Genomic DNA, 264,109 nt, shown 5'->3' with positions numbered 1-264,109 from the left:
ACAAACGTCTTTAAGGTACCATAACATGGGTACTGCTCTGGATAAAGCCTCAGTTTATCTTTCATGGGTAGAAGAATTCCCTGTTGCTTTTGCACCCAGAAGTTCATGACCTCGTATGAATTGCCAAACACCTAATATTGGCAACATGGGTCAAACTGCCTTTCAGGATTCCATCTATGCAGTAAATAAAAGGGGGAAACCATGCAATTAGGCTAAGGAACGTTTAAAAACTCCTGCCAGAAAATGGGAGAGAGACAGTGTAAGATAATTATAGTTACCCTTCTCAAGCCTTTGGCAATAAGTTCAAATAAATTCATACAGAAAGGGGTGGAAATGGGAACACCCATAAATCTCAAATGGCACACTGGGTGTGCTCATCAGAAAGCATGCTCCCCTGGCAGAAAACATCAGAAGGAAGTTTGTTGTTGACTAGTAGCAAGGGTGCAACTGTGACATCAGTATAACTAATGTTCAGCAATGCTCAAAGACTAGAAGCCATCAACAATGTGGGCTATGCAGTGCTCCTTTCCTATGATCCAAACAGCATGGGCACCAATATTGCAATTAATGCCATGATGTGACTTGTGCACTCAGAGGTTTGGTTGCATTGCCTAAAACAGGAATCACCAAACGTTTTGGACTAGGGGGCACTTTTTGAATTTTGAGAGAGTGCCAAGGATGCCAGTCACAAAATGGCTGCCCTGGGGGACATGGCATAACACAATTCCCACCTCCCACACAACTTCATGTTTACCATTGGAAGTCAGCTATGTCCTGCTGGTCCTGATTATGGAGATAGAGCTAAAGGCACAAGAGCGCTGTTTTGGAGGTCACTGATTCATAGGGTCTCCATAAGTCGTGATCTACTTGAAGGCACATAACAACCACAATCCTAAACCAAACCTAGGCTGCTATCCTGTACCCACTTCCCTGGGAGTGAGCCCAACTAAACACAAAGAGACTTCTGAAGTATATATTTATATCATTGGACTGTAAGTTAAATATACAGTGAATTCTTAATTTCCTGGACATAAGCTCCTGCACAGCAGGTGACATGCCTAAGCCCTCTTTGCACAGTTTTCACATTTTGCATTTGCAAATGCAAAAAAGGGGTTCAATAACATCCACCCACGCTTATGGTATATTAGTATTTGCAGAAAATAACTTCTAAGGAGTACCTGATCTCAGAGAAGCCCACCACAGGAAAGATGCAGCCTATTGGTAAGGGGAAAGGAAGGGCAAACTGGAGGTTCCAAGGACTGCTGGAAAATAAGACAGAAGCAGGAAAAATTGACTAAGGGGGAAGGGAAAGCAAACACTTCAGGACTCCAGGAATTCCCATTCCCTGGTGTCCAAATAACTCATTTATCAATCACAGCTCTTTCACTCATTAAACTAGGCAGGAGCAATCAGGCTGGCTCATTTCACATAAATCTCTTAGAAAGGAACATACCCTATACCTGTAATTTTGCTTCATAACTTTATTTCTAGGACAGATACTTTTTTTTAATGAAAGCTCAGAGTCTGTGGCTCTGCCTGGGAGCATTAATGAAGTTCTTTGTGGACGTCATGGCACCTGTGGGCACTGGGTTGGTGGCCCTGATCTAAAGTATATTTTAAGCATTTCAATGGATGTTTCTGATTTCAGATATGTCTGCCTAAGGCTGCAGTCATGTATCAATTTATCTAGGAGTAAGTGCAATTTTTTAACTCAATAGGATATGGGTTCCCAGTCTGTGGTCTGCGACATGTCTGTGGATTTGTTGTCGAAGATGGTATATCCACCACATTACATTTTCATACTGATTTTCATTTGTATTTTATTGCTTCTCTCTTACACTGTATTTGATTACATTACAATTTGAAATCTATGGAATTCAAATTGTAATACAATAAAATACAATATATGAGAAATAAAAGAAGCAATAAGAAATACAATTAAAAATCATATGGCATCTTCCACAGCACATTACAATTGCTACAACATGAAGAAAAATAAGTAAGTGGTCCAGAAAGACCCTCAGCAATTTCCATGTGGTTTGTGGGGAGAAAAGTTTGAGAATCACTGCAATAGGGCTTAATTTGAACAGACATATGGGAACAATTAAAGCATCAAATTAACTACACTGCTGAAAGATAAAAGATGTACAAAGACTAACTAGCTAGAACCCAATGAAAAATATTTTATGAAAGAGGTAGGAATGACAGGACTTGGAACTGAATATGATGATAAAGACTCAATTTATTAACCCAGCAAGAAAGGAATTGGCTGAATTGTTTGATATTTTTTTAAGGTATCTTTGGTTTGTAATTTGAAGTATCGATTTCTTATCAGTACATTTTGTATTATATATTTGTTCTTTTTTGTAAACATGTATAAGATTGCACTGTGAAACATCAGTTTATATACAGTATACTCTAATTCTTTTTAGCAAGAACAATCACTGTTTTCTAGTCGCTGTGCCTGGTAAATCACTGCCTCTCTTTTTGCCCTTGTGGGGAGGGGGGGATGCCCCATTAATTTATTGTTCAGCACACTTCTACAGGGTCCCCATAATTTAAATCTCTGCAAGTGATGAAAACTTATTGTTTCTTGCGTGCATGCATATAAATGTGTGTGCATAAATACTATAGTAGCATGGAGTGCACAACCTGCCATTTTTTGTATATGCAGCTGCTGAACTATATATCACAAACTGTTAATAATATCATAGCAACAATTACATGTTTTTAACTAAAATAATAATATTTCCTGCTGCTGCAGATTAATTAATACAGCAGTAACCTTCGACAATATATAATAAAGGGGCATGTGGCTGAGGAAATTATTGTTGTTATGAAAAAAGAGATGCTACAAGTGTTTCCTGTTTTCTTCTGTGAAATGTTGGGAGAATATGCATATATGCTTCCTCATGCTGATTGTGGGGATTGAAAGCACTGTTTCAGGTGAAAAGACTGCTTCACCATATGCTGGTCTTAAGAGATCTTTGTGGCTGATTGGACTACCACTGGGCACAAGTAAGTGGAATAGTTGCAGCTGATGTCCTATGCTAAGTATCGGATAATTGGAGTGATGTAAGGGAAGGTAGTAATTGTATTTTTCCATGACACTTTTTGTATTTCTGGCTAGGCATATCTCTTGTCTACAAGTCCAGTTGCAGTTGCATATAGATTGACACATATATTTAACTCTATTATATCAAATAATGTTGTGGTTGCCAACTGATTCATGACTTATCAACAAGAATCAGTTGTCAACCTTAATACTATGTGATAAAATATGGCTTATTTCAGAATTTATACAGCAACAAATCTGCATTTGCAAGCAATAGTACACTTCATGGAATTATAGGCAATCCCAGCTCCCTGACAATATCTTTTCCTGCACCTGGGGAGGTGCAAGTGGAGGCAGGCTGTGCAATATCCAATGTAAAGTAATCATGGCATCCTATGTAAGGCAATCTGATTGCTTGATTCCACTGCCTATAAAAGAAAAGGGAATGTTTTTGCTAAAACTCCTAGCTAGTACAAAATTACGCCGGTATAGACGCTGTGAGTCCTCTCTGTGGGCCTAAGGATTAGGAGCAAAGGACTGACCCAGTAGCCTTTTGACTGTGCTCCTAAGCAGCACAAGGAACTTCCTGCTGTGCTGAAGCAATAACACATCAGGTCCCTTGTGCCAGCAGTGATGATCCCAAACCCGAAAATTAACCTTATATTAAATAATCATACAAAAGCAAAGAGCTGAGATGCATACTGAATAACTCTATACAATTGGAAAAAAAGCTATGGCTGATATCAGTAATCTAGCATCCAAAAAGGTAAACATAACACACCTAGAACTTCTTCATATAGTTTTTTAGGGGCTCACAAACAAGGTCAGATGTGCACCTAAAAAGTTGTGCTTTCAGTAGACTGATACCAGTGGGCTTGATTTTATTTATTTATTTATTTATTGAATATATATCACACCCTTCCTCCCAAAAGGACCTTAAGTAACAAATTCATTGCATTCAATAGCTGTACTCTGCATATGACTTACTTGGCTATCATCAGAAAAGTCAGTATGATAAAACATATTTGCAAACACATTTATTAAAAATATATACAGTTATCAGGATGCCTGATCTTCCTCTGCATTCCTAAATTATGTCACTGTGATTACCTTAATTCCCAGTGCTTTAGGAACAGCTTCTGTATGAGGAAGGACTCCTTGTAAGAATATTCTAATTGACTAGAATATACCACAAAGTAATTATGAAAAATACCTTTGAGGATTTTCAAATGTTTGCAAGAATGAACAATGTTCTCATCCCTTTGTAACTCCCTCTTAACATAGCTAACTTGAAACATCCCTGGAAATTACTAGTCTGGATAATTCATAAAGGTTTCAAGATGCAAACATTTAATCTTGATCTTAAGAAGCAGTCCCAGATGATGGCCATGATAATAGTAAATAATTAACTTGCATGGACCTTCCCATCTAAATAATTAAAAGTCTTCACAGTGTAGGTGGAATAAACAGACATTAAAGGCTTCAGATGTTAAGAAATCCAATACCCAAATCTAAATATTCCTTCATAGATCCTAAAACAAATATTTAGTTGATCAGTGATACTAGGCTCATTTTTGACATTTCCACTGGGGGCTAGAAAATGTTGGCTTGTTATTCTGTATTCCCTTTATAATTCCACTGAACGATAAAAGGATGAAACCAGAATAATAAATAGTGAGGTGTCTGGTTGCAGTTATAAAGATCCTGTGCTACTCCCAAGTTTGCTATGTTCAGTATAAGGTTACAACTTATGTAATTAAATATATCCACTATGAAACAGAGCCCCTGCGTCTAACTGTTTGGCAGTAGACAACAGAAAGCCTTGCAAGAATTTTTAGCTCAGTTACTATAACTATACTGGTTGCCTAGGAAATTAGCCAAACATTTGCCTGGGATGTGTAAGTACTGTAAATTTAACTTTTTTTTTTTCTGTTCAAGTACGTGTTCTATTTCTGTTTCTCATAGATGTAATAAAAAATGAGCAGAATGTGTGTACTGAAATATTTAGTGGGGGAAATTGTTTCTTGGAATTATTTTAAGGTTTGTTTGCCTGTTGTTTATATCCATATACCAGAGGGTATATATAGCAAGGTGTAACGTAGACCCCCAAACAGTTCAGAATTTCGCAATGCTGTCTAGTAAGTTTGTTTTGGTAGCCAGGTGAAATGTGTTGATTTACATAAGAAATTATACATTCATGTAAACTAAGCCTTAATTCAGACCTGGGGGAGGAGGGAATGATTTAACTTCAGTGCACTTTTCATTTTAGAATTTACACAAAAATCAACCTACAACATAGCCCTTCTAGGACAGCCTTTCCCAACTAGTGGGCCACCAGATGTTGTTGGACCACAACTCCCATCAGCCTCAGCCAGCATTGCCAATTGTCAGGAAAGATGGGAATTCTGGTCCAACAACATCTGGTAGCCCACTAGTTGGGAAAGGCTGTTCTAGGACATTGTCACCTGTACAATAGTAAACAAGGTATCTAAATTTAATCTGCTTATTATTCACAGTTTTCTTTCTATGCACACACCAAAAAAAAAATCTAAGGCACAAAAAAATCCCAACAAAAACAATTCAATTTTACATAAAGAGTGATTTGTTTTGTTTTAACCCAGCTAACATGACATTTTGGGGTTGAAAAAAAATCCAGCAAAAACTGATCCACTGATACCCAGAGTTTAAGTGCCCAGAGTTTTCTGCCTGGGACAAAAAAGAAGAAAAATCCCAAGAAATCCATTGAGTTTTGCCACTGGGGTGCTTTTTTTGTCCGGGCTGATGGGATAAAAATATCCCATCTTTTCAAACAAAAACTGATCCAAGGAAGCACTTAAATCTCATTACATTGTGCATTGAAAAAATATACTGTGCAAACAAGGGAGTTCTCCGTTTGGATAAAAGATTCAATCAAGGGTCTAGTTCAGTGAATTGATCCTTACCAGAGGAAAGTCAGTAACTCTATGAATTCCCAGTAAGTTCATCTCAACTTGTAGAGATGGCCTTCATGACTGTGTATCTATCCAGATACATAGATGCTGATGTTGTTTTAGTCTACTGTTGTTTTTAAATTGTTTCTTAAAATGTTTTTAATTACTTGTTTTTAAGTTTTATTGACAATTGTGATTTTTTTGTAAATAACTTAGAGGTTTTTCACAATCAAGTATATACATTTCAATAAAAGTAAATAAAAACAATTCAGTTCAATGGATTTACCCACAGGTAAGTGGGTATAGGATTATAGCTTTAGTTAAGTGTTGTTGTTTTTAAATTTCTTATTACAGTTTGTGAACACTACAAATAAAGTAGCATACAAACAAGCAAAAAATAAAAAGGGAAAGTCAGAACAGGAAAGAGGAACATGGGTAAAAGTGTTTTCATCATATGAAGTGTTAATACACGTATGCCGGTCTGCTGATTATGATGCATAAGTCTCCAAAAAAGCTGACCAAATGTTCTCTTATTTCTCTTTTTTGTGTGTTCACATTGATACATTGCCAGCTCAAATAAGGACAAGAGTTGCAAATTTCTAATCCATTGTTGTATGGAAGGCAACATTTTTTCATTCCGCTATGTGTTTGGCTAATGTTAGTGTGTGCATAACCCAGAGTTTGTGGCCGAGTGGTAAATTCCAAATAGTGGAGAAGTAGTTCAGGAAAACATGCATATCTTTGAAATGTAGTGAGGTTTCCAGGACAAAATAATTACCAAGATTTCACCCCAAAAAGAGCTTACAACTGGGCAGCTCTACGTCACATGGATAAAGGACCTGATTTCTGCCCCACATTGCCAACACCTGAGGGACTGGGATTAAAGTAGCCTTAGTTAAATTGCAGATATCTGGCACTATTGAATGTGAATAAAATTTTCCTTCATCCTGGATTAGATCCTTAGGTAATCCCATAAATTTTCATTGCATTAATTCTAAGGGGTATGTGAAATGGGATCCTGAAAGTTTTGGAGAGAGGAAAAGGACTGTGGTCTTATACATCATTAGATGTATTAAAATATGCATGTTCTCTCATATCTTTCAGAAATTGAAAGTTGACATTCATTGAAAATTATATGGAATATGATCAAAATATGAATAGGTATTGTAGGTAAGGACAGTCTACCTATATGAAAACTAAGTCAATAATATATTATTTGATATGTATTACCTTGAAGACAATACTGATGATGAGCAAGAAGATCTGCCTTACGATGGAGATCTACAAAATGCAAATCAACACAAGTGTGATTCACAAAACCTGGAAAATTTAACTTCCATAGAAAATCGCTCTCAAGGTGTTTTCACCTTGACGTCTTCTCACAAAAGCAATCATTCAAAAGAAAAATCAGACTGCAGAACACAAGTTCCTGAAACAAAAATAAATCTGGCATCATTGCCAAGGGAAAATGACATGGAACGTACCATGACAACAGAGAAGGAATTACTAGCTTGGGATGTTAGCAGTTCAGGAAGAAATCAACATTTCTCCAACTCAAAAATTTCAGATGTCCTTTTACGTCATCTTCCCAAAGAAGAATTATTAAGTTCATGCCAATTAATTGATTCTGAGACTATCCCAGAGATATCATTTACTGAAAGTTTTGATGAAACTATCCTAAATAAAATTAAGATTTCAGAAAGTACAAGAATCTCTTCACCAAAGGAAGAAGGAAAAAATGGTCTTGAATTCTGTAATTCGGAAAGAGAAGTAAAATGTGAATCAGTTGACAAAAACTGGGATTTGACTGAAGATAAGCAGTTTGTAATTGGTAAAAGTGCTAATCCTAGTTGTGACCAAAAAGACTGTAAAGATATTCCACACCTTGTAACTCAGGAACAACATGCAATTATTGAAGACTTAAGTTATTTCTCAAGCCCCCCAAAAGTCTACCAAGAGCAAAAATGTTTTCTGGGAACAACTTCTCATAATCTCAAAAACAGACAACGTCAGGTTCATTATCGGGTTCCTGATTTCTCTAAGGTTCCTCCAAAGGTCAAAATACCTAAAGGAAACAATAACAACTCAAGCCCTGTAGTTAAAATAATCACATCTCCCCCAAATTTGCTTGGTAAATCAGCAGTTGTGAAAGATATTTTAGAAGCAATGAATTCTTGGGAATCTGTTGCAGCCAGGAACCAAGAACAGGAAATTAGAATACCTGAACTTGACCAACAGCTAGAGGTAGATAAAAAGTGATATTGACAGCATGTAATTTGAATTGTCATTCAAGGTCAAGCACAATCTTGTGTCACTGTTTATACTTGTAGCAGTTCAACTAGCCACTGACATCTGTACAGTTAGGTTTTCAGACACAGGCCTGGTTCAGATGACATGCTAAGCCGAATCTTGGCTTACAGAAACCATGCAAACGTGTGGGTTCCCAGAGAGGATCTTGTAGCCACTTTGCTCTTCCCAGTCCTTTTTGTTGCCATGCCAGGCTTATTAAGCCAAGGTTTATTTATTTGTTTGTTACATTATATCCCACTCTTCCTCCCAAACTGGGACTAGTGATTAAGCTCTGTCCTTGCTAATCATCAGTTTACAGCAAACCAGACCACAGGCTTAAGGTCTGCTTTAAGTTGCTTTGTTAATTTCAGTTAAATGTCAGGGAGACTCCTCTAGATTGTGGAGACAATCCCAATATTTATTAGTAAGTCCTACTAACACAGTGAAACTCAGAAGTAAATGAGTAATTATTAATAGGATTGCACTGTGAAGAGTACAGCCTAATGCCCTACATTTGTGCTGGAGTCCTAGTGCAAATGGGAAGCATTTCTACCCACACAAGGGTTATCTCTGATTTTTTTATCAATTCCCCACTCTATCAGCAACCTCATGTGCCATGTCCCATGCTACTCCAGAGGTTCCCTGACCAAATGTTTGGAATCACAGGTGGCTCTAATGGGAAGGAGGCTAATGGCAGTTGTTATCTATTTCCTCTCCCTGTCAGCTGCATTACCACTAGGCGCTTTTTCCAGAGTACCCATCATATCCAGCAATCATCTCCCACTGTTCCCTTCCCTTCTAATAGCACACAATATCTCCTCCTGACCCTAGTTCCTCTCTAAGCATTTTCCTAGCCAAACTAATATTTTATTTTCTTCACAGCATATGCTCTGTTTGGTAAACATTCTATTGAATATAGATTTATCCTGAGCAGTTAAAACTTCTCCTGAGCAGTTAATAGATATCCTATAACATTGTAACATCTCAGCCAGTAGCTGTGGGGAGGATATTGCTCACAGGCAATAGCCATTTTTGCTTTTTATATATATGATTGTTATTTTCTCTTTATTATATCCATTGAAATAATAGCTGCTGACAAAACAAGCTGAGGCTCAGAATCATATTGATCATCTAAGATTTAATGCTAAGGTAAGTGTCCAGGAATATGAAGTCAGTTTTTCTTAATGCCTTTACCTTACTACAAAATATTAAGTTATATTTTTCTTAATAAAAAATGTTTTGTCCCTACAGTTATAGTATGCACTGCATAGTATAATCTACCAACTTTAATACCGTTTTCATAAATCTCTCCACTTTAACATTTTATTGAATGTAGGGCACTCAGGGCAGGTACACTGGAACAAGCTAATGTGGCAACAGTGGGGAGGGAAGAATATAACTTGTGATGGTATAAGCAGTAGCCCTAGCCCATGGTCATGTATCAACATTCCTCTTGGCCCCTCTTCCAGTCCATCTCCCAACCCCAGCAGCCTAAGATGTCCAGTCAATTTGCTATGTATTTTATCTTGTTTTTGTAAACCCCTGAAAGTTCAATTGAAGAGTGGTATATACATCTTTCAAATAAATAAAATATACTGGTGTTTAGATATTCCTTGTTTAATTTGACCAAGTTAATATTTGTGACTGTTGATGATGGAGGTGGGGGTGGGGGTACCAGGAACAGAGAAGCAAGTGGATGTTTTAATTGTGAATGCTGATGTTGTACTTTACAATGAGTTTTTGTATATTTTAACAGATACTTCCGTGCTCAAATCATAATAGACCAAATCCTGGCATTAAATCACAAAGTTCTGGAATAACTTCCAAAATGTCTTCAGTTCCACCTATAACTATCCCTGTGAATCCCGTGGGTGGTTTCTCCCAGTCACATTTTTCAGGTAGTTCAAATAGGCTATCCAAATAATTAGAATGTAACTATTATTTTACCACAGGGTTGCTAACCTGTACGCCTCCAGTTGCTGCTGGATTACAACTCCCATCATCCTTGACCATAGGCTATGCTGGATGAGACTGGTGGGAGCTGGAACTCAACAACATCTGGAGGGCCACTGGTTAGTCACCCTTGTTCTGCAGGTTTGTTGTTGTACTGTATATTCTGTTACCTAGCGAAGGAAATAAGAGTACAGATATTCCAATGACCATGTTACTTCTTTTGCCATGTTGTTCTGTAGAACTGCAGTCTCAAAGAATGAACTCACCATTACCCTCAGCTGATGCAACAAGACAATCATCTGTGAATCCTCCACTGTTGCAGAAAGTAACAGGAGAAGAAAAGCTTTTTAAGCTGTTAAAGGAGCAGTCAGAGGAGCTAAAAACAAAAGTAAATATCTGTTTAAATATCTGTAAGTCACACCTCATTTTTATTAATGTCCTGTCTGAAACCTGAAATGAAATGCATCCCTTTGTCTTAAAGGTGGAAACATTTTCTAAAGGTCTGATACAGGGTGCTTTCCCAGTAGAAGAATGTCATCAGGTGAATGGGGTTTTTTTGTATTTTTTAAAACATCAGTTATGTCTGAAAATTGTGCTTTGAAATGTATATATTTTTAAAAAATATATTTGTCTTAGATCCAGAATAACAACACAATTCTATACATGTTTATTACTCAGAAGTAACTCCTATTGAGTTCAATGGAGCTTACTCCCAGGTAGAAGATTGCCGCTTAAATGTGTTAAACTTCATTCCCATTGAAATAAGTAGGACAAGTTAGTAATGACAAGTCTCATTGATTTAAATGGGCACTAAGTTCAATTACCTTAGTCTGGATCTAACTCATTATGTTTAATAAGAAATCATTTTCACTATCACAGAATAATATGAAGTTGTAATATCATACATGGGACTTCAGGAATACAGTGTGTCTTACTCCCTGTACATCTGTATAAGAGCGATGTGGCCCTCCAGATGTTGTTGCTTCCTGACTCCCCTCATCTCTGACCATTGACCATGCTCAGGTTTGAAGTCCAGCAACATCTGGAGGGGCCCAGATTAGCTATTTGTTTCTGTGACCACAAGTCTGAGTGCAAAGACAATTTTTTAAAAAACAAGGATATAATATACATCAACCAAATAATAAACATAAAAGCAAAGCAATTATGATTTAGTAAATTCCTTCAGTTACCTTAATTCCTAAATTGTCTTCAAAGTGAATTGGGAGATTTTCCTGAAGAGAAGCAAAGACATTTGTTTAAATATATACCTCTGATATGCTGCAGACAGGAAAGCATTTCTACAAAAGAAGTGTCTGGGCAGCTTAAAAGAAATTTACAAAAAAAATGAAAACATAATCAGAATATCAGTACTTTTACCTACAGAAATCACTGGCCCCAGTGTCACCACTTTCACTTCAGCAGAGTGGTCAGCAGCTCCATACACCCATTTCTTTGTGCGGTGCTGCCTTCTCTTCCACTGAAGAAATATCACCTGTACAGACACACAGAGCTCTGTTATTCAAGTGCAATATTTTGACAAGATGGGCAATTCAGTTAAATATCAGATATATTTATCTATTGAAATAAGTGCAAAATTATAATTGACTTTAAGCAATACATTTCAGTCTGTCACCTCTGGCTGCCTTCACTTTCACTTTTAAAACGAGCTCAGTTTTAAAAGGTTGATGTTATCTAGTTTAGCAATTAATGTTGTGTTTATATTGGGTTGAAAATACTGCTTTGGCATATTTAAGGGCAGCACTGAATATCTGAATTACTAAACTATAGGAAAATTGTCAAATAATAGCCAAGTAATATATTCTGTTTGTGAAGCTTTTGAGGCTTTTAATGGACCAACTGGACCAACTGGAACGGAATTACTTAGCCATGAAGGAGAAGCACAAAAATGACAAGTACTCATCAATAAGTGTTGGAGAGTTCGATCCTGACAGGTCAGGTTTTTTTAAAAATACACTAATAATATAAAAAAGTACCTTGACAACTTTGCTAATGTCAGAAAAGTATTGAGAAGCACAACAACAACAATAACTTTGCTTTTGGTCACCCACCAATTCTCTCCTGCAAATGCCTCCCAGGCAGAAACAAGAAATGAGCCCAGCTGTAGTGAAAACAACCTGGTGATCATTTTCATGGGAGAATCAAGGAGTCCAAGAAAAAGTAATCATCCTCTTCCTGTCAGTTCACCCCAGAAATGCCTGACACCAGTGTTACAGCCAATGTGGGTTTTGGAATGAGTTAAGGAAGCTGTCTTACATTAAGTCAGACCATTGGTCCATTTAGCTTAACATTGTAAACATGGATTGGCAGCAGCTCTCAAGGGTTTCAGACAGGGATCTCTCCCAGCCTTACAAAGCGGCTGTGGATTGAACCTAGGACCTGTTGCATGCCACTGAATGCATGTCCTCTACCACTGAACAATGGCCCTCGCTGCTGAAGTCCCCCACCCCCAGTGTTCATTCTGCATGTATATTAAGAGTCTTGCAAATATGAAACAGCAATTCCAGACACCCAAACTGGCATTGGGTTATTCGGTTGGGGGAGGGGGAGGGAACATCAATTAACTCACCAACCGCTCATATAGATTAAAACTTTGGATAGAAGCTGTTGATACCATCAGGGCTGATTTCGTGAAGAGAGAGAGGAGCAGGGAATAAAACAAACAAGTGATCCATCCAGATAGGAGACAAACTTTTCAGGAGTGTAGAATCATAGAACAGTAGAGTTGAGGGGGCCTACAAGGCCTTCAAGTCCAACCCCCTGCTCAATGCAGGAATCCAAATCAAAGCATTCCCAACAGATGGCTGTCCAGCTGCCTCTTGAATGCCTCCAGTGTCGGAGAGCCCACTGACTCTCTAGGTAATTGGTTCCATTATCATATGGCTCTAACAGTTAGGAGTTTTTCCTGACGTTCAGTCAAAATCTGGCTTCCTGCAACTTGAGCCCATTATTCTGTGTCCTGCACTCTGGGACGATCAAGAAGAGATCCTGGCCCTCCTCTATGTGACAACCTTTCATGTACTTGAAGAGTGCTATCATATCTCCCCTCAGTCTTCTCTTCTAAACATGCTAAACATGCCCAGTTCTTCCAGTCTCTCCTCATAGGGCTTTGTTTCCAGTCCCCTGATCATCCTTGTTGCCCTCCTCTGAACCTGTTCCAGTTTGTCTGCATCCTTCTTGAAGTGCAGAGACCAGAACTGGATGCAGTACTCAAGATGAGGCCTAACCAGTGCTTGAATAGAGGGGAACTAATACTTCACATGATTTGGAAACTATACTTCTGTTAATGCAGCCTAAAATAGCATTTGCCTTTTGTGCAGCCACATCACACTGTTGGTTCATATTCAGCTTGTGATCAATGACAATTTCAAGATCCTTCTCCCATGTCGTATTGCTGAGCCAAGTATCCCCTATCTTATAACTGTGCATTTGGCTTCTTTTTCCTAGGTGTAGAACTTTGCATTTATCCGTGTTGTTTTCAGCCCAATGCTCCTGCCTATCAAGGCCCCTTTGAATTTTGTTTCTGTCTTCCACAGTATTAGCTGTGCCCCCCAATTTTGTATCATCTGTAGATTTGATAAGCATGCTCTGTACCTCCTCATCCAAGTCATCAATAAAAACGTTGAAGAGCACTGGGCCCAGGACCGAGTCCTGTGGTACCCCACTCATTACTTCCACCCAGTTTGAGAAGGAACCATTGATAAGCACTCTTTGAGTAAGATTCTGGAGCCAACTATGGATCCACCTGATAGTTGTTCCATCCAGCCCTCATTTAGCTAGCTTGCTAATCAGAATATCATGGGGCACTTTGTCAAAAGCTTTGCTGAAGTCGAGATATATTATGTCCACCGCATTCCCACAGTCTACAAGGGAGGTTACCCGATCAAAAAACGAGATAAGATTAGTTTGGCAGGATTTGTTCTTCATAAATCCATGGTGGCTTCTAGTAATCACTGCATTGTTTTTGTGTATGTGCAGGAGCAGGGTCTTGTACATGAAAGTATACCCTTCCCATCCATTTCTCAATACACACGTGAATGTGTAGCTATATCTAATGTGTGCCATATATGCAGCTTTCCCATGAATGATACTAGTCACACCCACAGTTCTGTTTTGCCTGCATCTACTCTTAAATGAGAAGATTTTGCTTTGGAGTGCATCATTTGGCTAGTGTCATGGCCCCGTCAGAGGACTCATCAGACGAGGATGACTCAGGAGTAACAGCAGCAGACCCAGAAGCAGCAGACCCAGAAGGAGAAATGGAGGAAACTCCTGAGAACCCAGCTCCTTCTCCCCCTCAGCTGCAGAGCACCCCAGACACAGCTGAAGCCCTTCAGCCAGACGCAGCCAGTGAACAGGATACTCCCCCCTCACCTGCAAAACGTAGACAACAGAAGGTCAGGCAGAAGAGGGGCAGGCCTGTCCACTTAAGGCCAAAATGCTGATGGCTCACACCTGCTGACAAACCTGCTCCTTAAAAGTCAAACCTTGGCTTTAGCTTGTTGCTGACTACAACGTCAGGCGTGACCACTGTGTGTCTTCTTATTCCCTGAACCTTGACGATCTCTCGGCAAACTAGACCCGGACCTTCACTGACGTCTCTTCTGGATTTCTGGCTTGGCACGTAAGCTTTGAACGGCCTCTGCCCTTATCTTGCTTCCTCCTTGCTAGCCTGGCAGATTTATAGCCAAGCTGCCGGCTGAGGACTTATGGCCTGGCAATTACCAAGGAATCTCCAGCCCTGCCTGCACCCCCACTGACACTGCTGTCTCAGTGAAGAGCTGACAGCTAGTGGCTTTCAGACAGTTTTTTTTATGATTGCAACCACTGTTTATTTTGTAGTTCAAACTTCACTGTATCGGTACATATTAAATATAGTGGCTTGTATCCAATGCTGTGGCCGCATGGTTCTGATTCTGCAGAGGGACTTCCTCTTCCCCCACTATAAACCCCCAAACTCTGAGAGTCTCCAAATTGACTGGAACAGATTTTGATGGCCGCAGGGGACTGGAGGAAACAAGAGAGGAAGTGGAATTTCCATTGTGTGCACATAAGCCCTTTGCGTCAGCAGAGGTACAGTGCTGGATATGGTCCTTGATGTGCAAATACTTTGATTTTTGACATTTTTTGGCATTTCATTTACTTTCCTAGCTCTTTGTATCCTTAGGGATAAAAAGGGAAGAAGCATGTATTATATATTATAATGTAACTTTGTATTTTGTATTTGTATTTAGAAAAGTGGAGGGGGAAATATTTACGCTTGGGATGCTACTTGAGGATATCAAAGAGAAAATTGATAAGACCTGCACCCCATATTCTTCAGCTTTTGTAAAATCACCTTCATTCACACCATGTGAATCTATTTCTTTCTATTCAAGTTTTTCTGAGGTAAACCATTAAGCTCTAACAAAGAACAAATGGTCTTGTTTTATGTCACATTTTTTTCACTGAGATTGCATCATTGTATTGTCATGGTATAGTGACAGCACACTGTACAGCACTGGGTCACCAGCCCATTGCCCATGAAGGCCTTTAGTGGAGCCCACACAGATGGCCCACAATCTGAGTTTTCTAGCCCTCCTAAAAAGAAGGTTATGGACCAAAATTTGCAGGCAACTTCCTAAGCGATTTCTGTGAAACGAACCAGCCTGGCTGCTCCTACCTGTCAGTGTTATTAGCCAATGAGTGATTATTAGCCAATGTGATTAATAAGCTAGTTGTCCACACACCAGCCAACCCTGGGGTCCTAACCAGCTGCAGTTTTGCCTTCCCTTTTAGTGCATTTTTCCTGCTTCTCTCTTTTTTTCTAGGAATCTCCATAGTTTGTTCTTCCTTTTCCCCTAGCAATGAAGATGCATCTTTCCTGCACTGACCATACCTGAGATCAGGTAGTGCCTAGAAATCATTTTCTGCAAATAGTGCTACACAATAAGTGTGGGTAAATGTTAAATAATCCCTCTCCCCCCCCAAAAAAAGTAAATTTGAAAACTTTGCAAAGAGGCTTAGGGCACAATCCAACTCACCTTTCCACCGGGCTGGGGTGAGTTGGATGCTGTGGTTCCTGGCAGTGCCAGCAGGGTCCTGGCTCCAGTGAACTCCACTGGCAGCAGCCCTTCGCTGTGGCTGAGCCATGGAGCTATTAGGAGCCTCCCAGCGCCACTGGGGGTCTACCAGGGACAGCCAGCCTGGTGGACAAAGGACCAGTGGAAGCCCCCAAAATGGGGCATTTGGGGGTTGTGGTGCAGAGGAGCCATGGGGGTGACCTATGCGAGATCCTTCTCTCTTTCAGAGCCCTCCCCCAGGTCCCACTCTACCCAGAAACTCTGCCGGCAGAGTAAAAAATTGTAATGGGCCTTTACAGAGAGCGTTTACTCTCCGGGAGGCCAATTCATGGGAGCGGGTGCTTCCCAGCCAGCTCATGAGTGCGGCTCCCAACAGAGCTAGTGTTCAGCTGAGCAGGTGGCTTCCTGCCAGCTCCTCTTCCGACAGCCTCCCTTCCACTGGCTCCCCAGCATTTGGATTGCTCTGCCTAGCATGTTTTCTGCTTTGCAGAATCTAAAGATCAGGGCCTCATTAAGAATTTGTTGTACAGTTAACTCACAGTACAATGGTATACATGCCAACTCAGGAATAAGTCTCTTTGTGTTTAAGGGGGCTTACATACATTCAACTCATGTAAGCTTTTTACAGCTTACATACATTCAACTCATTAAGCCTTTCCTAACATGGAAATACAATTATGGGAAAAGCTTCACCGTGACTATTTTATAATTTTGTGTTATGCCACACCGCCATGGCAGCCATTTTGTGACTGGTGCCCCCAACACTCTCTTAAAATTTTAAATGTACCCTCTGGTACAAAAAGGTTGGTGATCCTGATATAGCATATAGTACAAAATATAGCAATATTGTCTTGGTGCCTCATATGAAAAATGGAAATGGCCTGCCTTCAAGTTGATCCCGACTTATGGCAACCCTATGAATAGGCTTTTCATGGTAAGCGGTATTCAGAGGGGATTTACCATTGCCTTCCTCTGAGGCTGAGAGGCAGTGACTGGCCCAAGGTCACCCACTGAGCTTCATGGCGCTGTGGGGATTCAAACCTTTGGCTCTCAGGTCATAGCCCAAAACTCTAACCACTACACCACACTGGCTTTTGGTGCCTCATATACTCCAGCCCTTTCTCTGAATGTTAGGTTTTGTTCATTGTTTAAAAAGGAAGTTTCTAACACTTTTTCTTGTGAAGGCGAAATGTGCAGGCTGTATTCTACGAATACTCAATAAGAAGTGTCTCTGTCTATGAACCTATGTCACATTGAACTATCCGAGAAATTGACACAGCAACTCCATTCAACAACACTTTAGATTCTAAAGGGTCACCAAACAACATACTGTTTTATTTTGCTTATTTAAACAAACAGCATTCATTTGAAGCTGCCAGCCACTCACAGATTGTTGTAGAGAGATACGTTAGGTTAATATGATTGCTGCAGCAGGGCTTTGTAGTTTTCTTGGCAACTTAGTTATAAGCTTAACAGTGCAATCCTACACATATATCTACTCAAAGTTGTCTCGCTGAATTCAATAGAGCTTACTCCCCAGTAAATGGATATAGGATTGCAATCTAAACTGATTTACTTTGTAAGGGAATTCCTTTCTGTATTGATTGTTGTTCTTTTCCTAATGTTTGGTAAATAAATTGCATAAAAATAGCCTGAAGGGCTTCTAATATTTTGAGCAATGAGTTCAAAGGCACTGGGATAATCAGAGGCAATATTAGGGAGGAGTTTAATCTCACACACCCACTAAGTTTTAGAGTGATATTCAACTAAATTGTGCTAATGTAAGGATTTGTGCTAGTGCAATGGGACATTCTCCCCTCCTTCCCCTACACACCCCAGTGCCACCCCCAAATCTGCTCTAGAGGATTAGGGGAATTCCCAGATCAGATTCAGGTGGTAAGCAGGGCAAAAACATGTTCTGTTGCACAAGGAGAAATCTGACAGGACCAGTGACATAGGGCTCATCCAGATGACCGTATGATGTGTGACATGATCGCTTTGTGTATTCATTATTTTTCGGTCGTCCATATGACGTCGCGTGCTTTTGTGCATTTTCGCGCGGTTAAATCGGCTGTTGCATTACCACAAAAAAATGTGATTTTCTTTTTTAAATCAGGAATCATCTGCTGTGCCTTCAGGCACTCGGATGGAATACCGCGGACTTAACAGCGATGAGCGTGTGATGGGCGGTTCTTGGGCATTTCCCCATACCCCTTCCCTCATTCTCAGCCAATCACGCATTTCCACTTTTGTGCATGTGCGCAAATGTCCGTGGAAAGCCAGGAAAACGGAACCAATCAGAGCAATGGTGTGGTGTTGCAACTTCTACTGTGCAGATGCAAAAATCTGCAGTTGCGCAGAAACAGAAACAGCAGTTTATTTTTAGCCAGCCTGCAAGGTGGGCGGCTGCTCTGGGTGAGAACTGCAATTGTGGTTGTGTGTAAAGCCCCCCTTTTCCTGGCTGCTCTTACTCAAGTGTGGCTGGTTGGTGCAGGGAGCTCGCTTCGCTCTTTCCGCCTCACTCGGGGACAGAAAGACACGCACAGGCACACACACAGGGGAGAAAAGGAGAGCCTGGCGCTTTGCAAAGGGCCACGGAAAGGAAAGGGAGAAGGAGGGGTGGGTGAAGGCAACGGAGCATCAAGTTTTGCCCAAAGTGGTTGGGAAGCTGCTGGGAAGCCTCTGCCACCTAAGCGGAGAGAGGCAGGCAGAGCAAGAGAGAGAATGTGGAGAAGCTGGGAGCTGCCGCCGAGCACTGCACTCTAGACAAGCTCCTAGACATGACACGTCGTTACCTGCGTTTCTGGAGAAATAAGTGGAATTGCCAGCCATGTGTATCTCCAGAAACATTAGTATGCATAAAGTAGAAAAGCATACAGTCGGTTTTGTGAAATATCACAAATTCAGCATGACCCAGGGGTGTAATTACACTTCATTGCAAAGGGGCTCCCTCCCTCGCAGACCTTCTGAAACTGACATGCTGCCAACGGCTTGAGGAGACGGGGTGACAGGCTGCCCCTCGTGCCCCGCAGGGCTCCCCTTTCCCTCCTGCCACCTCTCCAAGGGCAACCCCCAGCAGGTCACTTTGGGGAGGTTTGGGAAGGGGGCCTCCCCCTTCTCTGTCTCTCCCTGGACCGACTCAGTGCGGGTAGCAGCCGCAAACGGGGGGTTTGGCAGCCTTTTTTGCCCTTCGGAGCACCCTGCTTTCATGAGTGGCTCCCCTTTGGCACCCCCTTGCCTTGGGTGGCTTCCCCCGTTGTCCTTGGCACCCCCTGTGCCCCTCAAACACTGACCCACGGAGGCCTCCCCTTCCTCCATAGGCTCCTCCATGATCTTGTCAATTTCACCGCCGACCTGCTGGCTGGCTGCCGCTGCCTCCAAACAATGCTCCAGGTGGGGTTCGCTCAGACACAGAGGAGAGGGGGGAGGCTCTCTTCTGCCATTTTCGCCATTTGCTGCGCGAGGGGGCTGAATCACAGTGAGTGGCTCCCTCGCCCCCCTCTCTTCCCCTGTCCCTAGAAGGAGCATTTACAATCAGAAGTGATGGGGTACTGGATGGGGATCCAACCACAGCGCTGCCTGCTTCCTTTCTAGACATGACATGCAGTTCTGGAGAAATAAGTAGAATTGCCAGCCGTGTATCTCCAGAATGTTTACTATGCATAAAGGCAAAAACACATACATACGTTTTTGCGTAATATCGCAAACAAAAATACAGGAATTATTGGCATATAAGCACCTGGAGACACACACACACCCACCAACCCTGCTCCAGAGTGGCCAGCGGCAAGGAAATTCAAACTTTTGTGCTCTTACGTTCAAGCGCATGCGCGTTATTGTGCTTCGTTGCAAAGGGGGAGAGGAGCAAACATATTTTGCGGACCAATTGGCTGATAGGGGGTTGTTTTACAGGCGGGGCTGGGAAAGAGCGAAAAGAATGTACGGCAAGCAAACAGGCCAGATGACAAACCGAATATGGAAAACATGGATTATTCCTCTCCATTTGGATGAGCCCTTAGTGCTATGTTGAATACAACCATTAGATCTTCTTGTCATGTCCCCACCACCACAGCTCATGCAGTTTACCTTTGAATTAACAGCAGGCCTTTAGACTTTCTCCGCATAGGGGTATCTCAAATTGTGCTCCTTGGGATGACGTACAAAGACATTTCACACTGAATTGTATTGATATGTTAATGCTTCAGTGCTTTTGTATTGGTTCAGCTATTTTGATTTGACTTATAATGGCTCCCCAGGGTGTGCTTAGGCTTCCTCTGACATCATTTCTGGCTATGAGCCTGTATGTTACACTGCAGTTGGAGAGAAAAGATAAAAATTCAGAAGACTTTTCAATCCAGATGAGGAGGAGAATTAAGCTTGGGTTTCAGATGTTTAGTAGACAGTGAAACTTAGTATGTGAATTCCTTCTAATCACTTCAAATTACAGACTAAAATAACAAGAGTAAGAATTACAATATTTCTCACTGATTCAGATATTTTGGCCAGCATGCAAAGATGGTTTTGCAAAGGAAATTAGGAATTTACAACCTTCAACCACATTATTATATAGAGAAAAAAATGCAATACTGTCCAACATCATTTAATTGCTGTGAATTTAATAAGTACTTTAGTAAATCATATTCTATGCTTTATCTGTTCCCCATGTGGTCCTTTCATACAGAGTCCAATGATTTCAAGCATTAGTGAGGCTTCACAAAAGATTGCTTGCGGAATGAATATTGTTGAGAATAAAAAGTATGGAGAGAACAGAAGTCATCCTACGGAGGTGATTTCACAGAGGATGTATCAACAACCTAGCCAAGGTAGAAGATGCCATCCCTTCCATCAGGAGTAAGTCTTATTCACTGAAGATGGTAATAAAAGTGGCAGAATGTTTTAGTCATTTGTGCAGTTTAACTGATCCCCCAAACCATGGTTTAGCAGGCACAAAATATGACACTAGCTTGCATGATTCTTCTCATGTATGGGCAAGCTATGGTTAGTGCTTGCTCTCCAACCCATATTTGGAAAGTGGTTTTTTTGGTTCTGGAGTAGAAGGGGAGAGTCGCCATAGCTTGGCAAAACCTACTGAGCATTAAACTGTAAACTGCAAGTGAAGTTCTGTGTGAAGAGGGAGATGAGCCCATGGCTTTGGCCATTTGCATCTTAAAGACAACCTGACCCAAATCTAAATGTTTTGACTAGGGTCCAGAGAGCAACTTTGAGTATGGCCAAGTGTTTATGTATATGCTATGTAAAACAAACAGCTCCATATCATATTACAAATTGTTTTGTATGAAACCTTGTTTTCCAAAGTGGTTTAACATGTGGCAATGGGGGCTCTTTTTGAGAAGCACAAGTTCAAGCTCCCTTGGTCTTGGTTGTACAGTTCTTCAGCATGTGACTGTTATGTAGACAAGTCCCACTGATTTCAGTTGAACATTTCCATGTATATGTGCCTAGGATTATGGTTAAAGGCCAATTATAAAGCAACATCCATTCTAACCTGTTCTTAATGCTTTTTTAATGGAAAATTATCAATGAGATTTTATTAAAGATACATCTAATAAACTAGAATTTTGCTTTCTCCTTAGCCAGATAGAGCTGCAAACTAAAACATCCCATGATAAAATAGCAGATTCTCTGGAAAGATCAGGTCTGCTAGCAAGCCAGCAATCTACTCATGTAAGTGAGTTTGATTCTTAATTTATTGTTTATTAGCTTGCTAAAACAAAGGTGGGTGTTCAAATAAATTACAGATCACTAGGCTAACATTAAGCAGTTCAAGTGCTGTCATTCAAATAAATATGCTGGGCTTGCTATTCACTCCTTCAACAGGTGTTGACAAATCATGTAAATCATGGAGTTCTTTGTAAATGTGTGTTGTGTTTTGTAATACAGCACTGCTTCTTTTCACCTATTAAAAAGGCTGGAGAGCTGCAATTCCACAGACCACTTACAGCAGATCAGAATTACAGTGATCAAGAAAACATAGATGGGTAAGTTGTTAACCTCAACGGTTCCAAAATATATGACATATGGCTTGATGCAGGGTCCAACAAACTCTTTTAGCCTTTGACTTTACTCACTGTTGCAATTTTGGCCTGTCATGATTAGCAACAAGGCCAGCACCAGGTTGTGTGCCCTTGAGCAACAGAGTATCAGAGAGCTCCTTTGCCACTGCCCATTTTGCATTTTGTCTTTTTTTCTAACCACTCTCCTTCCTTCTTTGTCCCCTTCCCTTGGGCCTTTCTCCCTTAAAACTAAACAAGACTTATTCAACATGACAACCATCTCTTGTCAAAGAAAAATAATACATACTTTTGTGTTCGGTATTATAAAAAATACACACAGAAATAGGAACTAATTTGGTTGGTCCTATTTCTTAGCAGAGTTGTAAAAATACAAGCAGCAGAATGAGAATATAAACCAGCCCACCTTCCCTGGGTTTAAACAACAACAGGCACAATCCTTTAGGTAAAAGAAGAGAATGTTTACTCACAACCTCTTCACATGTTCAGAAGAAGATAGGCTGTAGCTTAGAAGAAAGAAAAATATAGAAGTCTCAGTCCATCTTGGTGTTTTGTATTGATGCTCTTAGAGAGAGCATCATGCCATGCAGCCTCTCTCAAAGGTAGGAAGATCAGCAAAGGAGAATATTCAAAAATCCCCCAGGTCAAAGGAGGAGGAAGTCAGGTAACCCCACCCATTAGGAAGTTACATCATGGTAAAACAGGTACATGGGATATTCCCCAAATATCCCTTAAAGTGACCATGCAACATTTGCCTATGCCAACATTTTGAACATCACTATTTGCCTTCTATATATTTTTTTTGTAAAAAAAAACCCTTAGATGTAGCTTTATCTATGTGCTGGGAATAATCTTAAGAGTCCACTTGCCTAAGGACAACTTGTTAAAATGAAAAGGCCCTTCTGAAACATGCCAGTTTGGGGCTGGTGGCACAATCTCAACCACATCAAATCAAAACTACTCAGGTCTTAGCAGTTGCTAGATGCCAATGCTCATTATCTGAAACATGCCTGGCAATACATTATGGCTATAATCCTGCTCCATGAAATTCCAATTGCAATTATTCCCTACATGGAGCAATTGAATTTTGCAGAACTTAGCATTTATCTATGATCTTTCTTAAAGCACCTGGTATGCAATCTGTTATGCTAGCTAGAGCAATCTGCAAGTAAGACTTAGGGGAACAGCTAGAAACTACAGTGCAAATTACTCATAAGATATAGCAAACTCGTAGTCAGAAATCCATCCATACAGATCAGTACATCTGATACAGGTAACATAGCACATCCAACCTGGCTTTTGGACAGGGATGCACTGGGTTTTAGACAGGGATCAAACAAGCCAAACTAATTCTATCTCTGACCAGATACCTTTCTGAAAAAGGATTTAACAAAAAGAAATTTTAAAAAGAAAATACACACCAGCTGTAACTTATCAAAACAAAATAGCACTTTTGCCACAAGGAAAGGGGTTAGTAAAGAGAGACAAGTAAGGGAGGACATAGTAGAAGGCTATTAAATTATGGTTTATAAAGCTATATATGATCCAGGTTTATTAAATTATGGCATTGCTTTTGTGTAGTTCACTTTTCTTTGTAACTTTGAGAACTGTGAATGATTAATACAGTAGGGCCCCACTCACACGGTGTCAGGCCCAGGATGCGACTCAGGAACCAGACCAGAGGTTGTAGTTAATTCGTGTTTTATTAGAGTAATGTCCAACAAAGACTGCGCTTTCTCATGAAGCAATACAGGGATACAGGTCCTGCGACATTGGGAGAAAGTTGACAGAGCAAGGGGCTGCTTCCCGCCTGTTCTTTAAGAAGGGGCTAAACGGGCGCGCAACCTTTCGCTCCTCCTTAACTCCCCCTCAGGTACTGCCCGCCTTCCCCCCCTTCTCTCCTGTCTTTTCAACCGTCTGCGTGTGCGTGGTGAGGGGGGAGGCATCACCTCCTCCTCTTCTGAAGTGTCCAATTCCCCTATGGGTGATAAAGGAGGAGCTGAGGGTAAACCATCTCTCCGCCTTTCTGCTGTGATCAGCCCTCCCTCTTGCTCTGAGCTGCGGAGAAGGGAGGGCCCGGGAATGTCTGGGGGGGATTCTAAAACTTCAAGGCTCTCAGGCTCCCCGTTGCTAGGCGACCCTATCTCTGGCATGTCCTCTGTTTCGGCTTCGCTCCACAGAGGGTGAGTTCCTCCCTCCTCCCTCTGCCAGCCATTTGAATCCTCTTCTGACAACCCCCCAGGAGCCCAGCTCATCCTCCTGACATACGGCGGGTTACGTTCTGGACCCCCGCTGAAAAGCGAAAACCGTTGAAAATTATTATTATTTTATTATTATTTAAAATACTTATACCCCGCCCTTCTTCCGAGGAACTCAGGGTGGCTCACAATTAAAACAATAAACAATCAGAACAACCAATATACATGTTAAAAACAATTAAAAATAGATTAAATCAAAATAGATTAAAACTATAACATTTTCAGTTAAAAGCCTGCCTAAATAAAACAGTCTTCACCTGGGCGCGAAAGGATGATAGCGAGGAAGCCAACCGAACCGAAAAGCGGAACTCATTGAATAGAATGGCACGCGATGCCCATAAACTGCCGTAAAAGCGGAACAAGCGCCGTATGAGTGGGGCTTTAGTCTAATTGCGTCTAATTGAGACCGCCGCATTAGCGAAGCTCTGTAAAGCAAAGCGCCGTAAAGCGAGGCCCTACTGTAGTTTTGTAAGGGCATTTTGTAAGAGGAGTTGACCTCTAGATAACTTAAATTTAGGTGGAAAAACTTGATTCAATAATCCTAGCTTTCACAAGGAGAGCTCTAATCCTCATGATGGCAAAGAAATGCTTCAACAGCTAATTGTAAAATTAATGGAAACAAGGGGAAGATTATTGTTCTTTACACAGTGCTGATCCTTTCTTTGACATATATCATGCCCGTATCTTATTTTTTTCCCCCATCGGTAATTTAAGCTATTGGGAAATGAGATCTCCACCTCCAAGAAATCCATACAATACAAGCAATCAAGAATCCAACATGACTGTATTGAAAGAACAAGGTACAGAAAGATAAATCAGTATAACGTACATATAGTTTTAATTGACAAGTAAAATAATTCTAATAAACATCCTCTACTAATTCCTTTTTTCTCGTGACATTTTTTCATAGAAAGCTTAGCTTGTTCTTCAGATTTTCTTGAGGAGTTGGGAAATTCTGAAAAGGATCATAATATTATACATCCTAGATTGAAAATACAGTTATCATGTAAACAAGTTTGTTCCTGCTCTTCCAGTAGGTTAGTATACCCACTGCTGTATCTAAACTCTAAATATAAACCAAATGAACATTCTTACCATGAACTAATGAGACAAACATCCCCAGTATATCTCATAGGCTGCAATCCTAACCCCATTTGTGTGGGAGTAGATTCCATTGAATTCAGTAGGATTTAATTTTGAATGGGCATTATAGGATTGCACTGTAAAGCTCCTCTGTGCTACTTGGTGACATATAATTAAATCTCCCTCCTCTGTTTTCTGTATAGAAATAAAAAAATGGAGCACAGAAAAACAACCAGAGGAAAGTCAGACTGTGAAAGATACTCTATCTTCTTAGAAGGAAAAGCAGTGGATTTAGATTTATCAGGTACTTATTGACAGCTGACACAATTTAGAATTTAAGAATGTAGTACTGTCTATCAGTAGTAATCATTACAATAATATGTCAGTTAAATTCAATGAATGTGATCAAATGTGAGAGTGGGCATCTGCTTGCACAACAGGGCTTCCCCTTCTCCTCCTCCCCCCTGCAGCCTGCTGATCTAGAGGGTTGGGAGAGCCTTAAAAACAGATTTTGGGGACACGTGGAGGGGCTGGAGTGGGGAGAGAAGAGAATCTGGAAATCCTTCCACAAGGAGATTCCCATTGTACAAACAGGTAGACATCATTGGATGTAACCCAATTAAAGCTTTAATGTGTGCCTGTGACTAGTCCATCTGTTTTCCCTGGTAAGGCTCAAACCTGAAACATATGAAATCAGAATAGAAGAAAGTGACCTGAGCAAGCGCAAAGTTCATGTCTCCCACCATTACAGAAAATTTCAAAGAAAATAGTAGGAGTGGAAATTGCTGGTGTTTGCTTATTCATCCCATGTCCACAACAGAAATCACTTGTTGCTTTCACTCTGCAAATGATACTTAATTGATTAAATTTGTTTCCCTATTTGTATTTTATTTTCTTTGCAATTAAATGAATGAGATAGAATAAAATAATGACAATGTAACTTACATAATTATGTAAATTATGTAATTTTGCAATAGTGGACAGGGAAACAAATAACATGGTTTCCCCCAGGTAGCATGCCATCACGTGGGTTCTAGCACAATCTAGCATCTGAAGGCAAGAATGTACTGAAGTCAAGACCTGGGTCATCCGTGCCCCTCCCACTCCAGTTCATTCTTGCCTTCGTCCAAGGCAGTGGTATCTACAATTAGCAAGATCTTTTGTGTGGTGATAAGTGTGTGTGAGGAAAAAAAGGGGCAAAAGAGTCATTTTGTGGTTGGGGGACTGGGGGTCCTTCAGTTTTCCCCCCTTTCTACCTTGTTCTTCTCCCTCCCTTGATTCCCTACCTCTCTTCACTAATCCTTTGCTAGGGATTTTAGTTTTCTTTCCCCTTGTCAGTTTCAGGTGCTGGCAAGGGGTTGGTATTCCCCCCCTCCATTTTTGTTTTCTGCTCCTTGGTTTTTTCCCTCCGTAATTTTAGGGGGTTGTGTATTCTCCCTCACTCTCCTTGATTGTCGGGTCTTGAGGAGGTGGGTCCAGCAGTTGAGGGGGCAGCAGTGCCTGCTATCTCGGCTGCTGGGAGCTTGCGGAGGCGGCTTTTTGCCAACTCCGTATATTTTGGGAGCTGCACGTGGCAGCGCTTGTGTAGCGGACGTCAGGAGTTCATGGAGGCGACTCCTTTTACCCTTGTTCTCCTGTCTTGGGGCTTGCAAGTGCGGCCCAAAGGACATTACCAGAGACTGGGGGGGAGGCTTTGCCTTTGCTCTTCTGTCTCGGGGCTCGCAACTGCGGCCCAAAGGACCATACTGGTGCTTGCAGCTGCAGCTCCGGTCGACTGGGGGGGCTGTTAATGCAATGCATCCAGTGTTCGTGGTTTCAGTTCAGGGGTGGTTCCTGGCAATGTTCCCCATTTTAAGGTGGCTCCCGCTCTCTTTCCACCTAGGTTTTAAGGCAGGCTGCTGCACCTAGGCTGGCTGGGACTTGCAGCGGTTGACAGCCGCCATTGTGTTGGGTTTTGTTCCCGCCTTTGGCATGACCACCATTTTTCCTGCCTTACTGTTTCTTGCTCTTCTTACTTGGGCTGTTAAAGCTATTTATCCCCCCCCCCCAATATAGCAGTGGTTAGCCTTTCTTACAGGGGGATAGATAGGAATATAGGAGACTAACATTTTTTTTAAAAAATAACATTTTCTACTCGACATAGCTGCAATAGAACCAGTACCGTCAGCAGAGCGCTGGGGGGGATTACTCCATTTGTTTGCGGTTTCCAAGAGAGATCTGTCATGGAGGGTGGTCTTAGACCTAAAGTGTGTCAACCGCTTTGTGAAGTATCGACGGTTCAAAATGCAGTCCCTCACGTCTATTATAGAAGCTCTGCAGGAGGGGGACTTTCTGGCCCCCATCAACCTAAAGGAGGCATACCTCCACATCCCAATCTGTCCCACCCACAGACGGTTCCTGAGGTTCGCATTTGGCCAGCAGCATTTTCAATACCGGGCCATGCCGTTCAGACTCTTGTCGGCCCCGAGAGCATTTACCAAAGTAATGGGCACCCTGGTGGCTCACCTCTGCCTCCAGGGGGTCCATATTTATCCCTATCTAGATGATCTGCTGCTCCAGGCAGGCTCCAGGGACCAGGCCCACACTCTGGTTCATCACACTCTCAAAGCCCTGAGGGCCTATGGTTGGTTGGTCAACATCGACAAGAGCCAGCTAGACCCGACTCAATGTCTGCAGCACTTGGGAGCAATTTTGGACATGGTGCAAGCCATGGTCTTCCTCTCTCCAGCGTGCATCGCAACCATCAGAGATATGGTTCAACTCCAGATTTGTTGCTCGAGGGCAGACGTGATGTTGCTAGCAAAGGCACTGGGGATGTTCATATCCATCATTCACATTGTACCGTGGGCTCAGCATCATACTTGTCTACTCCAGTGGGTCTTATTGCCATTTCAGTTGGACATTGCCAACTCCAACCATTGGGAAATCTGCCTGGATGCCTCACTATATTCTTCCTTCTGATTGTGGGCTACAATTAGGAATCTCAGCAAGAAAACTCCATTCAGAGAACTGGACAGGACTGTAATAACCATGGATGCTAGCCTGATCGGCTGGGAGGCCCACTGCAATTCCCGCTTTGTCCAAGGTGTCTGTTCCAGGTTGTAGGAGAGCCAGAGCTTACATCATTAATTACGTAAATTATATTACTATTTGGAATAGTAGACAGGGAAACAAATAACATGGTTTTAGGTGGTAGGTGGAAGATGAAATTGTGCTGCATACATACAGGGCGGAACAGAAAAAGCCTTCTTAACATCCGTACTCACCACCAAGAGTTCTAGCAACACTTTTCAATTGCTTAGTTCAGCCTTTCCCAACCAGTGTGCCTCCAGATGTTGTTGGACCACAACTCCCATCAGCCTCAGCCAGCATTGCCAATGATCAGGAAAGATGGGAATTGTAGTCCAACAACATCTGGAGGCACACTGGTTGGGAAAGGCTGGCTTAGTACTTAGTTACTTCTTGAAATTTTTCTTTAAACATGTTGCACATCTTTATAACTTTTGAAAAGCAAATTGCCAATATTTCAAGGAGGGATGTTGTAGTAGTAATAGGGGACTTCAATTATCCCAATATCTGTTGGGAGACAAATTCTGCCAGACATGGCCCCTCCAAAAAATTTCTGACTTATGTTGGAGATAACTTTCTCCTACAGAAAGTGGAGGAAGCAACCAGAGGATCAGCTATCCTGGACTTGATTCTAACCAACAGAGATGATTTGGTGGATGAAGTGGCAGTTACAGGAACTCTGGGGGAAAGTGACCACACTATACTTGAATTCTTTATTTTAACAGAAGCAAAAGCTGAGAGTAGCCATACGCGCACCCTGGACTTCAGGAAAGCTGATTTTAATAAACTCAGAACAATTGTAAGTATGGTTCCATGGCAAGCCACCCTAATGAGAAAGGAGTCCAAGATGGATGGGAGTTTCTAAAAAAGAAAATTCTAAAAACACAATGCCAAGCAATTCCAACAAGGAAAAAAGAGATAAAACAGCAGAAAAAGCCAATGTGGCTTCACAAAAAGCTTGGAGATGACCTGAAAACCAAAGGACACATACAGGAAGTGGAAAGAAGGCCAGGCCACAAAGGAAGATTACAGGTGGGTATCACAGAATTGCAGGGATGGCATCAGGAAGGCTAAAGCTGAGAATGAGCTGAGGTTAGCGAGAGATGCTAAAAGCGATAAAAAAGCTTTCTTCAGGTATGTCCATAGTAAAAGACAGAAAAAAGAAATGGTGGCACAGCTACTCAATGAGGATGGCGAAGTGACAACAGACAAAGAAAAGGCAGAAGTGCTCAATTCCTACTTTGGCTCAGTGTTCTCCCAAAAAAGGGTCTATGACCCTCCTGGGAAACATGAAGTGGAAGGGGCAGGATTGGGGCTTGAGATTGATAGACAAATTGTCAGGGAATACCTAATCACTTTGAACAAGTTCAAATCGGCAGGGCCCAATAAACTGCATCCTAGAGTATTGAAGGATCTGGCTGAGGAACTCTCAGAACTGCTGTCTATTATCTTTGCGAAATCATGGAGGACTAGTGAAGTGCCGGATGACTGGAGGAGAGCTAATGTTGCCCCATCTTCAAAAAGGGCAAGAAGGAGGAACCAGAGAACTACAGACCAGTCAGCCTAACATCAATCCCTGGAAAAACTCTGGAGCAAATTATAAAGCGGTCAGTCTGTAAGCACCTTGAAAATAATGCAGTGATTACTAGGAGCCAACACGAATTTATGAAGAACAAATCCTGCGAAACTAATCTTATCTCATTTTTTGATCGGGTAACCTCCCTTGTAGACTGTGGGAATGCTGTAATATATCTCAACTTCAGCAAAGCTTTTGACAAAGTGCCCCATGATATTCTATTAGCAAGCTAGCTAAATGTGGGCCGGGTGGAACAACTATCAGATGGATCCATAGTTGGCTCCAGAATCGTACTCAAAGAGTGCTTATCAATGGTTCCTTCTCAAACTGGGCGGAAGTAATGAGTGGGGTACCACAGGGCTCGGTCCTGGGCCCAGTGCTCTTCATCATTTTTATTGATGACTTGGATGAGGTACAGAGCATGCTTATCAAATCTGCAGATGATACAAAATTGGGGGGCACAGCTAATACTGTGGAAGACAGAAACAAAATTCAAAGGGGCCTTGATAGGCTGAAGCATTGGGCTGAAAACAACAGAATGAAATTCAACAGGGATAAATGCAAAGTTCTACACTTAGGAAAAAGAAACCAAATGCACAGTTATAAGATAGGGGATACTTGGCTCAGCAATACGACATGGGAGAAGGATCTTGGAATTGTCATTGATCACAAGCTGAATATGAGCCAACAGTGCGATGTGGCTGCTAAAAAGGCAAATGCTATATTAAGCTGTATTAACTTAAGTATAGTTTCCAAATTGCGTGAAGAATTAGTTCCCCTCTATTCAGCACTGGTTAGGCCTCATCTTGAGTACTGCATCCAGTTCTGGTCTCCGCACTTCAAGAAGGATGCACGTAAGCTGGAACAGGTTCAGAGGAGGACAACAAAGATGATCAGGGAACTGGAAACAAAGCCCTATGAGGAGAGACTGGAAGAACTGGGTATGTTTATCCCTGAGAAGAAAAGACTGAGGGGCGATATGATAGCACTCTTCGAGTACATGAAAGGTTGTCACATAGAGGAGGGCCGGGATCTCTTCTCGATTGTCCCAGAGTGCAGGACACGGAAAAATCAGCTCAAGTTGCAGGAAGCCTTCGACTGAACATCAGGAAAAACTTCCGAACTGTTGGAGCCATACGATAATGGAACCAATTACCTGGAAAGGTAGTGGGCTCTCCAACACTAGAGACATTCAAGAGGCAGCTGGACAGCCATCTGTCATGAATGCTTTGATCTGGATTCCTGCATTGAGCACCGGCTGGACTTGATGGCCTTATAGGCCCCTTCCAACTCTACTGTTCTGTGATTCTATTCCCTAAATCCAGTTTTTAAGATGAGCTCCTTAAAATAAATAAATGCTGTATTTTCATATATCTATATATATCAGGGTAATGAACCTGTGCACTCCACGGTCTCAATCAAAAGTAGCCATTTACATGTAGGCACAGAAACATATTTTGGTGGAATGAGTTTTAAAGTTGAACAATGAGCTTGCCTGGTTGTCCAACTGGAAGTGCAACAGCAAAGCTTATGGCATTTCTATATGGCTACTAGTAGTATCATATGGACCAATTAATAAATCTGCTGGGAATTTTTCAGATTGCTGTGAACATATTACTCCAGGGTTAAATGATTTTCACTAGCTCCCTTTCCTAGCTCAGTTCAAAGTGCTGTTAAATCATAAATGGCAAGAGGTCATGGTATCTAGAAAGCACCTTTTCCCACATAAATCTGGCCATCCGTTAACACTAAGTATGGGTCCCATTGGCCGATGCCAGTTTGAAAGCATTCTGTCAACCTAACATGCTGGTATCAATTCAAATTTGTTATTTGTCTACTACTATCTACAATCAGTTCTTTTCCCCACTCAAAAAATATTGATATTAATAGATATTAATAGATAATAGATATTAAGGAAAATATCAATATTTTGAAAGGAAACATCAATCATTGAAAGGAAATGATAAAATTATTGTTCTTAATATTGATATTTTAGATACAGCTAAAATTTCAAAAAATTCAAAAATAGCTGCGGAAAATCGCTATACACAATTATACGGAATAAGCAAATGAATGGAAACACTTGGTACCAAATCTGAATTGGGTAGAATTCTGCTCACGGCCGGAGTTCGATTCCAACGGAAGTAGAACCTCCGGTAAAAGGGGTAGAGGTCCACTCAGCCTTCCATCCATCGGTGGCCGGTAATATGAGTACCGCATATGCTGGGGGGTAAAAAAGGCCGGGGGCAGAACTGGCAATCCCACCCCATATATACGGTCTGCCTAGTAAACATCGCAAGACGTCACCCTAAGAGTTGGAAACGACTCACACTATAAGTGCGGGGACACCTTTACCTTTAATTTAAGGTTAGGCAGATGGTAACCAAAAGGCCTTTTCTATGGTAGTACCCATATTATGAGTCTCTCCCCATAGATATATTTGCCCAGGACCATATTTGAGGTACCCTTAATGTTATCTGTGATCCTGTTAATTATGTTTGCTACTGTTTTTAATCTGCTGGTTGGTCTTTGCTTGTTTTTAAACTCTCTGCACTTTTACTGTTTTGCAAACATACTATTTTTGTATTGTTTTGCTAATCTTGTAAGCTGCTTTGGGGCTGTTTGCGGATAAAAGGCAGGATAAGAATCCTATTAACAAACAATAACATACCTATGTTAAGTATTTTAGTTGTTCCAAGGAACTTAACTGATTTGGCAGCAGACCTTGAGAAAACGAAGCAAGGATTAAATACATTAAGCATTCTTAAGGGCCAATACATTTACATTTGTCTTAACATGTTTGTTTAACCTTGGGGGTGGGGTGTTAGGTAGTGACACTGAAGACACTTCATTCGCACACCCTGTAGACAGTTCAAGCAGTGGAGTATGTCTGGAAAAGAGTATTAAAAGTCATGGATCGCGGACAATGGATCTACAAGAACAAAATAAAGGTAGACTAGTTTTTGTAAGGATTATTTTGTATAGTATATGGAAAATTCTGACTATAATTAACACGATTTTGATCTTTGTACCAATCAATTATTGTTATTGTTTTGTTATTATTATTTATTATTATGATTTGATTTATATCCCGCCCTTCCTCCCAGCAGAAACCCAGGGAGCAAACAAAAGCACTAAAAACATTAAAACATCATAAAAACAAACTTTAAAACACATTAAAACAAAACATCTTTGAAAACGTTATTTAAAAAAAGCTATCAAAACATCTTCTAAGATTAAAAACATTTTTAAAAAGAAAGTCTAAGAACATATTAAAAAGCAATTCCAACACAGATGCAGACTGGCCAAGGACATACAAATAGTATAATCCTGTGCACATTTTGCTTGAGAGTGCACATACTGCTTGCTGGATCAAGCAAGCATAAGTCAGTTACACAGTCAAATGAATCTACATGAGAATGAAGTTTATATACAGTTCATTGCTTTGGGGATGCATATTCCAGTGGATGCACACATATACTAATTAAGACTTTCGTAAAACTACTTCACATTCTGAATCACTCAAAAAGTGTAGTTTTCAACTGGAACAGAAAAATGCATTTTTTTTCATTAGGAAGTGGTCTGGCTATGACAATGGGGTGATAGCCATCCCACCAATTTCCAGACCACCACCCTCCCCACATGGAGTGAAGACTAGATCAAGGGTATACCCTGCTCTGTGTGTTGGACCAATGACCATTTGAGACAAGCCCGTAGTTACCATGGAGACCATGAACTCCCGAGCTGGACATGAGGCGGCCTCAGTATGGATGTTGAAGTCATCCAAAACCACCATTCTGGGTTCCTCCAACACTGCACCCAAGACTGTTGCAGCGGCGTATTGCTAGCGTGTGCCAGCCCTGTGCCCAGTAGGAATAGAACCAGCCGAAAGATATCCACACACAGACCGTTACTTGTTAAGAGTCTTTACTGACAGGATTTCTCTCACAGATGCAGACACAAATACTTTCCTAACTCTTCTAACACCCAACACCCCCACACCTTGTAGTTTCTCTTTCAAGGCTTTATAGATGTTCTGTTTCATGCCAGCTGCAGCCTCTGACCTTGGGCTGCTGCACAGTGTTAACCCATTAAACGTCTTCTCATTTCTGTCTTTCTGGAAAACCAGACACATAGACTTCTCATCAGCCTACAGCCCCCACCTTTTCCATAAAGACATGAGTACATACATTTCATTGCTTTTCCACAATTACAGTTAGTTTCTACAGTCATGGCAATCTTTATTTAACACATTGTTTAACACATTCGAGGTACGGTGTTTCACCATCATCCATTACTTTGCACCTGTTTGTTTCTCGGCTTGTTACTGTGCCAATCTGAAACCTTTCAGGTGGTTTACCCAGATTCGCTCTTTCAGAGCGTCTTAATGTTACCTGAGGCTCTATTTCCTCTTTGCCTGTCTCAGCCTCACTAGCAAGAGGTTGTTCCTCTTTCTCTTGTTTTATCCCTTGTTCTGGTTCATGTTCTGTGGTTGCATCATGTTCATGTGAATTGCCTAGTTCCACATACTCAATGTTATCCCAGTCCTGTTCCTGGACTTTAATGCTCCTGCTTAGCACCACCCTTCTCTGATTTGGTATCCAGACACGATAGTAAGCATTTTGAAATCCCAGTACATTCCCTTTCTGTGCTCTGGGAGCTAACTTCTCATGTCATTTTCCTTTGGGAACGTGCACCCAGCACTTTGCTCCAAATCTAACAATATGTTGCAGTCTTGGTTTCTTTCCATTGAGTTTCTCATATGGTGTCATTTGAATTGCTCTATGATACAGCCTATTACATACATCACATTCCACATACTGGTTACACTTTTTTAGTGTCACATCCACACTATTACTGGGTATTTTCATGATCGTACCAAAACTAGCGTGACCTAGTTTTCTATGCCATAGATGAATACATCGGTCATGAGGCTTCTTGTTTGCACACATAGTAGCACATCCTGTGGGTTTGAATTGTATGTAAAACAGTGAATTCCGAAGATACCCCTTCATACAGAGTTTGTCCCCTTTCTTTATCTCACATGTCCCTTGTCTAAACGTGACAACATATCCCATTGCATTCAGTTTCTTAACAGACATGATATTGCATTCTAAGCTTGGTACAAACAAGACATCAGTCATTATGGTGTTCAATTTGCTTAACTTTACAGTTCCCCTCCCCAATACCTGTCTGTGCGTGCCATCCGCAAGCACAACATCCTCTTTCTCGGGAAGTGTAGTTTTGAACAAAGTTATGTCCTTTACCATACTGTGGGTAGCGCCTGAGTCTACAACCCATACAGTACTGTCTCTGTCTTTGCTTTTAGTCTTGCAGTTGTCAGCACTCACCAGCTGCACACACGACGGCTTCCTGCCTCGTCCTTTTCGCTTCGCTTCACAGTCTCTTTGTAGATGAGTTGTAGCACCACAGAAGTAACAGTCTTTTAGTCCAAACGATCTTACTTCTGTGTCTTTGGAGTTTGTCTTTCTGCATTCTCTTTTCTCAGTTCTCTCTCTTCCATCGGCTTCCTTGCGTCTGTCCCACTCCTGGAGCAGTTTGCCCGAGACGTACTCAACTGTCAGACCCTCATCTGGCATAGCTTCCAGCGAGCTCACGATCGGATCCCAAGACGAATTCAGTGAAGAGAGGATGATGTACACTTGCTGCAACTGTGTGTGTTCCACATTCCTTTCTTGCAGCTCTGCAAACAGCTTCTTTATTTCCAACAAATGAGCAGACATTGTCCCGTCCTCAGCCAGCTTTATCTGATAGAGTCTTCGTGCTAAGTGAATTTTGCTGCTGGCTGTCTTTCTCACATGCACTATGTTTAATGCAGTCCATATAAGCCTCGCCGTCGGCTTATCTTGTATAAACAGCAATTGAGAATCATCAACCGCCAAGATGATTAACGCCTTCGCTTTCTCGTCCATTCGAATCCACGGAGCCGGTTGTGGATCCGCCAGTGGGTCGGTCACAAATTACCTGCCATAAATTTTCCTTAGTAAGGAACGCTTGCATCCTTAATCGCCAACTGGAATAGTTTTGTTCAGTGAGCCTTTCCAAAGGCATCCCGGCTGAAAGTGAAACTGCCATGCCTGCAGCCACTTCTTCTGAACAATGCTAAACACTATTCCTTCGCCCGACTGGCTTCCACGATTACGCACTCTTCCGCAGCACTCTGGCAGACTGACTGGGTTGCTAGGCTGGGCAGGCTGGGTCTCTAGGCTGGGCCCATAACCCCTGTTGCAGCGGCGTATTGCTAGCGTGTGCCAGCCCTGTGCCCAGTAGGAATAGAACCAGCCGAAAGATATCCACACACAGACCGTTACTTGTTAAGAGTCTTTACTGACAGGATTTCTCTCACAGATACAGACACAAATACTTTCCTAACTCTTCTAACACCCAACACCCCCACACCTTGTAGTTTCTCTTTCAAGGCTTTATAGATGTTCTGTTTCATGCCAGCTGCAGCCTCTGACCTTGGGCTGCTGCACAGTGTTAACCCATTAAACGTCTTCTCATTTCTGTCTTTCTGGAAAACCAGACACATAGACTTCTCATCAGCCTACAAAGACAACCTCAGCCAGCTTGGTCGAGGAGGCAGTTGAGCAGCAGGATGGGCAGTACACCAACAGCATCCCTAATCTGTCTCTTTGGCCCAACATCAGATGCAGGTTCTCCAGTCCCGCTCCAAGAGAGGGGTTTCCTGGTGATAGAGTGTGAACTCCTATGAATTAAAGCAACACCTCCTCCCCGCCCCTGCAGTCTGGGCTGATATCATACTGAGTACCACATCTGGGCTGCTCAGCTCCCCCACCCAGGTCTCAAGAATACACGCCAGATCGGCCTGTTCTTCCATGATCAAATCATGGATCAGCATGGGTTTATTATGGACCGACCTGGCATTCAACAGTAGGACCATCAGACTGTTGGGGACAGTGGTAGAGCATCCATTAGTATCAAGTGTAGGGGAGACTCCAGAAAGGGCGATCAGGTACATGCACCTATCATCACCCCTCTGTCTCCTTCTGCCATGCGTACCCTACCCTCAATTACTGAGATTGCACAACAGTCCCCTACAAAACATAGACGCATTGTATATGTATAGACACTCTAATTTTTTTTAAAAAAATCAATATATACTAGGCTATGCAGACATCAATACACAACAATTAAGCCACAATACAGTCTGCCCTAGATATACCCACCCTCCAGCAAAGGGAACAAAACTAAGCAGGCATCCCACCCCATCTCTCACCTGGGGCATACCCAATCACTACTACCTGTCTCCCACTGAGGTGTTTTGAACTCTCTGGGATGCACCAGTCTGTCACATTGGGCACCCCAAAAAGCATGAGACCAATAAGTATAATGCAATTCAGCCTCTCACACACCCCAGTTGTATGTTACATACAAGAAAAAAAAAACAAAATACCCACAGGTGGGGAAATAAAGCAAAACAAAACAGGAAACCAAAATGGGGAAGTATCCTCACCTTCATTCCAACCCCAAAATGGATGATCCACTCCTTTGGGGTTGACCCTCTTGGGGTGGCCCACCGCGTAGTACGAGGCTCTGCTTTATAGCTCTGCTGCTGACAGCAGTTAAACTGACAGCAGCTGCAGTGTACTCAGATCCTGTTATTCTCAGCTACTGGGCTATGTTGCCTAATGGGGTAAGAGGCTTGCGGATGATGGGTGGCAACTGCAGGCAGGTAAAAAGCTAGCTGGAGGATGAGGGGGCAGATGTAGTTGCCTGGAGCTGTTTAAGGCCTCTCCTTTCTCACACCTTCACCGTACACACAGCAAACTTTTGTCAGGACAGAAGAGTAACAATCACTATGAGTACTATTCCATTTTTTTAAAAAAAGGACTGAGTTTTAAAATGGGCAGTGATGTATCAGGAAATTGAATCTATCACTGCTTTGCACTCATTTGTTATAGCAATTATGGCAGACACCATTAATGACTCGAGTGTTTATTTTTAGTCAATCTTTTAACAATTACTAAAATGCTTTGCTAGCTATACTTTTTTTTTTAAGGAATGAGATACAACGCTATAATGAAATAGCATTGTTGTAGTATAGTTATAAGCATTGCAGCAGTTTGGTGTTCTAGCAGTATTTTTTTTTTTCATTTTTAAAAAAACAGCCTGAAGAGTGTGGAAAGTTAATTGTAATTCCACTTGTATCCTATAATGGATGAGCAATGATTGAGTAGTGCTAAGTCACCTATGTGGAAGCAGCCTCTTTCATAAACATTTTGGACAATGTTTTCTGATCCAGAAACAGAGTTTAAACCTTCCATTGTATCTGCTTTGTTTGGAATAAATGTGTTATTAGAGCAGCATGAGATGCCCTATCCTTTTACAAATGACATGATGAGAGTTGTGCAGGTCTGCAACCTAGTGGTAGATCCAAAGCTTGTCACACTATACAGCCATACCTTCTGCTATTTACTTTAAAATAAAGTTCACTCCTTTTCTAATGAGTTGATTAAAAATACAGCAGCACTTACATTTATAGTTCAACCCTTTCATTATCAGTGCTTAGAGTACTCTGGAGCAAAGATCAGGAAGTGTAGTGTGCCTGTTTAATTGCATCTCTCTTGTTAATTATTATTTTTGAAATGTCAGCATCTTCACAAAATAAAGGCACCAACCTTCAATGGATTTATACAAAGAAACAACCAGAAGAGTTTATAGACAGGCTCTGTGACAGGTAAGGTGTATCATCAGTTTTAAAATAGAATTTGAGCCAAACCAGCTTATTTATAAAACCAGCTATGCCAGGCATCTCATGAAGTTGCAATTATCACAGGCAACTTTCCTCTATTTGCACCAATGAGTGTCAAACATTTTAAGGCCACAAAAACAAAACATGTAATGTTTGAAATAAGCCTTTTCTGGTGCACTTTTGGACTTGGGAACAGTGTAATAGCTAATCTAGAATTGCCATGTAGACGCCAGGAGCTAAACCATGGGGCTGTATTCAACTAAACTCTTGCACTAGTGGAACAACTTCAACTAGCACAAGGGATTTTCCCCACACCATTCCTAGGTCTACTCCAGAGGGTTGGGAGAACCCCCAGAACAGATTTAGGCAGTGGAGGGAGAGGAGAGGGGGAAAATATTCCATCGCACAAACTCCTTGGCACTGGTATGTAACATTCAACTTAGAGCTACGTTGAATACAATCCGTGGAATGTAACTTTTTTGTGTTAGTTTATGTTCAGTATGAAATACTTGTGATTTCTTGTATTTTCTAGACAAAATCTATATATTCCCCAAACTCGCTACTCAAGGATGAATGATACTATTATCCTTTCACCACAATACCTCACTAGAAGGAATATTCATGGAAGGTTAATGAGCAATCTGAGAAACAAGCACATTGAAGACACAAATACAAAGGTAAAAGGGGGCTTTGTATCTGCAGAATCCATATTGTTTAGCATTCAGGAAAAGGATTACCAAGAAAGAAAATTCAGAAGTTCTTTGGCTGAATACTTTCCCAACAATGAAACATGATTTTTTAAAATCAGATCAATTATGTTAATTATCAACAAGCGTTTTTTTTCCCTTAACAGATACTAAGCTCCACTTTGGATGATGTTATACAGACTGCAAATAACTTGAGGAAAACTACAGAACACATGATGCAAGTTGTTTCAGAAGATCTAGCCAAGGCCAAAATTCAGACACTTTCCAGTGTGGGAGCTTGCCAGTACTAAATCTGAATGTGTGTTGTGAAAACTGACAAAACTATATTTGAAAGAGAGACCAGTTGAATGTGCAAAGAAGTAAAACACACATTTTTTCTTATCCTTCTTCCATCATAAAAAATTAACATTTAGTAAATTATGGTTAAGAGCTAATAATAAATAGGTTTTGCAAAATCATCTATTGTCTACATGTGTTTAGGTCAGTCTGGAACTTAAGACAAGTATATTACCACATAGTCGTGGTGCAGAAGAATTCTCTGACTAGTCTAGTCATTTTTAGCTAGACTGGAAGGCCAGACCCTATTCTATTCACACTGACCACAAACTGTTTAATTTTTGCCCATAGAGTAATGCTGTTTTACTGTGGAACATTTTTCAGTATGATTTCTGCATTCGGTGGTATCAAATGTCATGCCAGTGGACACAATGGAATTTCCCTATACTCTCCTCCTGCCTGCATCCCCTTGAGAGCAGATTGGGGGGGGGAGTGGGGAGCAGAGGAAGGGAAAGTCACAATTGCTGAAGCAGAAGTCCACTGCACAAGTGGGCAGCCACAGTTGGATATCACCCAGTATTTCTATAGCATCTCTAATGCTTTAATCACTAAATACGCCCTCAATATAACTCAGACAAATTAGTGGGCAATGCAATTAATTTGGCTTACAAATTTCTTATTTTGAGTACTTATTTTATTATACAAATTTATATATTGCTTCCCACAGGAAAATACCAAAGCAGTGTAAAACATAAAAAACACATAAGCTATAATACATATAAGCTAATATATATACTTCCCAAAACTGTGTGCATGCAAGGGACAACTCCATAATAAAGGTAGTCAAATGAACTAAATTAGATTAGGAAGTCATTACTGCTTCCCTCTGGCTGTCTGGAAAGATTTGAGACATATGAGATTGCTGCCTAGCAGCAGCCCGACATTAATGTCCATCCCCTCATCAGGCAAGTGAGAAGGGACATATGTTTGGGACAAGCCATGGATATTGCGCAAGCTGATGGAAGAAACAAGTCAGCCAGTTGCCCTGTACTGCATTCTCTTTTCGAGCCCTATGACAAAAGTTACCAAAACAAGTAAAGACAGCACATTCTTCAGAGTTCTTTATTGATGGTAAAATGTTTATTACTTTCATGATTAGCTTCACCCAAATACCATAGAACCATGCAATCCCTGACACACATAACCAATGATTTGCCTCAAGATTTTTCAAGAAAAAGTTTAACTTACATTTTGTACCTCATTGAAAGTTGCTATCTGTAATTAAGTTGTGTGGAGTTTTGTAGCTTACCAAATTGTAGTTGTGAAATTGTGCTATACATGTACAAGTCTTCCTCTTCTAGCCAAATCCATGGCCCTTTTATAATAGTATTTTTAGAAACAGACATGTGTCCATTATAGAAAGTTTACACATTATTACTGAAGTCATTAGCACATATACAAATATGTTTCCCAAGTCCTAACGTGGTATATTGCAGTAGCAAACCTTTCACAGCAAAATGCCATCTACAACAAAGTATGTTAATATAAAAAAAACATTGCTTCCCTCTTATCCATTACTTTTCCCCTTCCCCCCAACCCAGGGAAAAGCAGCCAATTTCAAATTATAAAAAGAACAGTCCCAAATATAACATTAATTTATAAAATATTTACAAGGGTACAACCAATTCAAGTTGAGCACTTTTATGTCCTGCTGATTTCAATTAGGAAGTTGGATATTTAACATTTCTTCAATTGAAATCAGTTGAACTAAAAACACACTTAACTGTAGCTAAATTGTATCCATAGTATTTATACTATGAGTTCTTAATATCTTTTAAGTTAAGCACAACTAAAAATATTTGAATGTTGTAACTTCTATTCATTCTTAAAATAGACTGTATCCTTCGATTTTGTTACAGTAAGTGCCTTTACATCATCCAGTAGTTTTCTAGGTGTCATGATGTGAGTGGAACCTGGAAAAACAAGACATAATCTTGAAGGAACAGCCATCATTAACATTAGCTTGCAGTACTAAATTTAAAAGTGACAGCACATGAAGACATTCCTCTTTTACAGCATTTACTGTATTCTCAAGATAGTTAAAAAAAAACAGTACAGGCCTTCACCAGTCACAGGTTCTGAACACATGTTCCAGTACTTTGGGAGCAAACAAAGAAATAGAAATAGCAACCTGTGAGCAAGACTGCAAGGTTAATGTTTTAGGACATCTCAAAGAGGCTTAACCAGGAAGGGTAAAGTTGCAGAGGTTATAGCTGAACATGCTGCATTTTCTATAATCCTAACAATATTGTCAATAGTACCAACAAGAATTTTAAAAATATTGTTTGAGCACCTGTATCTTGAATTCAACTACAGTAACTCAAGTCAGTGTCAGGGCTCAGCATAGAGACATGTTATAACGTTTATTCTTTCATTGCACCTACTCCCCCCAATACAAAATAAATGTACAAAGTTTGACAATAGGAAGGTGAAAAACGAGTAATGGATGTCAGTGATACCAGATTACACCAAAGTGGGATGAGAAAACTGTCAGTTTAGCATCTAGTCTCAAGGAAATGTTCCATTAGTTTACCCATGAAAAAAGAACAAGCCCTGCTGAGGAAGGTTTCTGCAAAGGGAAGTCTTGCCTTTTAATATATTTTGCAAGTACAAATGCATGACCTGATGGGTTATACATCCATGCCAATCAAAAAACCTTCTGACAGAGAAGTTTCTCACCAAAGGCTGCTAAGAAAACTTGGGTCCAGTCCCTACCACACGATTCTATTATGGATTGGTAAACAGTTTGAAGTACAAGCAGCAGACAGCAGGAACAAAATGTGAAGCTTTCACAACAGAAAGCAGCAAACAATGGAAGCCCGTCAAGGATCTGCACTGGAACCAGCACAATGTAAGATATTGACTAAGCAAGGTCATCAAGTTTCTACAAGAAATCAAGTTATTTAGGAGACTAAACAGTGCCAAAAAGGTGCTCTTCAAATTGAGTGAATGGGCAAGAGAATGCCACATAAAATTAAATATAAATAGGTGAAAAGTGATGCTGGGAAAAGAGAGAAAGGGAAAGACACAAAATCTATACAGTGCTTTGCAAAAGTAATCACACCCCTGACCAATGCTCTCATATTACTGAATTACAAATGATACATTGTAATTTCGTTCTGTATATTTTATTTTGAAACACTGAAACTCAAAATCAATTATTCTAAGGTGACATTGGTTTTATGTTGGGAAATGTTTGCAAGAAACATCAACAACTGAAACATATTGCTTGCATAAGTATTCAGTCCCTGTGCTGTGGAAGTTCCCAGTTTACACAGATGAAAGAAATTGCCCTATTGAGGACACAATTACCTTACCATTGGCTTCTACCTGTGCATCATTAAAGGTGCTGTCACTGGTCAGGATGTGGATCTGAAGGAAAATGAAGACCAAAGAGCATTCTACAGAAGTGAGAAATAATGTAATACAAATGCACAGAATAGGAAAAGGGTACAAAACAATATCCAAGTGTGTGGCTATCCCAGTGAGCACAGTTGGATCCATAATCAAGAAGTGGAAGCTGCATCACACCACCCAGGCACTGCCAAGAAAAGGGTGTCTGTCAAAATGCAGCACTCGAGTAAGAAGGAGACTTGTGAGAGAAGCCACAGAAAGCCCAACAATCACTTTGAAGGAGTTACAGAGTTCTGTGGCTGGGAGTGGAGTAATAGTGTACTAGTCAACCATATCAAGAGCTCCACATAACACTGGCCTGTATGGGAGGTTGGCAAGAAAGAAGCTGTTACTCAAAAGTACCATTTGAAAGCACGTCTGGAGTTTGCCAGGAAGCATGAGAGTGCCCCAGCTGCGATGTGGGAAAAGGTTTTGTGGTCAGATGAGACCAAGATAGAGTTTTTGGCCAAAACTCAAAGCGCTATGTGTGGTATAAACCTAACACTGACCACGCCTCAAGACACATCATCCCTACAGTAAAGTATCATGCTGTGGGATGCTTCTCATCAGCAGGGACTGGGCATCTTGTTAAAATTGAAGGAAGAATGGATCGAGCAAAATACAGGGAAAAACTGCAAGAGAACCTGCTTCAGTCCACTAAAAAACAAACTTGGGAGGAAATTCACTTTTCAGCAGGACAACGATCCCAAGCACAAGGCCAAAGCAACATTGGTGTGGCTCAAGAACAAAAAGGTGAATGTCCTACAGTGGCCCAGTCAAAGTATTGCTCTTAAACCCATTGAGAATCTGTGGCGCTCTTTGAAAATGGTGGTCCACAAGCAACGTCCAGCCAACCTGAACAACCTGGAGCAAATCTGTGAAGAACATTGGGCCAAAATCCCTCCGACACTGTGTGCTAAGCTGGTACATACCTACCTGAAAAGACTTAAAGCTGTTATTGCAGCAAAAGGTGGCTCTACCAAATATTAATGTGTGGGGGTTGAACACTTATGCAAGCAACATGTTTCAGTTTTTTATGTTTCTTACAAACATTTCCCAACATAAAACGAATGTCACTTTACAATAATTTATTTTGAGTTTCAGTGTTTCAAAATAAAATTTACAGAATGGACCATTGGTCTCATCTGAAGGATGGTTTTCCCAGGTATCATGCCATCATGTGGGTAATAGCGCCATCTAGTATCCGAAGGCAAGAATGTACTGAAGTCAAGACCTGGGGTATCCATGCCCCTCCCACTCCAGTTCATTTGTGACGAGGCTGAAATGAGATATCTGAAAAGGTACCAAGGGCCAACAGGCCTACCAGCAAGGAAAACGGAGACACTGCCCCCAGTAACCCTGAATCACATTAATTCCTAATAAAACCAGAGAGGTCTTGACTCAGTCACACACTGTACGCAGTATAAGTTTAACAGATATAATTTGAAAGGTGGTACAAGCACCCAGGCATCCTCCAATAGGGAGGGCCGTGATGGCATGATACCTGGGAAAACCACCCTTCAGGTGAGACCAATGGTCCATTTTCCCCAGGTAGCATGCCATCATGTGGGATGTACCAAAGCAGCCCCAACAGGGAGGGACCACCCACTGATTAAATATGAGAAAGTACCTGTTGCAGAACATGCCTCCCAAAAGAAGCATCAACAGAAGCGTAGCGGTCTATCTTATAATGCTTGAGAGAGGAATCTGGAAAAGACTATACAGCAGCTCTGCAAATGACTGCAAGAGGTAAGTTGGTTGCGAATGCAGCCATAGTGACTGCCAAGCTAGTCAAGTGCACCGTTATCTTACTGCCGACCTAGTCAAGTGTACCGGTATCTTACTAGGCACTGGAAGCGACTCGTAAGCCAGTGCAATGCAGGCATGCAACGAACCAGCCAAAGTGGATTTAGAAACCTTTTTCGTGACTGGGGGAAAGGATACAAACAGTGAATCTGTTAAGCTTATGACCTGGGTTCGAAACAGGTAGGTCTTGAGGGCCTTCTGAACATCGAAAGAATGCCAGGCCTTCTCCAGTGGATGGACGGGCTTAGAACAGAATGAGGGAAGACCAATGTCCTGGTTGCAGTGGAAAACTGAATAGATTCTGGGACGAAAGGTCAGATCTGAACGCAGCACAACAGTGTCCTTATGGAAGATGCAGAGATGGCGTGTCGATGACATGTTCCCAACTCTGAAACTCTTGTCGCCACAGTGACCGCCACCAGAACAGGACCTTGAAGGCAACAGTCACAATGGTACTGACCTAAGAGACTCAAACAGAGGTCCTTGCAGCGCTTGCAGGACCTTTGGTAAACCCCAGGAAGGGCCATGGTGACACACTGCTGAAGAAAGGAGGGTAGCTGTTTATAAAGAACCTACAGTCTTTGGATGCGAGCCCATTTAAGCACTCGAAGGGTAATCAAACCAAGCCTGGTGATGCAAGATGTTAGCTGTCACTCCCATCTTGAGATGTCTATGAAAACACTGTTGTAACATAGCTCGTGAAGGTGGAAGAGCCCTGGAAGCATACCCATCAGAGAATGGTACACCATGCATTCTGGAAGATGAGATTTGTTGACAGCCTTCTAGATGCCATCATGGTAACAGTACCATTCTGTGATTGGCATGTGCAGATCAGCTGTGTCTGCACCAACGCCAAGTCATCAGACTCAACTAGTCAGGATCTGGGTGCCAGACTGGACCATGCGAAGGAAGATCTGATGTCCTTGGATCTGATCTCAATGGCAGCCACCAAGGACCTGCTATTAATAGGGCAAGCCAATCTGAGAATCACAGTCCACGTGGCCAGAGCATATAGACCTGTAGCACCGAGACCTCCCCAGTGCTCTGCCCAGGCAGAAACCAAGTAGGACACCATCCAGGCAGGGGTTCAGAAGGGCCTCTACGGACTCCGCCCTAGTATATAGGTACCGGGAGACGAGCCGGGGAAGCAGAGAGTTGTGACTCAAACAAGCAAGTTGTCGGATGTAGTTTCCAGTCCCCTGGGATCACTTGTTGCCTGCTCAGCCAAACTGCAGTGACCTTCCGAGCCCCACTGAAGAATCTCTTTTCGAGGACAGCAGGCTACTCTCGGCCCCATATAATCATAGCACGGTCTCCACCCAAATGGAGGAAGCTCCAATGCCCCCTTTCTAGCTTTTATGTAGTTTCACGCAGGAGATGTCGTGACTGGGAGATGCAGGGATCAGGTGTACTGCTGTCAGCTCCAGAGACACAAGATAAACACTGAAGTCAGCATTACTAAAACTAGGTTTGATAAATGTAATAGGAAACGTTAAGCTGTCATAGACACCCAGGGAAGTACTGACGATGGTTAGGACTGAGTGGGCAATCCCCACCTACCAGGAGAACTGCACCACAGGACAGACATAAGAATGTAAGTAACCATGAGTTTAGACTATGTGATTAATCTAGAAGTAGTTACGCAAATAGCTAGCGAACCAAATCCAGTTCACTGACCTCGAAATGAGCCTTAAGGCTGCACTGAATATCTGCTGGTGACGACTCCGCCTAGCCACCAGGAGCGACCTTGAAGAGCAAAACTAATCGCACACAGTGGGGAGGGGCAGTGAGAGTGTCCTTCCGCACTGGTCTTGTATCTGGCCTGACAGGAACTGTGGATAACCCATTTTGGTCCCGCAGCAGCAGCAGTCTACTTGACTGGATATGCCTTCAGTCTGCAATCTTCGCCAAGGTGCCCCATTTAGAGCTCTAAATGCAGCCAGGAAATCCAGCCAAGGAGTAAACCAAGTGCACACAGCAGATAAGCGATGTAACAAAGGTCCAGACTATCCAAACACCAGCCCAAGCCAAATACCTGCAGCAAAAGGGCAAGTCCTTTGAGATAGTGACAAGACAGTAGCATGAACAGGCAAGAGAAAACTGAAGGGACAGTGGAAGCTGAGGCTGGCCTCAACAGTGCCCAATGCCTGGGTTGTAACCTCTGAAAAGTACTCACTGGCAGTGTAGGCACATGCCATGCCTGGCTGACAGCCAGCAAAATAGAAACACACACGTGAGTGAGGGGTGCAGTATCTTTAGTCAAGCAGTCGCCCTGAAACCAGGATGCAGTGTGAAGAGGGAGCACCAGTACATGCCCACAGAGGGGAGCGGTACAGCCCCAAGTGTACTTCAGCCCAGTGGTAATTGTGTGGCTGCTGATATGCCATAAAATACACACACAAGGATGGGGGATGCGGTATCTGTTGTCAACCCACGTCTGGCCGCTGATCCGCCATCATATACATGCACAAAGGTAGGAGGTGCAGTATCTGTCACCAACACACGCACACAGTGGGAGGGGGTGCGGTGTGGAGAGGTCCCAGTACATGCCCACAGGCGAGGGGAGTGGTACAACCCCAAGTGCACTTATGGAGACCAACTACGATGAAGACAAAGCTCAGATACGCGCACACAGTGGGAGGTGGTGCGGTACTGCTCCTGTGCACTTTTATATCCAGTCGACTCTGCGTCTCCTTTTTTTGTTTGTTTGGCGTCAGAGAAGCTATCCTATCTGGAGTTCAAACAAAAAGGGCGGGAAAATGAAGGGCAAACAAAATGGAGGAAGATGAAAGGGCGGGAAAAGTCAAAGACAAAATGGTGGCTCGCCAGTACTGTGCCCCACAAGGGAGCGCAATAGCGGCAGTCACTGAGGTAAGAAAGCCACCAGGAATGAGAGGGAGAGAGCCACTGCAGCGGGGTCCAGAGAAACGACAAGCACAAGAAGCCTCTGATGCCTCAGTAGCCGTCGCTGATATTCGGCGCCATGTGCTCCTAATGGTGACAGTAGTGAGCCGTGGGGAGAAGGAGCCACTGCCGAGTGGGGAGAAGGAGCTGCCGCCGAGTGCCCAGCGGGGGAGGTGATATGAGGAGGGCATTAGACAGGGGAGAATTCACCTTTCTTGTCCTCCTGGATCTCTCAGCGGCTTTTGATACCGTCGACCACGGTATCCTGTTAGATCGCCTGGGGGGATTAGGAATAGGAGGCACTGTTTTACAGTGGTTCCGTTCCTTTCTCTCTGACAGGCATCAACAGGTAGCATTGGGAGATGAGGTTTCAGACCCTTGGCCCCTCACTTGTGGAGTACCACAGGGTTCTATCCTCTCTCCCATGCTATTTAACATCTATGTAAAACCGCTGGGAGCTATCATCAGGGGTTTGGGGCTGCGGTGTCACCAATATGCTGATGATACGCAGCTCTATCTCTCCTTTAAATCTTCACCGGAGTTGGCTGTAGAGACCTTGTCCAAGTGCCTGGAATCCGTGAGTGGGTGGATGGGAAGAAACAGGCTGAAGCTCAATCCTGATAAGACCGAGGTGCTACTTGTGGGTGACAGGGGAAGGTTGGGTGTTGCTGACCTGAATCTTAATGGGGTAAAATTGCCCCTGAAGGATCAGGTCCGCAGCCTCGGGGCTGTTCTTGATTCCAAGCTGTCCATGGAGGCTCAGATTTCGGCAGTGAGCCGGGCAGCTTGGTATCAACTACACCTCATACGGAGGTTGCAACCCTACCTTCCTATTCATCAGCTCCCACTGGTGGTACATGCCCTGGTCACCTCTCGATTAGACTACTGCAATGCGCTCTACGTGGGGTTACCCTTGAAAACGGTCCGGAAACTACAACTGGTGCAGAATGCGGTGGCACGCCTGCTTACAAACAGCCACCGCCGTGATCACATCACGCCGGTGTTATTTCATCTATATTGGCTTCCAGTTGTTTTCCGGGCCCAATTCAAGGTGTTGGTCTTAACCTTTAAATCCCTATATGGTCTCGGCCCAGTTTACCTGAAGGAGCACCTCCAGTACCACCAACTAAGCCGCCCGACCAGATCAGCCACACAGGGCCTTCTCTCCGTCCCACCAACGAAAACAGCTAGGTTGGTGGGGACTAGAGAGAGGGCATTCTCAGTGGCGGCCCCCACTCTCTGGAACTCCCTCCCGTTCGATCTTCACCATGCCCCTTCCCTAGATACATTTCGCCGAGCCTTAAAAACATGGCTCTTTGGACAGGCCTTTGGGGTCCCTGGGGTGGGCTAATTTCTTTATATTGTTTTAAAATTGTCTATTGATGGCCCTGTACTGCCGCTTTTAAAATGGTTATTGTTGACTGCATTGTATTTTATTATGTATTGTATTATTATGTATTGTTGAATTTAATGTTGTACGTCGCCTAGAGTGGTTTCGGCCAGATAGGCGACACAAAAATTAAATTTATTATTATTATTATTATTATTATTATTATTAAACGGGACGCAAGACGGAGCGGCCGCAGCAAGCTGCCAACTCGCCACTTCAGCCGCCTGAGGAAGGGGGGGCGCCACCGCCACTAAGGCAGAGGTGGGAGTAGCAGCCTCCACTGTCCCCAAAAATGAGGAGGGCCAGGTAACATCTCCCACTCTAGAGGGGGGCAGGAGCCGCCGGGGAAGAGAAGCTGCTGCCATGAGATGCAGGCAGGCACAGCAACAAATGGGTCGAGCTTGGGTGAGCACCCGCTCCAGCCACCACCACTGTCCACAAAACAAAGAGGGACAGGTGGGTAAAAACAGGGAGGTGGGGGGGCAAAGTAACCCACTAACCCAACCTCCGCTGTCCCCAAAACAAAAACAAGGAGGGACAGGTAGGTAAAAAAGGGGAGGAGAGGGGCAAGGTAACCACCTACCACAAAGCAACCCAAACTTCCTTAAAAAAACACAAGCAGGTGAGGGGGGGAAACGACCAAACCCCAAAGACCCCAAAACCGGAGATGAAAGGAGGAAGATTAGGAATAAAAACCAACTTCCAAGCCCACACACACACTCTCACCCACAATACTCACACAAACTTTCATACAAATATCTCACTATACGTATTGTGTGTCATGTGTAGAATTGTGGGTTGTATCTAATTAGATTTTACTCAGAGCAGACCTACTGAAATTTATGTGCTAGTTACATGCCAAAATAGCTTCTAACGGGTTTCCAGCTTAAAAAATCAATTATAAAATCCATACAAAATTAAAATACACACTAACAGTTCCATCAAAGCATTGAAAACATCCATAATTAAAATATACAATAAAACAAGCCAGTTAGAAAGCATTACAATTAAAACAGTTAAAAAAACAAAACCAGGAAGCTCAAGTTCAGGGGAATGCTTGACTACACCGGTGTGTCTTCAAGAGCCAGGAAAATGCCAATACTGATTGGGCTCCCATATTTCAGCGCAGAGGGCATTTTACAACACTGGTGCCACCGCTGAAAAAGCCCACCTCCACATTCCCACGAAGTGACAATCATCAGGCCATGCAAAACCAACTGGGTTTCATTTGCTGATCTTAATGCCCTTTTGGAACAATGGAAGGAAAGACCTGGTCCAGCGTTATTTAGTGCTTTATATGTAAGTAGCAGCTAACTGGCTCAGTGGCTGATAGGCAGCCAGTGCAGATCCCTCTGCACTAGAATGATGAAAAATGGAAATGGACTGCTTTCAAGTCGATCCCGACGTATGGCTACCCTATGAATAGGGTTTTCATGATAAGCAGTATTCAGAGGGGCTTTACCATTGCCTCCCTCTGAGACTAGTCCTCCCCAGCTGGCTAGGGCCTGCTCATCTTGACACAGCTGCACAAGCCAGCCTCATCCCTGTCCGCAACTGCCAGCTGGAGGGCAACTGGGCTTCTTGGGACTATGCAGCTTGCCCACGGCTGCACAGGTGGCAGGGCATGTAACCCCTTAGCCACTCACTGTGGGGGTGATCTTTAGCTGGCCCTTTACACCCAGGAGACACGAGTGGGGATTTGAACTCACAGACTCTGGACTCCCAGCCAGGCTGTCCTCCCCACTGTGCTATACCAGCTGTCTCACTAGAATGATATGTGCCTGGGGGAAAAAAGCAGAACCCACCACCCAAGGTTTTGGAGTTCTGCACCAGCTGCAAGGGAAGCCAAACGCAGAGTACATTACAACAGTTCAAACATGAGGTTACCAATGCATGTTTAACAGTGGCCAAATTATGCCTGTCCAGAAAGAGCACAGCTGATACACCAGTTGAAGCTGATGATAGGTGCTCATTGCCACAGAGGCCATCTGAGCCTCTATGGACAAATATATTTCCACGAGCATCCCTAAACTGTATACCTGTTCCTTCAGAGGCAGTGCAACCTCATCCAGAACAGGCAAACTCCCCATTCTCAGACCTGGGAATCACCCACAGTCTCTAAACAGGATTAATCACATCCATTAATTGCAGTGGCCTACTCTGAGTAGGATTAACACTGGATGCAACCCAGTGCATATTATTATTTGATTTTTTAAAATATATATATGATGTATTAGAACTTGAAAGAGCCCAGAAAAGTCAACAAAAGTGTCAAAGGGACTAAAAGACTTTTAGTACTAAAAAAAGAGCTAATGTGTATGCAGATTGTTGATTTTAGTTGGAAAGGGGAATACTAAATGGAGGGGTATGATAGACTTCTCTAAAAATTATGAATAGGGAGAAAGAACTGTCAATTCATAGTACAACAATATAGAATCATCTAATGAAGGCAATGATTAGTAGGTCCAGACAACATATAACTAGAAAACTTGATTTTTGGAAGAACTAAGAGGAAGACTTATGGGGACCAATCCAGAAATAAGGACTTTCATTTTATACAGAAGTGGTAATAATTTTTACCAAAAAAGGGAGGAGGGGAAATAAAATTAAAGGCAAATACATGGGCAAAAAGAAAAGCAGATGCACCCAACCCTTTCAAAAGAAAAAAAATGAAGAGTTTTTAGACTGCAATCCCGTCTAAGCATTTTTCCCTTTTTACGTCAGGCTTACCAATAATAACTTCGCAAGACTTATAGGCTTGAGATACTTCATATGCACAGCGCATCTCAGAATATGTAATGCCTCCAATGACAAACACAATCAGCTTTGATCCACTTTTCCGGTCGTCCAAGTAACTAGTTTTTGGTTTATGGCGAGCACTGTAAAATAGAACATTTCAAAGACTACTGTATGAACTCTTTATATTTTACTACTTGTTGTAAAAACAAATATTTGGAAATGGGGGAGGGGGGACAAAACTGTTTATTTGAACACCATTAAACCACTTACCTCACTGCTCCAGAACCATTCCAGGGTGCCGGGCACTGGGAACAATAAGGCCAGTCTTTTGAGTCCAATTTATTTTCTATAGCATCCTGAAAGGAAATAGGTTCTTTCAGCCAATGACGGTGAGAAACAGTATTTATTCAGAGTCCTCAGACTAGCAAGCAGGCATGAAGCTGGCATACAAGCAGCAAACAATCCATGGGTTAACCAAAGTACACTCGTTAACAAAAGAACTGAAGTTAAGGTTTCCAAGAATGACTTACCTTTCTGGGTGAAGAAACTGCTTGGTTACCAATAAGTCCAACACCTCAAAACTTACATCACTCCCCAGCCCAAACCTTAGCTATGTGATTTTCTGGTTTGGACATTTAAAGGGAGGGCATGTAGGGAATGTAGAAGCCCCAGTGCATTTCAAACTTCTATATTCGGTGTATTTAGTAATCTCACTTTTAAAAACTCTCCTTATCCTCTGATGAATAGGATAAATGGTTGAAGCACACTGAGCCTCTTTAAAGTATTAGTAAACTGCTTTTATAACCACATCATTAATGTCTACTGCAACCCGTTTTAGAAGTTATTTTCCAAGCATGGCAGAGGGAGAAAGTACGCAAGCATAAAGTATGCCGCCCTGGGCTCCTGCTTGGAGGAAGGGCGGGATATAAATAAATAAATAAGTAAGTAAGTAAGTAAGTTGGGGGTATTAACTACACACTCATCAACAGAACTTCTGAAAACTGTCAAATATTGCATTTACACCTAAGCAACTTTATCTGGAAATTTTACCTCCATAATATCCTTAATAACAGGTGTCCATCTAGAAAGCTGAAATGTTTCTTCTGAAGAACGATCCTTCCTTGATGATCCGCGCTGTAGTGATGTAGTCTAAAAAGCCAACAATAACAATCTTGATCGCTACTGAATGCTATTAGGAGCAATATTGTTAATGTATTTTAAACAGGTTATAAACCACTTTGAGTGCAGTATATGAAGAAAAGGGGAATGCAAAGAAACTTGGCCTGACGTTTCCTTTTGTCTGTTCAAGAACTCTATTGAAACACATTAATGTGTTTTCAGACAGCATAATGCAGCCTACTTTTATACAGAGGGTTCGAAACCCAATAAAAGGAGAGGATAATCAGCAAGAGAAAGCAAAAGTACATTTCTTACAAAGTGTATGATAACAAGAAAGTATTAAAACTTAATACAAGACACTTTTTATAGAGGGATTCACAAATATTGGTTGGCCCTGGTAGCTAGCCATTAAATTGCATGCACATGTGCATGCATCACAGCCAAATCTGCCCCTCCCAAATCTTTGACATACCAGGAAGCCTCAAGAGAGTAGTGAGGGTCACATTTGACATTATTAACATGGTCTACATTTGCCATAAGATACCCTGCTATAGGTTATAAGTGATACTAAGTGACTTCAGAGTAGCTTCCATACTCAAGCCCTGCACAATTCATGAAAGAGCAACAGCAAAAATATACATATTTTTGTATAATATGTTCAAGTGACAGTAGAACTACTTAAAAACATGCTTCCAATTTGTGTTCAAATGTGAATTTATTTTGTCTTTTCTCAAGAGCTTGACATTATGTTTTGGTATTTATGATAGTGCAATCCTATGCATGCTTATTTCGAAGCAAGTTCTACTATATACCATGGGGCTTGCTCTGAAGTATGAGTATGTTTAAATGGTAGTTTTTAGAGTTTCATAGGTCAACACAAAAAAGTTGTAGGCAGAGCCACACATTCTTCCTATATTAGGCCTGGCATAATGTAATGATCCGAGATGCAAGCCAAGGAAGTCCCTGATTCAAGTCTCCCATCACCTACAAATTCATTACATGATTTTATGTAAGGCATTATATCTTGCTTTATGCCCCACCTCCTATTTACAGGGTTTTTGTACAAATCTCTCAGATAATCTACATTAAGCACTTTGAACTCTCTGGCATTCTATATAAATGTTAAGTATTATCCACACAATATGATTACTAGGTTTTAATGCTGCTAATAATAAATAGTAATAATCAATAATTCTGCAGCAAATTCCCAATTTGCTCGAAGAGAATTATGTCATGTAGTTTTGCATTATACTGCTTGAACTTTGTTTCTGATTCTGGATGGTATATGGCTAAATTATACTCAGAGTAGATGTACTAAGATCAAAGGACTAAGTCACAACTAACCTAAATCCATTGATTTCAGTGGGTCTATTATGATAGTTGGATACCACCTTCCAGTTATGGTGTTTGAGTTTTGCCGAATTTGGAGCATTACAACAAAGGCTGAAGTAAAGGATAAGGGTAGTATAAAACATATACAGCATGAGGATAGTGGAACGGCCTTAGAAAACAAGTGAGAGTTAACCCAGAGTTGACAAGAAAAAATGCTGCATTTCTTACTGTGGTGACAACAGGTACACCAAGGTACTTCCAATTTTTTATCATGTCGCTATCATTTTCTATCTGTATGTTCTGGATCAGCTTGTCCAAGTTCTCTTGTGTAGTTCCTTTTTCCACATTTAAAAATAAATGGGACATTTTGAATTAGTAACTTACTGATATTTTTGTATTTATTTATTAATTACATTTATATACTGCCTATCATTACATTTATATATGGCTCATTAACTAAGTCCACTGTGCATTGTACATACTTATAAAATATTAAATGGTATAGAGCAAAATTCAATTACATATTTAAATGACCATTAGTAAGCCTGATACACTCTAGGAAGTACTACCATACCTGAATACATTTGCACCACAGCAAGCCTTAAAAATCTCCTCCACCTCATCAGCAATCTGAGTATTATCCAGTATTCAATATCCAATACAGCTATCAGATATAAGATACTATAAGCACAGTATTTTTCTGGGCTAGGCAGCATTAAACTATACAAACAGGCCACAATTTATTCAGCTACATCTCCAAAAGGCCCATTTCAAAAAGAACTCTTGTATTACTGGTATTCATCTCAATAAGCCTTGCACGGGTAGCATCTGTGAACTGTGACCACTGAAATGCCAACAGTATTTTATTAAGGCTTACATTCATCTAGTTCAGCGTATGACATATTTGCAACATTAAACTATGCATTAAAACAGTAGACAGAAAATTTAAACCTCACCATTTGTGCTGAAGATATAGAGAAGGACGGATCTTATCTTATCATAGCTATCATGATTTTTATTGAGTAGCACTGGAAGCAGGACTCGCATTGGATCTTTTACTCTCTGTCCCTCTGCATCTGTTCCAAGAGCCAAATCCTAAGTTACAAACAAGAGATATCCTCTCAAGCAATTACTTGAGTACAATTTTATCTGTAAAGTTGTCACAGATCTACATTTAGCCTTAAGAGGAGGTAAAATTTCAAGGTCATATCATATATGTTGTGTTTTCAGGTAACTATCCCTTGCCTCTCAGATACAATGATGATTTTACTATATTGCTAAAGTAGGAGAGAGGCTGTGAAAAGAAACCTGACAGTACTAGCAGCAACTGGGGCAAAACTGTACAGGTTCAATAGTTAATTGATCTTGCAGTAAATAACTAGATAAGTTCAGCTGATCTAGCTTATAAATACATTTACATCCTGTTGTTTCCTCTCTGCTCTTCCTCCTCCCATTTGTCCACTATGTTCCTCAACACACCACTGGGGTATTACTGCAGCCTCAGTCCTGACTTTTTAGAACTATAAAGTAGCCATGACAGAACTTCTTTTACTGAACAAAGGCAAAAGAAGCTACTGAAATTATCCCTTGAAGGGCAAGGACAGACTGCTGTGATATTATCCTGGTACTCTTTTTTGTCAGGAAAATAATGTTGTAATAATACAATAGTTGCATATGCTGCCTCTCCTGACCTGGTTTACACTGGTTTCTCTTAACTGCAAAGGACATTCATTATTTTTCCTATACAGACAAAATAATAGTACACTGGCCAAGAAGTCCTGCAAAAAGTCACCAAGGTCAAGCATTACCTCTCCTTAGTGGAGCAGCCAATAGAATTTATGTTATTCTAATGTTCCTAGTATTTGTCCAGTCAAACAACATTATACAATTAGGCAATTCACATACCTGTTCAACTTTGCACAGCTTTTCTATGTTACTCTTAAATTTATTCATGCAATCTTCAGCTATATTAAGATGCACTACTTGCTGCAAAACAGAAGCAAAAGCTTGCTTATTTTTACATAATTATGATACAGCAACAGAAAATACTCTATTAAAATTTAATGTGTTCAATATCATTTCTTCAAAACAATCTGCAGAATATAAGCATTACATTCCACAATATTTACAGGAAGCACCACTGAATATAGTTATGTTACAGTTAGGACTGCTAATTAAAGCCAGCCTAATACTTAACTTTATAAGGCTGCAATCCTAACATGCATTTAAGTAGTAAGTCCTATTGAACTTAGAAGGAATCTGAGCAAGCATGCCTAAGACTGTATTTTAGTTTCTTGACTTGCAAAGTAGATGTTGAGTTTTCCTGACAAGTAGGAGACACACTTTTTATATGAGAAGACATTTTAAAAAATCATGATCTATCAAAAACAATTAGTTTTGATAGCTAAATGAAATCTCCATTTACAAAGAGTAAGGATATTCCAAGTACCAGATACTAGGGACTAACAACAACCTTGATGCTTTGCTTTTGAACCTGCAGATGTATCTGGCTGGCCAACTAACAACAGAATTCTGGACTTGTTAATCTGATCCAACAAAGCAATTTTTTGTTCATAGGAACCATAATAATGCTCAATATCAGTGTGAACTAAATATGCAAAGGGAGCAGTGGAAACAACTGTGCAAGCCCTGCTCCCAACCTCCCAATCTCTGTTTGGGTCAGAGGGTGAACGTCTGAAGTGATCAGCCTTCTATACTCATGGAGGGTCTCTGTGCATTTTAGAACCCTGGAAATGCTTCCTACTTCAGAAATTTACCTTCCAACTTGTGGAGAACAACCACGATGATGAGGGTGGAGCTAATGCAATTGTCCTCACTGTCCCCTCAGGTGTTTACTTAACTCCAATTGTATCTGCTCAATTCAGGTCTAATATGACTTAAATCAGGGTAGGTGACGTAGTGCCCTCCAGATGCTTGACTGCAACTTTCATCAGTCCCAGCCAATGTTACAATATTAAAGGATAAAGGAAGTTGTAATCCACAACATCTGGATACACCAGCACATTGTATAGGACCCTAACTAAGCTAGTCATGCTTCTATAGCAGCATAATTGGCCACAAATTCTGGCCAAATCCAGGCTAAAATCTAAAAAATACACAGCATCCAAACACATAATTGTATAACATTTAGCTTACCTTAGTAATCTGTTTGCGAAAGTAGGGCATCTTCTTCATGAGCTGAGCCAGATTACTTAAAGATAGCTGGAAAATAATTCAAAATAATTCAAAGTTCAGTTTCAAATGTTACACAATCAACATTTATTTGTATTTTTGTTTGAGGACTGGGAAATGCATGGCCATCTGTAAGAAGTCTACTAAAAATGCAATCCTGTGTGTACTTACAAGGGAATAAGTACCTCTCTGAAGTCACTGGGCTTTTCTTCTGTTGTTGTTTTTAAAATGTATTCACTGTCTTTATTCATTGCCCCAAAACTAACCTTATTTAGGATTTCACTGCATGCCTACTGTGATGTTCCTGTATGTGAATATAATGTATATATGGTAAGTGCAGGTTTATTATAGGAAATATGGTAAGTGGAGTAAGTGAGAAGGGGGAGCACACGGGCTGTAGAATGTTGGATGATGATTGGCTGTGTGTTTGGAATGGCTGAAGTTATAAAACGGAGAATGACCGTTGAGTCGTGGTGGTTGAGGTGGTGGTGTTTTGGTGGATGTTGAGGGTGGTGGGTGTTGAAGGTTGTTGTAGAGAGATTGGATTAGGAGTTCTGAGGCAAATATTAAGAAGTAAGAACATAAGAGTATCGTATATGAAACCATACGCTTGTCAACAAAATATAAAAGTAATCTTGTTATTCCTAGTGTGAACAATAAACATTTTCTTGGTTTACTTAAAACCTGATTCCTTAGCTGGAGTGTACAGACCAGGGGGGAAGGCAGGGTAACCAAGGTTGGAGAAGAAATTGTATCTAATGGTGGCAGCGGTAAAGGAGGAGATATTGTATCAGCATTCAGTACCTCAGAACAACCCAGAACTGTAAGCTTCATAGGCAAGAGGCTTCAGGGGGTTGGGAATTACCAATACACACAGACACAAGGTATCATATAGCCAGGAAGAGACTAAGGCACAGTCTAGAGGCTATATTGAGTACACAGAGTGTTGGGTAGTGTGGCCTAGTAGAGGGATCTTTTGAGATCTGTGCTAGAGCAGAGAGAGGTAAAAATAAACACGACGATCCTGACTGCTGGTAGCCACAAGTGACAGCGTCACAGGTGGTGCCAGGGGAAGGACGTCACACCTACTAATTTATTTTAAATTATTTGTTCTAGTAGGTTAGAAACACAAACAAAGGCATTTTAAAATCATCTGAAAAAATAAGCCCTGGTACATCTGCATACAGTTAATCTTACTTCCAAATCCATTTTTTTTAGTATCAGAGTGCTGGTTAATTGTGCAAAGTTCCACTAAGCAGAAGACAACTTAAAAGAACATATAATGTGACTTTAAAATCAATATTTATTTATTTCTTACTTTCCCTTCTGTTGCCTTCCTTTTTGAAGAAACTTCTTTCATAAGTTTTGGGAGTTCCCTGAAAGAGTAGAAGAAAATGACTTCATATTTCTCAATTAAATTGAGAATACATACAAATACAGTGCAATCTGCTTAGTAAAACACAAAGGCTTTGGAAAGCAGATTAAATGGCTCAGGTGTGTCTAGATAGTTTATTTAATAGGAATTCAACCAAAGCAGCAAATACATAATTGCTTCGCCCTCAGAAATAGGTGTGATTTTCCTGGGGTCTCTTGTGATGTTCCTGTATTAGTGTATATATGGTAAGTGCTGTTTGAATAGAAGATACATGGTAAGTGGAGTGAAAGAGGAGGGGGGAGTGAATGGGCAGTAGAATGCTGGATGATTGGCTGAGGGTGGAGAAGGGAGGAGAGTATAAATGGAAGGATGACAGTTAAATCTGGGTGGAAGGTGGATGTTAGTGGGTTGTTTTGGTGGGTTTAAGAGAGGAGATTGTGTGGAGAGTTGGTGGATGTGAGGAGAGTGTGGAGTTTGGTTTAATACTAAGACCAGTACCTCAGGGATAGATGAAACCATATGCTTAAGTGCCTTTATAAAGAAATCTTGTTATCTTTGTTATTTAATAAATATATTTGGTTTACCAAAGGCCTGATCCTTGGCTGGGGTTTCACAGACCAGAAGGGAGGGTAAGGTAAATACCAAGGCTGAAGGGAAACAAATGGTGGCAGCGGTGAAGAGAATAACACCACAAGTATTCAGAGCAAACCAGGATTATCTGCATTGATACAAAGGGATTGGGACAGCTTTAGCACTCAGTCACAGAGGTAACCTGATAGAGAGACTCAGGCAGAGTCTCTGGGACTACTGGTTATAGGACGTGACTGGTGGTGCTGCCTAGCAGGGGGATCTGTTGAGATCTGTGCTAGAGCGGGGAGAGAGACCATATAAAAGGACAGTCCGGACTGGTGGAGTCCCTGGTGGTGCCCAGTGACAGGCAGTAACCACGAGCAGGTAGGAACCTGACAGGGAGAGCCAGGGAAGGGCGTCACATCTCTCACAAGTGCATGTCACCAAGTGGTCATTAAGGTTACTCCCTCAACTACTCTAGTGTCCAGCCCGCTCTTAAAATACAGGCTGCCACTACTTACTGACTTAAAAAGAGGTAGGACTCTCCCTTTATATTCCTTGGCTACAGCTTGGATGAAGGATCCAAGCCTATAGAGCAGGGATGGGGAACCTAAGTCTCTTTATCTGACCCTTAGGACCATTACTAGACCCCTCCCAAGGACACACCCCTCACCAATCCTGCTCCACACCCTCCTAGGATGCTTTTGCCTAACTGGAAGTTGACCTTCAACTGTGATAACACCTCTGGCTTGCCTGGATGGACAAAGAGGTGTGTATATATATATATATACAGTTATAGCACCCTCTGATCTTTGTGTGGTTGAAGTGTAGCCTATTATAGAGAGATAAGAGTCAAATCCTTTGCTCCACCTAATTTTTCTTCTGGCCCTGCCCATTGCTAGAATATGCCCCCCAGAAGACTGTCCACAAGGAATGTAGCACTTGGACTGAAAAAGGTTTCCCACTCCTGATCTAGAGTGAAATAAACAACAATCCTGCTTTTAAACGTAGTGGCTCAGCACCAGGTAGCACAGCAGCAGGACAACAGGGTAGGAATGAAGTGGCTGTGACTTTTACCATGAGTACCTGCATGCCTGGTCCTTATTCTTAGCCATAGTTTGGCTTAGTGCAAACCAGGCCAATACATGTGAAAGTCAGCAAATCAATAACTTAAATAAGGTTTTCACAATTTTCCTTTGTGAACAAAGGGAAGGCTCCATGTATGATAGATGAATAATGAAAAATCCTTTAACACATCCTCAGGTGACAATAATTGATGCAACACTAATCAAAGAGAAGTTCAAGTTGGAATAGAGATAAGATTTTATCTGTTTTCTGTGACACAGTAGGAATATGAATACAAGTTTTCCAGGCTCAACTTTCAAAACTTTACAATAACCTGTGAAAAATGTTCAAATCTGATCATTCAGACATACCTACATATATACACAGTTTTAAGTAGCTATCTTGTAATGTTATGTATAGCAGTAAAAGACATTCAATCATACGTACTCCAACACATCTGCAATATGCTTGTGTCGGATTTTCATCCAGAGGTCATCGTCTTCCTCTAGAATGGCTTCTTTTTCTTTCCCACTTGCACCCTCTGGCTTATACCTACATATAGAAAAAAGCAAATTATTAGTTGCAACATATATGTAGATGACCATTCAGAATAGTTTTTTTCCCATTGTAGTTAAAGAAAAGCATTTCAAAACTATTGTTGTGAAAATATAGTATCAAGACTCTAATTACAACATACAAAAGCAACACTTGTGCTTCTTAGGATATAAAAGCTGCAATACTAAGCATAGTTCCTAGGAATAAGTCCCTCTAAAGTCAGTACTACTTACATCCTAGGAAACATGGGAACAATATGCTGAAAGGGTCATAATGTTTGTAATGTCATGTATATAAGATCATCAAATGAGATGCAAAAAGGCTTATCCTAAAACTGATTGTCAGTTTATTTAGATTATATTAAGCATCTCCTTCAATTCACAGAACAGCTCCTCATATTCCAATGTGCAGGGAAGAATCTCTCATTTTAAGTGGGGAAATAATCCAGATCCAAGTATTGATTTCACATGCAATCACAGAACAGATTCCAAGATGGGAATTATTTAATGTATATATATCTACACTGACATGCTTCGAACTACTGAAGGAATGCTACAGAGTGTACTAGTGCTATGTCACTAAGCACAGTTTATATGTCGAGAAACTCACATAAAAACTGATTCAACCAGAAGGCAGAAGAAATACAAGAGGGGGAAAAATTGAAAGTTAGTTAAGGTTGCATTACTCAAAAACAATTATTAGTTATTATTCAAGTATCTATTGCTCTTGAACACACTAGTTACTCTTGAAGTAAGTGTAGAAGACAATGAGAAATTGAAATCTTGCTGTGGAAGTTTGTATTGGAATTCTAAATATCAACAGCTAATCCTTAGCTTTTTACAGGAGAACTTGAAGGCTGTACACTTTCCAACACATTAGTAAAAATGTGAAAAAACACTCCTTATATTAACCCAAATCCCAAAAGAGACTTCACATTAGTATTTCTGCAGCAATAAGCTAGACTTGATAAAATATTATTTGGTTAGGCTACAGAGAGAAGGTCTCCAGCCAAACATCCGGCTGACGTTCAATTCTAAGAGTACTTCTAGACAGAAGACCTACTCTACTTCATGTGAAAGGCTTCTGTAAGATTTCCCACAGCACAAAACATGGCTGCTGTGCCCCTTAATTACTTGATTTGCGGGAAGGGTTGCCAGCATGTATGGAGTATATTCAATTAAGTCCTATGGAGAGCAGACCCACTGAAATTAATGAACCTAAGTTAGCCATGTTTAACTTCAGTGGGCCTACTCTGAGTAGGACTAGATTTGAATATCATCCTATGTTTGAAGTTGAATTTAAATATTTGGAGGTTTTCTGTTGTGAATAGATGGAACAGTTTGTTCCTACCGTAAACAGTGTTTCTTTCTGGATGACAAGAGGTCTCCAAGTGGATATTGTAGCTCCCCCTACAGTTCAGAGACAGGAAACGCTTCAGCAAATACTTGTGCTCCTCCCCTCTTGCTGAGGCTCAGTTTCATTTCTTGGAAAGCTCCAGAAGTACACCTCAGGAGAAAAACTCAAGGATGAAACATAGAACATAAACAAAAGGCACTCCTCCATACAACCAACTTGATAGAACAAAGCGTGTTAGGAACATGGTCAACTAACTGACAACAAACCAAATAGAAAGAGTCATGGCACTCAGTGACTCCGTCCCATCCACCAGAAAAATACTGCAAGGGTGGGCCTTGGAGATCTCTTGTCATCCATGAAGAAACACCGTTTACGGTAAGAACTGTTCCTTCTCTCATGGATGACAGAGGTCTCCAAGTGGGATGTACTAAAGCTGCAGACCTAGGGTGGTCAGAGGAAGGCAGACCTTGCTGCAGAACCCTGCAGCTAAATGAAGCCTCCGCTGAGGCACAAAGGTCAATTTTGTAGTGTCTTGTGAAGGTACTAGCAGTGGACCAGGTTGCTGCTCTATAAATATCTAGTATTGGAGCATTTGTGGAAAAAGCCACTGATGTGGCAGTGGATCTGGTGGAGTGAGCTGTAATGTGCAGAGGTGATAGTAAGTGAAGGTCCTCATACACTAATGAGATGCAAGCCCTAATCTAACGAGCCAGGGTTGCAGAAGACACTCATTTTCCCATGGTGGCAGGAAGGAAAGATACAAATAGTGATTCAGATCACCTAAATGGTTTGGATCTATTAATATACACCTTTACTGCACGCCTGACGTCTAGTGAGTGCTGTGCTTTCTCTCTGGGGTGGGAAGGATTAGGGAAGAAAGAAGGTAGAATTATTTCCTGGTGTTTGTGGAAGGTCATGTTCACTTTGGGGATGAAGGCTGGGTTAGTGCACAGCATCACTCTGTCTTTATGAAAGGTACAAAGGTGTTTTTCGACCAACAGAGCCTGAAGCTCAGACACCCTACGTGCTGACGTAATGGCACCAAGAAGACTGTCTTGAATGAAAGAATTTTCAAAGGAACTGATCTCATCGGCTCAAAGGGGGCCTTTTGTAGGGCAGAGAGGACAGAGTGCAGACTCCATGTGGGGAAATGGTGGTGGACTGGTGGGCAGATAGCTGTAGACCCCCAGAGAAATCTTTTTATTAACGGACAGGCAGCAAGGGACTCGGATTCCTGCCCTTGCAAAAAAGACAAGGCTGACACCTGCCTCTTCAAAGTGTTAGGATGCGTGCCCATCTGAAGACCGTCTTGCAGGAATAGAAGTACTCTGGCCACCCTAGCTGACTCAGGGTTACTTCCTTGTTTACTACACCAAAGGGAAAAACTCTTCCACGTTGCCTGGTAACTATAAATGGTCAATGGTCGTCTTGCCGCTAAGATGATATTCACTACTGCTGAAGAGATTCCCAAGATTAGCAGTCACTGGTACTCAATTTCCATGCGGTCAGCTGAAGCCACTGAGGGTCTTGACGGAGAAAAGGGCCCTGATGGAGTAGGTCTGGGCGTGACGGGAGATGGAACGGTGGTGACACGGTTAGCTGGATGATATGGAAACCAGGGACACCTTGGCCAATAGGGAGCTAGCTATCAGCACTACTTGGGCCTTCTCTGATCGGATCTTCTTGAGCACCCTGAATAACAGAGGAATTGGAGGGAATGTATAAAGTAGGCCCTTTGGCCAAGGAACCACCAGAGCATCCAGTTGCTTGGCCCCACTACTCAGGAAGCAAGAGAAAAAGCACTGCTTCTGATGGTTTACTTTGGAAGCAAACAGGTCTACCTTGAATGTGCTGAACCTTCCCTGGAGAGAGTGAAATACTTTCTTGTTGAGGGCCCATTTCCCTGGGAACAATTGCTGTTGACTCAACCAGTCTGCTGCTACATTCAAGTGACCATGAATGTATTCTGCCATGATTGACGAAGTGTGTTGCTCTGCCCATGACAGCACTGCTATTGCTTCTGTGTGGAGGACCATCGATCGAGTATCCCCTTGTTTGTTCAAATGGGCCTGAGTCGTCGTGTTGTTGGTGCGTATTAACATGCCCGGATATTTCAGGGAGTGGGAGAAGTGGCGGAGGGCCATATGTGCCGCCCAAAGGTGCAGCTAGTTGATACTTCTGCGTGTCTCTATTGGCGACCACAACCCTTGTACATACTGTCTTTGACAATGGGCTCCCCGTCCCATGACTTGCGTTGGTGAGTGAGGTGGACCCTGTAGAGGGATGCCTCTTTGCAGACATGTCTCTGACACCCACCATAGAAGGGAATTCTTTATCTGTTGCGAGAAAAGTACGCAGTGGTGCCTGCAGTGCACAATGTCTTGGTGGTACTGGAGGAGCAGTAATTGCAGCAGGCATGAGTGCAAGCGAGCCCATGGAGTAATCCCTATTATCAATGCCATCATGCCTAATAGCTTTGCAAGCACCATGACGTCTGCAGACCGTACACAAGTCAACGAAGCCACCATGGCGGTGATTTTCTGGATCCTCTCTGGTGACAGGGATATGAACTGCTGAACCATGTCCAGCCACGCTCCCAAGTGCTGTAGCTGTTGGGATGGACTGAGATGGCTCTTCTGAGTGTTCACCAAGAAGCCGTGGTTCTTCAGGTAAGCTAACGTTATCTGGATGTCTTCCTGAGCCTGATGGAGAGATTTAGACCAAATCAGGAGGTCGTCCAGATAAGGGTATATAAGCAGACCTTGAATCCAGAGACCTGCCACTAATGCCACCATCACTTCCTAAAACCTCTTGGTGCAGATGCCAGACCAAAAGGCAGGGCTTTGAATTGACAATGGGCCCTGTTGTAATAAAAACATAGTAGCCGCTGGTGTGCTGGAAATATTGGGATATGTGGATAGGCTTCCTTCAAGTCTACTGATGCTAAGAAGACCTGGGGCCTCCCTTATGGAAGTAAGGGTCTCCATCATGAACTTCCGCTGGGTGACAAATTGGTTGCGGAATTTGAGATCGAGTACCGCATGCCATCCTTCTTCCCCACCAAGAAGATTGAGCAGAGCCCTGAGAAAAGCTCCCCAGAAGGAACTTCCTCAATCGCAAAGATTTCTAATAAGTGATGAGTCTCACTTGAGACCACTTGCTGTTTCACGGTGGATTTGGCAACAGGTGAAGGAAGGAACCTGACAGGTAGATACTTCGACAACTCTTATCTTGTAACCCTCCTTGACAATCTTCAGCACCCATTTGTCCCGAGTGGTAACTTGCTATTGAAGATCTTGTTCAGTTTTCCTCCCACCAGTGACAGCGCAATTGAGTCAGAATCACTGTTGATTCTGGTGTCCCTGACTGGAAGAATTTATGCAGAAAGGAAACTGTTGAGGCTTCTGCTGGAATCTTGGTCTATTCCAAGAGGGACAGCCACATCTGAAGTCCCTGTATGGGTGCCTATTATCCTGTCTTTGAGATGGCATCATCTTCTTTTTGTCCTTGGTCTGTATGAGGACGTCCTTTAGCGCTGCATCACCAAACAACTTTCACCCAGAAAAGGGCACTGAAGCTAGATTAGTGTGTGAGGAAGCGTCCACATCCCAGTGGTTCAACCAGAGGGGTCTATGAGTTACTACTGCCACTGCCATAGCCCTGCAGTAAAATTGAGTGGAGTCTGCTATGAATGTCAGAGATCTGGACACCTTTAGCAGAGTTTCCTAACTCTAGTAGGATCCTGGTTAGCATTATCCAACAGGTCTTCCACTCACAGTGCTGCCCTAGCAAATACAGAAGTTGCAACAGAAGCATGTATTGACAGGGCATCAGCATCATGAGAGCGTTTGACGGCTGTAGCTGACTGCTCATTTGGAGCTGTCAGTTGCGCATCTCCATCCCAGGGGAAAAGAGCACGGGAAAGCAGAGACCAGAACATCTACTGTCGGAGTTCTGAGCTGCTCCATGACATCAGCACTAAAACATAAAACTTATTTGCAAAATTAACACCTTTCTTGCACTGCAGTGGAGAATCCCACTCTGTTTTCATTATGGCTTTAAATGGAGCTGGTAATGGAATACATCTACTAGACGTTTGGGGGACAGGTAGTACTAGAGCACTTTTGTAGACCGGCTCCTGCTGCTGCTGCATTGGGAGATAAATCCAGAGCAGTTACTACTTTGCCAAACAAAGGAGGATAATAAGCATCCATGAATAGTCTTGTTGAAACTAATTCATCTAGACCCGAGCTGTCACTCCACTCCACTTCCTCTAACATATTTTCCCCTTCAGCCTCAAGATGCGAGTCACACACAGCAGGCAACTGCTGTCTAGCCCCGGACATAGAACCACGCCCTCTAGCAGCTGTGGAAAGGGCTAGGGGATGACAAAATTTCTTGCTCCTGTACCCCTGCGTGCCTTTTTAATTGCAGAGGATCTATATCCATGTCACCCTGTGGAGGTGATATTTTGATGCCCCTCCCTTTGCCAATTCAGTAGCCAGATCGCCAATCATGGCATCCTTAAGCTGCTGGGGCACTGCAGGGAAGAAAAGGTCAGACAGCAGGACCTGGGACGGTTGCTGCTGCAGCGGTGCCAGTGACAGGATCTGAGGAGGTTGTTACTGCAGCTGTACCAGTGGTGGTTGCTGCTGCTCAAAGCATGAGGGGGGGTCACTCCGTTGCGGGCCAGTTGGCCGTCTTACATACTGCTGTTCCAGTGCCAATCTCGTTGCCTCTTCCTCATCCGAAGACAGCAGCTCTGGGTCTGTAGCCCTGTATGGCAAAAGATATGGTCTAGACTGCAGCTGCTGTGCCACTGGCAGGGCAGCAACGCGTAACCCAGCAGATGCAAGTGGTGCCACGGATGCAGGTGCTGCTGCTCTGTTACATGTTAAAATAGTGGGGGCTACTGCTCCTCTGTGAGCCGCCATTGCGCGCATTGCTGCTTCACAGCGATAGAAAATGTCAGGCGCTACCGCTCTGCTGTCCAAAATGGCGCCTGCTGCTGCATTGAGCTCCAAATTGGCAGGTGCTGCAGCTCCGCTGCCGCCGCTTCCCTCAACCCTGCCTATAACTGGGTTGCCTCCGTGGAGTCACTACCTGGGAATACTTCAGAGCCCTAGCAATTCCTCGCGGACTTCGGCAGGCTACTGAAACGAGAACCTGATGAAGTTCCCTCATCAGGGTCATGTGCCAATATGCAGCTTTCCCTGTAAATTGGCGGGAAACTGCAGCGACTGGATCAGAGCTTGGAAAAGTTACTTTTTTGAACTACAACTCCCATCAGCCCCAGCCAGCTGGCTGGGGCTGATGGGAGTTGTAGTCCAAAAAAGTAACTTTTCCAAGCTCTGGACTGGATACTGATCACAGCTACCGCCTAGTGCTGCCCAGATTCTTTAACATATTTTTCTTTGTTGGTTGCCTCTTAGCTTTGTCCCTAACGAAGCAGAAATAAAGGAAATCCAGAGAAGAGAGTCTTAACAGGATTTTTTTAAAAAGGTAAGCAAATGTGAAGAAAGGGAATAGAAAAGTATAAAGTAGAAATGCGGATAGCCTTCAGCCGTTAGTGAGGACAGAAAAATTTAAACAGGACGGTTTTGGTTTTTTTAAGGAATAACAACCAGAAGAAAGTATGAGGGAAGGACAGAGAAATGTACAAAATAGGAAACATGGAAAAAACATATCATCCTCAGTGAGGAGGAGAATAGAGGAATCAAACAGGATATATTCCAAGCTGAGAACTGAACCTCGGCAAGAGGGGAGGAGCACAAGTATTTGCTGAAGCATTTCCTGTCTCTGAGCTGTAGGGGGAGCTACAATACCTACTTGGAGACCTCTGTCATCCATGAGAGAATGGCACCTCAGGTGTGGAATCAGCAGGACAAAGGAAATGTGCTCAAGTCTGTATAGAGGCGCTCTCTCTATGCTGACATGAAGAAAAGAACGAAGGTGTGATACCATACAGGGAGCATGGGGCCATAGGGTATTATTTGGCATAGGGACAAATCAGTAAAATTTTGGGCAGTGCTAAAGATACTGAAATGTTTTAGCTTGCATCATGTTAAGTACAATCCTGTAGATGTTTGCTCAGTGGGGCTTACTGTGTTGAGGACTGCAGCACTGAAGAAAAAAAATCCTGACCAGATGAGAAACTAAAAATGATAGTGACTATCCAGGTAACAGGGTATTCCCAACCCTTCCAGGAGACATGTCAGCGATTGAACCTGGGACCTTCTGCATACAAAAGAGATCCTCTATCACAGAGCTGCAGCCCTTCAATAATATTATTCACTGCCCAAAGGAAATCAATAGACTACACACTTCCATGGGACTCATTTCAGGCCACTTACATGGAAGAAGCCGTCGCTGCTCACATTCAGAATTCACCTGCCCTTTAAGCACAGAACTTTGATAGTAGTCCTGAGCATCCCTTCTAGAGAATTTTCCATTTCAGTCAACAAGAGATAACAGTTTAAGGACAGAACGTACTCTTACTAGCTCAACTTGAAGTTACTGCATTAGTATCTGAAGTTGTGAGTATTAAAAAAAACTAGCTAAAATTATACTTGCTTGTATGTATCATTTTCAATTGGTAGCAGATCATAAGCCATTGCTTGAAAAGTGAGTTCATGGAGCATAGTCGACACAGAATCAAAGCCACGATCAACTATTAACAGCTGGGAGTGGGTTTTGCCCTAAAAAATCAGAAAATATCCCTTTTTTAAAGATACATCAAGCAAAACAGGGAGTACCTTAAAAAGAGAGCAAGGGTGTATATATCTTTTAAGGAGGAGGGCAGCTCCAGAAAATGAAAGCATTCAGCTTATGTTAAAAATGCAGTTTATTCTAGCAGAATCAAAACCATAGCCCCCCACCCCCAACATATTATATTCCAAGAAGATCTTCCTCAGGTGCAATGGAGTCCAATACTTTCCTTCATGTGGGAGCTGTTTAGGTTCCTTCAAAAAGTCAGCAATGAAGAAATGGAATGTCAGATCCCACTGCCCTCACAAAAGTTTTTATGGAAAGTGTCATGTTGGACTTTATATGGGCTTGTGATCTAGAAAATGTTTTCCTGTCCAGTTCAGTTTTATGTCTTGATTCTGCTTTTGTAATTTAACTACCCTGTTCAGTTCCATCTCCTTGTAGACAGGAGAGCAATGAATTATCACCTCTTTCCCAAAGAGTTTGGTAAGAGCTCCTGCAATGATACCATTCATTCCTCCCAGCTACATTCTTAGGGTAACAGTAAAGATAGAATTTGGATAGAATTCCTTAGGGATCCCCACCCCCCAAGAGAAAACTGAATATTCACTCTACCTTTACTTGGCCCCGTTCATCAATTTTATAATAGTTTTCAAGCTTTTCCTCAACTAGTCGTGCAAGTTTGCTGGCATTATCCAAAGGCTTGCTAAAAAGAAAAAAAAATGTTGACATTTATTAGAACATTAATGGATCTTTGAAACAAATGTTCATGAGTTCATTCGCTTTGTGAGAATTCTAGTAGACTGTCAGCTGCAGAATATTTTGTACATCGGACGTTGCTTTATACCAAGTCAGGCCAATGGTCCATCTAGCTCAGTATTATCTGCACTCAGCAGCAGCAGCTCTCTAGGGTTTCAGATAGGAGTCTTTCCTCCAGAGCAGCCTTTCCCAACCAGTGTGCCTCCAGGTGATGATGGACTACAATTCCCATCTTTCCTGACCATTGGCAATGCTGGCTGAGGCTGATGGGAGTTGTGGTCCAACAACATCTGGAGGCACACTGGTTGGGAAAGGCTGCTCCAGAGGTGTAGCCATCCAAGGTCTCGGGGGGTCTTAGACCCCTTACGTTTTTGGGAGCAGGGTCCCAATGTCTCCATCATCCTATGAGACAATCAGCATGAAAGAGGAGTGTGTTAGCCACTAAGAAGAGTCCTCTAACATTCTTCCTTGTCCTTTCCTGCTGATGGAGCCAATCAGAGTGAAAGGAGGTGAGTCAGCCACCAAGAAGACTCTTCTCAGCAGCTAACTCTCTCACCTTTCAGGCTTATTGGCTCCTAGGGATATCTGTTGTGGGAGAAGGCATTAGCAAGGATCTCATTCTCAGCAGCAAAAACGGGGGGAAGTATGGCTGTGACTAACATGAAGGGACCTTGCACTTTTGATTTTGCCACTATGATACTGCTTTCCTCCCACCACTACCTCCAGATACTAGGGATTGAACATGGCATCTTCTGCAGACAAAGCAAGTGCTCTACCACTAAGCTGTAGCTCTCCCCTACAGTTCTTTATTCTGAACAAGTTGGGTTTAGGAGGGAGCTCACTAGCACGGGACATGTCAACCATCAAACACTTCATTAGGTTTGCACATTTCTCCCTTCTGCAAACTGAGGGTTGTATTCATCTAAATTCTACTCAGAGTAAACCCATTGAAATTAATAAACCTATGTTAACATGCCCATCAACTTCAATGGGTCTACTCTGAGAATGATCAGCATTGAATACCATCTTGAGAATTGGAAAAGTGTTAAACAATGATACAACACTATGGTACCTGCAGAATCCATGTGTGTATGTTCTCCTGAAGCTCTTCTGAATGGTCTCACAAACAAATGTTCCTTTTGGTGTAGAACTCATTTCCCTGCTTATCTCCCTCTCCCCAGCCAGTCCTTTCCTAATATGCAGAAAGTCCCTTCATCATAGAAGATATGACTCCCCAGTATACGCTCATAGATTTGTTCCTCGCATCCAGGGGAATTGCATTGCCTTCTTGCATTTCAAAATGGGTAACATGCTGAATTTCCAAACTGTTCAGAGCATGGAATCCATTTCTATCAAACTAATGGAACCCTACTGGGAAGAAGGGTGGGATATAAATATAATAAATAAATAAATATTTCCTATTGTACCTTCTGAATCTTACACCTGGATTTTCTTCTAGAGTGGCACATAATGTAACAATTTGCTCAGCTATTTGCTCCATTACAGTGTCATTTGTCTTCTCCATGTTGGGACTGTAGCAACAATAGAATGCATTTGGGACATCAAGGGTAAACACCTAAATCAAGAAACAGTTTCAGTATAGACTATTTTAAGAACCAGAATGTAAGAGCAATATAGGCAGAAGATAGTTTGAGAATTACAATTTTATGAAATGCATACACAAGAAATACTGTAGCTAAGACATCCCCGCTTAATGATACCTTCCCCTCCCCCAAATCTCTTATATTCGGTCCTCTTGAAGTAATGTGTTCCTTGTTCTCGCTCTCTTTTTTTGCCACTGTCCTCCACGTTCTCCTCTTACTTAAAGACATTATTGTACAACCTGTTCACTAACTGCACAGATGATGGAACCAGAGGTGTTCAGAACCTAGTTCATTATGACAGAGTAATGTAATGTCAAAGTATCTTCAAGGGGAAATGTATAGAATTTTGCAAGAAAAAAAATCTTAGCAGGTGACCAGAAAATCTAAAGTCTTAATAACTATATTTTGCTTTGATCTGGCTTTTTGCCCTTTGTAGAGAGTTTTTTGGTCAAGAACTAGCAAATTTTATAACTTATGGAATATGCCCCAGCCACTGAAAACCCAATTTGGAGTCTAAAGATTTAGAAGAAAACGCCTACACACTTTAAATTTTCTCTACAACGATGACGGATTGGCAACTTTGTGTAAAAGGAGTTTAAATTTTGTGTTAAAACATCAAAAGCATATTTGACAATATTCAGCAATCAAAACAGTTTTCTAGCCAATTTTGACAGGGTTAATTTTATATAACTGTTATGTTATTTAACAAGCAAGGCAACCTCCATGTAAGTATTAGTTATTTAAAACCATCACATTTTAAAAGGAACTTAAAAAGCACAATCAACTGTTGCCATTGATTAATGAATCAAACTATTGTTAGAACTGAATGTTTTCCTGCTAGTAAAACAACTACCTTCTCCATTCTGAAGGTATGGCAAACTGCCAACAGGGATTTCACTTCAGCACTAAACTTGGAAAACATTTTATGAAAATCTGGCTATTCAAACCTGTTCTTTCCTGAGGGATATAGCCATTTGCTATTCTCCATGAAAAGACATTAGAAACAAGAGTGGGAATGTCTCTCAAGCACTGGAATGCACCACGCTGAAAATATAGAAGCCTTCTCCAAGCTGGTGCCACCCAGATGTTTTAGACTACAACTCCCATCAGCCCCAGCCAGCATGGCCAATGAACAGAGATTACAGGACTTATAGTCCAAAATGTCTGGAGGGTACCAGGTAGAGAAATGTTGAAATACAGCATGAGACAATTTGGTTTATCCAGCACATCAATTCAAACTATGGCGCAAAGACATCTTTTTTACAAAATAGTTCCATATATCTACCACACATAACTGAAAGGAGAAGTAGCTTTGGACTGGATGATGTGATCTTGTTCAAGGAGAAATTCAGCACATGAAATAAGCAACTTCCATAGAATCTAAAGATGATGAATTTCAAGACAAACAATGGAGAAGATTCTTGGCAGTTTTGTTGGGTTTCAAGCATAGATAACATAAAAGATATAAGATAAAAGCCTAAAGACTTGCTTACAAAATGAGGCAGACAAGTAGCTCCTCTACAGTTCAGGTCAGTTCATCCAGCCCAGACTGGTTGGTTATACAGGTGGCAGGAGTAATCCTCAGCATCACATACTCTCCTCCAGCCATGTACCTATCAGCTACCAGGCTAAGTTCAAGGTTCTGGTTTTGGTGTACAAATCCCTATACAGCTTGGGACCAGGATACCTGAAAGACCATCTTACCCCTTATATACCCAGTCGATGATTGCGCTCTGCAGGTGAAGGCCTATTGCAGATACCATCTTATCAGGAGGTCCGTTCCAAACAACATAGGAAACAGACCTTTATAGTAAGTGGCACCTGCCCTTTAGAATTCCCTCGCCTTAAATATTACTCAGGCGCCATCTCTGTTATCTTTTTGGTGCCTAGTGAAGACCTTCCTTTTTCAATAAGCCTTTTAATAGAGACCTTATCCCAGTCTGCATCTGTGCTGGAACTGCTTTTTAATATGTTTTTAAAGTTTTTTTAAAAAAAAATGTTTTTAAAGCTTTTAAAAAAAAATGTTTTTAAAGATGTTTTGTTCTAATATATTTTAAAGTCTGTTTTTATGATGTCTTAGTGTTTTTAATGCTTTTGTTTGCTGCCCTGGGCTCCTGCTGGGAGGGTGTGACATAAATCTAATAAATAAATAAATAAATGTATAATTTACAAATGTGTAAATGCCTATTTGAATACACATCACTCACATGATTTGTTCATCACAAAAAAAGGAGAGAACACAATCCTATTTGTGTAGACACATGGCTATCTTCCAGTTCTCCTTAAATCCAAACCATTGTCAACATGCCCTTTGCCTTTGGACTGATCAGGTTCTACTCCCATTAAAATATTTGCAGATAGAAAAATGATGCTCAGGATCACATCATAGCATATGAGGAGATGATGTGCCTCTTGTCATCAGTAATGTCATGGGCTGATAGGTGCCTACTACAGTTGCTTAACTACATTCTGATGTTCTGGGTTGAAATGACAATACAAAATACAACAGCCCCCAAACAGAAGACCTTCCCTAAAGAGGAAACGGTTTCTGGATTTGAGTGAGTGAGTAAGTAACGGGAGCTTCTTTGTTGCATTATAAATACTTGGAAAGGTTTGCTGAGCCACATTTAATTTGCATTTTTTTAAAAAAAGTAGTGTATACTCCATGATATACTGAATGCCATTAAGTTTTATATTGCCTAATCCAATTCTATCCACAGACCACTGAGCCCAAGAGCACTATACATACAAATATGTTTTTCCATATTTAAGGTTCAGAAAAGGTCAAAAGAGGCTTAATTCTGTACAACTCTACCAACAGAATTTATTTTCTGCTCACGTTACACATGAAAGTACCAGCTCACAATTTGTTTCTACTCTCAATTTAAGGTGCCTTTCAGATGAGTGTCCACTACATCTTTTCTCTGCTGTGTGCCCCTCTCTCTCATGTACAACTTTAGGCTGGAAAAAAACCAGAGTAGAAACCCATTTTGAATTTCATTTCTAGGGACACAATGTTGGCATAGTAAGTTATAAATCTCATCAACATTTTTTGTTAATCCAAAACTGTGCTTTATCTTAATTATAACACTGCTAAATTGTGCAAACGTTTTGTTAAGTTTTCCCACTGCTCCAAGGACAAATGATACTGGGGAATTATTAAGCCTATCAGATCATGAACTTTGTTTTAAATGAGGCATTGTTCACCACTGGAGAGCCACTGTGGCATAATGATTAGAGGGCACTAGGATCAGGGACATCTGAGCCAAATTCCTACTCACTGGGAAACTTTTCACTAGATGATCTTGGAAATACAAACTTTTTCTCTCTCTCAACTTAATCTACTTCAAAGGAATCTTGTGACAACAAATGAAAGAACGGGTAAGGAACAACAATCATGTAGAGCACCTGAAGAGAAAGGGTAGGATAAAAATTAACATTGAAATGTGAATTGGATTTACTAGATGACTGCTACATCTACAGTTAAATTTATATTAACAATAATGTCCATCCAGATATTCTAACTTTTATGGTGAAGATCACACACATTAAGGCTACAGTCCCATCAGACGCAGTTAACCTTAAGACCACATTAAGGCCTGGTCAATCCTCAGAGGGCCACATGGCTCACTCATACATGCACAAACATGAGTGTACACATATTCAAGCTGGCAGATGGGTGCAAACATTCAGACATGCAGCCCACATCTTCTGCCAATTAACAGAGAAGCGAGAGGTGTTTCTTCTGAATCACATTGCTGCAATGGGGTGGAAAACAAGAAGAAAGGAAGCCCTTTTCCTACCTGTAAGAAGGGGCTGTTCTCCCTCTGTGGTGCAGCCATTGAAAGGAAGAAATGGGTAGAAGCTCTCCTTCCTGTTTCCTGACCAATAAGATTTTCTTGCAATGGTGTTGCCACAGAGACCAGAAAGGCCTTTTTTAAAAGTTAAGTAGTGGGGACTGAGGGAGTTTTGGGCACCCCCAAAATGCCTGAAAATAGCTAGCAATTCTCCACATTTAAAACAAAAACATCCTACATGCAGTCAACCCAATGAATTCTGTTGAAAAATGAAATGGACTGCCTTCAAGTCAATTCCGACTTATGGCGACCCTATGAATACGGTTTTCATGGTGAGCGGTATTCAGAGGTGGTTTACCATTGCCTTCCTCTGAGGCTGAGGGGCACCCAGTGAGCTTCATGGCTGTGTGGGGATTCGAACCCTGGTCTCCCAGGTCATAGTCCAACTCTCTAACCGCTACACCACACTGGCTGTCAATGAATTCTGTTACCTAAATATAATTTATGAATTTGATATATTTACATAACTGCTCTTACTTTGTACAATTCTGCAATTTTGTTTTCTGTATTTTGTGTTTTCTATATATTATTCTGGTTTTACTTATAATGATGAGGGGGCAAAGAAACACTGGAAACCTAATTCAATCACATTTCTGGCTGATATTTCCACAGACATTGCCCACACGCTCAAGTATTTATTTGAAACCATTAACCACTAGAAACCTGCTTTAAAAGGAAAGAAAGCTGTATTTTCAGAAAGCTCATTTCAGCACCTAATACTGCATTTTTTCTGCAATCTCACCAATTTGTGGCAGACAAACAGCCCTGGTTTTATATTATACAACAGTCATATTGAACAGAGTGCATTGGACAATTCAACAATGAAAAATAAAAGTTCAGCAAAGTAAGGTTACCTGTGATTCATAAGGGAAAAAGTTTATATTTATTTCTTTGCACCGTCTTATAGCTTTTGAACAAGATGACTTCATTTTGTTGAAAAGTTTGTCATCACAAACTAGGAAGAAAAAAAGGGGTTTTCAGCTATATTATTACATCTTTCAAACCTTTTTATACAACAGACAGTATGCACATGTGTCTCATCAGTAACTTAAAAATACACTAACAATGTAGTGAAAAGGACTTGCTTTTGCTTCCTGTGGGTACTCTGACTTACGCACAATGGGCCAGTTCAGATGTAACACTAACTGTAGTTTAGTGTTACAAGAAGCCCAGCCTCCTCCAAAATCATGCACTCCCACCTCCTCCTCCAGACCAACCAGAGAGAAGAGTTCAGAAGCTCTTGCTTCCATTTTTGATTAACCACAGTTTACAAGGTTGTCTTAACCAGGACAAACTGTAGTTAATTTTAACTATGATTAAAGCAAGCCAACTTAAAACATGGTTTATGTACAGTAGCTAGTTAACTGTTAGGACAACTTGCTAAACTGTGGTTAATCTAAACCAGGAGTAGCTAACCTTTGGCCCTCCAGAACTTGCTGGACTACAGTTTTCATCATCCCTCACTAAAGGTCAAGCTGGGACAAATGGGAGTTGGAGTCCATCATCATCTGGAAGGTCACAGGTAAGGCATCTCAGATCTAAAGGAAAGCAGCTTGCAGCTGTGCCAGAGGAGGAGAAGGAGATGGAGAAGCATGTGAGCCCATGGGGAAGCTGGGCCCTTTCTCATATCATGACCGTAGTTGTAAGACCTTACCTATAATGGAAACTATTTTAAAATACACAGAATCAAATATTCAACCTAAAATATTTGACCAATAATTTTCAGATAGGCACCTTAATTAAACCTTTTCTTTATCCCAGTCTGACCAGATGAGACCTTTTCAATGGTGGCACCTGCATTTCTCTGTTGTCTCCCAAAACTTTAAACGTTTTTAACATCAGCTTTTTCACTTTTAGGTAAATAATTAAAATATTTCTACTACAGCAGACATTTGTAGTGAAGGGCAGAAGACTGTAAATGGTATGCTGATTTGTATTTTAACTGGTGATATGCTGGGTCTACACTGCTTTAGGATTGTTTTAACTATTTTTTTGTTGTTGCAATTGTAAGGACCCTATGGAACTGTGTTGGCAGCATATAAATTCCAAAAATTACCCCCATCCATGCATACCAACTCATTGTCAGTTGAAGTTCCAATAATATGGCCACTATCCTAAGACAGTGAGTATAGGCTAGAAACAGTTGAATTGTTCCCTGTATTAAGATCTACAGAAGAATGTGGAAAGAAACCTAACTGTCTGGTGAGAATAAGAAAACTTTTTATGTCACAACCACCCCACCTCACACATAAAATATCAAAAAGACTCAAAGTTCACTATTCTGACTGCGCATATGGCCACAATTCAAGAAATCAAATTAATTTGTTACCATCAGTAAATACTTACAGTCAGTGAAATAGACATATGCTGCTTTGTACTTGCTAGGTGATTTACTTACAAAGTCATTTATAAGCCCATCTACAGACTGAAAAAGTAAAACAATACATTTTAATGTATTTCAGCTTTTACAAATGGGGTCCAATGTGCTGGGGATCACCTATGCTAAAATGAATTTCAACTTGATACCTTCTGAATTTTTGCGATAATGATAATCAATGGTTTTTAACAAATAAATTTGACTATCAGTATCAACTGCTGTTTATATGCTTCTAGAACAATACTCGGAAAATGTTTTAAATATTCTGTGTTTCTAAGAACTACCGTTAACTGTTTGAGAAATACTATGAAAACAAATGTGAAATGCTAATCTTGGACATATTTCCTAAAAAAGAAAGTGCCAAAACAAAGATGAAGCTCCAAATTTTTGGCAAACAAGAAATGTGCATTTAATTTATTATTTACTAATACAGTTATATAGATTTATAGGAAGTATATTAAAATGACACTGAAGAAAGAAGTGCATTTGGGAGACAGAGAAAAGACAGTAATTGAAATGCTTGACTATGGTTTATTCAAAGAAGCCATGATCAAACTGTGATTTATGATTCTGACATATTAACAAACCACAGTGTAAGCCAAGCAGAGTTCCCGAAAATGGGAAATTCTAGTCAGTTCTGGTTCATGTAAGGGTTTACCACTATTTCTGAAGTGAGCCTTTGGGTTGGATCCAAAGGTTTCTTGCATGAACAACAAGATACTCATGCAATAGGATACCCCAAATTCCCCCTCACACTCTAGCTCCTACTTCCTATCACATGGTGTTCCAAGGACTGATCAAGCCTTAAGACTAGGCTTCAGGGTGTGCAGGGGGCTGCTATGGAAAAGAGACAACCAAAAAATGCTGTTATGCAGCATAGGTATGCTTGTGATGCTCTAGATTCAACCCCATTGACATGAAGAGAATTGCACAGGTACAGCCCTTTCAATGGAAATTCTGATCTGTATGACCACGGTTCTTCAGCAGCTCTTTACCAAAATAATAAAAAAGCGCATCTCAATGAAGTAGGAATCTATTAACATTTCCCCATATGGTAATTTTTTAATAATTTATTCACAAGAAGATGAAATCAACCTCAGCATTAGATTTTTTAAGAAAACTAACCTTTGTTGTAGGTGTGATGAGATAAATGGCTTTCATGTGAGGGACTGGTTCACGGTTTTTGTAAACATTCTCCACAACTACAAAACAAGATATTCTTTAAATAAAAAATACTCAGTATTCTACATATCTACATTTGCAAAAAAGAATAAAAGTACACAATGAACCTCTGATAAAGATTAGCTAAAACTCCATTTATATGCTGCATCTTTTTTTTTAAAGCATCCCCCATCATTTCTAAAAATAATCCAAGGCAACTCAGTAATTATATTCAATTAACACAGCATAAAACAGCTAGATAAAATGTATTCCATAAGTCTGCACCAGGTCAATAACTGCCTATGAAAATATAATTTACTGCATCAGGTCTGTAACCATACAATGAAATGTATTGTTATAATTTATGGTGTGTTGTGGAGAACATAATTATACTAGGCTTACAATCACTTAATCATTTAATTTAAAAAACTAAAAAGATAAAACTAAAAAGACAAAAACTAAAAAGAATAGCCCCTGACTATTGACAGATTTGTAAAAAATATGGATGGGATCTAGACTTGCGCTCAGCAGTTTTGCTTGCACTGGAAGAAGGGAGTAATTTTCACCAAATTGTCCTTCCCCTTGTAGCCCCCTCAAAAAGTTATCTCAAAAAGTTGAGGGACCCCTCAGGACAGGGGTAGGGAATGTTTTTTACTTTGAGGGCTAAATTCAGATGTGGACTACCTTCTGAGGGCCACATTCCAATGGTGAGTGGAGCCAAACAATAAGCAATAAATAACTCCACTGGAATAAATAATTAAAAATTAAAGAAAAACAATGCCCTCCAGTCTGTAATCCACTCTGAATGCCTGTCTTTCACTTCACTCCCTACTGTTGTCATTAAAAGCTTCAGGTGATTGTGCCTCCTCATGCTGCCTCATCCTCAGTACCACAGGCAGTCAGTAATGGAGAGCTATCTCCCTACCAGACACAAGGAACAGAGCGGCCACAGCATGGGATTAACTGGGGAGAGATAGTCTGCTCCTGGTTGATAGCAGACTGACAGGATCACTCCCGACTTAGGCACAAAATTCAAACAATCCCTCTGTTTAAATCAGAATGTAGCCACAGCACAGAACATACACTCCAAACCTCCCCTTTCATCTACTGTGTTTGCTGTGAGTCAGGTTAAAGAAGAACCTGCTTCAAAACAACAAGGAGGTGGCTACTGCAGTTAGCTGAGCTCAGATTGCAGCAGCTACAATTGACAAAGAATCTGGAGTATAAATCTCCTTGATTACTGTAATTTCAGTCACAACTGAGCATAGCAAACTAGCAGCAATCCAGTCACTGAGATCTCAAATTCAAAGGTGACTTTCCACATCAAAGCCATTGCAGCCTGTAGATGAAAGGTAAAGATGGACAAAGCCTTGAAAACACTTGCAAAAATCAGACAGCTTGCAAACCCAGGGGATGCTTGCTTTGGCTGCATAGCAAGGGAACAAGATTTAAACATCACTCATCAGCTAATGTGCAGGAAGTTAAATCCTGCTCAGTTTGGCTGTCAGCACCTGTTTCAACAGACTCGCAGCCAACTCAGAATTGAACCCCATCCTCCCTGACATCATGAGTGACTAGCAGATGGACATGATTTGGGGAAAACCAGATCCCTGGTGGGTCAAGATTCACCCACAGGCAGAGGATCCCCACCCTGCTCAAGGACAACATGAGAGGTGGCAATGGGGGGCATTGGGGAAATCTGTGAAAACTGCCACTCCACACCCTTCATTCAGCTGAGAGATCTACTGGAGTCACTTGGTGCCTTTCCATTCTTGGAGGGGAAAATCTGGATCCAATCTATTATTTTTAATATAATAACTTATAAAATCTGCATGTTGCAACTACCATTTTAAGTGGCACCCCCCTTTTCTCTCATGTCGGAATGCCTCTAAGATGAGAGAAACAAACCACACTGTTGTCACAAATCAGGCCCAAATATGTCTTGAATCACTAATATGCTAATAAATGCAGTTATCAGTTAACAAATTTAGTTTAAAAAATAAGTACAGTGCCATAAATTGCATGTAATCTCACCACCTACATGTGTTAATAATGATTAATCAGCCTCATTATTTAAATACGATTTTAAAATGTCAGTTGTGTCGTCGTAGTTTTTCAGGCATGTCTACCTTTCCACCAGAACTACTTTACACCTAAGCTTTAGGACAGCTGCAACGAGGAAAAATCTCTTTTGTAAAGAAATGTGTGTGTCTGTAGATTATAAAGTTTATCTCCAAAATCAATTTTGGAAGTTATTATTTCCCACCAATCCTTCATTAAGCATGACTTTTCTTCTGACTCCAACTGCCAAATGTTTCAGAAAACAGCAATATAAAGTAATTCCATAATTAGCCAGTCCCTACTAATTGTCATAGTTTGGAGAACAAGCGGATTAACATTATGTCATCCCATTATGTCAGCTCATTGACAGCAGGACAAACAAAACAGAAAGGGGGGGGGGGAGAGAGAGAGAGAGAGAGAGAGAGGGAGAGAGAGAGAGAGAGAGAAGATGCAAGAGTGATTACAGAGAAAAAGCAACTTCTAACACTGTAATGTTCTTGGAGCCCCCCACAAAGGAATGTTCCCAGGTGCTCATTAAGGTCAGTCTCTTACCTATTCCACAGAATCCAAACCTTCATTAAAATAATGCTGCCACCACCTACTGACTAAAAAGCAGTAGAATGTCCCCTTTTTAGCTTTCAACAGATAGGTGGGAGTGAGATATATTCCCTGGTTAATCCACCCAGACCTCAACACTGACATTTCAATATATATTTAATTAAAGAACATAACATCCAGAACAAGTAGTCATTGAACACAGAAACATAGGAAGCTGCCTTATACTGAGACCATTCATCCATCTAGCTCAGTACTGTCTACACTAACTGGAAGCAGCTCTCCAGGGTTTCAGACAGGATTCTCTCCCAGCCCTACCTAGAGATGCAGGTGACCAAACCTGAGACCTTCTGCATAAATGGCAGATGGCCCTTTTCATAGTTCTACAGAATACTCATAATTCTAATATACTAATATGACTAACTCTTCTCATTAACTATGCTAAGTCTCTCATCTCAAACTTTCTGTCTCCATCTCTCTCTCACACACAGCCACACTCCTTCCAACTGTCATTTTCCCAACAGACACACTCTATCACTCACTCCACTCAACATTCCTCTCCCCTATTGTCAATCATTCTTCCATTTGCTCTTATTTTATAACCGCATACAAAAAGGATAAGGAACTGCATGAAGACAAAGATATGCGGTGGCAGAATGAACAACAAATATGAGAGAGATCCCAAAGCTTATATTAATTACAAATAGATCCCCTTGAAATCAATATGAAGAATTAATCATGACTTAATTCCCATCGACAGGATCTCACCCTGTAAACCTTTCCTACAAATTGGTTTCCCTTGAGGTGTTTTGAGGAGCACAAATGAAAGAAATTTTAAAGTATTTCAGCCATTTAAGAAGTCTCCATTGGCTGTCCCCTACAAACCCACCACTTGGCAAAACTAGTTTTCTCATATGCCAGGATTACAGAAGTCTACTTGAAAAGTACTTACCAGTGATCCCCTCTGCTAGTAAGTCTGTCATTTTACCACATGATGACAGAAGCTTTGTGGTGAAGTCATCTAGAAGAATTATCTTTACAAAAAAAATATTAAAGTAGTGCTTAAAAAAAATAGATCCAACTGTACACTTCTTTATTCAGATTGGCTTTTGGTGCTCAGTTGTAAGCAAGATGAGAACTTACGCATATATCAAAGTTGTTGTACCTACTAATGTATTCATTTAGATACCATATAATACTCCCCATTTCAGGACGCAAGGACCCCAGCAACTTACCAACATTACATATAATGTAAACCCTACGAAATGTACACAGCAACATCAAAAGAAACCACCACCAAAAATGTGTCCTTTGCAGCAGCAAGATTTTTAATATTAATTTGCCTCAAAGATCTTCCTCAATAAACAAATGAACAATACATAAGCCACATGAGCCTCCCTTAGGGGGCTATTTCACAATTGTGGCACCACATCCTGCTTCTCATGTCTACCCATCTCACTTCTGAATGTAGGGGAACATGAAGCAGGGCCTCATAAATTGACCCAGAGTGCCTGTATGTTCTTGGATTTTATGATTTGAAGTAGGACAGGTAACAATTCTATAGTCAATGCAGATATAATAAAATCAGCCCCAGTTAGAAGTCTGGCTGCTGTATTTTATGCCAACTGGGGTTTCCAAACAATTTTCTATTCTAAGGCAGTCCCTACAGCAATATATCCCTCCTACGCCCTTGGGATATAAATAAAATATAAGATTGTTAATGTTCCCTGGAATACAGTAATCAGCATCAGTACCTGAATACTGTGTTCAATTTCTTTGTTTTCCTCCTCAAGTATTTTGGGAGCAGCGGGCAGACAGGAAAAAAAGAAACTAAAGTTCCACTAGAAGGGGAACCATTGTCCCCACCAAAATGGAGAGGGTAGAATATACAACTACACATTAAGGTTGTGGTGATCATTTGCATGGACCAATTAATTCTTTACAGAACACTTAGGTCAATATGAGCTCTCTGTCTTTTTAGTCTTTGTCTTACAAGCAATTTTGACAGCACCTTAGAAGTTATGGTTAGGAAAATAAAAGTTAAGAATCACAGATTCCAAGAATAGTTAATAGCTAAGAATAGCTTGCCTTCTTGAGTCAATGAACAAGTGAAATATCTTTAAATGCCACTGCTAGATAGTTTGACATGCTAAGGATGTTATATTATAGGCCTGAAGGACTAAAGTATTCATGCCAAGGGTTGCCAAAATAGCATACATGCAACCCACAGAGACCTTCCCTATCTTGTGCAAGATCATCCCCCAACTCACCTTAAATTATGCATGAAAGAAGGAGTTTATTGTAACCAACATAACAATGTGCTTGTTTGCAGTATGTGGTGCCCACAACAGTTTCTCCAGTTTGCAAATGTGCTCGTGAGCCCCAAAAGATTCACAGCCCCGACTTACACCATTCAGGAAAATCAATATGAATATAGTCTCACAATCTTTATTTTGCTTTTCACTGTGTCTAAAAAGGGTTCATATCTTAGAGAGACAAGTATTTAATTCCTTTGGGTAAAAAAATAAATTTATCAAATAAGACTAGGCCCATAAAATATTAAAGTTATGTTCTTCTTGAACAGTCTAAATATTTGAAGACGTTACAATGACAGTGTAGACACTATATATCTTATACTGAGATATGAACATGTTTTTTTGCCTGTGCACACAGCTCCTTCACTCTTCGCTATGCAACATCAGAAAAAAACACCAAGAATTCTTGCAATTACCCATCATTTCCCATTTCATCTAAAGTGAGAACTAGACTTGCCAGCTTTGTAACAAACCAGGATATTAAAAGCATAATATGATGTTGGTTTTATCCCAGTTGGTTCCAAAGATGGTTCAGACAAAATGGGAAACTATGGTTAGTTAGTCATTTGAAATGTGGTGTTGGAAGAGAGCTTTGTGCATACCATGGACTGCGAAAAAGACAAATAATTGGGTGTTAGAACAAATAAACTAGAACTGTCACTAGAGGCCAAAACGTTGAAACTGAAGTTATCATACTTTGGACACATAATGAGAAGACATGATTCACTAGAAAAGACAATAATGCTGGGAAAAACAGAAGGGAATAGAAAAAGAGGAAGGCCAAACAAGAGATGGATTGATTCCATAAAGGAAGCCACAGACCTGAACTTACAAGATCTGAACAGGGTGGTTCATGACAGATGTTCTTGGAGGTCACTGATTCACAGGGTCACCATAAGTCGTAATCGACTTAAAGGCACATAACAACAACAAATAGAGGCACCACAAGCAAGCAAAAAAGCTCTCTCATATCTTGATTTAATAAGCAGGGAAATGATTGTCTGAATATTCCCAATTTCTTTGTCTACTCCATTCTTTGCAAGAGGGAGATCTGATCTGCTTCCAAATTAAGCATCTGGATCCCTTCTCAATTTGGAGCTACAGTAGAGATGCATATTTCTACACTAGTTCTGAAGTTGCTATACAATTTAAATACAGTTAACAAAATAGATGCATTTCTGGACATTACTTCTTTAACAGAAAATTTGGTACCAGAGGGAAGTACCAAGGAAAGAATAGGGATAAGTTCCTACACCCACTTACAGATGGTGAGAGCAGCTTCAACAGGGGCTTTAAAGGGTGCCTACCCAGCACCCACCCAGTTCCCCTTCTTCCCCCTCCTCCTCTGAATGTACTGGATCCTTTTCTTCCCAGCCCTGACAGAAAGCAAGAGATCTCTTTAATCCAAAGCAAACACACATACTTGTCAGTTTCACCCTAGCAAAGCAAAGGTACAGGCTTGGCAGCTTATTGATAGCAAAGCAAAGACAAAGAGATAGGCTGATCAGTTTCACCTTACAGCAAAGGCACCATGCTTGAAAGTGTATCTAAAACAAAGCCAAGCTAGTCAATTTCTCCTTTAAAAAAAGCCTTTGTTAAAAGGAGCTTGGTTCCTGGAGAATTCCTTAACTGAGGTATTGTTGTATTTTATTCTTGAACAGTATATTCACACTTTCCCTTAACCATGGATTGTGAGAAAACATTGGTGCTTGGGAGCGAATTCCACTGAAATCAAATAAGCTCACCGTTAACAGCAAATGTAAAATCTGGTTGAAACTGTTTTAAATATTATGGCTTCCTTTAAACCGATACTGCTGTAGTACCTCCCAGTAACCACTGTTACTAGATTAGAAGACATGACAATTTTGAAACCATACAGAGCAATGCCTAGAATATTTTAAAGAGCACATTGTATAAGTATAATAATAAGTGATGGATGAACCACTATATTTGATAAAGGCAATGAAAAAGTTAACCTTACCTTCCACTCTTCTTCTTTCCTACAGTCATCAAATACAGCTGTTTTTAGCTCTAAAAAAGAAATCCACCAGTTAAAATAGTAGCACTGTAACAATGTGAATTAACCCAGCTCTGTAAGAAAGACGCCAGAAAGTTCAAATGAACTCATTTCATTTTGACAAAAACACAATGTTTTCGTTAACAGCACCAGCTGAAAAGAACTGATACTTTATGCTGAAAACAACACAGCAGCAGAACTGTAAAAAGAACAGTATAACGAAGTAACTTGATTAAAGTCTGACTCATTTTGGCCAAATATTCTCAAAACTCATACATGCTCTCCTCCTACTCCCTCTCTCTTTCCTAGTTTGAGACAAACCACAGGTTACCCTTCCAGTGACCTGAAAACCAGGAATGGAAACTAGGGATGGATGCTGCTTTCCAATTCTGGTCTGTGGGGCAAGCACAAACCATTATGGTGGTATCCAACGCTGCTGTTCTGCCAGAGCAGCACACTTTCACTTGTGCAATGGAACTTTCCCCTTCTTTTACCTACAGCCCCCTGCCCACCCTTGAAATCTGCTCCTGAGGGTTGGACTATCCTTCAGAGCAGATTTTGAGGGTGTGCAGGAAGACAAGAGGAATTCCTGTTGTACAAATAGAACTCTGCATACACAGCATTGGATACAACCTACAGTTAGAAAGTTTGAATCAAACAGCAAGATTTTGTTTGCCTCAAACCAGAAGCAGCGGAGGAAGAGAATCACAGCATGCAAGGTGAGAAGGGGCATCCCTATAGCATCAAGCCATGGTCTGAATCAAGCCTGACTTTTGCTTTGACTTCTCTCACCACACAACAGAACACTGCACTGATACTAACATTTTGGCAGCTAAAGTACAAAGCTTAAACTACTATTCCAATTGTACCAAGCTGCAAATTCAGATAACCCACCTGAATGAAAGATGGAGCCATTTAGCTTGCCTTATACTTGAAGAAAAACATGGTACAAACTTTCTCACCTTTTGGGGCACCAGATGTTGCTGGACTACAACACCCATCAGTCCCAGCCAGCATGGCCAATGGTCAAGAATTATAGGAACTGTAGTCCAGCAACTACCGTAAGAACCCAAAGGATGGGAAAGGCTGGTAAAAGTCAAATATACATCTAAATGCAATAGGAGAAGAGATTGTATCTACAAACTAACCTAAGCAAACTAAAATGGTATTATATACAGATTATTCATTCACTCTTGCATTACTGTGGATCTAGGAATGAAGTACGTACAGTAATATTTCAGAACTGCAGAGAGAAACAACTCCTTAGATTTGGTTGCATTTGCTTAGAAGAAATATTTACATTTGTGCTGATGACTACTTACAGCAAAAGATATGGCATGCATCCATTTTCCTTTCTGCACATCTGAACTTCAAAAAACCCCAAACCAATAAGCTCTTTGGGAAGTTCTCCTCCTGCAAGACTGCTTCTGTCTAACATCTCTATCTCTACAAGTTTTGCTTTTCCTTTTCTTTTTTTAAGTATCTCAAGGAGGATTAAAATATCGAGAAAGATTTTAAGATAAATTATTCAATTACATTTTCTAATTTGCCATCTTTCCTGAAATAACTAAGGAAGGAAAGCGCTCTATACAATGGTTCGGGTGTGGCCTCCTTAACCTTTCAGAGCAAAAACACTTTTCTTCCAAATATTTTCCACATGAATAGGTGTTCCAACTTATCCCACATCCTAGCTGTTTCCAGAGATAATACAATTTGGCTTTAGCAGCTATGTTACTTCAATATGCACGTACAACTCCTACTGTCATTGATCTTGTCAAGAGATTTATGGCAATACTGCATATTTTTTGAAATTAATATTATGTAATGCCATTTGTTTACATCACAATTTACTAATTAACACACTAGGAGATAGAGATCTCTGCCTCAGATATAAGGCCACCTAATGAACTCTTGGAGACAAAGTAACCATGATATTTGTCATGTGGCTAACTCCCAAGTGCAAGATTTTTAAAATAATAAATAACTGAGATTTCTTGCCATTGCAAACAGCAAACAAAAGAGCTTCTCAAGTCCAATCGAAATCACAGATCCGATGAGTTACAGCTATGTCCCCTTCATTGGCTATTATTCTTTTAATATCTTGCATACCAGGGCTAACTATGTGACACACACCACATGTATTTGGCCTTTATGTAGACTATGGGTTCTATCAGTTCTACTCAGAGTATACCCATTGAAATTAATGAAATTAGTCATGTTCATTAATTTCAATGTTTATTCTATGACTAGCATTGGACACAGCCCTCAAGGTATAAGTTCAGGTTCCTTAAGAACATAAGAAGAGTCTGCTGGATCAGGCCAATGGCCCATCTAGTCCAGCATCCTGTTCTCACAGGACCAGAGCACAAGAGCACTCTCCCCACCTGTGTTTCCAACAACTGCTATTCAAAAGCATGCTGCCTCCACACATCGATTCTTGCTCATCAGGAACTGAATGCTCAGTTAACAAAACTTATCTGGTACCATCTTATTTATTTAGCCTTCTTATCCCAGATCCTTCTTTATCCCCAAAGTTGCAAAAGACAAATATTCTCCTATGAAAAAAGGCAAGAAGCTCATTTCCAAACATTCTGATGACAAACAACTAAACATACCATAGATAACAGCCTCAGAAAAAGCCAGGATGTTAAAACTATTATTTGAAGTCAGATTAATAACTTAAGTTGTTCAAAGCTATTAACCATAGTTTCCCCATTCAGACAGAAACCTATAATTAATGGAAGACTTCCCCATCTTTTCTCTCGCTCAACAAGAGGAATGAAGAAGCTGCCTGCCTACACAGCCAAAAGGTTAATTCATATCTTGAGTTATAAAGCTGAGATATGATAATGCAAACCTGGTCACTATCTCCAAAGAAACATAGTAGTAGATCTGGCACACACTATGCTAGCTTCCTACAAATTGTGATTTACAAATTAGGAGCCCACGTTCACTACCATTCTCTCCTACACTCTCTGGAGCACATTCCTCCTTTCTTTCCTGGTCAATGGTTTAGCATTATATCTACACCAGGAGTAGCTAGCCTGTGGCCCTTGAGCACTAAACCTGAGCAATGTACCCAACTTTCATCCCTGTCCAAGAATCAACATGAACTTCTAGTCTACCACAGACTTCCATACTAACACATATTGGAACAATGCAGAGCAGGGAAGGAGTAAGCATGAATGAAAAAGTTGAGTGGGAGAGGGAGAAATTGCTTCCCCTCCCCCCAACATACATCAGCTGGTATTACAACCCCTTAGAGTTTTTTATATTTGAAAAAAATAATTATTAATAGTAGTATTTTTCATGTATGTGCCTGTTCTCTGCTGCCTTAAATTGTGCTGAAGGCAGGATTGATAAAAACCAATTATTTTTTAAAAAAAATAAAATTGGATTTTTTATTTAAATCAGATTTCAAAATTTTCTTAAAACAATTAGTAAAAAGAGCCTAGATCAAAGATATCATCATGAATACTAACTATACAACTTCTACTTATATTCTATGAATATGTTAACATCAGTTTATGGAGATGGGAGGTAACAATCAGTCTTATTCTACAGGTGGTGTACACAAAGTGCATGCTTGCTCGTTCTCAGCCTTGCCTCTCTCCAAGTGCAAAGACAGAGAAGGTTAATGAAAAGAGACTTTGGAGAGACTGAGTAGATCTCAACAAGGAGACCACTGAAGTGGTAATCCAGCTCCTAACAGCAGTAGCCTCTTCTGCGGAAGTAGAGAGAATTTTTTCTTCCTTTGGACTAATCCATTCTAAATTGAGAAATAAGTTGGGAATGGAAAAAGCAGGAAAGCTTATGTTTCTTCTCCGGACAATGAACAAGGAAGACAAAGACGAAGAAGACCGAAGAAGACTATACACTCAATATTTTAAGTATCTCATGTTGACTTGGTTGAAATTGCCTAAATTTACATTTATCTATAAACTGAAATAGTTAACCATTCAAAAGTCCATGTGCATGTTTTGTTTGTTGAAGAAGAAAAGTAGCCAGATGAATAAGCAATCTTTTTAGTACAATTGAAAAGCCTGTTTGGTGGTGGTGATTCTGACACATCATGACAAAAAAATCATGATTAATTGAACAGTTGGAGCTGGTTATCTCCTGAATGACTTCACAAATTCATTCTGATTTAGTACTAAATGACCAAATTATCATACCATTTTTTGATGAAAATTAATTTGAAAACAATTTAGAATTGTTTAGTGTGTGTATCTACCTTCTAATGAAACCTGTATCTCTAAATATGTTGTAAGATTATATTAAATAATAATGTACTTCTACTAAAAATGATGATTAAATAGAATCTTTCCTACTAGTGATTTAAACTGTGATTTAAATAATTAAAATTGAGTCCTTCAGAGAAGCGATTTAAATCAACCCTACTGTATTTTGTACTAAAACTCTTCTGAGAATTCCTACTCCAAAATTCCTCTGAAACAGAGCTGTTGCTAACCACGGATCAAAGGTTTTATCTCCAACAGTAACCTATTGCAATTTTTAATCACAAATACTTTTTGTAAATCGATGGGTAATGATTTCCTTACAGTCTGAACCAGTTTCAAAGATGAGAATGCACAAATCATTTTTAAATTGTTTTTATTACTTTTTAGGCTATACAAACTAATCAACAACATAAAATTAAAACAAACAAACAAACACTATGGAGTACAGTGCCTTCACGCACAACAAATGTGTAATGGCTTACATTACACAACAAAACAATGTAACAATACCAGTAACGGCAGCTATTCCACCATTTACAGTGCAAGGTCTACTTTTTTCCAAGGTCCTCAGTCAAAGATGAGCGCAGCCTTCAAATAATCAGTCATTCTGTTTCAAAGAACTCTGGATTCTAATGCAACAAAATAATTGTACAAAATAATTGTACAAGGATTTTGACAGTGTATCACAGAAAATCTTGAACCTCTTCAACCCAAGATATATCCTATCCATTTATTTTTAAATACAGAGACAGAAAGAGCAAACGTTAAATCATAACCAAAGTAAACTCAGGAAACAAACATGGACACAGAAAACAAAAGTGACAGTCACCTTGAGATCCTTATTCTGAGTTGAAAGACAAAGTACAAAATAAATCATAATACAGACTGCCATTTTTTAATGATATATATGAGGCAACTAGATCACTTCAAATATTCTGTGACGCTTCCCATGAACTGCCACCCTCAGTTACAGTTTGGGAAATAGTGAACAAATGACAGTAGCATAGATGCAGTCTACGCCTGCACAAAGCTAAGAAACTGAATCTACTGAAACCAATGGGCTGTACCTCTTGTTATCAATCATACCTCCTCTGCTTCTTCACCCATCCCAGGAATGATAACTGCCACCTGCATCCTACAATACACAGGGCTTGAAGGAAGAGATCTGAACCACTTACACAACACCCTGGACAACAAAAATGCTTTATAATCTTCATATCACTCAGCCCTTCAAAAGCCCCAATACATTTATCTTTAAACATCTCCTTTAATTTGAAGGTCACTTATAATAATGTCTCATTTGGTTATTTATAGTACTGTAATTCATTCAGGTTCCCTCCCTTTCCTACAAGGAACTCAGCATGGTGCACATGGGGGAAATCCTATTCTATTCCTACAATGATCCTTCCAGGTAAATCATAGCCTTCAATCTCCCAGTATACCCAGATCCAAATCCAACAATCAACCCACTGTACTGCCTCCCTCAAGTGTTACCAGTCACCCAACCTCTCTCCACCCCAGGATTAGACAGGCACCCACATCAATGTTGTCCCTGTCCCTCATCCTTCAACAACCGCTGATCAGACTCCTGGGCTTCAAGCCGGGACCCAGGTTCAAATCCCCATTCAGCCACAATAACCTGTGGGCTTTTTCACAACCTAACTCATTGTTTAATTTTTCAAAATAAATAAATGGTTCTTTTAATGAGGGAGACGGGAATCACGTGCCATCCTGAGCTCTCTGGAAGAAAAGGAATAGGGTTGCCACCATGTTCAAACAGTAGGGGCAATGCGTATGCGAGAGAGAGCCCCTTTTCTTATACGCCACCTGATATACGGAAATTTAGCAGGTGCAGCATTTCCTGGCGAGAAGATCAAGTGCGCGAAGGAACTGTCTCGTCTTGTACTTCTTTTTCTGCACGTCACGATATGGTGAAAGGAGGGGGAGTTATACCTCTACGCTCCCCACACGAAACCACACTGTCCTCTCACGAACGCCGCCGCCACATTTGCGCCTTCCACAACCCACCAGCCGTCCTTTCCTCCGTTCCCGTGACAGGGAGAGGACGGACAGCGGAGGCCTCCCGCTGTCATTGCAGGCGGAGATGGCATAGAGGGCAGGGCGGGCTCCGCCGTATGCACTACTACCCCAACAGGGCGTCCTTTTTCGAGAAAGGTAAAAGGGGAAGCGGCAGCGCCCAGCACTCACTTTGCCACACAAGGCTCTTCAGTCCCCGGTCCCCGCTCGCAGCGGCTGCCGGCGCCATCTTGCTTCCACTGCTGTGTCGTCACGTGACGAAAAAAGTCCGCACTCTCGGAGCTGGCCATTCACCCGTCCATCGGCACGACGCCCCGCCTTCTTCTCAGCAGCCCACGGCCATTGGCTTGCCGGTTCCCTACCGCCTTTCTGCTGAACTTGCTGGGGATGTACGTGCTCTGGGCAGAAGAGAGTGAAGAAGAGGAAGGGATGTTGGCGTCTTGCGTCCGGACACCCCAGTCCTCTGCGGAGTTAAGGCGCGCGCACACCCGCTGGTTTCATTGGGTTTCGGGGGCTTAGCTCTGCAGAATGTCGTCTTCTCCGTGTGGAAAAACGTTGTTAGATTAAGAGGGGGTTTTCTTTTTTAAAAGGAAGTGACGCAGGGAGCTATCTGGTTCCGGACGGTGTAAAAGAAATTGATGCCAAAAACACTGGGATGTGTTACAGACACTTGAGAACAACATTTAGGAACAAAAACCATTCCGATAGGATTTTTATTAACCCTTTAACAACCAAAATGCACTCCGGAATGGAATGAAACAGCCTGGAATGGCGACATCCCAGCGAGCCACACCCACCAAATTCACCAGTCCAACATGACTACATGGGATGCATGCAGTAAGACACAAAACTTCCACGCAAACCACGTTCCAATACCCGTTCCGGGCTATAATACGCTTTTACGTAAAACAGCCGGGAACAGCGACTTCCCACCGAGCCAGACCCACCAAATTCACCAGTCCCACACAACTACATGGGATGCATGCAATAAGACACAAAACGTCCGTGCAAACCACGTTCCGATACCTGTTCCGGGCTATAATACACTTTTATGTAAAACAGCCCGGAACGGTGACTTCCCAGCAAGCCAGACCCACCAAATTCACCAGTCCCACATGACTACATGGGATGCATGCAATAAGACACAAAACTTCCGCACAAACCACGTTCTGATACCCGTTCTGGGCTATAATACGCTTTGACATAAAACAGCCCGGAACGGCGACTTCCCAGTGAGCCAGACCCACCAAATTCACCAGTCTAACATGACTACATGGGATGCATGCAATAAGACACAAAACATTAGTGCAAACCACGTTCCGATACCCGTTCCGAGCTATAATATGCTTTTACGTAAAACAGCCCGGAACGGCGACTTCCCAATCAGCCAGACCCCCCAAATTCACCAGTCCAACATGACTGCATGGGATGCATGCAATAAGACACAAAACTTCCGCGCAAACCACGTTCCGATACCCGTTCCAGGCTATAATACTATAAACAATATAGTACATTGTCGTTTTTCTTTCCCAGCAAGGTTTTCGTAGTAAGCTATAGTAGTACTGAATGCAACTACAGATAGCTTTTGGTGCTATAGAATAGTTGCAGTTTACTCTTCTTCCCACTAGGGGCACTATAAGATCTGTTGGTCTCTGCAGAGACAGGATGATCCCTTCTTTTTTCAGACCAAAAAGGCAGCAGCCCAGGTATGCTATATTTATACTGTGGAGGTGGCTCAGTGGCAGCAAGTAGTGTCTTCTCTCATTACCTACAGCAGAAAAGCCATGTATACTACATACATGCGTAAGTTTGAGCAACTTTCACCATTTGAAGCTCTTGAGATTTTGGAAAACCCAGTAGCAGGGAAAATAACAACTCTCCCAGCTGCTAAGCCAAAATGTGGGCAGCTGTTTGTCTATAGCTACGAAGGCCACAAACATAAAAAAGATGACTGGAGATGTGATCAGTACAAATGGATTCAAAAAGGAAGGCATTTGTTGCCAAGGGGGGATCCTCTGGTATGAAAGATACACTTTCAAAGACTATTTAACGCAGAGCAAGTGTTGTTTCACAGATACGCATATGAAGTGCCGGATGGAAGTGTAGGCAGAGTAATTGTCCATTACCTTGGACAGGATGAGAGACCTGAACCATCTGTGCCTCATGGAAATATGAAAAAATATCCCATGAGATGTCATGTACGTACCATGGCTTCTGTATTGTCAGAAGCTATGGGGCAGAAACACTTTGGCCCGTGCAAAGTTTACCAGCGTAAAATAGCAACAATAGTTTCAGCTGAACATATGAAAGTAATGCTGCCTAAAGATACACAACAAATAAAAAATAAACTGAAGTATGAGAAACAGAAAAACAGAATCAGCCATGATGATTTATATGGTGTGTATGAGCTTCACTATGCTCTGGAAGGGTTTGTATGTGAATTCACTCTTGTCCCTGAAGTGTCTGTAATTTTGGCACTTCCAGAAATTATTAGCATATTTGAAGAGGTGATAATGTTGAAGCCAAACACACTTTTGTCTTATGACACAACCTTTCAGCTTGGAGACTTCTATGTGTCACCTTTAATTTTCCAGTGTGCTTTCTTTGAGGAGAACCCAACAATCCCTTTGGCCATATTGATCCATGATAAGCGCACAACACATGTGCATGAGCAGTTTTTTTTATTTATAGGAAAATGTGTGCCCAAGATCAACAATGATTCCACTGTGATAGTCATAGACAGAGAAGCAGCCATAGTGCATGCTATTGAGAAAGCTATTCCAGGCTGTGCACATGTCCTTTGCTGGAACCATATTATAAAAGATGTGGAATTCTGGGTCTCTGCACATGAAGGAGGGAAGGGTGATCGGAAAGTTTACACCAACAATATTCTTCAGCTTCTGGATAGTGAGAGTGAAGAGGAGTTCCTGAAATTGCTGCACAAATTGAAAGTAAAGTGGAGTGCAGGCTTCCTCAACTATTTTGATCAGAAGCTGAGAAAAGTTGTTATGACAAACTGTGGAAGATGGCTCTTGGAAAAAAGAGGGATCTATAAGGGAACCAGTGGCATTACCACAAATGTATCTGAAAGCATGAATGCCGTGTTCAAGAGGCTATGCAGTGAGAAGGAACTGAACATGGATGAAATGGTTTTGGTTTTTTATTTCCTTCAGACATATTACCTAAAAGAAATTTTAAGAGGATTGTGTGGAATTGGAAATTACCACCTCTTAGCAGAACATAATAGCAGAAAATTAAATCCTGATACTACACAGTTTCCTGTAGACTGTGTTCCTGTAGATGACATTGTGCATTTCATAAAGCAGGGAAAGATGGACACAGACCATGTGCCTGAACTTCAAAGAAAAGACCGTAAATCAAAGACTAGGGAAGGTCTAGCAGATTTAATTGTAAAGCAAAACCGCATATTCTTACAAGCACAGTCTGGCTGTTTCCTTATCAGAGGATTACGTGAGAAGGAATATGTGGTGAAATTATTTCCAGAAGAAACATGTTCTTGCAACAGTTCCACGACACGCTACCATATTATGGCAGCACAGATGTCTGTAGGAAAAAGTCTTCATCGGACAAAGGTAATGTATTCTCTGAAGAAATTGAGGATGAGTGGACGAAAAGGAAAATCTGGAAGAAAGAAACCTAGACAAAAAGATGAGTTAACCGTATTGGCTGCATCAGATTCCCTTCTAATGCACGGTTATACTACAACTGATGCCTCCCAACAGAGAAATTAGAAAAATGAAAATCAAGCTGCTAGCAAGGAAGGGCGATTATCATCCTTTGCCTTTGATCTTGAGCAGGAAGCCCTCTATTTTTCAAGTACCCCTCAAAAACCTACTCAAGGAAAGCTGATGGGGGGGAAATAACATGTTCCATGGGAATCTATAACATGCTGTCCACGCATGAGAAATTCAACCATACAAAGGGTCTACATCAATGCAGATGACATGAAGTGTCTTCTGAATCAAAACTGGCTAGTTGACACTGTAATTGAGGGATTCCTAATTACTAGAACAAATCTAGAGACTGTGACAAGTACAGATGTTTCGTGTGTGTCTTCAGCCCATTTATTATGTGGTCCATGGAATTACAGGGATACACAACAAGTGTTCATAACTTTGGCACAAACTTGGATGTTGTGATGAAGAACATCTGGCTCATCCCCACCAATGTACACAGTTCTCATTGGGTACTAATGATTGTGTTCTTCAAGTGGAAAATTATTCTGTATCTTGATTCCAAACATGGCATCTTCACCAAGTACACCAACATGCTGCAAACATTTATAGAGATGCAGTCAGCTTCAGCAATGAATTGGTCAGAGTGGATCATTCATGCACCTCTTGACATACCAGTTCAAAAGGACTCTTCCAACTGTGGGGTGTTTGTATGTCTGTTTGCACATGTGTTGTGCAGTGGCTCTCCAATCCCCTTCCCAGTAGACATGGATCCTGTACGGCAGTGGATTGCTACGGAACTGCTCAGCAAGAATGCATTACTTCCACAGCCAAGAGCAACTCAGAGACAGCAGCAGAGAACAAAGCAACAAATAAATCAGAAAGTCATGAACAATTTCAACACTCCTGTCTCAAGAAATGTGCCTAAAGGATCATTGTCTACAATTGCATTCTTATCTTCAGCAGTACAACAGTATTATAATTCATCTTGGTCATTGTGTTTAATGGGTAATCTGTGCAAGAAACCCAAGGACGACACAATGATTCTCTGCCAGGGAGTCTGTCAGGACTGGTACCATCTGTCCTGCCTTGAGATAAATCAAGCTCCTCGTGGCATATTCAAATGTCCAAAGTGTTGTGACAAATGAAGAATCCATGCCACAGGCAAAACTGTTTTACTCTATAACATGATCTTGTCTAATGTTATATGATTATTTTCAGTGTTGATAAATACTGTTCTCTACTTGAAATGATCTTGCACACCTACCTACACAGAAGAGTACATTTGTGTTCTATTTATTTTGCAAAATATTTACAAAAATATAGGTTCAGTTGCTGCTATTTATATTATGTTACATTTATATCCTAATGTTGTTTTAGAATATATATATATATACGCATATTTGTATACATTGTTTTACTTCTTGCTATGTGTGTTTATTTTTTACTGGATTCATATTTTTCCAAATAATATAGCTAATGATGCTATATGTTAAAATATCTTTAGAAGAATGAAAAATCATTACAGTATTTCAGAACTACTCTTTATAGTTATACTTATTTATTTGTGTCATCGTAGCCGTATATAGAACAGGTGTGCTAAACCTTTTCTGGGTGGAGGAATGGATGCTTGCCCCACCACTTTGTAGGCCAGATAATGTCAGAGGGACTGACCTCAACCCTGACATCTGATTGCTTTGTTTTGTGATTTTGTTGATATACACTGGTACAGTGGTGTGGCATTTTCGGCAAAGGAGGTGGTACAATAATAATGATAATGATAATAATGATAATAATAATAATACCCAATGTAAATAGCAGGTGCAGGGACTAAAGCCCCCATGTCAGGACCCCACTAGGGATCAGCTGCCCTGCACCTTCAATTTAGTGTTGCAAAGCTCATCGTGCAATTGTTTATTGCATGATTGGTATCTCATCTAGTTTGGCCCTTAGACTGGAAGTAGCTGTCCAAGGTCTGTTCTCCAGCCTTCTTGCCTGAGAGCCTTTTGACTGGAAAGTTCTTCTGCCTCCACCTCATGTGCTCTGCCCAATGAGTAGGAGCCCCTCCCACAGGTTCCAGATTTTACTAACCTTGATTTTGAAAGTAGGTGTGTCAGAAACTCATTTCACAGAAAGCAAACTGGTGAGGTTTGGCCTAGAACTTTAACACAAGGCAGAGGTCGAGTCTGAGGCCAAGCACACAACAGCACTTCTTGGGACCCGTTTTTTTCCTGTGATAGCACATCCATTGCACAGAAGGCAAATTCAATTTCTCTCCCCCTTCTGTTAGCCGACTTGCCCCTCCAATCTCTCTTTCTCTCTCTCTCCCCAATTCACCAGCCATTCGCAACCTGGTAGCAGCACCAATAGTGCTGCTTAGTGGACCTACAAACAGCAAGAAAGGGTATTGCTGATCACCCCAGAAGTTCCTGAGTCATCCTGTGTTATCTCCCATTTCCCAACAAAAGGAGAGGCAGCAACATGTGGGACTGGTGAATTTGGTGGTTCTGGCTTGATGGGAAGTCGCTGTTCCAGGCTGTTTTACGTAGAAGCGTGTTATAGCCCGGAACAGGTATCGGAACGTGGTTTGCGCTGAAGTTCTGTGTCTTATTGCATGCATCCCATGTAGTCATGTGGGACTGGTGAATTTGGTGGGTCTGGCTGATTGGGAAGTCGCCATTCCAGGCAGTTTTACGTAAAAGCGTATTATAGTCCGGAACGGGTATCGGAATGTGGTTTGCGTGGAAGTTTTGTGTCTTATTGCATGCATCCCATGTAGTCATGTTGTACTGGTGAATTTGGTGGGTCTGGCTCGCTGGGAGGTCGCTGTTCCGGGCTGTTTTACATAAAAGCGTATTATAGACTGGAACGGGTATCAGAACGTGGTTTGCACGGAAGTTTTGTGTCTTATTGCATGCATCCCATGTAGTCATGTTGGACTGGTGAATTTGGTGGGTGTGGCTCGGTGGGAAGTCGCCGTTCCCGGCTGTTTTACGTAAAAGCGTATTATAGCCCGGAACGGGTATCGGAACGTGGTTTGCGTGGACGTTTTGTGTCTTATTGCATGCATCCCATGTAGTCGTGTGGGACTGGTGAATTTGGTGGGTCTGGCTCGCTGGGAAGTTGCCGTTCCCGGCTGTTTTACGTAAAAGCGTATTATAGCCCGGAACGGGTATCGGAACGTGGTTTGCGTGGACGTTTTGTGTGTTATTGCATGCATCCCATGTAGTCATGTTGGACTGGTGAATTTGGTGGGTGTGGCTCGCTGGGAAGTTGCCGTTCTGGGCTGTTTTACGTAAAAGTGTATTATAGCCTGGAACGGGTATCGGAACGTGGTTTGCACGGATGTTTTGTGTCTTATTGCATACATTCCATGTAGTCGTGTTGGACTGGTGAATTTGGTGGGTCTGGCTGATTGGGAAGTCGCATGACACTTGTGGGCACAATAGTGCCCTTGAGGACATCCCCTAGTGCACACAAAGGCTCTGAGCACCACTACCACTCACTCACTCACTTAACCTTTAATCATGAAGTGGCAGTGATGTTTTTGCCTTTGAAAAATACGTAGAGCTGAAGGAAGATGTTGGAAGAGTGACTCTCATTTTCACTATCTCTTTCAGCTCTATGTACTTTTCAAGGTCAGATAGGCAGCTGAAAAGAAAGTAGAGTGACCAAGAGGATAGAAAGTAAAGAGGAACAATGTAGGAGACTGGGAAATGGGAAGTGATTTGGAGGGAAAAGAAGGAAGGAGAAATTAAGGTGTTGCATGGCTGGGAGAGAGAATGAGAATAGAGTGCCAGAAAGAGAGAAGGTGCATGCACATACTTGTGTGTGTGCACGCACACACACAAACACTGAATTCAGAAAAAATTATCATCTTGAAACCGAATAAAATTTGCACAGGTTTTCCTCTACCCCAAACCAGCATCAAATCAGAGACCCATCTGTCTCCACTGATTGAACCATAAAAATCATGGATGAATCCAATGCTTTCCAGCACTGCTGTGGTACAATACATAGATCCAAGGCACAGATCCTTATGGATTCTCATTATTTTTATAAGGGGGTTCTGCAAAACCGCCACAAAATTATAGGTTACCTCTGTATTAACAGATGTGTTCTGTGATTTATGTAAAATCATGAAAATCCATGAGGATTTTCAATCCATGTATTTGGGTTTGTGGTATTGACAAGCACCAGATCTGTGATTTTTGTTGTACAGTCTACCAATATAAGCTTTAATATGATGGTGGTTTGGGGTGGACCTCTTACAGAATCATGTACATTCACAAGGTTCTGTTTTAATTCTACTGGATCAGACTTTTATTCAGACTCCTTGGAAAAGAAGGTGTGCGCATGTGTGTTCTCTTTTTCTATCTGTTGGATTGTGGGGGAGTGACCCAGTAGAGTGGGGAGAAATGCAACCTGAGTAGGTGGTGCCCACTGACACTCTTCAAAATCCTGAATATGTCCATGGACCCAAAATGGTTGACACCCTGTGCTACAGGTATTAAAAGGTAACCACAATATATGCTCTGAAAACATTCTGCTTTTTTGCAGTTTGATTTTGAATAGACCTAAGAGCAGATCATTATTTGTTTGTTTAAAATATTTATATTCTGCTTTTCAGGAGTACAATTCCCAAAGCCATATCAAAGTGTTGGAGGGAAGGCATCACTGAGAATTTTCTAGCCAGTTCTAAAATACCCTTTACTGAAATCTGAAATGGCATTCTACTGTTTGTCAGATTTCATATGCCCATTGAACAAAGGGGCTCATTCAGAAAGTATGCCATGCACTTAGGAGGAGGGAATAACAAAATTGTGACACTTTGTGACAAGGAAAAGGGAAGGAGGCATATTGTTTGTCATTTGATGGTGCATTCATGTGTTTGCTTCTCCAGTACAACAGTTTACTACATTGTTACCTGTGCCAGCCAATAGGTACAAGTATTTTTAATGTGAAATGGACTATTTAAGAAAGCACAAACATTTCCCATTGAAAGGGGGGGGAGAAGATTTAGCATACTCCAAGGGGAAATTAGGAGATGTAACAGTATTACAGTGCAATCTTGTGCACATCTCAGAAATAAACCCTGTTGAGTTCAGTTGGACTTACTGCCAGGTAAATGTATATATGATTGCAGCCTAAGTAACTGAAGCCACATACTCAGCTTTGATATCGGTCAATAAAATTATGTGCAACAGAGGAATGGGGAGCAGTGTAACATTTGCCTCCATATTCAGCTAGATATCATAAATACTCATATTTAATTAAACAAAATAGACAAGTATGCTTAACTGGACTCAATCTATAATCCAGCCTTCATAGGCCTCGTGTGACTACTAGAGGAGGAGCTATAATTTGAATTATGTCCCTGCCTCCAGAGACTTATTTGGGGGTGGGGGAGAGAGAGAAGAGGTGATTTCTGCTAACCTCTGGCTGGTGAATCACATTATATCTGTACGTGAACTCAGCATTAAAAGTCCAGCTTGAATAATGCTTGGTAGAAGATGTAAACATTTCATGTTTTCTGGATTAATTATCATCAGCATTAAAATGGTGAGTCCAAGCAGTTTATTCCTTAATGTTTTTAAGAAATGACTTGCTGCCTGTTTAATTATAAATTCAACCTGCTGTTCATTCTTATTTTCACTCTTTTTTTAAAAAAAAAATCCTGTTTTGAAATGGTGTCAGTTTTGGTTTAAACATTTAAGATTGTTTAGCAGCAACATTTACTTATAGATGGTTAATACTGTTTTGTCCTTTCCATGAAGAGTTGTGCACAGATTGAGTCAAAACATGTTGACTGTAATATCATGCCATTAAATTACTGAATTATTTATTTGCTCTGTATTGTTTGGGTGTAATCCTCTTGTAGGACCATGCAATAGGAAAATGCATCTTTATTGTAATTTTAGAATTCAGGCAGTTTCAATCTGCAAACAGCGTAAAAGGTATACCTGTAATTAGCTAGAAGATTGTTTAACCTGTGGTTCTAGTCTGAAACCTCTTATTTGTGTTAGAATACTGCGTAGTAAGCAGTGATCTGTGATTTTAAGTACATTTATTTGGTGGGCATTTATTTCAATTCCTAGTAAGTTTTCTGTTGGTACTTTCCACTTAGCTTGTCAAAAGTAAATCCAGTGAGGTAGTTTGCTCCAATGACTCCAAATGTATTTTAGTCCAAACACTCAAGTTTTAATTGGTTCACATAAAATTGGTGGCTTCTGATGCACAATGCTTCCTCTTTCACATCAAAATATACATTTTGCCAGAGATGGGAATATGCATTCAGATATACAGCAATATGAGATGGAAGATTTTCTGTGCATGTGGATTTCTCATATCAGATTTGGAAACTTTCCAAATGAATAGGCAGATTCAGGAAGAAAAGGTAAATTAGTAATGTCATCTGCATACCTATGTCAAATCTTATTAATAGCTTTATAGCAGATGTACATATCTTTGTAGATTTAACCAGTCAAAACAAAATGACATATTGTTGTGGACACTGGCTGCCCATTAGCTACCGGGCCAAGTTCAGAGTTCTGGTTTTGGTGTATAAAGCCCTACACAGCTTGGGACCAGGATACCTGAAAGATTTGTCGTACTCCTTATATACCCAGTTGAGCACTGCACTCTGCAGGTGAGGGCCTCCTGCAGATATCATCTTATCAGGAGGTCCATTCTGCACAACATAGGAAGCGGATCATTAGTGTTGTGGCACCGACACTTTGGAATTCCCTCCCATATTAGACAGGTGCCATCTCTGTTATCTTTTTAGCTCCTGTTAAAGACCTTCCTTTTTCAACAAACCTTTTAAGTAGAGACCTCATCCCAGTCTGTGTCTGTGCTGGAATTGCTTTTTAAGATGTTTTTAAGATGTTTTAAAATGTTTGTAAAGATATTTTTAATATGTTTTAAAGTCTTTTGCTTTTAAGATGTTTTAACGTGCTTTTAGTGTTTTTATTTGCCGCCCTGGGCTCCTTCTGAGAGGAAGGGCAGGATACAAATTTAATAAATAAATAATTGTTTACATTTATTTATTTATTTTTCTTTTGTTTAGGGAAATCATTGTCGATAATGCTGCACTTCTAAACTCTCAGGAGTAAATCCCATAGAACACACTAGGACTTACTTCTGAGTAAACTGCTTAGGATTCTGCTATTAGAAAACAAAAAAATTAAATATCTCTGAAAAGAGTTTTTCTCTCCATGTTATTAATTTCCTACCATTTTCTTTTGCAGATTATTTCAGTGAATACAGGTAAATTTTGAAAGGGATTTTCCTTTTGCAGTTATTTTTTAATGGGTATAAGGAGAAAATTAAAGCCCATGTTTAATAGACATTTCATTGTACAACCCTGTGCAAGCATACTCCCATGCAAATGTGTACAGGATTGCAGCTTGGCAGAGCAGTCTAACCTCAGGCAGGAGCAGAGTGGTACATCCACTGCTGCATCTGAAGCCTTGGCAACCAGAGAAGACAGTGGGGGACAGTTTTTTTAAAAAAACTATGCCAACTCCAGGCTGGCATATTTGAGGGGTTCAAGGTCAGGTCTCTTGGAATTCCATGGTATTTTGGATCCAGCAGGCTTATGCAGCCCCATTTTTGGGGCTGTCTGTACTCTACTGCCAGCAAGATTACTTGTGTGAAGCTTGCCTGGGCAAAGTTTGGAGCCTACACCACAGGGGAGTTCCTCATCACCAGTGGTTAACAGAGGGAAACCTACATGCCATCCTAAACTCTATCACCGCAGCCATCAACATGGGGGGTAGGCCTGTGCTCATAGAGTTTAATAATTATGGAAACATTTCCTTAAATGTTATTTATTGATTGATTTATTGTTTATTGTACTTATATACCCCCCCATAGCCCAAGCTCTCTGGGCAGTTTACAGTAACTAAAAACATTAAAACAAATATACAAATTACAAACGCATCTTTTAAAAACAATTTAAAAATTTAAAACAATTTAAAACACATGCTAAAATGCCTGGGAGAAGAGGAAAGTCTTGACCTGGTGCCAAAAAGATAACAGTGTTGGCGCCAGTCTTTCTCTCTCTCTCTCAAATATACAGTTATTAGCATAATTACCAAATACAAGTAGTCAATAGGCACAAATCACTTACTTACCTTGTTTAATAAAACACAACACACACAGAAAGACAAAGAGAAAACAACAACAGTTACTTAACTATAAAATTCTAAGAACAAATCAATCCCAGTAATATTCCCTGGCCATTTCAAAGGTTCAAAAAACCCAATCCAATTATTTACTTATTTCAATATTGAAAGATTTTCCTAATACAGTTAATAGTATCAATATTAGCATGACATAATAGCATATCATTTTTTACCTTCTCTATTGTTCAAAAAAAGCAGAAGACATACCAACACAGTCTAGCATTTAATTTCCCAAAATGCTATGGATGGAACTTTGTTATTAACATTTTAGCTGCCATAATTAAATGAAAACTACTCAAAAACTTATCTAGATCTATTACCTTTAAAATGACCTAAAATTACAGCTAGTAGGTTATATGGCACCCATATTTCAGTATTTCAATAATTGATTATGTTTTCATCAAAACTGAGTGCCGACACTTCTCTGTTTTAGAACTACATCTCTAGAGGTGAGGGTAAATAACAATATTTCTTTACCCCTTTTGTTCTCATGAGAGTAGGTCACCGTCCATTTTCCCCCTTTCAAGATGGGGAACTGATGCTGCAATCCTCAGCCCATTTACCTGGGAGTAAGCTCAACTGATTTCAGTAAGACTTAGTTCTGAATAGACATGGTTAGTTTTGTATTGTGAGTCAGAGAAATGGTGGCCATAATCCTAAACAGTGCAAGTATGCAGGTTTCATTATCTGCTACAGGTGAAGTTAACTACAGGTGAAGTCAACAATGACACACTCATGTATTAACAGAAATATCTACACAACAAATATGTTTCAGTTTTATACCACTTTAACTGTCATAACTTTCCCAAGAAAGTTGTAGTTTGTTGAGGCACCGATAAAGTTGTGTTAGAGATCCCCAGCTGCTTCACAAAACTATAGATCCTAGGATTCCCTGGGTACAGAGAATGACTAATAAAGTTGTTGACAATGTTGATATGCCCCCAGTTTTCTAGATTGTAGCTTGTGGGTGATCTCCAACTAAGTAACACTGAGTGGATCTGCTCTGAGTACAATTAACACTGGATATCACTAGGTGTTGCAAGTTAAGGAGACTTAATGTGCTTGTGTATACTTTTCAGATTTCACTGTTTCCGTTTATGACATTACATCAAGAAGTGTTTATCTCCAGTGGCTCAAATTTCCAGGGGCCTTTTCTTATAGAGCCATGGCAACCCCTATGAACACAATGGGGCACTCTTCGTCAGCCTATTTCAGTGACATTACACTTGTAGGCGCTCTAGCATCACTGGCTCCGAACACAGTCTACACTATAAAAGTGGATGCTATTGATAAGGATGGAGTTATACTGGCTGAAGCTCAGACAATGCAGTTAACAGGTTAGTATGAGATGGATTAAAGCGGATGGGGAACCTCAGACCCAAGGGCCAAATGCAGCCTTCCAGGCTTCTCTGTTTGGCCCCCAAGGCTCTCCTAGGGAATGACCTGTCCTCAGGCCACACACCAAGGGCTGGCACCAAAGGGTAGCCAGGTCAGGCCCTGGTCAAGGGCCCCTGAAGGGCCCCTTGTTAGGGTGGGAGAGTAGCACTCCCCTTCTGCGATCCATGGCAGGGTCCCTGCTGCAGATCACAGAGAGGGAGCTTTCAGGCCACCAGCCCATTTGCTCGCTCCACTTACCACTCTCCTAGAACTGTGCATGCATGCCATCAACCAAGATTGGTTGATGGCAGCCCTGCATATGCAGCAGCGAAGACAGGTGAGAGGTAGGTGGAACAGGCAGTAGCCGCACGCCCAGGGCAGGGTGGTACCCAGGGCTCAGTCATGCCTGGCCTCGGCCCTGCACACACCCCTCACCAGCCCTGCTCTACCCCTCTCCTTGAGTGCTTATCCGGTGGTTGTGGCATAGCACAACATAGCTGCCATGGCAGGGCAAAGCATACAACAAAATTAGAGAGAGTACAGTAATTGCTTCTTTTCCCCCTTCCCTGGACAACCTTAGGTTTACCATGGAAAATCACCTAGGTCCTGCTGGTCCTGATTGTGGAGATACAGCAGTTAAAGGTACAATGACCCAATCCCAAACCAAAACCTAGGCTACTATCATGTACCCATTTACCTGGCCTGGGCATAAGCCCTTTTAAACACAAAGAGACTTAGTTCTGAATTAGTTATGTGTATCATTGCACTGTAAGTTAACTATACAGTGAATTTAATGAGTCCCTGATCTTAAGCTCCTGCAAAGAAGGAGATATGCCTAAGCCTCTTTGCAAAGTTTTCATATTTTGCATTTGCCATTTGGAGAGGGAATTCTTTAACATCCACACTTACTGTGTAGTAGTATTTGTCTTGGCTCCCGCCCACAGACTCTGGCATGGAAAGAGCCAGATACGGTCCAGAAGCTTTTGCAAGGCAAAGGGTTAGCAGGAATAAGTCTGGTCTAGGAGCAAGGGCCAAGGTTCACCAGTCCAAGACCAGTAACAAGAGTTTCAAGGCTGCACAGGAGCTGTGAGGTTTTTCCAACAAGTGCCCTGACCTACCTGCAATTTTTTTAAGCAGAAGTGGAGATATCCAGCTATTTGTGAGAATAGCTCCTGCAGGAATTCCTGCCCTGAAGATGGGCACTACATTTAGAGGGACTGTGTCTCCTCTTTTTTCTTGATGCACCACCTCTCCCTGGGAGGCAATGCCTGACCCACCTTCACTCCTGAATCCTCCTCTGTCACAATCAGATTGTGCTCTGGAGCCCTTTCTGTCCCATAGCAAGGAAGCAGCCTCCGCAGTCTCTGACAGACCCCTCTCTTCCATGGGTGGAAGAAAGGTTGCCTCTGGGACTCCTTTGTCAGCAGCAGAGCCAGGCACATCCAGGAGCAGGAGGCTGCTGCATCAACCAGGCTCTGCTCCATTGTCTCATCCCCCTTTCCATCCCATTCATCCTCTTCCTTTCGTGCCTGCCACTCCTAGTCTGAATCCAAATACTCAGAGGGAATCACGACAGTATTTGCAGAAAATAACTTCTGGGGAGTATCTTATTATGAATCCACCACAGGAAAGATGTATCCTGATTGCTAGGCAAAAAGGAAGGGCAATCTATGGGGATTCCAAGGAGTACTCGCAAAAGGTTTACTAAAGGGAAAGGGAAAACAGAAGCCATTAGGACTCCAGGGATTCCTGTTGCCTGTGTCTGAACAACTCACTTATCAATCACAGCTCTGGCTTCGCTCATTGACTAAAAACACTGATAGTGAGGCTACCTACATATGTTGCTTCACAACTGTCTTTCTAGAAAGGTTAGAGACTTACTTTTCAAAAAAATGAACCTGAGAGCCTGGAGCCACTCCATGGGTGCTGAAGTGAAGGTCTCTGTGGGCACTGGATGGGCAAACTCCAATTTAGGTTCTAAATTAAGATGAGGTCACATCTAGCTCCCAGGTCAAAGGTTCCCCATCCTTGCTTTAAACAAATAAGTCAGAATGGGTCATTAGATACCCTTGCCTCCCAGAATGGGTCTTGTGGTATTCCTGTTTAATACGAGTTACCTACTGGTATGTGTTCTTCCACTTAGGTTTTTCTGTGGGTCAATAGCCCTTGATTTTAAACAAGATGTAAAGAGACTTGCTTGCTTGCTTATATGGCTAGTTTCCTGGCAGTGGCCTGATGAATGGACATAGCCCAGAGTTCCAAGGACCACACAGAGAGGCCTGGAGGGCCACTCTTGGTCTCCAGGCCTGAAGTTCCCCACCCTGATCTAGGCTTGTGGGGTAGCCAATTGCATTCCCACTCCTCCACTTGACCCTTCCTCTTAATCCTTTCTTCCAGGCTACCTGCACCATTTCCAGAAGTCAGGTGCTCCAGTCTGAAAAACCAATTGTAAAACTTACTATTACCTTTGGTGTAAACAAGTCTCCTCATATGCTTAATGATGACAAAGCCAATGCAGGCCATATATAGAGACTTTCTGAAATGAGCTTTAACAAAAACACCTGCGTGTTGCATTATAAGCCTTTAACAACATTTTATAGGCTTAATTTGAACATATATATTCAAATTATATTTGAAAAAAATATTTTAATTGAGGTAGGCAATGCTGGCCTTTGCCTGTGAAATAGTGCTAGTATCACTCTGCTGGTGCAGAGCTCCTCTTTCTGCCTGCTGAATGGATGAGCAGAATTGAGTGTTTTGAGGGCAGGACGGGGATTCATTGGATCCCGAGCCAGCCCCACTGGCATTATGTGATGGCATGGCCTCTGATTTCTGCTCCAACTCCAGGCTGGTGCAGCAATCTGGCTACCCCACCATCTGCACCAACCAGCATAAGAACATAAGAAGAACCTGCTGGATCAGGCCAGTGGCCCATCTAGCCCAGCATCGTGTTCTCACAGTGGCCAACCAGGTGCCTGGGGGAAGCCCACAGGCAGGACCCGAGTGCAAGAACACTCTCCCCTCCTGAGGCTTCCGGCAACTGGTTTTCAGAAGCATGCTGCCTCTGACTAGGGTGGCAGAGCACAGCCATCATGGCTAGTATCCATTGATAGCCCTGTCCTCCATGAATTTGTCTAATCTTCTTTTAAAGCTATCCAAGCTGGTGGCCATTACTGCATCTTGTGGGAGCAAATTCCATAGTTTAACTATGCGCTGAGTAAAGAAGTACTTCCTTTTGTCTGTCCTGAATCTTCCAACATTCAGCTTCTTGGAATGTCCACGAGTTCTAGTATTATGAGAGAGGGAGAAGAACTTTTTTCTATCCACTTTCTCAATGCCATGCATAATTTTATACATTTCTATCATGTCTCCTCTGACCCACCTTTTCTCTAAACTAAAAAGCCCCAAATGCTGCAACCTTTCCTCATAAGAGAGTCGCTCCATCCCCTTGATCATTCTGGTTGCCCTCTTCTGAACCTTTTCCAACTCTGTAATATCCAGGCAGGGTTGTAGATGCAGCAGTGGACCCACCACTCCATTAAGCCCCGACAGGCAGTAGCTGGGCTTCAGATTCCTCCCCTAGTTAGTTAAGAAAAGATGAAAGATCTCAATTACTATTCATACTATTTCTGAAACATTGCTATCAATGCCCCTTTATTAAATAATGCTTAGCATGATTACAAATGGTGGGAAAGGGGGGACATATCTGAGAAGCTGAATGAAAGAATGTCTTGGCTTCATACAATGGGAATATTGTTCAAGAAGAGCTCGTTGTGCTTGCAGGAGAACAGTTCCTGTAATGCTGCTAAGATGTCTGAAACCCTGTTTGTATTTGTTACGACATTGCTGGCTGTGTTTCAAAGGGAATGCTTACATTGTGGGTGCCTTTTTATGCCTTACATTATTTTAATTTAGTTTAACAGAGTATGTTATAAGTCACATATACCCATGACGTAAGTTTTTACTCCCTCTTCTATTTTTTTAAAGCCTTGCCACAGTACCTACAGACTTCTTATAATGAATCTTTTTATTTGAATTAATTCTGGAGGATTCTTCACTCACTTACTACACTCTTACACCTGGACAGGTTTACTTTTACAGTATGTAAAAGTAAGATTACCCTTCTTGACAGGAGCCCACTGTCAATGTTACTGCATGAGTCACTGGTCTGATACAGAGACATGATCAAATTGCCCATCCCTAGCAGAAGCAAGGCTGGCAGGGCCAGAACAATTAATCATTAAGAGATGCAGCAGCTAATAGTCTCTGTGGTTGGGTGCTCTTGGCTTATAGGAGCTTTAAATTGTTTGATTAATATACTTTTTGCGGCACCCTAGCAGTTACCTTGCAGGTACGTCTTGGGGAATTATTGCTGTCTCAGATATTTCAAATGAACTAGATGTAAACTATCTCAAAACACTGAAACAGTTATGTCAATGGTTTTCACACTTTCTACCTTTAAGGGACCCTGGGAATCTCAGTGAGTTGTAAAGGATTCTGGAGCATAATCCAGGGCACATGCTTGAGTTCACATGAGGCACTGATGGAGCCTGTTAGACTTAACATCACTATGTATGAACAGAAATCAAGAATATAAGAAACTGCTTTATACCAGGTCAGACTATTTGTCCATGTAGCAAAGTGTACTTTCACTGGTAGTGATTCTCCAGAAGCTTTGGCAGAGTTTTCCCATTATCTGCTGCCTGATCTTGTTTGGCTGGACATGCCAGGGATTGAACTTGAGATCTTCTGCCTGCAAAGCTTGTGCTCTACCACTGAGCTATGGTCCCTTCTCAACAAACAACACAACAAACACTCCTCTGTGGCTCCATGTTACAGAGGTCAGTCCTGGTCAGCAAACTGTCTTCAGGTAGGCTTGTCTTTGTTACAGATGTTCTCACTGAGGAACTTCTGAGTAGCTTCCAAAAAACTTCAGGATTATCTCTTTTCTAACAATCTGCATCTATATTGGAATTGTTTTTAATAAGTTTTAAATGTGTTTTATTGTTTGTTATTTGCCGCCCTGGGTTCTCTTGGGAGTAAGGGTGGGATAGAAATTTAATAAATAAATAAAATTTTGAATTATGCATCTGTACATTTCTCAGCTTTCTGGGTTCTGAAGGGGCTAAAATATCTTCCATTGGAATGGAGTACCAATGTGACCCTGTCCATGCCTCTTACCTTCATCCCTAGTACTGCACAATGACTCTGTCCAAGCCGAGTGAATAAATTATCCAGCAATGCACCAGATGCTGCTGTGCTGGTTACTAACCCAGTCACAACTTGCCAGTGGCTCAATGCCATTAGCTGGAGAGTGCCAAAATCACTGACTAGATGACTTGCATGAGATTGGAACCCTTAGTGTGCCTATGGGTCCTGGCAATGTTTTTCTATACTCTCAAGTGTTCCTTGCATTCCTCACCAGGACAAGGATAAATGCCATTTTTAAAACAAATATTGCCTGTCATGTTCAAGCTCCAGAGACTGCTAAAGTAATGTGCTACCAATAAATATCAAAAAATAAAAGGAGAGCCATTAAAAGCCTGGCCTTTTTGAACTCATATTTTGGAAATAATCAGTCACATTCAACTATGCAAAGTCATGTCCTTTAATGTCAACATGTCTGATGTTGTTTTCCTTCCCTTTCTTTCCTTTTTTTAATTTTAAAAAAGCTCCTGAGATTCCCACTATTGAACAGACTTATTCAAAACTGAGTAACAGTATCACAGTGGAATGGGCATCTGTCACAGGAGCATCCAGTTACCTGCTGACAGCACAGGATGGAGAGTCATTCATTGAAACCATAGTGACAAACTCACCAGGCACTCTGAGAGGGTTGAAGGCTGCTACACTGTATAAAATCACCATCCGATCTATAAACGCTGGAGGAAGAAGCCAGCCTTCACCTTCAAAGAAGGCAAAAACAGGTACCTTTAATCTCATTTGGACACTGCAGATGTTTGATATTAAGGATACATTGGAAATTGAATTTTTAACATCCTTCCTCAATCCATTTCAGTCTCACTTCTAATTTGAGTTTGGAAGGAAGACTGCACTAATAGCCTTGATTGACTATCTCTTGGAATCTTTCTAGACCTCTCCTTGGCTTCTAACACAGGATCACTGCAACGGTGACAGTGGGCCTTTATAATAGTGGCATCCCGTTTCCGGAAAGCTCTCCCCAGGGAAACACACCTGGTGCCATCATTGTCAGTTTTAGGATACCAGGCTAAGACATTTTTATTTACTCAGGCCTTTGGCAGTTTCGCTAGCCTCTACTGTGGTACTCTTCTCTTAGTGGGGTGTGGTAGGACTTGTCCTTTCTGGCTGTATTTGTGGGTGAGCACTTTAGGAATTTTATATTGTGCAGATTTAAATTTTCTGGCTTTTAATTTTGTTTATCTGTGTTCTTTCTTTTTAAGTCTCTTTGAGACTTGTTTTTTTAAATAAAGTAACTAACAAATGTAAACAACAGCAATCCTGTTGGATCATCTTCAAAATCTAGGCATCTGTGAAACAACATTAAACTGTCTCTGTTCCATTTTCTAGGCCTTTCCAAACTGTGGAGCTTGGTCAGTATAGCTCAACATCTTAGGCATTTCCTCCACTTTGGATCTAATCAGAAGTCTATTCTATTGTCAATGTTGTTTAATTAATAGCTATATGAAAGTGCTGGAAGACCTTACATTTGGGAGTGGCCAGTATGGTGATAACACCCAACTCAATGCTTTGTTGTTTAACAATCTAGCAGCAATAGCTGAATTACTGAAGCAGTGTTTGGGGACTGTGGTAGCATAAAGTGGATGAGGGGAAGCAAATTGAAATTGACTTCAGAGATGTGGATGTTATCACACAGTTTAAATTTTAATGAGGGATAAAGTTGCTATTTTATGATTAACAGGTGGTCTTGGGTCTGACCTTGGTCCTAACACTTCCAAGTGGTGGCTGAGATTAGGAGCACTTCATATCTGATGCACTTCATATCTAATGCATATATTACTGGAAAATGGAGCTCCTGGATTTCATACCTTCATGGCCTGCAGTCTACATTGGGTTTCCCTTGGAGACTGTTAAGGAACTTCAGTAGAGGCAAAATGGCACTACTCGTATCCCTACAGGAGCTGATAAATAAGAAAATAAGCTGATCTGTGGCAACTGCCTTGGCTGTTGCAGCCTTTCCCAACTAGTGGGCCACCAGATGTTGTTGGACCACAATTCCCATCTTTCCTGACCATTGGCAATGCTGGCTGAGGCTGATGGGAGTTGTGGTCCAACAACATCTGGTGGCCCACTAGTTGGGAAAGGCTGGGCTATTGGTTCACTTCTGGGCACAACACTTTTGGTTTGACTTAGAAATCCTTTATTCCTTACATTTTCCCCTATATGAACCTTTCCCTTCATCCAATATTATCTGCCAGGGAGGCAGCAATCATTAAGGTAATAAAGCTCAGGAGGGGAGAGCGCTGTTGCACTCAGCTCCTGCTTGTGGGCTTCCCACAGGCAACTGGTTGGTCACTGCAAGAACAGGATGCTGGACCAGTTGAGCCACTGTCCTGATCCAAAAGACTGTTCTTATGTTCTTATGACATCACTTCCATGCATTTTAAAAGGAATTGTGACTGAACTGTGGTTATTTATATGTGCCCTTCACAACTGATCGGCGTACACATTTATCTTGTACTTGAGTGTGTATACATTAGTACAAAACATCAAGTGAGAAGCAGCTCTAACACTGCTAACTTAGACTGATATCTTACCCACACCTGCACACATACAAAATCCCATTAAGCCTAACATATTTTGGTCATTCACAGTGCTTGCCGCACCAATCCTGAAAGCAAGTTCCCAAAGTTATGACAACATTGTTGCAAGTTGGAGAGCTGTAGATATGGCTGTTGGATTTTTTGTGTCTGTCGTGAGATCAGATGGCTTGGGCAGCATGTTGAAAGAAAACACCACCAACAGCTCCCTGACATTTTCCAGCCTAGACCCAGGAACTCTCTATACTATCAAGGCACATGCTTGGGATGCTAATGGGATACCTGGGGATGACTTCACCTACAACCAAAGAACAAGTAAGAGGCAAACTGGAAGGGAAATAAATATATCTTTTGACAAGGAAGAGTCAGATAAATGTGACCATGATTAAAGAAAGGTTTTTATTTATTATCCATAGACCTAAAACAGTGAAAAGTGTTTTGAATGACTATTTTGTTTCAAACTTAATTGCGTACATTTGCCCTGGCCATTGGAGATCATGGGTTGTATCCAATGAAGTAATTGCATGAGTGCCTCTCCTACCACTGCGTGCCCCTGCACCCCCCCAAATCTGCTCTGGGGGTTCTTCCAACCCTTCAGAACAGATGGGGGAGTGCAGAGTTCACATGGGGGAGGAAAGGGAGGGAAGGTTGAACTGAGCGAGCAGAAGTTGTTCTGCTTGTACAATGACTTCATTGGATTCAACCCAAAATATAATCCCTGTACATTCCTAAAATCAAGCATAAAACCATGTACATAAAACCTATAATAGAGGTACAAATACATATATACAATTTAAATTTAAAACACTATTCAGCCTTATTTTTACTCAAGGGGTTCAATTTTGTTTTAGGGCCTCATGCACCAGGAGATGTTCAAGTGGTTTTTGACAGTGGAGCTTTGAGAGCAACTGTTTCTTTCATCCCAACAGAAGGCACTTCCAGTTACATAATTGCAGCCTACAGTGGCACCTCCAAAGTAAACTGTAGTACAACTTCCAGTTCCTGCACTATCCCATTGCTGAAGTGTGGGGCTGAGTATTCCCTGGTAGTTGCAGCAAGCAATGAGGCTGGTTCCAGCACACCTACAGAGTCTGTGACTTTCAGAACTGGTATGTAATCTTTAGCAACTCATAAGTACAGTTCCTGGTGTTAGCGCTGGAGTTAAATGTTGGCAGAAGCTGCTGTAACAGAATCCCTGTTAAAGGAGCACATTTTACCCTGGATACAATCTCACTGAGACAATGGCTTTAAGAAAACAACAAACTGGTATTTAGTAAAGGAAACACAGTACATATTGATAGGAAAGATTCCTAATTCTGGCTAACTAAGATGGAGAAGCAGCAAGAGAAGCTTGCTGCTGCATCTCAAGAGAAAAGAGATCCAAAAAGGTCTCCTCTCCCAAGAGAGGAGTGGAAGAGAGACAAAGGAAGTACGAAGTGAGGTCAGCAACCCTAAGAGTATCAGTCTGTCACTGGAAGGTAGATAACACAGGTTAGAAGGAAAAGGACAGTCTAGGAAGCATGGAGGCTCCTGTCTACTATTTCCCATGCAGACCCATCAGCCTTCAATGCAAACTGAGTTGCACCTCAGCACTTCCAACACATGGTGTATGGAGACGTATAGTGTGAAGAAAATCATAATCTTAATATACTTGCCAACTGAGGACAAGTGTCAGGGAAAAGAAATCATAGCTTATGTTTCCTTTTAAGAAAAACAGTGTACTTGCATGTTAGCTACATATAAATATCAGTATTGCAGAGGAAATATGATTTAAAGAAACTTTTAACCATTTATTTAGTCTAAAGCAGTGGTTCCTAATCTGGGGGCCGTGAAGTAATCCAGAGGGGACCACGAACTGTAAAGAAATTAATAATTACTTTTTTTTTAAAGTCTTCACTCCCTGAATGCTATCTGCTCCCCACTGCCACTGCAGATGACACTTCCCCCTTGCTCCAAACAAGAGGGGAGGACTTTGCTGAAGCACCAGGGCATCTTCCAGGCATGCCAAGGGTAGGCATCTGCCTATACCACATATGGCAGATGCCAAAGGGGGCTGAGGAGGTGCTACCAGGAAGAAGAGGGGATTACTATCCTGACTCCCATCTCCTCGCACTGCCGCTGGTGATGGTGCCCTTACTCAGAATGAGAAGAGAGGGCTTTTCATGAAGCAAAAAGCAAGGCTGCAAGGAAAGGCTGCTTTCCCCCTTCCTTCCTGGCAGCCAGCCTCCCTGCCTTTTTTTACTCCTGCTTTGCTGTCACCTCCTTTTAAAAATTATTCTTATTTGTGAGGCCATCCAGATCTTGCCCCCCATCTCTGAGGCTGTGTGGGTGCCAGTGTCTCCCCTTTCTTCCACCTACATTCTGCCCCCACAACCTCTCTCTCCAAGATGCTGCAGCAGTTGAGGGGTCCCCCCTCCCACATGCCCAAATGAATGCACACCTGCAGATGCTTGCAGGAGAGGCAGGTGTGTTTGTGTGTACATGCACTGATGCTGTCTTCTGCTCCACTCTCATTCCCCAAGTGCACGCTGACCAAGTAATCAGTTCCCAAGGCACTACCCCCCCCAATCTATCTACCCTTTTGTCTTCACAACCTAGCATCCCCTCCACTACCACATTGCTGCTTCTTGATGATGATGATTTTTAAAAGCTCAGCAGGTTGGCTGAGGCCGGGTCCACATATGGCAGTGGAAATGTTATTTATTTATTTAATTATTATTACACACAGTTCCCCTGCTTTCCATTTTATCCTTACACAGACCCTTTGAGATAGGTCAGGCTGAGAGGCTGTGTCTGGCCCAAGGTCACCTAGTGGGCTTCATGCCTGGGTGGGGATTTGAACCTGGATCTTAGTCCAGCACTGTAACCCACTGGTGTTGGGAAACAGGACTGTACATCTTTAGACCAACAAGGGGGAGTGGGTTCCCAAGACTGGACTTTTGCATTAAGAAAAGAAAGCAACACCTCCCTGCGTGCAGGGAGCTTTTACTGAAAGCGATATTTGGAGATGAGTTTTTGCCACACACCATTTTTTTAATTAACAGAGACTAAAATTACAATTAGCTTGGGGAGGGGTCATGAAATTTTTTGAGCTTACAAAGGGGGTCCCATACTCATAAAGATTGGGAACCACTGGTCTAAGGTACGGATAAATTAATGGGGGAAAACATTGTTTAGTGGGTATTCACCATTATAACACTGTGATGTCTGTTTTCAGAGGTTGCATATCAGGAATGGGGAAACCTGTGGTCATCCAGACGTTGTTGGATGAAAACATCTGGAGGTCAATGTGGAGGGTCCCTCCTCCCTGCTGTATATCATTGAATGTTGGCCACTGTGGGAAACAGGATGCTCGGCTAGACAGACCCTTTGCTTGATTGTCAGGGTTATTTTATGCTCTTAGAATAAAATATTGTCTGAAGTCTGGTAACAGGAAGCAAATAAGGAACCATTTTTGTTGGGTTCATTTGCAGAGTAGTTTTGCAGTGGGTCAGATGTGCATTCAGTGTATATTTGCACCTTGCAGTCTATGCATGCCTGAGTCTTCAGTCTATCTGCATCCTTTGCTTATCCTGATTGTGAGATCTGTACGTGCTATACACTGTGCACAGCAGTGTTCAAAATGTGGGCATGAGCTCCATCTACTCCACCTCTCAGATGTTGAGACAGGCCTAGCACACTCATCCTTTTCCCCACATAACACTATTTCAGCCTGCCTTTTCGGTGTGTTTGTATGATTTCTTCTGAACACAAAGAATAGCTGGCAATGGAGATATTGCTTAATGAAATGGTCCTAAACCAAAAAGGCACACCAAACAATAAAGGCATGTTTTTGATAGATGTCTCTGCTTCTGGGTCAGTGATATTTGCCTTGCTCAGAAATGAAATCACTACTATCCCTGGAAAAAGCAGATATCTTTTCCTCCGAAGACATCTGCTGATAATGACATCTACTGTGTAAATTGCACAGCATGGATTGATATTGCAGTCCCCATAATTAGCTCTATGGTTGGGCTGGGACACAGCAAGAACTGAAAGCTTCAGCACATATGGACTTAAAACATCAGATGTTCTACAAAACCACATCCAGCCCATTAGTTTGGCACCAAAAGGGCACTTCCTAATTGTCTTATTGTTTGGACTTGCTAAAAGCTGGGTTATTCAGTGTACGAGAAAGTTGAAATGTGCTTTTGTTGTAAATTTGACTTTGCAGTCCCGTGTGCTCCAGAAAGTATAATAATTGAAGAGGATGAGCCAGGCTACATGGCAGTGTCATGGTCAGATGTTGATCTAGGTGATTATTATGTGGTCTTTGTGAAAAGTAATGATGGCTTGGAGGTACACTGCAACACATCACATACCCAGTGTCAATTCCGATCAGACTGCGGCTTCACCTATTTTATTAGTGTCTTTGCCTATAACAAGGCAGGGCAAAGTCCATTAGGTGACATATTTAATTTTACAACAGGTAAGTATCAATTTATTTTATGCATGTATATTTGATAAATCTGTATGGGCATGATGTAAAGTTAGAAATAAATTCCAAGTGATAAAATAGCTTTGTGTGTTTGTGCACATTTATTAAGGTGAAATGGTATATAAAGGATTTCTAGATTAGGCAAATATCACACAATTGTTAGGGCTGGTGGCAAGTAGATGATCCAGTAAAGATGAGCAGTCGCAGAGCTACTCCATCTATGTCTGAAGGCTGAATTGCTCAGACTAAGGAGCCAAGCTAGTCTTAGCCCTCATCCAGACAACCTATTAATTCAGCATTTATCATGATTTGCTTGCACAAAAAGCTTTGTTATGTGCCTTCAAGTTGATTACGACTTATGGCGACCCTATGAATCAGTGACCTCCAAGAGCATCTGTCATGAACCACCCTGTTCAGATCTTGTAAGTTCAGGTCTGTGGCTTCCTTTATGGAATCAATCCATCTCTTGGTTGGCCTTCTTCTTTTTCTACTCCCTTCTGCTTTCCCCAAAAAGCTTACATGGTGGTTAAACTCTGTCTGGACTTTATTGAGAATTCATTCTCATTTTTTACAGGCAGTTATACGATCTTCTTCATTCATCCTTATTTGCTTGTGGGGTGGTTATAGTTCTTCCCATTAGTCATTTGTTCATCCCACACTTTTCAATGCATTTCTCTGTCTCTGTCCAAACTGCAAAATGTTTTCTTCTTTTTTAAGTGGATTTGTTGCAGTAAAGTGGCAGAGCACTTTCATCCACTTTAAATGCCTACAAGTTACAGTATGCACTTAAATCCCTCCCACAAAACACTGATAGGCTGGAGGCACCATCAGTAGCTTAACACAGCAAAGTGGTGTCTATTAGCCTCTTGTATCACATTAAGTCTGTTCATAGCTGCAGTACTGCCAACTGCAATGGTGCTGAAGTACAGCAGAAGGTGGGTCAGCAGTTCATCTGTGTGTTTTTTATGCACTGCCTTCAAGTCGATTCTGACTTATGATGAGTCTACGAATAGGGTTTTCATGAGGTTGAGCAGCAGTGACTGGCCCAAGATCACGCAGTGAGCTTCATGGCTATGTGGTGATTCGAACCCATGGTCTACCAGGTCCAGCACCTTAACCACTACACCACAGTGGCTCTCAGTTCATCTGTTAAGCTGCCACAATAGTACGGAGATGAAGGTCCCAGGGCTTCCAAGTCCCTGCACTGAGACTGTTGTCAAAGTAATTTCATCTAAAAGATGACATAAAGAACTATTCTTTTAATCTCTAATCCCATAAAAATAAATACTGCTTCATTTCCCCTCTTTTTCCTTTAGCACCTTGCTGCCCAATTGATGTTATTCCAGCATTTGTATCCAGTGACACAATTCAGATTGTCTGGTCTCCTGTCCGTGGTGCTGAAATGTATGAAACTAAAGCTGTTGACTGGGCCAATGAGCTGCTATGCAATGACACTGCAACAGTTTGTACCCTATCTGCACTGCAGTGCAACACTCAGTACAACATCACTGTTTATTCATTAAGTGAAATCAGGGGCAGCAATACATCATGTGCATCTAAACATGTGGCAACAGGTATTATTCTAGTTTAGTATTTTCTTTACAGAACAGCAGTAACAAGTGAAGATGATATTGTGCAAGCTGAAAAGGCAAATTATTGCTATGCTGTAATTCATATACTGGAAATATCAAAACCAAACTAAGCAAATTTGACACATTGTTTTGAGTGGAAGGGAATATCCAATGGAGGATCTAAGTTCAGACTGCTTTCTGTTCATTCTGTCAGGGAGGTTCTGGGATAACCTTTCCTTAACACACTTGTTCTGAATATGCAGAGTGTTTTATGTTCTATTCTGCCACCTGAGCTACACTCCAGCTGTGTGTTTTGATTCTGGGATCAACATTTCCAGCAGGCATGTTGATTGGTAAAACTTTAGGCCATCAATACCAGATAAGCTATATCTTGAAAGCTACAATCTCCATTCTTACCTGTAATCTAAATCTTATCTAACTAAGTATGATTTACTTCAAACATCAAATGAAACCATTTGTTGCTAACAACAGCATTCCAAAGGGGTTACATTATTTTTGAATAGGGTCTGCTACATCAAAGAGCACTTGGATCTAATGCCTTGGCTTTCTAGCAGGTCTCTGCAGGAGGGATAGGAAAGCTGTGGACCTCCAGATGTTGTTGGGTGCCAATCCCTGACCACTCCAGTTAGCACTGGAGGGCCACAGGTTCTCTGTCCTTGTTTTATATACCAGCATAGTGCAACAACATGCTAAACTGGGCCCCAGAGGTTACATATCAAAATCTGTCAAGTACTTCTTCACCACTGGCAGTTTTCTTTCCTCAAATAGACAAGAGCTCTGGGTAAGAACACTCAGACAACAGTATTGCAATTAAGCCACTAGTAACCCCTCTAATGTGGTACCCTATAGTCCTTTTAGGACTTTTAGCTGATCATGTCATGAGTAATGTATATATTTTGAGGGATTTTTTTTAATGCAAGTAAACCCACGTGCAGTCTTAAATAAAATGCTTGGGGAGGGGAACTCTCAGGGAACAAACGCTGAATACCACAAGAGATGCAAGCTGCAGCACCTGAAATATTGGGTTTTTGTAAGATTACAGTTTTTATAGTAGTCTGCAGCTGTTTTAATGCAATATAAAAACCATACTTAAGAATGCAGTTTGAATTTGCTCCATCTAAAATCTTTCAGCTCCATGTAGTCCGGAAATAATAAATGTCTCAAAGGATGCTGTCTCTGTAATTAGTGTGCACTGGCATGGCAATAACAATGAAGCGACATACACAATCACTGCCAAAGGAGAGGCAGGAATTTGGTATTGTAGAAGCTCTGGAAATTCATGCACCATCCATAATCTCCCATGTGGGTCACTGTTCTCTGTCAATGCTGTAGCAAGTACAGAAGCAGGACACAGCTTGCCTAGTTACAGTGTTCCTTTAGAGACTGGTAAGTTACAATTGATCAAAGATGTTATTTACCATTAGGTATTACTTCCATTTTATAACAGGAAATGAAGCTCCCTGTCTGTGCTGAGGTTTGAACCAAGGTCACCCATATCCAAATAATACACTATCTGCTGGCTGCTCTAACATATTGCAAAGATAGATTGGGAGTTATAGTTCTTACAACATATTAAAGGATATTGGAATTATATGCAAATACTTGGACAAATATGCAGTGGGGGATTGGACCAGCTCATGCTGCCTCCTCTGATACCACCCGAGCCAACCTATCCCAACCCTAGGCCCAAGAGATGTCTATGTATTGGAGTTTGTTTGCAAAGGTGCCTACACATTATAAAGTCCAGTATGTATAAGGCCCAACCACATGATCTGTATGCTACAAAGCCACAGTAGGCAAATTGCACAGCTCAGGCCTACATGCATTGGGTTTTATTCACAGCTGCAGAAACAAGAGTTCCACTTGTGCAACCAGTTTCCCTTCCCCTCCTCTCCCCACGCACAAGCCTGCTGTATAAGCGGAACAGCAGAGTTAAATACCGTCCATTGGATCTACACACAAAGAACCCTATGAAAATGCCACCGAATGTGTAGGTAGCAGGTAGCCCTAGAAGGGGCAAAGAGCAAGCTGGCACAATCTTGATTCCCCTTGGCACATTCAAAAAAGGAGATAGGTGTGTAATGTAATATGGAATGAAAAAGAGTAACACTGAGGATGGCCTAACAAATGTTGGTTTTTACAAACCATTTCTTTTAATATATCAAAATGCACTTCTGTTGAGGTTTTGGTAATATACAAATTTAAATGTATTTGATTACTTGTATCAAAGGCAGATTAAAGATGTTTGTTAATTAGGGCTGTCAACTGATTTAACAGATTCAAAGAGAAGATTCAGCTAGGTATAGGAAATAGTCACTAAAATACTACATAAATACCAACTTGGGATGGGCTTTGTGAATAAGATAAAGATTGATGCAAACGTATCAACATTTGAATTCAAAATAAATTGCATTCTTACAAGTTATTTTGTTCCATGTAAAAATTGAGTATATAGTAGGGTGTATATTGAAATGAATATTATCTTCTGTAGAGTTATGATGTATAATTGATCCAAACTTATTATCTTTTGCATTTAATGACATTTTCTATGTTTTTTCTTCATAAAAAGGGGAGAAGTTGAGTATAAATTCATCTCAATAACTACTATCTATGTCTGCCACAAAGGCCTGCTGTTCAGTTTGATGTTTGTAGATGGCCATCTAGGGCAGAGATGGAGAACCTCTAGATGCTGTTGGACTCCAGCTCCCATCAGCCCCAGCCAGAATAGTCAATGGTCATGAATGATGGGAGCTATAGTCATGTAACATGTGAAGGGCCATAGATTCGTTCACTGATCTAGGGTGATTGAAGGAAATAATATGTTGCAGGAAATAAAAGTGAGGGATGGCATTTAACATAAATATTAACAATGCTACCAGTGCAGAATCATTCAGTATGTTTATGGTGTCAGTTTGAAGGTCTGTGTTGGGTGTGGGGGAAATCATTTTAAAATTTCACCTAAGGTGCCAAAATATCTTAAGTTTGACCCTTAAGAATGTAGCTCTATGCATTGCATGCATAGTCAGACACACAAAGGAAAAACAATAGCAATCTGGCATTAAGTATTTTCTTTTTTGTTTTAAGCGCCTTGCTGCCCAGTGAATCTTGCAGTAACTCAAGTGACGCAGTCTGTAACAAACATCAGTTGGTCTACTGGGACTGGTGCAAAGACATACATAACAATTTTGGAGTCGCACAAAGGACAAACCAGGTGTCACACACTCCAAAACTACTGCCTCCTAGGATGCATTACATGTGGAACCAACTACAGTGTGTCTGTCAAAGCAGTAAGCGGAACAGGCTTAATATCAGATTGTATATACACAGAATTTTTTTCTAGTAAGTATATGAAAATACATTTTATTTAAAAGCACGCCTACATTGTATTACTACCTTTTCATGCATAATTTATACTCACTGGCATGGATCCTGAAGTAGAAGGCAGCTTGCAGAAGGGAATTCCCTCACCCTATGACCCTCTAAGTCTCTCCAGTCTGAATGCTGTTAAAATGCACTATGGGATGCTACAAAAGAAAGGGGAAATTGCCAAAATTGGGCAGAACAAGGGGCTAAATGTGTTTCCACCTACTAATCTCAAGAAGGCTGCAGAACTCTTGAACATGTGCTTGTAGGCAGCTTTAAGATGGAGAGGTTGAACAAGCTGAAATTTAATCCATACAAACCAAGGTCTTATGGGTAGGGAAGCTGGCTGGTCTGGATGGAGATGTACAATCGGTTCTCAAATGGTGTTACACTCCTTCCAAAAGACTGGAAGTTGAGGGTCCTCCTCTGTGGACGCACAGGTTATGGTGGCAGCTAGGAGTGCTTTTTAGTCAGACTGGTGTGCCAACTGCAACTCTATCTATATGTCTGGTTACATACAGTACAGACTCTATGTGGTGCTACCTTTAAAGATGGTTTGGAAGCTACAGTTGGTAGAACGTAGCCAGCCAGATGCCTGTAGAGGCATGTGTTTGGATCACATAATATCCATTTTATATCAGGTGCAATGACTACCTGTTCAATTCTGTGCCTAGTTTAAAGTGCTAGTGATCTTTAAAACTCTAAACTGTTCTAGACCAGATTACTTGAAAGATGACCTGCACTTGCACAGGCCTTAAAACTGGCTGTAGAGGCCCTGTACACAAGCCTGCCATTAAGGTGTCACACTAGGAAGTACTTGGGGCCTTTTCAGTGGTGACCCCACACATATGGAATTCCCTTCCATGGGAGGTGTGGTTGACTCCTTTCCAGGTTGCTTTTTAGTGGGCCTTTAAGACTTATTTCAATCCAATTTTAGTTAAAATGTTGGGCTGGATTTTTAAGCATTCCTTTCTCTTTGTTTTAAATTGGAATATTTTATTCGTGTGGATTAGGAAGTGGTTTATGCTGCTGTTCTAATTTTAAAATCTTTAAGATATGGATTTTAACATGTTTTGATAATACCGATTGTAAACTCCCACGGCAGAACATTTGAAAGGTAGCATATAAAAAAGAAATATTTCTCCCTGTTATCTCTGCAAGATTTTTCTTGGTTATCTCTAGGTTTTTTACCAGGTGAGGCAAACAACAGAATACCTGCAATTACTTGAGGGACAGTCAATTAATATTAATACCTACCCTGGCTGTTGTCATATACCCACTCCAAGCAGTTTAGCGACCTATATAAATCAATTGATCCCAACATACTATAGAATGGTTCTGGCTTCCAAGGCTAGTTCTTCAAATGGACGAATGGGAGATAAGTCCTGGATACTCCAGATGCTCATGAGTCTACTGTTATATACTCCCACCATTACGGTGCATTTTATTTTATCACTATATCAAACATCCTCTCTCTTGCTCATTTGCTGGTTTGGCAAAATAGCCTCTTGATCAATGGATCAAGCTTTCTAAATGCCTATGGCTGGCTAGTCTTAGATTATTATTATTTATTTTTTTACTGTTTCTGACAACCTATTATATTAGGCCATCTGATGAATTGCTCCATTTCAATTGATAAAAAGTTGGCTAAGAAATCTAGCTGCTTCATGTTTAGGCCAAAACAAGAAAACAGACTGCATTTAGTTTTCCTCGTGGTTTTTTCCCTTAGGTGCCTGCTGCCCTTCTGGAGTTAAACTATATAGACTGGGCAACAGTGGCATACGAATATACTGGCGGAATTCCAGAGGTTCAATCAACTATAGCACAGATCTTTATGGCTCGAAGGGAAATTTCACCTGTGCACCGAAAACAGACCTAACTTATTGTGATATCACTGAAATCCCCTGTGGGGATGTCTATACAGTTGTGGTGTCACCTTTAACTGATAGTGAGGGATCAAGAGTTGCATTTTGTCCTAAGAAGATATATTCAGGTAATAACTTAAGGGGCTTCGATGGCAATGGCAAAAGGGGAAGGAAGCAGGGTGCAGGTAGTGGAAGAAATGTGAAAATATCAAATTGGAGTTTTCTAGTCCATTTATAGCTCTTCATTGATGGCCAGTCTGCAAATGATTGTCATGTGGACACTTCTTGAAACAGCCTCCACTTGGTGGCTGCTAGGCAGAGCTCCATCACATGAAATCTTCATGCCACTGTCAGCCAATCTTGGTGATGACTGATAGTGGCATGGTAACTTTCTCTACATGATGTTGTGTGGGCATGATCCATTTTATTCATCATAGCCACTGTTGAGGGGAAGGGCGGTAGCTCAGTGGTAGAGCATCTGCCATGCATGGAGGTCCCAGATTCAATCCCCAGCAGCTCCAGGTAGGGCTAGGAGGGACTCCTGCTTGCAACCCTAGAGAGCTGCTGCCAGTCAGTGTAGACAATACTGAGCAAGATAGGCCAGTGCTCTGATTCAGTATAAGACAGCTTCCTATGTTCCTGTGTTGCATCTGATAAAATCAGCTCTAGTTCATGAAAGCTTATTCCAAAATAAATGTATTAGTCTTTAAGATGCTACAAGACTCTGCTGTTTTTGTATGCATATGGTTTCTGTATGGCAACCATAAAATACAGAGCTGCTGAGACTGTAGAGTCTAGTGTAGTGGAATATTCCTAGAAAACAGGACACGGAGTTTGTCAATGAACCTCCTGGTCTGATTATGAAAAGGACATACACTTGCCTACAGAGACTGATCTACATTATAAGGTTTGTAAGAGTTGAGGGAAATTGCTAATTGTTATCCACAGGTATGCAATCATGGTTTTTATTCACAACATTGCTATTGCTGCAATTCTACCATTTAGAAGCATGTTTATTGACTGAATCTAACACTATGTACTTTGTAAAGTTAAAAGCTTGATTTCATTATGCAAAGTCAACCATCCAGAACCATCACTTTTTTCTGAATAAGTTGTTGTGAAACTTTCTTGAAAGCACACACTAATGGTTGTTCCCAGTTCTAATTGTTTTTTTTGGTCATTTTACATTTCATTTTCTAGTGACATGCTCTGGAAATTCAGTAGGGATGGGTAAGTGAATGCGGTCAGTGTCCCTTCTGATAAGTCAGATTTGTTTTACTTACGCTGAAAATACTTGTAAAATATCTTTTGGGATTTTCTCATTTAAAAAATCCATTTTATCAAGAGGCCTAATTTCAGTGTCTTATTTATGTCTTTTGTAAAGTAATATATCATGGTCAAAAATGTTTAGGTTATATCCCTATAATATGGTGGCCCCCAAATTATGGAATGATCTCTTTGACGAGGTGCGCCTGGTGCCAACACTGTTATCTTTTCAGCACCAGGTAAAGACTTTCCTCTTCTCCCAGGCATTTTATCATGTATTTAAAAAAAAAATTAAGTTGTGTTTTTAAATTGTTTTTGTGTTTTAAAATTTGTTTTTAATGTTTTTAATTGTTGTAAACTGCCCAGAGAGCTTTGGCTATGGGGCGGTATACAAATGTAATAAATAAATAAATAAATAATATCCAGTGGTGTCACTCAGATCACAGTAAGGCTTTCACCCGTAGAATGGGAAAGCTATTTTCAGCAATTCCTCCTCACTGCAGTCCCTCCCCAACTGCTGTAAGGGTCCCATCTACAATTCAATAAGAAGTCTGATCTATATTACCAAAGTTTATTTAGGTATTTTATAGTGCTAACTCTTGCAATGTAGACATGAATTGGTTTGAAAGATCTCAGGTTCCTGGTTGTTTGGGCTCCTATATATTTCTTAGCCCCAAGGAGCTATACTATTTGTTTCAACCTGCACAAGCCTTGCACCTGTTGGCAGTTTGAATTTGCAGTCTAAAAGACAGGTGAAAGAAATAAACCAAGCGTAATGCTGTAAGGAAAAGGAAACAATCAGCAGCAACAAAACCCCTAACTCTTGCTTGCAGAACCTGCTCCTAAACATAAACGTTTTTTATTCCTAAACATGAAGCAAAATTCATTCACTGAATCTCTCCATCAAAATACTGGGTGCTCTATCAGAAACTTGTGTCAAACCTCAAGTCGCAAATGTATTTTCAATAATACGGTTTCTAATTTACTACATGGCTAGTAGCACACCATCCTAAACATTTTTCTAAAACTTTTCAGGAGTCAAACTAGTACGTCCCCACCCGCATCTATGATCAGGAAGGATGCATGGTCCTCAAGGTGACCAAGTCCTATCACTTCTCATATTACAAACTAAAATGCTGGGAAACCTTCATTTTATCCACATGGTATCAAAATGAAACAAAGTTAAAAAAAGGAAGCTCACTCAGCTTAAACTGATGTTTAAATATTTTGTATAATTCTCCAGTGATTTACAGGGGGAAGAAAAGTCCAGGTCACTACCAGGTGCTACAGAAAAATAAAGACTAAAAGAAACAGGTAAGAATATCAGAGTAGTATCTCATTATGGCTTTTAGTTCCATGGCCAGTGCACCACTGAACTCATTCTGGCCATCTTGTCTTTTCATGTGACTGCAACAGCAGCAAAGCCATGACTTCCTAACAACTTCCTTGTTCCTACCAAATTAAACAGAACCTCTTATTCTTCTATTACTATTACATCTGGTCCCTTTATTTGTATTGACTCCTATAGATTGGGATGGCTAGCTATCAGCATCTTGGAGATGGGAGTATCATATTCCAGCTTTCTATCTGCTGTGGGATTATCACAATACAAGGTTGAGAGCCATTCTTCATAGCCTTTCCCAATATTTGGGTCCCCACATGTTGCTGGACTCCAATTCCCATCAGCCCCACCCAGCATGGCCAATGGTCAGAAATTATGGGAACTGTAGTCCAGCAACATCTGGGGACCCAAAGGTTGGGAAAAGCTGCCTAGGTAAGCCATTACTGAGTCTTTTCATAATACAATGCATGAGACAAAAATGTTGTTTGTAAGATAAACGCAAGCTACCCTAACAGGTTCAAGATACAGATCTTATTTTCTAGTACAACTTTTATTTTCACCACATTAAGTTTTATTCAACAGCTTGATAATTATCAGTGAACTGAAAGGGTAAATGAAGCAAAGGGGTAAAATGCAGTTTTTTCTATCTATAACCTCACTTTAAAAAAATGTGGCAAGTAGGCATGTCATATAGTTCTGCTATTATTCCATTCATATGCCAGGCAGTCTACTTGTTACACATTTAACTGATGTTTCTCCTGCTTATGAGTAAGACACCCAAAATTATTTTTTTGCAGCTGGCAATGAACAACTGGGGATAGCCACAAATAAATTAATCCAGTCTTTATTCCAGAGTTTATATTTCTTATACAGGTCACTAGAACAAGTCTACCAAACAGAAATGAACTGTTGTGATATGATTTCTCTTTCAATACTGCATTTTGACATTATCTCACAAGTAATCAGTGTTTTAAAAATTTAGCTAGTTTTCCTGTTGCTAGAGAAATTCTTCATCTCAAGCAATGATCACTAGTCTTTGTAAAAAAAAATTAAAAAAGAACACTATGAAGATGCTTTACTTTAAATGTGACTTTCATTTATAAAAAATTATTTGGAAGCTTGAAACGGAAGTTTGCTGCTTGACCTTATTTCGTCTTCTTGCTCCCTCCCATCCATTCTCTTTCACCTTTGTTAGCCTATGGTTTCTTCATAAAACACAGGGCAGTGGTGCAACATTTTTAATGAAAAACCTAGAGATATTGGAAGAAATTTTTACATGAACAATAAAAGCTAGCCAGAAAGTCTATGTAGAGATGGTAGATAGGCTTATCAATCTTAACAGTGTGCCTATGAGATAGCACTGACTACTACATAAACCTTAGGACAACCTAAACCCCTGCTTTAAATTGCTACCTCCTTGAAAAGCCTACTCTAAACATAATGCTTTCTTCAGTTTCACAAAAAAAGTATTTTAAATGCTTTCCCAAGACAAGAGGTACAAATGAATACAAGCTCTAGAACGGCAACCTTCATGGATGTTCAATGCACATAAATATTTTAGATATAATACACGTTCAAGACCCATCCTTAAAAGCTTCTGCCATACTATTATGCAAAGCACAGCCATGCTAATTCAAAGATAGAAACCATAATTCCACATCTATAAAACAAAGTAGAATTGGTGGCAGTTTTATTGCCATATACAAATTTAACCAGCATGGCAAACCATGCCAAAGGGATTAGAGAACAGTTTCAGGACGCATGTACAGATCGTACATTTTGGAAACATTTGAACAATTAAAAAAATGCACAAACGGATTTGCATCATGAATTTAACTAAACAAATGGGCTGGAATAGTCAACGCATTGAACAGGATTACAAAGGCACTTTCCTACTCAAAATAGGAAATGACAATCTGCAGCCTAGAGGGAGGTTGAAGAGTGCTTATCAACTACTGCACAATCTCAACTGTAAGAAAAAATAAGCAAGATTTCAAAACATTTATAGGATTCAATGTGATCCACTTCTGAACATTCATACAGTCTCATCTTTGTTTTTAGATTGTTTTTCTTGATTCTCTCGTTCTGTACTTTGGCTCCTCTGATGATCATGTTTGTCTGAGTGGTCCTTTTCACTGTGGTCATGTTTATGGGAACGTTCTTTGCTTTTGCTACGTTTTCGTGATCTCTCTTTATTGGGACTAAGGTCTCGTTTTCGGGACTTTTCAGTACTATCAGTTCTTCCTCTGCTTCTGCTTCTACTCCGCTTATTTGATTTCTCTTTGATTTCACTTTTGTGTTTACTTGACTTCTCTTTACTCCTGCTTCTACTATGCTTGCCAGCGTTCCTACTCACACTTCTGCTCCTATGCTTCCAGTCCCTACTTCGGCTCCTACTATGCTTCCTTTCTTTCTTGGAATCTCTTTTCTCATCCCTATGTTTCCTTTCATCTTTTTCATCTTTATGCCTCCTCTCATCAATTTCACTCTTACTTTTTCTGTCTTTTGATTTTTCTCTAGAACGATCTCTCTCCCTAGAGCGCTCTCTTTCCCTTTCAATACCTCTCTCTTTGTCATAGTCACGCTCCTTCCTTCTACTACGTTCATTTTCTTTTTCCCTCTCCCTGTCTCTGTCCCTTCTGTCTCCTTTTCGATCATGACTTCGACTTCTGTGTCTCTCTCGGCTTCTACTTCGTCTCCGTTCTAATGCCCGATCTGAACTTCGGGATCTTCGTCTCTCTCTCTCCCTCTCTTTAGCTTCTCGTTCTAGTCTTTGTCGCTCCCTCTCCCGTTCCAGGTCTCTATCAAAACTGGATGATCCACGGCCTTCCCGATGACGACTTCTGCTTCTTGATCTTCTAGGTGACCTCCTGGGACTCAAGGATCTCCTTGGAGACCTACATGAAAAGAAATGCTTCAGAAATCGAGATTTTCCAACAAGACTTTCAGCAAACAAGCTTTTATATTTTACTTAATTTATACCTTTTTCATTCTATTTTCCTGTAACTAAAGTTTAGAAAATCATTCAAATATTTATTAGCATTTTGCATGAATATTAATCAACTGGACTACAACTGATGTAGTGTTTAGTAGTGAGCAGAAGGCATACTATGGTCTGCTGATAGACTACTGGCTAGTTTCTTGTAGACTACTTAGCACCTGCTGTTGTTGGAAATATTGGGTAGGTGAACCCCGGATCCAATAAAGCAATAGCACAGATTCAAGAGTACTTAATACATATTAATGATGCCTTGCTCAAGTATGCCTTTGCACCTCATAATTTTAAAACACTAGCGGATCATACGGATTTTGTAAGGAAAAAAACCCATACATGACTGGAGTCACCCTACCCTAGATATAAGGCTATGAACATGTGACAGCAGGTCACTGGCTTAAATCTTACTTCAGCCATGAACATCCTAAGCAGACTTAAACCATAGTATAACTCATTTGCTACATGAGAATACTACCACCATCCTGTAGAGGCGTTTTAAGTATTTCTGAGATAATGCATGGAAAACACTCTGAAATGCTATACAAATGCTATCATTCTTTTAGAAGACCATGCTGCAAAAAGTTACAAAATTTTTTGGTTATGTGAAATTATAGGATGAGAAAATCTAAATTAAATAAATTTTGTAAAGTTATTGTATAACCTTGAACGTCTACGCTCTGCATGCCTGTCTACTTCTTCTACTCCCTCCTTTCCATCTTTCTTGATTTTTCTGGGTCTAGCTTTAATTTGTTGATCAATGTTCTTTTGGACCGGTACAGGAATTCTTGGAAATAACGTGGAAAACCATTCCAGCTTAGTTAGAAAGGAGCGCAGCATTTCTCCAATGGTCATGACACAGCCACCACCTGCTTTCACATCAAGGTCCTTTAAAAAACAAACACAAAACAGAACACAGATTCTGAATGTGAGAAACCATCCAAAATTTGCTTCAGAACAAATGCTATTGTACTGATTGCCATCTTTCAAGTTTCAAATATGATGGCTTAGCTGTTTTTGCTGGTAAATAAGTTGCCTAAGAGCTTCAACTCTTGCACCTTTGCATTTGGCCATATGTTATAGATTGGGAGTTTGATTTAATGTATATGCATGCAGGTGCATACCAATCCTGCAGCCAGATAGCAAAGGGCTCATGTCTTAACAGAAAAGCATAAAATCCCCTTACACAGATAGTTTCTATGCTATCATCTTGTAATGTCACAAAAAAGAATATAACTTGTTTGAAATTAATTCTCATTTCTGAGGACTCTGGCGACAACTGAACAATGTGGCCTAACTATATTGTGAATGATTTCATTTCCTATCTAAAAATGACCAGAAAAAGCTGTAGTACAAAATGGACCCTGCCTAAATTGGAAGCAATAGCAAACCAACTGCCATGAAGCAGTGAGGTTTCTAATTTAGAGTTATGCAAAAATAAATAAATAAAGGAACAAATAATTGGAAACGCATAATCCATGATGACCATTGTCTCGGAAAAGGGTCATTACCGCATGAAGGCCTTCTTGCTATGCCCTCTCACAGCTCAGGACATGTTAGTCAGCTATTGTCAGGCCCAAACCTATAGTGCAAGCACACAAGGAAAGTGAGATTTGTTATCTAAAACAGGAAGAGAAAATCTCAATGTAAAACTGCTTGCACTCACACACATTTAAGTGTTCAGATATACAGTATTTCCAAATAAAATTGCTGCAAAGAGATATAAAGAAGAAAACACATTGGCTTAAATGCACCTGAAAAGGTACGTACAAAAATAAGACTATCAGTGAAGTAATCAAAGCATTTACAACATTTAGGTAGATACATCCAGAAAGACAACACTGAACTGTGTTCACATCTTCAACAGTGGCCAACTGGGGAAAATGTTAACATGTAGAAATGATCCCTCTGTGTTATTGCAGTTTTAACTAGTTACATGGAAAACAAGACAAAAGTGAGCATATACTAGTTAATGGACAGGAACCAAGAATGCCATTCTGTATTATCAGATGAAGGGAAGTCAAAATATATCCCATTATATCATATATTAGAGCAAAAATCACAGGTATACAATATCCATCTTCTACGCTAAAAAAAAGTATTATGTAGTCTAAGTGAGACAGACTGTGTAATGGATACCCTAAAGAGCATTTTGTGGGTTTTTTGGCACAGGATCTAAACATTTACTGTGGCAGTAACTAGTGAAATGCACTGCAAATTATTAGTATGAATCTTCACTGACTACTTACAGAAGAAAGGTTCAGTACTTCCTATAATATAAAATAGACTTAGAATTAAAGCTCAAATTGGAGCAGCAGACTGATGTTTGGTATATATGCAGCCGAAAAGAGTATTGAAAAGTTAACTTTAAAAACTATTTACAAGTTCAGTGTGTAATTTAAAATTTCAAAAATCAACTCCATTGAAAGTGCAGATGTGCTCACATGCCTTTGGACTGCAACAATTCCAATCAATTTCACTTCTTTTAAATATTTTTTGGTTATTTACTTGCATTTTTTTTAAAAAAAAGTCCACCTGATTTTGCTGGTTTCATATTTGTCAAAAAGCAGCATGATATTTTCCCAAACTATAGTTACCTTTCTAAGTGTAAATTCCATTTTTCTAAAGTATTTAGGTTGATGATAATATATATTGGAAATGAATTTAATCCAAGTGTGTAAGAATGTCCTATAATCTGTGGCAAGTTTGTAAACAAATAAATATGAGAAAGGTTTAATACTTCTTGCCACGTGGCTAAAAATTGCTTTTCAATATATAGAAGTTTATCGCAAAATTATGTTACTTCAGATTTCAGAAAGAAAAAGAAAAGAAAATAAATTATTACCCTTGTTGACATACCTCCTCATCATCAAGAAAGGATTCAAACCAGTCCCATAAATCTTTTGGAGGCTGTGTGTACCTTGAAATACAAAGAGACTGTGTAAATTTAATAAAGTTTTCTGCAAACAAAATTAGTTGGCAGCTAAGTAAGTAAATTGCTACTTACCTAATATACATGAATCCAAGGGCCCTAATATATGGTGAGTCTATATGAGTTATTAATCCCATCACTTGCTTACGGGTAAGCTTCAGGGTAAATAACTTGTATAGGAGGCAAAAGGCTGTAGACACTATACCTCCAGTTCCAACACCACGCACCTTTAAAGATGAGGAGGAAGAGAAACATAACTCATGTAACACTAGAAAATAAGCCACCAGATAGCAATACTTTTCATTTCACTACATAAAATATTAATGTATCTTTTCCTGCACATGTGAGCTCAAAACTTTAGGAGGGCCACCTGATTCACCTAGATCAGGGATGGGTAACCTTTTGCCCTACAGATGTTGCTGAATCACACCATCCTTAGCCTTTGGCCATGCTCGCTGGGGCTGATGGGAGTGGTAGTTCAGCAACACCTTCATGCCCACAACAATCATTTTGCAGTGTATGAGACTGGATTTAGTCTCCACTTCCCTTGAACAAGCATATAGCGCTACTCAATCAATTGGGACTGCATGTGGGTCTTTAAAAAAAATAAAATCCAACGGCTTAAACTGACTGAGCTCTGAATCTCAAAAGTTTTTACAACGGCTAAAAAATTTGAACTGAAATATTTTTAGGAGTGAAAGTCAATCAGATTCAGCATGGTTTACATATAATATTTAACGCTTTACATGGGAATTATTTTAATTGGACTATTTATGAATATTTTATGACATAATTCAAAAGCATGCACTGGTCTTGCATTGCTTAGAAACTTAAAAAATGTGGGCTCTAGAGAACGTTCATGTTAATTTTAGCTTTAGGTGTACGCTAAATGTTTCTTTGAATACCCAATTTGATTAATATTGTACCCATTTACTGTTTTACCAATTCATGTTACAAAACAATGATTTTATAGAAATGGAATTTTTTCCACAGAAAAATATAACAGCGAAAACTTTTATAGCACTTCTTTGTGCATGTGTTTCCTCTTGTCACTAGCAATAAGAGCTTCCTTGTGCTAAACTAGGTCACTCGTATCCTAAAACACAGGAAGTCTCACCTGGAGAAAAATTAAACGGATTTTTCACAGGGCTGTCCACTAATTAATTAATTAATATTTATTATTTGAGTTATATCCCACCCTTCCTCCCAGCAGGATACCAGCTAATTAGTTAAATATCCTTTAACTGCAGCCTTATTGGAGGTGTGCCTTTTTGGAAAGTATAAGAACCTTCCATATTTTCTTTTTTTTATCCCCATTATATTAGCAAATCAGAGTTGAACTAACTTTTAAAAAAAACACCCACACTGACAAGTCTACCAATTAACTTGATTAACACTTGCAACACTAGATTTTTTCCATTTGTTCAGTGTTGCACTTTGGAAACTATTAGCTACCATATAAAAAACTTCAAGAATTCAGAAGGCACGTACTTCTACTTACCCCTCCGCACATCCCTGTCTGGCCTGCTGTTTTTCTGCTTCCTTTCTCCCAGGGCTCAACATGCGTAACCTGAAAACAAGAAAGCAATTAATCAACTCACCATAATTTTAGATTTACATTTTATCTTCTTCTGCATGGAAGGCATCACATGATGTGCATTTAAACTCAGAATTTCTAAGTCTGGATATGCACAGCCCAGACTATTGCAATTGCAATAACAATAGTGACAAAAATGTACATCACTAGAGAACATAAACATTAATTTATAGAATTCATGGTTACAAGATAACTGGCTGGGATTAGACAAATATGTTAATTAATGGCTCTTAACCATGACAGTAAATGGAAGCTCCAGTTTCAGAGTCAATATGCCTATGAATTACACTTCTAGGGGGCTGTTGACTTCATACCCACTTGTAGCCTTTCAAGAAGCATGTGTGAGTCACTGTTGGAAAAAGAATGCTGGACTAAGTGGACCTTTTGTCTGATGATCCAGCATGGGCTACAGGTTAAATTTTGCTTGTGGCAATGAGTCAGATGATCAATTTGAGGACAGTTACCACTGATACAAGAAAAAGATTAATTCACACCATATATGCAGTAAATATAGTTGCAACACATGAAAGAGTCTCAGGAACTGTTTGCAAAACAATCATCTCCACTTTATATAGAGTTATAAAGCTAAGATTGTGTGCTCTGCATGTAGCGTTCCACTTATCCAACAGGACTTCCTTCCCTTCCCTTCCTCTCCCCTCCCCCCAACATGCCTTCAACCCTCTGGAGCAGATTTTGAGTGTGCAGGTGAGAGGAGGGGAAATTCTGTAGCCTGCTGCACCAGCAGAACAGATTCATATTAATAAGACAATATATACAGAAACTCACGTAAGAGTCAGTAATATACAAGATGTTCAATAATCTTAAATTCTGGGTAAATGAATACATTAATCAAAACAAATCCCCCCACACACATTTAAAAAGTTTCAAATTTAAATTGGATGTTTAATATTACAAATTTTCAATAGAGTCTCTTAAAACAACATGCCTTAAAACAGAACAGGAATACAGACATGCTAAACGCTAATGCATTTCTCTTAAAACGTGATAGTGGCAAGGTCTCCCCCCCTCCCATTCCAAAGTATATCTTCTTCAAAATTTGGGGCCAGACTGGAAATGGTTAATCTTCCTGACTATTGCCACCAGCACACCCTTCCCTATTCCACCCAAATGAATTAAGGACATTAGGAGCCCTAGCAATTATGTTTCACAAAGTTCTCGAGTTCGTGATATAACTACAGAACTGCCACTTACATCAGTAAAGTTTGGCTAAGGGAAGGAGACAGTGGTGGAGCCCTGAGGGGGAGATGTTTGGACTACTGGACACTGAGAGTTTTATTGAGAAACACAACTGAGCTGCACTTTATAATGTACTCAGAAATATTTTGATTATTGTGAAAAGCAAAATCATTCCCTGACCCTGAGTTGATTATGTCATAAGCTGGAGATGGGATGGACTTGCCCATGCGTACTTATAAATAAGGCCACAGCACCATATGTACTTTCACTTGAGAGTAAGCTCCACCAAACATAGTGGGACTTGCTTTTAAATAAACGTGCACAGGACTGCAAATCTGGTTTCTGCATTTACAGATCATAAATAAATCACTAGAGAGCATATTTATTATTACAGCCTGTATATGAAGATGATTGGCACATTTTCATTGGCATGAGGCTCCAGGAGGCATTATTCTGTTTTTCATAAACGATCATGCAGTGAGTCGCCTGGGATCACTTCTCCTCCACTTTATGCTCTCTAACTACCCAAGTCTGCAAAGTGCTCAATTCTCTAATTATGAATGTCTCACCTACCAAATATGGACTGTTCGTTTTCTATTTCATGGAAAAAAACACTAGCTCAGTTATGTATTTAATTTTGTTTATGACTGATTTTAACTTGTGCATTTTTGTATAGTTCTCTTAGATATTTTATATTGAGCAGTTTATACAATTTAAAAATAAATAATAAGCTCAAGTGTATGGTTCTGCAAAGCACCATACAAAGAGCCAAAAATAAAGTAGTTCTGTTTGCTAGGGATAAAGATTTGAAGGCCCAGGAAAAAACACACCCCTTCCAAAACCAATTTTTTTCCTGGGCCTCTACATCTCTAGTTAAGAGGTCTACAAATTTTGGCTAGCCTTTAGTAATGAGACAAAATTTGCTCCCCACCAAGTTTGCCCCTGCAATGGGTGTGTGTGTGTGTGTCTTTTGTCAGTGATGCCATGGTGAGCTTCGGAGGCACTCATAAGCTTGTTCGTATTGTGCCAAACTTGGAAGACACCTCACTATTATAAGAACCCCATTCTTCTCCAGATTCAGAGAATGGTAGGGGCTCTTGCCAAAATGTACAATACATTAATCACTGGTGAATCATTTGTATACCCCTGCCATTAGCCCAAACTCCGAGCAGCATTAAAAAAAGGAAGCAAAAAAGCAAGAAATTTTTTTGATCAAGTAACAGTATTTATTGCTATTGTTTTTGTAATCTACTTTTTCAATAAGTAGCTCATATATTTTGGTTAAGGCAACATTTTTTGAAAGTGGACCAATTTAACTTTAGAGACAGATCACTTGCCAGACAACAAGTAGGAGATTTTGTTGTTGGTTTCAACTTGGTAAAAAAAAGGCACATCATGCCACATTTTGACCACTGAAGGGGGGGGGAGGCAATAAAATGAACTGAAATTAACAGAAAGCTTCCTGGGAAATGCAAGTAGAGCTAATTTTCCTGAAGTTCTGAAGATATGTATTCAGAGGAACAGAAGTGGATAAAAACTAACTTGGCTCATAACTGACCGCATAGTTAAATATATTTAATGACTCACTGGATTTCTTCTTATGCTACCAAAACAAAAAGTCCTTGAGCGCATCAAATTATTACATGGTCATTTATAGCAACTCAGTAGGAACAATAGAGACTTCAAGTCCCTTCTTGTTTGTTCACTCAGGTTTCATACCAGCTATTTGAAAAGGACCAAATGAGGTAAATAAAAATCGGAGGTGGTTTTTAAAAAGTAAACATAGCTGGTTTTGTCCATAAAAAAAACAACCTGAAAATCCACAGGCGTGCAATACCTTTATTGGGACTAACCAAAATGTCACAAAAGTGTTGCAACTTTTCAAGTTCCAGAACTCTTCTTCAGGTAAAATGCTACACAAAGGTCAGGGGTGGTGGTGAGGGCAAGGAAAAATAACAGTAACATTCAACATGGCTACAACATCAGCCTAAGTTTTGAACATTTTTAAAAAATTTCCTTTCCTCTTTTGTGCTATTCTGCTTGGTCCCAAGATATTATCCAACTCTGGATCTAGGGGAATTTAGGACCTCTAAGTGGTGGGGAAACGGTGGACCTCCAGATGTTGTTGGACTCGTTCCCATTAGGTCTACTTAGCATGGCCAGTGGCATAGGAGTTGTAGTCCAACATCTAAAGGGCCACAGATTCACCATCCCTGTACAAGTTCTACATACACATCAGGCTCAAATCTGACCAGCAAGGTTTCAAAGCTAGAACTGGTTCATAGAAAATAAATAACTGTTGACCATCCTAGGTTGCAGAATTTTAATTTGCTTGATAAACGTAGCTATAATAAGAATGCTTGAAGGCAAGCCCACATAGATCCAATGAAACTAGGGGTTCCCAGCCTGTGGTCCACAGATGAGATTCATTCAGATGGTCCACAGCTGTGTCTGTGGATTTGTGACTGAAGACAAGAGATGGCAAGTATATTCCTACTGATTTTTAATTGTATTTTATTGCTTCTTTTATTTCATATATTGCATTTTATTGTATTACAATTTTATTTCTATGATACAATATATAAGAAATAAAAGAAAAAGGCAAAGGTCATACAGCAAATAGCACAGTGTATTACATTTATTACAAAAGGCCAGAAAAATAATTAGATAGCCCACCAAGACCCTTAGGAATCTTCAAGTGGTCCATGGGGAAAAAAGTTCCAAGAACCACTGACCTAAACAGCACATACTCATAGCATCTAAAAAACAGGACATTAGGATCCTGTTTTAAGATAGACATAATTAACAATTAGGCCCCAAAATTTTAAACTATGTGCATTGATACAGATAAATGCAGAACAGTTCAGTCCTAGTATAGGGCTATCATAACCCCACAACAGAATATGAAAGTATGGAGGTATCTCCTACTGAATTCCTTATCGACTGCTACATATTGTTTTAGATCTTTAGACGGGAGAGAAAGTGAAAATGATCCTCCGTGAAATCTCTAGTTTACTCACACACCGCATGCTGGCAAAAAGTTTCAAAATTCAACTAATATGCCAGTCTGACTTGTGGGTGCGAAAAAAAAATAGAGAAATCGTTCCCATTCTTTTCCCCTTCCAGATAACGGTAACTTTTCAACGTAAACATAATAGAATTTGGGGGCTGGATTGACGCCGACGGCTTTGCATCTACTGCTCACAGAAAAGTAGCCACTTTCTACAACCACATAGAGCTCTCTGGTGGCTATGGGAAATAATGCGGTTAAGATGATTTCGAGACTGGAAGAAATTACCCTCATTTTAAAGGAGGAAAAGGGGAGAAGAAGAGACACTTTCAATTGTATTTATATTGGACTGGGAGTGGGGAACCAGGGCAGGCCACAAGCCTGCAGGTCGGAGAAGAGCCTTGTTCGACCATGCAGTGAGGGATGAAGCGAGAATCCTAGGCAGATAAAGCATGAGTGTTCTTTAGTTCCTCCTGTCCTCCAAAGGCCTATTTCCTTCCCCGGCGCCCGCTCACCTTAAAGAAGATCTCGTCGACCACCTCGTGGTAGGTCTTGAGCTCGTATAGCTGCACCTTGAAGTAAGGCGAGGAGAGGATGTTGGTGAGGATCATGGGGTTTAGGTTCATGGTCTTTTCATTCCCCCACAGAGAGAGGACATTGCCTTGCTTGCCCGAGGCCGCCGGCTTGGGGCCCGCGCTCTGTAGCGGCAGCGGATGCGACAAAACGGCCCCGGCCTGCGGAAGCTGCTGTTGCTGCTGGCTTCCGTGGTGCTGCTGCGGCCACTGTTGCTGCTGTGGTTGATGGCAGTTGCCGGAGCCCACGACGGGGCAGTTGTTGGCCATAGCGGCACCGGGGAGGAACGGCTTGCTTAAGAACCAGCAAGCAGGCCCCGGCAACAAGGCGGGCTAAAGCCTCCCGGGTGAGCCAGCCGAGCTCCGCCAACCGCCGACAAGATGGCTGCCACCGCGGAAATGACGGAAAAGCCTTCCTGGGCTGAGGCGACCAATCGCAGCAGCGGGCGTCAAGGGAAGGGGCGGTTGGGTTGAGATTGCGCGTCGTTTACTACGAGAACAAGAGGCAGATACCGTCTCAAGAGAGCAAGTAGCGAAAGAGCGCGTAGTCCCAGAGTGGCGTGCACCGTTTCCAGATGTTATGGGTACAGGCGAACTGAGGTGATGAAAGAGGCGGACGACCTAGTCCTTTGAGACCTCTCCCGCTGTTTGGGAATGCACATTGGAGAGGGAAGAAAGAGGAAACGTGCTTCTTTCTTTTTTCTTTTTTAAAAAGAGATTCTCAAGAAGCAGCTGTCTTCGTGCTCCCATTTTCGAAAGAGTTGTTTCCTGTTCCTTTATCCAACATATCGTCTATTGTACCAACACAAGAAATATAATATAAGGAAGAGGTGGCTCTGTTGGATTATAAAGGGAAACATCTATATTGGGATAATGCCTTTATTAAGTTACCTAAAAGCTAACAAAATATCGTGCAAACGTTCTGAGTTCTCGAGAACTCAGCAGAAAGTAAAGAGGGAGTTTGGTAACGGTAAAACCATAGAGTCTGAATCCTGTATATGTCTAACCAGAAGTGAGCCCTATTGAGATCAATGGGACTTACTCCCAGGGATGTGTATAAAAATGCAGCCTAAATAGATTACCCTTTATTCAGGTGCAACTCGGATCTTTTTTGAATTGAAATAGCTGCTCCAGAATTTCTCCTGATGTTTATATTCAGATTGTCAAGCTTCCCTTCTTGCTCATGGAAACCAAACCCATTATTACAGCTGAATTTAATGAGAGTTGAACTTGCATTTGAAGTAACTCACTTTGTTCACATGGATAGGATTGGATTGGCAGAAGCATTTCTGCTAAGTGCTGAAACATTAACTTTCACAGACAAGAGTCGATGTCATCATTTGCATGAAGTGTCATTCTGAGTTGCACCTTCATGATGAGGTGGGCTCTAGTGCATGAAAGAGTGTGCCATAATAAAATTGGTTCCACAGTCTTCCAGGTACCACAAAATTTGGTGTTTTTGCAGCAACAGACTAATACGGCTATCCCTTTGGACATTGCTGAGAAGCAGTTGTGTTGAGTTGTTATGAGGGTTGCATTCAGTTGTGCCTTATTCAATGTGCAGTGCACAGTGTTCTTATGTATGCCAAAATCAACATGCATGCATATTCTGGAATACATATGGAGAGAGTGTGCTTTTCAGGGCTCCGAGTTGACATAACATTATTGTACAAAGACAGAAGCACAAAAAGGTTCTTGGGGTTTTCTGTCTGCTTTATTAGATTAGTATTGGGGACCTTACTGGTAGCTGTGCTGTGGCACAGTGGAGGAGGGGGCAACTGGTAGAAGGTAGGCTGGTTCACAGGGCCCTGATGGGTGTTTGCAGACTGGATGGTATCAGTTTAAATATTGCACCTTTGCAACTTGGTTTGAGGAAAAGAAGGGGAGCAGAGAGGACATCTAGGGGGAAGGGATCTGGTAGGGATAATTTAGGCAAAGAATTAGCCAGCCAACACCACCAGAAGGTTGCAGGAAAGGCAGGAAAGTGATGGCTTTCTCCTGTTTGTCCCCAGCATCGTGTATTCCAAAGTATACTATCTCTGGATGTGGAGGTTCCATTTATCTATATGGGTAATGGCTATGGGTAGACTGATGCTTTGTGAGTTTGGCTAATCAGCATTTTAAAGCCAATTAAGTTAATGACAATCACCATATCTTACCATGGTAGACTCCATAAGGTGTATAAGCTATTTAATTTCTATCCTGCTCTATCTGATGGGCTCAGTGTTGCTTATTGTTTTTCTAAATACTAACAGTTCTGTTCTCAATGGACTCACAGTTAAAAGCAGTCAAATGGCTTAGCGATAAAAGACCAAATAAAGTGAGATTGTAAACATAAAATCTATTAAGAACTGAAGCAGAAACTGTAACATGCATACAACTCAACAGCATATGAAATACAGGCAGATCACTCTCAGGCCCTGCAATGTTCATCCTCTCCAGTGGCAGCATCAACTGTCAATAGTGATCACTTGAAAAAGTGGTGTCTATCTGGATGGACTGTGAAAGGGGGGGGCAGAGCTAATATGACATATAGTACTGATGTCATCTTTGGAGCATTTATAGCTTTTATATCTGTAGAGGAAATTAAGTCCATAAGAAAAAAGTTAAATCCATACAAGGCACCATAGCTCCAACATCAATACATTTCAAAAATAAAACCCAATTTCTCTGTTTACCATCTAGCTCAGAAGTTCCCAACTTTTTTGGACTAGTAGGCACATTTCAAATACTGAGGGTGCCAATCACAAATTGGCTGCCATGGGGGTGATATGGCATAACACAACATTAGAGTACTGCTTTCCCCTCCTCTAGACACCCTCATGTTCACCATGGCAACTCAACTGTGTTCTACTAGTCATGACTGGAGATACAGCTGTTACGGTTTGTCAAGAACTGTTGTCAGTTCCCACCAGGACTCAGTTCCCAAACCCAGGGCAATTGATCCCAGCCAGGCACAACCTGTGCCTCCCTTACCAGTGTTGAGTAAACCAACAACAACCCTGCAAGGTAGGTAGACTACCACCACCCCTTGAACGTGGTCACCCACTCTGGGCCAAGGGGAAACCCAAAGTGCCAAAAATAGACCTGCCAAGGATTCCAGAGGACAAGAGCTAAAGATACATTCCTTGTCTTGGAGCCTTAAGGCAAAAAATCTGAATATGCAGTAGTCTGTGGCTAATGGGCCAAGGTACTGGATTCAGAACCAATTCCCCCTGAAATGAACACTCACTGGTAAATAAGAGGCAGTTTTATTAGAATAAAATATAAGTGTAAAAAGTATAGCAGCAAAATAGTTCCTTAAACCAATTACCCCCAATGACTAGGTGAAATACAGAGTCCAAATCACAAATAAAAGTAACAAAGCTGTCTAGCCTAATCTATACTCACACAAGATTAGTAAACCAGCAGAGTAACATCATGGTTCCACATCTCCCCAGAGACATATAGCCTAAATAGTAGATGGAGCACCAACATGAAGGAGCACCAAGGAACATTAGGGAACAAAGTCCTAAGGTCTTGGTTCTGTTCTTCTGGGGGAAAGCCCAGCAACAGCCAGGAATTAATTAGCCAATCAGGGGGCTTTCTGATGATGAAATCTGGAACTTTCTTGCCTAATAGTCACATGCATCTCCAACCTTCCCAGGCCTATGGCCTTGACGTACCAGTGTTGGCTGATAAGCAGGTGTTCTTGCTTACTGCAGAGTTAACTGAGTTCAGCTGTGAGAACTGACGGTCTCATGGCCTCTGAGACCCTAAGATGTTCCCCCCCACAATTCCTTGCCACAGAACCATTTTAAAAACCAGGCATTCTTGACACTGTTAAAGGCACAATAACCCAGTTTTCTCTAATGCCAGTCCTCGACCAAAGCCTAGGCTGCTATCTTGGATCTGCTGTGCTCACCATTGGCTAAAAGTACTGATAGGCTGGAGCAGCCAGGCAGGTTCATTTCACAGAAATAGCTTAGAAGAGTACCTGCACTCCCCCCCCCATAGCTTTCTTTCTAGAAAGGCTAGAGATTTTCTCTCTTTTTTTTTACATGAAAGCTTAGAGTCAGCTGCCTCTGCCCAGGCAGTCAATGAAGGCCATGGGGCCAATGGGCACTGGGTTGGCAACTCCTGATCTAGTGCTGGAAAACTCGAAAGCTTGCACACCATTTTGTGATACTTTGATTAGCCTAATAAAGGTATTGCCCAAATACGGATTTTGGAATGTAAGGCAACACCTTTACTTTTTGTGTGCCTTAGAAACTACTGAATTTAACTGTTTAACAATGTAATCCTAAACTAGATGAAGAGAATTTTACACTATCTGAAGATGGAACTTCATTCTTTGAGGGAACATTCCCTCCAACTCCTAGATAAAGCTACCCAATTTGTATTCTATTGTCTTTTTACCTAGCACACCACCAAAAATTAATTTTCCACCTTTGCTAATATAAAAACTGCCTACTTACTTTTGATTCCTGTTTTCAACTTATCAAGGAATCTGGGTGTTTCACATAAGGATGGAGACAGATCTGGGTAACAGCCAATACTCGTGTTGCTTAACGGGGCTGCTTGAATTCATTTTTGTGTTTGTTAGGTATGAGAAGTTGCTGCAAGAGAAACAATTCAGAGTCTTCATACTATGGCATGGCAGTAAACGTTGGGTAGGAGTGATAATATTTGGAAGGGCACATGATTTGAGGGCAATTGATGTATGGGGCTCAGACCTCACTTCTACCTTGTTCTTTGTGGTGCTGGGCACATAACTTATCTTCATCTAATCCACATTCTGTTTCCAATGGACTAGTAACATACCGCAGAGAAACTTTTATACAGGACATGAGGGTAACATTCTTTCTCTTCTGTTTTTCCTTGACATCTATTTGTACTGTAGGAATTAATTGATGGGAGTGTTTAGTTATTTTTTTCATTAGATATTGCACTGAAATTATATTCATAGCTTGTTTTTTATATTATTGTATATGTTGCATTGAAATTGTATTCATAGCTTGTTTTAGATATTATTGTTTATGTTTTAGTATTATTAGCCAAAGGGAAGTGGCATACAATTGTTAAATGAAAATAACATTAAAAGATATGCTGCCTCTGAGCATGGAGGTTCCATTTAACTATCATGGATAAGTAACATAAGAACAGAAGAATAGCCTGCTGGATCAGGCCAATGCCCATCTAGTCCAGTGTCCTGTTCTCACAGTGCCCAACCAATTGCCCATGGGAAACCTGCAAGCAGGACTTGAGTGCAAAGAGCACTCTCCCCTCTTGCAGGTTCAGCAGTTTCTCTTTGGAATCATACTATCTCTGACTATGGAGGCAGAGCATAGACATCATGGCTAGTAGCCACTGATACCCTTATCCTCCATAAATCTGTCGAATCCTCTTTTAAATCCATCTAAGTTGGTGGCCATCACTGCCTATTATGGGAGTGAATTCCATAATTTACTTCTTCAGACAGTGCATAGTTACTTTTTTTTGTCTGTTCTGAATCTTCCAACATTCATCTTCACTGAATGCCCACGGGTTCTACTGTTGTGAGAGAGGGAGAAAAACTTTTCTCTGTCCACTTTCTCAATGCCATACGTAATTTTATACACTATCATATTACCTCTTACTTGTCGTTCTTCTAAAATAAAAAGCCCCAAATGCTGCAACCTTTCCCCATAGAGGAGTTGCTCCATCCCTTTGATCATTTTGGGTGCCCTGTTCTGAACTTTTTCCAGCTCTACAATATCCTTTTTGAGGTAAGGCGACCAGAACTACACAGTATTCCAAATGCAGATGCATCATACATTTATATAACAGCATTATGATATCAGCTGTTGTATTTTCAGTACCTTTCCTTATGATCCCTAGCATGGAATTTGCCTTTATTTACAGCTGCCACACACTGGATCAGCATCTTCATCAAACCATCCCCTATGACCCCAAGGTCTTGTTCCTGGTCAGTCACCGCCAGTTCAGACCCCATGAGCGTATATATCAAATTAAGATTTTTTGCTCCCATATGCTAAACTTTACAAGTGTTTACATTGAATTGCATTTGCCATTCACTCCATTTGGAGAGGTCTTTTGGAGCTCTTCACAATTGCTTTTTGTTTTAACAACCCTGAACAATTTAGTATCATCAGCAAACTTTGCCACCTCAATGCTCGCCCCTATCTCTAGATCGTTTATGAACAAATTAAAAAGCACAGGTCCCAATACCTATCCTTGGGGGACTCTACCTTCTACATCCCTCCATTGGGAGAACTATCCATTTATTCCTACTCTCTGCTTCCTTCTGCTTAACCAATTCCTTATCTACATGAGGATCTTTCCTCTTCTTCCATGACTGCTAAGCTTACTCAAGAGTCTTTGGTGAGGTACCTTGCCGAAAGGTTTGTAAAAGTGCAACTACAGTGTGTCAGCTGGATCACTTCTATCTATATTCTTGTTGACACTCTCAAAGAACTCTAATAGATTAGTGAGACAGGACTTACCCTTGCAGAAGCCATGCTGGTTCTGCTTTAGCAAGGCTTGCTCTTCTATATGCTTGGTTAGTTTATCTTTAACAATACTTTCTACCAGTTTTCCTGGGACAGACATTAAGCTAACTGGCCTGTAATTCCCAGGATCCTACAAGGTGCTGGCCTTGGCTGCTGCACATCTAAGTAGCTAAAACAACATTAAAAAGAAACACATACAGAGGTAGCAGAGTAATTCTTTTTATCCATAAGATAGTAATGGTGGTCTCTCCGTTGATAAGGGAGGTGGGAAGGGAGGCAGAGGCCACTACTCAGATCTTTACACATCAAACCAAGTGCAACCCCACCCCACACTCGGCCAGCAAGCATAATCTCTCTCACTTAATCACCTCCCGGATCCTGCCCTGCCACCAACATTTTCCCCTGAGATGCAAAAAAGTTAAAATACTGCAAATACAGCACAGTAGCCAGAGAGGGTGGTGGAGATCACTTTTTTCCTCCACTCCATTCTTCACCACCACCATCCATTTTTTAAAACGATTGTTTTCTCCACTCCACCCCATCTCACTCTCCACCTCCTCCCTCCTCGCCTCCTACCCACCCACAGAGCATGACAGAAGCCCAGTTTGAGGCACATGGTTTTCATCCACAAATCAGAGGAGCAGAAGACTTCCCCTGCTTCCCACCCCCCGAGTAATGCCCAAAAGTAATGCTGGAAACATTACAATTACTCCACAAAAGTAATACAATTACTCCTAGTTCTATTACAATCAAAATGTAAAGGAATTACCCACTTGGTCCTCAAAAAAGTAATGAATTACAAGTAATTCATTACTTGTAACAAATTACTTTCAAGCTCTGCTCAGGAAGTAAATATTGATCATGAAAGAGAAAGTATTATGCATGTAAAAGGGAATGTGATAAAGTAAACCAGACTATGGTCTGAAGGCACATGAGGCCAGCACTCTGCTGAAGCTAAGCAGGGTCAGGTCTGGTCAGTGCCTGGATGGGAGACCGCCTGGGAACCATATGTAAGCCACCTTGGGTTTCTATGAAGAAAAGAAAGGCGGGGTATAAATGTAATAACTAAATAAATAATAAACCTGCTTCAAAATAGGTACAGAAAAAGAGTACGTCTCAGATCAGTGTGCCTGGGAAAAAGGACTCTTTTTCCAGGGGTAAAGCCCAGTAAGTTCAATGGGTTTTACTCCCAAGTAAAAAGTTAAATTACACAAATAAAAGGTTGCATAATTATAACATAGTACATAATGTAATGTATATGTAAATAGGCTATGCCCACTCTTCACAGTAAGTAGGTAAGCCTGGGGTCCCTGAGCTCCTCCCCTGAATTTCACTCCTCATCTGTATGATTCAAACATAAGAGCCAATGACCTTGACAATCATGCCAGGCAAAGATTCTAGGGGAAAAAAGCAGTTATTCTGTGCATAAAAAATGTAAGCGCTGCTGTTTCATACTCTATGAGCAGTTGGAAGAAAAAATGAAACATATGGCCCCAGAAACAGTGTTTACTGGACCTTTGAACAAAAACCAAAATCTACTATTATCTACCTTTAGTTGTTTTTAATCGGAGGTACCTTTGCATTGGGTTGCTCTTGAAATATAAACAGTATTAACAATACACAATTAATTGTCAACACAATTATCCTTGTGTTGAATAATTCAGGAGTCGTAAAGTTTAACAGTTAACTTAGACCTTCTCGACCTGTATTTTAGCAATTGATTCTTGTGGAGCATTTTAGTTTATTTTAACTTAGGTAATAAGTCAGCTTTTCTTTTTCAAACAATACGCGGTGAAAAAACAGCAAAATAGTATGCAAAGTTTTCTCCTAATAATCCAAGGAAACTCATATAAGAATTTATCTCACAGGCATGTGGCTGCAGTCCTATAACGTAGCCTTATATGGGAGAGAGCCCAACTGAACTCAGTGGGACGTAATACTGAGTAGACTTGCCTGCACCATACTAGAAACAACAGATTCCAAAATGTTTTGACTTGGTGGTAACATTAATTTTTCAAACCAATTTTTACATGTTGAAATTTACTGAAAATACCCAATATTTTAATTTTGTATTCATGTTTGTCTGTGTTCTTCCCATGCTCACAAGTTCATATTTAAAAGAAAATCAAAACTAGGGCTGCAATGCAGTATATGCCTACTCAGAAGTAAATTCAATTAGATTCAGTGGACTTATTCCCAGGTAAGTGTGTATTGGATTGCAGCCTGAGACTCTTAGGAAAGTTGCACTGATATGACTAAAGGAATTCAAAGTTTAGATTTACAGTACAATCTGTGTCTCTTCAGAACCAAGTCCCATTGAGTTCAACAAGGCATAATCCCATGTAAGTGTGTATAGGATTGCAGCCTTACAACACTGGAGGGAAGGGAAGTATTTATTTACTTACTCTATAACAAAACCCAACTTCCACTCCAATGGTTTTCTTAGACCTGTTATTCAGTGTCACTTAATCCCTCTGAGCCCTTAACTTACTAATAACCCAGTAACTGTGGAGTATAGGTGTGGTATAAAGCCAATCAGATACAGATATTATATTTAACAAAAGTATTGTTTATCACAAGATTATTAAGTTCACACGCTTATCTGGTTACTTTACAATAGTATTGTATCTTTAAATGAGTATAAGCTTTCTTAACTTGTTACTGTCACTTTAAATACCAACAGCTTTTATTCAACTATTAATGTTAAAGTAAGACAGCTTTAAGGATTAAGGAAGCAGTTTGTTACCCTATTAAAACTATTTAGCCAAATTTCCCTTTTATTCTCTCCACACCTGTTAAGCCTCACCAACACTATCACTGAGGGCTCTGCTGGAAGCTACTTTTCCCAACCCTTTCCAGACCTAGTGAAGCACAGGTTTGCCTTGCTGTGTTGCTCTGGGAATCTTCCCTCTGGTGCTCCTACCAGTCACCAACACTCCCAAGTTGTTTCTCACTTCTCCTGTCATCATTGCAGATAGGTTCTCCCCTTCTCTTTTCAGCCTAATCCCCAGCAAATGTTTGGCCAGCAAATGTTTGGCCACCAAGCCACTCCACCTGCCCCTCAGGTCTTTCTTCTTCCCTGGGCCTCTTTCTTTTGCTGTCTTCTTCTAGATGACTTGTTGAACACCAACATCTCCAACCAACTAATCTGCTGACCAGCATCCAGTCATATATACCATTCTTCTAGCCCTTCTAGTCCAGCCCCAGCCAATCGTGCTAACTGAAAATTCTAAATCTGCACTTACCAATCAAAATACTTTCCATCTGTCTTTGGCATATTGAGAATTCTAAATACTGACCCTTCCACCCAGCTGTTAGTTAAGGCCCCACACAACAGTTAAACTAACTTTCACTGGACAAGACAGAAAGGGATTGGGCTCGTGGGAGTTGTAGTTCAAAAAAGTAACTTTTCCAAGCTTTGGTGGTGGTGATGAAATGCCTTGTGCTACCCTTTTACTACAGTAAATTTGTTATTACTAGTTAATATACATTTGCCATTTATGAAGGAGTTGGAGTCAGTACATTTCTACCGACTCCACCCAAAATTACTCCACGACTCCGACTCCACAGCCCTGTAAGTATGTATTTTATTTTGAACCCTTGTTGGCTGCATTGGGAGCATATTTCAAGGGCAGGGTAAAATGTCTTTTTTCAGAAAAACAAGTAAAACAAAATCCAGTGATTATTGTAAGAATTCATTTATTATTCGTGTGAGATGCAGTGAAATGAAGGTTATTTGTCAAGTTCTGTTTATGACTTTGAAACGTATCTTCAATCATTTATACTGAGTGCAGTTCTAACCGTCCCACGTTCATGGCTTGAGGGAACAGATTAGGATGGTGCATAGGCTTCAGAGGATCAGTGGGGGAGCTCCACCCAAGCTCCTGCAATATGCAGTAAAACCCCAAATAGGGTGTTTATTAGGCCTCTCAGCTGTGTTGGAGGTGCTATAGAATGGGGGGGGGAGCCCTTTTACCTGGCAGGTCAGCAGGGATTCAGATACAGTGGATCCCCTACATTGCTCCTCAGGCCTGTTTAAAAATTTCCTTTAAGTCATTCTAAGTGATTATCAAAACTCACAGGGCAGTTTTACACATATACTTTTGAATGATTTCCCCCCTATTTCCTTATTTGTAGTTTTCAGTTTCCTGTTGTTCAAAGGTGCAGATGCCATCTTAATAACTAACTGGGATTTGAACACTACAACCCCAAGCACACCATACATTTAACCCCCCCCCGAATCCTGGGAACTAGCTCTGTGAGGGGTAAACTACAGTTCCCATAATTTTGGGTGTGTGTGTTTTAAATGAATGGTATGTATGCAGCCTAAGTAAGTCTTTGGCCACCCCAAACATATATTCACTTCACCAACAGAGTATGTTCTGGGCCTAGGAGCTGTCACAGCAGCATTACTAGCCCAAACTGTTATCTAGCACATGCTCCCATGACATTACTTTACACTGGAACTGCAGGTAAGTATAAGGAACTTGCATCTACCCTTTACTATTGATATGGAGTGAATGTGCTTGTGGTTAAGATCTGGCTATGTGTGTATTCATGTGAGGCAGGCAGGAAGAGAGTACAGCAATGGAGGCAGAGGGAGCCTGTGAATGAGTGAACAAATCCACCTAAGCTTCAAGCTGCGATCTAATCCACTTTTACTATGTGTAGGTCCTCTTAGACTCAGTAAAGCTTACACAGGAAGAGACTATTTATTTGATTTATATCCCGCCCTTCCTCCCAGTAGGAGCCCAGGGCGGCACAACACTTGTGTTTCCTTGCAGGCTCTTAAGGGGAGCTTAGTTTAGTTTTAAAGAAGGTGGCCTCCCCCTCGAATAAAACAACACAGGTGGCTAGTAGTGAGAAGGTAGCATGAAGTGGATGCAACTGTCCAAGACAAGTTGCAGGCCGTTTATGGGGAAGCTACAGTTGCTTTTGGCTTGAGATGGCAGGAATGGAAGGGGAAGCTAACAGTTGTGATAGGATAAAGAAGCTGGTGGTTGAGGTGACCCCACTTGCTTCAGAGGCAAATGGCTTAGGATCGAAATGTGCTGGGGTGGCAGTAGTTAATTTACCTGGGATTGAGGATGGCATATAAGAAAGAAAAAGAAGCCCAAAGCTTTGTTGGCTGGTGAGGCAGCAATGTAACTTGTTTAGATTTCTAGAAGAAGGTTGGGGATGGGTTAGAAAGGAAATAAACTGGTACAATGAAATGAGGGAAGGTACTGGAAGGAAGTTAAGACTATACATATTGGGGTAAGGGAGAAATCAGATTTGATTTGATATATACTATGATGTGTTGCTCAGCTGAGCCCTCATGGTGGCTTACATTGGAACAATAAAACCACACTAGGGCTGCAATCCTATACACATTTACCTGAGACTAAATCCCATTGAACTCAGCGGGGCTTAATTCTGAGTAGGTCTGTATGGGATTGCACTGTAATTTTTTAAAAAGGTAGAATAGAAATGGAAAAGTGGTTTTTTTAAAGTATGATAGAAGAGTGCTGTGCAAAGAATGTAGCTTTCAGAGCAGAGTCCTACCTCTTGAACTTAAAGTTGGGAGGGGCTGATATGGGAGCAGGCAATGACTAGAGAATTGTCTCCTAAATTCTGAGGGGAGGGATGGTGTATGATGTGAGCCTGTGGATTTTCCATTCCTTCTACTTCACAGTGTGTGTGGAGTTTAGCATAATTATTTCAGTCATCTTAAAAACTAGACATTTGCCAGGCAGAGAGAGCCCCTTATTTCCCCTTCTTTAGTGTTTGTCAAGAACCTATTGGTACATTTTAATGAGACAGCCTCATATAATCATTGAAAACGTAGCATTGCCAGTAACCCTGTCAAAACATTTTCTGATATGTTCGAGTTCATGCTAATTAGACTTGCCAGCTGGCTGTTCACAGCAGTGCAGTGCCTGAACACTGTACTAAAATGTGGTATTGCTTATGTACTCCATGCTGAATTTGTTCAAAATTATGGCTATTAATAAATAATTAAAATTTATACTTTAATCAAGCATATTTACTCAGAAGCATGGCATATGTATTATAGTATGGCTTACTTCCAAGTGCACATGCGTAAACCTTTTTAACTGTTAAACAATTTTGCAATGGGAAATGTTGGTAGTAATCCTTCTTTCATTGTTAATAACATATTTTACATCAAAAAGTAGAAAGTAATTTTGATGTCTATCATTTGCTACATACAGACGAATTTCACAGAGAAAATATACAAAGGAAACATGCACTTGGGGTACTAAAATGACACATGTCAAAACGGCTACAAGTTTTGTGTTAGATCTCAGACTTAAAGGAAAAGCCGGAGCCATTATATGTTTATATCACAATGAAATATTCTCAATAAATTCCAGACTGCAAAATAATTGTTATATAGTATTTAAGAAACATTCTTAACCTTTGTTTTTAGTCTTGACAATGGATGAAAAGCTGCAAAAGAATGAACACATAAGAACAATTACATTTACACCACCATTGTACAAACAACGCTACCAGTTTATTAAACAGTTAGTGAGTAAATATAAACCTAAAAAGGTATGTACGCGTTTCTTAGCAAAATATGCTCCTTATAGTTGGTCTGTCTGCTTCAGAATCATTGGCCTTAGTCTTGCTTCTGCATGATACACAATAATAATTGAACTAGACTTGCACTTTCATGCAGGAATTGTACAGTGGGAGAGTGTACATTCGCCAATAAGGAACACTTGAACAGGGAGAAAAACACCACAAAGGGGAGGTTTTGTATTTCTTCTCACTGGTAATATCTTGTATATGCTGTAGTATTTTAAAGTTTCTAAGCTACTTGGAGACCAAGACCAACCCCTGAACAGCAGCAGCAGGGCTTGATGGAGTGGTGCAGCCAGCTTCACACCCACAGCGCTGGTGCTTGCACTGGCCAGGACAGAAGGGCAAGGGAGGGGGGGGAAATGCCCCTTCATTGCCCAGATAAACATTTTTTTTTAAAAAAAATTCTGTTGGGAGAATAGATTTTCATGCTCATTGTATTGTTCAAGGAGCCTTGGTCTCATCTTTCCAACCCCATCCCCTGTAAAAATGGTCTAGGTGGGAAACAGGTCTGCCTAGGAATGTGTGTCATCTTATATACCACTTAGAATGGGCAAGGCAAGAGTTGACCATGCGACTAACACTGGTATAGGGAACTTTTGGCCTTCCAGATGTTACTGAGCTACAACTCCCATCAGCCCCAGCAAGCATGGCCAATGGCCAGGGATTATGGGAATTATAGTTTGGTAACAGCTGGAGGGCTAAAAGTTCCCCACACCTGGACTAATGTGGGCTGTCTTCTCATAGTTCATAAGGCTTCATTAACCTCCCTTAGTCATACGCTGGCTTTGAAACAAAGATCCTGGCTTCCATGTTAAGTCCAAAGCGGGGAACTCTTGGCTTATTTGTTAACCAACATTAAGACAGCGTTCCCCAGTTTGATTTATAAGGGAACTCTGGCTTAATGCAAGCAACACAGGTCTCTCCCACTTTCACAATGTCTTTAGGTCCCATGTCCTTAGGTATTTTTTCAATGGTTTGTTTTCAGCAGAGGCAATTCTCAGCTCTGCACCATCCTTTGGTAGACTAAGGGTGATATTCAACTATTACCTTAAAGTTGCACCAGCTTTAGTTATGGAATATTAGGGATTACTGTATCAAATTCTAATTGACAGGTGGCAGATTTGGGATGTGCTGAGTGCAGACTACTCTGGATGTTGAAATTCTGCAGCTGCATTGAAGTGCTTGTTGGACTAGATATCAATGAAGATGTGATGAAGGAGAAAATGTAAGGAGGAAAAAATAGTTGATTTTCTTTTGTGAAAGCCGTGTTTTCTGTCCCAGAAATTTCAGATTAAAAAAAAAAGACTGCATAGGAAGAAGCAGAAAGGAATATGAAGGGCTTCAATATTTTTTTCTCTGAACAAGGTTAATGGGAATCATTAATAAAGTCTCCTAATTCAGCCATTCATTTCTTTCCTAACACGATATTGAGGGTTGGCTACAGCAATAGTGGGGAACCTCCAGCTCACAGGTCTAATTGTGCTCTTCTTCCCATTTGGCCTGGCAGTGCACTGGGTTTTGCAAGCTCTGGAGATCAGGCGATTGTTGAGTCTTACAGAGCACTGTGCATGTGGCTTCATAAGCTCCAATGGTGATCACCCTAATTAAGAAGATATATGAAAAAGAGCAAACAGTGGGCAATCACACTATTTCCCCAGGTGAGTCAACCATGTGATCATCATGGTTCGCTCTTTTTCACATGTCTTCATAATTAGTATTTTGCATAGCCATTAAGGTCTTTTAGGTTTGAAAATATTTCATGGTTAATGGTTTACAAATGTTAATGGTTAACAAATAAATATTTAAATATTATTGTTTTGTTGCCAGTACCTTGATTGGGTAAATTATGCAGAATATGGTACCTAAATCGCCTGATGCTTTAGTACTTCGTGAATAAAGAAAACAATTAATGGCCACTGAGAAAAAATATAGGAAATCAGTCTGAAGATGAATATTTACAGATGTATATCAACTCCCATACCATGGTATTTTACATTTGAAACAATACATGTTTTTGGTTGGATCCCTCCAATATTATTATGATAGTTCTCTAACAAGTCTGAAAGAGTGGTTCTGTCCTGTCAAGCTTTGTTTGGACATTAGCAAACTGCTTCCTTCCGTATTTACAGTTTCTTAAGTTACTTTCCTTTTTTTAAAAAAAGCCTCAAAACTTTTTGGGACAGTCTGGAAAAAAAATATTTTTTCGCTATTTTTGGTGAAAGAAAATGTTTTCTTTTATGGGGATTATACACAAGAATATCTTCTAAAGGTTATCTTCAGTTGTGCTTTACTTGATTTATCTAGTTTTTTTAAAAGTATTATTGAATGTTTGCATTTTTATGTAAAGCATAGAGATTTCTACTATATTAAGCAGTATGATTTTTAATAAAAAAACATTAAACTTGCACTGAGTACCTTTTTTCTCATTGTGCACAGTTGTTTCTTATTCTGTAATTTCAAATAATGAAATAAAACAAGGGATGTACAGAGAAGACAAAGCAGTTGTCTCTTTTTTCATACCTTGAAAATGTGTATCCTGTTGAGAATACATTATTGCCCTGGATGGCCCTATTGCTGTGGATGAGTTTAAGTATAAACCATTATTGAAGTTGCCAGTGAGATTAAAAAATGTGCAAAGAGACAATATCAGACTCCTTTTGAGAAAAAAAGATACCATACAGTTAACCACTCCACAGTGTTTTGAGGAGAAATGATAAAACTCAAGCATTTTTGGCATGCACAGTTCTATTTATTAAATGTCTTCAACTGCAGATGGAATTAGCTGGAACTTCCTGATGCAGAGGATACCAGTAGTTGGGGTGTGTGTGGGGAAGGTATGGGTAAAAATAAATGTTGCCTGAGTTCTTCTGTACTGTACAACATGTTTGTTACTAGGCATACACTGTCTCCCCTTCCTGGTGATTATCTCCAACCAAGTGAAAGATGTCTGACAGTTGCCCTCTATCAGGGTTCAATTGCTCATAAAGACCCTTGTATGCTGGGCTTTGACATGATAACATGCGTTGAAGTGTGAGTATAATACTTATTTGATGATGTTTTTTAGGTTTTAGTTTTTTTAAAAAAATACATGCTTATAAAAAGGTTTTTTTCTGTTATAAATCCTATGCATCCCTCTTGGCTTGTTCCAAGCAATTTCTCATAAATAAAGCAGTGTACCATCTTATCTTTTAACTTCTTAGACTTAGGAAAAACAACACAAATTAATACGATTGAGAAGGATAGAGGCTGACAAATCTCTTGTGCAGTGCAGGCAATATTTTGGAACAAAGGACAGATACGTTGGTTGAAAAGGGAGAGTTGGCATGGAGAACCCACAGCTTGAGCGAACTGCAGATGGGAAGACGTAGGGTCCTTAACATAGGATAATGGTAGAGCACATGCCTTTTATGTGTAAGGTCCCTGGCTCAATTTCCAGGTAAAGGATAAGAACATAGTCTATATGTGAAATTAGGGGGGGGGTTACCCCAGTGTGCATCACTTTACATTTGCTTACACTTATTGCCAATTCACCGAGTTTGAAGAGATCCTTTTGGAACACTCCTCAATCAGCAAACTTGGTTACCTTACTGCTCACCACCAACTATAGAATGTTTATGAACAAGTTAAACAGCACAGGCCCTAATAATGATATTTGGTGACTCCCCTTTTTACACCCCTCCATTGGGAGAATTATCCATTCTTATTCTCTGTTTCCTATCCTTGACCGGTTACTAATCTGTAAGGAGACCTTTCCTCTTACCCATGACAGCTAAGCTTATTCAGAAATCTTTGGTAGGAAACTTTATCAAAATCCTTGTGAAACTCCTAGTACATGTCAATAGGATCACCTCTGTCTACATGCTTGATGACACTGTCACAAGAATTCTAAAAGGTTAGTGAGACAGGCCTTACTCTTGCGGAAGCCAGTGGTTCTGCTTCAGCAAGGCTTGTATTTCTATATGCTTTGTAGTTCTATCTTTGATAACGCTTTCTATCAGTTTCATAGAACAGCCTGTAATTCCAAGATCCTATCTAGATCCCTTTAAAAAAATTGGTGTTACATACTTTCTGTTCCTCAGGTATGGATGGTGATCTTAGGGACAAGTTAAAAACTCTCGGGTAGATGCCATTCATACTTGGTGTTTTTGTCAGTTTTTAATTACAGTAAGACATATAACTTCTTGGTAGTAGGACTGAGATAGGCCTTGGGAAGAGACCATGGAGAACTGCCTAATTGGAATATATAATACTGGGCTAGTTGGATCATGTGTAAGGTAGTTTCGAACTTTTAGAAATGAAGATAAAAGTTTTCTTCAGAACATAATTTTTCTTACATCAAACTCATTACAGCTGTGCAGTTTCTTTACATTATTAAAGTATGTACTAAGTTGGTCTACTGAGTAAGATCTTGTAACCTTCTACTTTCAGAATAGAACACCTGGAGGCAAAAGAGTTAGAAAAATTTCCAGAAGTGGTGTTTGGTTTTATGTCTCCAGGCAGGATCATAATTAGCACACCAAATTCAGAATTTAATTCTTTTCTGCCAACTGTAACGTTATTCAGACACCCAGATCATAAATTTGAATGGAATCGTGCACAATTTCAGAACTGGTAAGTTCATTCCATCTTTTATATGCTTGGCTTCCAAAAAGTGAAAAGCAATGGTTTATATTTAAGTATAGGATGTGGGAGAATAAAATAAAACTCTGCCATAAATTTTGATAGCATTTATAATTCTTAATCTGTTGTGGAGATTCTCATGTCTACCTTGTTAATCACTTCAGAAATCACAGTGAAATATTAAATTGAAGGACAACCTTAAAATAATGAATCACCAGTGCTTGCTACACAGAAGTTTGATAAGTAAAATAAGATGATTGGAATAAGCTCTTCTAAGTTAATTGGAGAACTTGGTGATTTATCCTAAACTTAGGGCCCAAGATGCTGCTGCTCGTTATGATTATACAGTTGAGTTTACTGGATTAGGAGCCCCACCTTCTGGAAACGATGTTGGATTTTGTACACAAATAGGTGTGTTTGTAAGAAAATACCTAAAGAATGATGGACCTGTAAAATTTGAGAAAGACAAGGAACATGTTTATAAAACTGTAAGTAGATTTCTGCTTCTCTAAGGGAGAATAAATTTTGATAGCCTTCACGATTATGTATGCCCTCCCCAGAACAGATTTAGGGGGCAAGAGAAGGAGAACTTGCATTGCACAGCTGGAAGTCCTTGTACTAGTGCAAGTACTTTGTTGGATGCTGCCTTATATTTGCTACTAGTTTTTTACATTTGTCAAACAGATCAGGGCCAGTTGCTTTTGACTTTATTCCTGTGTACTGTAAACTTGCTACAAAATGTCCAGTAAAGATGCCTAGTTTCAAATTCTGTAACATGAAATGCTGAATATGCGAATAGCTTTGAACACTTGGAATGCACTAAATGAATGTGCTGTACCTGTTTTCTATGTCAAAGGTTTTCAAAGCTGTATATCCAAGCCTTAAAGATGAAAAGTACTTGCAGAATGCAGTGGTCAATGAAGTTGTTCGGACAGCACAAATAATTGTAAGGAGACTATTGGACCATAGAAAATCTGAATATAAAAAATGCTCTGAATCAGTTGAAACAGAACCCAGATTCCAGCCACCTCGCCGTTGCTTTAGGTATTTGGAGTACCCACCTTTAACCAAAGCAGACAGTAAAGGTATGCAGCCTTTTATTAATGGAAATACTGTCTACATACCTCTTGCAAACATTTTCTCTTTTCCTAAAGTGAATCAGCTATGTGGGACCTTTGAAACTCTATGCAAACTCATAACTGGCAAAGTTGCACTCAGCAGTGATGGATCTGCAGTGCTGATGGATGCTGAATATGAAAATGAAGAGCAGAATTAGCAAATGCTTTTAAAAATAACTTGTTCTTGAGGAGTTTAATGAGTAGTTGCTGGATTAAAAAAACAGATTGGACTGGATACTTCAGCTGGATGTAATCTGTGTTAAAAGGGCTAAAATAGTCCTACCTAATTTTGATTGAGAAACAGTTTTCTTTGAATGTATGTATGAAAACAGAAAAATATGTAAGGTGCCTTTTGGTACTGAAAGGAATATATGGCAATTCTACAGATGTTCAGTGGTATCAGTGTACTATACGGTGTACAAATACATTTTTCAGTGTCTTAATAGTACAATTTTAGTTAAAAACTAAATTAGTGTGTGCTTAAAGTAATACCAGGTATAATACACTGTGTTTAAAAAGTTCTCTTTGGAAGCAGTTACACTGCTGTTCTGTACAGAGGCAGGTTTGTAGATGCTTTCTAGTAACGACTGCTTCCACTTTAGAATCTCTAAATAAGATTGTCATAAATATATCGCTTGCTAAACAGTATGGGAAAAATACTTTCGCTTCAATTCATCATAAACTTATTTTAACATCTGAAAGCATGAGCACTACCTTGGAGCTGTGACAAGTTTTGATGGTAGAGAAAAGCAGCTGGAATTCTTTCCTACCATTATAATGGTTTGAACAAGGAGTAAGGGTTGACCTCCTTGTTTAATTCTGGCCCGTTTCAGGTTATGTGCAAGATGGCAAAGACTATACATTCATAAGGCTTGCTGCTCCATCTGGCACTATTGAGAACTCCTATGTTGCAGGATATCATTCTTATTTGAAACCTGAAGTAATTGAAGTCACTCTTTCCCTTGTATGATTAAAAAAAAGCAAGAAAGCTGCTTCTTGCATGTTTTCTCTGTTGATGTATGTTTTTAATTACAACAGTTGGTAAACACTTGTCTTATCCTTCCTGTGGAATTGTGAACAGTATTGTCTGACTTTTGTTCAGATAAGACTGTTTCACTAATCTTGCAACACTGTCAGCCACAAGGTGGCGTGGCTCGCTGTAGGACACTGCATGAGAGGCTATCTTCATGTAACAAATAAGGACATACCGTATATTCCGGCGTATAAGACAACTTTTTAACCCTGGAAAATCTTCTCCAAAGTCGGGGGTCGTCTTATACGCCGGGTGTCGTCTTATTAGGGTTGCCATATTGCCCGGATAGCCAGGTTTTACCCAGATTCTAAGCATGCCACCCGGCGCCCGGATAGTCCCTTGGGTGGCCTGGATTCTCAGCTTTCATTTAAAAAAAAATTAAGTTTCTAGGTGGTGCGGTTCTCGAGATATATATAAAAACGTCAGGCACCCCCCCCCCGGTTAAATCTTTTTTTAAACTACTGTATAGCACTTCGTAGCTTTAACCCCGCCCGTTCAGGATTTCAGCCAATCAGTGAAGTGTTTGTTTGGTGGCAGTGTCTGCAATTGCGAAGCCAGAAAATGGTGGTTTCCCCTCCTGTTTATCTGAAAATCTCATAAATTGGGTAGGTATATACATTTCAGTTTTTCCCCCGGTTGTGTGTAGGAGTGTCGGGAGGATGAGCTGGGCTCCTGGGGGGTTGGAAGAAGATTCAGATGGCTGGCAGAGGGAGGAGGGAGGAACTCACCCTCTGTGGAGCGAAGCCGAAACAGAGGACATGCCAGAGATAGGGTCGCCTAGCAACGGGGAGCCTGAGAGCCTTGAAGTTTTAGAATCCCCCCCAGACATTCCCAGGCCCTCCCTTCTCTGCAGCTCAGAGCAAGAGGGAGGGCTGATCACAGCAGAAAGGCGGAGAGATGGTTTACCCTCAGCTTCTCCTTTATCACCCATAGTGGAATCGGACACTTCAGAAGAGGAGGAGGTGATGCCTCCCCCCTCACCACGCACACGCAGACGGTTGAAAAGACAGGAGAGAAGGGGGGGAAGGCGGGCAGTACCTGAGGGGGAGTTAAGGAGGAGCGAAAGGTTGCGCGCCCGTTTAGCCCCTTCTTAAAGAACAGGCGGGAAGCAGCCCCTTGCTCTGTCAACTTTCTCCCAATGTCGCAGGACCTGTATCCTTGTATTGCTTCATGAGAAAGCGCAGTCTTTGTTTGGACATTACCCTAATAAAACACGAATTAACTACAACCTCTGGTCTGCTTCCTGAGGCACATCCTGGGCCTGACAAGGAGTCAGATTCTGGGCAGTGTTTTGAAAACCTTCCCAATAGTTGCTTTTGGGGGTAAAAACAGTGCTAATCCCATATGTCCAGAGTAAATCCTATTGAATTCAGTAGGAATTACTTTTGAGTAGACATGATTATGAATGTGCTGAAAATCAATGGGACTTTGGAGTGAATGTAAAAAAGAATTGTGTTTGTGTTCTCTTTCTGCCCCCCCCAAGTCCTATTTTAAAGCAAGTAGGCAGGGCTTACTTAGGTATTGCAGTTTTTATTCTGTAGGAAACTAATACTGATTTTTAGAAAACTAATACTGATTTTTCTGCAATGACCAATTGGTTTGACAGTAAACTATTATATGGGCTGTATGTATTTATACATCTGCAGTGTGTGCGTGTGTGTATGGAGTCTTTCCAACACCCCTGTGAGGTAGGGTTGGAAACCAAGGCAGCTCACAACAAGAAATAAAGCCATTTAAAATCCAATAACCATAAAAACAAGTATAAACAGTTGCAAAACAGTGTAAAGTGGCATGATTCGGAATTTTGGGTTGTGTGAATGAAGTTGCTTATCACTTGAGGTTGCATTTCTGTCCCTGTTTGAGTAAGCCCCATTGAATACGCTGGGACTTGCTTCTGAATAAATAAATTTAGGATTGCACTATAAATATCTTTACAGTTTGTGTAAATAATAAATATATTTGATAGTTATGCTTATATAAATATTTCTTCATTTATCATATTTTTGGTTTTTGGTTAGGAATCCTGACTGGTTATGAGATGCTTAGTTTTTTGCCTTACTCATAGGAATCTTGTTGTGGTTGGTATGGTATTACATTTAGGAAAGTGTTACTGCCTTCTGTATTTTTTTTTCCTATTTGCATTTCACTTATCTTTAACCTCACCATACAGCCATAGAAGCAACAGCAGCATATGCAAGATAATTAACTCCCATTAGTGATAAGAACAAGAATTTATAATTATTATTTCAATTAAAACAAGAAGCTTATCAATACTTTGAAGAGGACCAGATATTTATTTTCTTTCTGAGCCCAGGACTGGGTCTTTCATGATGCCCGGTGTGTGTGTGTGTGTGGGGGGGGAGCAGGAGAGTAGTCGATAAGACAGACATCCTGGCATTGATAATCGAATTAGCAAGGTATGTGTGGGGTTGTTGTACACTTCCAGGCTCAGTTTCATTTTGAGTATGGAGGTGGAACCTGTGTAGATGTGGTTATTAAAGGGAGAAGAAATTTTGAGTTAAGCAAAGCTCTGCTTTTATAAAACCTAAGAAACATACAGTACTTTGAATGTCTGAGTGCCTGCACCAGTGGAATACTGGAGGAACTTGTAAAACTTGCTGCAACAGTATTTAGAACTGAGCATGTGGTGTGAAAGACTCCTTTTCCTAACATTTTGGCTTGTTTTTTTCTGATTGTGTATTTTTATTGTTTTTACTATATTTGTAAGCTGTGCTGAGCTCTGTTTTTAACAGCAAAAGGGCAGGATATAAATTCTCTTAATCAATCAATAAATACTCCATAGTGTTGGAAACTAGAGTCTAGGCATTTAATGTTGCTTTTAAAAAAAAGATTCCTCACATCTTTCCCCAGTTTTTGGTGGTAATTCCTAGGCACAAAAACAAAACAACTGGACAATCCAAATATTAATATTTGTAAGTTTATAAGTGACAGTTTTCCTGCTAAGTACCTGCATGTCATAAGCAGGGGTACTCTTATACGGCGAGTATATCCCAAACTCTATATTTTAACTGGAAAAGTTGGGGGTCGTCTTATACGCCCAGTCGTCTTATACGCCGGAATATACGGTACTGCTTTTTTCTGACCTTACAACCACCTTAGTGAAGAGTTAGAGGAGGGGTGCAGTGTTGTCTTTCATGTTAGAGGAAATAAACATGCAGCAAGATGGTAGGATGGGAGAAGAGATACATACCCTTTTCCTTGTCATTAAAAAATGCTAGTCTAATTTATTGGTTTTTCTCTTCCTACTACCTGCTGGCAATGTAATGCCATCTATTAGGGCTTACTCCATATAATAAGCACTTAATAATTGTGCAGGAACTTTTTGTTTGCAAAGCTTAATCACTTTCTCAATATTAGTGATTATCTGTTCAGTGAAAAAGCTGCCTTCCAATCCTAAATATTCCTCACTACCAATATATGTAGCAGTTACTAATCAAGCGTACAACGAACCCATGAGAGTGGGATGTCATCTAGATTGCTGATGGAAATAGAGGTGCTCACAGCATAGGAAGTGTGAACTCTTCACAGAAATAACACATAGGAACTTTTCTACAGGGGCAACACAGGGAAGGAGGGAGGATGAAGTTAAAAAGCAGAACAGAGGAAAAAAGAACTACGTTTAAAAGCCATAGAAAGGACTCAGAATGGTGCTCCAAAACATAATACATTTAGTACATTTTATCATCAATCTTTCTCTTGTATTGTCTTATTCCAATGATCCTATAGCAGTTTACTTAGTGAATGGCTGAAGTTAACTGCTGTAATGATTGTCATGGAAGTAAACTAATATAAGACTTTTTTGCCCTAGGGAATGATCAGAGTCAAAATATGCTTAATGGCAGAATATTTTGTTTTTTCATGTTTTGGAGCACCCAGTCTGATCTTCACTCCTCTGGATTTTGCAAAAAGTAAATAGACCTTCAGCTTACACTGTTTTAGAATAGAAGTGCTTAAGATGAGTCAAAATAACATAAAGAGCATTTTGAGAAATTCACAGCAAGCTGTCATTGGGTTTTTTCATGCTGATAAGACATAGCACGTAACATAAATGTGTAGAATACATGCCTCATTCTTGCTAGGTTCAAGGTTGCTAGACTTTTCAGGACCAGTGCAAGCCAGACTTTATACAAAATGCAGTTTTATCTCTAACTTTTGAATCAGGACTAGTAAGTCATACAGTGATTCCATTGTAGATAAACAAAAAGCAATGGTGCCAGACAGGCTATAAAGCATGTAACAGGCTCTATGATACAGTCACAAGAGTGGTTGTATACCACTGGATACAACCAGCATGGATTTTTCACATTCCGCAATGTTAAATTGAAAATACCCCCCATACCATTCTGCTGCTTCCCATAAACTCATTTCAGAACAAACCTTATGGCACCGTTCAGAAATGCTTGCTTAACAACCCTCTAAGTTTTCATGCAATACACAAAAGACACAGAGAGAATCGAGAGTTGAAAGTGTAAAATGAGAAAACAGTCCAGACCCCTGTTGGACTTTTTTCTGTCAGTGGTCTCATAATTTGTTAAAATTAATTAAAAATCAGCCATGTTCACAGAGTACCTGTAATCCTATTACTTACCTTGCCCCATACTATGGCCATCTTCTGCAGTTTAAAAGTTAAAAAAATGTGTGGCTGATTTTTAATTAATTTGAGAAAATTAACACTGAAATCAATGATAAGCACAGGCATGCTCAGTAAGAACGAACCGTCAGTGTTCTAAAACCCAGACTCACAGCTGCTTGGCCATTTCCCCCCCCCCCCACTTTAAACAGTCATGGCTTCCCCCAAAGAATCCTAGGAAGTGTAGTTTGTGAAGGGTGCCGAGAGTTGAGGAGAGTTCTTTTCCCCTAACAGAGCTCCAGGATCCAGAGTGGTTTTAACAGTCAGCCCCTCTTCTGTGGACTGTAGCTCTGAGAGGGGAATAGGATGTTGTGATGTCCCTGTATTTTAATATCTGTAAATATGGTAAGTGCAGGTTTATTAAGCAATATATGGTAAGTGACTGAGTCAGAGGGGGAAGTACATGGGCTAGAATGCTGGAGAATGTTGGATGATGATTGGCTGAGTGTTTGAATGGCTGAAGGTATAAATGAGAGGATGACAGTTGAGTCTGGGGGAGAGTTGTTGAGGAGGTGGGTTGGTTGATGAGAGGGATTTTGGAGGAGTTGGTTGGCAGAGTTCTGAGGAAGGCTTGGATTGTATTTGGCTGATATTTAGGCAATATATATATGACCAGAAACATAAAGAGTGACACTATACGAAACCATACGCTTGTTAAACATACCTTACATAATCTTATTCTTTCCTGGTGTTTAGAAATAAATATTCTATTGGTTTACCAAAAGCCTGATCCTTGGCTGGGGCTTTCACAGACCAGAAGGGTGGGCAGGGTATTTACCAAGGCGGAGAAAGAGTATCAAATGGTGGCAGCAGTGAAGAGATAGTGTATCATCAAGTATCCAGGGCAACCCAGGGCTGTATGCTTTATTGGCACAAAGATACAGGGGGGTTGTGGCCTGCAAGTGCACCCAGACACAAAGTAACAATAAACCAGAAGGGAGACTAAGGCAAAGTCTCTAGCAGTATTGTTTACAGGGAGTGACTGGTGGTGCTGCCTAGCAGTGGGATCTTGTGAGATCTGTGCTAGGGTGAGCTAATGAAAAATAAAAACCACGGGTGGGAGCCTGACAGGAGGTGCCAGTGGGAGGAACATTACAGATGTCTCCTAAGAACTCGCAGCACCCTTCACAAACTACCCTTTCCAGGATTCTTTGGGGAAGCCACAATTGTCTGAAGTGAAATAAAGGTCTGGTGTGGATTTGGCCAGGGACAGCTTCAATTTAAATTTGGGTGGGAGACTATATGTGCTTGCTGTAGAATAAAAAGGTGGGAGAAACCTTGAAAAACAATGATAGTGTTCATGATCTTTTCCACTGCGCAGTGTCCACCCACCCAATCTTCTCCCCTTCTCACCCCTCCCCCAGGTCAGTTTCACCTATCCTAAGCATGATTGTACAGGAGTAAATCCCACTGAACTAAAAACATGCAAATGATCAAACCTGCACGCCCCCCCTTCCTCTTGACCCTTCCCCTCTCCCTCATCATGTTTTCCCTATCCTAGGACTACGATCTGGAAGACCAGGGTTCAAATCCCCACATAGCCATGAAGCTCACTTGGGCCAGTCACTGCCTCTCAGCCTCAGAGGAAGGCAATGGTAAACCACCTCTGAATACTGCTTACCACGAAAACTGTATTCATAAGGTCACCATAAGTCGGAATCGACTTGAAGGCAGTCCATTTCATTTTCAAGCATGATTGCACAGGAGTAAACCCCACTGAACTCAAAAAGTATGCAAATGATCAAACCTGCCCTCCCCTCCTCCCTCTCATCACTTCCCTTTCGCCCCTTCCCTTGTGCCCTTCCTTCACCCCTCCCCTTCCCTCTCCCACTCCTGCTCCCCTCTACCCATTCTTCCTTCCTTCTACTCTCCTCTCCTCCCCCCCCATGATCAGTTTTACCTCCCCTAGCCATGATTGCACAGGAGTAAATCCCACTGAACTCACTAAGCATGCAAATGATTAGACCTGCCTTTCCGCTCCTTCCCCTCTCCTCCCCTGCCCACTCCAGGCTTCCCTCCACATGGTCAGTTTTACTATTCTAAGTATGATTGCAAGGGAGTAAATCCCACTGAACTCAATAAGCATGCAAATGATCAATCCATTCTCAGCAAACTTGCACAGGATCCCATTTCTTACCTCCCAGACTAAAAAGCAGGGAAATTCACTAATAGGCAAAAAAAAAACACCTTGCAGTTTAAGAACAGACCTATAGCCAACAGATATTTCTATCAAATTTAAAAAGCAGGGAAATTGGGCAGCTATAGCGAATGCACTAGGGGAGCAGTGGACCTGATTGTACTGCCTGCTAGTGTGGTGTAGTGGTTAAGGTGTTGGATTACGATCTGGGAGACCAGGGTTCGAATCCCCATACAGCCATGAAGCTCACTGGGTGACCTTGGGCCAGTCACTGCCTCTCAGCCTCAGAGGAAGGCAATGGTAAACCCCCTCTGAATACAGTTTACCATGAAAACCCTATTCATAGTGTCGCCATAAGTCGGGATCGACTTGAAGGCAGTCCATTTACATTTTACAAATTTGTCAAAATGCAAACACAATTTGGGTTGGTATTTCACAGTCCAATCCACTTCCTGCGTAGCTTGGAAGAATTTGGTAATGTGCCCCTGACCATATGGTGAGTGGTGGCAACACCTGCAATCAGCCCAAATAACAGAAACAAGAAGTGCTGATCTTGTTTTAGCAGGGAGGAAGCAAGAATATTAAATATTAAATATGTTTGATTTCCTTTGCAATTTTAGTGAAGTTTCCTATAGGAAATCACTTTCTTTTGCTTCTGTTTCTGTGAATATGTGAAGTACAGCAACACTTTGCATAATACACTTTAAAAACTCCAAAAATTGTGGAATAATGGCACTGACTGTTCTGCAGAATAGTTTCCAATGGACATGAGGAGTGTCTCAGTTTGCATAAGATAAAACAGTGGGAGGTGAAATATATTCTAGCAAAATTCTAGGTGTGCTCTGTTTTTAATTGACTATGTCTACCTTTCCTTAAATGGAATAGTTTAAGCTTAGCAGGCTGAAAACATGCATCTTGGGCAGGCCAAGTTTGTTTGTTCCAACAGCTAGAGTCATTGCTTAAGTAGCAACATGTTGTAATCCGTCTGATTTTACATCAAACTGGTTTCAGATTCAACTGTTAATACACCCAAAATAGAAATAGAACATAACCTCCAGTTTGAAACACAAAAGGATGTCTTCACCATCATATGACACTGACCAATAAAAAGGCTTTGAAGTTAATGAAAATAAATTTGACACAGATTTCTGGGATGAACAATGAGAGTAATATAATTTTCTACATTAGATTCTCTGTAGAAAAAGTAGTAACACACCAAAGAAGCAAAGTAAGAACACCAACAAAATTTAAAAAAATGTAATTCATCTTTGGAGATGTAGTCCTGATTGCAGGTGTTCCCACTATTCACCATATGCTCAGAAGCACACGTTACCAAATTCTTCCAAGCTACACAGGAAGTGGATTGGACTGTGAAAGACCAACCCAAATTCTCCTGCTCCCCTGGTGCATTCACTAGAGCTACCCAATTTCCCTGCATTTTAAGATAAAAATCTCTGTTGGCTATAGGTCTGTTCTGAAACCGCAAAGCTTTTTTTGCCTGTTAGTGAATCTTCTCTAGGAAAGGCAGAAGGAAAAACAACAGTACTGGTTCCACCGAGAACCATTGCAAACTGAAAGTGAGATGCAGCTCTCAAAACTTATCTCCAATGTTTCCTACATGCTACTTTGTATTAGAAAGAGGGAAGTGGAAATATAACCCTACCCCTTTCAAATTTGTATTTTTGCGGGTTAGGGTGGGAGAATGCAACTCATCTGCCCCTTTCTCTTTAATAAAAGGCACTTAACTACAATTACAAGAGCCTTTTCAACTTTCCTGATTTCTTGTTTTTGTTCTCTATGTATTCAGAAAAATAGCTCACACAAATGCAGATTGAAGACAACACTTTTATTGAATTTGTAAGACCACTTTCTACATCAAGTGTTATGGTAAAAAAATTGGATTTTACTAAAAAATGTTAATTTTGAATATCACTGTACAGTTTACACAAAATTAGTGCCATATGAAGGTCATTTTCCATGTCTCAGGGACACAAATGGAATCACTTCATTAAAATGGCTCAGTTGACTAAAGTGCATGATAGTTCAAATATTTAATGGAACTAATATATGGTTTTTTTAAAAAATGCCAGTATGATGAGTGCAACAGAAATTGCCTTCGTGTAAGCTCTAAAAATCAGGGAATGTGGTTTTCATTGTGACTGACCAGCATTGCATTTGAATACACAAGCGATATATAGACATATCTATATAATTATGGAACATTAAGTTAAACATGACCGTTCCTTTGTGCTGACTGACTTTAAGTCAGTTGTTTACCCCTTGTATTTCCCCCTCATTCCAATTTAACACACTGTTAGCAAGCTAAATTTAACCTAGATCACAGCATGCTTCAAAATAAATTTTGTTGTGCATTCTCTGTGCATTATTGTAACAGCAGATTTTAAAAATTAAATCTTTACTTAAACTCCAAACAGTTTAGGCTTAATAAAATGTTTTATAAAGCAGTGACAAAGTTATTTCAAGGTACCATAATACAGAAGAAAAAGTTTTCATTTTAACAATTCACACATATGATTTAAATAATAAAAATGAGTTATGGCATTTATAAAATTAAATCTCAAACATATAAAATTCCTTCATTTAGCTAAAGAAGTTTTCCATTATGTTTCTTCAGAAAGATACTGAACATTGACCAGTTTCAGGGAACATTCAATGTTTTGCACACATGAAATAAAAATAACAGTAACTTATTCAAAGTTCTTTGAAGCATATTTATTAATTCTAGTGACCAACATTTGCGACATCGCAAGCCTGCTTACTAACCAACAAATATTTCTGAATTGTTGGCAGACTTCACCCTGAAACCGTATAATTTATTTACAAAAATAAAATGGACTGTTTAAGACAATGCTTTGTAGAAACTGTTGCATAGGCACACTTCACTTGCCATTTGTGCAAATTTATACACACCAGACACAATTCTTCCAGAAATGGTTAGACAAGTTCCAGTGAAATGAAAGAATGGGCTAAAATGTGGCCTGATTTCAAATGAGACACAGCTTTGAGCAGCAAAGGTCTCACCCATATAGGTATTATGTATGGCCAGCACTGCATTTAAAGAGTACCTACTCTATGCCCTCGCCTATGTAGAATTTATGGCTCTGGCAAACATCATGCACATACCCGCTAGAGGGAAAACACTTATCCAATGGAGCAAGCACAGAGGTCATTTATTTGTTCATAGCCATGCCTCATTTAAATTGGGCCTGAATTAGCCATTCTAATTAACATACAAGAGTTGGGTTTCAGATGAAGAAAATTATATAAAGTGCTTTTCTTGACAGCTTAAGCTGACAGGGTTCAGTCAGCGGTTTACTGGTTGTTCTTAAAGCTTAATAAGAAATTGTTCCCAGACTCTCATTTTTCCTCAGGAACAAGGCTCTCTTTCAAACGTTAAATTATTCAACTAGATATTGTATGAGCTAAACTAGTGTATGCTCCAAGCTTTCCACTAAATATTATTGAATGAGGTCACCTGTGATGTAGTACTTTCTCTCCCTAGTATGAATTAAATGTCATTCAGTACAGTCTTAAACTATTCAAAGCTAATTCTAAGGGCAAACATCTTGTCAGCATTGAGTACTGTGCAGTATAGAGTAATTCAATATATGAATTCTTATTCAATTTTGTCAAAGCTAATAGCTCATTTTTCAGTTATAAACTTGTACTCCTTACATGTGACTCAGCCTTAAAGTTGCACACATTTGTAGCAGTATTTAGTCTTATTTCCTCAAAGCACCGCTGACTGGCTCACTTCCTTGAAGCAGCAGTTCCCATTTTGTAGTAATTCTGGTTTGACAGGAACAACTAGCTAATACTACAGAGTAAGATTCTTACTGTCTGAAGCAGACTAAAATGGATAATGCTTTTGACTTTTAGGGCTTAAAAAACAACAGCAGCCAAACTGCAAATAGAGAATGTTTTCCACACACTGACAATTGATTTCAACGCTTTATATTCGGTTAAATACCATTTCTACTATCTCCAAAAAAAAGTGTTTGATTTACATATAGAACAATGTAACACCATCACATTTACAATGGCTGGTAAAGCACTAGAACAAAAATTGCCCTTATACCACAGGTAGATACAAAAGAGGGAACTTTCCATATGAGAAACCCAAACTGACAACTCAGGCCAATGGAAGCTTGCATTTCAGAACCCATCTTCAATAATATTGGGAAGCAAGCAAGTTCTGGAGTTCCAAGCGTTCTGCCATTTTAGATCAGTTCTTCTAGCGTTTAATCACCACTTGTTCATATGCTCCTGATCCCACTCTAAAAAAATTAGGGGCACAAGTTAGAGTAAAAGGTAGCAGAACAAAGCGGAACAGCATTTTACACCCTTAACAGGAGCAAACGTGATGTTACAAGAGACCAACTGCTGTTGTCAAACACAGCATCCTTGTGTCTCTTCTCTGTAACAGAGCAAGGAAAAAATGTGCGATATGAGATAATGCTTACTGTGTCCTTGCCTAAGTTAGTGGAGCTAATGAAGGGTGAGAAGTAAAGCTCAGTGTCATCACTTCACACATTTTATCTCCTATAAGCTAGACTCTTCCCCCCTCCAGCACTCAGGCATCTCTTGTAACATCTAGTTGTGCCCCAAGTATGTTACCTGGTTTGAAAAAAAAATCCACAAAATAGAGTCAATGTTTTGATCATACCAGGGTTGGTTTCTTAGAGGTTATTTGCACTTAGGTTGCATTGAACTCAATGGAACTTAAATTAGGTTATGACTAACTTTTACATTGATTTCAAGGGACTCAAGTTCAACTAATGTTCTGGATCCAGCTCAGTTTTTCATGTTTCAGAACCAGTGACCCTATCTTTCAGTCTGTTCCAAGGTTTTGATGCACACATATTCTCTGGATCATCACAGACACCACATTTACCATTGAAATTTGTGTACATGCACTAAATGCATGCCGCCCTGGGCTCCTGCTGGGGGGAAGGGCAGGATATAAATTTAATAATAATAATAATAATAACAACAATAATAAATTAGATAATACCATCAGCAGCAATTTAATCCAGTTTTTAAAAAATCAAAATAGTTTCCTCCAGAAAAAAAACATAGTTTAAATAGTAACAGGCTCTTATTTAAATAGTAACAGGCTCTTATTTCTAGCAAAAGGTGCACTAGTAGACACTCAGTACATTTTTGGGTTATGTTTTCATATTTTATGTTGCGATTCTCCCATTCCCATTTCTCACCCCACTCAGAAAGTTATTGAAACAAGAATGGAGTGATTGTGCTTCTTGGCATTCTAGCTAGCCAAGTGCCTTTTCACACATTGCAAAGAGTCAAACCCTGGTTTGTATTGTACTGCGTACAAGAGCAGAAACACCACCACTCCTAACAAAGCATGCCTGTCCAATTCACACATTTGTCTTAATTCACACCACAATTAAGGTGTACACCTTGTTTTTAAGGCTAAATTAGAATCTTTTGGAAGCCAGCTACTGTTTGACTTTAGTTGCAAGCTGAGTAGTATGGCCATATAGATAAAAGAAATGAAGCATGATTTCTCCTGTATTTCAGAATTCAGAGTGTTGTCAAAAGTTAATAGCTGTAGAAAAAAAGAATCACTCTAGTCATTGTAGTTCTATTTTAAAAGTACTTTTAATTAAGCTGAAAGCTGAAATCTTGAAGCCAGACTAAAAATATCCTCCTATTGGCTGACAGGATTATGGCACCATGATTTAGCTTCCACCGCTATTGCTGATCAGTCTGCAGCTTTTGAACTAGGTTTTCACACACTTCTTTATTTACAGCTCTGCTGCCTCCTGTTAGTTCCTTAAAGTGAGCAAGTTGGAAGTCTTTCAGAAAGGGGCTTTATTTCACCAGCCACTGTTATGGAACTGACCTTTCATGATCTTATCTGCTATCATCTTTTTATACTTTGACACAGGTCTTTTGAGGATAAGCTTGCAAAATCTTATTTAAGTGGGAGATTTACTGTAAACCACTTAGGGGTCTTGTTCTAGAAAGCAGTATATATATTTTGTTAAATAAAATAAAGATGGGGGACACTGAGGAACTATTTTTACCTATCTTTAGCAATCAAGGTCTACAGAATGATGGAGAGCAGGAGGCAGGAAACAGCATCCGGAGAGAAAGATTACTTGTTCTGAGTGAAAAGAGAGAAGTATAGTAGCTCAGTAGTAGAACTGGCTGTTGGTCTCACCCGAAAGGTAGTTTTCCCAGGTATCATGCCATCATGTGGGTTATAGTGCCATCTAGCGTCCGAAGGCAAGAATGTACTGAAGAAGTCCTGGGCTACTCATGCCCCTCCTACTCCAGTTCATTCGTGATAAGATTGAAGTGAGGTATCTGAACAGCCGTAACAATAGACAGGCATAACAGCAAGGAAAATAGGGGCACTGCCCAAACTAAAGCACAGCAACATTCATTCATAACATATCTGAAAAGGTCTTGACTCAGTCACACAATATAAAGCTACAGAAACATAAATGGTAATAATTTGAAAAATGATACAATACACCTAGGCAGCCTCCAGCAGGGAGGACCATAATGGCATGATAACTGAGAAAACCACCTTTCAGGTGAAACCAACAGTCTGTTTTCCCCAGGTAGCATGCCATCACATGGATTTTCCAAAGCAGCCTCCATAAGGAAGGTCCACCTGCTGCCTACGTATGAGAAACAACCTGTTGCAGAACACGCCTCCCAAAAGAAGCGTCAGCAGAGGCGTAGCCGTCTATCTTGTAATGCTTGATAAATGAGTCTGGGATAGACCATACTGCTGCTCTGCAAATATCTGCAAGGGGTGCATTGGTTGAGAATGCAGCCATAGTAGCTGCCGATCTAGTTGAGTGCGCCGTAATGTTGCAAGGCACTGGCATCTTAAGCAACTTATAGGCCAGGGCAATGCATGCGCTCAACTAACAAGACAGGGTGGATTTAAAACGTTTTTCCCCAGTGTCCTTGGTGAAAGGATATGAACAAGGAATCCATTAGCCTTATATCCTGGGTTTGAAACAGTAAATCTTGAGGGCTCTGTGAACATACAGAGTGCCAAGCTTTCTCAAGTGGATGAATAGGATTAGGACAGAACGATGGAAATATAATGTCCTGGCTGCAGTGGAACACGGAGCTTACTTTAAAATGAAAGATATTGTCAGCTCTTCACTGAGACAGCAGTGTCGGTGGGGGTGCAGGCAGGGCTGGAGATTCCTTGGTAATTGCCAGGCCATAAGTCCTCAGCCGGCAGCTTGGCTATAAATCTGCCAGGCTAGCAAGGAGGAAGCAAGATAAGGGTAGAGGCCGTTCAAAGCCAGAAATCCAGAAGAGACATCAGTGAAGGTCCGGGTCTAGTTTGCCGAGAGATCAGTCCAAGTTCAGGGGATAGGAAGACACACAGTGGTCACGCCTGACATTGTAGTCAGCAACAAGCTGAAGCCAAGGTTTGACTTTTAAGGAGCAGGTTTGTCAGCAGGTGTGAGCCATCAGCGTTTTGGCCTTAAGTGGACAGGCCTGCCCCTCTTCTGCCTGACCTTCTGTTGTCTATGTTCTGCAGGTGAGGGGGGTATCCTGTTCACTGTCTGCGTCTGGCTGAAGGGCTTCAGCTGTGTCTGGGGTGCTCTGCAGCTGAGGGGGAGAAGGAGCTGGGTTCTCAGGAGTTTCCTCCATTTCTCCTTCTGGGTCTGCTGCTTCTGGGTCTGCTGCTGTTACTCCCGAGTCATCCTCGTCTGATAAGTCCTCTGACAGGGCCATGACAGATATCTGGACGTAACACAACTAAGTCCTTATGAAATACGGAGAGATGGCAGGCCTTCTGTAGACTCCATGAGGAAAAATGATGACACACTGCCAGACAAAGGAAGGCCCCCTTTAAAAAACGTTTGATCAGCAGAAGCGAGCCCATAGAAACACTAGAGGAATTAACAGACAAAATAAATATATTGGAAGCCTGATGACGTAAGGTGCTGGCTTTCAAACTCATTTTCAGACCACTATGTAGAAACTGTAACACTTGCTGGGCAGTGGCTTGTGGAGGCAGAAGAGCTTGGGAAACACACCAGTTGGCAAAAGCGTACCATGTACTCTGGTAGATACAATTCATCGACGGCCTCCTGGATCCCAGAATGGTATCAATAGCCTCCTGTGACAGACCTATTTGGATTAAATGAGTCCACTCAAATGCCAAGCCAGTTGGTCGGTCCCTATGACAGAAGATCTGATCTGTTTGGTAGCCTCCAAGGAACTGCTATTGATAGTGAAAGCAGGTCTGAGAACCACGGCCAGCAAGGGGCTAGAAGTACTATTTGAGCCCTTTCACAGTGAAGTTTCCTCAATGTTCTGCCCAGGAGAGGAATCGGAGGGAAGGTGTACAGAAGTCCATTCAGCCAAAGGGTCAGAAGAGCATTTACAGACTCCACCCTCATCTCTAGGTACCTTCAGAAGTACTGGGGAAGCTGGCAGTTGTGACTCACAGCAAACAGATCCACCATCAGGTTGCCGAAACGACATTGAAGGAAACCGAACACTGTTAGTTTCCACTCTCCTGGAATCACTTGTAGTCTGCTGAGCCAGTCTGCCATAACATTCAGAACCCCACTGAGGTGTTAGGCCCTCAAGAATATCAGATGACTCTCGGCCCAGTTGAAAATCAGTGTCGCCTCTGCCTGGAGAATTTGGGACCTGGTCCCCCCCGCCAGTTCAAATGCGATTTCACACAGGTGTTTTTCTGTCTGAATCAATACATGTTCCAAATGGAACATTGGCTGAAAATGATGAAGAGCCAGATGGACCACCCTTAGCTCCAGCCAGTGATGCTGTGGTCCTTCTCTGACATAGACCAGATACCTTGGACACATCAGGAGTTGCAGTGGGGGCTCCATCTGATCAGGCTGGCGTCTGTGGCAATTACAGTTCTGTCCGGCTCTCTGAATGGAGTTCCCTTCTTGAGATTCTGAGTTGTAGCCCACCACCTGAAGGAAGAATGCAATGAGGAAGCTAAACAAATTGCCTGATGTGTGGAATTGGCAATGTCCAACTGAAATGGCAATAAGGCCTATTGGAGTGGACGAGTATGATGCCGAGCCCACGGTACGATCTGTATGGTGGATACGAACATGCCCAGTGCCTTTGCCAGCCACATCATGTCTGCCCTTGAGTGACGCATCAGTAGTTGTGCCATGTCTCTGATGGTTGCAATTCGCTCTGGTGATAGGAAGACCATGGCATCAACCATGTCTAATATCGCTCCTAAGTGCTGTAGACATCAAGTAGGATCTAGGTGACTCTTCTCACTGTTGACCAAGGATCCGTGGTCCCTCAGGACTTCAATGGTGCAACGAATGTGTATGAAGTCCTGGTCCCTGGATTCTGCTTGGAGCAGTAGGTTGTCCAGATACAGGTAAATATGGACCCCCTGGAGACAGAGATGAGCAATCAGGGTGACCATTACCTTGGTGAACACCCTCGGAGCTGACGAGAGCCTGAACAGCATGGCCCGATATTGAAAGTGCTGCTGGCCAAATGCAAGCCTCAGGAATCGTCTGTGGGCAGGGCAGATTGGAACGTGGAGATATGCCTCCTTCAGGTCGATGGAGACCAGGAAGTACCCCTCCTGCAGAGCTTCTATGATTGAAGTGAGGGACTCCATTTTGAACCATCGGTATTTCACGAACTAGTTGACAAACTTGAGGTCTAGGACTGCTCTCCACGAAAGATCTCTCTTGGGAACCACAAACAAAACAGAGTAGACCCCCCCAGAGCGCTCGGCCAGCAGTACTGGCTCTATCGCCACTATGTCGAACAGATGTCGAATGGCTTCCTTCATGATCTTCCACCTCTCTTGAGAGTGGAACGGGGTAGGAAAGAGTCCTGTTGGGGGGGGGTTAACCAAAACTGTATTGCTGACGAAGCATCAAGGCCCCAGCTGAGGAAGTGTCAAGGTGAGTTAAGCAGCAGAGCGAGTTCGGCAGCAGGGCGAGGAGGCCAGGGGCCCCCACTCTGCCCGTCTGTTCCCTGACCTCAACTAAACCGCAGTCCCCAACCCATTGACATAATAAACCTTAAACAAAACTATGCAGGTAAGAAGCCAGCAGGGGTGTGAGGGCTTTCCAGTGTTTTGCACCGCCTGCAGCATGTACGACTATCTGCCTGTTGGACAGAAGTCGTGGGTGTGCTCTCGGTGCAATGTGAGCTCCTGGCTCTTCGGAAATGACTTCATTTCCTTGAGACCAAGGTGGCTGACCTGGAAAAGCTGAGAGAGGCAGAGAGGTGTGTGGAGGAGGCCTTCAGGGACGTTATAGCTGTGTCCCACTCCAAGAATGATAGCTCTTCTGCTATCATGGAGAACGATGGTCTCGGGGAAGGAGAGCATCCAGCTGAGGAAGAGGGAAATGATCCCTTAGAAGGGACCCATTCCTTGGGGGATGAGCAGCTATCCTCTCGTGCCGAGGATATATCTCCAGGGGGTGGAGGAATCCTTGTAGTGGGTGATTCGATCATTAGGAACATAGACGGTGGGGGGTGTGATGGGCGTGCAGACTGCAAGGTGTTTTGCCTGCCTGGTGCGAAGGTTGCGGATATCGCCTGTCGTTTAGATAGTTTGGTAGACAGTGCTGGGGAGGAGTCAGTGGTCGTGGTGCATGTTGGCACCAATGACATGGGGAAATGCAGCTGTGAGGTCCTGGAAGCAAAATTCAGGTTGCTAGGTAGGATGCTGAAAGCCAGGACCTCCAAGGTGGCTTTCTCTGAAATGCTACCGGTTCCACGCACAGGACCAGCCAGACAGGCACGGTTTGCAGTCTCAATGCGTGGATGAGACAATGGTGTCGGGTGGAAGGGTTTGGATTTGTTAGGCACTGGAGAATATTTTGGGACAAGACGGGCCTGTACAAAAGGGACGGGCTCCACTTGAACCAGAATGGAACCAGACTGCTGGCACTTAAAATTAAAAAGGTGGCAGAGCAGCTTTTAAACTGACTGGAGGGGGAAACCCGACAGGAGCTGAGGAAGGTCTGGTTTGGAGTAAACCTCCCCCCTGGGATAAAGACCAAAGAAATGATGAAATTTTAAAAGGGGGAGGCCTAGAAGTGAGCATTGTGAGAGCAGGGGCACAGGATATAAATTCAGAAGGGCAAAATTACCACAGGCCAAACCACAAGTACCAAAGACACTTGAAGAGAGACACTGCTTACAAGTGCCTGTACGCAAAAGCTAGGAGCCTCCGAACCAAGATGGGAGAACTGGAGTGCTTGGTCTTAGAGAAGAGCATTGATATAGTGAGCATAACGGAGACCTGGTGGAATGGAGAAAACCAGTGGGATACGGTTATTCCTGGATATAAACTATATCGGAAGGACAGGGAAGGACGTACTGGTGGCGGAGTCGCTCTATATGTGAAAGAAGGCATTGAATCCAGCAAGCTCGAAACCCCAAAAGAGGCAGACTCCTCCACAGAATCGTTGTGGGTGGTGATACCATGCCCCAGGAGGGATTTAATACTGGGAACGATCTATCGTCCCCCTGATCAAAATGCTCAGGGAGACCTTGAGATGAGATATGAAATTGAGGAAGCATCCAAACTAGGAAATGTGGTAGTAATGGGTGACTTCAACTACCCAGACATAGACTGGCCGCATATGTGTTCCAGTCATGACAAAGAAGCAAAATTTCTAGATATTCTAAATGACTATTCCCTAGACCAGTTGGTCATGGAACCGACCAGAGGGACGACAACCCTGGACTTAATCCTCAGTGGGGACCGGGACCTGGTGCGAGATGTAAGTGTTGTTGAACCGATTGGGAGCAGCGACCATAGTGCTATTAAATTAAACATACATGTAAATGGCCAATTGCCTAGAAAATCCAACACGGTCACATTTGACTTCAAAAGAGGAAACTTCACAAAAATGAGGGGATTGGTAAAAAGAAAGCTGAAAAACAAAGTCCGGAGGGTCACATCACTCGAAAATGCTTGGAAGTTGTTTAAAAACACTATATTAGAAGCGCAACTGGAGTGCATATCACAGATCAGAAAAGGTACCACCAGGGCCAAGAAGATGCCAGCATGGTTAACGAGCAAAGTCAAGGAAGCTCTTAGAGGCAAAAAGTCTTCCTTCAGAAAATGGAAGTCTTGTCCGAATGAAGAAAATAAAAAAGAACACAGACTCTGGCAAAAGAAATGCAAGAAGACAGTAAGGGATGCTAAAAAAGAATTTGAGGAGCACATTGCTAAGAACATAAAAACCAACCACAAAAAATTCTATAAATACATTCAAAGCAGGAGACCATCTAGGGAGGCGATTGGACCCTTGGATGATAAGGGAGTCAAAGGTGTACTAAAGAACGATAAGGAGATTGCAGAGAAGCTAAATGAATTCTTTGCATCTGTCTTCACAGTGGAAGATATAGGGCAGATCCCTGAACCTGAACTAACATTTGCAGGAAGGGATTTTGAGGAACTGAGACAAATAGTGGTAACGAGAGAGTAAGTTCTAGGCTTAATGGACAATATAAAAACTGACAAATCACCGGGCCCGGATGGCATCCACCCGAGAGTTCTCAAAGAACTCAAAGGTGAAATTGCTGATCTGCTAAGTAAAATATGTAACTTGTCCCTCGGGTCCTCCTCCGTGCCTGAGGACTGGAAAGTGGCAAATGTAACACCAATATTCAAAAAGGGATCCAGAGGGGATCCCAGAAATTACAGGCCAGTTAGCTTAACTTCTGTCCCTGGAAAACTGGTAGAAAGTATTATTAAAGCTAGATTAACTAAGCACATAGAAGAACAAGCTTTGCTGAAGCAGAGCCAGCATGGCTTCTGCAAGGGAAAGTCCTGTCTCAGTAACCTATTAGAATTCTTTGAGAGTGTCAACAAGCATATAGATAGAGGTGATCCAGTGGACATAGTGTACTTAGACTTTCAAAAAGCGTTTGACAAGGTACCTCACCAAAGACTTCTGAGGAAGCTTAGCAGTCATGGAATAAGAGGAGAGGTCCTCTTGTGGATAAGGAATTGGTTAAGAAGCAGAAAGCAGAGAGTAGGAATAAACGGACAGTTCTCCCAATGGAGGGCTGTAGAAAGTGGAGTCCCTGAAGGATCAGTATTGGGACCTGTACTTTTCAATTTGTTCATTAATGACCTAGAATTAGGAGTGAGCAGTGAAGTGGCCAAGTTTGCTGATGACACTAAATTGTTCAGGGTTGTTAAAACAAAAAGGGATTGTGAAGAGCTCCAAAAAGACCTCTCCAAACTGAATGAATGGGCGGAAAAATGGCAAATGCAATTCAATATAAACAAGTGTAAAATTATGCATATTGGAGCAAAAAATCTTAATTTCACATATACGCTCATGGGGTCTGAACTGGCGGTGACTGACCAGTAGAGAGACCTTGGGGTTGTAATGGACAGCACGATGAAAATGTCGATCCAGTGTGCGGCAGCTGTGAAAAAGGCAAATTCCATGCTAGCGATAATTAGGAAAGGTATTGAAAATAAAACAAGCGATATCATCATGCCGTTGTATAAATCTATGGTGCAGCCGCATTTGGAATACTGTGTACAGTTCTGGTCGCCTCATCTCAAAAAGGATATTATAGAGTTGGAAAAGGTTCAGAAGAGGGCAACCAGAATGATCAAGGAGGTGGAGCGACTCTCTTACGAGGAAAGGTTGCAGCATTTGGGGCTTTTTAGTTTAGAGAAAAGGCGGGTCAGAGGAGACATGATAGAAGTGTATAAAATTATGCATGGCATTGAGACAGTGGATAGAGAAAAGTTCTCTCTCATAATACTAGAACTCGTGGACATTCAAAGAAGCTGAATGTTGGAAGATTCAGGACAGACAAAAGGAAGTACTTCTTTACTCAACGCATAGTTAAACTATGGAATTTGCTCCCACAAGATGCAGTAATGGCCACCAGCTTGGATGGCTTTAAAAGAAGATTAGACAAATTCATGGAGGACAGGGCTATCAATGGCTACTAGCCATGATGGCTGTGCTGTGCCACCCTAGTCAGAGGCAGCATGCTTCTGAAAACCAGTTGCCGGAAGCCTCAGGAGGGGAGAGTGTTCTTGCACTCGGGTCCTGCTTGCGGGCTTCCCCCAGGCACCTGGTTGGCCACTGTGAGAACAGGATGCTGGACTAGATGGGCCACTGGCCTGATCCAGCAGGCTCTTCTTATGTTCTTATTGCGTAAACATGTAAAAAGGAGATCCCTGACCCAAGAATCCCTTGTGAAACTTAGCTAGCGTTTCACATAATGGAGTAATTGCCTCCAATGGGAATGGCATCAGTACTGCCTGCGCCAACGAGCTCCCCTTCCAGATGTCGAGGAAACGTCTCTCCTGGTGCTGAGCTCTGCCCTGGAATCGTTGTTTGAGCTAGGATCCCCTGGAAGATTGGAAATCGGTGAATCGAAAATTGTGGTCCCTCCCCCCAGGCTGCGTTCCTCAAAAGGGCTGGAAAGGGTAGTATGGGGCGAATCTCCTAAATGGCCTTCAATCTTCCTTTTTGCTTGTGGCTAATACTGGCTTCCGCTTTTCTTTGGGGTTTACCAAAACTGCTTTGAGGGCCTCCTCCCCAAAAAGCAATCACCCTGTATATGGAACCATAGAGAGGCTGACCCTGGCCATAGTTTCTGCATCACAGTGCCGGAGCCAGAGTGTCCTCCATGCCACTACTTCAGCCGCAAGCACCCTTGCTTCAAACTGAGTTGTGTCCAAAGTGGTGTCAGCCATAAACACTGCAGACTTGTGCAGTTTCACAAGAACCCTTCTGAGTTTAGCGGGGTCCAGATTGGGCTCATCCAAACGTTCATCCAGCCACGTCATGGAGGCTCTGGAAAAAATCAAAGCTGTGCAAGAAGCCTGGATGGTATAAGAGGTAGCCTCATAATTTTTACGGAGTACAAAATCCACTCTTCGTTTGGAGGGGTCCTTGAGCTGCGAGTCCCCTTCTTTAGGAAGGAGAGACCTGGATACCAAGCTAGAAATTGGCTCATCCATGCACAGGACAGTCAGGTGTTTCATGAAGTCTGGGGCCAAAGCATAGTATCTGTTAGCGAAGGCTGAAAACCGGCGAGCATGCAGAGGTTGCGCCCATTCCTCCTTAGCCATCTTATCAATAGGGTCTGGAATGGGGAGGAAATGGTCTGACAATTTAGGGGTTCTCAGAACCTGGGCCCTTCACTGGAGAGGGGGTAGGTTCGGGCTGCGAGGGTTGGAGACCTAGAGTTTCCAGTACTCTATGGAAGAGTGGAAAGTAGTCTGTCAAGTCAAAAAGGCGGTAAGAGGAATCCTCCTCCCCCTCTGATTCACTGCTCCACTCATCTCCCTCAGCCTCAAGAGAGCACAAAGGATCACCTAAACACATCACCTCGGCTCCAATCCTGCCTGTAGTGACATCGAAGGGATTCGGTGATAGTGCTGGAGCTTAGTCACTACAGCAATGTTGCCTAGTAGAGCTGGTGTGAAGTTACGTACGAGGTGAACCCCAAGAGTCTGAGGCAGGCTGGGTCAATGGGTTCACCTGTGGCAGCGACTGTACTTGAGACAGGGAACCCGACAAAGCCTCCTTCAACTGGGCAACAAATTCTGGAGTCAATTGCAACCCCAGCAGAACAGCAAGAGTGCCCATCTGGGGGTCCAAGGGCACTGGCTGCACTTGTTGAGGCAGAGATACAACAGACACATCAGACTGGTGGGACTCTTGGACTCTAGCCGTTGACATAGTTGGAGGCTGACAGTCCAGAGTTGGTTGATTAGGAAAACCTTCAAACTTCTCCTCTGATGACCCTGTGGGTGAATGAAAGAGGGGTGCCAATCTCTCTTGGCCAGTTTCCTTCCCTATCGGAGTGGCCAAGATAGTGGTCTCTGTGGTTGGGACAGATACATATCAAGCTCGCCTGGCAGCCATCTGGGTAGACAGGTGTTTGGTTTTAGTCACAGCCTTGTAGTGATGCCTGGGAGGCTTATGCTTTGTAGACTTTTGGTGCGACGGGGCACTGCACTGCTGTTTTGCCACTATCGCTTGGGGTGCATCTGGCACCTGATCAGCCATATTATACGTGCATGAGAATGAGGGGTGTGGTATCTGTTGTCAACACATGCACTGGAAGAGAAGTGTGGTGTGAATATGGAGCACCGGTACATGCCCATGGACAAGGGGAGTGGTACAGCCCCAAGTGCACTACTAGTGGCGAGGTACAATGAAATCCGAGTCCAGGTAGACACACAAGGTGGAAGGGGTGCAGTACTGCTCCTGTGCACTTAGATATCTGCTGTCTCTCTGCCTCCTAGAATTGTTTTTTAAAGCAATAACGTTAGTATAATTATCCGTGCCTTATATATCCCCCTATATACTTATAATTATGTCTACCATATATAAATGCCTCCATATGAGGGAGCAGAAGGAATGAAGGGCTAAAAAGCCCTTAACTAAAAAAGAGTGGAAAAACAGGAAGAAACAAAAATGGCGGGTACCCAAAAAGGCAGGGAAAGTAAAGAAAATGGTGTACGTGAGTGTCTGACAAGACCAGGTCCGTCAAGGGAGTGTGTAACAATGGCATCCATCAACTTATGGACTGCCCATAGCCGCACCACTGCCAGTTAGGCAAAAATGCCGCCTGAAGGGGTGGGCGGTGTGAAACAGTCGACTGGAGCTGCAGCCACAAGCTCTGGTGTAGTCCTTCAGGGCCACAGCTGCAAGCCCCAAGATGAAAAGGGGTGAGGGGGGAAGAGCCGCTGCCAAGAGCTCCTGGTAGGCCGCGTTAGCAGGCACTGCCACCCCAACGAAACAAGGCAAGGGGGGGAACAGCCGTGGCTGCGAGCTCCAGGCAGGCCGCACTAGCAGGCCCTGCCACCCCACCATACGGCTTAGGTCCAGGCTATCTGTCAGACCGTATCTCCCTATATGAGCCTGCCCAGGCCCTGAGATCCTCAGGAGAGGCCCTTCTCTCAATCCCCACATCTAGACAAGTACGTTTAGTGGGGATGCGAGATAGGGCCTTTTCAGTGGCTGCCCCTACGGTCTGGAATTCCCTTCCTAGGGAGGCAAGAATGGCCCCCTCTTTGCAATCCTTCTGTTGGCAGGTAAAGACTTTTTTATTCCAACAGGGCTTTGGAGCTGAAGGTTGCTAAGGTCATGGCTTGAAGAGGGTGCTGCATTGTTGTTCTTTAATTGTACTATTTTAAACTGAGGTGATTTATTAAGTGTATGTTTGAACGGCTTTAATACTGTAAATAGTTTAATTCTATTTATTTTAGACTATTGTATGTTCTTAATTATATGCATTTTTATCTAGAAGCCACCTTGAGTTCCAGTTGGGAAAATAGGGCGGGGTAAAGATGATGATGATGATAATAATAATAATAATAGCCCACAGCTGCAGCCGTGAACGCCGAGATGAAAAAGGGGTGAGGGAGGAGGAGCCACCGCCATGAGTTCTAGGCAGGCTCAGAGATGTAAAGGGGGCAGGGAGGAGGAGCTACCGCCACAAGCTCCAGGTGGGCCATGCTAACAGGTGCTGCCACCCCAACCCTGGACCTGAGCCGGGGGCAAGAAGCCGCCACCAACCACCTCCGCGAGCTCCAGGCAGGCTGTCGTAGCCAGCGCCACCACCCCAGGGTGAGGAGAGAAGCTGCCTCAGCAAGGTCCAGGTGGGCCACCCTAGCAGGTGCTGCCACCCAAACAAAACCAAAGCCATGAGGGGAGTCAGTAACGAGGGAACTACCAAACCCCATAAACCCCAGAAGAGCTGGTGAAAGAGGAAGAGGGGAACCTAGGAAGAAAACAGCCCCCAACACCAAACACACTCTCTCTCATCACACCCTCCTCATACACACACACATTCACACACAATTCTCACTATACGTAGCTGTAACTGCCTCAGACGAAGGCAAGAATGAACTGGAGTGGCAGGGGCATGGGTAGCCCAGGTCTTGATTTCAGTACATTTTTGCCTTCGGATGCTAGATGGTGCTATAACCCATGTGATGGCATGCTATCTGGGGAAAATATGCCTTGCATGCAGAAGTGGAACATCTGTCTTACAGTTCCTGGCATCTCCAGGTAGGGCTGAGAATGTCCTGTCTGAAACCCTAGAGAACTGCTGCCAGTATAAGTTAGATGTACTAAGGAGGTATAACCCAGCTTCCTATACTCCTACGAAAATCCATGGAAAACATCTCTGATTGCCCCCCATGATGCAGGGAGTAACCCGTAGGGGACGGGAGGAGCAAATGGATGTGAGCAGAGCAGGAGGGCTGTCTATAAATTTTGGGGAGAGAGATGGTGGGTTGACTGAAGCTCCTTTCATTTGCTAGCTCAACCAAAGTGAGTGGAAGCAGGTGAGAAAATCCTCTCTTAAGGCAAGTTGGAGCACGAAAGGTGTAATAGTCAGGCTTGGGGTAATATTTTGAGTCTCTGCTATTGCCAGGCAAACTTTAAAGTACACTTTATTGAAAAATATAATTTCCTGCTGAGTATATAATAAAATAATATGGGACTGCAACTGAAATCAGAGAATTGGGAGAAATCCCCACAGTGTAGAATGGTGGTGAAGGGAACATGTTCAAATGTTTAGGAAACTTCCCTAGTGTAGATTCTCACTTTTGGTTTTAAATGTTGTAACTCACAAGCAAGAGTATAGGTAATTTATAGAAGAGACAGGCTGGAACATTACTGCAGTCAAAGGGAGAAACTAAGTATAATAAATGCAGGCTGGAAGGGGTCTAGCATGGGCATAAGCACCCTTATGCTATGTAATAAGGTGGGACTATACTTGACTTCCAACTGTGCCTTCCCATTTCATATATGTGTAGCAAGACAGACAATCATATTCATCTCATGTAACTGCAAGCATGTATTTTCCAATGTATCTTTCTCCTTGTAGGAAAATTGCCATGTATGAATTTATCCTTGAGGTTGCCCTGTGAATGTAGATCTTCAGACAAAAAGACACATAGCTTATACGTAAGCTAAACAATAGAATCCCTAGCAAATTTTATGGGAAAGCTTGTATTTGTGTCTCTTTCAAATCTAGTTTACCTAACTGCTTGGGAGTCTACATTCTTCAGACTCTAACATCATGCATGCAACTGAAGCCTTATATTTTGCATCAACCCAGAATGCAGTATACAGTATACATTTTAAATAATGCACTCAAGTAGTGGAGGCAATCTGCCTGATGATGCCTTTGTCACTGAACATTCTCATTCCTTTTCACATCGAGTGAGCCAACATAAATTCATATCAATTGCCAGATTTGCTCCTAAATTTTCCTGTTCCCTCCCCATGTCTTTTTCCTTTTGTATCATTTGTAACACTGCAGACATGGACTATGCTGCTTTTAAAATCCATGCCTAGGAAGCTTTATAAATATAATACTAATCAATTTGCAAATGATCAATTTGTGCTTCAAAATTCTACTGGTGGTTGATGAGTATTACAAGGCTGTGATAGTGGAGTGTCATGATGAAACAGCTGTTTGGTTTTCAAGCTTCACACTAAACAAATCAAAATGATACATCCAGATAATTTCTGGAATAAGTTTCAAAATTTTAGAATTGCTTAGATGTGGTTTTTAATGCTTATTGTGTTATGTGTAGGGAAGATAAGTAGAATTAGTACATGTGTGTGTGTTTGGAAGGAGTTTGTGCTGCTGCAGCTGTTTGCTATTTGACTAAAACCTAGCAATCTCCTCCTACTCCAGGCAGGGCTGTGGAGTCGGAGAGTCGGAGTCGGGAGCAATTTTGGGTGGAGTCGGGAGCAATTTTGGGTGGAGTCGGAGTCAGTAGAAATGTACCAACTCCGACTTCCAGATAAATTCTGATTGACAAGAAGCAATTTTGGGTGGAGTCGGAGAGTAGAAAAACAAAGGAGTTGGAGTCGGAGTCGGACAGTAGAAAAATAGAGGAGTCAGAGTCGGAGTCGAAGGTTTGGTGTACCGACTCCACAGCCCTGACTCCAGGTATAAAAAGGGGAAGGGCTGAGACACAAAGTGCAATGCTAGCTGCACACTTAGCATTGCATTTGGAATCCAGGGGTCGTATAAAGGAGGAACTGGGCTATAGCCACACGGATAGAACATAAAGACCTACAGAGTGCGCCAACCATCATAATGCATAGAATGTTTCCATTGGTTTGCATCAGGAAAGAACAAGATTTAAAGTACTTTCTTTAAAAAATGTGAGGCATTATTAACATTAAAAAGTTTCAACTTTTGTGACATAGTTCATGGTGGATTCTGATTTCAACTTGCCATGTGAGAATTACTGCCCACAACTTCCCAGGAGGATCCCTCCGCCTGTGCAGCCTCTGAGACGGGCTCCCGTCTTGGATGAAACTTTTTCAGTTTTAAATCCAGTCAGAAGGGGTTTTTTTGACTGGGGATAATTTCTTCTGGATAAGGAAGAAACGTGAGATTTCCCACACAGCTTTGTTGTGTTTGTTGGAGACTGGAATTCGTTAGAATTGTCTGTGAAAGAAGGTCTTCCAGCAGCTTGGACGGAGCTAGGATTTCTAGCTAGCTCAGCTGAATAAGTGAGCCGTTTTTCCTTTCTTCAAAGAAAAATGGTCTAACAGGCAAGCATTCTCCTGTCTACGCTCATTATTTTGTTATCTATACAGCTAAAGAGATTTGTCAAAGAACCAGCAATTAAGAAAACCTGGGTGAGTCAAAACTTTCTCTTTTACTCACGGAACTAAGGGGGAAGAAAATAAAAATAGCCTATCTTTTTTTTATTGCAAAAAGCTGACATGGAAATTAGCATTATAAAGATTACAACGGATGAGGGGTTTCTGATTGGAAGAGAAAAGAAAAATCTTTTTGATTTATAAGACTTTTGTGTAATATATGTCTGGGACTATTTTTTCTGGTCTACTTTTTTTTTGACGAATCTGCTCATTCTTTCTGCTACTAGTTATTTGGACGCTGTGAACTAAAGCTGTTTTTGCACTTCTGGGCATATAAGAGATAAGGGCTGTCTAGAGTGTGACGTCAGTTGGTTTGAAAGATTAACTCCTTTGTAACTGGATAAAAAAATTAATTGCTCTTTGCTTGGGACATTGAAAATTGAAGGAGTTTTGTTCCTTTGGTTTTAAGAATGACAATTAAGAAGATCATGGATGTACAAGAAGGAACTTTATCTTTAGATATGTTTCAGAAAATAATGAATGGGATTAAGTCAATAAAACAAGAACTGAGAAATAATAGTCAAGCGTTGAGAATTGAATTTGACGAAATGAGACAGGAGCTGAAAGAAATTCAGGATTCTATGAGAAAGGAGAATAAAGATGGATCTGGAAAACCAAAAAAGGATGAAAGAAAAATTAAAGGCAAGGTTCAAACTATGGAGATTGGATTAAATATGGACCTGGAAAAAGATTTGGATTTCCTGGCTGTGATGGATCCTGGAGACAAATATTACGGTTCGTGCTGTCCCTGAAGGAATTGATGAAGAGATTGGAGATTGGAGAGATTGGAGATAAAGATATTATTGGTTCGAAAAAATTCCTGGACTGGAAGGATTTGATGGAACTTGAAATGGAGAAAGTTAACAGAATTAATCCCTGTTTTGTGTCAATGGAAAAATCTTCAAGAGATGTGCTAGTGTATTCTGTAAAAAAGAGGAACAGAGATGCGGCTTTGCAAGAATACTTCAGTGATACGTTCGGAATTGATGGCAAGGAAATATCTGTGATAAAGGAAATTCCTATTAGACTCTTATTATATGACTATGACAGCAAGATTATTGGGTGCGTAAAGATGGAAGATGGAACCAATACAGATAATGGAAGAAGAGCGATTTGAAATTACTGGACTTAGTAGACTTGATGAGTTGGATTAATTGACATGTTTATCTAGAAAAAAAAAATGATGGACATATATCTCAAGGATTGGAAACTTCTCTTTGACTTTTTGTGGAAGAATAAAATGATATGATGTTAATGAGATTTGACACCAATTAAGATAACCGCTGGAGGAAGGTGATTTTATAATCTATTAAGAGACAGGCTTGTTATATATTATAGACTTATAGCTGAACTACAACAAATCGGAAGTCAATATTTTAATTTTTTTTCTTTTTTTATTGTATTAGTTATTGATTTGTGTTTTTTCTTTTTGTATTGTTTTGGTTTTGAAAATTTGAATAAAAGTTAATTGGAAAAAAAAAAGAATTACTGCCCACAAAGCAGATGTCAGTAAGTTTGTTGGCTGCTATTATGACTGTTATTATGATTTGTTTGATTATTATTGTCTGTTATGTGTAAGGATTGATGAAAGGATGTATAATAAAGAAAAAACCTAGGTAAAGATATAATTATTGTGCATATGGATGTGAGTGGTTGATGAATTTTAGAGACTGTGACAGTGGTTGTGCAGTTGGAATATTTCTGGGAGCTTGATTTATGTTCAGTAAGTGATTTACATACCTATATATTTCTTTGTTAGATTTTATACTGATATGATTAATGTTGTATATATGGATATTGTGTTGTATTGTATATCTATGTACTTGGCATTTCTTTTTTCTTAAATTGTTGAAACTATATACCTGGATTTTCTGATGTACACCACTTCAAGATCTATTTGATAGTAAACAGTCTATAAACGACATAAATAAATACATACATACCTATTAGGTAAGTGATGACTTCCAAAGGCAGTGCTCCCTCCAGGACCTACAAAAAGTCTTAGTCCTTCCTCTGAAAAAGAAAATAAAAGTTACATTTCCCAACATGCAGTATTACAACACTTGACTTGGATCCAACAAGCAGCTCATGGAACTCCATTTGTGGAATCCTGCCGCCTCCTCCTCCTCACTACAGCTCCCAGCACACATGAAAATCGAAGCCCTGGGATTCAGAACCCCTGAGGAATGATGTGGGAGATTGTAAGTGGAAAAGAAAATCAGCAGAAATTGATCCACCACCCCCATTTCTTGTGTGGGCAGAGTTGCAGTCTACTCATGCTAGGATCTCTTTGGATCTAACCCATTGGGAATACAGGCCCACTCAGTTATGAATGAGGAAGTCTGGAGCCATCCAGCAACAACCTCATTAGGATTTTATTTATTTGTGCTTCACAAACCTTCTGCACTTGAGTCCAAACTGAAGTCTTGACTCTGCAGAATTTTTTCAACAATATCATCTGCATCAACTCTGGTGGCATCAACCCTCTTTAGCTGTGATTCCACAGAATCTTGTTTCACTGGATGCCTATGAAATATTTATTACAGCTATTAGTTCACAGTATAGTTCTGACTATTTATGCAGAAGTACCTAAGCAAACTGGAAAAATATTTTACAAGTCTTGTACCTGTTGAACTTTTCAGAGGGTGCATCTTTCATGGGAACTTCCAAATTATCTTCAGTCTTTTTGGATTCAGCCTCTTCACATGGCTCTAGAATACTACCAATACCAGTTGATGTACTTCCCACAGAAGTATTTCTCTTATGGCAAAGGTCAGAGAAACTGGATGACCTGGAGTGGCAGGTGCTATATCCTAGAAGATAATAGTTCAGAGCCATTAGTTTGATCCCAAGGTTTACTCTTCACTGAATGTCAGGATTCCAGTTTCCACCCATCTTGAATATACCGCTTTTCTTCTTCTGTCAAGTATACTTAACTATATAGGATTCACTCTGGTGTTAAGGCCCTGTAGAGGGAGGTTCCGAAAATAATTTTACTTGAAATACTTGGAAGAGACAGAGATAGTATCAAAGAAGTTTAAAACAATAATTAAACCATAAGATAGGCATTATATAGCACCATCGATGTATATAGCATTTTGCAAAGAATAGGTCCCTACCCAAAGGCTTTCAATCTAGAAATAGACATAGCAGAGAAAAGGGAGAGAAATGGAAGCAGGGGAAGAATATATGATTATCACAGTTATATTGTATTTAGGCTTAGCTGTGGTCAGATATGTGGACTGGGGTGGTACCAAAGGCTTAATGGAAAAGGCTCCACTTTATCTTAATAACAATAGTATTAGTAAATCCTGAGTCTATAAACAAGTTAAAGCCTAACTTTCTGTGTTGTCTTATGGCCTATATGGCCATGTGTCCTTGTCTATATATGTATACTGCCACAAGCATACACTCAATTAACATCATTGGAATCTTTAACTAAGAGTCACTGTGCAATATGGCAAAAACTTTTTCTAAGAAGGGGAATTAATAATGAGACAATATGCCAGAGTTTAGGATAAGTGAATATGTGATTTGTTGCAAAAACAGTTTGAATAAGAACACAAGTGTTCAGACTGGACCAGCATTTATTTATTTATTATTTGATTTATATCCTGCCCTTCCTCCCGGCAGGAGCCCAGGGCGGCAAACAAAAGCACTAAAAACTTTAAAACATCATAAAAACAAACTTTAAAACACATTAAAAAAAATCTTTAAAAATATTTCTTAAAAAAGCTTTACTGAGTTAAATCTATAATTAAACAGGTAAATTCAGCTGGGGGTGGGGAGAGAGAGAGAGAAAGAAAGAGAATTAGAGAAGGAAAGGAGGCCAAAACCCAGGTACTACCTGTTCAAAGGCAAAAGCGGGAGAAAGGCTCTACTGTGAATCTGGAGGTTATCCTTTGCACCGAAGCACTAGGGTTGCATAGGAGGTTCCCACCATTTATTTATTTATTTATTATACTTGCATACTGCCCCATAGTCGAAGCTCTCTGGGCGGTTTACAGTAACTAAAAACAAATACAATTTAAAATACATCTTTTAAAAAACAATTTAAAAATTTAAAACAATATAAAACGCATGCTAAAATGCCTGGGAGAAGAGGAAAGTCTTGACCTGGCACCGAAAAGATAACAGTGTTGGCACCAGGTGCACCTCGTCAGAAAAATCATTCAATAATTTAGGGGCCACCACTGAGAAGGCCCTCTCCCTTGTTGCCGTTCTCCGAGCTTCCCTCCGAGTAGGCACCTGGAGGAGGGCCTTTGATCTTGAACGTAGTGTACGGGTGGGTTCGTATCAGGAGAGTCGTTCCATCAGGTATTGTGGTCCTAAGCCGTGTAAGGCTTTATAGGTCAAAACCAGCACCTTGAATCGAGCTCGGAAACATAAAGGCAGCCAGTGCAAGTGGGCCAGAATCGGTTTTATATGTTCAGACCGTCTGGTCCCTGTTACCAATCTGGCCGCTGCACTTTGCACAAGCTGCAGTTTCTGAACCGTCTTCAAAGGCAGCCCCACGTAGAGTGCATTGCAGTAATCTAATTTAGAGGTTACCAGAGCATGGACAACTGAAGCCAGGTTATCCCTGTCCAGATAGGGACGTAGTTGGGCCACCAACCGAAGTTGGTAGAAGGCACTTCGTGCCACTGAGGCTACCTGAGCCTCAAGTGACAGAGATGGTTATAGGAGAACCCCCAAGCTACAAACCTGCTCCTTTAGGGGGAGTACAACCCCATCCAGGACAGGTTGGACATCCACCATCCGGTCAGAAGAACCACCCACTAACAGCATCTCAGTCTTGTCTGGATTGAGCCTGTTTATTAGCCCTCATCCAGTCCATTGTTGCAGCCAGGCACCGGTTCAGCACATTTAGAGTCTCACATGAAGAAGATGAAAAGGAGAAATAGAGCTGCGTGTCATCAGCATACTGATGGCAATGCACTCCAAAGCTCTGGATGACCACACCCAACGGTTTCATGTAAATGTTGAACAGCATGGGGGACAGAACTGACCCCTGCGGAACCCCATACTGGAGAGTCCAGGGTGCCGAGCAATGTTCCCCAAGCACCACCTTCTGGAGGTGACCTGCCAAGTAGGAGCGGAACCACTGCAATGCAGTACCTCCCACTCCCAACTCAGCCAGTCTCCCCAGAAGGATACCATGGTTGATGGTATCAAAAGCCACTGAGAGATCAAGGAGAATCAACAGAGTCACACTCCCCCTGTCTCTCTCTCGACAAAGGTCATCATACAGGGTGACTGTGATGTTCCTGCTTATATTGTAAATATGGTAAGTGCTGGTTATATAGAAGACATATGGTAAGTGGAGTGAAAGAGTAGGGGGAGTACATGAGCAGTAGAATTCTGGATGATTGGCTGAGCATTTGAATGGCTGGGAGTATAAATGGAAGAATGACAGTTGAATCAGGGGGTGGATGTTGGAGGTTGAGAGAGGTGAAAGAGAGGTTTTGGTGGTGTTTGGAGGTTGTTGTTGAGAGCGAGTCGGAGTTCTGGGGCAATTAATGAGAAGTAAAGTACATGTCAGAACATATATGAAACCATAAGCTTGTCAACAAAGTAATTAAGTAATCTTGTTATTTTTAGTGTTCAATAAATATTTCTTGGTTTACAAAAAGCCTGATTCTTCAGCTGGGATACACAATCCAGGGGGGATGGCAGAGTAACCAAGGCTGAACAGTAATTGTATCGAATGGTGGCAGCAGCGGAGGAAAAGATATTGTATCCAGTACCACAGAGAAACCCAGGGCTGTAAGCTTCAGTGCAAGAGGCTGCAGGGGGGGTTGGGAATTACCTATACCCATAGACACAAGGTATCGAGATAGCCCGGCAGAGACTAAGTAACAGTCTAAAGGTTATAAGAGATACAGAGTGTTGGGTAGTAAGGCCTAGCAGGGGGATCTTCTGAGAACTGTGCTAGAGCTGTAAAGGGTAAGAAGAAAACCTGACGTTCCTGTCTGCTGGTAGCCACAAGTGAGAGCTTCACAGGTGGTGCAGGGGAAGGACGTCACAGCGATCAAGGCTGTTTCTGTGCCAAAATCAGGCCTGAAACCCGACTGAAATGGATCCAGATAATCAGGCTCATCCAAGAGTGTCTGGAGCTGGCCCGCAACCACTCGTTCAAGGACCTTGCTCAGGAATGGAACATTTGCTACCAGCCTATAGTTATTAAGATTTTCTGGGTTTCGTCAGGAGTGGTCTCACTACCGCCTCTTTCAGGCAGCCAGGGACCACCCCGTCTCGCAGAGAGGCATTAATCACCTCCCTGGCCCAGCCGGTTGTTCCATCCCTGCTAGCTTTTATTAGCCAAGAAGGGCAAGGATCCAGCACAGAAGTGGTTGCACGAACCTGTCCAAGCACCTTGTCAATGTCCTCGAGCTGCACCAACTGAAACTCATCCAAGAAATTGGGACAAGGCTGTGCTCTGGATACCTCGCTTGATTCACCTGCTATAACACTGGAGTCTAAGTCCTGGCAGATGCTAAAGATTTTATCCTGGAAGTGCTTAGCAAATTCATTACAGCAGGCCTCAGATGGTTCTACCTTGTCCCTGGGGCCTGAGTGTAATAGCCCCCAGACAATTCTGAAGAGCTCCGCTGGGCGGCAGATTGATGATTTGATAGTGGCAGCAAAATATTGTTTTTTTGCTGCCCTTACTGCCCCTAAATACAACTTACCATAGGCACTTACCAGTGTATAATTGCATCCACTAGGAGTTTGTCTCCATCTGCACTCAAGACGTCTCCTATATTGTTTCATTGCTCTCAACTCTGGGGTATACCATGGAGCCATACAAGCTCTACACAGGAGAGGGCGCTCAGGAGCAATCATGTCAACCTCCTGGGTCATTTCTGTATTCCACAGCTCAACCAGGGTTTTGACAGGAGCACCAGCCCTATCAGCTGGAAAACTCCCCAGAGCCCTTTGGAAACCATCCGGATCCATTAGTCTCTGGGGGCGGACCAACTTAATAGGTCCCCCACCCTTGCAGAGGGGAAAAGCCACTGTAAGTCTAAACTTCAGCAAGCAGTGATCTGTCCATGACAGAGGGACTGATGTAAGGCCCCCCACATTCAGATCACCAACTCCATGTCCAGTTGCAAAAACCAAATCTAGAGTATGCCCTGCTACATGTGTTGGGCCAATGGCATATTGGGACAGTCCCATGGTTGTAATGGAGACCATGAAATCCTGAGCCGCCCAGGATAAGGTGGCCTCGGCATGGATGTTGACATCCCCCAGAACCAACAATCTGGGGGATCTCAACAGTACACCCAAGACCACCTCCGTCAGCTCAGCTAGGGAGTCTGTTGGGCAGTGGGGTGGGCGGTACACCAACAGAATCCCCAGTCTGTCCTTCTGACCCAACATAAGGTGCAAACACTCCACACCAGTAGTCACATGGACAGGGTGCTTGCAGAGGGAGATGGAACTCCTATAGACCACAGCAACCCCCCTCCCCAACCCTCAGGTCTACCCTGATGCTGGACCAGGTACCCTGGCGGGCATAGCTGGGAGAGACTAACTCCTCCCTGCTCACCCACCCAGGTCTCGGTTATACATACCAGATCGGCTGCCTCATCCACAATTAAATCATGAATGAGGGAGACCTTATTATGCACCGATCTGGTGTTTAGGAGCAGCATCCAGAGGCCTGAGAGCTGGCTGATAGGGCATCCAACAAACCTGCGGGTGTGGGGAGGACCGGAACAAGGCACAGTCGTTAACTGCCTGGGCTGCGTTCCCCTTACCTGGCAAGTCCTCCTCACAACACCATATCTCCCTCTACCCATCACTACGCTAATCGGGGGCCCCTCAAATTATGATAGCTAATTAACTCTAGCTTTTAGATAACAATCTACATACTGTTTTCTATGAGTCATTGCAAAAAAAATTTTTATCATTAATTTTATTCAAATTTTCAAACAAAACAAAAAAGAAACAAATTAAACAATAAAATAAAATGTTGACTTCCGATTTGTCGCAGATCAATTATAGGTCTATGATATATAGCAAACCTGTCTCTTAATATATTACAAAATCACTTTCCTCCAGTAGTTATCTTAATTAATCATCAAATCTCATTAACATCACTTTATTCTTTCCGCAAAAAGTCAAAGAGAGGTTTCCACTCCTTCAGAAATATATCCCTCGATTTTTCTTCAAATAAACATGTCAATTAATCCATCTCATCAAGTCTACTAGGACCAGTAATTTCAATAGCCATTTTTCCATTATCAGTGTTAATTCCATCTTCCAACTTCCATCCTTGCACCCATAATAATCTTGCTGTCATAGTCATAGTCATATAGTAAGAGTCTGATGGGAATTTCCTTCATCACAAATAGTTCCTTGCCATCAATTCTGAATGTGTTGCTGAAATATTGTTGTAAAGTCATATCTCTGTTCTTTTTTACGAAATGCACTAGCACATCTCTTGAGAGTTTTTCCATTGTCACATATCTGGAATTAATTCTATAAATTTTCTCTATTTCAAGTTCCATCAAATCATTCCAGTCCAGAAATTCCATCGAAACATTGATAGCTTTATCTCTGATATCTTCATCAATTTCTCCAGGGACAACGCCGAATTCCAAACAGTAATCTTTATCTCCAGGATCCACAAACTCCAAATATTTTTCCAGTTCCACACTTGATATATCTGTTCCAATCTCCAGGACTTGCATCCTCCCTTCAATTTTTGCCATAAAGTCCAAATCTTTTTCCAATTCCACATTTGATATATCTGATCCAATCTCCAGAATTTGCTCCTCCCTTTAATTTCTTTTTCATATTCTATTGCTTGTCCATCTGCTTCTTTTCTCATATAATCCTTTATTTCTTTCACTTTACCAAATTCAGTTGCCATCTCTTGTCTACTCTGTCCCAGTTCTTGTTTCGTTATCTTAATCTCATCCATTATCTTCTGAAACATATCCAGAGGGGAAAACCCTTCCAGGGGTACATCCAGGGTCTCTGCCACTTCTTTGATTGTCATTCTTAAAGCCGGGAAAAAAAACCTTCAAATTTCCAATATAGCCACAATTCCCAAGCAAAGAGTAATTTGCTTCTTTTTCCAGCAATAAGGGAGTTAATATTCCAGGCCTGTTGACAGCACAGTTCTTATCTCCCGCACGTCCAAGAATGCAAAACAAATTTGGTTCACAGCGCCGAACAATTAGTAACATACACGAACAGCAGATTCGTCTAAAGAAAGTAGTCCAAGAAAAAGTAGTCCCAGACATATATCAATCAAATAATCATCTAAATCAGATTTTCTCTTCGGGTAAGTTGCCCCTCATCCGTTTTAATCTTTATAGTTTCCAAATTCAGGCCTGCTTTTTGCCATAAAAAATAAGACAAGCTTTTTAAATTTTCTTTCCTCCTCCTTAATTCCTTGTATAAAAGAGAGAAGTGTAACTCACCCAGGTATCTTAATTGCTGATTCTTAAACAAATCTCTTTTACTGTAGTAATTTAAGCCAAATGATAAGATTAGACAGAAGAAAGCTCGCCCGTTGTGGATCGTTTAAAAGAAAAAATGTCTCGCTTTTTTTCAGCCCAGCTTGCTGGAAGTCCTAACTCCGTCCTCGGCTGCTAGGTATGCCTTCCTTTCCCAGGGAATTCCTGATCAATTCCAGCCACCGACAGCCCAACCAAGTTTCTGTGGATAATCTATTCGGTTCACCCTTGCCTGGGAGAACATTTACACCAGTCAAAGTTCCCTTTTGACTGATTTTAAACTGAAAAAAGCTTCCTCTGAGACAGAGCTCATCTCAGAGGCAGCCACAGGTGGAGCAATCTTCCAGGAAGTCCCGAGTCATTGCAAAATTGAATAGAAAAATAGTAAAAACAGAGGAACGGAGAACAAAGGAAGGAATCTGGGGAAAAGAAAAGGCCACTTTTTATGTACATCCTTTGGACTGAGGTTCCTAACCTTAATGGGTTCCTGATCTAGGCTTAGTTGCTATGCTAGGTTAGATCCAATCTTAGCCATACTTAGAAAAGACCCGTTGGAATTAATGGGATTCATTTAAGTCCCACTGATTTTGGTGGTTCTATTCTGAGTAAGTCTGTATCCAATCCAATATTTGTGTGTGTGTGTGTGTATGCACACATAATTGTGATTAACAAAACGTTTCAGCTTCCACCTCCATCAGCTGTTAGCATAGAAATGCTGTTACCAAGGTGGCAGTTGTAGAGCTTTGAGGATGGAATGCTCAGAAAGGCTTCATTTGTAGAAGCTATAGTGCCTTGCAAAAGTAATCAGACCCCCAACCAATGCTCTCATATCACTGAATTACAAATGGTACATTGTAATTTCGTTCTGTATGATATTTTATTTTGAAGCACTGAAACCCAAAATCAATTATTGTAAGGTGACATTGGTTTTATGTTGGGAAATGTTTGAAAGAAACATCAAAAACTGAAACATGTTGCTTGCGTAAGTATTCAACCCCTATACTGTGGAAGCTCCCGGTTTACACAGATGAAAAAAATTGCCCTATCGAGGACACAGTTACCTTACCACTGGCTCCACCTGTGAACCATTCAAGTTGCTATCACATTGTCAGGATAAAAACCCCATTGTTGAAGGATCATTGGTCAGGCTGTGGATCTGAAGGAAAATGAAGACCAAAGAGCATTCTACAGAAGTGAGAGATAATGTAATACAAATGCATAGATTAGGAAAAGGGTACAAAATAATATCCAAGTGTTTGGATATCCCAGTGAGCACAGTTGGATCAATAATCAGGAAGTGGACGCTGCATCACACCACCCAGGCACTGCCAAGAAAAGGTTGTTCCTCAAAACGCAGCGCTCGAACAAGGAGACTTGTGAGAGAAGCCACAGAGAGGCCAACAATCACTTTGAAGGAGCTACAGAGTTCCGTGGCTGGAAGTGGAGTAATGGTGCACTAGTCAACCATATCAAGAGGTCTGCATACTGGCCTGTATGGGGGGGTGGCAAGAAAGAAGCCGTTACTCAAAAAGTACCATCTGAAATCACGTCTGGAGTTTGCCAGGAAGCATGAGAGTGTCCCAGCTGCGATGTGGGAAAAGGTTTTGTGGTCAGATGAGACCAAGATAGAGTTTTTGGCCAAAACTCAAAGTGCTATGTGTGCGCAAACCTAACACTGTCCATGCCTCAAGACACACCATCCCTACAGAGAAGTATGGTGGTGGCAGCATCATGCTGTGGTGATGCTTCTCATCAGCAGGGACTGGGCATCTTGTTAAAATTGAAGGAAGAATGGATGGAGCAAAATACAGGGAGATACTACAAGTCCACTAAAAAGCTGAAGCTTGGGAGGATATTCACTTTTCAGCAGGAATATGATCCCAAGCACAAGGCCAAAGCAACATTGGAGTGGCACAAGAACAAGAAGGTGAACGTCCTACAGCAGCCCAGTCAGTCCTGGTCTCAATCCCATTGAGAATCTGTGGCAGTCTTTGAAAATGGCGGTCCACAAGCGACGTCCAACCAACCTGAATGACCTGGAGCAAATCTGTCAAGAAGAATAGGCTAAAAGCCCCCCCAACACTATGTGCAAAGCTGGTACATACCTACCCCAAAAGACTTAAAGCTGTTATTGCAGCGAAAGGTGGCTCTACCAAATATTAACATGTGGGGGTTGAATACTGATGCAAGCAACATGATTCAGTTTTTTATGTTTCTTGCAAACATTTCCTAACATAAAACCAATGTTACCGTACAATAATTGATTTTGAGTTTCAGTGTTTCAAAATAAGATATACAGAACAAAATTACAATGTACCATCTGTAATTCAGTAATATGAGAACATTTGTCAGGGGTCCGATTACTTTTGCAAGGCACTGTAAGTCATGTTTGTACTGTTCTCCAGGTTAAGGCCATGTGGTGCCAATGTGTCCAGATAGTATATCCAAATGCTCTCCTCCTTAGTCAATGCTGCTGGATCTGTTGACATCTCTACAGCTGTTATAGAAAGGTACAACAGGCTGTGGCCCTCAGTGTTTTCATCTCCATGAGGTACACACAGGTGATACAGCGTTTGGAGTGACAGGGATGAGATTCAAGGTTGCTGATAGGTGACTTAAGCACAGCTAATAGTCTGTGTAAATTAGGAGGCTGGTGAAATGCCACAACAGGAGGCTTGTGGATGGCTCTAGCAAGATATTCAGCATTTGCTAGCAATGGGTAGCTCTTCCCGAGTGTTCAGTGATAGTTGGGAGATTCTGGATGGAAATGTATCACAATTGGAATCCAATGTTCTTTGTAACCTCATTCTGTTGGAAGAGGTTTTCTCCGGACAGAATGAAAGCTGGGTGATATGTGGAGGATATTGTTGGTCAGTGACGCAGGCTGTGAGACTCACAGACAAGGTTTTTAGCAGAGAGAGAGAAACCTGAAGCAGAAGGGTTAAGCTGTGAGAACAGAGTTCCAGACAATCAAGGTCAGTGGCTGACTGAGAGTGTGATAAGGTGGGAACTGGCAGGAACTCAGAGTGGGGGAAGAAATGTCAATGGAGAGAGATGTGTCTAATGTCTTTGCCTAGTAAAGACTCTTACAAGAAACTTGCCTGGCCTGTCTTATTCCTGTTCTAAATGGCTCTTGAATTCAAACCACGTCTGACCCACACACGCACTCACCAACAGGGGTTATGGGCCCAGCTTATCAGGCGTGGTAGCGGGTTCGAGAGCCGGTGAAGTGGCGTTGTTGCAGAGAGAAACAAAGCGCAAGTAAGAGGCAAGTAAGAGTGGGCAACATGGCTGTAAATCTATTATCCGGGATGCCGATGGAGAGGCTGAATGCTGTAAATTACTCCAGCTGGAAGTGGAGGATGAGAGCAGTTCTGATTAAAGAGGATTTGAATGATGTCGTGGAAAATCCCCCTCCGGCAGCTCCTTCAGCAGCGTGGCTGAAGAAAGACGAGAAAGCGAAGGCTTTTATTACTCTGGGGCTATCAGATTCACAACTGTTGCTGGTGAGTAATGAGCCGACAGCTAATCAGATGTGGGAAAAGTTAAGAGCTGCGCATGTACAGCAAACTGCGGGAAGCAGGCTGTGTTTAGCACGGAAGCTATATCAGATGCGTTTTACAGATGAAGTGACTATGGAAGAGCATTTGGCTGAATTTCGTAGATTAAATGCTGAGCTCCAAGATCGAGGCGTTCATCATAATGACTTACAGATGGTTTATCTCCTGTTATCTTCATTTGATCAAAAATGGGACGTGCTGGTCTCTGGTCTGGAAAGTCAACCTGACGGGAATCTAACTTTGGACTTTGTGGAACAGAAACTTCAACAAGAGTGGAATAGGAGACAAGAGAATAAGAAAATAGCATTAAAAGAGGCTGAGACTGTGTCTGTACAATACCGAAATCAAAGAAGCAGGGAAGAGACTAAAACATGTTATTTTTGTGGATCACGTGGGCATATACAGAGACAATGTTTAAAGAAGAGGAATAACAGAAACTTTGAAAGTCAAAGAGCAAGCGTGAACTTTGTTTCTAAGGAGAGCAATAAACTCATTAACTCTAAATGGCTTCTTGACAGTGGAGCGTCTAATTGCCTAATCACAGACTCTAGTTTATTTTACACTTCAAAGCCGACGCAGGAGAAGCTTTATCTGGCTGATGGATCGACTCAGGACGCGACTGCGAGAGGAACGCTGAAGATGGGTAATTTGGGAATTTTGACAGATGTATTATTGATTTCTGGTTTAAAATATAACATTCTATCAGTGAGAAAATTGGCTCAAATAGGTTGTAAAGTTACATTTGAAGGGGATAGATGTTTTGTGAGAAAAGATGGTGAAATATGCATGCAAGGGAAATTACAGAACAAAATGTTTATGGTTGAGTGCAAGCTTGATAAAGACATGTGTGCTTGGATAGCAGTAAATAAAGAGAAACATGATAATTGTGTCCATGAATGGCACAGAAAGCTGGCACACGCCCATTTCCAAAAGATACAAAACACCCCAAAACATAGTCAAGATTTGAAGTTAAAACACTGTGAGCATGTGGATGAGTGTGAGGTATGCTATAAAACAAAAATGACTGTGAATCCAGTAAATAAGAGCTGTGAAAGCACGACGACTGAACCATATCAGCTCATACATGTGGATTTAGCTGGACCTTTTCAGTGCTCAAAAGGTGGAGCAAGGTTTTATTTAGTGATTGTGGATGATTTCTCCAGATTTACACGTGTTCTTATTGAAAAAGAAAAGTGATGCAGAAGAGAAATTAAAGGCATTCATACAGAGAACAGAAACACAACATGGGGTTGTTATCAAGAATATCAGATCAGATAGAGGTGGTGAATTTACCAGTAATTCATTTCAAACATATTTGGAAAAGAAGGGGATAATTCAGAGTCTCACTGCTCCCTTCAGCCCATCCTCCAACGGAACGGCAGAGAGGAGGAACCGGTCATTGCAGGATTCAATGAGAGCAATGCTAGCAGATGCAGACATGAATAACTCTTATTGGGGTGAATGTATTCTGTACACTGTTTATATTCAGAACCGCCTAATGCACAGAATAGGCATGTCTCCCTATGAGAAACTGACTGGAAGAAAACCCAGAGTGAAACACATAGAACGTTTTGGGGCAAAATGCTGGGTACATGTTGCAAAACAGTCAAGAGAGCAGGCAGGACGCATTTTTGGATTTCAGAATTCATATTACAGAGTTTGGTTGCCTGAGAAACAACAAGTAGTGTTAAGCAGAAACATAAAAGTGATAGATAAACCTTGGAGAGACAGTCAAACAGTGATCTTAGAGAGTGAAAGCAAACAGGAAGCTGCAGATGTTCCTTTTGGACAGCAAATTCCATTAAAAACTGCATTAAAAGATTTAATTCATAGTGGCAAACGTACTGTTAAAAGACTGAGAAGTGAAGACATAACAACACATGATACAGAAATGCCAAGTACTAGTGGTGCTGGTCCAAGTAAAATTGAAAGTGAAGAAGAAATGGAAATAGATAATGTCAGGAAATCAGAGAGAAAAACGAAAGGTCAACCTCCTCAGAGATTTGCATTTAATATTACACAACAGAATAATGAAACAGATGAAATTCCAGTAGAATGGGAAAAAGAGGGACCAATAGATAAAGAAACAATGGATCTAATGTGGAAGTTCTGTGTTGAAGAATGAAATAAATGTATCATCAAATAAAAGTGAACAAACATGAATCTGTGAAACTTGTGTAAATAAAGAATAAAGAGAAACTGAACTGAACTGAAACTGTAAATAGAAACTATAAGAACACAAACCATGTACTGAAATGTATTGTAATGAAAAGTTAATGTTGTAAAAAAAAATGTAATAATTGTAATATGAAGTTTTGTAGTCTGTAAGTCTCAGGTGGGGGCTGTTGGTCAGTGACGCAGGCTGTGAGACTCACAGACAAGGTTTTTAGCAGAGAGAGAGAAACCTGAAGCAGAAGGGTTAAGCTGTGAGAACAGAGTTCCAGACAATCAAGGTCAGTGGCTGACTGAGAGTGTGATAAGGTGGGAACTGGCAGGAATTCAGAGTGGGGGAAGAAATGTCAATGGAGAGAGATGTGTCTAATGTCTTTGCCTAGTAAAGACTCTTACAAGAAACTTGCCTGGCCTGTCTTATTCCTGTTCTAAACGGCTCTTGAATTCAAACCACGTCTGACCCACACACGCACTCACCAACAGATATCCTCTCAGAAGAAGGTGTTCTTTAAGTTCATTGATCCTTCTCTGGTATTTATCTTCATTGTTGCAAATATATTTGATTCTCAGAGCTAAGCTATACACAGTGTTTTTCTTTTTATGGCAGGATTTCCAGTTTAGATAGGTGTGGGCATCAGTGGGTTTGCTGTAGAGATCAGTGGCTATTTTGTTGTTTTCAATTGTGAGAAGGGCCATCAAGAAAAGGGATGTATGGATTAATAGATGGATGGATAGTTGATGTAATTTTTAAATTGTTCTAAGCTCTCTTTACCGTTTGTCCAGACCATAAAGAGGTCATCAGTGTATTGCCACCATATAAGTGGTTTGTTAATGGCCTTTCTGAGGTTCTCTTATTCCAGTTTACCCATAAATAGATTTGCATATGATGGAACCATACAATACCCCATAGCTGTGCCTTGTAGTTGCAGATAGTGTTCTCCATTGAATATAAAGTTGTTGCAAGTCAGGACTAGTGTAGCTAAAGTTGTGATAACCTCTGTTGGAGGATTGTTAGCATTTCTGGTGTTAAGGAATTCATTTAAAGCCTGAATCCCATAATGATGTGGTATATTGGTGTAAAGAGACGTGACATCTAAAGTAGCTAGTATAGCATTGTTGTGGAATTCATACTGCTTGTTTAAAGACTCAATTTTAAGAAGTCATTGGTGTCTTTGATATATGGTGGGAGGTTTTGCACCATGTTTTGTAAATTTAAGTCAATGTAGAGAAATCCTTTCAGTAGCTGTGTTGTTATGAGACAACTGGGCGATCAAGATTGTTGGCTTTGTGGATTTTAGGCAGGATTTGGATTAACAAGGATATCAGCAATCTCCTCTTTAAGAAGTTTCCTACTTGTAAGGTTTTGTATAGTTGTAATGATATTGAGTACTGAGACCTGTGGGGATGTCTTTGTCAAGAAGTCTAAATGTTCTTTCATCCTTTAGTTGTCTTTGACCTTCTGTTATGTAGTCTGCAGTGTTAAGTATCATGACAGCACCACCCTTATCTGCAAGTTTAATGACAACATCCCTTCTTATCTGAAGGTTCCTTAGGGCTATTCTTTCTTCTTTTGAAAGGTTGGCATGAGTAGGAATTGGTGTGTGGTTGTTAATTACTCTGTTTATTGATCAGAGAAAGGTTTCTAGGACTGGATTCCTGTTAATGTTGGGTTTCCAAATTTTAGTGGCGAAACTGTAGCAGAGGATCTCTATTGTAGATGTCTACATTCTTAAAGTCATCATAAAAAAATCCAGCCAATTTGCATCTCCTTTCAAATGCTCTGATGTGACATTTCATTTGTGCTATATTGTGCTTTCTAGGGGTTGGGCAGAAGTTGAGGCCTTTGGATAGAAGCCTAATTTCATTAGGTGACATTTTGCCTGCAGTGAGATCTGTTATTGTTGTGTAGTCATTTCTGCAAGTATGTCAGGTGGTCTTGTTGGAGTAGATCTTTTGAATCTCCTGTTTTTCTTTTTCTTATTAGCTTTTACTCTTGTAGCAGAGAAAAATATTTCTTCATAAATAGAAACCTCTGTTATTAAATTGGATGGAATAAGGGGAAGATGATATCTTAGAATATCCCTTGGGAACATGACCACGTTAAAGGAGGACAGCCAGTACATACTACTGGACAGCCAGCAGTATACCTCTCCCAAGCAAACCAGAGATTTTAGAGCCAACGTGCTTAAAGAAATACTTAAAATGGCAATGTAATTTATCCTCTTTATAACAGTTCTACATTACTACTCTAGATAATCCTCCCTAATCACTCCTACTGACTTTTCTAACTAACTTAACTGCCTTGGAAGCTCTTCACCAATCTCCTATGGCACAAATAGTGCCCTTCTCACCAGTCACTGATGACACTTCCTGATGACTCAACGGTGTTGGCCAACATTAAACCACAACAACAATTTGCTTTAAAAGCTTGTTTCACTTCTATTTTGCTACTCCTATTACAAATTAGTGGCTGACTTTTCCTTTTAACTGGCATCAATCCTGTTCTTTTAAACAGTACCATGACAAAATGAAATTCAACAGATAAAGCTTTTCCTGCAATGGATATTTGGTGGGAAGTGTCAGTTGATTAATTTCATGCTGCTGCCCAAAACACAAGAGCAGGGCCTTTAAAGAAATGCCAATCCTTTAGACAATTTTTATCAGTCATATGAACAGTGTGCTTTTAAAAAGGTTTCCACATAAAAGTCTCACTCAAAACTGTAATTTTCCATTAAAAAGATGTGCGCAAACTAAGATGTTTCCCTGTTCTTATGCATATTGTTTTTAAATCTATCCAGCTTTTTTAAAAGCAGATAATTCATTTTACATCTTTTTGCTATAATTATTGGAAGTAACAGTTCACATCAATAAATCTCCTACCTGAAACTTTTGACTGCTGGCTTGCATAGCTGGAGGTTCTAGAATGCCCACATGCTCCAAGTTCGTCTGAGACAGAAGTGCTCTTGGTTGCAAGATCTGCAAAAAATGAAGATCAAGCAACAGTGCTTCCAAATTACTTCCTCAGATTAATATCTTACATTAAATTATGATAATCTGATTAAAATATACACATTCTTCAGTGGGTAGTTTTCCACAGGTAGCCTGCCATCAGATTGGGTAGTACTGCCATCTAGCGTCCGAAGGCAAGAATGCACTAGAGTTAAAACCTGGGGCTCGAGCCCCTCCCACTCCAGTCTTCATTCTTGCCTTCGTCCGAGGCAGATCGGAATTTAGACAGAGCGTAGCTAAGTCTTTATTTTCAACTCTCTTCCTTATCGCTTTACCTCTTTATTTCTTTGGGGTTTCCCCTGAGGTTCCACCAGCAGCAGCTGCTGCTTTCCCGTTTAGCGGGGGCTCCACGGCTGTGGTCCCCCCCTCCCTTTTTTCTGTTTGTTATTCAGCCTTCTGAGGCTCCACCAGCAGCGGCTGCTGCTTTCCCGTTTAGCGGGGGCTCCGCAGCTGTGGTCCCCTCCCTCCTTTTTTTCCATTTGTTATTCAACCTTCTGAGCCTCCAACAGCAGCGGCTGCTGCTCTCTCGTTTTTGCGGGGGCTCCGCGGCTGCGGTCCCCTCCCTCATTTTTTCCGTTTCTAATTCAGTCTTCTGAGGTTCCAACAGCAGCGGTTGCTGTTTTATCGTCTAGCGGGGGCTCCGCGGCTGCGGTCTCCCCCCTCCTTATTTCCGTCTGTAATTCAGCCTCTACATAGGGAAGCTTGCGGCAGTAGCTCCCTCGTAGACACCCCGCCCGTTTCCTCCCTCAGGGATTACTGAAGCCTCTTGTAGCACTCCCGTTTTCCCGCCAACCCCGATATCGCGGCCGCCATTGTTACTTATTTATTCAATTCTTTTACAGAGGCCCCTCAGCCCGGCTGTTCATTCAGCCCGGCTTGGGCTTAATTAGGCTTACTGATATCGCCTCTCTCGCCTGTTTTTTGGCACCCTCCGGTGGCATATCCTTCCAGCTGGCTCCCGGCCGTTTTCAAACCCTTCTAGAGGCTCCGATAGCGCGGCCGCCATTTTGTTTCTTTTTTGCCGCTTTTTTCTTTTCTAATACTTTTCTCACTTGTGGGACTTGTGTAGTCTCCTGTTAACAAACATATACTCACCTAATATATTCACCTAATCAGTATTTCCCTCAGACACATCAAGTAGCCCTGTTGTGGGACTTGTGTAGTCTCCTGTTAACAAACTTATATTCACCTAATCAGTATTTCCTTCAGATACATCAAGTAGCCCTGTTATACCACACCTTCCCCATTGTGTGTGTGTATATTTGTAGGTGCACCTCCAGTAGCCCTGCTATACCACACCTTCCCCATTGTGTGTGTGTATATTTGTAGGTGCACATCCAATTGACTTATGCTCCACCTTCGGCGGCGCATTATTAGTCTGTGCACCTTGGCGGTACCGCACCTTCCCCATTGAGTGCGTGTATCTAGCCCTGGCCACACTGCGATTGTTAAATAAGGCTTATCTTTTCTGGCAGTGTAACTAGCGGTCTCGCACCTTCCCCATTGTGTGCGTGTACATAGCTCATGGCCAAGTTGGCAGTGTAACTAGCGGTCTCGCACCTTCCCCATTTTGTGTGTGGACTTTGCTCGTGACCAAAGTGGCAGCGTAACTAGCGGTCTCGCACCTTCCCCATTGTGTGTGTGTACTTACTTTGGCGCCAACCTTACCCGAGTTGTTATTTTCCTCGTGCTGGGCGTACTTACTCCTGTCATACTGTCTCTAGTCTGTCCTATACTATTTCTACCTTAGCTCTGTTACCGCTCCTTCCCCATTGTGGGCGTTCATTCAGAGATTGACATGGCGGATTTGAACCCTGAGGTGACAATATCCCCTGAAGCAGGCCATCCATCACCACACCAGCCAGCTAAACATAAACACGCCAAGGCAAAAGCAAAGACTAAACACCTGTCTGGTCGCCGGGCGCCCAAGAAGGCACGCTACGTATCACCCTCGCTTCCAGAGAAACCTCACCATGCAGCCGTTCCTGCACTTTTCCAGTCTCCTTCTGAGTCATCAGAGGAAGAGTTTGAAGGATTCCCCAGTCAAGCTCCTCAAACTCCGCCTGGGCAGCCTCAAATTCCTCTTCAGGAACAGGCGCTACCGTCTTCCACTCTCCCAGGGATACAGTTGACCCCTGTCTTCCTGCAACAACTACGAGAGCTGCTGGGGTGCCTATCCCAACCCCAGCCTTCTCTACATTTGTCTTCTCAGCCCGGAACCTCGCGACAGCCCAGCTCTGCGAGACACCCTGGTGACAATACTGATTTATTTTTATTTATTTATTTAATTACATTTCTAGACCGCCCTATAGCAGAAAGCTCTCAGGGCGGTGTACCCGCTACCCTCTCCTAACCCATATGAGGTGGTCAGGGGTAGACTGGACATAGAGCAATCTCAGACTGATGACTACATGAACGTTTTTCAGACTGACCTGGATGAATGGAGTGGGGAATCTGACCAGGAGGAGGAGATCTCCTATCGCCTATTTGACCCGGCGGATTTCTCTCATCTGTCACGTAGAGTCATGGACACTCTTGGCATTCAACCAGAACTTGTACAACCGGTTGTCCCTTCTGTCAAGGGTGCCAGAGTTCTCAAGTCCCCAAGATCAGTGCAGCACTTCATTCCCGTACCAGACCCCATTAAAAAACTGACCAGAGAAGAATGGACCCGTCCCCTTCGTCCACGTCGTTCCTCATCCTTAGCCAACAAACTCTATACCCTTGACCCGGAATTCATGTCCTTTCTGAATGTCCCGGGGGTGGACCAACCTATTTCCAATCTTGTATCCTGGTCTCTCCTCCCAAAGGAAGGCGAATCACTGTTCAAGGACCCCTATGAGAGGAGGCTTGACTTTGTCTTCCGTAAGATCCATGAGGTTTCCGCTCACTCCATCCGGGCCTCTTCTACTGCCTCTATCTTCTCACGGGCTTCCATGATGTGGTTAGAGGATCTCCTTGATGACCCCAACCCGGATCCCACCAAACTAAGGAAATGTATCCTCAAGATACACAAGTCTGCTGCCTTTGTGGCCAACGCCACGTTAGACGCTTCCCATCATGGTGCACGCACCCTTGCGGCCGAAATTGTAGCTCGTCGTACCCTATGGCTCCAACATTGGGATGCCGATTCGACTGCCAGAACCAACTTATCCTTAGCTCCATACTCGGGATCTATGCTCTTCGGAGAGGACGCACTCAAAGCAGTCCTTGTCGACCCCAAGGACAATCGTAAACCTGCACTAGCTACGGCCAAAAGAGACGACCGCAGACCCGTGCGACGGTTTACCCCTTACCGTTCCTTCCAACCCTTTCGGAGAGGACGACCTGGTGGACGAGGACGGGATACCAGGCCTACAAATTTCCATCCCTCCAAGGCACCCTGGCCCAGACAACGCTCACAATACAGGGGCCAATACCAGAGCAGGCAGGCATATGGCAAAGGAACCCGTCAGCACAGGCAGTTCTGACTCCATCCCCATTGGAGGCAGACTCTCCTTCTCCAGCATCTGGCTAAACTTGACAAACATCTCCTGGGTCAGACTTCTCTTCACCCAGGGCTACAATATAGAATTTTGGCGGACACCACCGGACAAATTTTGCATCTCCCCTGTCTCCGGGGCACGCAAAAAGATCATGCAGGACGCCCTACAACATCTACTAGAGATAGCCGCTATAGAGCCTGTTCCTCCATCTGAATGGCTACAAGGCATGTACTCCGTCCTCTTTACGGTTCCCAAGCGAGACTCCTCATGGAGGGCAGTCTTAGACCTCAAGGGCCTCAACCGCTTCGTCAAGTACTGCCACTTCAAGATGGAATCTCTGGCGTCTATTGTAGAGGCTCTACAACAAGGGGACTTTATCGCATCCATCGACCTGAAGGACGCTTACTTACACATCCCAATTTGCCCGGGTCAGACAGTTCCTGAGATTTGCACTAAGCCACCTCCATTTTCAATACCGGGCCCTTCCATTCGGCCTCTCCTCGGCCCCCCGAGTCTTCACCAAAGTGATGGCCACCATGCTGGCGTATCTCCGCCTCCAGGGGGTCCATATTTATGCTTATCTCGACGACCTCCTCCTCCGAGCAGGCTCCCGGGACTTGGCCAACAGGCAGATCCAGTTCACCCTAGAGGCACTACACTCTCACGGCTGGCTGATCAATGCCGAAAAAAGTCATCTACAACCAACTCAGCGCCTCCAGCACTTAGGAGCAATACTGGACACATCCCTAGCCATGTTCTTTCTGTCCCCAGACCGTATTGTTTCCATCACAGCCATGGCAACCTTACTTCTACATCGCCCCACAGCAGATGTCATGTTTCTGGCCCAGTTTCTCGGGGCAATGATCTCCTCCATCCACATCGTTCCGTGGGCCCGACATCATTCCAGACCTTTACAATGGGCTCTCCTACCTTTTCAAGCGGACATCTCCAGGTCCAACCATCGCGTAATTCCGCTGGGCCAATCTCTGAAGCAATCATTCCGCTGGTGGGTATCCACAACTTCCCTCACCAAGGGGACACCGTTTCGGGACCCAACCAGAGTCCTAATCACCACGGATGCCAGTCTGTCCGGCTGGGGAGCCCATTGCAACTCCACCTTTGTCCAAGGCGTGTGGTCAACCCAGGACCTAAGTCACAACATCAACTGGCTGGAGCTCAGAGCTGCTCATCTGGCTCTGAGACACTTCCAGCCACTATTCGCTCTACAACATGTCCTCATTTGGACGGACAATGTTTGCGTGAAATCTCACATCAACAGACAGGGGGGCACAAGGTCCAGGGCTCTGCAGGAGGAAACGACACGAATCTTCGACTGGGCCGAGTTCCACCTCCTGTCATTACGAGCAGAACACCTCAGCGGAACTCTAAACGTTACGGCCGATTGGCTCAGCAGGCAAAAGGTCTATCCGGGAGAATGGAAGCTTCATCCGGCTGTGTTCTCTCTCCTTCATCGGCGGTTCGGCCCTCTCTCGCTGGATCTCTTCGCCTCCAGCCACAACTGCCAACTGCCTCATTACTTCTCAAGGTACCTAGAGCCAATGGCGAAAGCAGTGGATGCTCTGACGACACCATGGCCAGATGGGCTCCTGTATGCCTTCCCGCCTATATCCCTCATAGGCAGGAGATTGACAAAACTCCGACTCGAACGGACACGGATTTTACTCATAGCACCTTATTGGCCTCGCAGACCCTGGTTCTCGGACCTCCTCTCGATGTCAATGGCGGATCCTTGGACCCTCCCAATCAGGCCGGATCTTATCTCCCAAGGTCCAGTTTGGCATCCGGACCTGAACTGGCTCAGCCTGACAGCCTGGCTTTTGAGCGGACACAGTTGAATACTGCTGGTCTTTCTCAAGGGGTCATAAACACTATTTTAACGTCAAGGCGACCGTCAACTACTCAAATCTATCAGAGTACTTGGCGTGCCTTTTCCAGCTGGTGCACTTCTAAAGGTTTTTCAGCACCCCAAGCCACTGTACAGCACGTTCTACAGTTCCTATACAGAGGCATGACATTGGGACTCAGACCGAACACCCTGCGTAGACAGGCCTCCACCATCTCATCAATTCTGTCTGTTTCTTCATCGGCAGCACCCCTGGGCACTCACCCGCTCATCAAACGCTTCTTAAGAGGAGCTCCCCACCTCTCTCCAGCGGTACGTCACCACTTTCCATCCTGGAACCTCTCCAAAGTTTTGCAGGCATTACAGCGACCTCCATTTGAGCCTCTTGCCTCAGTGCCTCTAAGACTGTTGTCTTTTAAAGTCCTTTTCCTTGTGGCTATCACTTCCGCAAGGCGGATTTCGGAGTTACAGGCCTTGTCATCGGCCTGTCATCTCTGCGTATTCCATAAGGACTCTGTAGTCCTGAGGCTGGATCCATCGTTCTGTCCTAAGGTCAACTCAATCTTCCACAGTAGCCAGGACATTGTACTTCCATCCTTTTGTCCAAAGCCGGTCCATCCCCTCGAAAAGGCCTGGCATTCGCTGGATGTTAGGAGAGCGCTCAAAGTTTACCTCTCTCGCACCCAGGACATTCGACAGACAGACGCATTATTTGTATCCTTCCATCCGAGATCTTTGGGAAAAAAGGTGTCCAAATCCACTTTGTCCTGTTGGCTTCGAGCCTGTATTTCTCTTGCATATCAGTCACTTAATTTGCCAGTGCCGTCTAATATCACGGCTCATTCGACCAGGTCTGCTGCCACTACGGCGGCTTTCCTAACTAATGCTCCTCTTACAGACATATGCAGGGCGGCGGTATGGGCTACCCCTAACTCCTTTGTGAAGCATTATAAGATTGATCGCTATGCTTCAGCTGACGCCTCTTTCGGGAGACGTGTCCTGCAACACGTTATTTCTGATTTGTAACTCCCTAGGAATCCCTCCCTATTAGGGGGCTACGTTGGTACATCCCAATCTGATGGCAGGCTACCTGTGGAAAATGGTCCCTTGGACCCACCTGAAGGGTGATTTTCACAGGTACGCCTGTATATAGTTCAACCTATATGTTTCGTGCTCTGTCTGATTTTCTTTAGTTAAAACCTATTCTCATGTTGCAAGTTCTATGATATTTGCTATGTATATTTTCTTTGCTGCTGGGGCTTTTGCCCTTTGGTTACTTTCAGATTTACCACTTTGGACTCGTCGTCATGAAGACTGGAGTGGGAGGGGCTTGAGCCCCAGGTTTTAACTCTAGTGCATTCTTGCCTTCGGATGCTAGATGGCAGTACTACTCAATCTGATGGCAGGCGTACCTGTGAAAATCACCCTTCAGGTGGGTCCAAGGGACCATTCTCAGTATTTTAAGCCATCATGTTTTATCTCAGCATGGCATACAAGGAAGCAACATGCAGATGAAAAGTTGGCACCGGGTTTTTAAAATATTTGTTTACGTATCTGGATTGATCACTTTGTTTTCATGATACTATTTTCTAAAATGATCAAAAGACAAAATGGAGAGAGATTAGAGGGATTTTTTCATGTGGGAAACATGAGATAGAGGAATAATTTCTGCTGATGTACTCTGAGGCTTTAAATGTTCCTGATTGGGTGGAGAGAAAGTAAGCCACATCTCTTTTTATCAACATAGATGGCTAGGAAGGCTACATTTTGCACCCACAACATTGTGCAATGTAGCAGTGGGGAACCTCCACCCATAGTTTTCTAATGCCATGGGGTCAGTTTTCTATCAGGCCTCTGAATCTAGCCCCCATGGCCATTTTGGACAATGTCCTCCTGTCGGTCACCTGAAGTCATATGACATCAGGTGAGAAATCTGTTATCTCCAGTCTTAGCTCTAATCATCACAATGGTAAAATCAGAGATAATCCTCTGCTTCCTGCTGTGGTTTTCCAATGTCATATAGCAAAACTGCTTGCAGAAGACAAGCCAGTTCCCACCCCGGTCTAATGAATTTTCAGTCACTTATGTGGCCCTGTGCGTATATTTGTTTTAAAGTCAGTCCCACACTTGAGGTGAGTCAGTTTTGATAACGAAGAACTGACCTACATATTCAGAATACCATTTTCCTGGAATTGTACCAGTTCAGAGCACGGTGGGGTACTGCATGTTTGAATGGTGCCCCACATTAAGAACAACCTGTCCATAGGGGATTGATACTGCAGGAAGAAGGAATCCAACCCCCAACACACTAGCTCTCTGCAGGGGGAAAAGGCTTTAAATTGGGGGAGAATTAAAACATGCAACCCCTCAACCTGCTCTCAGAAGTGATGCAATGCTTTTCCTAAATGTATAGACTATCCTTGAGGTACACCTTAGTTATACCTGAATAATTTTCCCTACAGAGACTCCATTCTGAAGTATGAAAACAACTTTGCCAAAGTACAGTTTTTCACCTATATCCTAATATCAAGAAAAACCTGTGGAAGTGGTATTCCCATTTATCCAAACAATTTTTTTCCCCTTAGCCCTCTTCCATAGCGTTGCTCCCTACCTGATATAGTTAGGTGTGATGCTTTTGTGTTCTCTACGCCTTTCCTATCTTCATTTAGGGATTCTGGTTCTCCAGCAATTGTTATAGACATTGCTGTGGATGGGGGCCTGCAATGAAACAGAATGAAATGAAAACTATCTATCTGTGTTTGTCTAAGGGAAACAAGCATGTATTTCACATATAATGCAAACAAAATTCAGCAAATTCATATCTATTCCAGAATTATTATACAATTTATCTTTGCCAATGCCAGTAAGACTCAAAGAATGGTCAATCTGCAGAATTCATATCTGTACAAATTCATTTTAGTTAGTGTCATGGGAAAACCAGTATTTTAAGAGTGGTTATACTAGCTGGACTGTATTTCAGTGTCTTATAATTGATGTTTTTACATTTAACTAATTCTGCCTTATGTTAACTCAAATTTCAATAAATAGAAGATTTATATTTATCTCCTTATACATACTGTCCCCCTACTACTTCCTACTGTTTTCTAACTTATATACTGAAAGCAGTATTTTGTGCAGGGTATACCACATCCTATATCACCAGTCAGGAAATTAACCTTGGAAATAGAAAAGCCAATTAAATATCAGTGTATTCAATTGTGTCATGCAGGTTTAAACAAACAAGTATTTCAAACAAATATAAGTCATTATTGCAGGACTGCAAAAGCTGTGACCAAAGAGGTCAAAAGCAGCTCTCCACTGACCTACTGTGGCATGCCAAAGCCCAACAACCATATATAATTTATTCTTTACATTTACATCCCACCTTTCCTCCAAGGAGAGCTAAGTGGTGCGCATGGTTCTCCCCTCCCTATTTTACCCTCACAACAACCCTGTGAAGGTTAGGCTGGCAGACAACGACTGGCCCAAAGTCACCTAGCAAGCTTCATGGCTGAGTGGGGATTTGAACCCTCATCTCCCAGGTCATCGTCCAACACGCCAACCATGTACTCTGAGGCAGGCAGCAAAAATAAGTTTATCATGCTTCTGATGAACCACTATACATGACTGATGGCCCTGTGGCTTGGGTCACAATTCCTACAAGTCTGTACCATTCAAAACATTGCTGATGTGCTTCTCATTTGTTTTAATAGGGACTCTGTAAGAGCACATGTGCTGGTAAAATAACCTGAAGGGTGAGCAGCTGCACTGCTTGCTGTATCCTCTCAGGCGTCCTCTTAACATGGAAAAACTGACTTTTTAAATCATTCTACAAAATGCTTTTCTGACTGGGAGAATTAACATCAGAAACAAGCACCATCTGGATCTTCTAAAATGTACTTGGGAAACAATTCTTTTAATTTTTAAGAACTGAGTAAAATTGCATAGCAGTCTTGAAAATATGAAAAGCTTGCCATAAAAACAGTATTTCAAACAGAGGGCTTACACCACATAATTAGTGGACAGAGACAATGTATCTGGTTCACCAGATCTTGCTTAGTTCCAAGGGCCAAAGCTAGCTCCAAAATCTTTCTACCCAGTCCCTAACAAATCTCTGATCCCAAAGCCATCATCCCCCTCCACGCTATTACAATCACTATTTCTGCAAACTGAGACGCAGGGAATGTGTTAAGTCCCCCAATAGGCTCTATAGAAGTCCCTCCATACATTCCTATATACAAGCGGCTGTTGAAGAAGTGCTCTACCAAAGCCTAGGCCAGTAGTTCCCAAACATTTTTTCCCACAGACCACTTGAAAATTGCTGAAGGTCTTGGTGGAACACTGAAAAAAAAATTCTGCTTCTTGTAGCAATTGTAATGCACTGTGCTAGATGCTGTATTATTTTAATTGTATTTTAATAGCTTCTTTTATTTCTTATATAGAAATTGTTGGAAGTGGGTCAAGAGCAACTCCTGTTTTGTTCTTTTATGTTCCAGAAGGGAGATAGAGTTAGGGTCCTCCAGATGGATAGGCTTGATTACCTTTACCTGTGATGCTCTTACTGACTTCCTTCCATTGTTAGACTGATACGTCTTAAGAAAGCTTATCTGCCCCTCCTCCTTCCTCCCTTTCCTCTCTTCTCTTCACCGACTGTCCTGTCGGAGAGAGAGGAGACACCTTTGTCTCTCTCTCTCCTAGCCATGGGGGCAACTTCCAAGCCTGGGTGTTGCGCCTCCAACTTAGTTAGTTAGAACTAGGTATGCCTTTCTACCTACTATGTATTTCTATAAATAAAGTAGCTTTTCTTATTTTACTAAGTCTTAAGTCTCAGTGATCTCAACAGCCTGCTTTCTTAGGTAAATGCACACACCGGCACACACGCACTTCAGAACGCTGTTGTTCTCTGCTTAACTAATATACAAATTTACACAACAACAGAAATAAATTGTATAGAATTCAAATGTAACACAATAAAATACAATATAAGAAATAAAAGAAGCAATGAAAATACAATTAAAATTAATATGAATATTTAATGCGAACATGCTACAGACCACCTGAATGAAGCTCACAAACAACAATATGGGAAGCCCTGGCCTATGATATTCTTTACCTGGTAGATATGAGATTAAACATTTAGACTCAGGGCATAGACTCATTACACAAATTTGCATGTGCTAATTTTAATGAATAGATGCACATTTAGATCACTGAGCAAATTAAGATGGGTGACTAGGGTCTCACTTTGTGGAACGTTCAGCATTCCTATAAGCAAAGTAGTAGTGGTAGTAGTAGTGGCAGTAGTAGTAGTGGTGGTAACAACAACAACAATAGGAGAGGGACCAGAAGATCTGGGTCTCAGTGCAAAAAACCTTTCTATGTATCTCACATGTGTGCAAGCAACTCAGTGGGTGGAGCAATGCCCTTCAGCTGTTGCTCAGATCTGAATTAGATCCCTTTAAAACAGGGGTTACAATGTGGTGCTCACAGGCACCAGAATGCCCCCTAAATGTCTCGGTAAATATCCCCTCAAAAATCCATTATGCACAAGAAACCGTTTGCTGTTACTGTTCAATTCCTGTTTGCATTGGTTTGGCCTCTCCTACACTGAAACATGTCCACATTTCAGTGAATGTCAGGAATGGAAGTCCAACCTCTTTTCCTTTCTGAACAGATGAGAGGTGCAAAGAGTTTCTCTCTATGAGTGTGGTGGTGGCCTTTTTCACATTGAGGGGTGAGGGGTGCCCACACCATTATGTGGGCCAGTTTCATTTTCTGTTCTTTTAGATGTGGCATCCATTTTGTGTTATGCCATGTACCCATTTTGTAACTTAGACCCACTGCACTTTCTCAAAGTTCCAAATGTGTACATTGGCCTAAAAGGCTTGATCCTTTCTTTAAAAATACAGCTGCTGACCACAGTAGTAGTGAAAGAATGCCACCCAACAGAAACTTTATAGTAATGTTTGCAGAAGAACTAAAAAGACTGGATTGGTAACTAACCCTTTGTTATCATAAAGTTAACTATTAAACTCAAGATTCTAGTGGTAGAGTTCCAACAACTTCATATCAAAGAACTAATGTGTACTCAGTTACATCTTATCAGTCATGATGGAATGAAGATGCTGTCCCCTACTTGAAAATAACAGTGATCACTTCAATACAGTGAGTTCCAATGTGACATCAAAATAATAAATCCTATTTTAAAATAATAAAAAAGCTTTTAATGGTCCCCAAGGACTCTCAGCTATAAGGAAATGCAGATAACACTCAATACTAGTGATGTTTGTAGATGTCCTAATAAATTTGACTCAAATAAAATATAGGAGTTTGCAATCCTGCTGGTTTCAGTAAACAACTACTCATTGAACTGACTCTCCATACAAGATGCATTTCATGCTGAACCAAGCTAAGATTCCAGTTTTAATGGAATTATTTGCATTCTAAATGAGAGGTAGTGGTTTAACAAGAAGTAACTGAATTACAGGTTGAATGCAGGACTGATGCTTTGATACATAAGCACTTAACATGAGAGCTTACAAATTAGTCCCTCACTAGCATAAGCAGGCCTAAACAATGCTAAAAGTAACAGCAGCACAATTGTTTAGGATTGGGGGTACAATATTTATTTATTTATTATTTATTTATTAAATTTCTACACTGCCCCATAGCCGAAGCTCTCTGGGCGGTTCGCAACAAGCAAGACAACAAAATACAATTAAAACCATTTATAAAACAATTTAAACATACTAAAATACAAATATACTAGCATACTAAGATGCTAAAAATAAGTTGCGATGTTAAAATGTTAAAATTAAAATTATTAAATTATTAAATTTATTAAAATGCCTGGGAGAAAAGGAATGTTTTAACCTGGTGTCGAAAAGATAGTAATGTTGGCGCCAGGCGTTAAAAGAGGAAGGTCTTCAATAGGCGCTGAAAATAATAATGGCATTCATTTAATTCCTTAATGTGTTGCTATTCCACTATTTTTGTAGGAATTTTTTTTAAAGATTTATATTCTGCACTTTTGTTTACAAAAACTCAGTGCAGCTCCCAAGTATCGGTTTCAATCAGCTTAAAGAGCCTCTTCACACATTATGGGTGATAACAATGTTAGTCATACTCAGAGTATTAACTTACCTATTCATTTCAATGGATCTTCTCTAAGTATGACATAGTAGGATATCACTCTAGATTTATAAAATGTACATCCAAGGTATTTTAGAAGTAAACATCTGAAGAAGCAGGACTGCGACAAATACACATTTGCAAACATGCACATCATGTAATCATCAAGGACCCAGGATTGGCTACTGCTCCCACTAAAGTTTTCACTTGATGGCAATCCCAACTTAAACCTTGCAAAGAAGCTTAAACCTGGTCTTACTACTGCTACAACTATAGAGTTAGATATATTTATATTACATTTCTACAAAATTGCTTTAAAAAAAATAAAAATACAACAAGCTTTAGGCTTTTTCTTTTCATAGCTTTCTAGGGGATTAATTGTTAAAATTTAAGGCAGCAAAAAGTAATCTTCTGACCACTTTTTCTGCTTGAGGCAAAAATAACATCTGTCTTTGGTACTATAGCACCAATACATTCTTGTTTAAATTTATTTTGGCCAGAAACGCCAACTCATAAGAGAAACATTTTCTAAAAACCAACATCACTTATGATTAAGAATTTATGCTCTACTACAACACTCTCTTTTTTTTTAACTTAAGATTTAACTTTTGCAGCATAACTGATGGAAATAAAAGCTTCCCAGCTGCACTACTACAATTAGTACATTTGCCAAGCCGCATGACTCATTGCAAAATACCTCATTAGTCTAGAAATTCATCCTAACCACTTTTTCCTTTTGGTGCAGTACACAAATACAGTTTGCTAGAGCAAAAATTCTCACTTTACACTTCTGAAGCTGAAGGCCAACACAGTAAGACTGACAGCATAATTAATCCCAAACATATTGTTTAACATCCTTAACTCAAGGTACGCATTTGTTTTCCTGATATTTTAAAGTCTCAATGAAAATTTGTTTTAAGAAGTATCAATAAGGATACGATTATCAAAAAAGCAACACCATTTTCACTCAGCAGAAATCAATTTATCTAATTCTCCTGAATTTTTGCACTATAGTAACTGTATTGGGGGGGAGTTTTAAGGCAACTGATGCGATTCAGAATCTTGCATATGTAAGATCCATGCAAGTTGCTATATTTTTGTCCAAATTCTATAGACATGCTAAGCCAATCCAGATTGTATTTAACTCTCCTGAGCTTAAAACATAGTGTGTACTTCTGTGAAGATGGGATAGCAACTAGAAAAGGCAGTACCAAAAAAACCTCCCACCAAGTGTTTAAAAAGTGACCCACTTCAAATACTGAATTTCTGACCCTACAAATCTGTTAGATTGGGCATGTACTCTGTGCCTGCACGTTTCTTCTAACCCTTTCACACCAGGCTTACTACAAGTCTTCTTGGTTTGTTAAACCACAGTTTGCTATGATGTCCAAACTGGGAAACTGGTTTGAGGGCTTTTTACAAATCAGGATAGTTGAGATTTCATGGCAAATGGTGGCTACTAACAGTAAACTTATTCTACAAGTGTGGATCCTTATGTAGCCAAAGTGATATCATCCTTGCACAAAAGGGAGGGTATCAGCAGTCTCGAGAAAACCAAAGTTTGAAGAAGTACAAAAATGCTTTAGAAACAAAAACTCTAAGGGGGGGTACTCCCAAAATCAACCCTATGCGGATGGAGCATGCTGAGTGGTCATGGAATGCTACCCAAGTGTGGGGGTGAGGGAACAGAAAAGCAGGGGAAGGTGTAACAGGCACAGCTAGAACCCTGAGCAGGAACAATCCACACTGCAACATTTTGTTATACGTCCCACTTGTCAACAAGTGGCTTTAACCTAGAGCATGGCTTATGTGTTAACACAGGATATGGGCAAATTATGCAAAATAATCTGAGCTACTCAACATAGATTTTCAGGTCGTGTATTGCAACATGGACCTGTATTTAGTACATGTGCAGAATACTGGGCATGTAAGTACATAGTTTTAACGAAACAAGCAACAATCAGTTTGGCTTGCAATCATGATACAATCCACCAAATGGAATTCATGTGCTGAGTCCTATGCCTAGATCTGCTGCAGTAGATGAACAGAAGAGTGTATCCAGCAACCCAGTAACATATTCTCCCTGTTCTAGCCCATAGGAACTTCACAAATTAACCACCATTTATTTTTGCCCCTATGATTCTACAGACTAGGGCGATACAGCATTATCTATCAAGCCCTGCATTTGCATCAATCTCTATCGCCTGCCCTCCAAATTACTGAAGAGCACAACTGCCTGCAAAGGGATGAGCAATATCAAGACAACCAAAGTAGGCCTGTAAATATCCAATAATCATTACAACTTGGTAACAGTTCTTTTTCTATGATTTGTACAATTTATTCAAGAATTCCATTAGCTAATTACAAAGCCCACTTATAACTTCATCTGCTTTGTCATATGTAAACTTACGTTTTAAAGCATGGGTCTCCAGACATTAGCTGCATGCTGATCAAGACCTGTAAGTTAGGAAGAATGGTTAGAAATAAAACCAGACTAAAACTCCAAGAAGTATGACATGGGAAAATTCATGACAGACATTTTATATTTGAGTGGAGTACCTCACAGAGTTACTGTAAAGATGAATTATTAACTAACAGTAAAGCTCTTTGCCAACTAAAAATACTCAAGGAAATTAATAATTATAGTTCATCTGAAAGAAGACAGCTTTTAACAGACATAGAATGTTATAAAAGCAAGTACCTCATTTAATTTCATTCTCATTTCTACGATTTCAGAAGGAAAAGGATTGGAACAATCAAATAATATACTTTCATAACAAGTCTTGGCACAAATTTGTTCTAAGCTCTGCAGTGAGGAAGTGGAAAGGATTTTCACATCTCCATTTATCATATAACAAGCCATGACTGATGGCAAAACTGGCAAATTCTCTCTAGGAGATCACAAACTAAAAAGCTACCTTGAAAACTAATTTTCTAATTAGTTTACTTTTATCCTATTTGCATGGCTGCATTTACATAAAAAGCATTTAATAATTTTGCTCTGCTGGACTTGCACTGCACTATATTTGAATATCTATTTCCAAATTTCTACTGCAGTACCATATTATGATAACCTAATTGCTTGAGCTCTCATCAGCTGTCCTGACAGTGTTCAGAACTAAGTTACAGCTCTATTAAATTAAAGCTATGCTTTGCTTTCCCATTCAACGTTAAGGAAAAATACTCTCCTTTAAAAAAAATGGAAAAGGGGAGAGGGAAAAAAGCACATAATTACTTTGAGAATTGAATTATCCTGTCTTGTGTTTTTGGTATCGTAACCTTCCAGTAAACAGCGACGAGTGGTATTTCCTGATCCAGCGAACTCTGCCAGGTTGAGGTCTGCAAAACCCAGCTATTGATAAAAGATTAAAGTTAATATTTACAGAACAATCAAGGGACATTGTTTAGGCCTCTAAGCATTCAAACTAAAAGTAAATCCCAAGTTTCTTTCAAGAAGACAAGAAAAGCATGACACAGGTGAAAGGGTGGCTAAAGCAGCTACCACACAAATAATTCATTGTTTTCTGGATACTATACAACAAATTCCTTTAAAGACTATTTACAACATCCAGTATATTTAATGACAGGAACCACAAATCTTTAAACCAAAATTATATATAAAGAAGGAAAAGGAGGCCAAGTATTTCATTGATATGATTGCATTTTTACCTTTGCATAAGCCTTCCCACCTTTTAATTCCTGCAACAACAAAAAATGGTTATAGTTTAATATGAAAATTGCCAAGGCATTAACACATGGCATACAATATGTTCATTTACCAGACAGCAAGCAATGCTATCAAATCTTGAGGAAGTTCTATAGCGAGTTCACATTTTGAGGACCTCCAATATTAGTGATGCTATTAAAGGGAGTTGACACATAGTTACTTCCCCTGAATCACAGAGATCATCAGATGGGACTTTGCTGATAGTGCCATGCCCTGTGAAATGTCATCTAGCAGCAACACGAAAGCAGGCCTTCTCTGTAGTGGCACCTAGCCTCTGGGACGCCCTCCCCCTGTGATTTGGGATGTACTGATTGCTGCATGCCTGTTTGCTCAGGCCTGACCATTAGCACTGACCCAATTGCTGTATGTTATTGATATCGGTAATATGTTTTTTTCTATACTTTCCCCCCTAAACTTCAGTTTTTTGCTTTGAGATTACTTATTTATATACAGCTTACTATTAACATTAATAATAAATGAATAGTTACTTCTTAGCTTTGATCTGACTAAAAAAACATTTTAAAGTGCACAGCTACCTTTTCTACACCCAAACGTTCCTGAAGAAGCTGGAACTTCAGGAGGTAATGACTTCCAATTCCATTCTTCTTGCAGTGGGGTCATTGCCAACACTTTACAAAGTCTACTAGATTGTTTTAAGCTATTACCAACAACAAATACAAGATGGCTTGAATGAATCCATTGGTGTGCATATCATCCTAATCCTGAGGTGTAGAGCCTATGGCCCTCCAGATGTTCTTGGACCACAACTCCCATTAGCCCTGGTCAGAATGGCCAATAGTCAAGCAAATGGAAGTTGGAGTCCAACAACATCTGGAGGGTCACTGGTTCCCCATCTCTGCCCTGGTCTGAGAAAGTGTGTATTAGCCAGACATATTAAGACCAGCTCAAGTTAGGTAAAGTAGATAGTTGATGTCAAATTAAATGGATTCAAATTATATAGGAAACTACTGTCTCTAAATTTTTTCATAGGACTAAATCCAAAGGGCTTCTGCTCACACAAAGCAGGTGCCACAGACTTCCACTCATCCCTCTTCAAGTTGCAGTCCCATCCGGCACCTAGCCAAAGGTCCTTTTTAGGAGTTGCAGGGAAAAGGAAGTCAGTGGAGTGCTGTAATGAAAGTTCTTGGGTCCAGTCTGTTATTCAGTGACAAAAGCAATGTTTCTTATGTGTCTGAAGAACACTAAGAACATCTATCTTGTCTTTAGTACAATCTGAAGAGGTATATTTGTTAATAAAATTGTACTATTGTCCTGAATTATTCTTTGCTCCAGCTTCTCCTCCTAGAAACATATGAACGTTTGAGCAACTTTTGGAAGCTTTACCATTATGTCGTCTGGTTTTTCAGATGGGTGTTAAAGAAACATATTGCTACCTTTCCAGAACCCTCAAGGTTAGGCAGGCTAAGAATCCCTACCATTAATATTGTTTGAAGCTATCAATTTGTGAAATACACTTTATAGCCATCAATAAGCAATTACTTGATTTTTTTGCAAAATGGTATTTACAGATAATTCTGTTGTTTATGTTTTATGAGATCAGGAGAAAAAATATTATAATTAGAGTCTGGAAATACAATAAATAAATGGTATACATTACCAGTTCTTTAGAAGCACACTGTCACAACATAAACTACAATGCAAATATCAGAAGATAACTTCCATTTTTACCTTCCGCACAGACACTCTGCAGATGCAGGGATCCAAAACCCCTGTAGTGGCACTTGCACTCATTTTACACATAAATAAGAACCTCTTCTTCCAATGGACACAGTTTGCTTGCACCACTTCCCTGTGAATCAAAGAAAGTAGAAAACATTGAAAAAGAAAATACAAACTGAAAACATTCATAAAAACAAAGAACATTAAAACAAAACATGGCAGGTTCATTTCTCAAGTCACAACTCTCTCCTACAATCATTTATCTCTTCATTTAATTGTTAAGAGCCTTTTGAAATTATTTTCTACTGGTAAAATCCACAAAATACTGTTGTCTGGTATCCCTGCTCTTTTCAGCAAGGAATCTGCAGAGTCACATTCAGAAGAAAGTCTGAAGAATGTAGTTTTGGTACCTTTGCACACAACACTATCACAGTTTAAGCCCCATGTACATGTCAGGGGTTCCCCTGGTTCCTCAGCCTTACTTCACATAAAATAGGCTTCTGTAACCCTTTCTCTGCCACCAATTCACACAAAATAGATCTTTAAACCCTCCTGAAGGAAGGCTTTAGGCGTGAGATGACACCACAACTAAGAGTCACAGTATAAATCTTGAACTATGTTGTAGGTTTATTAAAGGGATATTATTTATAAAAGGGAACAGGATTGCTTATTTTGGGACCTTATAGGTGCCTGCTGACAGGTACTAACAGTACTGCTGACAGTCTCCAGAGATACCGTTGCTGTAATCAGCCTTTAAGTGGCTCTCCCTTCAGACCAGTTTCCCTAAACTTCCACCTCATCCTATTATTTATTTATTTTTATTTATTTATTATTTTATTTATATCCCGCCCTTCCTCCCAGCAGGAGCCCACAACCCACTATTTCCACAACCCAGTCCAGCTATTGGGGCCAATCTGTCTTTGTGCCCCCAAAGCTCATCTGGTTGCACTCCTGGCTGCTTGGACAGCTTAGCCAGTGTTAAATTCACACTTGTGTCACTTCCCTCTGACAAGACGTTTTTTCAGAGCAGCCCTTAGATTCATTCAGTCACTGGCTTCATTCTGATCTTCACCAGACCACTATTAGTGACACCCTGGGTGATGATATATAGGCCGTAGTTTTTTCCTTAGCTATTCCCATTAACCAACTCCTCACTTCAACTCCAACAATCACCTACTGCCATTTCTAACTGTTAATTCCTTGACTGATTGTCAACTCCAAACTGCCTGGAACCTCCAGCCCCAATCAGAATTTACCTGATCAGGCCCCATCTACTAGAATCTTAAAGCAATCACGTCTCTCTTCTTTCAGAACTTGTCACCAAGCAACCACTGCCAAGCAGATTTGTATCAATGTACCAAAGCAAGGCCTTATGGCAGTCACAAAGGTCATATAATATTTTTTAAACACAAATATACACATATATAGCATTTCTCCACAGTACACAAGCAGGAAGAAGCCACTGTGAGCCTCGGCCTTATATGCTCCCACCTCCCCTTTCCTCTTCCTATGTCGCAGGGCTTAATTCCACTTTCCACAAAACTACATTTCTCATTATGTACAAACCAGGTAAAGGTACAGGTGTCTCCGCACTTGTAGTGCGAGTTGTTTCCGACTCTTATGGTGACGTCTTGTGACATTTACTAGGCAAACCATATATATGGGGTGGGATTGCCAGTTCCTTCCCCGGCCTTTCTTTACCGGGTACTCATTTTACCGACCACGGATGGTGGAAGACTGAGTGGACCTCGACCCCTTTTACCGGAGATTCGACTTCCTCCTTTCGTTGGAATCGAACTCCGGCTGTGAGCAGAACTTCGGCTGCGTTACCACTGCTTACCACTCTGCACCACAGAGGATCTGGTACAAACCAGAAACAATGGTTTAAAATAAATTCTCTTTAATTTAACAATACAGCTTTTATAATCCATAAATTGAAGTTGGCTTTTCTGAAACTTAACAGAATTTGTTTTAAACCACAATCCCTGGTTTATACACAACAACTACCCAGGTTTAGAATATAAAGCTAAACTCTACTGAAGTCCTCCCAGCCGCACAAGATGATGATAGGGGAGTGAGAGTGCAGAAACCCAAGGCTCATGGTGGCTCCTTCCTGCTTATGCATGTAGCATCAAGCCATGGTTTAGCATAACATGATAACATGACCAATTTACTATTTATACTCAACAGGGAGCTGTAGCCAATCATGGCTTCCTCACAAATGCACCAGTAAAGACAGCTTATTCAATTGCAGCAACCAGATTGTGAAGACTGATTGGCCTGCTTTGCCAAGCTTTTGAGTTAAGTTTTTTTGTGTCCTCTGCTGTTGTAAATTACATTCTTGTTCTGCTGTTTTATATTATATTTTGATTTTATGACTGTGAGCCATCTTTGGGACCTGTGTGGAGTTGAAAGGCAGGGTAAATTATTTTTATAAATGTATTCAAATGTAAGAATGTAAAGTATAGATAGCTATAATGAAAAGACTTTGTGTTGGCTTCTTCACTTTCACTTCTCTTGATTCCTCTCAGTTTACTTACCAGATCTTCAAAATATAACCTGTTTAGATTTGATTTTGCCACCAAGAATGTGCATTATTAAGATGAACTGTTCTCTTATACCCTCAAATTAATTTTGCACATGTCATTTTGAAGTAGTAGAGAACCTCTTATCCTTTGGTTATCCTTTGTATTCCAAACAGAGAAATTTAAATTAATCTGTTATCAGACTTTGGGTCCCAATTTAAGCATGAAACCAAGAATATAAGAAAATGTACCTATAGAGCATTTCATGTGCCCAGCACCTCATTTACACTTGGTTGCTGTGCCTGCACATGCAGAGTCAGCATTCAGGAATCTGCGGCTTCTTTGCTGGTGTGCCAATGCTGCATATGTAGCAGTTGAGGGGCTGGTTTAAATATGGAACGCTGCATGGCTAAGTTTTTCTTACAAGCCCGGCATCATGTTTAAATCAGGCTGTGACTTCTCTTACTACTCTGTACCTGAAAGGCAAAAGGCTCAACTAAATTCTAAGTTATTAAATAATTTAGCTAGATTTGCTCTAGAAATGAAGATAGAACAATGGGTACTGTGTGCAACTTTTTTTCTCCTGTTATTTGTTCAGTATGGGTTCCCTCCACTCTTTCTGAAACTCTGAATAAATTATTCTGACATAAGTTTGCTAGTAAGCATACGTAACAAAAGAATGCACGAGTGCATCCATAAATAAAAATCAATCCAGCCCACAGCTCACAACCTTCCTCTGTGGAGTCAGACAGAGACTGGGAAATGAAGGCCAGAGAAAGGAAGTATCTGTGAAAAACTATGTCAGTTTTAAAAAGAGGTGGGGAGGAAGACCACCTCATAATTAAAAAAATGCCTGGCTTTTCCATACTGGCAGCCAGTCACTAACAAACTGATATAATGAGGCTGCTGAAATCTAGGTTATAACAAGCCACAATTTCAGAGTCTTCAGCTAACAAATGTGACAGCTAGTATTGAGGTCAAGGAAAAAAACAGAGCTCTGAGTATGCATAGAATGCTGTGGTGAATTCTTTTGTTCTGTAAGAAGCTCCAGAGCACATTTCCCCCTGTATGCCAGGAAGATGCATTATTCTGCAGGCTCTATTTGAAATTTACTTGGCAGTCTGAAGACAGGAAAGAGCAGAGTAGTGGAAACATCCAGACTGAATTCTGCTTTTAAATTTTTTTAAGACAACCCTAGATAAATATTTACTCTCTTTTTCTAGGGGAGGGAAGGAGAAAGTTTAGAACTTGACACCTGTTAGAAAACTTGCAGTACTAACAGTACATTTCACAGACTAGATATCTTCAAGTTTAAACCTATAAAGGCGGCATTACATGTTATGCCTGCTGTGTAAAACAGTACTGTTTTCTCACTTAACATGTAAAGCATGGAAGCAATATATGCATGTACACCTATTTTTGATAATCCATGCATATGCATATATTACTTCCATACATTTTTTTTATGTTTCACACAGCAATGGTGCCATACAGAAAAGGTTCCTGACAGAATTTGGAATGCTTGGGTTGGGATGCTTCACCTTAGAGCAAGTATTCTTATTGCAAGAAAAAATTATTGCAAGAAAAATATATTGAATGATACCCAATGTTGCATACACACAAGTGGGAAGCATTCAATGGAAAAACAAAAAAAGAGAACCAATCTCAAGACGCTGAAGGGTATTACAGATTTAATGATGGCCAAGACAAAACTCCTTGCAGTGATTACAAAATGGATCTGTCTGAACTGTCTATAAGGAAACATTAAAGACCCTAAGGAATGCCTGAGCTGGTCAAAACACATTGGGCATCATTAAAAGTACAATACTCTTTAGCACCTTGGGACTAGTTCTCTCAGATGTCCAATGTTAGTCACACTCAGAGTAGACCTATTCAAATTAATGGACTTAAGGAATTTTTCTATTGATTTCAATGGGCATACTCCAAGTACGATTAACGCTGGTGTGATGTTCCTATATTAATGTATATATGGTAAGTGTTGGTTGTTTAGAAGATACATGGTAAGTGGAGTGAAAGAGGAGGGGGAGTGAATGGGCAGTAGAATGCTAGATGATTGGCTGAGTGTTTAAAATGGCTGAACGTATAAAAGGAAGAGAGACAGTGGAATCTGGGGGGAGAAGAGAAAGAGTGGGTTGTTTGGTGGGTTTGAGAGAGTGGTTTACCAGGAGAGAGTGGAGAAGGAGGGGGGTGGAGTTCGGATTAGTATTGAGTAAAACCATATGCTTATGTGCCTTAAGAAGAAATCTTGTTAATCTTGTTAGCTTTGTTATCTTTAATAAATACTTAATTTGGTTTACCAAAGGCCTGATCCTTGGCTGGGGTTTCACAGACCAGAAGGGAGGGTAAGGTAATGACCAAGGCTGAAGGGGAACTGTAACAAATGGTGGCAGCGGTGAAGAGAATAACAATACCAGTATTCAGAGTCTCTGGGAATACTAGTATATGTGACTGGTGGTTGCCTAGCAGGGGGATCTGTTGAGATCTGTGCTAGAGCGGGGAGAGAAAAAATAAAATAAAGGACAGTCCGGACTGGTGGAGTCCCTGGTGGTGCCTAGTGACAGGCAGTAGCCACGCGCAGGTAGGAACCTGACAGGGAGAGCCAGGGAAGGGCGTCACAGCTGGCTTTTTATTCATCTCCTCTGCATCTTTAGATAAAGGTCTCATTCTTGCAACTATATTTAGCATGATATCCATTGTATAGCTGAAAAGTGTGAACACAAGATTTTCGTCACAATCATCTAAAAGGAGTATGCAAACAAATGCACTAGGACTTAGACTAAAAGTTTCAAGGCAAGATTGAACAGCTGCAGTAATATGTATTTTATCAAAGCACTTAAAGATCCTACTGGATTCTGATAATGAAATTCCAACCTATACAGTATTTGGTCGTACTATGAAGAAAAAAGTTCACTGAACACAAACTGGGTTGTTCTTTTCTCTGCTTTGAGAATTGTCCAAACTGAAAATCAGGCTAAAAATTCTTAAATAAAAAACAATTTTGATACTACAACAATTTCACAAACAATTTAATATTTTTTACCTACAACTGAAAAACATTTAGAGAAACTTAGCCATCAACATACTGTATGCAGCTAAATGTTGAGAAGTTTTACATGACAGGATTTTCTAAAATCCCCTCCAAAACTGTTTGACACTCACATTCAGGGTCGGATTATCCATTAGGCTTAGTAGGCTGAAGCACTAGCTTCAGAGCTACAGGGGTCCCTCCGCTCTCCTTCCATGATCTGCGGAACCATCTGCGGACCACCATCCCCCTGCTATCCCCCCGCTTTACCTACCTTTCTGTTGTTTTTTGCGGTGCACAGATTTGCCATCAATAAAGGTGGCGGCCGAGGTTTCCTTAAGGGGCTGAAGCCTCTGCCGCCATCTTGGCTGATGGCACCCATGCATGCTACACGTGCGCGTTGCTGCCATCAACAAAGATGGTGGCAGAGGCTTCAGCTCCTTAGGGAAACCTTGGCTGCCATCTTGATTGATGGCAAACCTGCGCATGCCACAAAAAGCAACAGAAAGGTAAGTGAAGCGTGGGGATAGAGCCCCCCAAACACCAATCAGCCTAGGGGCCCTCCTCAGCTTAATCCGGCCCTGCTCACATTGATGTGGTTATCATGGAAGTGAACTAAGATGACAGCCTACCTGGAAACTATGCTAAAGAACATACTGATAAAAACATTCTACTGTGAGTCAACTTCTTATGAGCCTTGGAATGTAATTTTGCCATATACTATGAATACAGCCTTTAAATCAATATACTGAGAAATAAAAGAATCCAATCCGTATCATGATGTAGCAGTTTCATAGCCATGCTGTAAAAGAGCCCTTTCGGGAATTCCTGCCAGAGTTTCCCTTCCTCTCAGCAGTTCCTTATGCTGTATAGAAGTTTAAAGGGAGTTTCCAAAGCTGGCCCAGGTTTCCACAGGTAGGCTTCCCTCTTATTTCTGATATACTGCAGCAAAGAACTTGTTAAAAAATGAAAAAGCACAGCAGTGGTTGTGTCCCACCACCCAAGAGGGAGAGACAGAACATCTCCAACATCACACTGACCTTGGAGGTGTTCAGAACTCAGTATATCTTGTGTACCATGCCTTGGAAGCACTTTGAAATCACCACTCTTGTTTCTTTTCTCATGTTGCCAAGGTTCAGTGTGACCTCAAGAGCAGCCTTCATCTGTCTCCTGGCTTAGGAGAAAAGAAGGGGCTTTCCCCAATGCTACTCTGATCTCTCAACAGAGTAAAAGATGTGCTTGCCAATGGCAAATGAAGTTGCAGTCACTTGCAAATGCTGCCCATTAGCCATATATTGCTATGCTCTCCCAGGCAATAGGCCATACCTACTTTTGCAGTCATGTGGCAGGCTATAAAAATCAGGACACTTACCAATTCCTGGTGAGCAATTGTATAGCTTGGAGACAGCTATACACTGGACAGCTTGGAGAGTGAAAGAAGTGTGCAGGCTTGACTTAAGTGATTTAATAAATACATTTGTCTCATCTAGACATTTTTTAAAAATAATTTAAGTTTGGAGAGTGGGGAAGAATAACATCATAATCAAAGAATATTTATGGCACAGACTTCACACAAATGTGGATTTACGGCACACTGAAATTCAAAATGTTTTGTTAGAACTACGCTATCTAAAAAATAACAAGGTTTGCTTCCATGAACAAACAATAGAGGCAAACAATATTGCCAACTTCCTAAGCTTGCAAATCACAATTTGCTTAGTCATCTGGGGTAAATATAAATTGTCCAAAGCAACTAATAGAGCAATCCAAATGTCAGAAAGCTAGCAGAGGGGGGACTGGCGGAAAGCTCTGCGGGATCCTCCTCCTGCTTGGGAGCTGCCGGCCTGGCTCCATTAGGAGCCATGCGCACCAGCCAGCTGGAAAGTGCCAACTCTGACAAACAGACCTCTGGGGGAGTAAGCGCTCCTTATAGGCCACAATTAAAATTATTTTACTATGCTGGCGTTTTGGCTGGTGTCATTTGCGGGGCGATTGGGTCCCGGGGGAGGGCTCTGAACATGAGGAGGATCTTGAGTAAGCCCCCTCCGCAGCTCATCCAGCACCACTGTGATGTTCCTATATTAATGTATATATGGTAAGTGTTGTTGTTTAGAAGATACATGGTAAGTGGAGTGAAAGAGGAGGGGGAGTGAATGGGCAGTAGAATGCTAGATGATTGGCTGAGTGTTTAAAAATGGCTGAGCGTATAAAAGGAAGAGTGAGAGTGGTGTGGTGGTGGTGGTGGATGAGGTGAACTGAGTGGGTGGTTTTGGTGGGTTTGAGAGAGTTGTTTGCCAGGAGAGAGTGGAGAAGGAGGGGTGTGGAGTTCGGATTAGTATTGAGTAAAACCATATGCTTATGTGCCTTAAGAAGAAATCTTGTTAGCTTGTTATCTGTGTTATTTAATAAATACTTAATTTGGTTTACCAAAGGCCTGATCCTTGGCTGGGGTTTCACAGACCAGAAGGGAGGGTGAGGTAAATAACCAAGGCTGAAGAGTGACAAATGGTGGCAGCGGGTGAAGGGAAGAATATAACACCACAAGTATTCAGAGCAACCCAGAATTATAAGCAGTCTGAGTAAATCAAAGGGATTGGGACAGCTTTAGCACTCAGTCACAGAGGTAACCAGATAGAGAGACTCAGGCAGAGTCTCTGGGACTACTGGTTATAGGACATGACTGGTGGTGCTGCCTAGCAGGGGGATCTGTTGAGATCTGTGCTAGAGCGGGGAGAGAAACCATAAGAAAGGACAGTCCGGACTGGTGGAGTCCCTGGTGGTGCCTAGAGACAGGCAGTAACCACGAGCAGGTAGGAACCTGACAGGGAGAGCCAGGGAAGGGCGTCACAGCCACCCCCGGAATGCCACACTTCTGGGGCTTCTGCCAGCCCTCCATCCACCAGACTGGCCATCCCCAGCAGACCCCTAGCAGCACTGGCAGTCTCCTGGCGATGCCACAGCAGCATCTAACATCCCAGGCCAGCAGAAAGATGAGTTGGACTGCGCCCTAGGCCTGTTCCAGAGACTGTCCTTTATAGTATAAACTTTATAGCTTATTTTCAGTGGGAATGTAAACTATGAAAAAGAAAACGCTATGTTTGCATGTGCTCAGTTCTTCACTGATTGAGCTTTCAATTTCAGGAGACTAAAGAAGACCTGCCCTGGGAGTGAGTATCTGAGCATCTGGGTGCTTGCTGGTTGCTCCTTTGGGGTGCTATCTCTCAAGACAGCTGAAGTCCCTGGTAAGTGCTGCAAGGACTGGGACCCCCTGCCTGACCCTGGTTCCAGAGAGAGGCTGCAGTTAATCTTGCAGCCTCTTGCATCAGCTGCTTGCTTGGTCAGGAGGCATAAAAGCCCAGCTGCCCTTGGGCGGTGGGTCTACCACTGGTGGGGTCACCACCGAAGAGGCAACACCAAAGGGGATTGCCCCTTGGGGAGCCCCTTAAGGAGTCCTGAGGGCAAGGGCACTACCCCCCTTCTATTACCTTTCTTTTTTGTTTGCTTTAATTTTCTGTTAAACCAATCTAGACAAGATTGTTGGTGGGGAGGGCGTGTGGTGCATGTGTAGTTCCTGCGAAGGGTGAGAGCCTGTGCAGTGAACTGAACGGTAGGAGAAAGTCACTAGATGCCTTCAGAGTGAGAGTCTGTAACTGGCAGAAGGCTACCCCTCCCTGGGTGTGAGACAGGAGGGGGAGTAGATGGGCCCTGTGTGAAAAAGTTTGAATGGGTATGACTGTTCCCAATCCTCGCAGAGGCCTACTGGGATAATTCGCTCCAGCATGTTTTGTTGGTGGGCTCGCGTTGGGTTCATATCAGGTGTTTAGGAGGAGTCTTAGTATGGAGGAACATGGGTGATGCCACCCCAATTTCAGTGATCACGGGTAGAGGGAAATATAGCCATGGGGATGTGGTGAATTACCGTAGAAGACAAGGGCAAGGCTATCTGCGCCTTGTTCCTTGCTGCCACTCCGCTCATAGATGGGTTCCTTGTTGCTCATCTGCTGTGCCCACTAGCCTGTGTGTGTTGTTGTTTAACGCCAGATCGGTACACAGTAAGACCACTCTCATCCATAATTTGATTGTGGATGAAGGTGCCGATTTGGTGTGCATTACTGAGACCTGGTTGGGTGAGCTGGGAGGAGTTGATCTGACCCAGCTTTGCCCACCTGGATACTCAGTGCAACACCAGCAGGGATTGGGGGGGGAGAGGAGTTGCTGTGGTCTACAGAACTTCCATTTCTGTCACCAGGAAATCACTCTGTCTTGGAGCTGGCTGTGAGGGCCTGCACCTGGTGTTAGGCTGAGGAGACAGTAAACTAGGGTTGCTGCTGGTGTACCGTCCACCGTGTCAGCAGCTTCTCTGACAGCTGGCAGAAGCCGTCTTGGCTGTGGTGTTGGAGGAGCCCAGAACAATAGTGGTGGGTGATTTCAATGTGCATGCTGAGGCTACCTCTAGTGTTCTGGTTCGGGACTTCACGGCCTCCATGATGACCATGGGGTTGTCTTAAGTCGTCACTGGCCCGACTCATAGGACAGGGCACACCCTTTACTTGTTTTTTTGCTCCAGAGGGAGGAAGGGGTGGTCTGGAGATAGGGGGGTGGATGTCACCCCATTGTCATGGTCAGACCACTTCCTGGTGAAGTTTAGATTTATGGCTCCGATCCTTCCCTGCAGGGGTGGTGGACAGATTAAGATGGTCCACCCCCAGTGCCTGATGGAATCCACTGGATTCCTGAATGCCCTGGGGGAGTTCCCAGTAGATAGAGCAGGTGACCCTGTTGAAGCCCTTGTCATGATGTGAAACAGTGAGGCGCATTAGGCTCTTGACATGGTTGCCCCCGAGCGCCCTCTCCAGCATTGTGGAGCCCGGTTTGCACCTTGGTACACCAGTGAGCTAAAGGCAATGAAACAGGCTGGGCAATGGCTAGAGCGCAAGCGGAGAAAGATGAGGCTGATCGGGCACAAGTAAAACATCGTAACTGTGCCTACTGTGTGGCGGCGAGAGCAGCAAAGAACGCCCACTTCTCTGCCTCCATTGCATCCTCAAGTAGCCATCCGGTGGAGCTTTTCCGTATTGTCAGGAGTCTGTTGACATCAACTCCAGCAAATGGAGTTTTAGACCCTTCGGAGGCCCACTGTGAATTGTTTGCAAGGCACTTTGAGGGTAAATTTGCTCGCCTCCATAGCAGTCTTGATGCCCCATCCACATCTACTGTAGTCCCCAATGAGGTGTCCAGTGCAACGTCTGCTGCAACTTCTTGGGAACAGTTTCAGTTGATGCAGCCTGATGACATAGACAAGGTGCTTGCGATAATGCAGCTAGCAATGTGTCCTCTCGACCCTTGCCCTTCTTCGGTTATTAAAGCTTGCCAAGGGGGGTTAACCAAGTGGATCCAGAATGTGGTCAATGCATCATTGCGGGAGGGAGTGGTTCCAGGCGCCTTGAAAGAGGCAGTGATCTGACCACTCCTGAAAAAGCCCACCCTGGACCCATTGGTTTATGACAACTACCGACCAGTTGCAAATACTCCCTTTTTAGGGAAGGTGATTGAGAGGGTTGTGGCGCAGCAATTGCAAGTACAGTAGGGCCCTGCTTTACAGCGCTTTGCTTCATGGCTCTTCGCTAATGCAGCCATCTCAATTAGATGCAATTAGACTAAAGCCCCACTCATACAGTGCTTGTTCCGCTTTTACAGCAGTTTTCGGGCATTGCGCACCATTCTATTCAGTTAGGTCCGTTTTTCAGCAGTTTTTGCTTTTCAGCGGGGTTCCGGAACATAACCCGCCGTATGAGTGGGGCCCTACTGTATTCTTGGATGAAAGAGATTATCTTGACCCATCCTAGTCTGGGTTCAGGCCTGGTTATGGGACTGAATCGGCCTTGGTTGCCCTGATAGATGACCTTTATCAGGAGAAGGACAGGGGGAGTGCGACCCTGTTATTATTACTTGATCTCTCAGCGGCTTTTGATACCATTGACCATGGTATCCTTCTGGGCCGACGTGATGAAATGGGTATTGGAGGCACTGTTTTACAGTGGTTCCGATCCTATCTCCAAGTTCGCTCTCAGAGTACAGCATTGGGTGACTGTCTTTTGGCCCCCTGGCAGTTGTGCTGTGGGGTGCCACAGGGTACCATCTTGTCCCCCATGCTGTTTAACATCTATATGAAGCCCTTGTGAGCGGTCATCAGGAGATTTGGGGTGAGGTGTCAGCAGTATGCTGACGATACCCAGCTCTATTTCTCCATAACATCTGAATCGGGAGAGCCGTGCAAGCCCTGGAACACTGCCTGGACTCGGTGGTGGGCTGGATGAGGGCCAATAATGAGTCTGAATCCTAGCAAGATGGAGGCGTTGTGGGATGGTGGTTCCCAAGTTCGGATAATTGGTCAGTTGGCTGCTCTGGATGGTGTTGTACTACCTCTGAAAGAGCAGGTCTGTAGTCTGGGGGTGCTCCTGGATCCATTTTTGTCGCTAGAGGCCCAGGTGACCTCCGTGGCTAGGAGTGCCTTTTACCAGCTTCGGCTGATAAGACAGCTGTGGCCGTTTCTAGGCCGGGATAGCCTGACCACTGTTGTCCATGCACTGGTAACCTCCAGGCTGGATTACTGTAATGTGCTCTATATGGGGCTGCCCTTGAGGTTAGTCCAGAAGCTGCAGCTGGTGCAAAATGCAGCGGCAAGACTGCTCCCTGGGGCAGGGTATCACCAACATGTCACCCCATTGCTGAAAGAATTGCACTGGCTGCCCATTTGCTACCGGGCCAAGTTCAAGGTTCTAGTTTTGGTGTACAAAGCCCTATACAGCTCGGGACCAAGGTACCTGAAAGACCATCTTACCCCTTATATACCCAGTCGATCACTGCACTCTGCAGGTGAGGGCCTCCTGCGGATACCATCTTATCAGGAGGTTCGTTCTGCACAATATAAGAAACGGACCTTTAGTGTGGTGGCACCTACCCTGTGGAATTCCCTCCCCTTAAAGATTAGGCAGGTGCCATCTGTGCTATCTTTTCGGTGCCTTTTGAAGACTTCCCTCTTCCAACAAGCCTTTTAAGTTGAGACCTATCCCAGTCTGTGTCTGTTTCAGAATTGCTTTTAATATGTTTTCTTTAATAATAACTCTTTAAAAAAAATGTTTTTAAAGCTTTTTTAAAAAAATGTTTTTAATGTTGTTTTGTTTTAATGTATTTTAAGGTCTTTTTATGATGTTTTAATGTATTTTTAGTGTTTCTGTTTGCCGCCCTGGGCTCCTGCTGGGAGGAAGGGCGGGATATAAATCAAATAATAAATCAAATAAAAAAAAATATATCCATGCAGAAATGGCTGAACGATCCTGCTTTGTTTTAGAAACAGTGCAGCTTTCCTGCTACTCGAATTTGTGTTTAATTGAGACCTTGTAATTGGATGAGTCAGCTTCGTTATTTGTGCTAGGTTGGTGTTAGAGGACAGTTTTGCAGACACCATGGACTGCAAAAAAGACAACAAATTGGGTATTAGAACAAATTAAACCAGAACTATCACTAGAAGCTAAAATGATGAAACTGAGGTTAACATACTTTGGACACATCATGAGAAGACATAATTCACTAGAAAAGACAATAATGCAGGGGAAAACAGAAGGGAGTAGAAAAAGAGGAAGACCAAACAAATGATGGATTGACTCCATAAAGGAAGCCACAGACCTGAACTTACAAGATCTGAACAGGGTGGTTTACAACAGATGTTATTGCAGGTATCTGATTCATAGAGTCACCATAAGTTGTAATCGAACTGAAGGCACATAACACACACACAGTAATGTGGGACTAACTTGCTTGCTTGGATGCAGTTTATTTCCAGGAACTTTGTTCCTATGCATGTTTACTTGGAAATAAGGCCCACTAGCAAGGCTTCATTTCAGACAACTATATACATGTTGTGCACCATTCCCTCAAGTAAGCCCCACTTACTTTATTTAAAACATTTTTATACTGCCCTTTGTCATTTCAGATTTCCACTGGTAGTGCACAGAATAAAGCGAATACAAAAAACACAAAACCAAGAGCAGATAAATTCTATTTTATCTACTCTACTATCTGTTTTAACTACACAACTCTATATATGTCTACTCAGAAGTAATCCCCATACAGTTCAATTAGAGTTGTCAAGAAAAACTGTTTTTTGACCTGAGAACACGGTTATGCCATGAGGGATTGTGGGTAATATCTAGTTGTGGAATTGCATCCTCTAAGGCACTTTGGCATGTTTGGAAAACACGTAAAGAGACACTAATGGCAGAGATAGTACCTCTCATCCCACTGGGTGAGCATCCTGATTTCGCCATTGGAGATAGTTTGGAAGCCTACAAGCAAACCTACCTATTCCAACTTAAAGACTTTTATGCAGATGCCACTCCACTGTCCAGTGAACGGTGGCATGCACAATTATGGGATAAAAATATAACGTAGTTCTCTTGGTATCAGGTTGGTAATTTTATTAGGCAACCTGGTATCAAGAGACAAGTCCTGAGAGATCTCACTCCATTTGAAGTATTTTTATTGAATGTGGAAGACTTGGATATTAGTTTGGTGTCCCGAACATATGTCCTCCTTTTACTGATAGCTTAAGGCAAATGTGGGATATGGAGTGGGAAGTAGAAATCCAGGAGGCAGAGTAGATATCTATGTGGACTAAATTTCCATATTAAACTCTAACTGCAGCGACAAAGGAATTACGTTAAAGGTGATTCAAAAATTCTATTTAACTGTAAAATTAACCTGTATCTTTAAGACTGCCTCCCCTCTTTGCTGGAGGGCTTGCACAGAGAAAGGCTCTTTCACCTTTATGTAGTGGACCTGCAGTGAAGTTCTGGGATGCAGCATTTTCAGAAATGGAAAAGATTACACATCAAAAAATACACGGAACTCCTGAATTAGGTCTACTAAGTTTGTCTTTAAAGGATGAGCAGTTCGTTTTATGTTAGTGGCAGCCAGGTCTCTTATTGCTCGATTTTGAAAAGACTTGAAGGGCATCTCCATCCTCTTGTAGTACAAAAAAATTGGCAGTTAGCATTAATAGAAAAACACAAAAGATAAAGATTGCAAAAGGCAGAAAACAAAAGGACACATTTGTTGCAGAATGGTGGAGTTTTATTTTCTACACTAATGAGGCAGATAGCAATATAAAAGTTCCCAAGGTTTTATGGATTTTGTAAAAGTGATTTTTTTGTTTGAACTATATCCTTTTTCTTTGTATCTAGGTGCAGAAAAATTGTATTTTATATATAAACACACACACTTTTGTGGCCTCTCAATATGTAGTCAAGACATTTTTAATTTCCTGTTTTTGTGCCCTACTGTTTTGGTTGTTTTGTTATATCTTAAATAATAATAATAAAATAAATCTAAACAAAAGGAAATGCAGACGGATAAAATCTTCTGCTGAGAAGCAAGCTGTTCCCACTAGCTGAGCCATGAGCTCATTAACTGAAGGCACCTGTATTATCTGGTCTGAGACTGGTACTCGGGGTCATCAAACATCTCAGCTAGCTATGACAGTGTACAACTGAGAAGGTGCCGAAATTGCCTGGAACATTCCACCTTCCAGAAGCCATTTGATTGGCTGTTAGACCCCTTAGTTCTTGCTATGCTTTATCCTATAAGAGAACTTTGTCTAGATGCTCCATTTCTTACCCTGATGCTACATCCTGAATTATGTGTTCCTGATGGGGTCAGGTATCCTTGCTATCCTAAGCTCTGTTTAGAGTTGGGAATAATTAGATTTGTTATTTTATCCTGTGGTTTAATATTTAATGTTCATGTTTATTGGGCATTTATGCCTATGCCTTATGGGTGGTTCTGGGTTTAAGGAATTTTATGTTGCTATTTTTAGGCACTTATATTTCTTAATAAAGCTACCTCATATTTACTTGTGTGTGTGTTCTTCCAGGTAAGCTTTTGATTCTAAGTCCGGCATCTAGGCCTCTTGGGCTACTAGCTACTGAATAGTCTGTTTGGCTTAGGGTTCCAGGAAGCAGAGACTGTGGTTTTAACTCTTGCCCCTTTGGAATCCCAGGGGAAATCCGTGTAACTTAAGGCCTGGGTTTCTCCCTGGCTCAAACTGGCAGACAGAAGGGGGTGACGGCACTGTGACCTACCTTTGCGAGGGGTGGGTGGGCGAGTTTTCTTTCTAATCCTGGTAAGGTTGGCAATTCAGGGTGCCTTACAAGAGCTGTGGTCTCTACAGGTCTGAAACTCAGTGATCTTGACAAGAGTTAGTTGCACTGAAGTGTGTTTAGGATTGCAGTTTAAAATGCTTGGGTAATTAAAAATATTTCAACCTGGAGCCTGAATTATACCAGTACTGGTCTTAGGCAAATCTCTTTGAGGGCATTCAATATCCAGAGCACCACTGTCGAGAAAGCCCTCTCCTTGTAGATTAACTTTATACCTATGATGGAAGATGTGCATGGAGAAGAGTCATGGCAAATTGGGAATGGGATCTGCTTGTTGGTGCCTGCTTAACTGCACTCCTGTTCTGGGTTAGTTATTTTTCCACTATGCTTTGCTTTTACTGTTCCATTTGTTCCCCTCTTGAAAAAATAACAATATTGTTATCATTTTTTCCTTTTAGAAAGAAAAGGAAAACAGCCTTCCCTCTTCCCTGTGCCTAACCGTCCAAACCACCCACCCACTTACCCACCCACTCCTCCCTCCTTCTCCACAATCATATTGGATCCTCCCTACTCCCCAGCCCTGGGTGAAAGCAAGAGATTCCTTTAATGCAAAACAAGCACACTGGCTGGTCAGTTTCACCTTAGCAAAACAAATACATAGGCTGCAAAGCAAAGAGCAGGTGAGCAAAGCAAAGATGGGGACTACAAAACAAAGAGCAGGCTGAGCAAAGCAACCATACCAGCTGCAAAGCAAAGATACAAGCTTGTGGGTTTAACACAAAGGCACCACCAGCAGATACACAGACTGGTTAGTTGAACACTAGCAAAGAAAACACACATGCTCATCAGTTTCACCTTAGCAAAGCAAAAAAACAGAATTATCAATTTCTTTTTTTTTTTACAATAATTTTTATTCAAATTTTCATAAAACATACAAAACAAAATCATAAAACATTCAAAGACAAAAAACAAAACAAAACAAAAATGATTAAACAAAAAAATAAAATGTTGACTTCCCATTTGTCGCAGATCAAATCAGTTATAGGTCTACAATATATAACAATCCTGTCTCTTAAATTATATTATAAAATCACTTTCCTCCAGTAGTTATCTTAATTAATCATCAAATCTCATAAACATTACTTTATTCTTTCCACAAAAAGTCAAAGAGAGGTTTCAATTCTTTAAGAAATATATCTATCAATTTTTCTCCTAATAAACATGTCGATTAATCCATCTCGTTAATAATAATAATAATCTTATTGTCATAACCATAGCCCAAATAAACATATTGATTAATCCATCTCATCAAAATCTGTTAGGTCCAATAATTTCAATAGCCATTATTCCATTATCCCTATTAATTCCATCTTCCATCTTCAATAGTCCTGTTAAGTCCAGTAATTTCACTGTCCAATCTTCCATTATCAGTATTCCATAATAATCTTGCTGTCATAGCCATAGTCATATAATAAGAGTCTGATGGGAATTTCCTCTATCCCAAATATTTTCTTGCCATCAATTCTGAATAAGTTGCTGAAATATTGTTGTAAAGTCATATCTCTGTTCTTCTTTTTTACAAAATGCACTGGCTCATCTCTTGAGAGTTTTTCCATTGTCACATGGCTGCAGTTAATTCCATAGATTTTCTCTATATCAAGCTCCATCACGTCATTCCAGTCCAGAAGATTATCCAAGCCATTGATAACTTTATCTCTAATATCTTCATTAATTTCTTCAGAGATAACGTTAAATTCCAAACAGTAGTTTATTTCTAATATCCATAAACTCCAGATCTTTTTCCAATTCCACATTTGTTCCAATCTCCAGGGCTTGTATCTTCCCTTTATTTTTTCTTTTCTCATCTCTGATCTCATTCTCCTCTCTCACACGATCCCCTATTTCTTTAAGCTCCTGCGTCATTTTGCTCAGTTCAATTTTCAGCTCCTTACTGCCCTGTCGCAGGGTTTGTTTCGTTATCTCAATCTCATCCATTATTTTCTGAAACATAATTACTTCCAGATTCTCAGCCACTTTCTTGATTGCCATTTTTAAAACCACAAAAACAAAACAAAACAAAAATAAAGAACCACTTCTTATTTCAGCAACAATTGGGTTAATATTCCAGGCTTGATGACATCACAGTATAAACAGAGCTGCCTGCCTTATCTCTCTATGTTCAAGAATACAAAACAAATTTAGTTCCCAGCATCAAAACAGTTAGCGGCGTCGTGAAGAAGCAGATTCGTCAAAATAAAATAGACCAAAAAGAGAATAGTCTCAGACAATATAATGTTCCTCGGAATAGAAATCCCTCTTCTGTTTATATCTTTAGAATGCACTTCCAGGACAGCTTTTTGCAATAGAAACAGAGATAAGCTGTTAATTTCGTGAACAACAGAGAAGAGTTATAGCTCACCCAGAAGCTCTTTAAAGCTGATTAATTTGACAAATCTCTTTTTGCTGCAACAATTTAAACCAAGTAAAAAAAATAATAGAAAGAAGGGTGCTTGCCTGTTAGTCTGTTTTCTCTTTGAAGAAAAGATAAACGTATCGCATTAAACAGATAGAGCTTGTTCGGAAGTCCGTCCGGCATTGCTGGCTGGACCTTTTCTCATAAATTAATGAAATCCAGTCCTCCCAACAAAAACAGGCTTTTGAGGTTGATCTCTACGTTTCTCCCTGCCCGGGAGTAATTTCATCAGTCAAAATAAAAAATGTTCTGACTGATTTATATCTGAATAAGCTTCTTTTGAGGCGGGAGCCCGTCTCAAAAGCAGGCACAAGCGAAGTCACCCTTCCCGGAAGTCCAGAATTATCCATTTCAAGTTAGCAGTTTCACACTAGCAAAGCAATGTTGGATTTTTAATTTTTTTTTTAATCTAGTGTCTGGAAAAGCTGGGAAACTTGCAGTATTCAGGATTGGTCCACAAAGATAGCAAACCTCTGGACTATTAGGAAACTGGGTGCCAAGTTCAATTATAGCAAAATTCTCCCCATCTCAATGGCAGATGATCTGAAAGAGCACCTAAGTTGGTACAGGAGTAGTACTTCTTCAAGTATTTCAGTCCCAAACCATTTAGCTAAAAATGCATAGGTTAAGGTAATATGTAAAAAAGGGGGGTATTTGTGTCATAAAGGGAGGCATAACTACTTATTTTAAGTACCCAATTCTTTTACATATTCAATTTTCACGTTAGGTTTTTTGTTCACTTTAAGCTTTTTGTTCTTACAGTGTACTTCTGTGTATGCCTATTCAAAAGCAAGCCCATTGGGTTCAATGAAGCACACTCTCAAGTAAAAGTATATAGGATTACAGCACTAATTTCCAAGCACAGAATAGTGGTTTTATACCACTATTTGTAAGCATATTATTATTTATTAAATGTATATCTCACCATTTCTCACAGTAGGAGTCCAGGGCAGCAAACAAAAACACTAAAACAATCTAAAACATCTTAACAAACCGATTTTAAAATACATTACAACAAAACATCTTTAAAAACATCTTAAAAAGCAATTCCAACATAGACACAGACCGGGATAAGGTCTCTACTTAAAAGTCTTGCTGAAAGAGGAAGGTTTTCAGTAGGTGCCAAAAAGATAACGGAGATGGTGCGTGTCTAATATTTAAGTGGAGGAAACTCCAATGGGTGGGTGCCAGCAACACTAAAGGTCCTCTTCCTATGTTGTGTGGAACGGACCTCCTGATAAGGAGGCCCTCACCTGCAGAGCACAGTGATCGACTGGGTAAGACGATCTTTCAGGTATGAAAGTAAAAGATTTTTAATTTCATTTTAAGTGTTGCTTTTTTAAATCCTCATATATATAGGCAGGGCAAGCTAGTAAAACATTATGTGAGGTAGGAACTTCTTTTTTAATGGTTGATGTATTAGTTAACTGTTCACAATGTGCTTTGAAAAGATCAGCTTAGAATGATGCAACAAATTTGCACTTGGTGTAGAGTTGGCATATTGACCAAGATTAAATCCTGAGTAATGATCCAGCTAGAGCTAAGCACTAGTCCCATTGATTTTGATGGCAAAGATGTAACCACATGCTCGACTCTCTCCAGCTGACACCAGTGGATTTCTACAGCATATTTTTACCACCTTGGGAACACTCCATAGCAGCAATCACCAATCTTTTGGACCAGAGAACACATTTCAAATTTTGAGAGTGTGCTGGGGGCACCAGTCACAAAATGGTTGCCATGGGGATTTGGCATAACAAAATTAGAGTGTAGTCATGGTAAAGATTTTCCTATAATTGTATTTCCATATTAGAAAAGGCTTGACCTATTGAATTTCTACCTGCCATACAGCTGTTAAAGGCATAAGAACCCTGTTTTCCCCCCAATGCCAACCTTAAACCAAAGCCTGGACTGCTATGCTGTACCCACTTATGTGGAAGAAAGCCCCATTAAACACAAACAGACTTACTTCTGAGTAGACATGTATACCATTGTATTGTAAGTAAATTATGCAGTGAATTTTTAACGAGTGCCTGGTCTTTAGCTCCTGCAAAGCAGAAAACATGCCTAAGCCTCTTAGAAAACAATCACATTTGCCTTTTGGGGGGAGAGGGATTCGTTAACATTCAGCCACATTTATTGTGTATTAGTATTTGCAGAAAATAACTTCTAAGTACTACCTGGTCTCAGGTGGACCCAGCATGGGAAGGCTGCTAGAGAAAAAGGAAGGGCAAAGTAAAAGGACTAGAAAAAAAGACAAACAGGAAAAGTGCACTAAAAAGGAGGGCAAAATAGCAGCTCTTTAGGATCCCAGGGAATTCCTATTGCTTAGTGTCCAAACAACTCACTTATCAATCATAGTTCTGATTGGCTAATAATACTGACAAGCAGGAGCAGCCAGGCTGGCTTATTTCACATAAATCGTTTGGAAGAGTACCTACACATTTTGCTCCATGACTTTCTTTCTAGGAGGGCCACAGACTTTCCTTCAATTCTGAGCTACCTTCTGTGGGGCATCACTAAAGGACTTTATGAGCGCCATGGCACGTGTGGGTGTCAGGTTGGTGACCTTTGTTCCATAGGTTAGCTGTGTTACTCTGTTGTACCAAAAGCAATAAAATTCTGTAGCATTTTAAGACGAACAACGTTCGTCGGCAAGAGCAACTTCACCAGATGCACGAAGCATTATTTTAACAGGTATATTTACTGACATATATATACATGCACACAGAATAAACATTAGTAGATAACAGGGCCAAAAGTCTTTATTGCACAGGGCAGCACAAGTTTTGCCATATTTCTATGTAGATCCCAAATGCATACAGGATATTATTTCAAAGTAGCAGTTACTGGTGATACACTCTTTCTAGATATGCTAATTTAACACCTGTTGGATAACTGCTTTTTAAAACAGAATAAAGTTTGCTAATAAATTTGGCAGCTCATGCCCAATATTAATACTTTAATATTTAATATTTTTCTTTATTATTAAATGTATATCCCACCCCTCCTCCCAGAAAGAGCCAAGGGTGATATTAATATTTAAATATATTAAAAACCTGACTTGGGAAGGAATAACCTACTACTTTAGCAACATCTCTCATTCAAAGTCACATTTAAAGAGTGCCTTTTTTCTCATGTTTAAACAATCTGTAACGTACCACAGACACTGTAAGAAGTGGAAATGACACTTTGCCTTACACACTTATTCACTACTTTCAGATGGCAATTTATCAGCTGCCCAATTAGGTGCAACAGTTTTAAAACTTATAATATATTTCCGAAAAGAACACCGCAAATATGATTAGAGCTCAACAGCAAAGAAGCACTCATATTTGTCCCTTCCCATCAGAAATTCCCCAATTTTAATCTTGTCTCCACTATGAATTCACTAGGTGGCTTTAGGCAAGCTACTCACTCTCAGTCCCATATCTGCAGTATGGGAATAATAATACTCACCTGCCTTAACAGGGCTTTGTAAAGATTACAGGTAACGTATGTGTAGTGTTTCAAATGCTATAAAAATTTAAAAAATTAAAAACCCTCTTTTCATTGTTGTATTCCACAGGAACTGAAGCAAAGCGAGGGGGTTAATTTAAGAGATCCATTTTTTTTCTGTCAAGAAATATGACTATGACAGCAGATAGTCACTATTCTAAATTAATCATGTGCCAAAAGAGAACCTTAGGAAAACTGACCTCATACTTTATTTCATTAGAATGGGGTTTTTGTAATGCAATATCTCCTGTATTTTAAAGAGGAAAGCTCTCTTCATTTGCTTGCGTCACATCGTACCCTTGGCTCGATTCTGCAAATATCTGAAATAAACATGTAATTTTTTTCATTTGCTTAAAGACTAAAGGTTGTATCCAAGTAAGGCTGCAATGTCTACAATCCAATGTCTACTCAGAAGTAAGCTCCACTGGGTTCAGTGGGACTTAGTCTTAGGTAAGTGTGTACTGGATTGCAGCCTACGTCATACTCAATAGACCCACCAAAATCAATGGACCCAAGTTACAAATTTTGGTCCATTGATTTCAATGGGTCTACTCTGAATATGACTTAATTGGATACAACCCTAATTCTAATTACAGAATTACAGCAGAAGACATATCTTTATGTTAAGTTTCCTATGCTTGCTTTCAAAATTTTCCCTGGTCTTGCTCCTCTGCTGGTGTTGAGCCTCAGCTAACCCAGAATGGACAGGGAAGCGGGAGGCATGAGTTTCAGGCGCCTCCACTGCCAGAGGAAGCAGAGTTGGGAATTGTTGAGTCTGAGCAGGACCTTGCAGGAGGGGGTCAGCCTGCACACCAGCCAATTCTCACGGGTCCCGCACTCCCCGAGGAACAGAGCGCGCTGCCCCCAGCTGCTGCAGAAGACTTGTTGGGTGAGGCTCCAGAGACAGTGGCAGCTCCTCCCTTGCCAAGCAGTTCCCAGGAGGATACCAGTGTGGCACAGCCCCCTGATCTTGAGCCTGTTGCTCAGGAACAGGTGTCTTCTGATGAGCTGTTGGAAACATGCCCTCTGTCCCCGCGCTCCCGCCGCCGCGAGAAACGGACAGGGCCAAGACAGGAATTATGCAGGAGTCAGAGATTACGTTCGAAAACGTTTTTAAGCTTGCCGCTTACAGAGGGGAGTCGTTGAGTCAACTTCCTTCACACGCTGCAGAGCATGTCTAGAGTGTAGTTAGGTATTCTAGTGAGTTAGCGCAGGGTTTTCTATGAAGCGCAATGCTTTTGATGTATCCATTACTCTAATAAAACGAGATTTACTTGCACCTACGCTTCAGCCTCGTCCTTCCGGCTCTGAACCGGACAGCTGGGTGGTATCTTGACTAACTTAAGACCACTGATTTCAATGAGTATACTCTCAGTATGATTTAGTGGGATACAACCCTCCCTCCCTCCCATGCACATTTCCATAGTATCTTCTCCACAGGTACCAATCTTCTGATTCATCCCTAAGATTATTCTCTATTCCTATGCGCTTCCTATCCCAGGAATACTGTTCCATCCAACAATATATTTTCTTCCTTTGCATTTACTTTCAAGTGTTTCCTCAAACTGATTTATTCCAATTCTCCTTCATTTTATTTTCCTTCCTCCCTAATGTGTCTTAACTTCATGCTAAGATTGTAAGCCTGCAAGTAGGGCCTGTAGCTTTTATTTATTTATTGTACAGTTTGTAGGAATGCTAGGCCCTTTATAAAAAAAAAACAAGATTCTGCCACAGGCAACCCATTCCACAACTGGCACAACATTTCCCATTATCCACAATATGCAGTGACCCACAAACCAAAGAAGCAGACTCACCGGATCAGAAATAAACAAACAGAATAACAGATTAGGCTACCATATGCAGTGTCCCAACACTCGGAGAGAAGACAATTAGAAGTACTCATATGATTCTGCTTGACTGCAATAATTAAAAAAAATGGGAAGGTTTTCTAGTTGATTCACGTTAGCCACAGAGACGGTAAAGACAGCTGTCTTTTAAGATGAAAAGAATTCTAAGAGCTTCAAGTCAGGAGTGTGGGGGAAAGTATAATTTGTTACTGATGAAGTAGCTCATTCAGAGGACTGTTAAAATATGTAAGGAAGGACTTTGAATATAGAATTTAAGAATGAAAATGAGCCAATTTCATTCTATAGTGCAGTGGCAAATTCATTTCCATCCACAGAGAAATGCAAATAATTGTGTCAAGCCTGTTATAAACAGGAAAACAATGTCAATGCCTGGAGCTACTTTCTCAGTCTCAGTACAGGTCATACTAGAAAAAAAAAGTTTGAAATAATGGATATACAAACTCTCTTTCTGGCACTCATATCAAGAGATCAAACTATTTACAAAATGCCACACAAACTGTTACTTTCTTTCTGTGTATTGACACTAAACATCTCATTCTGCTTTATTTGTGCACCAGTATTCTGCAACAAGAATTGAGCCGACAGTTCTGTTGCATATGGTGAGGTGGAATTCAGCCAAGTCCTCACAGCTGGATTTATTCTGCTGCACTAAATGAATCCAACACCTTTGCCAGTAAAATGTGCCTCTGACACAGGAAATAGCATGAATTTTCATTCTTTTATCGTAAGGAAATGCACTGTGCTTTTAAATGGAGCTGTATATTTAAAAAGTATTCTCAGTATTCTTAGCATCATGCACGTACTGTTGAAAGTAGAGCACATTTTCTGACTAAAAATATATGGCAAGAAGCTATTAGATTTTCCTGAACACTTCTACTATACATACACTGCTTCTTCAGAAACAGAAAAGAACTGTGTGAGCAGAAAATCCCCTCCCCTCCAAAATTAAAGGGGATTAATTGACTTGAAGGCAGTCCATTTCCATTTTCAAAATGTGCGCACATAAATATACAAGCCAACTTTGAGATAAGAATTTTAGCTGCATCTTAATACACCCTAAGAATTACGGCTGCAACCCTCCACATACCTTGCAGCCAAAGCTATACAGCACAAACATAATAGGCTTATTTTTTCAACTTTGTCTCTAGTACTACAGCTGGGGAGAATGTGATGTTTACTTCTCAGTTCTTCTCAAGAATACTCATTACAGACTACCCCTTAAACATATACTCACAATTAGAGCACACTTGCTTGGGAGTAATACTGAAATCGGTTGGACCTCCCCCTCTGATTGCACAAAACAATGGATTTTCCCATCTTACAGTGTATGGTTTAATTTATTGCTACATAACACATTTGAGATTACAAGCTTGAAATTAGCTGGGGAAAATTTGAATCCAATTAATTAGCCCACAATATAGCATTGCTGTTTTGTTTAAGATTTACTGTGCCAAAAACATGGCCAGAGCCAAATAATAAACTTAACTATTATGACAGCATTATAGAATACTATGGGCTGACAGATTCCAGCATTATTTTTTCCTACCAGCATTGTCAATTCACACGTAGAAAAGCAACCAAGTAATGGCAAAAGAACCAACATTTTAAATGTCAAATACCTGAAATCTTTGAAGGGCAGAAAAATGTCCTCAGAGTTTTGCAAGTCATGCAATTCACACCTCTCATCATCTGTATGTGACAGAGAGCTATTTGACATGTAACATGGCAGCAAACTGAGATTTCTCACCAAGAATGTACATACAAGTGGCCACCAAAAAATATAGTGTGTAATGCAGCCCAAAGACAAGTGCCTTCTTCCATGTTATACTCATTGTTCTTAGAAACTAGTAAAACACACATACACACACTTGCCTTAATATTGCAAGCAACCATATAGCTCAATAGCATTTCAATAGATAAGAATAGGGGGATGAAACATATCTGAGAACTTCTAAGTTCAATCTGTGGTAAAAAAAGCTTTGGTTTTGGAAGGATAAATGCTCCGTAAGACATAAGGCACAGTGAGCAGCCTCAGGCATTCTCTCTTAACCTAGCCCTTTCTTCACAGGGCACTGCAAGATTAAAACAGATGCCCGTTATTAAAATATAAAAATTAAACTTTTGAGACACACAAGAGAATGAATCATAGTTTCATGATTCATCATTTTTTATACAGCTGAATGTTTCTGAGATTTTTCTATCACAACTGCTCTAACACTTATTTAATTTCAAAGTTTATTCAGGTTGCCACGCCTTACAAAATTCCAAGCCTATAAAAATCCTCAGAATTCTTGTTACTGATACTAATTTAAATAGCATGTTTGAGACATGTCTCAAAGTATGCACTCTCATAAAAACTCTGTAAGATAGGACATTTTACAGATAGAAAAGTGATGTGTATCAAAGACCCCATCCATTGCTAAACACATATTTTGAAATTGGGTTTCTCAGGCCCAATTTCAATACACAATGCACTAGACCAAAATGAAAATGGCAAAAATATTTTAAAATACTTGTAATTATAATAGCCTAAGAATAGCTACCTCATATTTATCAAATCTAAACACATTCACTCTCTATGAAAATTCCAGTCGTATAATCCTTGTAAATCAAAGCCATTTAGCAAGTTTATGCAGTTTATAGCTGCTACCTCCATAAGTTCAGATTCAGCACATTGTTATATATTCTCACAGATCATACAACACATACACATACAAAAGTAATTGTCTGTGTTTGCATGTCATGATAAACCAGGGTTTCAAGCTTATCATGGTATATTGTGCACAGTAGTGGGCTGGTGGATGCTGCCTGATTGTTGCCACTTCACTCCTTCCCTGATGCAAACAGGAGAAGCAAACCAGGAAGCCATAAAGCTTGCTAGCCTGCCTTAAATCATGTTTTATTGTTGTCTTGCTGATCCTGGCTTTCTAGGAAATACCAAATCATGATCCTGAATTCAGACAGGAATTTCTCTTGCTGGTGACAGAGGAGGAGTGAAGCAGGAACATATACATTAAATCAGTTAAGTTAGAAATCCTGCATGATTGCATGAACACAGCCTCTACTTAATGCTGTGCAGAACTAGATCTAACAGTAAATTAATTATTTATTCAAAGCATTTATACCCAACTCTTCAGCTGGAGTGGTTCCCAGAATGGCTTACAGATCAGTAAAAACAACAGTTTCCGCTCTGAGGCTTAAAATCTAAAAATGCAGAACACAAAAGGAAGAAAGGATGGGATGGGAAGAAGAAAAGAAGCAAACACACATACAAAATTCTTGATACTACAAGGTTCTTATAATGACCAGCTCTGATGGGGAGGGACTGCTCACAAAACAGGACTTAGCAGCCCCTGAGACAGTGCCCCAGCCTTCCTGGAAGTGGCTGTCATGCAGCTAGAAATTGTTGACCTTACGGCAGAGAGGTGGGCAACCTTTTTCAGCCTAAGGGCCACATTCCCTTCCAGACAACCTTTTGGGGGCTACATGCAGGTGGCTGTCAGGGTGAGAGGCAAAGTGGGCAGATCATCAAATGCTAATTTTACCTTTCTATGTAGGCTACTTTCTACAAGCCTTTCCTATTCTCTATCCAGGCAAGCAAGAGGTATTATCAGAATTCAAAAACCTGTTCCAGCCAGGCAAAAACACTCAAGGGGGGTGCAAAACAAGGCCAGTGAGCCAGACAGGGAGGCCTCAAGGGCCACATACAGCTGCCAGACATGAATCCCCACCCTATCCCTGCCTTACATGGTGCAACTTCAACCTTCTGAGGTCTTGCTGGAATTTTCCAATTTCTTGTCAGCCACTCTTGCCTATAGGCAGGAGCCATTTAAAATGCAGCATGGGCAGAAGGAAACAGCTAACCCCCTCTTTTTTAAAAAAAGCTATTTTCTGGAGGGTTCAGATTTAAAGCAACCATTGCTGGTTGAATAACAGCTTTAAATAAGTGATTCTGCATGGAAGCTCCTTCCACTAGCCAATCCTTGCTGCATTTTTGATCACTCTGTCACACTTTATATAGGGAACCAGTGGTATCCAAGTCAATCCTGCCACCATCACATCTTGTTGCACTCTCCGTCAAACACAGGAAGACTATAAAACTTCAATATGTTGTGGCTACAAATCTGTTTTTGAAGCTTAAATACAAGGATTTAGTTGGGACACCTCAATACTGTTATTTAAGGCACTAGTGAGACAACATCTGGAACAGTTTGATCACTCTGGTTTATGGACCACACCTTCAAAGTAGAAAAAGAATAAGAAAATAAGAACAACTAGAATGATTCAGGATATAAATAGAAAGTTGTATTGCCATATATTAAGAAGGGACTTCATTGCAATTTACAAATGTCACACTGATGTGGGGAAAAATGCTATAGAGATTACAGAAAAGTGTGCCCGTGAGCCAAAGAGCTATTTCAAACTATCCCAAGAGTTTGAGTACATCCAGTAGGGCTTCTGCCTTTTTGTTTTGAACTGCAAATCCCTATGCCATGCCCAAAACTATTTTTGAGAACTCCCTCAGTTTGAGAAGTTGTTTCCCATAAGGCGGCACTGAGATATAACTGTACATGTGTGTTTGCATTTGTGCATACTGTTTAAGAAACACAAGCATGGAACCCCCTTAGGCATGCAGAAACAGCACACAGAGACAGCTGTGCAATTCTTCGTATCCAGGTCTGAAGTTATAACTATTGCCTACAAACTGGCCTTTAACAAGCTTAGACAAAAAGCAAAGATCCCTTATTATAAATTCAGGCAATCTTCATAGAACAGCTGGATGAGGAAAGAACCTCACATGGTTTCAGAACACTAGTTTCTCAACACAGTTGAAAACATTATTTTAATGCAGTTTTCCACTTCCGATTCAGCAGCCTGGGCTCCTATTAGGATATAAATCTAATAAATAAATAAATAAAATAAGGAGGGAATGCCTCCCCTTCCCAAAACCATACATTATTTTCTCCCTTCCTCTGAAGCTTCAGACACCGTGACAATCACAGATCCAAGTTATCGATTCTATTAAATATTCATTTGGGGGCAAATCTGTAAATGACTTTTGTATTACACCTAGGGCCAGTTCACACAGTACATTACCATCCCCTACTATTTGCTCACAGTGATAGATTGGGGGGGGGGGGGTTGAAAGATTGCCATCATGATCACAGAAGCAATTATCAACTAGACTACCATATAGCCCCTGTTTGTCTGAGCCTGGTCCCATATGGGTCTCCTAATTTTAAACAAATTATTGCTAAATGCAAAAAACAGAAGGACTGCATATAAAAATCCCTGCAACTGTGTAGATAATTGCTTCCCACAAACAAAGAATGGCACAGGAAGTCACCTCTAAGTGGTTCAAGCCAATCCCAAGGTAGCATTTTGCATGTGTGAAATGGATATCAAACTGTGGTCCGCTTGATTAAATATGACCTTTCTCCATCACAGCACTTCTCTAGGAATGATTGGACAGTTTGCATGCAGATTTAAGTCTGGGATTCTTATTTTGTTTATCTTTTTCTATAGTGTACTACTTAGCACAATTACTTAATTTAACTAGAGCTATCTACTTTACTGGCATCTTAGTGTGGCACACTGATCACTCCTGTTCTCTGCAGATGGCATAGTACATAAATTGGCATGCAAGGGGGTGATAAGATCCCTGCCTTGGGAGAGGTACTTGACAGTTCCCTACCAGCCCAGACATTACTGGACTTTATTAGGGGTGTTTTGCAATAGAACTACTGGAGGAATACTTTGAGACATAAAGCAATCCCTAATATTAGGTCTCAACATTTGTGGGGGAGGTTTCAAGTTCTGTGTTGCTTGGTACAGCAACAGGGCTGCTAGGTCCTGTAGGAAGGGGAATAGTGAGTTGGAGAGATTTATGAAGGAGCTGTTTCCAATTCTGTTAAAGGAATCTATGTGCTGTGCAAGCCTACTTATATGCTGGGGGCGGTAAAACTGGGGGCTAAAATAAAACATAAAAGGTCTTAGGGACTACAATCAGCCTGGAAACAGCATCTTTTGATCTGGAAGCCCCAGTACTGAATCCCACCCAACTGAAGGAAAATGCATTATTTTGGTTACTCAATAGTTAGGAAGACTCACTCTGCACATGGCTTGAGACACTGGCTTCACTACTGCTTTACACCTGATGCAGTCCCAAAAGAACTGCACTGAAAGCACTGGCACTGAAAACAGGGTGAGGCTGAGCACTGGCTTCTGCTTAAGATTGTTTTGTGAGATACGAGTTCTTCCCCCTTCCCTCTATCCAGTCTACCGGAACGGCAAAAGAGCTGTTTCGCAGCAGGAAGGGAGAAGAGGCTGAAGAGCGAAAGTCGCCTATAATATTGCTCTCCGGGCCAAGACAAAATAAGAATCTTGTGCCACCTTAAAAAGACTAACAGGTGTATCGTGGCTGCAGAAATAAGGCGCCACGAAACAGTCTCTCTTTTGGGGGGCGTTTGCTAGAACAGACTAAGCCCTCTCTGCTGCTTGTCTCCCGGCCAGGTTAGGGAGTCTCAAAAGAAGGGCGGAGGCGGACTGTCCCTCCTACCTCGAGGACTCTCCGCTGAAGCTGCCTCCGTCCAGCAGCCGCACCTTGCAGAAGAGGATCCCGTTGACGAAGGGCACCGAGGAGAGCTCGTCCAGCTCCAGCTCCACGCGGAATTTGAACTTCTTTTTCTTCATCATCATGAAGGCCATGAAAGGGATGGAAGGCCAAAAGGAGACGGAAAGAAGTAAACAAACACTCGAGGAAGGGAAGCCCCCGAGTAGCGCCTGCGACTCAGCCTAACCCCCTGCCGGCTCCTCCATTACCACAGCCGCCGTTTTTTCGGCCCTTGTGACCAAGCCCAGGAGATGAGGAGGAGGAGGAACGGCAGGCAGGCAGGGGGGAAAGAAACACTCCCGCCCGCGCGTTGTCTCCACCTCAGGCAGGCGGCGCTGGCGCTGCTACGCCACGGCGCCCGGCCACTCATCTAACTGAGCCCGCCCGCACGAGTCAGCCGGCTGCGGTTCAAACCAGCCCGCCACCCCCCGCGGTTCCCCAAAACGGTGGGAGGGACCGTCGAGAGGATTCCTCTCCTGCCCCCATCCGGCCGTCAATTACGAGGAACCCGTCGGCTGACTGACTCCATCTCCCCTTCCCTACGCAGGCGCCCCCAGTGGTTCCAACCACATCTGAGACCGGCGGGGGAGAAAAAGATTATGCGGGCGGGCGCGTTAGGCACTGAATCCGCTGAACTGCTTCAGGCGGAGTCCTCCAGGCGTTCTCTTCTTAACCCTCTCAGAGGAAGCTGGCTGACCTGTGGCCTTCCAGATGTTGTCGAACTCTCAGCTCCCATCAGCCCCAGCCAGCACGGCCAATGGTTAGGGACGATGGAGTTGAGAGTCCAGCAACATTTGAAGAGTCACAGGTTCCCCATCCCTGCCCTATGTTGTCGCCAGTTTCCATCCCCCGGACACGAAGAAAATGTTGCAAATTAAAAATAGTAATGAAAAGTTGGCAGCCCTATAGTACACTCCTAAGCAAGTCTCCTCAGAAGTAAGCCCCGCTATGTTTAATACAGTTATCTCCCAGGTATGTGGCATTGGATGACAGACCTATTGATGAAAGCAACATGCTGAATTTAGGTGGGCCACCATGAACCTGTTATAGTCCTGCCAGAAATGTGGCAACAAGAGAAGCAGCCTAGTTCCACATCACACAAAGAACTTCATCTTTTTCTCTGTTCATCTCTATGTGGCAATCTAAAATAACTACTACCACCCCTTCCACTTTTATAGAGACTAACGTTTATTAGAATTTGGCTTTGCTTGAAAATGGCAATCACCCTTTTACTACTTTTTAGCCATCCCAAAGATTAGCTGCTCAAGAAATAAAAAATATAGCACCTCAACGTATCACCTTCTTTACAGCTGATATATGTTTGTGTTATCGGATCAGTGACTTGGAGAAACTTCTTTCATGGCCTACCTATGACCTTCTTGGCCAAAAAACCACAGAGGATAGATTTCTAAATGTATTAAGGACCTTCAATTGAGGAGAAGTTTCTTTAAATAGCAAGAGGCTTACTATGTTAAGCATGCTCAGCAAAAAAAAGAGAGCAATATTAAGACTCCACTGATATCATTATTCACTTTATTTAAAAGGTTGTCTAAATGCTGAAGACATCTTTGTGGAATTCATTGGACACTAATTACTTTTATTTATCACCTTTCCTCCATGGAGCTCAAGGTAGCGTACACAGTTCTCTCTCACACACACCCCATCAGTTTTTATCTCAGAACAACAATTTTAGGTAGGTTAAACAGAGACAGAAAGAAGAGCCCAATGTCACCCAAGGAAGCTTCATGGCTGACCAGGGATTTGAAACAGGGTCTCTCTCTCCCCCCACCCTTTGTCCAACATTCTAATCCAGCTGTGGGGAACCTTTGGCCCTCCGGCAAGGAAGAGGAGGAGCAGAGCCAGGAGTTCAGCAGGGAGTCCCCTGAAGGCTTATGAACCTTGACAGGTGCCCATGATGCCGACCTTTGACTCTATCCCTGAACACAGGTCTCATTCTAACAAGGTGAAGTTGAAGCCTTGAAGTCAGCAATTCTGTGCATCACAGAAAAGGCAGGAACAGAAACAAAGGCATAAAAAGGAATACACACAGATTGTACTTTATGGAGACAGACAATTCAAGTAAAAGATGTTATAGCATGGGAATATTGGGAAATCATGCAGTGATTGTGCTGGTGATGTTGGAGCAAACCAGTGTCCATAGAGGCTACATGCAAAACAGAGGGAATGCTAGTGTGATAAGGCTCCAACCACATTTTCCACCCAAATGCAGGTTTGTTCTTCCTTAGCCAGGAATCCTGGCATAAGCATTCAGGATGATTTTATATATAGTTACTTAATAATCAAAAGGGCATTTTGACTGAATTCAGTATTTGTATTACAGAATACAACATAAAACTCACTGTTTATACACCTGATGTTATATCTCCCTCTACTGTGTTCACAGTACCACTACAAATAAGTTAAAGCAGCATAAAAACACATAAAAGGAACTTCACAAAATTACCGAGATGTTTAATATGTCTAATTAACATTGCAATCGTAGAGGTCTACTCAAAAGTTAGTCCTATTTGGTTTAATGGCAGTTGGAATTTAGGACTGGTGCTGGAAAAAAGGATGAGCATACTTTCTTGGTTGTTTTACCAAGCATCTCTTCAGTGGCACAGGAATTTCCTTTTTTCCCCACATCACAGAAATATTATAATCCATCATCTGTGAAGCTTCTTATTTAACACAGAGCTCAATCCTGATGCCCCATGCCAACCATCATTAATATATCTATGAATTAATAATTTTTAGTTTGCCTTTTACTTTATAGAGGACAGTCTTTTTGTGACATACTTTATTCAATGGGATGACGTGAGAGGGGTCATGATGACTTGTCCCTTTCATTTGGTACATTGGATAAATTCTAATTCTTGTTTATTAATCATAAAGCCTCACCATCACAACCCCCAATAATGCAAGCATCTAATCTCTGTGCATTAGCTTGGAGACAAATAGTAACTGATGCTAAAGTATTAGAGTACAGTCAGTTGCTCAGTGGTGTTGGACATACACCCCCACTTTATATATATATATACACATCATGATGCATTGTGTTTGAGAGTCACTTGTGCAAAAAAGAAAAGAAAAAAATAAATAACATTAGGCCAGACAGGGTGCTAGGATGTCTTATAGGAGACCAGTTTCCTGGTAGTGATCATGTGTCATCTGGAGTAGCTCAAGGTTTATTTTGGAATGCAAAACCTCTTCCTTATTGATATACATATGAACCATATTTGGCATGGGGGGCATCACACTTGAGAGTCACTTGCACAAAAACAAAGTGTTGGCACAGTCATGATGCTTGGGAGTTTTGTAGGGAACCTGTATTGCAGGCGAATCATATAGAATGAGCAAGATTTTATTCATGATGCAGTCTCCCAGTTCCTTATTCCCAAGGGTGGCCTGGAAACATAATGTGTTAAAGCATGTTGCACACACAGAATCCCTTTGGTATGGAAAGAATGCTGGTGCATTACAAAGCAGTAGGTCTCCCAGTCATGGAGACGTAGTCCAAATATTTTTTTTCAGGGGTATGGATACTTTAGTTCAGACTGCTCATGAAGTTCTGTGTTGAATAAGTAAATGGGAACGAGCAACCAATTACAGCTTCATATGCCAACTTGGTCCCTCACCTTCCACTATGGTACGGTACAATCAGTGCCTGTCAAATTTGTGAGGATATAGAGAGACCAGGATTCACAGTCTGTCCTTATTCCCTGCCCCCTCAAACTCTCTCTCCCAGGGATCAGAGAGTCCATTCTGACAAACTCCACCGTATGCACTATTTGTACAGTAACCAAGCCCAACAAAACTATGGTGCTTGGTTAGCTTCCTGAGAGCCACTAGGAAAAAATTGAGCCGATAGACTGTGGCTCCGGGAACATAAAACACTGCCAATGATTTAAAATTAGTATTTGCTGCAAATGCATATATTGTCGTAAGTAGGTGGACTAGTGCAATGCTTCTTAAACTTTTCCACTGCCAGCACCCCCTGGATTTCCAAAATATGCTCTCGTACCCCCTGAAAAAATACAGTTCATTTTTTATTTTATTTTAATGTGTATTTTAGCCTAACTTTGCTAAGATAAATGACAGTTTTCCAAAATCTTTGGTTGGGCTTCGCACCCCTAGAAAAAGTATCTCGCACCCACGGGGTGCATGCACCCCAGGTTAAGAACCACTGGCAGGCTGTCAAATGCATTTTCCTTTGTACTACAATCAGATGTGGTGGTTGTGGAGATATTTAGTTCTTTCACCCATTTACTTCCATTTTGGCTTTAGTGTGCTGGGAAGTCTTGCACATAGGTTTGCTAACCAATGAGATTAAACCTAGTTTTGCCACTCTCATGTTCTTTAACAGAACTGCAGCCTAAATTGCAGAAATCAGCAGCTGAAGATTTTCACAATGTGAAAATAAACATGATCACATATCGATACCAAAAGTGGCCTGTTTAACTGAGCAAAAAAGGTAAAAGGACATGTGGCATCTCTGACAATTCAAGCCCCATTACTGCATTCAGTTTATCTCAGGAAACACAGGCTTTGAACAACAGATATCTGAACCTATTAATAAACCATATTAAGCAAGAGAGTACATGTCTTAGAAAAAGAGCTATAAATATAGTCAGATGTGGGTGGTATTGAGGCAAATGGGAATCACATTAATTAAAAGTCTGTACTATATTAGGCAGCACATGCATGCAAACCATATCTTAATACATCTATTGTTGACACTAATATCAATGCATCACATTTAAATGCAAGTAAAACAGTTCATAATTAAATATAGCAATAGCAAATGCATACATAGATCATGTATAACTCAAATGTTACCCTGCTTCTAGAGAAACAGCAGCAGAGCAATGAGAAAAACCTAAGTTCCACGCTTTGTTAACCAAGAATTAGGTATATCAGCCAACCCATCAGTCTCTTATAGGAAAGTCTGATATAAGTTCTTATACGATTGATCTGTAGTCTTAGTTATACTTTTTTCCCCTAGGGTGGGAAGATACAGAGGTGCAGGGATTTATTTTTGCTCTCAGTATCTATGAAGAAAATTCCAGCAAGTATAATTTTTATTAATTCAGAAGATTTATACCCAGCCTTTCAATCAAATGTTTCTTAAGGCTAAGGCACCTTACAGGCAACAGGTAATAATACATAAATCCCCCCAAACACAACCCAGCATTGCCCTGTAATCCTTTGGCTGATAGATGGAGCCAGAGCATCCCTTTGTTCTGCAGTCTTAAGGCAACAAGTAATTGAACAGAATATTCTAGCTAGAAAGGGTGTAGAAGCAAACTCCTTATAGCTACAGCTTCTCCAGCTATTGCATGAGGCCAGATTGGTCTCTCCCTTATCATTATGTCTCCATGTGAGGTAGGAATTACTACCTCCCAGTGATCTTTCTTCCCCTGGCCAGCAGCAGGGACCAAAACCGCCAGGATAACTAGCAATTGCAGGGAATCAGACCGCTAAACCATCTAACTCAAAACTGTTTACACTCACTGGCAGAGTAGCAGTGGCTCTCCAGGATTTCAGAAAAGGTGCTCTCTCAGCCATACTTGGAGATGCTATGGATTGAACCTGGGACCTTTTGCATACAAAGCAGATACGACACCACTGAGCTCTGGCCCTTCCTCATCAAGGCGCACAAAAAAGCCTATTTAGGACTCACAAGAGAAGCAAACTACATCTAGGCCACAAACCAGCTCTATCAAGCCCACCACTAGCTGAACACGTTTTTTCCTGCAGTAGCTACAGCAGCAGGGAGCTAGAGCCAACTGAAGCCTTATATAGGTTGACAAGACCTGGGGTGGTAGGCACAGGTGATGGCTGTGCTCTGCCACCCTAGTCAGAGGCAGTATGCTTCTGAAAACCAGTTGCCGGAAGCCTCAGGAGGGGAGAGTGTTCTTGCACTCAGATCCTGCTTGCAGGCTTCCCCCAGGCACCTGGTTGGCCACTGTGAGAACAGGATGCTGGACTAGATGGGCCATTGGCCTGATCCAGCAGGCTTTTCTTATGTTCTTATGTTCCACCTTCCTGGAGGAAGTGGCTGTGTGGTTAAAGAGCCCACCCCTTATTTTACAATCTTTGACTTCTGTGACTCTGGGAAGGTAAAAAGTACCGCAGGGGAGACATCCTTTAAATCATGTCCTCAGGAGAGGAGTGCTCCAATGTATTGAGTTTTCCCTCCCCTGAGGAAGCAGCCTGAACATCATCTTCATAGGAGTCTTCTTCTGAACACTAGAAGGGGTTGTGGATCATGACAACAGCAATATGTTCTTTCTCTGGGAGGCCGGGTCAACAAGCACCATGTAGTTGCTGCATCTCTGACCCATGGGGCAAGCTTTTTTAAACTATGCAGATGACAAATTTCATCTGCTCTTCTTGTATTTTAAAGGTACAGGAGAAGCACCCTCTTTTTGCATCTGGCAAAATGGTGAGCAAAGCAAAAAGAAAACAGGGTTCCTGTACCTTTAATAGTTGTGTGGTGTGGGCATTCATTCCTGCAACCTGCACCTGCTGAAATTCCCTCTTCCACACACAGCTATTAAAGGTGCAGGAAGCCAGTCCTCTTTTGCTTCTGGCCACCCTGTTTGGAAGTGCTAAACGAGTACCCAGCTGGGAGTGCCAAAAACTTAGCCGTAATATATGCCAGCAGCATGGGTCTCATACGCACATTTGGAGAGACCGTGGATCTAAAGCCAGCAATAGGTTTGGATGCCAAAAGACTCACAAAAGTGTGGACTAGCAATTTCCAGATGTATAAAAGAAAAGCTAATGTCTTCTGTTTAATAAAGAAAGACGGGGGAGGGGGTCTAGGCTTTAGGTGCACTTAAAGTACTCAAAGGACACTTGAAATCTCAGAGTTCTTCAAAACCAATCAATAGGTGAGACAGTAATGCTTTTATTAGATTAGGACGGTACTAGGCCAATATATAGAAGGTGGAGCAGTGGTGTAACAAAGGAGGAATGTGGGGAGTGGGGAATGCAGCTCTGAGACTTATTTTCAGAGGAGCAATGACATCATCTATTAGAGCTCCACGGTAACTGACTCTCCTTGCTTTGGGAAGTGAATGAGATGATAATGAGATTCTTAGGTTTTACTATTGTTTGTGACAGATTAGCAGAGAACAACTCAGATTATCTGATTGATTCTGCTCAGGGAGTATGACATGGGGGCTGTGATGATGAGCTCTGCATTTCAAAAGAATAACCATGTTTTCTCTGCAGAACAAATAATGTCAACAGAAAAGAGGCGAAAGGCCTAGGAATTAAAAAGCTACGTTTGAATACAATTAATACAGATATCAGCCTATAATTATGTAACAAACTAACTTGTGTGTGTTATGTGCCTTCAAGTCAGTTATGACTTATGGCGACCCTACGAATCAGCTACCTCCAATGGGATCTGTTGTAAGCCACCCTGTTCAGATCTTGTAAGTTCAGGTCTGTGGCTTCCTTTATGGAATCAATCCATCTCTTGCTTGGCCTTCCTCTTTTTCTACTCCCTTCTATTTTCCCCGCCATTATTGTCTTTTCTAGTGAATCTAGTGTCCAAAGTATGATAACCTCAGTTTTATCATTTTAGCTTCTAGTGATAGTTCTGGTTTAATTTGTTCTAACACCCAGTTTGTTGTCTTTTTCATGGTCCATGGTATCCGCAAAACCCTCCTCCCACACCACATTTCAAATGAGTTATTTTTATCTTATCCACTTTTTTCACTGTCCAACTTTCACATCCCTACATAGAGTTCAGGAATACCATGGTCTGAATGATCCTGACTTTGGTGTTCAGTGATACATCTTTGCATTTAATGATGTTCTCTCACAGCTGCCCTCCCCAGTCCTAGCCATCTTCTGGTTTCTTGACTATTGTCTCCATTTTGGTTAATGACTGCGCCAAAGGTATTGATAATCCTTGACAAGTTCAATGTCCTCATTGTCAACTTTAAAGTTACATAAATCTTCTGTTGTCATTACTTTAGTCTTCTTGACGTCTAGCTGTAGTCCTGTTTTTGTGCTTTCTTCTTTAACTTTCACCAGTGTTCGTTTCAAATCATTACTGGTTTCTGTTAGTAGTATGGCATCATCTGCATATCTTAAATTGATATTTCTCCCTCCAATTTTCACACCTCCTTCATCTTGGTCCAATCCCGCTTTCCATATGATATGTTCTGCGTATAGATTAAACAAATAGGGTGATAAAATACACCTCTGTCTCTCACCTTTTCTGACTGGGAACCAGTCGGTTTCTCCATATTCTGTCCTTTCAGTAGCCTCTTGTCCAGAGTATAGGTTGCGCATCAGGACAATCAGATGCTGTGGTACCCCCATTTCTTTTAAAGCATTCCATAGTTTTTCATGATCTACACAATCAAAGGCTTTGCTGTAATCTATAAAGCACAAGGTGATCTTCTTCTGAAATTCCTTGGTCCATTCTATTATCCAACTTATATTTGCAATATGATCTCTGGTGCAGGGCCAGCGCATGACATGCCGGGGCCCTTGGCACCAGTTTGCCGTGGGCCCCAGTGCATGCACACACGCACACCTGCCTGTCTCTTGCAGGGAGGGAGCTTCTTCCACCCGCCCGTTCACTGGCTCCGTCTCTCCTGTCTTTTGCGGCTTCGTGGGCTGCTACGCATGCGCATAGCTGCCATCAACTAAGACGGCGGCAGAGGTTTCAGCCCCTTAGGGAAACCTCGGCCACCATCTTGATTAATGGCAGTCCTGCGCGCACAGCCCGCACAGCTACAAAAGACAGGAGAGACAGGTAGGTAGGAGGAGCCAGCAAATGGGCGGGTGGAAGAAGCTCCCTCCCTGCGATCTGCAGCGGCTACTCTGCCACTGTTTGCTGAAAAGGAGCTTTATTCCTCCCTCACCCTATCGAGAGGTCCCTCGGGGGCCTCTGTGGCTCCAGGGGCCCTCGGCCAGGACCCAACCTGGCTGCCCTTTGGGACCAGCCCTGCTCTGGTGCCTCTTCCCTTTCTAAATCAAGCTTGGACATCTGACATTTATGACTAACTTAGGTTCATTAATTTTAATGGACTTACTCTGAGTAGGACTTAGTTGACTCCAGTCCTATGTCTCTGCTTTACATTTTGAAAATTTGCTACAATGTGGTTTCAATGTTTAATAGACCCACAATACCCTTCTATTTTTTAAAAAAAACTACAGCCGAAGCTCTGGTCATGGCCAGAGTTCGATTCCAACGGAAGGAGGAAGTCGAATCTCCGGTAAAAGGGGTCGAGGTCCACTCAGCCTTCCATCCATCCGGGGTCGGTAAAATGAGTACCTGGCATATGCTGGGGGGTAAAGTAAGGCCGGGGAAGGAACTGGCAATCCCACCCCATATATACAGTCTGCCTAGTAAATGTCGCAAGACCCTAAGAGTCGGAAACGACTCGCACTATAAGTGCGGGGACACCTTTACCTTTTTTCCCCTCTCCAATATTATTTTGTTAAACCATCTCATTTCTGATATTGTTTGTACTTCTGTATAATGCTTGGAAGAGTTCATAAAATTATTTCAATAATTTGCCATCTGTAGAATACAATAATAATTACACCTACCATTTTTTAGGCAATGTACAAAGATTAAGACAATAAAGTTCCTGCCCATAAACTTAACAATCTAATAGACATGATACAAAAAGAAAAAAGGGATAGGTAGGGAACAGGGAAAGAAACAGATTCAGGCACTTATTCTGTCTAGTTACATAAATGTTTCATGAAGAGGTGGAATGGTCACGGAGACATTTCCGGAAGAGACAGAGCCATTAGCAGTTGGTCCCGTCTGAGTGAGCTCTGCTATCTCCCTCTATTGCAGTCAGCTGGAATGACTACTAATCAACAATCCTGGGAGAAGAAGAGCCAAATGGCAGTTGATCTCAGCCAAACATTCCAAATTGTTTTTTAAAAGCCATGTGTAATGCACTCTAGTAACATATAAAACTCCATTTTCATAATAGTCATGCTTGAAAGATTTCAAAATGTAGTGTTTGTTTTAGTGCAGCTAAGAGACTGGCAAAAGCAACCCATTTGTTTATGCAATGTATTGTTCAAGCAGAAATTATTAGTTGGCACCTGCTGTATAATGACTCACTAGCTTGCTATCTATATTAAAATTGTTTATGCTTTTAAAAAGCTGTTTATGCAATCATACACTATGATCATTCCTTTATAGTTTTTAAACAATATGTAAAGATAACAGCAGAAGAATATACCTGAAACAAGATTTGCATACAAATAATAGTAAATGGTCTTTCAAATGCATAGCACTATATTGTTGGAACAGCCAATATACAAACTGGTTATGTAAACAGAAGCCAGACTGCTCTATTTAATTTTGTTGTTACAAGATTGTTGAGATTTTTTTTTCAATTATAATGTTGCAATTTCTATACTAGTGTATACAGTATATCTGTATACTAGATAATGTTGTGATATGTATACTAGTGCCACTATAAACAATTGTACTATACTTCACACGTATTTTAGTCAATATATCTTTTTCCTACATAGAGACACTGTGGGCCATTTCACACACTGTACAGAGGCAAGGTTAGGTTTCCTTGCAAAGCTTACATTCACACCTTACTTTGGTGACCTAATTTGTATGATTCATGTGTTTGTCATATTCACACCACATTTGTTGCTG

The 264,109-nt window shown here is 41.3% G+C and overlaps 6 protein-coding genes and 1 long non-coding RNA gene across 23 annotated transcripts; 3 read left to right on the top strand and 4 right to left on the bottom strand.

The window, feature by feature from the left end:
• Positions 1-1,202: 1,202 nt before the first annotated feature.
• On the bottom strand, positions 1,203-11,713 carry LOC133386788 (uncharacterized). Its single transcript, XR_009763291.1, has 4 exons — positions 11,609-11,713; positions 11,418-11,459; positions 10,494-10,603; positions 1,203-1,262 (listed from the first exon to the last, which is right to left on the bottom strand). It is a non-coding gene; the product is annotated as an uncharacterized LOC133386788 (long non-coding RNA).
• On the top strand, positions 7,207-40,179 carry AKNAD1 (AKNA domain containing 1). The gene is made up of 17 exons (XM_061630562.1): positions 7,207-8,229; positions 9,364-9,423; positions 10,031-10,172; positions 10,467-10,615; positions 10,709-10,768; positions 12,061-12,179; positions 15,480-15,633; positions 20,989-21,158; positions 21,902-21,992; positions 22,209-22,306; positions 25,312-25,397; positions 25,508-25,634; positions 25,884-25,984; positions 33,193-33,276; positions 38,963-39,047; positions 39,595-39,739; positions 39,916-40,179. Exons 1-17 carry the CDS (start codon positions 7,207-7,209, stop codon positions 40,057-40,059), a joined length of 2,838 nt encoding a protein of 945 aa, XP_061486546.1. The 3' UTR covers positions 40,060-40,179.
• Positions 40,180-41,153: 974 nt separating this feature from the next.
• STXBP3 (syntaxin binding protein 3) lies at positions 41,154-93,151 on the bottom strand. Of its 3 annotated transcripts, none has more exons than XM_061633899.1 (19): positions 92,765-93,151; positions 86,280-86,329; positions 82,936-83,017; positions 79,332-79,408; positions 78,176-78,254; positions 76,684-76,784; positions 71,796-71,944; positions 70,225-70,315; positions 69,475-69,599; positions 61,438-61,542; positions 59,299-59,356; positions 57,945-58,010; positions 56,694-56,774; positions 55,745-55,883; positions 55,017-55,123; positions 53,388-53,486; positions 52,608-52,693; positions 52,329-52,477; positions 41,154-42,018 (listed from the first exon to the last, which is right to left on the bottom strand). In XM_061633899.1, exons 1-19 carry the CDS (start codon positions 92,820-92,822, stop codon positions 41,921-41,923), a joined length of 1,800 nt encoding a protein of 599 aa, XP_061489883.1. In that variant the 5' UTR covers positions 92,823-93,151; the 3' UTR covers positions 41,154-41,920. The 3 variants fall into 3 exon arrangements, with proteins under 3 accessions (XP_061489883.1, XP_061489884.1, XP_061489885.1); XM_061633900.1 differs by lacking the exon at positions 92,765-93,151 and adding an exon at positions 92,384-92,732; XM_061633901.1 differs by lacking the exon at positions 56,694-56,774.
• Positions 93,152-96,692: 3,541 nt separating this feature from the next.
• FNDC7 (fibronectin type III domain containing 7) lies at positions 96,693-127,558 on the top strand. The gene is made up of 13 exons (XM_061630657.1): positions 96,693-96,998; positions 103,539-103,557; positions 105,557-105,814; positions 111,527-111,781; positions 113,669-113,929; positions 114,466-114,723; positions 117,828-118,082; positions 119,408-119,665; positions 120,815-121,069; positions 122,768-123,022; positions 124,776-125,039; positions 126,112-126,141; positions 127,421-127,558. Exons 1-13 carry the CDS (start codon positions 96,693-96,695, stop codon positions 127,480-127,482), a joined length of 2,736 nt encoding a protein of 911 aa, XP_061486641.1. The 3' UTR covers positions 127,483-127,558.
• Positions 127,559-128,050: 492 nt separating this feature from the next.
• On the bottom strand, positions 128,051-143,286 carry PRPF38B (pre-mRNA processing factor 38B). The gene is made up of 7 exons (XM_061633883.1): positions 143,210-143,286; positions 139,763-140,655; positions 134,945-135,013; positions 133,519-133,670; positions 133,371-133,431; positions 131,176-131,399; positions 128,051-130,416 (listed from the first exon to the last, which is right to left on the bottom strand). The coding sequence occupies exons 2-7, from the start codon at positions 140,087-140,089 to the stop codon at positions 129,555-129,557; spliced, it is 1,695 nt and encodes a 564-aa protein (XP_061489867.1). The 5' UTR covers positions 140,090-140,655; positions 143,210-143,286; the 3' UTR covers positions 128,051-129,554.
• On the top strand, positions 140,186-159,611 carry HENMT1 (HEN methyltransferase 1). Of its 14 annotated transcripts, none has more exons than XM_061633885.1 (7): positions 140,186-140,419; positions 152,741-152,865; positions 154,011-154,123; positions 155,794-155,928; positions 157,327-157,509; positions 157,832-158,006; positions 158,375-159,611. In XM_061633885.1, exons 2-7 carry the CDS (start codon positions 152,749-152,751, stop codon positions 158,792-158,794), a joined length of 1,143 nt encoding a protein of 380 aa, XP_061489869.1. In that variant the 5' UTR covers positions 140,186-140,419; positions 152,741-152,748; the 3' UTR covers positions 158,795-159,611. The 14 variants fall into 14 exon arrangements, with proteins under 14 accessions (XP_061489869.1, XP_061489882.1, XP_061489873.1 ...); XM_061633898.1 differs by lacking the exon at positions 140,186-140,419 and adding an exon at positions 142,744-142,828; XM_061633889.1 differs by lacking the exon at positions 140,186-140,419 and adding an exon at positions 143,618-144,006.
• Positions 159,612-168,282: 8,671 nt separating this feature from the next.
• On the bottom strand, positions 168,283-254,073 carry EEIG2 (EEIG family member 2). Of its 2 annotated transcripts, none has more exons than XM_061633881.1 (11): positions 253,384-254,067; positions 223,267-223,387; positions 221,520-221,549; positions 221,086-221,202; positions 220,261-220,307; positions 213,331-213,437; positions 205,242-205,337; positions 189,780-189,966; positions 189,552-189,679; positions 189,097-189,166; positions 168,283-170,755 (listed from the first exon to the last, which is right to left on the bottom strand). In XM_061633881.1, the coding sequence occupies exons 1-11, from the start codon at positions 253,530-253,532 to the stop codon at positions 170,713-170,715; spliced, it is 1,095 nt and encodes a 364-aa protein (XP_061489865.1). In that variant the 5' UTR covers positions 253,533-254,067; the 3' UTR covers positions 168,283-170,712. The 2 variants fall into 2 exon arrangements, with proteins under 2 accessions (XP_061489865.1, XP_061489864.1); XM_061633880.1 differs by lacking the exon at positions 168,283-170,755 and adding an exon at positions 182,157-182,753 and having other exon boundaries at positions 253,384-254,073.
• Positions 254,074-264,109: the final 10,036 nt, after the last annotated feature.

This window comes from Rhineura floridana, chromosome 6 (assembly GCF_030035675.1).
Source record: "Rhineura floridana isolate rRhiFlo1 chromosome 6, rRhiFlo1.hap2, whole genome shotgun sequence".
Taxonomy (NCBI): Eukaryota; Metazoa; Chordata; class Lepidosauria; order Squamata; family Rhineuridae; genus Rhineura; species Rhineura floridana.
Note: the sequence above shows the minus strand (reverse complement) of the source record. Positions and strands in the feature narration are given on the sequence as shown.

Bases quoted from the DNA above. Each gene is read 5' to 3' on its own strand.
- AKNAD1 (XM_061630562.1), top strand. From the start codon at position 7,207: ATGTATTACCTTGAAGACAATACTGATGATGAGCAAGAAGATCTGCCT. The intron at 10,173-10,466 runs GTAGTTCAAATA...GTTGTTCTGTAG, and splicing joins CTCCCAGTCACATTTTTCAG to AACTGCAGTCTCAAAGAATG. The intron at 25,398-25,507 runs GTACAGAAAGAT...ATTTTTTCATAG, and splicing joins GACTGTATTGAAAGAACAAG to AAAGCTTAGCTTGTTCTTCA.
- STXBP3 (XM_061633899.1), bottom strand. From the start codon at position 92,822: ATGGCGCCGGCAGCCGCTGCGAGCGGGGACCGGGGACTGAAGAGCCTT. The intron at 61,543-69,474 runs GCAAGTATAATT...TTCTATATGTAG, and splicing joins ATTGAAAATGATACATACAA to GTATAAGCCAGAGGGTGCAA. The intron at 53,487-55,016 runs GTAAGAAATGCA...TTGGCTTTTTAG, and splicing joins GTGTACCTGTTGTCACCACA to ACTACATCACTACAGCGCGG.
- FNDC7 (XM_061630657.1), top strand. From the start codon at position 96,693: ATGGAATTACAGGGATACACAACAAGTGTTCATAACTTTGGCACAAAC. The intron at 113,930-114,465 runs GTAAGAGGCAAA...ATTTTGTTTTAG, and splicing joins CACCTACAACCAAAGAACAA to GGCCTCATGCACCAGGAGAT. The intron at 114,724-117,827 runs GTATGTAATCTT...TTGACTTTGCAG, and splicing joins GTCTGTGACTTTCAGAACTG to TCCCGTGTGCTCCAGAAAGT.
- PRPF38B (XM_061633883.1), bottom strand. From the start codon at position 140,089: ATGGCCAACAACTGCCCCGTCGTGGGCTCCGGCAACTGCCATCAACCA. The intron at 133,671-134,944 runs GTAAGTAGAAGT...TCATCTTTAAAG, and splicing joins AGACAGGGATGTGCGGAGGG to GTGCGTGGTGTTGGAACTGG. The intron at 133,432-133,518 runs GTAAGTAGCAAT...TTGTATTTCAAG, and splicing joins CTTGGATTCATGTATATTAG to GTACACACAGCCTCCAAAAG.
- HENMT1 (XM_061633884.1), top strand. From the start codon at position 150,755: ATGACATTACTTTACACTGGAACTGCAG. The intron at 150,783-152,740 runs GTAAGTATAAGG...CTTTGTTTTTAG, and splicing joins ACTTTACACTGGAACTGCAG to TCTTGACAATGGATGAAAAG. The intron at 155,929-157,326 runs GTGAGTATAATA...TTCTACTTTCAG, and splicing joins ATGATAACATGCGTTGAAGT to AATAGAACACCTGGAGGCAA.
- EEIG2 (XM_061633880.1), bottom strand. From the start codon at position 253,532: ATGGCCTTCATGATGATGAAGAAAAAGAAGTTCAAATTCCGCGTGGAG. The intron at 205,338-213,330 runs GTAGGGAGCAAC...CATTTTTTGCAG, and splicing joins ATCACACCTAACTATATCAG to ATCTTGCAACCAAGAGCACT. The intron at 182,754-189,096 runs GTATGTATGTAT...AAACAATTCTAG, and splicing joins AGTCATCACTTACCTAATAG to GAGGCAGAGAGACAGCAGAT.